General features: G+C 41.8%; 3 protein-coding genes across 10 annotated transcripts; all 3 read right to left on the bottom strand.

Annotated features, from left to right (window-relative positions):
- Window positions 1-3,678: 3,678 nt before the first annotated feature.
- OC90 (otoconin 90) lies at window positions 3,679-28,257 on the bottom strand. 8 transcript variants are annotated; one of them, XM_056333506.1, is made up of 16 exons: window positions 28,038-28,257; window positions 26,811-26,906; window positions 23,008-23,073; window positions 22,757-22,816; window positions 22,309-22,483; window positions 18,294-18,409; window positions 16,498-16,626; window positions 14,958-14,999; window positions 14,033-14,089; window positions 11,748-11,798; window positions 11,369-11,473; window positions 9,336-9,485; window positions 8,886-8,984; window positions 7,151-7,325; window positions 5,905-6,011; window positions 3,681-5,419 (listed from the first exon to the last, which is right to left on the bottom strand). In XM_056333506.1, exons 2-16 carry the CDS (start codon window positions 26,854-26,856, stop codon window positions 5,109-5,111), a joined length of 1,689 nt encoding a protein of 562 aa, XP_056189481.1. In that variant the 5' UTR covers window positions 26,857-26,906; window positions 28,038-28,257; the 3' UTR covers window positions 3,681-5,108. The 8 variants fall into 8 exon arrangements, with proteins under 8 accessions (XP_056189483.1, XP_056189484.1, XP_056189481.1 ...); XM_056333505.1 differs by lacking the exon at window positions 28,038-28,257 and adding an exon at window positions 27,957-28,029 and having other exon boundaries at window positions 3,682-5,419; XM_056333507.1 differs by lacking the exon at window positions 28,038-28,257 and adding an exon at window positions 27,957-28,029 and having other exon boundaries at window positions 3,692-5,419; window positions 11,369-11,425.
- Window positions 28,258-31,503: 3,246 nt separating this feature from the next.
- On the bottom strand, window positions 31,504-55,052 carry HHLA1 (HHLA1 neighbor of OC90). The gene is made up of 16 exons (XM_056333514.1): window positions 54,847-55,052; window positions 50,322-50,430; window positions 48,288-48,347; window positions 46,116-46,196; window positions 45,593-45,676; window positions 45,416-45,499; window positions 43,968-44,051; window positions 43,347-43,403; window positions 43,167-43,253; window positions 42,228-42,320; window positions 40,948-41,145; window positions 40,120-40,191; window positions 39,801-39,872; window positions 32,648-32,804; window positions 32,227-32,309; window positions 31,504-32,012 (listed from the first exon to the last, which is right to left on the bottom strand). Exons 2-16 carry the CDS (start codon window positions 50,395-50,397, stop codon window positions 31,969-31,971), a joined length of 1,332 nt encoding a protein of 443 aa, XP_056189489.1. The 5' UTR covers window positions 50,398-50,430; window positions 54,847-55,052; the 3' UTR covers window positions 31,504-31,968.
- Window positions 55,053-63,152: 8,100 nt separating this feature from the next.
- On the bottom strand, window positions 63,153-266,643 carry KCNQ3 (potassium voltage-gated channel subfamily Q member 3). Its single transcript, XM_056333672.1, has 15 exons — window positions 266,264-266,643; window positions 100,734-100,824; window positions 98,812-98,938; window positions 96,883-97,055; window positions 94,759-94,914; window positions 93,219-93,329; window positions 91,910-92,005; window positions 90,492-90,586; window positions 88,757-88,783; window positions 79,032-79,219; window positions 77,801-77,903; window positions 75,231-75,362; window positions 72,551-72,649; window positions 70,688-70,772; window positions 63,153-69,414 (listed from the first exon to the last, which is right to left on the bottom strand). Exons 1-15 carry the CDS (start codon window positions 266,599-266,601, stop codon window positions 68,677-68,679), a joined length of 2,559 nt encoding a protein of 852 aa, XP_056189647.1. The 5' UTR covers window positions 266,602-266,643; the 3' UTR covers window positions 63,153-68,676.
- Window positions 266,644-268,434: the final 1,791 nt, after the last annotated feature.

Below are 268,434 nucleotides of genomic sequence, written 5' to 3'. Positions count from 1 at the left end.
TCCTCATAGCAAAGAAGCTTCAAGAAGACATATAAGCTGTGCTTTTCAGGCCTGCCTCCTGGTCAGCAGACATACTGAGTTTGTAGTATCGATGAATAAAGTTGTCGGTGTGTGCGAAGATCGATACACAGCTCACCCACAGGCAGCTTTTTCAGTGATGCCATCTAGTGGGGCTGAGTGTTCTGTTGTTTGTTACTTTTTTTTTTTTTTTTTTTTTGGATAACATGCATTTATTTCACAGACTGGTCAGCATTGGAAGGGCCCTCTGGAGATCGTCTAGCCCAACCCGCTGCTGAAGCAGGTTCACCTAGAGCAGGCTGCACAGAGTCGTGTCCAGGCAGGTTTTGAATGTCTCCAGAGAAGGAGGCTCCACAGAAGGAGACTCTGCAGTGTCTCTGGACATTTAAATGGTTTTAATAGTATGCACCCTGAGGGAAGAACAGTGGGTTTTTTTTTTTTCTATTTTGAGGAAGCTGGGACCTTTTTCGCTCACATGTGATACATTCTACTATATAGAGGATTATATTGTCTTTTTTTTCCTTGCTCCACTGTTCTTAATTTTTGCAGGCATTAATTAAAACTTTCTGTATATTTAGGAAATATTAGAGGGTAAGCATCTTCTTTCTGTGATCTGTGACTTATCATGGATCTCGGAACCTGATCACTTGAGGTTGCTCTTAACAGCAACCTTTTTTTGTTGCTCACGTTGGTCTGAGCAAGATTTTGATGATGGATACCTCAGAACAATGCGGGGAGAAAAAGAGTAGCCACGCTGGCAAGGTTATTTTAAATCATAGCTAAAGAGAAGGTGTAAAGGTGAATAAGTGATTCTGGCACCCTACCACATGAGACCAGGCAAGGAGGGACAGAAGTGGCAGCCACTGCAGCTGTAAGACAAACCAAAGGTGATCTGTTAAAAGCTACTTTCTGGGTACTGGGAGAGTTTCTGTCTGAAAGTCTTTTCTTCTTCACAATGTTGTCTTTATTTGAACGACTTTACTCATGTAAGCAGTGACATTTTAATGATACTGTGATCAAGATGACCACTACACCTGAATAGTGCTGGTTTTCAGAGTTCGTGTCATTTTAAATTATATCAAGTTGTTTATGAAATCATGTTCCCAAATCTTTAATACTTTTACCACTTTACAGTCAAAGAATAAGTGCTTAAAAAGTTGAAAGTAAATTAGTATGTAATGAAGTAGGAAATCTTTTTAGATTAGTATTTAATAAATTAGTTGTTTGTTTGCTTTGAGGAAACTAACTAGGTTTTGGCCAGCTATGCCCCAAATCTTTGAAAAATACAGTGTGAAGTTAATGAGAGGAAAAAGAGGAGGAAAAAAAAAAGCTGTGCAAAATTTGTCATCTTGATCTGCTCACCATTTTTTTATTCTTTCAGCACTGATTTCAGAGGATGAATGAATCTAGCTAATCATAGCTAGATTATTTAAGACTTCTCTTTATGAACACAATTCATGTGGTACTAATTACAGAACAACTTTGCTGTTAAATTCTTCCTGAAATAAGAGAGATACTGGAAAAAAGCCCGAAGGAAGTAATGACAACATTGCCTGAATGACAGCATATTTATATTGTAATTTCTCTGTCACTTGAGCAATTCAAATGATCCGTCTCTATCTCTGCAATCAGAAAGCTCAGCATCTCTGAGTGAATATATGCATGCGTTACTTGCATAACCACGAATGTAATACTAGTTTCTAATAATTAGCGAAAGGGCTGGGTTTGTTCTCTTAACTGTGTACTTTAAGTGTAGGCTTCAGAGCAGCAGCACTGCTACTGTCAATCAGACAAAGAAGCTTGTATTGCTGTTAAGCAGCAATGCACTTAATTCACTTGTTTAAAGGCCAGTTTTTCTGGCTAATTAATTTCAGCTAATTATCGAGCTGCCCTTTGATTATCATTTTTATTTATAAATGCTGTGAAATATAAAATAGTTTTTCATCACTATGATAAAAGGCTGATAAAATTCCAATTCTGAAACAAGTAAACATACCAGTGCGATGCAGATCTCGTTGTCGGCACTGGACAAAGATGGGCATTTTGCAGAATTGTAGTATTTTGCTTAAGTACTGGAGTGCCTTCTTTCTATACAGCATAATGGGGGTGGGGTGGGTGTTAATTAAAGTCTTGTCTGCAGATAGAATTTCTCACATCACCTAACTGTCCTGTCTGCCTTGCCTTAAAGAAAACCTTTTTGTTCAGTTTGGGGTTTTTTCACTAGTGCTAAGGGTGTAGCCGCCGTAGGCAGTGAGATTCATGTGGCTAAATACCTTTTTGGTTTTTTATCTTGGGGTTGGTTTTTCTGGTGTGTGTGCTGCTTTTTATTTTTTTTCCTGCACTGCCCGAATCCTTTGCAGTTCTAATGTAGGAAAAATAGTCCTCAAACTACGGACCGCGGGCTGGATACGGCCCCCCAGGGTCCTCAATCCTGCCCCTGGTTATTTACAGACCCCCCCGCCGGGGGTTGGGGGGGGAACCAAGCAGCCGCCGATGGCTGCCTGCCGCTGCATCCACGCGCCGGCCCCCTGGTTAGAAAGTTTGAGGACCCGTGGTTTATAGAATACAAACAACTGCTCATCCGAGCACATTCACTGGCATTTTCACCTGCTGTTCTCACAACTTTCAGTTTGCACAAGGAGATCAAATGATACAATTTAGTTGACTGCTTCATGATTTGGAAGAACATGGGTAGTGTTTCCTATCCAGCATTAGGATACGGTCATTGATCTGAAAGGAATGCTTCTGTGACAGGGTTCAAGGCTGTGGAAGATTATAGAGAAGAAATCCAGACCTTTCAGAGCAGCTCAATCACTAGAAAGTTTGTAGCAATGGGTTTTGTTCTAAAAAGCCTTAGTGAATCATAGAATGGTTTGTGCTGGAAAGGACCTTTAAAGGTCGTTTAGTCCAACCCCCTGGCAATGAGCAGGGACCTCTTCAATGCCTGATCTGTCCTGCTGCTACAGGCCCTACTGAAAAGTCTGTCCCCGTTTTTCTTATAAGGCCCCTTTAAGTTTTGAAAGGCTGCTTTGAGGTCTCCCTGGAGCCTTCTCTTCTCCGGGCTGAGCAACCCCAACTCTCCCAGTCTTTCCTCACAGGAGAGGTGCTTCAGCCCTCTGATGATTTTCATGGCCCTCCTCTGGACTCGCTCCAATAGGTCCATGTCTTCCCCATGCTGAGGACCCCAGAGCTGGATGCAGTACTCCAGGGGTGGGGGGGTTGTCTCATCAGAGCAGAATAGAGGGGCAGAGTCATCTCCCTCAACCTGTTGGCCACGCTTCTTTTGATGCAGCCCAGGACACGGTTGGCTTTCTGGGCTGCGAGTGCACATTGTTGGGCCACATTGAGTTTTTTCATCCTACCGTAGGTTTGCAGGCTCAGAATCATACAACTTGGAACCCAAGTGTGTCAGGTAATGTGGTACCTGAGCTGTTGCATTCTGTCATGGTAGTTAACATCTGAAGACACCTCAAGTGGGAAGGAAAACTATCTTGTCTTGATTTCTGGTTCTCATTTCTGAGATGCCTGGGAAGTTACGCTGGGACATAATGCAGAACTGAACCCAAACTCTGAACCTGAAGGTGGTGGTGGTGGTGGTGGTGAGGGAGTTGTGGGGCTTGTGTTTCTCTCGGTGTTCAGCACTGGGGAAGCTGCTGGTGAGAGTGAGGTGCTGTTGCTGCTTCCTAGTGAGATACAGCACAACTGCATCAAGGATGCAGCTGAAGAGTATAAGACAAAGGAACTGAATAAAAGAGTGGGAATCACTGATCTAACTTTTTTAGAAGACGTCACAAGTGGTGCAAACACAACACGAAGTCAATTATGGCAGGTCAACGCATGAATGGCCAACCAAGTTAAAATTATATGATTGCTTCTGGTAAAGAATTCAAACCTTCACTTTTACAGTTAATGCGCTTACAGAGGAAGTATCTTATTAGTAGTTTTGATTTTGCAGATACGTGCCCAGAGAAAATATGGAAATATCAGTAATCCCATTGAATAAGACATTATATGTCATTTTGGGCAGGTCACCACCTGTGTTTAAGCTGTATATTTGCGCTGTTGTGTGCTTTACAACTGAAATCTAATGAGAAAGACCTACAAAGATTGTATCTTTTAGTGCATCCTTCATATCAAAGTAACAAGGTTGCTAGTGATTTTGACCCAAGCTGGGATTGCTGTTGTTTAGCTTTGTTATTAGTAGCCAAGTTCTAGTAATTTTATTACTTGTCCAATATTTTATGATCAAACCGTAGTCTAAATTAGCACCTTACCATGAAGAAAGATGTACATACCCTTTTAAACTGTGTTGTCTGATAACTGGTAAATCTTATGGGTGGTGAATTTGGGGTGGGATGGGGGAAGGGGGAGCAAACAAATCTGGGCTCAGTAAAAGGCAAAAAGCATTACTCCAGCTTTACATTACATGCTTTGGAACACATTAGTTTTAATTGAGCCCAGGAAGCAAAACTTTTACATTTATTCCCTTTAACATCTTGAAATCTCTCAGAACTGGAGGTAACCGTGCGTAGTACACAGCTTTGGGGCAAGGACCATGCCTTCTGCTGTCATGATCTGACTGAGCAGCAGAAACTGCAGGCTGAAAATTGGATAGGAAGGGAAGAAGGAACTCATTTTCATGTAATTACCTTAGCTTTTCTTCTGGGTGTTTCCTGCTAAGCTCAGTAAAGGAAGAATGTCTGCAAACTGAGTTGGAGCAGTTGCAGATTGGTTTAATTAAAAACCTGAAATACTTAGCCATCATCAGCAAGATTCAGCCTGAACTGACTACAGTTAGCAAAAATCAGTCTTTGATCAGAACAGTTTTTACATAGAAATGGAATGAAATAATACAGAATACCGTCAAATAAGTATTTAAGGTAATATCTGACCTAAATAGATGGTCTATAGTGCCAGCTTCACTACGGTAAGGAGTTACACAGCCTAACATGTAATACCTAGTCTAGGATTATGTCGTTTGTGCGCTGGCAAGCATAAGGCAGCCTGTAGAGTGCTAAGAAAGAGTAAGGTAGGCAAGGGCTGGCTGGGAGAGTCTCTGTGCCGTTTCTCAAGCGCCTGGCGGTGGTTGGTTATCTGCCTTCATGCTGCGCGGTTCTGGAGTTTCCAATGGGACCGTGTGTGTCTCTCTTTGCTCTTCTTAATACAGTCCACAGTGGACCTTCCTCCTCGCTGCTCTCCTCGGAGCTGGAAATCCCGGTGCCTATTTCTGTGCCTGTTGAAGGTCTTTCATAAGGGTCACTGTGACATAAGACTTTCTCTTCTTGGCATTCTTGCCTGTGTGGAAACTTAAGGCTTTCATTGAAGAAGGCAGAAGCCATGCACTCAGCTGCTGTCTTAGCGCAAGCACATAGTAGTTTCTCACACATGCTCCAACCAATACCTTAAAAAGAAGTTTTAGAATTAATGTGTGAAAGCAGTTGCAATTAGTCAACGTATGATTTGCCATGGAGAGATGAGCTTTTGAAAATAAAATTTTCAAATCTGCCTTGAATTTTAGTCTCCAAATTCACCTTTAGTCATCTAAATAGAAGCCTGCTGCCAAGGGGCTGGGCAGCTGACAGTCTGACTGGCTTTAGTTGAATTTGTGAATGTAAAGACACCGACAGCTGACTTCTGTCTCCAAGCATAAAATGTATGAATGTAGTTTTCTCTAGCCTGACCTGGTCACATGGTATAATAACCTTTATCTCAACTAGGAAAAAAGCTTGGGTTTATAGTAAACATAGCTAACATTTTGTAAGCCAGATTTTTCTTTCTATGGTCTATACTCGGCTCTAGAAGCTCACAGGCATGGTGGCATTCAGTCTGTAATGCTTTGATACGCTGTCGCCAGGACACGAAAAATTTCCTCTAATACAAACTTACATTTTGGCTTATGATCAAAGCATACAACTTCAGATCTTGAACTGCTTTCTGCATGACATCCAAGCTTCTTAATTTGTTCCATACAACAGTGATGAGAGAAGCAGCAGCTAAAATAAATACCAGATGTAAATGAAAATTACTTACTCTTCCTGCATCACAGAGTACTTGCAATTATTTTATCTCTATTTTCAATGCCCATTAAAACTGAGAAATTTTAGTTTTCCTAAACTTTTTTTTTTTAGTTTTCCTATCATGGAAAAATCTTTTTCATAAAGAAGAAGAAAACCAACCCAAATCATTCCTACTTTCCTCCTATACCTGTTCCTACTTTCACTGCCTCCTTCCTAATTCTTTTGGTCTCCCACCCTTAACAACACTGTAGGTTTTTAGGGTTTGGGTTTGTTGTTTGTTTTTTTTTTCATCTGAAGACATATAATTACAATTGTGACTGTGACCTAATCTGCTGTGAGAAGCGTCTTCAAGTGTTTAAATATTGTTGGCTGAAAATGTGAAAATTGTGTGAGAGCCTGAGCCTTGACTAGCCTTCATCTAGTCTGTCATACTCAAGCAGTCTTACTTGTGTGCAAGTGTAGGAAAATGGTGTGTGCTGTATGTCAGTGCTGTCCTTAGACCTGATGTGGCCCCAACTACTATGAACTTCCACACAGGGAGAGATTTTTCATTGTAAATATGATGCTCTCAGAGGAGATTTCTTTGCTTTGGTTGAATTCTCTGCATTACTCCAGAATTCTTCCTCTTTGTCACCCATGCCATGCTGTGACACTCAGCCATGGCAGGGCTCTTGGCTGCAGCTTGGGCCATGCTTCACTCCAGCCCTACTTTGTTCTAAAGGACAGTGCGGCACGGGTGTGTGTTAACTCTTGCTTCATAAATCACTTTCCAAACCACCTCTTAGCCAAGTTTCACGGCAACCCTTATATCCTCATGTCTTTTGACATACTCTTCCTTCCGCTCTACCTACCTCCCATCATTCTCATTTCTTATTTTGAGTTAGTAAGTCCTCTCCATATCATTGATGCAATAACAGAATGTGTCTTGGTGACAATGGAGTATTTCAAGTATGTAAGTGGAGATTTCCCCCACACACCCCCCACACCCCCCGAATGCAGTCTGCCTACTGGTACGTAGCTACATAAGGCCCAACAAAAAGTATTCTGATCCTTGTTGCTCCACAGGCACCCCAATAATACCCACAGTTAATGACAGATCATAGAAGAGCCCCCACCTGTCCAGTGCATCAGCAGGATAACCTCTTCCTTCTTGGCCACAGTAGCAACCATAAGACTCAAATTCCTCTGGGCATCGCTCAGTCAAACAGAACAGCATTTCTCCTAGCTGGGGCAGCTCCCTCTTCACTCTGCCATTTCCTCTCTCTTGCAGAAAGGTTAATCGCTCACATACTATAAAGCAAAAAATGTTATTTGACACATCATGTTTCCACTGTTTGGGAGCTCTCTTGTGATGATAGAATTATTTTCAGAGCTATCAGAAACTTTTAAAGACAACATTTTACTATTTGTAAATTATTGTTCCAGTCCATGAACTGTGGCTCTTAGAATGCTACTGAGAAAGACAGCAGAAGGGGGAAAATATTTAAAGGGGAGAGAGATCCCTATGAAGATATAAATTACAAGCCAAATTGGATTGCAATGAGAGTACTTTGCAATCCTTTCTAATCCTTCATAGTTACATTTTCCTTCTAAAATATTCAAACCTAGCTCACTATTCAGTAGCTTCTGTCCTGGAGAATTCAGAAAATAGACTCCTAACTTCTTGTGCTTGCATAGTGATAGCTGGGCTATGACTTTGTAGTGCTGGAGGAAACAATAAACTTATTTTTTTAAAAAATTGAAATATAGTTCAATTTGAGCTGTGATGCCCCCAGCCCAAATGCAGGAGTGATCTGTTGTGATGGTTGCTGTGCTTAACGAGGTTTTGACATCTCCTTGTCCCAACCCTAATGCCTCTGTGGCTTCCTTGAGAGCAAACTGTGTTCCATATTAAGAAAAAAAGAAGTCAGGGAGTCATCTTTTGGGACTTTACCAAGGAAAGGACCTGAAGGGGCTAATGATTGGATAGTAGGAGAGAGAAGGAGGGCTGCTGTTCCCTGTGCATCCTCCTTGCCCCCATAAGTAATCCATCTTCTTTTTTGCATCCCTAGACTGACTCTCCCTGTTTCTTCCAAGGACAACCCTGGATTACTTCCCTGAGTAGGAAATTCTGCCCATGTGCCTGCTTGGATCTTTGCCTACTCAGTTCACTAAGAACGAACCCCAGGTTCATGCACTGATAGGCGCTTTCCAAAAGCTGGTATTTTACGATGAGATTTTCCAGTTTGATGAAAGGCTGGGTTGATTCTTCATGTCTGCTCTTTTCCAGTTCTGGGATTGCTTCTCTCCATTGGGAAGCCTAACAAGATGGATAGGACAGTCCATGAGTGTGGATTTACAGCAGTGACAGGTCTGAAATGTCTTGGGATCCCTGTGAACTCTGAGCAGGAGTTGGAACAAAATCAGAAATGGTGAGAAAAAAGCCAACTCCAGCAAGAATTTGGCAAGAGGTCTGTGAGGAGCAGGGGAAGTTCCTGTTACTGCTTCTGCTGCTTGTAAAATAAAGTTAACTCAAATACATGATTAAATTGCTGCCTAAAAACAAAAGCAAGGGGAAACATTCACTGAGCTCATTTTAGACCCTGCACTGAATGAAAAATTTATGTACAAGCTAATCATAAATAGTTTCTGTAAGTGTTAATGATAGCACATTGGTGGAAGGTATTGAACTGTTGGAAGCTTTTGCAGGTGACTGCATCTCCTGCTGTTATTATAAATACCAATACACATGGGCTTGTCTAACTCGTTTAGAATAACTATAATCTCTATATTTAATATACACCTACATTTTAATACATAGGTAGCTGAACATTCCGTGAGATGTAACTGTGAAAAAAATACTTCATTTACCTTTTCCTGCAGGTTCATCAGGTCCCCTGTCAGACAGTACCAGTTCTGGAGCTATTCCAGAAGAAGCTGTGCTCTGGCCAGCCATGGCAGGGCTTGTCTCTGGAGAGGACATATGCATAGATTAGACTTGCAAAGGTAGAATAAACTCTCATTTCACTAACGTGCCCAAAAGTGCATGTTCTGAACCATAATCAATTGGCAGTCTTCTAACATTTGTTTAATTCATAGTTGGCAGACTGTTCATTAATGGTTAAGCTTTCCTGGTCAGTGTTTGACAGTGGACTGCCATTTCCAGTGCACTCAGCGTTGTGCACCCTATATTCTATGTAATCTATCCAGATTTAGGGAGAAAATATTGTTATTCTGCATATCTATGAGAAATGCTGAGTTCTCAGATAGCTGTGAACAGGAGTAGGGGATTGCTGTAAATTAGATTCAGTCTTTACTTGCCTTTTTCTTTTGTCCCTGCAGATGTGCCTGCAGGAATCTTCTCGGTGGGGACAATTTTGACTTGCATTGAGTTAATATCTCCTGAGAATGAGGCTGGGGAGGTGGTTATCTCTTCCGCTGGGACCACAGCTTCCATAAATCCATCCTCTTCTGAATAAGCAGGAAGAGGAAAGCAGAAGAAGACATGACAAATAAACAGCAAGATTTTCATTTTAGATAGCTGGTCAGAGCAATATCCTCAGGCAGAACTTGTGTGAATTGATGGTCATAGAGAAAAAACATTCAAGATGAGAACTGGAAAAGCAAAGAGTATTCACATCTCTTGCCTTTCAGATGAAAAGACACTGGTTAAATAGGACCAGTTTAACTGCTGATTATTTTTTTCAATTTTATATGTTGCATACTGAGGTAAAGAGCTGTGCCAGTTGCTGAAAATAATATGGCCACACTGAGAGATGAAGCACAGGTGAGATGTTATGAGATGTCATTTTGTGAGTAAAGGGCTTAAAAAAGGTGTCAGTTCACATGAGAGTACCAAAACTGAGAGCAGCATTGGTGAAGGCAGAAAATGATTTGACGGATGCAGAGCTGGGCAGCTGAAGGATTTACTATCTTGTAACCACAAGGAAATATCAAGGGGAAAATAAGTTGAGGTTGAATAGAAGCATAACTTTAAGGAGACTCTTTATCCCAAAAATTAAGTGGGTATTTGTTTTTAGATTATCTGAAGCTTTATTGTTGAGCAGGAACGTTTTGTTTAATTAGGGCATTACTTAACATCATCCTTCTTTTTTAGCCTTTTTTTATATAAGCTAACTTGTAAAAGAAAACACATCAAATGGAAATCAAATGGTTTCATTTTTTTCCTAAATGTCAATATGAAGAACGTGGCATTTCACAAACAAAAAATTTTGAAAATACTAGGGAGCACGTGTTTCCACATGTTCAAAGCCTTTCCTTTTGAGTTCCTTGTCTGAATCTATTAGATGGATTAAACTCCCAATTCATTAAATTTGTCCCTCTGATGTTCTGGCTTTAGTATGTCTTGAAAATAACCTGCCATAGGATAAGAGAATAGACTAAAAAATGGAAGTACTGCTAAGAATGCAATGAAGCCCATGAAAGGCTGCAGAAAGGGATCAATAGCAACACGCTAGTTTTAATAGCTCAGCAAGGTGCGCATTTTATGCCACTTTGCTTGACAGCGATGTGTTGAAATGAAAGTGATTCCTGCTAGCTGTAGAAAATAAAACTGGAGTTTGGGAAATTCTGCGCTTAGCTGAGAACAGATATTACAAATAATCTTCCTGGAGCCATGCAGATCTGCAACACAACACACAGATTTTCTGATCCATTCAGCTTAACAGAGGAGAACAAAAAACTTGGTAATTTTGACCAATGCTTGGTACAGCAGTGCCAAACATCTGTGTTAGGGCTGGAGACAGGGATACTGTTCAGACAGTGTGATCAGAGTCAAAAAATGACTGCTTTCTACTCTCCATATTCAGCGTTCCTTGATGTTTTTTCTGGTGTATTTCAGTCTACCTGAACAATTCTTTCTACGTAAAAGAGGCTGCTGAAAACTTCCAGGTCTACCAAGGTGCTCCACTTCTAGCTGTAGCTACTGGTATGGCTGTGCTCAAAGCACTAACAAGTGCAAAAGCTGGAATAGGTTTTAGAGTGGGAAAGAATTCTGTGAAATTCTATACAATAAAGGAGGCAGCAAAATCAAAGTGAAGCCTTCTGGCAGCAAAGGCTATGAATGTAATTTAAAGGACCAACTATTATATCAGAAAACCTTACATGAAGATATTTTCACAAATACCTGGATGCGGAGTGCAAATGAGTGGCTGGAGGCCGTGAACAGCTAATCCTTCTCAGTCTGGTTTTCTTGGTTGTGTATCTGCTCTCTGACCTGATCTAAATTTGATTCTCTGGCAGCCCTGTTGTCACCACGCATGGAATTTTAACTGTGATGCTTTTAGATGAAGTATTGCTGTGTCAACACAAAAGGAAAGCTGAGAGTCACTGACCTTTTATCAAGAGGACGGAGGGAGCAGGAGCTGTACCTCTGCGGTCCCTTGTGGTAACTGTACAAAAACCAGAGGCATCATGGTAGTGACCTACCAGCTGTATTTCTGCAAGGCATTTCTGGAGTGACTTTAACTGAAGACATCACAAGGCTTAAATAAATATCATGATTTGACTTGTTTTATAAGGAGGGTAACTGGGAGAAATGGAGCAGTTTGCTGAAGGATGTGCAGGTCAGTCAGAAGAACTAGAATTAATCTCCAGAAATCCTGTGCTGCAAATTTTTGGCTGTGACACCACAGTACTTCATAAACCAAAATCAGTTTTCATCTGGAGTTGAGAGTGCCTGATTCATCAACAAAAATATGATCAGTCTCTTACCTCTGGCTTTGGAAGCCCCCAGGACCATCTCACTGGGCTCAAAAGAAATCACTGATGAAGACAGAAAATAGAAACTCGGAAATTAAGTTGCCAGCACAGACTCTTATGAAAAGTTAAGCTGCTGAGAAGAACTTTTTCAGCAAAGCAGGAAGACCCAGGCATTTAATGTATATTTTTTTTCTCAGCAGTTCACTGATTGTTGTAGACAAAGTGATCCTGATATTCTCATTGCTGTGTTCAAATAATGCGCTTTACGCTAACAAAGCAGCAGCATAATTGTGACTGAAGTGGCAAACTCAATATTAAATCCATCTGACAGACAAATACACTGAAGAGGATTAGGTCCAGAATCCCACTATTGCCCACGGAAGGGTGCCACATTTCTCCTGAACACCTTGTGCTTGCATTGGAAGTCAAGTATGGATGAGCAGCTACAAGGCCAAATACTTCCCTAACCTCTAACATACTTCTTTGCATGACAAAATGATATTCATTTGTCAGCTACATTTTTGTAAATTATAAACAGCCATCAAATTATGAAAAAAATTGTCTCTGCATCTTTTTGGGTGTTGTTAGGATCTTGTGATGTGAAGAAGAATGTCTTTGCCTTTGAATGAGCTTCTGAGTAGCACTTAGCTTTGGTTTAATGCAGTTTCCACAGCTGTCAATGGCGAAGCTCCTTTGGGCTAAAATGGGGAAACAACTAGTTAAATGGTAAGGGTTTCTCCAAATGTCTCCTTCAAAGTCTGACTAGCTGTGTTATCTGTGGTATGTTGTCAGCTTTCTAAAATTTCTAATACAGATTTTTATCCCTTGGCAATATTTTGAGACTTATGATGAACCATGCACAAGTAATCGTTTTTTCAGGAAGCAGAAGATGCTACAGATGTGCAAGTACAGGTGCACTCACTCCTTCAGGCATTCTCAGTTTAGTGTTACCAAGCCTCCCAGAAGCAGCCAGAAAAACATGAACGAATATTGGAGCTGTTGTTAGGCAAGAACAAGAAACAGCTGGTAAAAGACCTCCTTAGTAATACAGGAGAGGTATGAAGAAACAGCCAGCACTTAACTTGGCATAAAGCCTTTTCAGGTAGGTACCCTTGTGCCCATAGCACATTTTTAAATTTTTTTCAAAAAACTGTTAAAGTCTGAATCTTTGTTTCCTAAAAAAAAAAAAAAAAGAAAGAAAAACATCCATATGATTTTTCATTATTCCAGATTCCCACTTACGGCAATGGCTCAATTTGAGAAACACAGAGGAGGACACTACAGCTTGAAACCAGGTTCTTGATGTCTCAAAAAGTGCAACTTTCTACCTCTCTCCACTCCCACAAAATGACTCCCATGTTTCTCCGAGTTGGGTGGTGGCTTGGTTGCACCCATCCCATCATCCCATGCACATTGCTTGTGTGCTTGGCAGACATGGGGTCTCCGTACGTGACACAATGGCTTTGCTTGTCATGGGGCCACATTACAAGGGTGCATTGGCTGCATTGGACAACGGGTGGTCCAAGACTGGTCCCCTTCTCTATTTCACTACTGTATGACTTGGCCTTCACTTACTATGTGTGCCCTCCCAGAGCCACCCAGGGCCTTGGATGACTTTTGTCCATGGCCTCATGTCTTGTGCCCACCACGCATGTAGGAAGAGAATAGTTTTCTTATCCCACAGCGATGTGATTTTACAAGCATTCTTCCTGAACAAGATAACCATTGATTGTAGCAGGACAAAAATGAAGCTTGTCAGAAGAACCACTTGGTCTCATGGTTTAGGAACTCACTGAAGAGGCACCAGAATGAGAGGGACTTCAACCTGGACCTCTGCTTCGCAAGTGAATAAACCACCACACTGCTGGCTTTTTTTGCAATAAACCGTGCTCAATCTTTCCTTATGCTACTGCTTGATCTTGTATAATTAAACATCTCTTTAAAGACAAGAACTATGCAATTGGCTATGGGCCCAGTGGCTGGCACCCACACAGGACACCTCTGCCAAACAGCTCACCTGCTGCAACCTGTGTTCCCAGGGGAAAAAAGGCCTGGGTTTTGTTGTAGAGTGCTCTTTCTCAGCCCTTGGGAAACTTACTGGTTAAGCACATTACATGCACAAATTGAAAAATTGCACCTTCTCATTCAGTCTTGAATTTCATCACCAAACCATTCTATCTACTTTTGTATCAGCCCTTTTAGAAGGGCAGAAGGAAAGCAAGCAGCTTGTTCTTCTATTTTACTCTTTCAGCTTTTGGGAACTGAAACCAGTGCTTCTTGCACTGTAACTTGCAAACCTTCTTCCACGGATGCAGTTGCAGCTTGTGTTTCGTCAGTCCCATGATGAAGGAACTCTGCAAAAATACAAACATTCCTACTGCAGAGAGTTATGGCTTAGAATGCTCATTAGACTGGATCTTGGTGTAACATGACCAGAGTCATGAGAATGGAACTTACTTCTAAATAGGATTATTATTGTGCTTTTTATGCTGTTATTACATGACATAAATACAGAAAGAGCAAACCTAATTATTGATAATTACGGCAGCAGTATTAAAGCCTTAATATGCAAAAGGTATAAAAGCCTATAAAGCCTTAGTATATTTATTCACTACTGATACTAAATTCTGCTCAGCAACATACAGTACAATAAACCAAAAATCCCTCAGTCTCTATCACAAAGAGTTTCAACCTAAACAAGAGAAATTGGCTAGCAATCAGCATTCTTTAAATCCCCATTTCAGCAGGTACTTAAATGCATGGCCTATAGTGAAAGGATCAATATAAGAATTAAAATTTTAGCAAAAAACTTAGATGTTTAAATCCAGGTACTTGGCTAGGAATCTTGTTGAAGCACGGCCTTAAATGTGCATGCAAATAGAAAAGGATCCATCTGAAAATATTTTTAATTTGCTTTTAGTGTGTTTCTCTTTATAGTATTTCTAAATGAGATTCAATGTTCTCTTCTGAATTCCTTCTCAGACAGAGGAGTTATTTGGCTGAAATTTTCCCATGCACCCGAGTAACTGCTTGTCACAAAAATGGTGCTTTGATTTATTAGGCTTTTTTTCTCTTCCTTTAATATTTTGACATCTTGCTAAAACATCTTTGCTTCTCAGAAAGGAATTCATAGCTTCTGAAATACTCAGGTTATTTTTCTGTGTATAAACTGGTCTCAATTTAATACACTCCAGTCAAAGAATTACAGAGATAAGGACATACCCTCCATATGAAGTGTCGTCAGCTCTCTCTTGCTGGTTGTTTCTGAAAAAAAGAAAGCTCTCTCATAGACTGAAGGGCAGGAAAGGGGTTTGTCACTCTTTAATCTGAATAGTAAAAATCAGGAGTTCATTGAATTTATTCCTATTAAAGCAAAGATTTAGGGAAATACATCTCAATTTCATTCAATCTTTTCTCTGTAATAAAGAATCTACCAAAATCTTTTTCCTAGAAATTTGTCAGAGTTATTATTTCTTTTTCAAAGTCTCAGCTGGACAGAACAGCTACACAGGAAGATAATAACATGAGTGAACACTAGATAAAAATGTTTCATTCAAAGGATTTTTTTTCCCATTAATACAATCAGGAGCCTAAAATTAGCAGAGGTATTCAGCGAGCTAAAATTGAATCTACCTTTATCAGCAGTGGTAAAACCTGCATGATTTTCCTGTTAGCACCTAACAATTTCCCCTTTCTTTGTGATGCGTTGGAACTGCCATACTTTATATTAGAGCCATCTGATCCCAGTTAGAGATTACTGGCTTACATTAAACAATTTTCTGGCTTTGGTGCAAACTTTCCCTGGCATTTTCTTCTCCCTTGACCTGTTCACAAGGGGATGCATGCATCCGGCACATGGTATAGATGTGTATATCTGTCCTTAGCACTGGGATGTGTGAATACAAGCCAAAGGATTAGAAAAACTAGCATTGCTTTTTCACGTGTCTCAGCTTGGGAGTTCAAAGGTCCTCCCGCTGCCATGCTCTGATTGCAATCCATATGAATTAAGTTTTTAATCCAGCCCTGTTCCCACAGGACAGGTATTCAGCCTTGCAAGGCTGTAATTTCAGCTACAGAGCAGAGATCAGTGTATGACAATGGAGATAAATACCCCCTTCAGCTTCAGAGAGGATTTCTCCTTCCAAGATGGAAACCGAGTAACAGAGCGGAGTAGGTCTATTTTTGCTTTTCCAGTTAGTGTTTGCATGATTGAAGTGAGGATTTGAGCTAGCAATATTTTGGCAGTTTGACATTGCTGCTAGTGACCTCCGTGGGGTCACTAATCCTCCCAAGGATCACCCATTCAGTCAGGTTGGCAGAAGCCTCACAAGGTTGGCAGCAGCTTCCCGCAATTATTATTTTTTTTTTTAATTCATATCTAACAGGAATTTCCCTGTTGCAGCCTGTGCACCTCCAGGAAGAGTCTGGCTCCATCTTCTCTACAAACCCCACTAGGTAGCGAGGACAGGAAAAACATCTCCCCTGAGCCACCTCCTCTTTCATCATGTGCTCCAGCCCCCTCACCAGCTCAGTAACCTCTCCTGGACTTGCTCCAGGACAGCAATTAGTCTACCTTCTTCTTCTCGCTTGGTATTCACTTGAGTAGCTGTAAATGGAAAGGACACATGAAACTGAGAACAGGACAGACTGCCAGATTTATTGCAGGAAAGCACCCAGCTGCTGCTTCATTCTTGTTGGGTCTAATTTGATGCCAGTGGAAAAACTGGCAGGAGGAGGCAGTCAATGTGATCCTTATTATTACCTGTAACCAGAGACGGACAGAAAGAGACGTCCAGCCCATTCAAGGAAGAGTTAATATGCGCATTCACAAAGCATTCAATGGCATCTTTGTCACAGTTGCAGAGAAACTGTTCACAGGGATCCCCAGACTCTGGAAAGAAAACAAAAATCCAAACAAGGTACTACTGAAAAATCTTTTCTGTGTCCTGCTTCTTCATCTCTGCAAGAACTGTGTCTATAATCATCAGTGCAAACCTATTGATACTGTGCTGCTTCATGTTAAACACAGTCAAGTTTCATAGTCCAATCCAGTTTCTGAAACGCCAACCTGGCATGGCTGGTGATAGACTTCTTGCTTGTGTTGTTTTTTCTACAGAGTATCGAGGACTACAGAGCAGTACTTGGCTACCTCTAGTTTTTCCATGGAAAACTTAATCTAGCTGGTACCAGCTTTGACATTTCACAGACTTCATTAAAACATGTCTAAAAAACTCCAAACCTCATGAAATCACAGTCCACTACCCAAGCCTTTCATGCAAGCTGTGATTTCCTTCTTATAAAGGATATGAAACAGTTTCCCAGGAAATACCATCTTACCATTTCAAAAGCTTCTACCTTCCAGAGTTTCAAAAAGCATTGACTTTCCATAGCTGTCATACTCATGTTTTGTATTTTTAATGGGGACTATTCTCCCCCTGCCCCCCCCTTTCTTTGCTTTGAACAAAATGTTATCTGATTATAGAAAGAGCTAAAAAAGTACTATTCACGTTTAATGCTCTTGGATCTTTATACATTGGCCTAAATAGCAAAAATGTTTTTAATTTGAAACAAGAAAGGGAAATTGTTTAAGCAACAATCTGAGTCAAACTGAAAAGGTATTAGTTTTGGGATTCTGCTCCTCTTTGCTAGTATCCCATAATCATGTTCTATCATACAGTCTGAAAGCCAATACTTGCAGAAAAATTCTATTAAAAATGATTAGGCATCAAAAAGCCCCACTCCACACTTGCCAGGACTGTACCAGTATTGCCTGGAGTAGCTCCTATTACAACAGCATGGCCCCTGCCCTCTTTGGTTGTAGCTGAGGAGTGTACACAACACTGTGAACAAAGAATTTGATCCCTCAAAGTATACAAAAATCAGGCCTTCGAGCTTCAGAAGGGAACTTTTCACAGTGTGTCCCCAGCATCTGCTGCATTTCTGATGTGTAGAGACACCTCAAGTGATGCTTCATGGTCCTGCAGTCAGTGAAACCTCAGCAAGAGGCTGCCTGTTACAGGAGCCCTGGTGAGTTTCTAATTATTTGAATTCAGTTTTCCTGCCTAGTTGAGTGTTGATGCCTCTGTGTATTCTTGTCACAGCACCCTCCAAACTATCAAGCTGCAACAAGGTCTTTTTACCATCTCATACCAGCACACTCCTCATAGAGTGCCTCCACCACTTTCTCCTTGTCTTACCTCACCCAGGGGGTGTGTGTTCTCTTCCTCGGCTGCTCTCTCTTCCTCGGCTGCTCTCTCTTCCTCGGCTCTCAACCCCTTCACTTAACCAGCCACAGCTGCACCTTATCTATATCGGCCAACCCACCGCCCCTGAGGCCAGCCCACAGTTGTATATTATCAATGCTAATTAACCCAGCTTCATTCCTCTACATATTCCTATTTCCATTCACCCCTAAGCAGAACACTTAATCCCTTAAAAATCCATAGATGGAGATAGTTTCTGCTTAATTTACATATGGCTTTTGGTAGATAGACCAGAATGAACTTCTTAGTCATGGTGAGGCTCCAATATTAAGCTCTTGTGATAGGTTAGTCTTACCACAGGTCAGGTTTTCAGTAGAGCAACTGACAGCATCTGTAGAAATCTTTGATGGGTCCCATGTGCACTCCATCTCCATTGCTTCCTCATAGCATTTGCGGTGCTGGAAGCAGCATCTTAATGAAATAACACAGAGTTCACCAATTCAGTTTCAGTTCAAGATCAGGCTGCAATGCTTTCAACTTGCTCTTACACAAGAATGCCAAAGATGCCAAAGGAGAAAAAGGGGTCCTCATTGAGGTCCCTTGACACAAAAAAGGCTGAATACTGCTTTTCCCTGAGTCAGTCTAGTGGGATAAGTACAGCTGGATGCAAAACTTGGTGGTGGGAGCAGGTCTGCGTGCTGTGGGAGACTGCACATCCATGTCTGTCCTGCGGTGGTACCTGAGTTCTAACAAGGACTCTACAGGCAGTTTAAATGAGAAATCCACTACCACTGCCCAAATATCCACCCACAGCACTGTCAGCTTGCTGCCAAAAAGTCCCCCTCAGCTCTGCTCTAGAGGCCTCAGATCTAGTCCTGCCACCAGCTTTCTCACTGCAGATTTGGGGAACTACACAGAACCTGGCAGTCATGGAGGGTTAATGTCTCTGCAATGCCTTGTGAATCCCTGTGTCTCACTGAGACCATATAAATACAGGCAGAGTTACCCTCTGTTTCTTGTACTTTCTCTTCTATGCAACAATCAGAATAAAAATGCACCATTTAGCCATGGGAAGGGGGTACAAACTATTTTTCTCTCACTGGGGTAAAGCATTTTTCTCCTACCACCACACAACAAAGTCTGTTAGAAGCCTTGCGTTTTCCTACACCCCAGCTGTCATGCAAACCTCCAATGCCTGCATGACCACTTTAGCTGTGAATAGCAATGGAAAGTCAACTGAAACAATAAGCTCTTCATCAATATTCTCTTCTCTTCAGCTCTTCTTGAACAGACAAGTCATCTGCTTCTGTATTATAGGAGCATCTCTGTGCACTGACATCAGCTATAAATGAAACGCCGGTAAAATACTCAATCATCATTTACCTCATATAAAATTGTTATATAGCTTAAGCAGGCACTTGCTGTTAGATTTAGACTGAAATATCCTCATTTCAAAGAAATGGACTCAGAACATGGGTCTGTTATTGAATTGCCATTGGTCTTGACCTTGCTGAATGCAAAGACAATGTTAACGCTCAAAGCCAGCACCTGCTGCCAGGAAGATGACGATGTAAGGAGTTAACTTTAGTTAAGTGCATGTGGCATTTTGTTAAAGACGCGGTGAATGTGTTATCACACACCACCCATGGCCCTGCATATGCTCGGAACCCACCGGCAGACAGAAGCACTCCTGCGCTGATCAGAGCAGGGAGCAAACACCTGCCCCTTGCAGGCTCCCTTCTAGGCTACACATTCACTTTTCTCACTTCCTATATTTAGGAAGCATTTAATATTTAATCACTTACTATATTAATAAGTAATTATTACACCTTTGAATTTGTCCTCACAACCAGGGAAGCAATCCAAGTCCTAACCATGATCAGACTTTTGACTTTGGTGAAAGGCATCAGCGATGAGGTTTGCTCAGGTTGCCAGCAGCGGATCAGAGCTCATGAATAGCGTCATCCCAGCCAATGAAGTTTCAGAGTCCAATTTCCTGCACGCCAGTGTCTCTGCTGCTTGTTAGCGGCTTTTCTCCCTGCTGTGACCTGGTCTAGGAGACTGCAGGAGTGCATTGAACACAAGCGAGCGTGCATGGCATTCAGCAGAGAGGCCCTGAAGGTTCCTCCCCACCACAGATGCTACTGCGCCTTGTTTCAGAGGCGAGGCTTAAGTTTGTAATCTGCATCAGGAACAGGGTTTTAAACACACAGCTGATGAAACATGTCAAGACCCATTCCTGTCTCTGCCTGAGGTCTAGTGAGGTGTCAGCACCTGAAAGCTCCTCTAACTGCACAATTGGTCTGATACAAACTCCCTGCAGTTCTTCTTTGTTTAGAGCATCACAATTGCATCAACACTTACTGCAACAGTTAACCTGAAAATTTATTTGCCTTCCCTGCGTGAGCAGGGATTGTAAGGCATAGATTGTTCTCTGGGCATGCTTCTCTTTCCCCATGGACTATGGAGGTAGACTAGGCTCCTAATGTAAATATGACACTTAGCTACTGTGGGAAAAGGTCGGGCTTATGGGCACAAACATTTTCCAGTGCCTTAAAAACCTACAGTGTGATGCTCAGCCCTTTTTTTTAATGGAAGAGACATGGCAGTGACAAAATCCAAGGTTTGAAAAACTAATTTCTAAGAAATAAAGTTCACAAAACAATTGCAATGCTGTGGGAACTGTGTCTGAGAAAGACACGTAGCAGCCACCTGTTTGGGGACTTTCTTGAACCAAGGGCATATCTGTGTCAGTGGCAAAACAATAATCAGTCTCCATTTACTCCAAACTGCAGTGAGGTTGCCATGCTGCTAAGGAAATATCACCGCAGGGCTGCTAACCAATTTGTAAACACAAACTGATTCTGTGGACGTTTCTCAGGAAAAAAACTGCTGATAGACCCTTCTGCTGTTTCTGTATTTATGCTGCTCTGCATTAAAATGAAGCTGAGTGAAGCAAAAGCCCAGGTGCTCAGCTTTTTGGGTATCAATCCATTGAACTGACTTGAGCTCTCGTTTTAGCACGTCACCAGGATTGTTCAGAAAACCTTTCATAAGAAGTCTCATGGCTTTTTTTCCGGTAGCAGGGTTAGATCTTCATTTTCCCAACCCATGCTGCAAAGTGGATGGATTAATTTCCATTTAGCTATAGGCATTAGCCCTTTTTGAGCCATTGCTGTCTTCACTCAGGGAATTGATACATTGCTGGAAAAACTTTTTTTTTTTTCTGTTTAGACATGATGGATCTTGATTCTCTTTGAATTTCTTTTCACATCTCCTGCTGGCATAAGTGAACAACCATTTGATTGTCCTGGTCTGAGGTTACTTTTTTTCTCACTAGCCTAGTCAGGGTCTGGGGCAGTATCACTCCAAAGCACAGAATGGAGTTTGGATGGTTTTGCTCCTGGTGCATGGTACTAGGAGAAGCCATTGAGCTACAGTGATCTCTGTGCCTGGATGCTCCAGTGTCTTACAACCTCAACGTGTACACAGGTAATCTACTGAACCTCCTAACTGCCACTTGAAGTCATACTTCGCTGTAACCTGATTATATTGATGCTTAACCTCCCTCATATGCCAACGCTTTCATTATAATCCACTATGAGCTTACATTGCTGGTGTATTACACAGGTTCCAATACCACCACTTTGATAAGACTGTAAACCCACTAAACTGCTCTCCCAGCCACCTTATTAAAAGGTCCTCCAGTTTTAGGAACCGATTTAAGTGCAAGACACAATTCCCCAGTACAACAAAATTACATTTTGTTCACAAAGGTCTGTTCCGAATTTAGAGGCCCCTGGGTAAATGTATGTCAAGGACATGGATATAGTGTTTATTTACTCTGTTGCATTAGTGGCCACTCTTTGCAACCAGTTTAAACCAGCTGCACCACCAGGCTTGCACTGGTGGAATTACATGCAGGTGTGGGGTACTCTGCTTTTATCTGTAGGCTGGGAATATTTCTCTGCATCAAAGTGTGGGAAAATAAAGAGACAGTCTGAACTAGGAGAAAAAAAAGAAGCACGTGGATCATTACATGCTGTAGATTATAACCACCTCGACTTCATCTGTTTCCAAGCCATGCTGTAAGGCAACTGGTATGGGGTGTTGGCCCAGCAAAAAGATAGTGCTCACCAGCAGGTAGGAATAACACAGGGCAGGGCTGAAGTTATCTTTTGTAGGTCATATCAGCTATTGAGGTTGCAAGTGAGGGATCACTAGATTCAATAGGGCAGGACGGTGTGGGACTTACCCTCTGAATAAATCTGATTTTTTACAATTGTTGTTAAATCGTTTAGGCAAGTGTTATGCTTCAGGTATCAGAGCACGAGGGCACTGACAGTCAGGGACATCTGGATAAGACTTACTCGTCAACTTCATCCACAGGGAGCCCTTCCATCTCAAACCGGCAAGAGCAACCATAGTCTTCAAAATCCCTGGGACAAAAGCCAGTAACACACTTCATTTTGTTCACAAAGTTGAGCAGGGCAGGGAAGTTAGTGAAGATGGACTGTAACCACGTGAAGTGAGAACCCAGGCAGTCTGGAAAGAGAACAGCCATTAAAAAATTCACGGTAAATAGGGGTGAGCCAGGAGTGGGTCACACATGGGTGACACTGACGTCAACACAGAGCCTGAACAAGGCAATAACACAGGGATGCTGAGCAATCCTTGACACTCAGCAGTATTTAGTATGATAATATTCTCTGGGGAAATCTACAGCCTCAAAAATCCCTGTTTGTTTTCCGTGTATATAAAAGGAAACTCCATGGGATTTCTGTTTGGTGCTCACGTGCAGCTGGAACACATACTTACCAAAAAACAATGCAACACTTCCCACATTTTGAAAGACTCCATTGAAGAATGTGGCATTGTCTAAATAAAAAAATAAACAAACCACATTTCTTTTAAAAAAAATACACGACAAGAACTGACCCCAGACTGCCCCTGAGATAAGAGTTACTAGCTATTTGCTAACAGCACACTTCCCTGCAATGCTTCTGGAGTACAAGTGATTCCCCACTGCCATGCAATACTGTGGAAAGTAAAGCTTAAACCATTCTTACTCGAAATTCTTTCAGGTGCGTTAAGAAGCTCTGGCAGGAACGCTGGTGGCTCCAATTCTTGCCCACCTACCTCAGCAAACAAATTTGAGGAGAAAAGATGTTTAAACAGATAAATAAATAAAAGCAACGAACCAACAACATATACTTCATTGTGACATGTACTCTGCAGGCATTTTGAATACCACCCTACACGAGCAAGCTGACTTATTAAAGCCATGAAATACTCCATCCGCACACAGAAAAACCCAGAAGCGTACTGGTAAGTCACATTGACTTCAGCTTAAAAATCAGTCCTCTGTTAAACCGAGGTATTGCTAGTGAGGATGTGCTAACCCTTGTACTCCTGTGCTCTTCTGAACAGTAGCACTTACTGGGATGTATCAGTAGAATTCTATAAAATTGTTTTAGTTGCCCGATACTTTCATTGTCCAGAACGTTTCTACTCTGTAACCCTGTGCTCTTATTTGAAGCAGGTTATTTGAAGTCAAGAGGTTTGAGTTTTCTGATTCCTTATTGCCTGTTGCCTTATTGCCTCTCTTCCTATCACTATTTCTTCCTTAACTTAATTATCTACTTTTCCTTGTGAGGATGCTGTTGTATATTTTCTAGACATTTATCTTTTTACTGTTTGCCATTACCTGAATTAGGGTGAAACCTAATACTTATTTTCTCCCTTCCCATTTATATTTCTCCTTGTTCTTATCTTCTGCATGATTTTAAAAGAGATTTTAGAAATTTGGATTTATTTATATTTCATCTTTCTCTTTTTCTTTTTTTTTTTAAAGGTCATAAGTCAAGGGCATTTATGAGCTCAAGCATCTAGAAATAACTCAGAATAACTGGCATTAGGAAAGCTGTCCATTTTCTCTGAATCTGAAAAGAATTCAGAATCTGAATCTGAAAGATTGTGGGAAAGAGTTGACAATTATCTTGCTATTCTGTTGCATTTTCCTGCAATAAATGTAGGTGTAAGAGAGTAAAGCAGAGTAGTGGGTTCTTTTGATACAAGGCTTAACTCTCTGTTTAGCAAAGGGTTAGGAAAGAATAGAACTTTTTTAGATTGTAAATAAGTGCCTTCTCAGGATGTCTACAACTTTTCTGTAGTGAACAAGATGATCATGGTAACAGTCATAAGCCTCCAGCAATTAATTTCTCAACTTTAGGGGCAGAATATGGATATGAGATTGAAGGAGGCAAGGAGAGGTGCTTCCTCTGAAGTTATTCTTTCCCTGAAAGTCTTGCTTACAACAAAAATCTTTCAGATGAACAGCAATCAGTCAGAAGTGTCCTTCATCGCAGCAAGGTCTGAAGGGAACTGACTGTTTTCCACAAACCAGAAAAGGTCTCCCAATAAATGCTGGCCTTTTCACAGAACTGAAACAAGTCTGTTGAAAGCTTGATGGTCACGAGGAATTAAGATTCAAGCAAAATCATGGTGTACCTTGCAAAATTAACAGCACTGCATGCTATGCATTCAATCACATCCTTGCTAAAGAAAAACTGCCCCTTATTTTCTGGCTTAACACCTATATCTGCTCTGCAATGACAAACATCTCTCCCCCAAGGCATGTTCTATCATCAAGTGCATCTAGAGCCAGATTTTGACAGGCTGCATAACACCATGGCTCAAACACAGTGTCTGTTGATGAATAGCCCTTGATCATTTAGACTTTTCAGCAAAATTTTGGAAAACATGAAAATCCCATTGAGTTGAAATGACACTGAGGAGCATACTGATGAAGCCACGTTACAGAACTGCTGGAAGTTGTGATTGCTCCAGCATCCTTCAGTTGCTCTTAGTTCTTCTCAGAAAATTTAATTTGCACACACCCAATTAATACATAAATGTTTGAAGCTCCCATGGAGAAAAATCTCTCCCACAGGGTCAGCAGCTTGGTAAACCTTTGGCTCTTACAATCCTTTCATTACAAAGAACTGTATTTCTAATTGTCACTGAGTCAAGATCAATGAACCACTGTTTGCTAACAAGATCACTTAATTTTGTTTAAATTGGGGGGCAGGAACAAAGAGACAATGCTTTCTGGATGAATTATTCTCTGTTCTTTTGCTACCATGTCTTTTGGGGCTATTGGTCCTACATCATTCCCTGTAGAGCCAGTGAAAATTGCACTACAAAAATCAGTCCTTCAAACCTCAGAAGCCCCTGGGGAGGTCAGCTTCTCTCGCCTTTCTCTGAAACCTGCTAAATGACTTGGCATATGTCCTGAGGAGACTTGTGTGATACATCTGCTCTTGGGCTTTCCAGTAGTATGCCTTATCCGCAGAATGTCTTTCAACATTCAGATACATGTAAAAATGTTTCTGGACTGTGTCTGTGATGCTGCCACTCCGACAACACTTTTCTGAAGTGTTATTTCAAAAAAGCCCATTAAAAAACCATCAGTGCACCTCCAGTTATTTTGGTTTTGTTGTTTGTTTTTTGTGGGTTTTTTTTTTTTGGCAACTGCGGCTAATTAAAATGCCATAACATAGGGCATGAACACAGTTACAGTCTTCAGGGAGTGGAAACCTTGATTGTGCAGCGAAAATCCAGGGTGCAGCAAACCCTACCTATTTGATTTATTCAAGGTAAATCACATTAGCTCCTCACAGAGATGCTAGTTCATGCATGGATATTTGCTTCAGCCAAAGCAGAGATCAGCAGAATAGATCCCACAAAAATATTAATCAATAATTCTCTCCAAGCCTAAAAATGGTAACATTTTAAATCTTTGTGCTCAGATTGTGCATAGCTGGGGGAAAAGCATATGAAACTGTGGCACAGGCTTTGGAGGTTTGAGAGGAAATATCCTTCAAATGTTATGTCAGAAAAATTTCTGAGTGTGCAGATACTTCTGAGTGCACCAGATATTATCAATATATACAATCCTCTTTACACCTGGGGACTAAATACCCCTTTATTTTTTTTAAATAAACAGTGTAGTTATTTTGGTATTCTCTGTCACTGCAGTGGGAAGTGCTTATGTTCTTGCTAATTTCTATTCGTATAGTAGGAGTCTTCAGGTTCAGCTTCATCAATGTATTTTAGCCCATGTGTTTTGTGTTAGACCTGCTGCTGTACCAACTTCTAATGCACACGCCACCTTAGAAGAGAGGCAACTGGTGAAGTTGAAGTAGGTCAGCGCAGAGTTTTGTCTATGCCAAGATGCTCAGCTTCCTTTTTCCTTGGGAAATAACCCCATGGAGGGACCAGAAACGGTGTTAGACTTTCAGGCGTCTTTACCTGCACACTGCTACTCTTAATGACATTCTTACATGGTGCAAGGACTGAAGAAATTTGGAATGTTTGCCTATGCCTGTCGCTGGAAGCTCATTCGCTCGCTATAATAGTATCTAAGGAGTTATATGAAAATAACTCCAAGACTATTAGTAAAATTTGAAGGAGGAGCATTAGCTGAACATGAGTTATGTTTCAGGATGCACTGAACGGCTTGGAAAATTTAGACAATACACTTCTATTTAACGAGTAGAATCTCTTTCCATGTAACTTGTAACTATTTTAGAGTCCAAAGGACTTAAATAATGACCAAATGCTGGCAGAAGGGAAGTCACAATTTTTTGGTAATATTTTTAAGCCCACTAAATGTTTCTTGTTTCACTACAAGTCCTGATAAAAATATAAGTACTCCACAGATAAACTTATGTAAATCCATTTGGGCATTGAATAACTAGGTTTGAGGGGACAGAAAGCACGCTTCTAAATGATTGTTTCCAAATGCACATACTTAAAGTATTATTTAGGTATAAATGTCAAATAATCATAAAAATATATTGCCACTTACCACTGTGTAACACCATCGACATAGACACCAGCAGGAATAGAATCATTTTTTATTTAATCCAGAGAAAAGAAAAAGTCACACAGCAGACCGGTATGCCTGGTGAATTAAGTGAAATATTAGGCAGAATGTTATCTCTTGAATCTGGGAATGGGGAGACATCAGCTTAGAAAATCACCCTTTTGTAGCCTGGCCATATTTCTCCTTGATGCAATTCAGTTTTTACCCTTATCATACTAAATGCACATATTAAAGCAATGATGAACCTTATTAATCCTTCAGATTTTACCAATGATGTTCTCTATAAACCTGACAAATAATTGTTTTGGTATTGCTTTAGGTGAGTCAACAGGCTCTGCCGAAATACCATAGACAGGGAAAGTCCATTTTGCAATAAAATGGTGTACTTGAAGTTTCTTTTCTTTTGCAAACAATTTTCACATCTTACTTGATTTAACAGGATGTTTAAACAATTCTTCACATTATGTTTAAATGCAGATATTGTGAAACACTCTGTAAATGAAAAGACATTCTGGGATTACTTCTATTGAACCCAGTTAATCTGCAGTCCATTATATAATTTGCTTCACATCACAAAGATATCTCCCATTTTGTAGTTGACCATTTAATCTGTGTTGAGACTGATCTAATGTATCATATATTTACACTATGTTGTTTGATGATCTTCAGGTTCTGGGTGTGCTTGTCCTTACAGAAACGTGTGCACAGAATTCTGAAGCAAAAAGCCTTACACTAGCATGCATTAAATGAGACAATAGACTGGTTTTGAACTACAGTCATTGATTACCCTAAATTAAGAATGATTTTCTAAGTAAGTCAGGCAGGGAATTTTTTACAGCCAAATAAATGAACATTTATTCATCAGTTTTCAAATACGTATCTACTGCATCATCTACTACTGCGATTATCTGCTCCCCTAAGGTCAAATATTGCACTCATTTCTACTAATAGATCTTGTTAATATTTCACCAGGAAGTGAGGTTATAAATCTAACAGCTCTAAATATTTATAGTCTATCACAAATCTCTTACCTAAACTTCAGTCTACAACTCCCCAGTCCCAAATAGCTGATTCTGCATTGTCTTCTTCCTGATGCCCGTTTTACAGAGTACATCTAGAAAGGCTTACCTTGAGGAATATTACTCGAAAGCAGTTGGATGGAGGACAAATGGACTTCAACAAAGTCAGTACTAAGCGATTTATACCCACCTGGATATAGACCTCACCCATGTGATCACTTCCTTTATCAATCCCACTTCAACATTTATTAATTAATTCTTCCATGAGATTCCTGAGAGTTATTATGCCCACAGTGTATCTTAGTAATATAGCTCCAGCCATGTAAAGGATCTATACTGAGAAGTCTGTTCTGCAGGTGCATTCACCATATAGTAACTTCCCCTAATACTCTTGGCTGTAATTAAACAACAACCATCTCATTGTTATTAATCACTCACAAAATCTCTGGGGCATGTGAATATGGCTTTAATAGCTTAGCAAGAGGTAGTGTTCAGTGATGAATGATGAGTGAAAATGTATACAGCTTTGAACACTGGCATTCCTCAGGGTTGAGTATCCTGCTCTCATCTATCCATGGCGGCTCTGATCCAAGCTGACTGAAATCCAGGGCAAGGCTGAGTCACTGAGCTTTGGGAAGGCTTCTCCCCATCACTTCTGCCAGGGGCAGACACAGCTACCCTTCAGAGATGCCATCAACAAAAGGCAAACTGTCCACTGAGTTTTAACACGGAGGAGTGAGAAATCTGACAAGTTGGGAATTGTAAAAGTATGTGAACAAAAGGCTTGCCTCCTCCAAGGCCCTGGGAGCTGCACGGTCTTCAGAAAGGCCCTTGATGCTGTCTCCCATAAGATCCTCATAAAGAAGCTGTTGGTAAATGGGCTGGATGAGCCCAGTGAGGAGGGTTGAAAAGTGGCTGAGTGACAGGGCCCAGAGGGTGGTGGTCATGGTACAAAGCCTAATTGGAGGCCAGTGACTAGCGGTGTACACCAGCGGTCAGTACTGGGTCCAGTCTTGCCTAACATCTTCCTTAATGAGCTGGATGCTGGGGCACAGTGTACCCTTGGCAAGTTTGCAGATGACACTGAACTGGGAGGAGCTGCTGATACACCAGAGGGTCATGCTGCAGCCAGTGGGACCTTGACAAGCTGGAGAAATGGGCCAACAGGAACTTCATGAAATTCAACCAGAAGTGCAATGGCCTGCACCTGGGGAGGTAAAAGCCCATACACCGATCTAGGCGGGGGGGCAGCCAGCTGGAAAGCAGCTAGGCAGGAAAGGTCCTAGTGGACACCAAGTTGAACCTGAGTAAGCAGTGTGCCCTTGCAGCAACGAAGGCTAAAGGTATCCTCGGCTGCATTAGGCAAAGGATTGCCAGCAGATTGAGGGAGTGGATCCTTCCCCTACCCAGCACTGGTGAGGCCACATCTGGTGTACTGTGTCCAGTTCTGGGCTCCTCGGTATGAGACAGACACGGACAAACTTGAGGAAATCCAAAGGGCTACAAAATTATTAAGGCACTAGAGCACCTCTCATATGAGGAGGGGTTGAGAGAGCTGGGACTCTCCAGCCTAGTGAAGGCTCAGGGGGATCTCATCGGTGCCTATAAATACCTGAAGGGAGGGTACAAAGAGGATGGAACCAGGCTTTTTTCAGTGGTGCCCAGTGAAATGGCAAGAGGCGATGGGCACAAACTGACACACAGGAGGTTCCCCCTGAACATCAGGAAACACTTTTTTACTGTGAGGGTGGCTGAGCACTGGCACATGTTGCTTAGAGAGGTTGTGGAGTCTCTCCCCTGCTTTCCTCTGGAGATATTCCACAACCATCTAGACATATTCCACCGCCATCTAGACATGTTCCTGGGCAACTGGCTCTAGGTGGCCCTGCCTGTGCAGGGGGTGGACCAGATTCTGTGATTCTCTATCGATTCAGTACCGACATGCTGCCAGGAAAAGGACAGGGTCCAGTCATACCATTTCTGTAACCAGCCCTGTCAAAAAAATTTAAAAGAAGAGTGAAACATGGCAGAAATTATGCCTTAATGATACCAAAATCCACTTTCATGTGAGTTTTGGTGCTTCCAGTTGGATTCTCCAGGGATTGCCTGAACTGCATTTTTACAGCCTTGAAGAACATTTTCAGCCTGACAAATCCGAGTGGGCTTGACTAGGCATAACAATAAATGTGCGTCCTCTGAGACACTCATTTGCCCATATGCCACCATCATTTCTGTACTTCTGCCAAACATGCACAGAGGCTTTGCAGGACTGAAAACCTGGAATATGGAAAAATCTTTTGGTTTTGAGGGCAGCCAATGTGTTCACTTTTTTTCATTGAGCCTTGCTTTTTCATTCCTCCTCTTATTTCATAGTTTTTCTCACTAATTTCATTATTATCCTGGGAAAGCCAAACAGTAAGTCAGCCGTGATTGTTGTCGTTCAGGACAGGTGCCATTAATCCCTTCTCAGCCTTTTTTACAAGACACCCATAACTATGTGATACTTTCTCTCCCCATGGACACGCTGGGGCAGTAGCTCTCAGCCCTTTCCAAGACCTTAGAGTGGAGATGGCTGTGACCTACCCACAGTGCCAGACACAGCTCAAGCACACCCTATCGCAGTATAGAGAGGTTAGCACTCTGTTCAAGGACTTGCATTCCTGCAGGAAAAACACAGAATGATTTTTTTATAAACACAAAAGTGTCCTCCCAGCATGGAGATTGCCGCTACGATGCAGAGCTGATGATATTCGTTAAAACAATAATAACACAATCTTTTAAAAGGGAAGCTTTTAAAAAAGTATTTTTTATATTGTCTATTTATTCAAACATAAAAAAAAACCCGTCAAACTGACTTTAATTATTGTTTTCTCCCACTAAGTTCTTGTTCTCATGTCCTTCTTCCTGAGTTCTCAGAAGACTTAATGATAAAAATATAAGAAACAATACAGATTATTCTTTTTAAATCATGTCTTCACATTTTAAGGAGGTTTTGTGAGATTTAAAAGCAAGAGTTGCACAAAAGTGTTATTCATCCAGCTCTTCACAGCAGAACTAATCCTGCTTTGGATGAGGAGAGGTGCTGCAGAGTGAGACCCCTTCACAGCATTGCAGTACCACGGCCATGTTAGTATTTCTGATCTATAAATTAACTATATCAGCATTTCTATTTCTTCCACAATATCAACTGTAATTGGTAATACACCAATCTATCCTGCTCTTTGATATGACAAAAATGCTTCCGTCATGCTACTGGGTACCACAGTGAAATGTGTTTTGGAAGAGGGCTGCTGCATCCCACCTTTCCCTAGGGATTTATGATGCCACCTTTCTGTTTGGCTTTGTATTACTTTGGACACATATTTCTTCAGTGGAACATCAATGTACACCAGCTGTAGTGCAAATAATCTTCTTTTTTTGAAATATTAACAGTTTAACGATGTACTTTGGGTTCATAGTAGCATCATGTGGTGTAGTGTGCTGTGGCAAAATACAGGACTGTGCCATTTATTCAGTTATTCTTTCCTTTTAATTCATAAGAGGTGCATGTAAGGAAGAAAATGAATCTTAGTGAATTCATGAATTCACACAAATATATCACAGAGTGAAAATACGAGAGGTGTGAACATTTCCATGGTTGAGCTCTGCACTAGATGAGTTGCTGAAGTAATGGGAGACTCTTGATTTGGAATAATGGACAATCTGCATATGTTTAACAGTAGGAAAAATCCTTGTTGTCTTCAGTATTTCAGGGTTTTTTTTCCAATTATTTTGTATCTGTTACTTTTGATTAATTTATTTTAGTTGTAAATAAAAGTAGAATAAACTATTTGCATCCACCAGCTAACCATATAAATATCCTTTATGAAACACAATTTTTAAAAGCCTTTCAATGCTTTTATTGCGGTTACATCACTTGTATAAAATACATCTGTTTTTACACATTATTTTTACAATGCCTTGGAGGAAGACACATTTCTAGCTTAACATGCGGTTAATAGCATGTCTTGTTACAAATATTTGCAAATAACAGGTTGCATCCTGATTTTTACACTGGGAAATGAAAGAGACAACTAAAACCACCACCAGTCTTCCAATTTGCAGTAAAATACCTCAGCGTTCTAGACCAACATACAGATGTTTTTTAGGCATTTTTGTTTTAATGCTGGAAGAACACAAAAGAACTGTCATCAGAAGAGTTTTTATGAGGAAAATATTAAAAACATACATGAAGGTTAAACAATCTTTTTTTTTTTTTTTAATCCCTTAAAGATTAAATAGCTATCTGATGAAAGACAGCAAATACTCTGTGGATATATAAAACTTTGTTATACCCTCATAATCAGGTATGTAGAGATATAAAGATAAAATATACTTACTGTGGGAGTAAGCAACTCTTTTGACTCTTTCACAGACATAACTTGCATTTTTCAAGAACCAGGAATAGTATTCCACACAGTACCTAAAGATGTAGTTAAAAGTTAGGAGAGTAGTAGCTTGTTTTCTTTTATAAGCTGTATGAATCATACTGCTGATATTGAATATGGCAATAAAAAACTAGATTCTGACCTCAGTGATGTCATTAGATATTTGGAAAAATTCAGCTGAGCTTTACTCAGTTTGAATACTGGAAGCCAGATCAAGTATTGATTGGTGCACTGGGGACCCATTTGGGTCTCACCCAGTCACAATGGATTCTCAAAAATAAGCACTGGGGATTGAAAACTGTCATTTTAAAAAAGCCTGATGGAGTTTTAAGCAGAGAGAGAGAGAGAGAGAGAAACTAGTGCCAAGTTTTACCTCATGGCTTCCTTTCTGGAATATCTTCTCTGACCAACACAGAGACACAGCTGAAAAAACCTACAGAGCTCCATCACACAGGGATTGATCTTTTGCACTACAAGAGTGACAGGAGGCGAGGTCACACGGGACTCTTTGAGGGTTGCCTGTGGACACCCTAGGAAAAAAATACAACTCTGAACTAGTTCAAATACTTGTCCCATTAAATTTTTTGCAATGCCTTATCTGGGCTATAAGAAACATGCAGACTAATAAGCTCATGTAGGTATCTTAAAATCAAATCTGAGTGAGGCAGATAATTGATAAGAAAACAACACATAGCCTGGCAGTTGCTTGAGTGAAAGCACAAATATTCTGTTCAATTTATTATTTGTCATTACTGGTTAGTTACGTAAAACCACGTTCCTTTTATTTATCACAAATATAAGGAACTCTTAAGAGGTAATTTATTTATTGTTACCCATTTAAGTGAAGGTTCAGTTCCCACTGAAGCATCAGTTTGCCACAGTGCAAAAGAGCAAGATAAAGAACAGCACTATACACTTACATATTTGATATTTTCTATATGGATATGCTACTTTAATAAAAGATTCGCTTCCAGTTCCACATGCTTCCCTACATCCACCCTCTAAATCTGAATTCTAGATTAAATATGACAAAGCTAATAAACAGACTCTCACTGCTCTCTCCATCACTTTTTAAAGATGCATCAACAAAATCAACATGATTTATGCAGAAGTTATGGCTTTCTATCTGGCCATTTCTCATTTACCAGTTTCCCCCTTCTTGCTTCTAGTGATTTGAATAATCAGCTAATTTCAGCCCAGTTTTTAGGACTGGGTAAAGATCCTCTCAATGAATACATTCCTACTGGTTTCATGAAAACTGACAGTTAAAAAGAGGAGAAAGGTCAATTTTTGCCTGCACTGAGAGGAAGATAGGAATAATTTATCCATTTTATTAATTGTTTGCCAGAAGCCAGCTGGTTAATCAATGTTTTTTCCTTCAAGCGACAACCATTTTATTATTTTAACTTCATAAAAATGCAGGGCAATGGTGTACTTGGGGACGGGCCCCCTCTTCCCCTCTCTTGAGCCAGCTAAAAGGAAAACATCTAGTTTACTCTGTTCATTGAATCTTCTGCAGTCAGCAGCAAGAGATAAACATTTGCACACCAACCATTTCATCCCACCAGCAAATGCAGCTGTGCCAGACTGCAGAAAAAGCAATACTACAGAATAGGTGATCTCAGCTTGTAACAAAATCCTGAACCTCTATGTGGTTTTTCAGTGTCAAATACAATCTCTCTTCAGACTCCCTTTCTTTTATAGGAAAGAGAAAAGAAGGCAAGATGAAAATGGGGGAAACTGAGAAAAAGTAAGGAAAACTGAAGCTGCTTTCATTTTTCAGGCCTTTTCTTCATCATATTAAGAGAAAAACCTAATATTTGCCATAGTCTTGTCTTCTCCAAGCCATTACCTGTCACACATGATCTTGCACCTTTAGGTTTATGATGGGTCAGAATCAAAAGGACTTTCTAGAAAAAAAAAAAAAAAGGCAATATGCTAAAAGACTACTGGGGCATGGCTAAAATGGGTGTGTAATGACCTCTCCTTTGCATATTTAATAACCATGCTCTGAAGAAGAGGTGAAGGTACACTTTAGGTTGCTGCAGTGAAGCTACTTGCCCTGCAAGGCATCACATCTGACCCTGGGGGGCTGCATACGCATACATTGTGTTGTCCCCTGCATACAGCAGTCCTTAAAAAAGGATCTCTCCCCTACACCAGCACTCCAAAAAATAAGCGACATCCTGCAAATGCCATGCTGGGGCTCTGAGAAGACAACCAAGGACCCGGCTGTGAGAGCGGCACATCTTGCATGAGGTGGGTGTCCCCCTCACATGCACCCTCTGGGGTGAAAGAACCCGAATGTGCAGAGTGAATGTGGCTGCAGTGTGATTGTCAGCTGGTTTTTCCATTTGTGTAACTAGCAGGAGGCTTTGGCCGTGTGTAGATAAACTGCTTTACCTGCAGAGTATAATCCCCTTAGACAGTGTAATTGCATTTCCAGGTTCACATGTCTCACATGCTTTATAGCTTTGGGCCATCTTATGTTATATGATAGGAGAGGTTACAGAGGTTAAATTTGGACTAATGAAGTTCTGTTGAAATAAGCTTGAGTCATCTAGTGCCTACAAAAAGTTTAATATAAAATGGCATTCACGGGCAGGAGAAAAATAAAGGTTCTGCCAACCTGAAAGAGATCGCTACAAAACTATTTCTCTTCTGCCAGTGCTTGTCGAAGGTAATAGGAGCCATGGAGGAGTAATAGGCAGGCACTTGCAGCTCTCAAACTCAGGGGCCCCTCTGAAAACTGGCTGTGTGTCAAAGGTGCTACACAAGTATCATGATCAGTCAGAGATGGGCAAAAGGGAGCAGCATTTCTCTTAATCTTAGGAGCTTTTCATAAATGTCATCAGGCTTTGTCCACTTACTAGCATTTGACACACCTTGATCTTTTTCCACTCTATGGCAATGAAAAATTAATGACTTCTTGCTTTAATAAACACTCTTCTTGTTAATAACCGAACATCAAAGCATGCGGCAATATGGTTTTCATATAAGTTGCTCATGAAAGGTCATGTTAGAGTTTCTGTGAATAATAAAAACTCACTAAAGGCCACCCTCCAATGAATCTAAGTCTCCACTGAAGTGGGTACTCGCTACCCTGCCTAACAGGTGTTAAATGCTTTACTCAAGCTATACGTTTTAACAGCAGAAATTCAGCTTTACCTAAATGTAAGCTGAATGACTGCAATTTCAATTTGGATTCATCTATGTGGGAAAGAAAAGTTAAATCAAAAAGCTGAAAGTTAAACAAATTGCTTTGGTTTTCATTTTTGACAATCACTTAATTTTAAATTAATGTCACATTAACATAATACTATATTTATTTAATGCTGAAGTTCTCTTTCAATGAATGTTATATTTAATTTTATTTGCATTGGATAGTATACCTACATCATATGGTTGAAATTAAAATTCTCAGCACTTCATAGCAATGTTTTATATTTCTTCTGTAATAAATTTCTACTGTGAAATGTATTTTTGGTATTCAATTTGTAAATTCCTAAAGATTTGGATTGAATTTTTTTTTAAAAAAAATTAAAGTAGGAATTTATTTCAGAACTTCTTTTTCTAAGAATTTTCTTTCCTAAGAAACTGAGTCAGTCAAAGGAGCACAGAAACACAGGAACCACAGCTCCCTGTGCAGAGCTTTGCTCTATTTAAAATTACCGTGTAACTGTCACAGCCAGATAGGTGACCAATTCTTGCGGTAGTAATTGGACTTTCCCAATATTATACTGAATATCCCATCTCTCTGACACTGAAATTAAATTTTGCTGCCAGTGAAAAGCAATGTTACGGCTACTGTGAGTGATTTAGACTGCCAATATCCCTCCCTGCACGCTCTAATATGCACACTTGTATATTTTATTGTTGGCATCCACTTTTGTGATTTAAGAAATGAGTTCTTGGACTAATGTCTCAGCCTTCAGAGCATCATGGATGCCCTTCATTGCTTTGTGAACCCACTGTTTGATTTATTTCCTCAAATGCACAATTCCTATATGTAGACAGCCTCTGTCGTCATAGTTTGTGATAGACATTGTGATAAACTCTCCATTCCCTGATCACATTGAAATCCACGTTTCCAGCCTTTTCAAAATGGGCTGGTTCCCAGTCCTAGGTTCCCCAGGGTCTATAGTGTAGTCACCAGACAGCAATTGGCACATGAACTGTGCCCACCACAAGTCCAGTCATACACTCCAGCAACTTCTAGTTGGCTGGCCATTATTTAATCCTTAAGTTGAACTCACCCAAAGCAAATAACACATGCAGAGAACCTTAGTTTTTGTGCAGAATTTTTGATAGATAAGAATTGCCATAACATATTCCTTGGCTCCCAATCAAGATAAGACCTAGTTCATCTTAAATTCTTCTCTTCACACCATCCAGAGTGTCAAGAAGTCAAACTATATTCACGTGGTAAGACATTGGCTCATTTTCTTCATGCAACCAATGTATGTCATGGGGTGTAAGATGAGGACTCTGGTATTTTGAGCTCTTTAAACAGAAGTAAAATGAAAGAAAGATCAAAAAAGGATATTTGGCTTCCTATCTCTATGGTTTGAAAAGCCTCTTACATCAAGACCTGCTCTGTGGCTCAGCACTAGTGAGTCTTCTCCTTCAAAACATGTCTCAGTAGGTAGGTTATTGCTGCAGTGTTCTTAGGCCTCCTAGGCAACAGTTTCCTCCCACTCTTCCCTGACACTGCCTTTCTGCAGGACTTGTGTTTGCATGATCACTTGATGGTGTTGTCAAAATTTGGCTTTCACGGTCAGTATTTTTAACTCTGATAACATTATTTATTTCTGAAAATGGATGCCCCACTGAGTCATATGCTCTCAAATGCTTTTTTCCTAATAGTATAAGTTAAAAAAAAAAAAAAGAAAGAGAAAAGAAAAAAAGAAAAAAAAAAAGAAAAAAGAGAAAGAAAGGGAAAGAAAGACAAGAAACCCAACACATGCTCATAAAACTCAGCCAACCAGAACAGGACTAGGAACTATGAAAAACACAATCAGAAACAGCAAAAGCTACAAAAAGTGACAGCACAGGATCCTGGTCCTGGATTCTGCAATAGGCAACAAGAGCAAAACCACGGGAAAAAGCAAATGACACCAAAATTGTAAGATACCACTGCCCACCTACTATGTGATTATTCCCAGTGACAGAAAAATTGAAGATTTGTGAAAGAACCTTTCTCTCTGACTCAAATATGTTTTCCATCCAAAAAAACCAACCAAACCCTTTACAGACAAGTTGTGTTAGAATTCAGCAATGAGCCAAGAGAAGTCAGTATGAAAATATTAGAAAAGGTGAGATTACCAGGGAATCCAGACCAGAATTTGGATTTTAAGCCTCCAGGTAATCCCAAAATGAAAACACCAGGGTTACCTGTATGGAGCCAGGGAGATGACTGTATCCCCAGTGCCCTGGGTCAGCTCCATAAGCAGAACCACAAGGCTGCAGAGTTTCCCTTTGTGCAAAAACCTGCTGGTGATGCTCAGTTTTTTTCTTTACCTCTCCTGTTTTCACAGCCTGTAAACAGCGGTTTTCTTTTTGTCAGATTTATTAGGAATCCATATCAAAACCCCATGATTTCCTTTGACAATACCAGAACGGTGCAGTTTATTTTTTCATGTTTCCTACTAATCCATCACAAACCATACAATCAGCATTTCTCTTTGCTTTCCTTCAGAATTTTCAGGCCTTTATTTGCTCATGTTTTCAATAATTATTTTTTTTTGTTGTATTTGCTAGATTTCCAAACATATTATTTGACTGGCATTTTAGTTCTTTAGACTACTCTGGTTTTCCCTACAATATCAAGTCCAAATGATACAGAAGACCCCTGCAGTTTAGTTCAATACATTATCTTTGCACTACCTGGTGTCTATGCTTCTCTTAGACAGCTGCCACACAGAAACACAAGCAGTTGAGGGACAGATTTCCAAAATTCCTTCCAGTAGTCCTCACCACCCAGCAAGACTCATGTTCCCACTCATCTGTGGTAACAGCAGAGTCATCGTCAACAGGGGGACCATGAACAGCCTCTTCCCAGAGTGCCCCATGAGCTCCTAGCTCCATCACAGCTTTAAGCAGCCAAACTGGAAAATTTGGAACTGAGCTACCTGCTTATTCTGGAAAAGTGAGGAACATTTTTTACCTTTCTAGTCTTGAGCTGAGCACAGGCATTGCCCCAGCTTCATGTACTACAGGAGTTTACACACCAACCTCAGTGGTAGCTACCAAATTTCTGTTCCTAAAAAGATTATGCTGCACCAAACAGCAGACAATCACAGTCCCAGTCTGGAATACAGGTATGTCAATTTTATCTGGAACCCAGGACAGGCAGTCTGGATTTTCCCTCCAATAGAACATCATAATTCTATCGTTCTTTCCACGTCAGTATCAATGCTGGAGTATACACGCCAATGTATCCCTTAAAATTACTTCCTTAACTACCAGGTTAACAGGGAGTATATAATAAGGAACTGTGATATACATGCAGCTTCCGCTGTACTTTGTCTGCTGCTCAGCTGGCCAAGTGGCTTGGTTTCCCGTGACACCACTGGAAGCAAAGACACCAGACTGGGAGTAGAAGGACCCCAAGGGTACTAAAGATATCTACAGGATGGAGTGCGTTTTACCTAATTGTAGGTGCCCATGATGCTTGTACCTAGAGCTGAACTAGTCACCTTCAGACCCCAAGACTGGGATTTGTGGCTGAGATTTATTCCTTTTGTACTCCAGAGGCAGCCTGGTCTCAGACACATACACAGTCGCAGCTGGGCTCTCCCAGAGTTCAAAATCCCTTCCTGGCACTGAATCAGGTCCACATTTTCAAAACATGTAATATCTTATTAAATAATATAAATATAAATGCTTATATTATATATATTATATATAAATAGAAACGCTAAAAATAAATATAAATAAATACTATACTTTGTAATATTGTAATATATCCGTAAATATAATTTTATTGCAAACGTGAGTTTATGATACTTCTAAGAGGAGTGACACATAATCTTATACTAACTCTTAATTTCTAGCTCTTTATTTTGGTGCTTAAAAGGAAGAATTGAACTTTCCTGAAAATCTAGTTGATAATGATCCTTCTTTAGCTGAAAAGGAAGTTTGCAGTATTGTAAATTTAAGGCAATTCTGGAGATTTCATGCAGCACGGATTGACTTAATCATTTTATTTGTACCAATAGGGAGATTTAAAATATGACACTTTATTTTAGAAAGAATGCATGAATTTTAAGATTCTTCAGTAACCAATCGATGTTAAAGTTGACAAACGGACTTCTATCACCACAGTATAATCTATATTTTGAACATGTGACACTGTATGATTCACAAACAAATATGGAAGCGGTACCTTAGACATTGTGGGTGTTTTACATACATAAGGTATCAGGTAAATTAAATATTTATGTTGTTTCTGTGTGGGAAATTTTGCATATTGATATACTTTCAAACGTACAACTTTTTTTGCTGCATGAGATGCAGTTACTTACTGGTAGCTGAGTAAAGTTTCAGTGTCACCCCAGGTCTGTAGGGTGGTGTAGACAGTACTGAGGAAGGCAAATCTGAAGGAGGGAAAAGAACATAACTTGCCTTGACATTTAAAAAAAAGAAGAAGAAAAAAAAAAAGGATTGAGTGAAAGAATAAGGCGGGGGGGGGGGGGGGGGGGGCAGAAAGCTGAAGTCACAGACCACTAATAAACATACAGACACTGATGTATAAATATTTTACAGTCACCTATTTCTATATATATATTATTTTCTATTTCATAAATGTGCCAACACTTTGTTACTATCGCAGATCAATCTTACCTGGCTCTGTTTGCATCAGTTTACTGGTTTCTTGAGGAGACACTGTCTGCATCCAAAATGCGTACATGTCAGCTATGGGAACAGAAAGACACATGCTTCGTGTCATTCGGGATATTTGTTATTTATCTGTCTACTGAGAAGAATTGCTATATATGAGACAGCTCAACAGCCAAAGTCCCTCACCCAGTTCTTCCAGTGGCATATAAAAATGTCAAGATGAAAAAGGAAGGGCAAAAGCTGTACTCTGTTTGATCTTGAAAAATCCATGGGCTAGAGCAGGGGTCCTCAAGCTATGGCCCATGGGCCAGATACAGCCCCCCAGGTTCCTCAATCTGGCCCCCGGTATTTACAGAACCCCCCTCCCCCCCCCCCCTCCCCCCCCGGGGTTGGGGGGGAAACCAAGCAGCCGCAGATGGCTGCCTGCCACTGCATCCCCGCGCTGGCCCCCTGGTTAAAAAGTTTGAGGACCCCTGGGCTAGAGGAAGGTAGGATTTAAAGAAGGTACGTTTAGTGAAGACCAAGAGAAGCAGCTCTGCGTTGCTTTCCTACAGGTCTGCTCACCAAACTTGGAGCAAACTGTGAGGGAAAACGTGGGTAGCAGAAGTGAGCAGCAAGACTTAGTTTTTCCCCAAAGCATAAGAAACTGCTGGATGGACCCTGTAACTGATTGTAGCACTTCTACAATATAGAAATCGACTCACTAATGATGCAAAGCGGGTCTCCCTGAAGGGTGTCCCAACCTCCACCTCAGAGATGCAGTTTCAGCTTTTGGCCAAACCCCACCACTAGCAGGATAAAGCAGGTGTCAGTCCTCCTTGCCATACTCACTGGGGCTGAGCTGCAGGGCTGGCAATGGGGCCAAGCTCCCTGCAGCAGTCGGAGGGGGCCTGGCTGTGCCTCGTGGTCTGGAAGCATCCACATGTGGTGATGGAAACCCTGATCCTTTAGCTCCAACCGTCTTTGGCCATGGTGGGAACCTTGTGGTGGGGATTTCATCCCCTTTCTGGGCAAGAGGGATCGCGGTAGCTGGAGAAGCAGAGGAGACAGAAGGGTGCCAACAACATGTAGATGCCAATGCCTCATAGCGGTAGCAAGCATAACACACTGGGGAGCAATAATATCTAAAATACACCCTGAAAATCCCATCTACTCCTTAAGTACTTCCCCTGGCAGGTGATTAGGCTACCTCTCGATTTCATTTTAAATATGGAAACATAATGAGTGCCAATAATGTTTGAAATTCTAACTAAGAACATTTTAATGTGCAAGCTTTCATAAACAAAAGAAGAAACTGAAGTGTTCCTGAAAAATAGTGGGTTTTTTCTTCACATAAATTATTTTGTATTTCCTGAACTGCTTTACTACAGAGGGAAGAGATGAAAGCTCTTGTCTATGTGAAGGGGAGCAGGCAGATACTGGAGGGCAGATACTGGAATTTGAGAACTGACGACATTTTGTGGCAGGAATGACATTTGGGGCTGGAAAAGAATAAAGGTTGTTATGTGGTTAAACAAATCAAAAGACCTTATAAAAAGACAGCAGACTGACCAGGGAACATGTAGAAACTTTGTACAGATATGCAGCTGCAGTGGTGAGGAGGTATGAAGTCAAGGTCTGAATTTCTCTTGGCTTACTATGCATGAGCAAGTGTGAAGCCTTGCTTTTTGGCTTTCAAAATGAGGCAGACTAGCATTTTTCTATTTTTTAGCTCTGTGGTGAACCTAAATGCACTGAAATTATGAAATGCTCAGGTACTCACAACTGAACATCACGTACAGTCAAAGATAGAGAAAAATACAGAAAAAATTACAATAAAAAAGGAGATCAAATAGTTCAAATAATCTTTTCTTTGTTGTTTAAAACCAACAACCATTTTTTCTTTACTTCTCTGCCTCTTGAGAAAACTTTTTCTAATAAAATGGCTTCTTAAAATAGTTTTTCTATCCTCCTGCTATTCAGTGCACTACTGACCTCGTATTTTGCTGTTTCAGACAAACTTTTATCTTACTCTGTAATTATAGTTCAACATCACAGTGCTGTGCAGCAAACACATGACCACTTGTCAAGATGTTAAGAATATAAATTTAGATCTCACAATATCCGCTTACTTTTAAATGTCCATGCATGTTCTGTTGATGGATCCACTGTTTTGTTTGGGTCTTCCTGTAATTTCATGAAACTTGAAAAAATGGAATCTAGGTCTTTGAGGTATGAGAAGACAAGAGTTAGAACACTCACCATCCACTGCATATTGTGTGATAAAAAGGAAAAAAAAAAAAAAAAGGCTGGTATAATCACAACAGCTGTTGTCTTTTCTAATTAAAGTAATTTTTGGCAAAGTGTCCTTGATTTATTTTTTTTTTTAACAGAAGAGAAGCATCCTACAGCTTTCGGCACAGGTAAACTTGCCACTGATTTCAGTATCTATTTGCCTGTTTTAATAATTGAAAACTGAAAATGAGAAATTTCAATTTTAATCATTGAAAAAGCATTGAAAATGAGAAATAGTCATGAGCAGCAATGAGAGGTGAGCAGCAATGAGAGGTGAGCATCTGAAGTGCAGCTCAACCTGGCAAAGCAGTCTGGGGTGGAGGAGCCACGCAGCACACTGGCTGAATATATTCAACTCCATTCTGAAAGTAACTCATGTAAAGGTAGGAGGTAATTTGTGCTGAGTGCTAAGGAAGGTACATATTTAGATTAAGAGCACCAGAAACCCTCCCCAGTCAGTGCTGAATTCTGTAAAAGCTCTCATCCTAGGAAGTTTTGTTTGGTCCTCCACTAGAAGACCTTGTAGCTAATAAATTAAAAGTTTGTAAATTTTACTTATATTTCTAATATAAATATTACAGTACATTGATAACAATAGAAAATATTCTATTTTAATGATAATAAAATATATGTATATATATAAGTAATATAAAAATATAAAATAATATATTTAAAGAATGTTTAAATTATGAAGATGGAGTATTCTTTGCAAGTGCTACCTGGATGTGATTTTCACTGTTGCTGCTGTTTCCTTTTATTCCCCAGGATGTACTTACCCAGGTCAGAAGATGTGTTACTGGAAAACGTGTAATTAATAACAGGAGACTTTTCCAGCATTTTCCAAAAGTCAGACAAATTTCTCCCTGTAAATGGAAATGCTTATAAATATCAAGAATGACTTGTTTCTAGAGAATAAATATGGCAATGTTTTGGGGTGGAATGGTTTTAACTTCTACCTGTCTGCCCTGTCATCACACAGATGTAGATACAATCTGAATCATTGCTCTGAGGTACTGAAAGGCAAAAAAATGTAAACCAGATCATTGTTACCAGTTTTCATTATATGATACTATCTTAAACGGTTGAAAAAAACCCCAGGAAACGGTATGTGGCTACTGCAGCTGGCCAAATATTTTCCTTCTGATCTGACTTCTGACAAAAACCTTGAACCGTCATCAAATCCAAATGCTAATATTTCTAGGGGAAATATTCCTACCTAGTTAAATTCCAAATTACAAGTATATTTACACGGAAAAAATTAAGATAATATAGCCAATAATTATTCTTTGGGAATTTTAATTCCCAAAAATACCAGTATTTAGTAATAATTCACCAAACTTTCAAACAAAACATAGCTATTCATAGAAACATGTATGTTTCTATATCATATATATACATATTACATATATATTTAGTTCCTCTAAGGAGACTTAATTTACAACTGCAATCCATGCTTTGCAAGAAAAATCCTGCTGAGTAAGAGGAACAGGCTTTTATACACATTTTTATGTTTGTTTCCATACCAGGAGTAAGTCAGACAAATAAGACAATGATACATGTTAAAAGGAAATGCAAACCTGAGAGAATAGAAGTGGATTTGAAAATTTCTGTGAGATAACTGGTGGAGTTTCCAACAATATCAACAAGTAAAGCTGTAAAATCTGACAACAAAACAGAAAGTTTATGATTGAAAACACATATTCTATCATCTATGCTAAGTCACAAAATCACTTTTATATGTGATCATATTTTGGATATATACTTGTACATGACAATGTCTAAAATATTTTAATGTTCAAAATGTTTCTGCTGGACAGGAGTTGACTTCAGAAGCCACTGGAATATTCTGCAGAAGTATATTTCAAAGATGATATCCACAATAGCACCAATGTGCCTAGAAGTAAACTTAAATGGAATCTATCTGTTCAAGAGAACAATTTAAAGTAACTCTACTTAGAGTGCTGTACCTGTAGGCTTTGCCTGCACTAACTGCCTGTCTGCCATGTAGGACCTTCCAGGAGGCATCTGATTCTCTCCTCTGAGGTCTACTTCAGACATACCGATGATGTTGCTGTCAGCTCAAAAAATGGCTACTGGTGGTGTGGTGTTACGGCTTTTTTGTAACAGGTCCTAGCAGTAACAGCTCAATGTTTTCACTTAAGGAATGACAGGCATGAGCCCTGTGCTGGGCCATGAATTTTTGCTACTTGGGAGGATGCTCTAATCACCAAGATGTTCTGGATTTGAGACAGAAAGATTAAAGTTTCTCCATTATCCTCCAAGGCAAACTGGGTCATTATGCAATAAGGCTTGTGAGATGTGTGGGTCCAGAAAAAGCCATGAAAGCCATTGTGGCTCATGTGTGTGGTCATCACTTGAAGCTTAGAGAGAATGGGTTCTGGTCCCTAGCTACTGAGCTACTCTTGATATCTTACATTAACCAGCCATGGAATTCAAGTGCTCAGATCCATCCTGAAATGTTAAATACTGTGAGACCAGGGGTGTGAGTGAGTATTATAGGTGAAGGATTTGCCCAGTAGTATTTTACACTCCATTAAACAGCTCTATGAAGATATAAAGCCTTGTTTTTCACTCCTGTTGGACTCATTGAAGTTACTGAAATTACTGTTGGTGCAGAGAAGCCCTTGTTCATCTCCTGTGGGTTATTTCAGAAAAGTGAAAGTGAAGAAGGTAATGTACATACATTGCTGGGTTGTCTCTCCTGCACTGCTCTTTGTAGTCTGAGGAGGAAGGGGAGATCTTTCTGCTGGGTAAACCGTGTTGGTCACTTGACAGATGGCTCGACCCCAGACTGGCTGGCTGGGTACAGCCATCTGAGACTAAGTTCATGGAGTCACCCCGAAGTTTCAGAGCAGCCACTCATCATGAGTTATGGCTGTTGAACTCAGTATGGTGATGCTACTTATAAGGATGAAGTCTGCAGAATTTAGGCTACAGCTTTCAGCTCCAAAGGAAGTAATTCAGCTTAAGAACATGCAATTTCCAACTTCTCTTGTGTACCCACCTGTCAAGTCATTTGTCATGTTGTTCAAACAGTAGCAGTAATGCATAGGGAACTTGCCAGGGTCAACATTTTTCACGTTAGAAACTGTAGGGAAAGACAGAAAAAAATCAGTGTCTTGATGCACAAGCTGTGTGAGACAAAATGCTCCTGCACGGAGCAAAGCAACAAAGCACTCACTGTTATAAATGGTGACTGACACTTTGTGGAAGGCAAATGAGCTATAAGATGTGACACTCAGCAAAGAGAAGGGTTTTTTGGTACCTGCAGAAACAAATGTCCATGCTATTAGCAATTGGAACAAATTATGACAACACCATGTTTTGACTCTGCTCATTCAATTTCTAAAAAGACTCCTGAGGTGCTGACACTATACAGCTACCTGAGACTCAATTCTTTCTCATTTCCACTGAGGGAAGGACCATTTGTATTACTTCTTTTTTAATTTGAACCTACACTGATAAAGTGCTTTCTAAAGGCATCCCATTATGCTGTCTCTATACACAAACACATACTGATTTCTATATTCTTTGGGGCAGACAGCTACCTGCATTATAAATGCACAAGGGTAATGTGCTCCTAGAATCAGTTCTGGAGGCAGGTGGCATGCATTTATGGCTTCCCCTGCTAGCATTGTTAGTTCTTTATTGCATTCACTGCTGGACTGACAGCCTGCCTGACCTGCCCAGCCCTGTCACATTACCTCTGAGCGCTGTGTTCAGCATACTGTTCACCAGCTCTGTCAGGTTAATAGCAGCCAGATCCACAGACTTTGCAGGCAGCTCTGAAAAAGAAGGGGTCCCTGAGCAGCTGGCTGCATGAAGGCACAAGGAAATGGTTTTGAATTCCCTACTTATATGCAGACCTTGCAGAATGGGAAAAACAAAATGAGCGGATTATGTATTGAAGTGCACTGGAAAACATGTGGTGAGAAATAAAGATGCCAGGAGTGCAGAAAGGAATCTGGAAAACAGCAAGATAAAGCTGGCAGTGCGATAGTACCCAAAATTTATGTGAGGCTCCCTATCACCTACTCCCCTGAGCAGGCCACCAGCAGAGCCCAAGCAGGGCCCAGGCAGGCCTCAGAAGGCCCCAGCAGAGGCTGAGCAGGGCTGGGCAGGCCTCAGGCAAGGCTCGGGCAGGCCTCAGCAGGCCCCAGCAGAGGCCAAGCAGGGCCCGGGCAGGCCCCAGGCAGGCCTCAGCAGGGCCCCAGCAGAGGCAGAGCAAGGCCAAGCAGGGCTCAGGCAGGCCACAGCACAGGCCAAACAGGGCCAGGCAGGGCCCGGGTAGGCCCCAGCATGCCCAGCAGAGGCTGAGCAGGGCTGGGCAGGCCCCAGGCAGGGCTCGGGCAGAGCCAGGCAGGCCCCGGGCAGGGCTCTGGCAGGGCCAGGCAGGCCCCAGGCAGGGCTCGGGCGGGGACAGGCAGGCCTCAGGCAGGGCTTGGACAGGCCCCAGCAGAGGCTGAGCAAGGCCGAGCAGGGCTCAGGCAGGCCACAGCAGAGGCCAAACAGGGCCAGGCAGGGCCCGGGTAGGCCCCAGCAGGCCTCTGCAGGCCCATCAGAGGCTGAGCAGGGCCGGGCAGGCCCCAGGCAGGGCTCAGGCAGGCCCCAGGCAGGGCTCGGGCAGGGCCAGGCAGGGCTCGGGCAGGGCTCGGGCAGGCCCCACCAGGCCTCAGCAGGCCACAGCAGAGGCCGAGCAGGGCCAGGCAGTGCCCGGGTAGGCCTCAACAGACCCCAGCAGAGGCTGAGCAGGGCTCAGGCAGGCCCCAGGCAGGCCTCAGCAGGGCCCCAGGCCCAGCAGGGCCAGGCAGGGCTCAGGCAGGCCCCAGGCAGGCCTCAGCAGGGCCCCAGGCCCAGCAGGGCCAGGCAGGGCTCAGGCAGGCCCTGGGCAGCTCCCAGCAGAGGCCGAGCAGGGCCAGGCAGGGCTCAGGCAGGCCCCGGGCAGCTCCCAGCAGAGGCCGAGCAGGGCCAGGCAGGGCCCGGGTAGGCCCCACCAGGCCTCAGCAGGCCCCAGCAGAGGCTGAGCATGGCCGGGCAGAGCTCAGGCAGGCCCCGGGCAGCCCCCAGCAGAGGCCGAGCAGGCCGCCGGGCGCGACCTGGCGTTTTGGCGCCCCCTCGCGCCGGGCAGTGGGTACTTACTGCCAGAAGCGCGGCGGCTCGCTCTGCAGATCACGAACGGAGGGGGCAGGCCCTAGGAAATGTTCCCCTTCCCCGATGCAACATGGAATTGGGATGGCAATACGGATTTCATTACTTTTTTTTCCCACTTACCTTGATGGCTGTAGTGCTACGACAGAATAAATGGGCTGTAGCTGTATTTTTTATTTTAACATGCTTTCTTTCTGTTGGCATTGCTTATTTGTTTTTCCTGAGTCAAACTTTGCAAGGATGTTCCTTTGCCTCCCTCTCACAGAGTCGTGCAGAAGCAGAGCAGTGTGGTATCTGTGTGTGTGCGAGGAGGAAGGCCTGCGTGCATGACAGAGAGAGAAAAAACAGAGCAGGACAGAAAAGGAAGCACAGAAAGCCAAGACGAAAACAAAATCTCATTTGGGGAGAAATGCAATTTTCCAATGACATCAGTATTATTTTCAACCAGCTTGAAACCAAGCTGCACCCCAGGGCTTGTCCACAGTGTAGAAGAGAGGAAAGGGAAAACAAAAGGGAATGAAGAGCTTTTAGGATTTTGGAAGGACAGAGGTTAAACGGCCAAGGACCTGAGTGAGCCCTGGGTCAGATGAGGAGCCCTTGCAGCAGGGGTGGTTGGGGCTCACAGGCTCTGCAGAAAGGTCCATCTGCTGCCACCTCCATGCCCAGCATGCCACCTCCCACTCCCATTAACAGTCCCACACGGTGTCTCCTGACACGCTGCTTGTTACCTGCAGTAGCCAGCACTGCCACTTGCTTCTCTTTCTTATTTTCTTTCCTTATGCATGAAGCTGTGAAGTGAAGAGAGACAGTTTTCCCTGTTGAGATACCAAGCAACTCTCTGTTGAGCTGTCTTCCTGGATTGCTTTGCTGCTCTCCTTTATTATAGCTCAGAAGTTGATGAACATCAGCACTGCAAAGCAGGCCACTGAGTATCCACAACATCAGCTCATCAAGTGCCTAAAAATAAGGATGTCCTAAAGGACTTGACGGGTCATTTAGATGCTAACTAAAGAAAGAAAGCAGATTAAATATCTGAGCTCGTCCCCTTAACTCAAGAATCAAAAGGAAAAAATAGCAACAACCTGTTGGAGAGATCTGCACTAGACTTGCACACAATACTGACTGCGAGGCCCATGGCGTAATCAGGCCAAATCTGCACAAATCTGCACAGGCTGTGAGATTGTTATTCAGAACAGTCATTCAATTGAGTACTGTTCTCAAGAGCTGTGTTATAGGAGAAATGAACTGAAGCTGGGCTCAGGAGTTTGGATTCACATCCTGGGATTCCCTTGGAGGCCAACAAGGGCAAGGTACAGAGCAGTGATTTAGGCATTGCAGGACAAGTTGAAGCACAGGAGTTTGGTGCTAGGTACCCTATCATATCAGTGGAGAGCTGAGTGCCTCCAAAGAGTAATCCAGAAGGATCCCCAAATGAGCCAGTGCTAGCAAATATTAAATTCACATGGCCCATCTGAAGCTTCAGCTTCTCAGTCCATCCAAGCTCCCCAGAGAGACATCCTTTCCTGGGAGCTGGTGGTGAGGCGGGCTCACCTCAATGGTGGTGATGCCCTGCTCTGCATTAGAACCTAATAAGCTCTCACCAGGGAGTAGGAAATCTGGGTTCAGCTTCCTCTTCAGTAAGATGAAATCTGTAGGACTGGAAGCAGGGGAAGAAAGAGGAGATGGGGCTGCATAATTCTTTATACCTAAACTGGTGAAACCTGGGTGCTTGTCCTTGTTTGTACAAAAGTCTATGCCTTGTATAGAAGACAATCCCTGGATACATTTCTCTTTCTCTTTTTATATATATGTCCTAGTTTTGGCTGGGATGGGGTTAATTTTCTTACTAGTAGCTGGTACAGTGCTGTGTTTTGGATTTATATGAGAGTAATGTTGATAAGACACTGATGTTTTAGCTGTTGCTCGGTATTGCTTGCTCTAAGTCAAGGACTTTTCAGTTTCCCATGCTCTGCCAGTAGGCAGGTGCACAAGAAGCCGGGAGGGAGCAGAGCTAGGACAGCTGACCTGAACTAGCCCAAGGGATATACCATACCATAGAACTTCATGTTCAGTGTATAAACTGGGGGTGAGTTGGCCAGGAGGGGCTGATCACTGCTCAGGGACTGTCTGGGCATTGGTCAGCGGGTGGTAGGCAATTGTATTGTTTTCTTTCCTTGGGTTTTATTCTTATCTCTCTTTCTTTTTCATCATCATCATCATCATCATCATCATCATGTTGATTATAAACTGTTCTTATCTCAACCCACAAGGTTTACCTTTTTTTTCCTGATTCTTCTCCCCATCCCACTGAGGTGGGGGAGTGAGAGAGAAGCTGTGTGGTACTTAGTTCCCAGCTTGGGTTAAACCATGACACCATGACAACATATATAAAGGAAAAATGGTACATGCCTGTAAATTGTGACTCCTCATACACTGCTAGTCAGCTATATTAACAACTCTCACTCAGTAGCAGCTACATTTGGACTGACAATCTAGGTTATAGAGCTCTCCTAGCCCTTTTCTCTCTTTCCATCTAAACCTTTCTGACTCCAGGTTCATGGTGTGGGATCCAAGAATGGACCTTTGCCATCATCTGGTCTGTCCTACTGCATGGCATCAGCCCTGGAGGTCCAGCACATCAGCCGTGCCTACACAGGGTGAAAGAACCAAATCTGCCATGGATGTGAGAAAGGGGCTATGGGGGCAACTGGGAAAGAGACACCTGGGTTATTCCCTGGGGAACACCAAGCCATCATCCTTACCTGTGTTGAAAACCAGAAAGAGACACAGAAAGCCCAAGCTCATCTTCGCTACCACGTGCCAGCAGAACCACTGCATTATGGACTCTGACTTCCAGTAGGTTTGGCTGCTCTAGGAGAAAGAAATACTATTTTGGTGGTGTTAAAGTTTGGGATATGGTGCAATTTTATCCAACCCTTGTCCCAAATGTGACCATGAGAGAAATACTAGATCTCTGGGATGCAGAGAAAAGATTGGTGGTGTAAATGGAAAAGAATCAGTAATCACATAAACAGTATTTGCTGTGTATATGCAGCTGTCATGAATTTGGTATGTAACTTGATTTTTGAGTCCTACATTAACTGTGGCTTTGGTGGGACTTGGTAAGATCATCTACACCACCCTCTTTTTTGGCAGGATGATCTGTGCCCAAAAGGACACTGACACATCAGGTGTCTAAACCTTTTCTGTTGAAACCAGATTAAATTACCTATGTTCAATTTCAGACCAAATAACAACTGAGCTCCTTTTCTGCAGAAACGTTGCTTGCCTGGTCATCCCTAGTCTCGGATTTCGGTAGTTAATTATTGTCACCAAGTTGTGTCTTGTACTGCCTTGCCTAGTTGCTTGGGAGAGATTAATATGCTATGCCTTTCAGACAATAAGCTGCTTTCCAGGTTTCAAAGATTTAATTAGTGGTTAGAAAAAAAAAGGGAAGTTCCTGCTTCTTTACATGTTCCCTCATTTTTTTTGTAAACTACACAAGGCTCTGTAGTTGTCAGAAAATAAGGAAACTTGTAAAAATTCGCAAAAAAAATCCAAAAGACTTTTTTCATATCTTCTTGGAGTAGCTAATCTTGCAAGTACGCAGCAAATCATTATCTTGAAGATAATACGGTTTGATTAACAAACTATTATCATCATGTTTAAAATCTTTCTCATATTGAGTTCACTAGAGAATTAACACATTCTGAAAACAGCTGATTTGTTCCTAATGGTCCTAAAGAGACTCTTCCTTGGGACGATGAAATGATACCAAGCATTTCTGTGTTTGAAACGTCTGTGTTTGCTCATCTGATGAGTCAAAAGTGTTTAAGTGACAGCTCTGCTATTCAAACAAAGGTCTGAGAAGCTTCTTAGCCAGTTCATCGCATCTATTCAGTCCATCTGCCTAATCCTTTTTACTCGACCCCAAGCCTATACACATCCACGGTTTCTGCACAGCATGTTCAGAAGAACAGAGCTGAGGCAGAGAGGAAGCCTTGGCCAAATCTCATTCCCCTGACTTGGTACCCCATCAGTTTTCTGTGAGCTGGACTAATTATCCATGGACAGAGTCCAGTGTCCCATGGACCAGTCTAGCATCAAAAATCCTAAGCTTGACTCTTGCAACAATATTTGGGATCTGACCAACAACCAGACTACAGACCATGAATGTATTGCTGCCGTGACAATCACAGGGCCTGACATCCAGGCAAGGCTATCCCTGCTTCCACTGCTGGGTATTATGAAGCTTGCTGGGTCTTGTAACAGCTTTTTCTATGGATCTGTGGACTCTGTAATTAGGGGAGACTAGTAGGTTAGCTAAAACCTGCTAACATGCTGACGTGATGGAAGCAGTGGTGACGTAGCCCATGCTGAGGTAGATATAAAACTAATCCAAGCCTCTGGATTCTGTTCAGTTTTTATATTTTTTTCCCTCTTTGGTTTGGCTGTATGAAATGGAGAAGAGTTCATGGAGATACTCCTTGGTGATGCTGAATATGAAGAACTAGTGCTTTGCAAAGGTGCAGGGAGGTGGCTGTTGGGGAGGGCCGGCTCTGGGTCAGTGGGGGTTGCGGGATGGCAATCATGTCAAGGGGAGGTTTGTAACTATGTATGTTTTGGAGTAAGAGGGCTATAGTGGCTGGTGCATCTAGTCAATTAAGTGTCCTGTTAGGGGGAGACTGTTGTGTTATGTCTTTGACTGAGGTCAGCAGTGGGAATTTGCTGTTTTCTTAGTAGAACTTCATGAATTTTTATTCCTGTATTATGAGAAATGACTGTCTCCTTAGTTCTGCAAGATCTGCATTACCATGAGTCATGCTTCGTGATGACGGCTGTTTATGTGCTACAGACCTCCTTCTGAGCATGTTGCTCGTGATCCGTTCCCTGCATGTACTGTCCCTGCGGCACAAGACTGGTTGGCTGGAGGGTCTCCGCAGCCCAGACTGGCAAAGAAGCCCAAACCTCTGCCCTTCATGAGGGTTTGGCTGCATGGCAAGTGAGAGAACCAGACCTAGGAGGTAGGAGAAGCAGGCATTTTCAGTCTGCCCCTTCAGATTGGTGGTCAGCACTCATGGCAGAGTGGGGAGACTTGACTTCTAGGACCTGCTTTGAGGAACACGGGCTCTCCTAGGTCACCAGTGAATCACACATGGACTAACACCAAAATCCTTGGTAAGAGCATTTCACAGACTGATGTGCAAACACAACTGTTCTACAAAAGCTCATAAGTAAAAGGGTTGATAGGTAGTAGGTAATTTCCTATCAGGGATCTAACTTAATTCCTGACATATTTAAACTGGCCCAGAGTTGTTCATGGTGGTGGGACAGGGGAAAATCATCTGACAGAAGATTTGGTGCAGCAGGCTATAGCAGGGGCTAGAGAGAGCGCATTAATAAGAGACAGAGAAAAAGGCAAGAAGATTGGCATATGAAGGAACTGTCTTACCAAAGCATCTTAAGGGAGAGAGAAAAAAGAAGAAAAACAGAGCTGTAAAATTAGAAACAAAATGGAGTGAGATACAAAGTTGTTCTTGGAAGCACATTGGAAGAGGCTTTCCAGCTCACTTGAATTTGTAGCTCCCTGCTGCCCTCCCCACTGAGCTGCTCCTCCATGCTAACCAACACACACGTTTTTCTCCACATACGATGCTGATTTGCAGCAGGAATTTAAAGCAGGCATTTGTGTGGCCGTAAGACCCACATTTAATTGAAGTGTGATTATAAACTACAGACTCAATCAAGCAAAACATCTAATGACCAGGACAACATGCAAACATAACCCGGAAGGATGTATCATAATAAGCCAAATCCTGTCCTATTTCTAGCAAAGAAATACTAAATAACGTTGGTATAAAATAATGGAAAATCCTCCATTCGTGAGAGGCCTTATTTTGCCTGACTGCCAGATGTAGCACTGTGCTGTCCCCTGGCCAGTACAAGATGCTTAAAAACAAATGGCAGAGAAATCTGAGTACAAAGAACATTACTCTAGGAAATACTGCCCTTACTCCTTAATTGGTAGAAACTGATTTAAATTTGAAGCATTAAGTTTTAAATGCTTTCCAAAATCTTCTCCCAGCATTAAGCCTCTGAACATTTATGCTGTCCAATTAAATTTCAAAGCCATCTGTGACAAATATTCCTAGAACTGCTGCTTGAAATACTTTAACTCTCAGCAGTGTGGATATTAGTAATATTAACTCTTACGATACATGTTGTGTTTGCATTACTTTGGTTATCTGATATCTAATTTTTATCTATCAGGTGCAAGACTTTATTATTTTGTAACTGTATATCTTTTGTCCGCAACATAAGTGACACTACTGTGATGACCAAAATACAAGTCCAGATTGCAGATACAAAACCCTCATTGTACTTCAGCTCAAAATCACTAACAATTTCCATTTCAAAACATACTGAGATTCACAGGCAGTAAAGGCACAGGTGCCACACGTCCATGAGCTGACAGACAAATCCCATAAACTCACTCAGTGAATATTTTCCTTCCAAACATTTATCTGATACAGGCAGAAGGTCAAGCCTTTAGTTACAAATTCTCCTTCACCTCTACTGGGTATGATAATCCTCCTTTGTTTGTTTTAAGCTGAATGGTATCAGTAGAATCCATTTTACTTAGAACTGTTGATCCAGAATTCCCTGAACTGCTGAACTGGAGATTTTAATCCAGTTCAGATTCTCTTTATACACTCATGAAGACCCCTATGAAATCCCTCTTTGTTACTCTGGATTAGCAGCAATCTAAAACCGATGTGTTTATTAACTATGCTTCATTAGAACTCATTTTAATGTGGCAGGTAACCATGCAGTTTGAATTGTCTTCATTTTTCCTGTACAAACAGAGGGCAATCAGATATCAAGTAGTTTTCGCGTGTCTTCATGCTAAACAGAGCAGAACAGAAGAGAACAAAGAAATAAAAAAGGAAAGTCCTTGAGTATTAATTTCCTTACTTTCATTCAGTTCCAAAGGTCTAAAGGTCATCTCTCATTTTAAGCAGACCATGATACACCAGGTCTAAAGAAATAGTCCATGCTAATGTGAAAATACGCCTGCGTTACAATTACACGTTTCATTACATTGCTACAACTACTTTTTAAGTTCAGATTTATTTCTATGAGGATTTAATAAATTGCAAGATATATATATTTAAGAAAACTACTCATTTGCTACATTTCCACCAAGTATTAATAGCACAGTTGAAATGGTTTCCTCCAAGTACATGTTGAAACCACTGAGATTTGGAATAGTTAATATCAACTTACCTGATTTCTTTTGGCAAAGATTATTATCTTCAGAGCCTATATAAAACTGGAGGTTATTGCCAGGTCTTAATAAGCACTTTATGAAAGACTTCGAGTAGACAGGCTTGATAATCTTGCTTTAAAATCTTGTGAAAATTGTTATCCTAATCCCAGAAAGACTAACTTGAGGTAACACAATCATAAAGCACACAAAGTGCCTGCATGGAAAGGCTCTGTGGCAGGTCAGGTGAGGATTGGAAGCTCCTTTTGGCAGTAATGACTTGAACTGTGGAGTAGAAAGGATTTTTTTCCCTTTTAAAGGGACAGCTCATCTTACTGCCTTTAGGCCAATGCCATCTTTGATGGTAAGAGGTAGGCCAGGGTAAGCCCCTTTTGGTAAAACTTTAGCCATTCTTCAAGGTGTGATTTAAACAAGGGACATTTGTCAAGAGGCCAGCGGAGAAATCTGAAGTGTATCTTAGCTATAGAAAATCAAAAGGAACAAAATTACAGTTAAACCAGAAAATTGTGTTAGTTAAGTGGCAAGGAGGAGAGATACGGTCACAATGACATAAGCAATTTTGGTGATGCTGAGTGATGTTTAGTAGTATCCAAGAGGTGATCACTGTTGGAAACAGTGGGTGAAATTCTGCTCCCTTTTACTCCAGTGGACTTTAAGTGATTCCTCTGAAACCGGTGAGTTTTAGGTGCAACACTGTTAAAAGCAGATAATCATCCATTCAGTAATTTTATCATAAGCCACTGAACACTTCAATGTGCAAAGTAATTCAAAACTTTGTAGCGATTACTAAAAGGAAACCTAAATGGATTCACAGTCAGTCTATGAAATAAAAAGTGCTTTAGGGTGTGCTGCACAAAGCCTCAAGACACAAATATTCTGACCCCTCTTAGAAAGGGAGAGGATAAAGAGGAGCCAGCAGATTTGATGCACAGGATGCCTGCATACACACTGCCTGTTGGGAATGGTCCAGCTTGGGAAAGGTTGGAGCTACTGGTCAGGAGCACTCTCAGATTGTCCTATCAATGTCATGGCCCTACAAATACTATGAACATTTGAGTTGCCAGGCTCCCCAGCACTACTTAATTTATTACTGTAGATATTGCCTGAGTAACTAGTGTGTCAACAGGCTTGTTCTGTTGTCACTTGCCTTTGTTTAATTGCATTGTCCCAGACTTGCACTTCCACTAGCTAAGGCAAAGAAAGTTGTAATGTTACCCAAAGAATAAAGAAACTGCAACACCTAAAAAAAACCCTGCAACCTGCCAGCGTGGCAAACACCAGAAAGTAATTCTGCTGGTTTTGGGTTTCAGTCATATGTTTTGGGGGTCCTGGTTTCCCACAGAGAAGGTGTTTACGGGATCATGCTGTGCATGTAGCAGGGCTGTGTCTCTCTGTCCTACAATCCTGCCTTCTCCAAGAACTTCAGAAGCTGGAAGGCAACTGCAATCACATTTACCAGAGTTACAGCTGGTAAATATGATGCTCACACACCTGCGTACACACACATGCACAATCTTACCTTTGTTTTCTTTCATTCTGCCTTTCATGAAAAAACATTATCCAGTGGATGTCATTGCATCTAAAATGATCTAATTCTATACGGAGGTTACTGGCATGGTAGAAGGAAAATTTTCGTGACTTGTGACTAAAAGCTGCAGCTTGAGGAATATGGAAACACCTTTTCTTTGACAAGACTTACTTTTACTGATTTAATTACTAGTTGCTCAATATCTCATCAAGAAGGCTGGGATGAAAGTCCTCTCTGTAACAGCCGACAAAACCAGGTATAGCCAGGAAAATGTGTGCGCTGGGATCAGTGCCAACCGTTTGATGTTTGGCTATGGGGATAATTAGACTTTCAGCAGGTTTTACCTCATGCTACATTTTACCCTGGGACTCTGTAATTTTAACTTTCCTCAGCTGCAGAGCAATGCTCAGGTGACCAGGGAGGGGGCTATTGTTCAGCCCCAACTTTGACTCTTGGGGACAATGCCGTGTTCTCACTCAGAGCATCACTCTGAGCAAGTAGCTTTCTCAGGAGTATAGTCTTTACGTGCCTCCTTTTTCCAGTGTCTCTTTGTGTGACAGCACTGTGTCCATGACTAGTATCCCAAAATCCAGAACAAGAAAAGAAGACATTTTCCGCATATTCTTAGTAACACAGTATAGGCACATAATTCATATAATTTACTGAGTAAATGCATTAATTTGCTGAAGGTTATAGAGAGTAAATCCCTGCTAACGCAATTCAAATAAACACACGTTCAAGTGAAATGCCTGTGATTTGTCTGTAAGAGAGAGGACAGTGTGGCATGAAGTCCTAGAAAGGAGGGAGAAAACAAATCTGAGTGTTGGTGCTTTATCACTCTGTTGTCTGACAGCAGTGTGGAAGCGATGCACTAATACTTCCCTGTGGCTTTTTTCTTAGACCTTTTAGACACATGCTTCTACGTAGCGATTGCAATATGTTTGACTGAAAGCATGGGCTCCAGCCATACATTCTTGTGACCTGAGCCAGAGTCAGCAGCCAGCATCCCCTCCCACCTGCTCTGTCCTGGTCTGCCAGTGTCCTCAGGTACGACTACCCATCTCCCTGGCTGGGGTATAAACCATCTCTGCCCTAAAGGATGGGCTGCGGCACATGGAATCCCATAGTACCTAAAGCATCTTGCAAACCTATCTGTCTCATATGTAGGAAAACACATATTCAGCTGTGCCTCTCTCCCATCAGATGCTAACATGCAATAGAGAGTGAAGCACTGTTTAAAAAAAACAACAAAACAAACAAACAAGCAAACTTAATCCAAGCTTGCCTCAGAGAACTGAGGCTTTATCTTCAGTTACACTTGATTATACTATGGCAAACACTTCCATGAAAGTACCTTTGAGTAATTGTGTAATAAACTTTATTTATAAAATTATTGGCTGTGTATATTACATTTTTTTTCTGAAACAGCCTGATTATAATTCAACACTTCTCCCTTAGTCTGCTGCTGTTACAGTTTTACAAGATATTACATTCATTAAGAAATGTACTCATTCTATAAAGTTTTTTTAAAATCTGAATGTCATTTCACATGTTAGCAATATTTTTTCTATTTATATTTTATTTATTTCTGCAAAAATTTCATGAAGGACAATTCTCTAAATGTAATAATGTTTCTTTGTTACTTTTCTTTCTGAAGAATAAACAAAATTTCATCTCCTGAAAGGAGAATGATAAATAAAATCATAGAATCCTTTAGGTTGGAAAAGACCTGTAAGATCATCAGATTCAGCCATTAACTCAGGACTGCCAAGTCCATCACTAAACCATGTCCCTCAGTGCCACATCTACATGTCCCACAAATACCTCCAGGGATGGTGAATCAATCACTTCCCTGGGCAGCCCGTTCCACTGCTTGATAACCCTTCTGGTGAATTTTTCTTCTTAATATCCAATCTAAACCTCCCCTGGCACAACTTGGGGCCATTTCCTCTCAGCCTGTCACTTGTTACCTGGAAGAAGAGACCGACCCCCACCTGCCTACAACCCCCTTTCAGGTAGCTGTAGAGCAGTAATGTCCCCCCTCAGCCTCCTTTTCTCCAGGCTGAACACCCCCAGTTCCCTCAGCCACTCCCCAGCAGACTTGTGCTCCAGCCCCTTCCTGTTGCTGTCTCTGGACACGCTCCAGCACCTCAGTGTCTGTCCTGTAGTGAGGAGCCAAAAATTGAAGATATTTGAGGTGTGGCCTCACCAGTGTTGAGCACAGGGGGATGATCACTGCCCTAGTCCTGCTGGCCACACCATTTCTGATACAAGCCAGGATGCCGCTGGCCTTCTTGGCCACCTGGCACACAGCTGGCTCATGCCCAGCTGGCTGTCAGCCAGCACCCCCAGGGCCTTTTCCCACCAGGCAGCTTCCCAGCTGCTCTGCCCCAGCCTGTGGCGCTGTGTGGGGCTGGTGTGACCCAAGTGCAGGACCCGGCACTTCTCCCTGTTGCATCTCAAATATGTATTTACATATATAAACATTAATTGTTCCAGCTCATAAAACTTCTTTCCTATTTCAGGAGATTTATGCAGAATTGCAAATGAATCCTGTCCTTCATAACATCTTTTCTTTAATCTTTTTTCATTAATATTTAACTAAAATTGGTACTAACACCACAAAACCTTCTGAAAAGAATGAGCACTAAACTCTACAGCCATTCAGTTTGACTGTTTCCAGTAAGAATGTTTTGTATATTTATTTGTTTAAAGTAGTGAACATTTTTCATTAAAGTGTCTGAAATTGTAAAACTTTTGTGAATTCAAGCACATTCTTAAGGAAGGGAGGAAATGAAAAGAGACAGAAAAAAAGGAGGCAATTGTGAAAAAAATGTAGTGACAATAGGCATGAATCTATCACAGCTGGTGTGGAAAAGGACTATGAGATGCTTTTGCCATATTCCTTCTCAGAAACTCACTTCAGCTGGAAAATTAGGAAGCCGATGCTTCTCAGAAACACTTTTTTTTTTTTTTTTTTTTAATGGGCCAAGATTTCTGCACCCAGAATTTAATCAACTGAAGATTGCCATTGCTTGCCCCATGGAAGATGCATTAAGTGCATAAGAACTGAGTAGACTCCATCCCTCAGCGATTTTGTTGGCATGTTGGGACAAGAAAAATGAAAGCAGAGACAGGTGAGCTGCCTGGGCTGGGAGAGCAAAGCATATTTATTGACATATACTCATTGGACAGTCTTGAAGAGAATAAAGCCATCGCAATCATCTCTCTGCAGAGCTGTGCCACCAAATGTTCATCCACAGTGTAAATATTTCTCCAGAAAAACAGTGAGCACAATTGCTGTGCCAGTGATTGCATAGCTCTGTTTTCCTGCCTATAAAACAAAATGGGAACTGCAGGGAATATACTGAATCTCAAAACCAGTTCATCTGTGGTGCAGTCCCGATAGTTTTGCTTTCTTTGCATGTTATATACATCCCATGAGATTTTTACAGACCTGTGCAATACCTCGCACTGCTTCTTCAGGGCTTCCAAAGATGACAGTTAGTGATCAAGCACTCTGCATTTGTCAGTCTAGATACTCATAAAGCTTTGATTAGATACAGAGAAGTTGAAGCAGTCCAGAACTTAGAAAATATTTAATGTTTTATCCAGTGTTGTTATTCCTGATATAATGTCACACACATAACTGATCCTAACAAACTCACCAAAACATTCATAGCACATCTTACATCTCCTTTTTTTCTTGATCCCTGGTCTGTATTCTGCTGATCATCTGCATCTGACTCAAGGAAGCAGGAGAAAAGCTGTGGTGCTCTCCTAAGCCCACTGGGGCTACCAGTCATCAGGACCATATGACTAAAAAAAAATCATCTTAGAGGGAAATTTCTTTAAAGACAGTCTAGGTCTCCTGCTGCTCTGTGCCATGGGACTTGGCTTTCCTGATTCCTTCCCTTCTCTGTCATCCAAGAGGATGCTTCGTGTTAATCAAGAGACCATTTTGTCTGAAAAGTCTTAAAAGTCAAAAGATCCTGAGAAGAAACAGGATACGCAGAGAAACTTCCACTCCTGACACTGTTGCTTGTGCCATACTGGATCTATTGATACTTACCCTTTCTGAACTGTTAAGCCTTAGTCTTACTCTGCACAAGCAGGGGACAATTGTACACAACCTTAGCAGTCCTGTACAGATGTAAGCAGAGCCTACAGGAGGGGAAAACTGCCTGGATATATGTAGGGCTTTCCCTGAGGATAGGTATCACATCCTGTTCCTGTTTTAGAATCTATTTCTTAAAAGATCAGACCCAGCGCCTTGCTGAAATCCAGTGATTTGGCACACTTATGTATTTGGGTGACAGCCAAGGGGAAATTTTAATGCAATATATTTCAGTTCACGTGAAACAAAAGCTGAGTGGTTCAGCTATTGTGTCTGTGAAATACTCACTTAAATGTCATGGCTGTGGCTAGCTGCTTTTCTTTGCAAAAGAATTGTGCTGCGCAATTGCTATGCATTCCAACTGGGAGATACACTGCTAAATCTATAATGGTAATGTGTGGTAGTATGGGCTATAAAAGGTTGTGAATACATATGAAGTACCTTTGTGTTTGCCTCGGAAAAACTGTAGGGGATAAAGAAGATGTTAGTGTTGTGCATGGTCTTAGAGCTGTGTGGAAAACAGAACCCATGAGATTCAGAATTCCACACTTCAGTACATTAGTTTAAAAAAATACTGTTGATCTTTGGAAAAAAAATGATAGAACTTGGCTGTAACAGCCTGGCACTGATCCTATTGAAATTGATTCATGTAAAAAAACCAAAACAACAAAAAACAAAACAAAAAGCAAAACCACCACAACTGGATGCTATAGTATTAGATGATTTTTGTAGTTATTCCCAATTTGCGAGGATATAGAAGTGGGATAAGAAACTGGAATAACTGCTGAATAAATTTTTACCCACCACAGAAATTTAAGACACCTTTTTTCAGGTTGCATTTCAAGTGTTGAGCATAGTTGGTTCCTTGGTGGCAATCATGATGATGAAGCCACAGGGAATGCCTTAAAAACGTCTTACTGGATCCAGCTGTGTTTTTTGGGAAGAGGTGATGTTTCACATGCTCTCTTCCTGTCTCATTCAGGACAATTACCCTTCAGCCTTCTCTCTGAACTGATCAGACGGGATTAATCTCATCTTGTTTAGAACTCTGAAAGATACAGTTTTGTCCAAGCTGGTCATCTTCAACTGTATCGTTAGGAAAGATGTCAGTTAGAGACAGGCATCATCTGAGAGAAGTAGTCTGGGTCATCTGATATAGGACTGACTGGACCATGCTCTGAAAAGTGCTGATTTTCCTCCACTCATTGCAAAAGGGCTCTAACAAGAACAGAAACTAGTGTCTTCGACTTGATATTGAACTGTTATGTGACTTTTGTCACTGTGGGAAATCAAACCCACACAGCCAGACAGGCTGTTAGAATGCCCCTCTCCTTCCACACACCCCGATCCTCCTGCAATGCTCCAAGCCAAGCAATTTAGTTGTGCACATGTGCATGCACACTCCATGCCTTTTCCAAGGAAACATGGCAACTTTCAAACCAGCAGCTAGGAGAAAAAAACAACTACATACCTTATATATACACACACACACACACACACACGTATAAATATTATTATTGTCATTAATATTATTATTATCATTACTACTACTATTATTACTATTGCTATTATTATTTTTAATACTATTAAAATGCTATCCTCAGCCAAAACTACAAGCAGAACTCTTTGTAGAAAAGATGTTTGCTATTACTTTTTCTCAGTAACACTCTCCTGTTTGTGTAGGAGGGCAAGACATTTTAAATAGTTCATACTGTCCCACAGTGCTGCTGGGAGGCCAGTGCCTTCTGATGGTTTTACACATCAGGAAGATGGAGAGACAGCTGAAGGTGTGAGGTCAAGACCACACAGAAATGCAGCAACAGAACCAGGGACAGAATTCAGGCAACTGGAATCCCAACCTAACCCGCTTGCCAGCTATTAAATTCCCTGCAGAGGATATTCGGAGCAGCCTTGTGCCATTACTATGTTCTTTACATATTTTGTGTGCTACTTCATCATAATGTTTTAGCACATTAATGTCTCTAATATGAATGTGTCTTTCCCTAGTTTTCAGTTTCCCACACACATATGATCAAAGCCATGTAAGTTACATGGCCACTAAATCAAAAGATGTCACAAATAACGGGATCTGCTCCGTGTTACATTATCACAGAACTAGCTGTGGAAGCCAGGTAAAGCCTACTTGTAGCTATGAGTTCACTTCTGCACAGATGAAGTCAAAAGGGTCTTTGCCAATGTTTCCTTTTTGCCAATTGTGCTGCGCAATTGCTATGCATTCCAACTGGGAGATACACTGCTAAATCTATAATGGTAATGTGTGGTAGTATGGGCTATAAAAGGTTGTGAATACATATGAAGTACCTTTGTGTTTGCCTCGGAAAAACTGTAGGGGATAAAGAAGATGTTAGTGTTGTGCATGGTCTTAGAGCTGTGTGGAAAACAGAACCCATGAGATTCAGAATTCCACACTTCAGTACATTAGTTTAAAAAAATACTGTTGATCTTTGGAAAAAAATGATAGAACTTGGCATTCCAATTCCACAATTCCTGGGCATTCCTTTGAATATGTGTGAAGCTTATCACAATTGAAATGAAAATACATTCCTCCACATCATAGTTGAAATTTCTATTTATTAATAAGTGGTGCAGTTTTTAAAGACAGAACATAAAAAATCAGTTAAGAAGTAGTTTGCATAATATATTGAAATAAACATATTAAAGTTGTTCAAATATTGGACAGTGCCAGAATATAAATTACACATACAGTTTAAAAATTACAATAAATAATATTATAAAGAGCACTAAAGGCCACTTGTATAAAAGTTGTGTTCCCTTGTCAGCCAGAATCTGAAAAGCATCTTTGTAGCATGGAGAAAATTTCAGTGAGCAAGGCACAAATACTAGTAATAATAAGATGCCATAACTAGAAAACAAAATGCAGTTGGCTATGTAACCTTCAGTCTCAGCGTATCCTTGAGGATGGAAATAGGATCCCACTTTCAGTATTTTGCTTCACTTAACTTCAGAGGGAAGCTACTAAGAGCTGAATTGGGAAGGATCAAATCTTACAGCCTAAATAATCAGAAGCAATAGTGATACCCAGGATCTTCATTCCCACAGTGCCCAGCTGAAAACACTTGAAAATGGCCCCTTTTCCCTCTGCACCCCTGAAAATGGTCTTCAAAAGTGAATGCCCACATTCAGCTAGGCTCATGAAAAAGCCGTATCACACCAAATTCATGAGGTGCTGTAGAAAATTCAGGCTTGCAGCTCTTAGGGACGTAAAGCTTAGTGGTGGGGGCTGTGGGGTGCAAGGAATGAAGATCCAGCTCTTTCTCACATGCTCTGCACTAAGCAGGACAAATCCAGTTCTTATATAAGCAGATGTGACACCCCTGCATCAACTGGGTTCCCAGCAGGGCTGAATTTTCTCCTAAATCTGCATTTTCTGATTGCTTTAGGTTGTGAACTTGCAAACTGATTGGACCACGGTGCTTGCCTGAAGGCCGCAAGTCAGGAGCCCCACTATGCACGGGTTCAGGTGGGAATTAGTCTGTGGCACTGCCGGGCCACAATCTGAAGAATAAAAATTTAAAATTATTTCCACTCTGAACCGTAACAATGCAGCAAAGTTACAGATAAAAACAGAGCAAACGTAGCCAAAGTTAGTTTAGGGATTTTTCAATCAATCTCTACAGGTGCTAAATTTTATTTCCATAGGAGCCAGATGGATTAATTCAGTGCAAAGAAAAGCCAAGGAAAGGACAACTGCCATTACCTGACCAGATTTTTTTTTGAAAGGATCAACTCCTTAAATGGAGCATAAACCACATTTTCTAGACCTGCATATATTAACTAAACATTTACATCTGCCTTAATGAAATATTCTCAGTTTGAATCTAAAAATGAAATATTCTCAGTTTGAATCTAAAAAATGAAATATTCTCAGTTTGAATCTAAAGTGAGGAAGCTGGAATGATAATAACGCTGCAGAGAGGCATACAATGTACACACAGATTTACCTTTTCAAAACCTTCCAGATGTGTGTCATCCATCAGGGACTGAAAAGTCCACATAAAAACGTAGCTAAGAAAAACATCAATGCTGTCTTTCACAAGGGGATTCATAAATAAAGGCAGATTAGGACCCAGTCCTGCTCCCAGTGTGTCAGCTTGAGAATGTTTCTTACTGACTTCAAGGAGAGCAGAGGAAAGCCCCGCATGTTCTGATCATGAAAAACATCTCAAGGCCTAAAACAAATCCTTGGTCCTTGCAGGAGTTAAGAGTCAGCGAAGAGTCCATTCCAGTGGTTAATTGTCTTTAACATTAATCATATGTAAACGAAGTGTCAGTGTCAGTCTAGACCCTAGGAAGATTGGACCCAAACAAAATTTATAGCTGTTAAACTTAGATGTCACACAGAAATAGAAGAAGGGATAAATCAAATCCACTCCTAGTATGAGGAGTACCAGTATCACAGATGCCTCTCTCAAATGAAATTGTGAATAATGATTCCTTGTATGTGGTGAACCTATTCTGCAAAACAGGTCCTGACCTTTTAAATGTTGCCAGGGCCTATAATCACAGAGACTTTATTTTGTTTTGTCCAGCATCTGTGGCAGGCACATAAACTGCAGTTCCAAGGTTGATGCACTCCCTGGACTGCACCTGAAATGGAGTGTGATGAAATTTGTGTGCACATCCCAGATCAGGAATGGTCTCCAGATCTCACCTGGCTGGTGACATATTGACATGTATCTGTTGTCAGCACACACAGCAGAACAGATGCACACTCTGTTTTTAATCCAGATGATGTAGGAGGCAGAGGGCTGCGAAGCACATCACCCTTCTAAATGAAGCAGTGATTGGTCTCAATGCAAAGAAGTGTGTTTGAAAAAATAAACTTTAAAATAAGCTAATCAGACCTTCCTTGACCCTCTTCTTGGGTCTCTTCCAGAGGACCCAGAGATGTCCACTGCAGAGGGTCTTGCTGAGCTTACTACCAATGCCTTTTAAGAAGAGGCAGACCCTATCTGGCCAGTTAGCACATCATTAAATATTTCAGGATTTGGCTACAAATACCAGACATAGTGTTTTCAAGCTGCATATAGTTCATTGGTGCTTAGAGACCACAGAAAATGCTAATTTGAAGGCAGTTCAGCTGCTAAGTGTACACAGTGCAGAGCAGCCCAAATCCCACTTTCTCTGGGGCTGCACTCTGTGTGCAGGTGAAGGCTCATTCAAGTCTCTGCCCTTGCTTGGATTTTCTCTTGGAATGAACATACCTTTATAATGAGGTAATTTATTGATTTTCAGCCAGGTTTGATACTGAGAAAAGATTCCCTTTATATGACCTGGCATGGGAGAGATTAGAAACATGAAGTGAAAAATATGAGTGGGAACTGGGCAGGGAACTGTGTGGCATAGCCACCGTCAAAGAGATTCACAAACAAATTTTTCAGATTGCACTTGGGTTTTGGTTGCCTTGATTTTGGTTGCTCAGATCTAGAAAACATTTTAGGAAGGGGCAAACTTGAATGAAATCAGTAGGGATGCCAGGCACTTGACATATCAGAAAAGTGAAGCAGGTTTGTCTAGTATATACTTACAACAATTTCAGAAGTCGTCTAGCAATGTTAAAAGCAGTTTTCATTCTTCTTCATTCTGTTGCCATGTGAGGGTTAAATCTTACAAGTTGCCACAGACATGTATTACTATATTAGAAAGCCTGCAGCAGGTACTGGTATTTCCAAGAATCACTGATGGCCAAAGAATTCTTCTCAGTGTGCCAGATTATAATGAATTACACTTTCATCAGCTGGTTTTATTCTTTTCAGGTCTACCCATGAAACAAAACAGAGATTATCTTTCAGGTCAATGGCCATTTTGTCAATTAAGTAATTACCAAAATTATGCTTCATGCCATCATAGTTAATGGCCTCAGAACAGCCCCATGGACTCAGCCCACTCTTCAAAGGCTGTAACTGGTCTGCATCATTTACTCATGTAACCACAGCAATCTATTCTCCCTGAAGATCTGTCCCAGAAGGATGTACCATGATTTAGCTGAAGAAGCAGACAAAGCAAGAAGATCCTAATCCTTCAGATGTCTCTTTAAATAGACAATAAACAGTGAAGATGAAAGCCTACATCTGGAAGAGAATAGAAGCTCCCTGGATGGAATGACTGTTACAAGATGTCCGCGATACTGAGGAACCAAACTTGAAATTTACTACGCTGGGCAAAACCCAACAAGGTATCTTCCACTAAAGCACACTCTGTCCAGGACTATGCAATGCCCAATAAATACTGGGAAGCCCAGTAAAGCGTATGTCTTTCTTGTGCTCTGATTGGATGTGCCAAGGATGCTCAGTTGTGCAGCTGCAGTATAATACAAGCAGTCACCACAGAACGCCCACTTTCTAACATCTTACATGGGCCAGATCCTTGTGTCTTTGTTGGTCAGTGCTGTAGCCATGGTGGTGAAGCCATTGTGTGGAGTGACAGGGGTCAGTCTCAACAGGAGGTGCACATGAGCCACAGCAGACAGGCTGTACCTTGGATCAGTGGGGTAAGGTGAGAGCCTTCCCACTCACTGTGGGTGTTTCTGATCATCTGGCATCTAAGCAAGTCACCCTCTGCTCCCCTGGAAGTTGGCAGAAATTTTTCATTGTAGGTAATTGAGTTAAAGATGAGATGAATCTCATCAGCTTTATGATGTGTGCCTTGGTTCTTGTACCCTGTGCTCACTGACAATACTGAATAGTTTTCTGCCAGTTGTAAAGAGTGCATAGCCATCGAACTTGACATCAAATGGATGCTATTTCATGGACATCTGGACTGACACCAGCTGAATCCTGCATAGGATATCTGGACAGGCTAGTTTCATCAGCTGTATAAATACTACATTCCCACTGTAGTGGAGAGATCTTTGATTCATTTCTGCCCTGTTCCCAGTGGGCTGGATTGTTTTTCTGGTCTCCCTCAACACAATTTCCAGTTCCTATGAAAAAATATTTGGCTGAGGCCTGGGGAGCATACTTATCTCTCTGTTGCTCAGGGACAGGTGAAAAAAATGGTATTTATTTATTCATACATTGATCCTAAATATGGCACACATTCATGGATTTGGAGCAGTCCATTTCCAAGAGGAACAGTAAACAGAGAGAAACAGAACCTGGCAGCATCCCACATTGTGGAACTCCCAGGGAACAGGATAGCAATACTCGGCACATCTAAGGACCTCAAAGCGCTTGGCAAATACTAGTGAATTGAGCCTTACAACCTGTGTATATGTATGGAAGTATAACTCCCAATTAACAGATTGGGAAACTGAGGCACAGTTACATTATGCAGCTTACTTAATCAATAGAAATAGAGTATATAAACCTGGAGTTTCCTCCAGCGAACAAACTTAGTTTTGGAACAGAAAAAAAAATTTGGCCCCAGAAGTAGCAAATGGGTTTAGCAAAAGGCTTTCTACAAAATAGCATTGTAGTCATGCTTTGAGCAATTTAATAAACACTAGTGAAGATTTTCAAAGTAGTTTGAGGGATTTATATTTACACTTTACGATAAATAAATAAATAACATGACCAGGAGGTGGCTTAGATTTTAAGTACTACCCTTAATTTCATTTCAACATTGTATTTCACAGGTAGTTGTACAAGAGATCACATGAGAAACATTTAGCTCAAAAAAACGTTTCAGTAAGGTCATTTACTTTGACTCAGCTTTTTCCCTGCTTTGAATGTTAGATGTTCTTGGCTAGGTCAGTTAGAGATTGATTTACTTATATTGGAAAATTGATTCAGACATTGTTTCCACAAAGGGATATTGCTCCTGAGAATATTTTTACTTTGCTGCTCTGTTTACAAAATGGAGCAAGGACCACCATATCTTGCCTGTTATAAGTTCACCATTGTTGTATTGAAGAGTATCAGATAGATATGTATCATAGAAGAAATCAGCTGTACCATTTATATAGGGCAAAGTCATGCAAACCATGCTCAAAACTAAGCTCCTTAGTTTTGGTAGCATGAAAAAAACTGCATTAGTAAATTGTATGAAATGGTGCAGAATGACTACCACTAATATCACATGCATCTTATGCAGCCATCGGTGTTTTGAACTAGTAAGCTTTGGGTGTAGAGTAAGTGAGATATACAAAGTATGCTTACATTACATGGAGAAGTCAACCAGTGACTGCCCCCACACGCACTTTTAAACTGGCTTATTTGAAGGGGTCCATATTGAATCTGAAATCCCATCTCCTGTAGAAGACAAAGGCATGGAGCCACTTGGTGTAAAAGGGTCAGTATCTGTGTCCGTTTCCCCCTCTGCTAGGTAGCGTTTCTCTCTCATCCATGCTGATCCCCCATTGGGGCCAAAGGGGAAGTCGTCTCTGTCTTGGGAGATACTGAAGCCACTTGGGGAGCGCTCAAGTTCCTCATGGTTGACGGAGAGAAGGGACAATGGCGTATCACTGTCTCTTGTGAAGCTCCTTCTCTGCCTTGGAGACACCTTATCTGAGTAAGGGCTTTGTAGGTCTCCTTGAGAGTGGTAGCTAACCTGGGAGTCCATTAATGTAAATATAGGCAAAACTGTTGGCCTTTCTGCATGTGAAGTTGAGGAAGGTGTGGCTTGCACTTTGCCAGAGTTTTGCCCACCTATTGATAAAGGTTGTGGATGAGTCGGATGACCATGTGCTGAGAAACCATAAGGACTGACTTTGTTGACTGGAACCTGCTGGAAGTTGTAAGGAGTTTCATGAGCACACTGCTCAGTGTATTTATATATTATTGTTTTTAATTCAGAATATTTGTTTTCTTCTCTCCTCTCCTTTGCAGGAGAAGCAGTTTCTTTCAATGGACTTATCTCAGCAACTTGTATTTGCAGCTGTTCCATATGATGCATATGCATATCAACAAGAAAATCCAGTTTCTTCCCCATGTCATTAACCTGAAAAATACCAATGTTATGATATTGTCTCAAGTCAGTTTTTCAACAAAAGAGTCAATGTGTCCATACATGCACTGCCCCCAGCAATGGTGTGCTGCCATCTTTATTGGTCATGAAGGTAGTTATAGGACAATCATGACTTTCCCTTGGAAGGTGGACTGCAGTGGATGCCAGTTTATCCTTTAACTGCCTCAATTAAGAAAACCTGTCCCTGTGAAATGTGCCAAAAAAAAATCTTAGCGTTGCTAGGTATTTGGCAGTCCAGCATCCAACAGCAGTCTACAACATTATGACCAAAGTCTTGGTACCACATGGCAACCAGCTGTTACCAAAAATGCAACAGATGGAATTACCTTTGCACACAGACCTATTCTCTAACTCTTAATGGTCCCACAATGTCACAGCACTCTCCAAACTATCAAGCCGCAACAAGATCTTTTACCACCTCATACCAGCATACTCTTCATGCCAGTCCCTCTGCTACCTTCTCCTTATCTCAACTCATCCAGGGCATGTGTTTTGTCTCTCTCGTGTCTTCCTCTCTCTCTTCTCCCTCGGCTGCTCTCCCTTCATTGCTCAACCCCTTCACTTAACCAGCCACACCTGCACCTGATCTACATCAGCCAACCCACCGCCCCTGAAGCCAACCCACAGTTGTATATTATCAATGCTAATTAGCCCACCTTCATTCCACTACGCCACAACATCAAGGTTGAATATCAGGACTAATTCCCTTTCTCTTTTGATAGTACTTTGTGCCTGAACATTTTCATTCCATGAAAGGAATCAATGTGAATCAATGTCACTTGCCTCCATCTTACTTAGCTATGTTTTTAAAAATCAGAAGGTCTTTACTTGTTAAGCAATAGGTTAGAATGCACAAAGAGGCCCCAAAAATACCTGTGGAGGCAATCATTTTGAGTGCCAGACTCCGCAAAAGAAGGTGATGCTCACAACAAAACATCAAACCTGATGAGTATGGAGCTTAAGGGAATGAAAAGGTCCCATCTAAACACCACAGTTAGGGTCTTGCTGCCATATACAACGATATTCATTCAATAAGCTTCAAAATGCACACCTCCCAGTTAATTAAATTCTACCATGAAAATCTAACAACATAGTTTTGTGAATATTAGTACAAGATCTGAGTGAGTCTTGATCACTAATAATATAAATCTGCCTGGATCAGCCAAAGACTCATTCAGAATTTATGTCAGCTTTATCATTTCTATACAAGCACCTCAGCCTCCATCATTGTCATGAAATTACATACCTGTCGTTCAACTTTAACAAATTTGCCCATCATACTTTGGTCTTCAGTATCTGCTGTAGATGCTTTGGCTACATATGGATCATTTCTATAAAGAATTAATAACTGCATTAGTGTTCAATTTTTCTTTGCATCACACTACGTAATTCATATCAGAAAACAGGATTACCAGCTTGGTGCTATAGTCACATAGCTCCTTGGAGCCCCATTTAAGAAAAGACTGAATTTAGTTATTTAGCATACAAACAGGAGCAAAAGTCTATTCTATGTGATGCATTTTTTAAAAAATTGTATTTTGTATTTTTAATTTTAAATTATTTTGGTTCAAAATTAAGATAAAGATTAAGAAAAATCAAAAGCAAACAAAAAGGTCAAAATGAAAGCAGAATAATTTAAGGTTTGTGAAAAATGTTGAGATAGTCTAGATAGTGGTTTTATAGATGGCCATGTGTTTTAAAATCTAATTCTTTATAATTAGTGTAATTGAAGACTGAACCTGAATTTCAAGGCTGAAGTCTTTGGGGTTTTTTCTCAATTTCAGCCGAATAGTAAGTGACTGAGACTGGAAATGATGAAAAGAGATGGTCTGGCCTAGAGATTTAGAGTAGATCACAGGATAAATTTTCTTTTATGTAATCTCCTACTGCCTATGTAATTTCCCTACTGCATCAGATGGACTAACTTCTGGAGGTAAGAAGATGATCTCTGATTAACTGAAGAACTTTGACCTATAACTTCATGGGATCTCGAATGGTCATTATCAAGTTAAATCTTTATCAAGATGTTCCAAACCAACCTCAAAGGAATCTATGTCTTTCTATAACCTATGTCGAAGTCTAGAAAAACATTTTCTAAGGACTTGTTCTTTAACATGACTTAGAACAAATATACCCTAAAACTTTTGTTTTAACAGGTCCAGTTCTCTTTCTGACAAAATTCAAAATATAGCTGTGAATATATCCTACTAAAGTGAAAATTATAACTAAAACATGTCAGATTTTGCTCATTGGGTTACTGATGGTATGGGCTCATTCAAATTTTGCAATCTGCTTTGTTTCCCAAATGATCTTTGCCTCTTCCATAAATGTAGGTCTCTGTCTTCACAATTACATGTTTTTTTAGATTTTTCACTGGGTGGAATAAAGCAGATAGAGCCAAGTTAATTTATCTTCTGTAAGATTACTTTTGTTCTAAGCAACCATAACAGCTTTGGGGACAGATTGTTGATGGTCTTGTGTGGTTCTTCATGGGTATTTATTGACAGATTGATAGTTGTAAATAACAGAAGAAATGTCATTTATTATTGAATTCTTGCTACCAGGAATGCAGCAATCCAATAACATGCTGTAACTTTCACACCCAAAAACCTGGTATTGCAATTTATTTTCCGTAATTCTCACCAATCATTGGTTTAAAGGAAGCATCATTAAAACTCTGAGCTTGCCATTTGGTGGGGGCTATAACAAAACTTTTTCCTACTTCAGGAAAATAGCTGGTTTAACTTCAAATTATTGGTGATTTTTATTGATTTTTTAAAGTATGTTTACTAGTCGATTGTTATAAATGCAGCACATCAGTAATCAAATATATGTATTTCATATAAAATCAGATTTCCAAACACTGGAGAAGATGAGCTAGACAATTAAGAAGCCATTAACTTTAGATTTCCATCATACATTGTTCTTAGGGAAGCTCGTGTCTTTCTGGCTCAACATTTACACATCTAGATCTTGTAGCAACATATCCTCTCAGCATCATTACTAGAAAAGTGTACTGGCTGGATGAATGAAGGTCATGCTTATTGGTACGAATGAACATTTTATTTCTGTTTTGCTCTGTGCAAAATAGTAGGCATAAAAAATTCACCTGGGAGACTGTTGTGAAGGGTAAGAAAAAGCTCCTCCCTTTTGGGATTTCTTATGCTTGGGAGTAGATGGAGGTCCAGGTGTAAAAATCATATCTACTCTGAAAAAAAAAAAGTGCAACTGCTTAAGTCCATCTCCAAATGCTAACACATGACAGCAAATACTATGCATCTCTGCAGCAAACAGTAGCAAAGATTCAAAAAAGAAGCACATTTTGATTTGGAAATATATTGAGGGTCATGACGTGTTTGTTCTATTCTGGGTCCACAATCAATACATTGAATTGTAATTACCTGGTAATTTCATGGTAGTTAAATAATTACCTAGCACACTGTTTCCAAACTTTGACGTTTGAAACACATGACTTCATTTCTTTCAAAGGAATTAAGTAGTGTGATTGTCAAAAAAACTCCCAATAACAGCTGCTCCTAGAAATGTCAGGAGACACCCATCAGGCTTTGCACTGGATAGTGAAAATCAGAATTTGGTGAAAGGTGGCAATTCCTGATAATCTTCATAAACCAGCTACTTTCTAGCTGCTATTGTGCCTGATTACCAGTAATTATTTTTGGTCTTTACTAATTATTCTTTTGGCTTGAAAAATATAACCATAAATGAAGATTCACAAGGAATCTGGCTTGACTTTTTATTTGGAAGATAACCGAAAGGATTGTTTGGGTGGCTCCAGCACATTTAATTACTCTTTTACTCTTATCAATCTATTCTTTCATTTGGCACATCTGACTGCTCAGGTGCAAGCAAACCTCTGTTCATTCAGCACGCACAGAAAACTTACCAGGTTATCAGTCAGCACCAGCCCACAGACCAGTGACCTGTATTACCAGGTAATCCATGCAGGTACATTGCATGGCTTCATGGTGCCCCACGGAGTTTTGGAAATGAAAGTTAAAAAAAGCTCAAGGCAAACCTCACAAAGCTAGCTAGACGTTTGCTAGGCACACAAGCATTGCTGGGCCAAGTAGTCAATGTCTCCAACAGCATCTCATTATTCATAGACACAATGAGTAGGCCTCACCTCCCTGTTTTTGTCTGACTGTAGGAGGAGAGTAAGGGAGAGTCAACTGATCAAATGAAGGCATCTGGTTTAAGCAGGGATTAACTGTCCCATAAAGGCTATTAATTATGTTGACTACGTCTCTGTTAACTGTAAGAGGAATCTCATATGGCTTGCCAGGATTATGTGTTTTCTTCAAAGGCTTCTAAAAAGGTCTTTGTATATGGGCCAAATGGCTATGGGATTTTGTGGTTCTTCTGCCCCTGGTGATTCTTTATACCAGGGCATGGCATTGCTGAGCTGAACATTGCAGGGCTGAGGCTATGCTGTGATCCTTGCCCTGACTCACCTGGGATGTTTCTTCATCCTCCAAAGCTCTGCCATAACCACTGAGTGAGTGGTCTCATGATTGTCAGGCACCTTTACTGCTGCTAGGACTCAAGCAAGTATAAGAGGTGCTCTGCTGTCCAAAATCACACACCTCAGTCTAAGGTAAAGGAAGGATATCCAGTATAAGGCATGTAGACCCCACACAGACAGGTGCAGGTTTCTAACACCATGGGCCCTCCTGATCTTCCCGAGTTCAAAAAGATATTGCGGCATTAAAACTGAAACTCATGCGATGCAGAGCTCATTTTATAGAGTAACAATGGTGTTTTACGGTAAATAATTAAAGCAAGCAGCTTTTCTAGAGCACTAATACCGAGGTAGGAACCAGCCATACTACATACTTGAAAATGAGATAGCTGAGTATATGGAAAAGCACTTTGGAGTAAGAAATTATGGAGTTCAATGGAAGGACCAGAGCAGCCTTACAAAGCCAAGGTAAGTCTGGATAAGGTCCAAATGTGCCACAAGTGTTGCACTTGCTCAGCCCATTCTTGAGAGAAATCAAGGGTATGTCTGTGTGGCATTTCGCTGTTCAGAGTGACTGGAGGGGCTCAGGGAACATGGGCAGTCTGTGCTGAGACTGAACTAATACAGCTACACGCGTATGCACACACAGGCACCCAAACCCAGACAAGCTTACTAGCTCAAGCTTTGACCTGTGCCTATTGCTCAGGATGCAAGCAGCACACGTTTTTGTGGACATGCCTCAAAAGCACATGGCGGTGAACCACATCTGCAAGGAAACAACTGTGGGGGCAGATTGCACCTGAACAGTCACAATGGCCTGAAATTCCACTTTCTTTTTCATATAGGTTAGTTTACACCTGAGTGAAGGGGATGTAAAACATTCTGTGCTAATGTATTTGTGCACTGGTATGAGATGTTTCATCAGGTACAGCTCAGCAGAGAATCCAGGCCAAAGAAAAGCTCATGTAAAGCAACTTTGCTTTTATATTATTGTATCGATATTATTTATCGTCTGTAAAAAGGGGAGAAGGGGAGAAACTTGACCCTAATCAAATAAGGCAACGGTCAAGAAAATTCACAGGATTTTTCACTCTGATTTCCTTGTTCCAAATAGGAGCCTGTGGTTTCCTCTGCTGCGGTTACCCCTGCTAGCTGCATGCTTGCCTTTAGTCTTTGGGGAAAAGGCTTTCTTCTCGATCAGCTATGCTATGTACAGACACAGCTTCTGGGTGGCCTTGTACACAAATAGGCCAACTATACTTTTGCCAGCACAGCTATACATTTTCCCCATTTACCAGAGGATTCTTACCTTGCCTGAAGATACTTTATTCTGGAAAGCATATCAAGATGCCCTGCTGAGTATTGCTCTATCACATCCTTCACATCATAAGGCCTCAAAGTCTCCTTGAATTTTTTTTTATAGAGACGAAACTGTAGTATTCTGCATAATAAACAGAAAAAGTATTAACCTTTTATAAATTCCATAATGATAATTTGCAGTTTCATGGAATACTTGATAAATACTCTGGATGTTTGGAAACTGAGCATGCTATTTCAAAACAAGGCAATAAAAAGTAAGCAGAGAATCTCTATTTTCATACCACATTGGTAAATATATAATAGTTTAATTTTCATAATTAATAGGCTAAAATAAATTATATGCACAAAATATCTTTTTCAGTATTATCATCATAACTAGAAATGGTTCAAAGCTACAAAATCATATGTGGAGTTTGATTTTAAACAACACGGCTCACAGGAGATTTTGAAGCTCTGAAGCTGAAGCTGCTTTTTTTATGTTTCAGCCTATTATAAAGCTAATTTATAGTATAGATAATGCTGAATCATTTCCAGCTTGGTTTTCATTTTGCATCTGGGAAAGTTTTGGATAGGAAATGTTAATGAGGTAGAAATATGGAAGTTAAGAAGTCAGCAGCAGTTCAGGTTGTGGAGAAAAGAGAAAGTGTTAGAACTGCCTGAAGTGTCCTTGAAAAATATAGCAGCGTAACATTCTTGTTGTAATAAAACCAATAAGTAATTAATTATAGAATTCTTGTAATAAAACCAATAAGTAATTAATTATAGAATTCTTATAATAAGGATCAGTGCTGGCCAGAGCACTTGAAAACTGTTTGGCATTCTTTTTTCCATTCTTTTCAGTTTATATATTGGTTTACACTGTTATATCTTGGTAGATTAAACAAATAGACAAGAAAGATATGTGAAGAATGAAAAGCATTTTATTTCTTTAACCTCTCTTAGGTTAGGCATCTGAGGGTTTGTTTTCTCAGTCAAGTCTCCATGTTCTTATTGGTCTGAATTGGGGAACTGCTGTCATCTGTTAAGATTCTGACCTGGTTTTTGTTCAAAGTTGGTAGGGTTTTTAACCTTTTCAAAATCTGTTTGAACTTTCATTTAGCAAAGATAATTCTGTTACAACTTTTTAAGGGTTTTTGACTCTAACTCTGTTGCTTAGAAATCTTTCAAGATTTCAAAATTATATCCATGTCTATTTTAGTCTTAACTATACGTAACAGCAAAACTATACTTAAAAAAAGCAGAAATGAAAAATAGGAATCACCCTGCTAGCAATTTCAATTTAAAATCTCCTTGATCATGACCCTGAAAACCCATTAAGTGGTTTTGTCTGAATTACTTTCCATTAGCATCCAGCATCTGGGTAAACTATACAAGAAAATAAAAAAAAACTTGGCTCATGATTGAGTTTAAAGGGAGATTGCATGAATCAATTAGATTTGGACACGATGTGGGAAAGGAAGTTTAGCAAAAGTAGTAATAGCATGTCTTACAAAGATGGGGCTGGAAAACAGGACAGATGCATAGTCTGTGTTTGAAAGCAAGCAGGTATCAGGGAAAGAAAGGGAAAACTATGGAGGAAGTAGGGTTGAAGAAACTTCCAGTGGGAGAGAAGCAGTCATGAATAACAGGAGCAAAGCCTGTGGGACATGGCTTTCAGCAGGCTTGAGAAAACTTGGAATTTTTAATGACTGGTTCTCCTGCACCCAATTGGAAAAGAACCAGGAAAATACATATTATAGTTATATACCTATATGTTTATACACTTATAACTGTCTTGAAGCTTTTCCAAGAAGATAACTGTGGGGCACTCCAGACTTGTAGTATGTCACTAGTGACTCCCTGGCCCAAAACATAACAACTTCTGGAATAAAAAGCAATTGCAATGAAAGCAGAGTATTTTCCTATGGGGGCATTTTTCAAGAGAAGAGAGTAAAAAGTACTGAATGGAGGAGTTACAGAACATCAGTGAATGAATTCCATGTGCTTGATGTGCTAATCACACTACCAAGCCCTACTAGGAGTTTTCTAACCCTAGGGAATATCTCTTGTGATATGAAAATAGAGGTGACACATGTCACAAGCTGAAATGGAGACCTCAGCATCTATTAAAAGTTGACAGCTAGAAAGTATATTCCACACATAGAACTGTGAATAAAGAAAAGTTGAATCATCTCAGAGTTTATTGTTAAGTGAAAATTCCAGTTTTTACATAAATACTACAGTCACTAATTTGAGCCAGATACTATATTTGTAGCATATTTTAATGAGGAATTGTATACAATATTGTTTTATAATAAATTTATTTATGGAGTATCTTGCAAAAATGGCATGGTCAGTGTTGCTGAAAATCATTTTCCTTTCTGCATATTTTCAAAGAGGACTTTAAATAGGAGCCTGTCTTGTGCTTTTCAATATATCTAGAATTATCTACTCTATTGCATTTAAAAAAAGCAGTAACATCAACAATAAAGCAACATGTAGCAACATGGTAACGTGACTTCCTGAAGCATCAGCATTCAAAGTCAAAGCCAAGCACTGAGGAGCAGCAGAGACATTTACCTGACAGCTCGGATGGCTGTCTTGAATGTGGGGATCATATCTTCCATAAGGAAGTCACTACTGTCGCCTCTCTCTTCTGCCATGGGTTCCCCTGTTCCTGCATCTGCAAAGCAGGTCAAAAAAAAAGCTGTGTGAGCATCTGACCACACAATATTTAGAGTGAGATCTGGCTGACTAAAGCACTACATAAGAGTAAGTGTAATTTAGTAAAGGAACATCTCTTGCAGGTTCCTCTTTCTCTGGTCAGCTCTTGAAAGGGATTTGATAATTCTTCTGGGACGGCTGTAAAACACATTTTTTGAGGGATCTCCTCTCAGATTCCAGGATTTCTGAAACATTGGGAACTTTTCTTCCTTTCCAATGGATTTAGAAGTTCCCACTTTTAGGAGCATTTACAATGAAAAATCTTTGTTAAAATTATTTTATGTAAGGCTAAAACAGGTGTAGAAGCTACAGGCCAAGTTCTCCTCCCACTTGCACTGCTTGGAGCTCATGTACCTTCATGGAAGAGAATAACCAAGTTCCTGGTGTGGACACCCAGACTACATCCATGGTAGTATGCCCAGCATGGGCTGATGCCAGCTGGCGCAATAAAGAGGAAACTGTTACTGAGAGACCATTTAGATGCTATAGGCAAGAAGAGGAAAATGTGTGCTCAGGGAAGCTGAGAGGAAAAATGCCCTGTGATGTTACATGGACACCCAATGGAAATCTGCCGAGGGGCAGCAGTCTTATGGGGGGTGGGAGGGAACCAGCCGTTGACTCTACAAAACAAAGTTTTAAGAGCTTGCAATAGGAGGCATATGAGATGCCTGGACACAGGCTAGTGCAGGGCTGGATGCAGTTTAGGAGGGAGCTACTTCAGCATAGCATCCCTGCTGAATAAACTGAGCCATGATGGCATATGCTTTTTGGGGGAATATGGATTCACTGCCCAGTGTGCCCTTTTTTCCAGGTCAAATAGGTTGATTCCACCACTGGCTTTATCCCATATCCATTGCTGGTTTTTTTTTTTTTTTTTTTGGGGGGGGGGCATTGTCTTATTTCAAGCACCGTGTTGCCTGGACTCCAGCATTCATTTCCTGGGGCTTCCCCAAATGTGCCATGTAAAACCAGGGACCAGCCATACTTGGCCCAGAAAGTCACAAACCTTCAACAGAAGATGCAGAGGAACAAAGTAAAATGGAGAGAATAGAGGATGGATAAAAAGAAATCAACACAGATGGGCTACCTTCTGAGCTTTGCCAAAAAGCGTACGCTTTCATTCGGAATGCAGTGCGAAAACGCTCCTTATTATTCAAGACAACATTCTTAGGCTCTTTTGAAGGACTTTCTTCAATGGCATCTACATTCAGAGGGGTAAATAGCTTTCCTTTAGTATTGGTACCACGAACCCGATCCAAGAGACCCAGCTTTTGGCTACAAAATAAGCAAAAGTAATCATTTTCCTCCTTTGTACACTTTTAACTTGTTTTCATGACGCTTTAAGTATATAATGGGCTAAATAAATGTTTTGTACACAAGGACACTGCTGGGGCTACCATAATACATCAAAGCAACAGTTAAGCTCCCCAGATAATTAACTGCTTTTCGTAAGCATTTTTTGTATGTGTTGAAAATGTTACCAGAGGGTCTTGCTATCCTCTCCATGTAGTATATCACAGTGCTTCAGCTCCCACAGCACGTCTGAAGCATTAGATTTATTATTAAGAAGAGAAACACCACTACTTAGGCAGTTATAATGTCTAATTATAAGGAGGCTTGGCTTTCCCTGTTCAGTGCTTTCTTTAACTACTGAGTCTGTGGTAGGCTATGAAATGAATAACTCAATCATAGAACTATAGGATCATAGAATGGTTTGGGTTGGAAGGGACCTTAAAGATCACCTCGTTCCACACCCCCTGCCATGGGCAGGGACACCTTCCGCTACACCAGGTTGCTCAGAGCCCCATCCAGCCTGGCCTTGGGCACTGCCAGGGATGGGGCATCCACAGCTTCTCTGGGCAGCCTGGTCCAGTGCTTCCCCACCCTCACGGTAAAAAATTTCTTCCTTATGTCTTATCTAAATCTACCCTCTTTCAGCTTAAAGCCTTTCCCTCTTTCACCACATGCCCTTGTAAAAAGTCCTTCTCCAGCTTTCTTGTGGGCCCCTTTAGGTACTGGCAGGCTGCTCTAAGGTGTCCCCAGAGCCTTCTCTTCTCCAGGCTGAACAACCCCAACTCTTTCAGGCTGTGTTCATAGGAAAGGTGTGCATAGCCAGGAACAAAAGAAAGTCGGATGTGCTGTGAACCAAATAAATTATCAACAAAACACTGGAAAGGCATTGCCAAGCAATTACTCGGCACATGGTAGGGCAGGCTACCCAGTTGTCTCCACCGTTCACTTTCAGTCATCTCTCACTGTACTAGAAATTGAGGTGACCTATATGAATTGTAGCAAAGTGACATATTTTGTTCCTCTGATGATTCCTTGCACTGTCCTTTTAGATATTTACTGACCAGACATTTATCCTTCAGTGACAAGATAAAACTAGAATTGTATCTACCTGCCATCCTACCAGCACCAGTGACTCTCCTACAACCTGATGACTATAATGGTCTTAAAAGTATAATACCACTGAAAAGAGCAACACAAAAAGAAATTGCTAGTGAGTATATCAGCCAATATATGCTCTGAACACTTTGTAGGTGATAGATGGTATAAATATTTGATTTGCTTGTTCACTTTGTTGCTTAAGTATTTGGTAATTTCACATTTATTAAAACTTGTGGGACCAAGCCATGGGAAGAAAGCCTGCCTTTTAACCCATTTCTGGATGCTGCTCTGGGACAGCTCTGGGGAGTGGAGAATTTTGGTCAAGAGGCAGTTCTGTGGATTATTTTTTTTAATCTAGGTCAGAAATATAGGCAATATATGCAGAAATCTGAGCCATGGAACTGTACAAGGATAGTAGTGATCAAGATTTGATACCCTCCTCATCGGTCAAAACAGATCAAAACATTCCTCTGCATTCAGCACAAAAACCTTCTTATTTTGGAGTGATATTTTCCACTGCATATGTGCGCACAATCATTTGTGGATGCTGGGTTTGGAGGTTTTTTTGTGGGGTGGGGTTTGAGGTAGACATTATGAACTAAAAGCATTCAAAAATTTGCCTTCTAGGGAGTTTCTCGACTTTCCCCATTGAAAAGTGTCAGTTTAGGACCTGTTGTCCCCATACTGTTGCTTGAGCATCTTCAGTTTAGGACCTAGAACTCATCTGATCTGTCTTAAGGTGTTTAAAAAGTTAAATGCCCTGTCTAAATTTAATCTTTAGACTGCTTTCTATAATCAGTGGGAAGTTAGCAACCTACAGAGCGCAGTTCAGCTCCATTTCTCTTTGGGATGACTTTACAGCTGGGGGAACTTGTCTTATTGTAATTGACTACAGAAAGATCTAGGTAAGAAGTCATTTAAAAAGTAGGTCTCTAGTCTGACTTAAAGTTACCTGACTGAAGCCTTCCTTATTAATTGGATCCTGATGATTAACCCTTAAAGTAACATTTAGATTCATAACAGTATTTTTATGCAATAAATACAGACAATTGTGTTCATATCCAGGCAGCCAGAGCAGTAGAATCATCAGAAAATAATTCACCAGCTTTACATGAAAAAATACAACAGTATGTTGTATGCAAAAAAAACCCCGAAAACAAAACCCAAGCTTCTTTCCAGATAATGATTAGCTGTCATCAGAAAAAAAATGGACTTTATTCTCATTTCCAAGGGATGAGATCTGGGTCTGCTGGGGTTTTTGTTTTCACTGTGCTTTTTAAAAGGCTTCGGAAACATTTGTTCTCATGACACAATCTCTTTCATTAAAACAGCATGCGCATGGCTCAGTCTCAGAGTATGAAGCATGCGCAGATCACATCATCCTCCATGAGAGTGGCTAGGACAGTGGTTCCCACCCACAGGTTCATGTACTGCTGCTTGTCTTTCAGATTCCTCCTACTGATATTAGCTATTCTACCTCCACTGGGACAGTGGTCCCACTTCATTTGGCTTCCTTACATTCAGTAAAATGTGACTCCCAACATCCAGTGCAGTTCCAGAAACTGGGGGGATTCAAATGCATCCCAAACATGATGATAAAAGGCAAGGATAGTTTCTTTGACTAGCTTGGATACATTGCCATTGCTTGTCTTGCATGCTATTGCATCCTCTCCCTTGTGGTAGAACAAAACAAAATTCCCAAAGCTTTTGTCTTTGGAGCCCCAGGATGAGAACTCTGTGGTAGATTCAGACCACCGTAAAGGGAGGGAAGCAAAAGCAGTGAGGACAGTTTGGCTTGAAACCTTCTACCTAAAAAAATTCAGATCTCAGATTCTTGCACCCCAAGAGTAGTGGGAACTATTTTGGATCATCTGAGAGATGAATTTGATGTCTGGATATATGAGATTCCTGGCTTCTGCAGCAGATGTTTTAGCCTTGCTCAGAATAAAGAGTGGGAACCACTGAACTAGAAATACTTTTCCAGAAACAATCATGCAAGGAAATAATGCAGGTACATCCCATCATGCAAGCTGGATACTCTCCTCTCTGTGCTTTGCATAGTATTGGAGTTTCATAAACAAACGGTACATGTATGAGAAGAAAAATAATGAATTAATGCTAACAGTCAATCAAAGGCAGCCCTCTTCCATGTATTTACCACTTTCACCTAACAATGACTAACAATATTCAGGAATTTTTTCCATATTTTGTTCAGTTTATCTAATCACTAGATTTAGTTGGTCTCAAGTAACTGAAAGCAAAAGGCAGTCATATTTACTCCAATATTTTAGTACATCACCAGCTGTACTTATATCGGTGAACGTAGCTTTGGGAAATCAAACATTCTGAAAGAGATTTCCAGCAGTATTCTGATTTGAACTAATCCCAATAGAAATTAACACAAAACTAATGTTAGGAGGACAGCCATGAACCCTGCAGTGAACACATTCAACTGATCTCAGAGAGTCCCTGACTTTTCTGAATTCTTAAGAAAAGCATTTCACATTTCCAAGGTACTTCTGAACTTTGGCCAATAAGCTTTCTCTTTTACGAAGTAACATTCTTTTCTATAGAGAGGATCTCACAAAAATGTCCAATCTCAAAATAATTGCAATTTCTTAACAACTGATGTTTTCATTTAAAGAGCCACTTTGCATCCTGAATCTTGAGGTCTGAATTTGCAAGTTTCTAACATCTGAGGAGAAAACATCCCTTTTTAGCCAGCCAATTTCCACACTCTTTGGTGGTGTATGTCCTCATTGATATTTAAGTGTAGGCGTGACTCTAAACCAAACTTACCTACTATCCAGATTATTTGCCCAGAAACATGAACACAAGTCCTGACTTGGGCTCAACTTTGATGCCCTTCAGAAAGAGAAAGAACCCTTATGCACACTAAAGGCCTTTGCTTTGCCCCTTTTCTCATTCACACTTTCTAAAGTGATTTGAAATGGTAAAAATAAGCAATGTCACACAAACCCATGGGGAGAAAAATCCAAGCTCAATTCTTTGTGAAAACAGGATGGATATTTTTCACCAATGGATGCAGCCAGCAATGTAGAGAGAAATCATATGGATGTTGACCCACTCTCTACTTTGCAGTGAACGTATCTCCATGTAGCAACCGCTAGAAAGCAAACCAAACTGAAAAATCAATGTCTCTTGACTATTTTGCATGGGCCAATCATCCAATGAAAAAAACCAGAGTGCTTCACTAACAGCTCTCCAAAAGCTGAAGAGCTTCAGCTAGAAAAGCTGAGTTCTGTGTGATGATTTCACGTATGTGGAATGAAGTGGGAATGAGAACAATGAGCTAAAGTTGAATGTAAGGAAGATATTTGTGTGGGGTAGAATAAAATGCTTGACAATTTAGTCAAAATATTATCATTTCTGATTATGTTTCTTTCAGATTCCAGAAATGCCACAAATTGTTTCTAATCCTCTTTGCAGGAAGATAAAGTTCTTGCCCCACATCTTAGGTCACAGTTCAGCAAGATATTTAAGCATGTCACTAACTTTATTCAGATGATCAAAAGCATCCACTTGTTTTCCATTTGCTGAACCAGAACCTGCAAATACACATGCAGAGATGTTGTTCCACTGAATGTAAATGCAAAGTAACTTGCATGAATTTGTGTTGGCAGGGTTGAGACTGCATAAGGAACGGTATCTAACTCTTGCAGTATATTTTTCTTACAGTAAATTTTAAAATTATTTGCAGAGTAGGTTAGTATCATTCCCATTCTATGGAAACAGAGAAAAGCACTTGTTTCTAAGCAGATCATTGGCAGAGCCAGGATTAGATTCCATATTTTCTCAACAGCAGAACAATTAACTATCTGCAAGGCCATGCAACTTTCTTTTTATGCTTAAATAACTTTTCAGTCTTATCATCCCTTAGTTTTTATGGTGGTTAGATGAACTACTGTAGTAAAAACAGAAAGTGCAGGCAGAGAATGGCATGCAAGAAATATGAAAAGAGTAAGGCTCAATTGTTACTTGAATGTATATACCTAAGTTTTCTTGTGAGGCTTGATCCAAAGAATGACTCCCTACTAAACATGACATTACTGTAAAGTGAAGAAAAGTTATTAAGATGAGACGTTAATGATTACCCATGAAAAGTTCTATGAAAAAGAATGGGAACAGCCTTTCATTTGTAGTTAATGTAGTGTGCAGATCAGAGCGGCTTTTTTCTCCTTCCTGTTTGGGGCAGATGTATTAAAAAGAAATGCTGACAGTGAAATTTTCCACCTTGCAAAGTACGATTTTATTTTCATTATGCTGCTACTACTGGCAATACAAAAATGCACCACATAAAATGCATTCTTTCATACTTACAGAATAAAAAGGACCAGTACCAATTCTGCCGCTTAAAAAAAATAAAACCAACTTTCCAAAGGCAGAGAAATACTATTTATCTTGTAGAGATAAGGAAACAGGGATAAATGACTTTTCTGCAAACACGAAATAATAGATCTAGGAATGAACATGTGCTCCTGGTATCTAGTTCTACAGTTGGACAATGCTGATTAGGAGCAAGTCCCTAGGAGACAGTTCAAAATCCTTCCCTATAGTGCCTGTACATACAAGTGTCAAAGTTTCAACATTAGTCAAAAATCAGTTGAACAGCTGCTAACAACAGAGCTGAAAAATCAGGCCCAAAATTAATTTCTCAAACATAGACACAAAAAGTTGGTTCAAAATAAACAATATGTCCATCAAGCAAAGGCTCATCTTAAAGGTAAGTCAGACACCCAAACGTTTGCTGAATGATTTGCTGCACTCCAGCAGAAATGAACATTAATATCTCTTCCACATAAATCTTCTTTCCTGGGAACTGAACAGATGCAAAGGCTTTGCAATACATGCAGAAGAGCAATTACTATCTGAGACTTCATGGGCTCATAGGTTTAGGCATTAAGGAAGAAAAAGCTAGTGGCACCTCTGGCATGAAGTCAGTAAACTCCCCACCAGTGAGCAATGAGTGGCACAGCCCCAGTTCCTACTGGGTTGGGTGACTATGCAGGGCATGTAGGGAAAACGCCGCTCTTAACAGAGCATCATCATATGTACCACTTCACTGCTTACAGGACCCAGCCTACTGCCTAGCTGAAGGGTAGTCCAATGTGCTTTTCATGGTATCTCACATCTTCACAGTTTTAGTTTAAAGGGACCTTCAATAAAGCCTTGGGCTGCTGCCAAATTTTAATCTGTTTTCTGTTATCACAAGTCCTCCCCTGCAGCCCTGCCTTGGGATCCAGCTTCTGAAACAGACTCTTCCACTCTGTTGTCTCCCCTGTGTTTTTCCCAAGTGGTCTAACAACAAGGAGCTGCATCTAGTTGTGACTTTGTCATGATGCCAGCTCCTGCTTCCAAGGAGAGAGCCTAGAAGGATCTGACACAGAGTTCAACTCTACTACTGTGGAGTGCCTAAAGAGAAGTGAGTAGAAGAAGAGTTCCTGAATAGAAACCCTGCCACTTAACGTGCTATCTATCCTCAAATTTTCACACAGCCAGGCCTCATTTGTAGTTTATTAACTAGTTAAATTTTCTGACTCTTCTGGGAAAGCTTTGGACCAATTCTTCTCTCTCCTTTACCAACCACTGTTCAGACAATGCAGTTTATTACTACAGCTTTCCCATTAAGGACTTAACTGATGCAAGAACCTGGAGACTGAGTGCACTTATGGGCTGTTCTCTCCAGTAGGACTGTGTTCCCTTATTGCTCATTTATTTCAATACAGCCTTAAACGCAAACTGCAGTGGAGTACAAGTAATACCTTCTACACTAAATCACTGTAGGAGGAATAGGAATATATAACTCTATATATTTAATTATCTGGTCTGTAAATAAGAAATTTATGAGAGATGGGAGGTGGGACTGTCAAAACAACCCGATTTAATGGCTCAGTCCCATGTCTACTGAAGTCAGTGGATGTTCCCACAAGTACCATCATTCCTCTGTTTACCTGGAGGGTTTCCAATCCCCTTAATTGAATGCTTATTTCCATAAACACATTCCTACTAACAGGAAGGTTCCAGTGCAGGTTTACTGATGATTTTGCTGAAGGTTTTTAAGTATGTAACAACATAAAAGCAAGACATATGCAACTAGAATGAGGGGCCTTGGGATTACAGTTTTAAAGATTTCGAGCTGTGAGTCATATTTTTCCATTTTTAATCCAGTGCGTCAACATAAAATGACTCCTTCTACTGGCCTGAAAGAAAAAGTATCTCAGAAGCTACTTCACAAACTGTTCTGTCACTGCAGGTGCAGAAGCTTATCCAGGGGGGCTGTGACCAACAGCAAACTGCAGCAATCATTCACTTGCCTAATTTTAGTCTGCTCTGCTGCTGCATCTGAGTCAGAGCATTTTGGCTCAAGGTATGGAGTTCCATACTCAAAAGAATTTCAGCTCCTAAGCTCTCTCCTACATATTAAAGGCCAAAATCCAGCTGCTGCCAACACTGGAGATGACTAAAATCACCAGACATCTACGTTAATGCAACAGCTTGCTCATGACTGCTTAGCCTTGGCAGCGTTACGGATGTACAGTATTTAAGGTTCATGAGGGTTTACAGACTAGGTAACTCACATCTAAGCAGTCTTTGAAGAGGAGCAAGTTAGCATCTAATGATGGTGGCAGGAAGGGTTAGTCATCTTTTCCCAGTAATTCAGCACTACAGCATTTGCCTGTATTGTAAGGAAACAGGGTAAGTTTTTCTTTTCTGTTAAAGGAGGTTCAAACCCCAAAAACTGATAGAACAGCAAGTGCAAATCTGTTTTTTTTTCACCTTCCTTTGTTGAAGTTGTCTTGTTGTGTTAGTTTTGGTTGGGATAATTTTCTTCATAGCAGCTGGTATGGGGCTGTGATTTGGATTTGTGCTGGAAACAGTGTTGACAACACAGGGGTTTTCACTATTGCTGAGCAGTGCTTACACAGCGCCAAGGGCTTTTCTGCTTCCACCCCACCTCACTCCACCAGCAAGCAGGCTGGGGATGGGCAAGAATTTGGGAGGAGACACAGCTGGGACATCTGACCCCAACTGACCCAAGTAATATCCCAGACCATGTGACATCATGCTCAGCATATAAAGCTGGGGAAAGAAGGAGGAAGGGGGGGCATGTTCAGAGTGATGGCGTTTGTCTTCCCAAGTCACGGTTACACATGACGGAACCCTGCTATCCTGGGGATGGCAGAACACCTGCCTGCCCATGGGAAGTGGTGAATGAATTCCTTGTTTAGCTTTGCTTGCGTGCATGGCTTTTGCTTTACCTATTAAACCGTCTTTATCTCAGCCCACGAGTTTTTTTCTCTTTTACTCTTCTGATTCTCTCCCTCATCCCGCTGGTGGGGAGTGAGTGAGTGGCTCTGCGGGGTATAGCTGCTGGCTGGTGTTAAACCACAACACGTGTTGCATGAAACGCTCAATAAACAAAAAGAAAAAGAAAACTTTTCATCAGGCCAGGGACTGGAACCCAGGCCTAACCTCTGACTAGCAGTTTTCAAATTTTGCTACAGTTTTGCTCTTTTTCTCCGTGTTGTGAACAGGGATGCAAATGGAAATAACTTCAGCATGAGTCTGTGGAACTATTTATCCTTTAATTGTTATTGACTTTCATTGTGGGTGATCCATTGATAGTAGTTTATCATTAAGTATTTCACATTTTTTACATGAGAGGTTGAATTATTTTGTGTGCTTTTAAATCTGCAGCTTAGCTGAAGGGGGTTATAAGTACATCATTTACATTTGAGACCTTGCAAGTTGACTGGCAATGACTGCTCTGCTGTAGCCTTCAGTGACTGACCAGTATTAGGTTTGATGATTCCTTCATTCTCTTTGGTTGTAAATTCCCCAGAGTGACTGGGGGCTTTCCCATCTGTTTCAGCAGGGCTGGGACCAAGGCCTCAATCTAATGCAGATTTTTTAGTTCTGCCAGAGAGACTGACTATCCTACTGATCCATCTTAGCCAACCACCTTAGTTTTTTTCATCAAGAAGTCTTTCCACGTGGTGAATTGATCCCCTACATTGCAACATTGCTCTGTGCAGAACTATTGAGCAATAACATGAAGCAGGACTTTAAATTTACCCAAGAACAACCTGGATGCCATACTCTGACTCTATGACATGGATCAAGAGAAATCTAGACCATGATTAATCATAACGAACAATAAAGCCGTTTACAGACAATCAGCAAGCAACACTGCATTTGTACAATTAGCATTTTAGCTGTATTGTTAAACTGGGAAAAAAGCAAGCAATTAGGAAATGGATTGGTTAATCATTTTTAATGACTACCTGTGGTGTTAGTAGCATGTTTTGGTTAACAGCTCATGAATCCACAAAGCACCATTTAACCTGCATCCTCCAATAGCTGTATCAAAACAAGGCTATAGTAATGGCAGCTACGTACCTGGCAGTACCATCCAATTGCTCTTTCCTTTCAGAGGAGATGGGAAGCATTACAAGAAAGCAAGGAGAGAAGAATTACATAATACATTCAACAGATTTTTTAAACATAAATTGCTAATCTATTGCTAATAGTTTATACCTCTTTTGTTCTGTGACCATAACTGACACAGAATAAAAGCTACATTTTCAAATAGCCATAAAGTGAAGAAAGTGATATAGGTTCCTGAAACAAATCTGTGCTGCTTAGGCTGGCAATCCAGTCTTTGGTGAAAAGTGAACTCCCTTGTCCTCTCTCCCAGGACCTTATTTGCAAAACATATATTACATTTCAAGTTGCATTTGAATCCCAGAAGAACCTACATACAATGAACAAGCTTGAAGTCACAGTAATGAGTCTAGACTCCAGGCGAGCCTGAGAATTCTCTGAACAAAACCTTAGGTCAAGAAACCCTCTAGAAATGACTCTATAATGGATAATGTGGGAATAGATAGAGCATGAGAAGGGATAAAGTAAAGGAAAGATATGTACTGAGCCTTGATTAGACACTTGTGGGTTTTTTTCTTAGAGACTTCCTTTGTGACACATGTGAAATCAACCCTGAAGAAATATATTGTGAATAAAGCAAAGAAAGAGTTAATATTTGTAATTTGAGCTTTGTGAAGGCAGGAGCCTGAAATGTTTCTTCAAGTCAGTTTTGAGCAACAGCTGGAGCTGCAGTATTAGTGGACACAACTTACATGTGGAGACCTCTGTTGGAGCTGAGCCGCAGTTTAAGGGCACTTTTTTTTTTTTTTTCAGAATGAGGCATAACAGCAAGTCCAGAATTAAAGTTTAAAGCATAAGCTTGGATAAGTAATGCCCGTTATTGGCAGCTGATAGCCTATAGCTGAAAGTCTTGGCTTTCATAAGGTCAACCCTTGAAAATGTTAAGACCTCAAGGTGAGGAAGGTGCTTGTTTAAGACGCAGGAAAAGTGAGGATCAGACTAATTTCCATAAATGTGAGCATCCATTAACTGTGAATATCTTTATGTATGGAATGCTTTCCACTGAACTCAGAAGTAGTGATTAAAATAAAACCATGACCCCAGCTCCACAGAAAAGTTTTCTTGTGAACCTTCAGTTACTAGTTCCAGTGGGAGACAGTTTCAAACATACTTTGGCTGTACTCCACTGAATTATCCCCTTGAGCAATTGGTATTGCCAAACAAGCATTTAACAAGCATTAATTCTGTTCAGATGCCATGGCCACCTCTGAACAATACAATTCTCAAGCCTGTTGAGTTGAAGAAGGGAAAGTAAGAATTTTCAGCATAATCCATATCTTAAAATACACTGCTGCATCATACAGGGTGTGAGGAGTACAGGTGCACCTGAAATCCAGGGCTAAAACTTTATCAGGATCAAAATTACAGAGAGAGAAATGGAGATTTCCAGGGCAATAAACTCGAGAGTCTTACAAAGGGAAGCTGACAGTGAGGCAGCCTTCTCCTTTGTTTAATGCCAACATGAGAGCCACTGATGGGGTTATCCATGTGCCCCTGATACATACCACCAGGGCAAGGGAGAAGAAATAGTTCCAGAACCCAAAAGTATGTTTTTCATTCTCAGCCAAGAAGTTACCTGGCAACTATCTGTCACCTACAAAAGCCTCATTGATATATATAAAATCTATGTTTCCTGTCCTGACTTACACTTCACAGAAAACGATGATGGAGACAAGGACAATGCACTTACCTGAAAAATGGAAATGACACAATTGATTCATAAAACCTCCAGGTAGCAACTAGATCAATCCTGTTGGGGTTAGTAGCATAGTATCTCCAGGCAGCCTGAATTATAAGGGAAAGGGAATAATTAGTGTTAAGTAAAGCTACTCCACAGGCTGACAGCAGCCAGATTGTTTCAAAGAACATAATGATGCACCCGAGTGACTATCTAGAAATTAATCACTAATCAGCTGTACCAAATGAGTGTCACTATATGGCAAAATTATTGACACTGGAGTATGATCTGGGAGGGCTGTTAAAAGGGACAGGACAGGAAAAGAACCACCAACATCAACAAGACATTACGTTTGACTAAACTGGTTTAATTCTCCTGTCTGGTACGTCTAAAAGAGCTTCTCCACTGGACTTCTCCAGTATTTCTGGAAGTGCTTTAGCTAGCTTACTATCTAAGGTACCATCAGAGGCAATTTTGCTGAGCAATTTTCTATTTCAGTATTTAGCTCCAGTCAAAATTCTTTATAGCACATACCTAAAAATTACTGTAGCTAAATTAGCTACCTGCTAAGTAGAGATACTTTAATTTAAAAAGTGATTTTAATTCCCAGCTCATCCCTGCAGCCCCTTCTGTTTGCTAAGGAGTGTTTTTAATGAGAACAGCATAGTATGCCACTCAGTCTGTTTCTCCTGAGGACTGGTTTGATCCTGAGAGTCCTCAGCACCAAATGCTTCCATCTGATATCACAGAAACTTTGTCTGTCTCTCTGTGGAAATTCTGCTATTTACTTCACTTCCATCAGGGTGTGTTCCACACCAACTAAGAGTACCTCCTGTCAAATTTTTCAGCCCTAGACTGGTAATTCTCAGCTTAATTTTCTGAATTAGTAACAAAGGGCATAACTGAAGTCCAGGTGAGCTAAGGAGTCTCTTCCCATTGAAACCTCTGATCATCCTGTGACATAACCGAAGATCCAGGGTGTGCTTCAGTTTTTACAAACCACTACTGTGTTACTTCAATTGCTGATTTCACATTAATAACAACATAACTGCACATTAAAGCACTCTCTCAAGGGAACTGACAAAACCTGGATTTTGGAAAGAATATGTTCTTGACAGCTTGTTTTCTGTGATTTTGTTGCACTGATGAAGCTGATTGGTTTCCAGAAGCTAGCAGATGAAACCCTTTCTTCTAAAGACACTGTTCTTCTGAAAGATATTCTGGGAACTCAAAGATTCCTCAAAAAACTGCAAGGACCTCTGGATTAGCTAGCTCACTGTGAAAAACTGACCCTTTTACAAACACAGCTTCTCACCTCCTGCAATGGGAAATGAGAATTTGGGCAGGGGGGAAGTGGTGTCCCTTGTTAATATGATGCAGCAGTCTTCATATGCAACACTTTTTCAAGGAGGAGATAAGTGGCTGCAAACCTGAATGAGTTCAGCTGCTGGCTTTCTTCTTTTCTCAAAATGTTTTTGACGGTGTTGCTCCTGGACCTTCAGTGCCAGCCCTGAGCCCAAAATGCCCTGAAAGCAGAGTGTGATCCAAGATTTTAGACATTTCTTACTCAGAAAAAATGGATTACTGTTGAGAGGAAACAGGTCTGTGGGTGGAGATAGAGATGGCTACGTGGAACCTTTGTGCAGTACAGCATGCCTTTCCTGCTGCCCCACTCATGAGATATGAGGTTGTCATGACCCTCTCAAGGACCACAGGCCACACCAAATCATTTTAAGGTCCTCAACAGGCTTCTTGAATGTCTACTGCCTTTCCAAACTGGAGGTGTCCGGATGGTGTATTACGTTCCACTCGTTCTATGCCTGTGTGGTAAAAAAGCTATGCCAACCATACTCTGGATTTGGGTGTGCAGAACTTCCCATCCTCTGTGAAATTCTTTCCAAGCCTTGATCTAAAGGAAAAATATCCTAAAATATGGACTTGGGAGAGTTTCTGTTGCTATTTGGCCCATCTCACCAACATCTTGTCTTGTTCTTCCCTGAGAATTTTGCAGACAAAGCAAATATTTAGCCCATGTAACACAGGAGAACAAATATACTTTCAAAAGCAATTTAGAGATCATTTCTTAAGTAGCCAGATGAGGATTCACTTAGCTAGATCAAAAAACTATCTTTACTGTCACCTTCTAAATTCCCTTTAATCTTAGGGGGCAGAAACAGCACTTTTGTGGTGATATCAGAGATCTCCTCGAAGTAGGAAGGGAAACAGGTGAGATTAAATGCTCTGCAGAGCTGTGCTGGTTATAAAGGGTGACCACCAGTCTGTGTTGATCATTCCAATGTAATCTCTAGCATAAAAGTGTTTAGAGCTTGGTAAGACAGGCCCAACACTAATTAATAAAACAATGGACCCCATATCTTTTAAAAATATGTGTTGTGTGGCTATGTCAGTACCAGTAAACTAACCTGAGCCAGGGTACAGGGTGATGAACTGCCTTGTAATTTCCCAGACTGCTCACTTACTAGATCAATTTTGGCCTGTGCCAACTAGCACTGTCTCAGACAATGTCCACACATGGTTTGAGGAGTATTGGGGTGACATATTTTTCTCAATAGGCGCTACATGAGGTTGGGAAGAAAGATTTACTTATATAGACCAGTTCAAGTGTCTGAGTCACTTAAAAAGGATTTTGATTCCACCAGCAGTTTAGATCACTTTACCTACTTTTTGCAAGTGCACAGCGCTGGGATGTGGCTAACAGAGGACGGGGAAGGTACTTACTGCAGGAAGAGCAAAGAAAGACACTCCAATGAGAGAGAAGGTAGCTGCTATCAGCCGTCCCTCCCATGTTTTGGGAGTCTTGTCACCATACCCAATCGTAGCGAGGGTGATCTGTGGACAGAATGACCAGGACTTCCCGTAAGAAAAACAAAGTCACCATCTCTGCTTTTAAATGTCACCATGAAACCTGCCTAATTCACCTAGCTCTTTGGGTGTTCATGCACAGCTTCTTGAAAAAGGATCTTGACAATGGGCCAACCAATTTTTTTTTTTTTAATGGCATCATAGTCCACAGGCATTGCACCAGGAAGAATGGATTTAGTCTAAAAGCAGCTGCCTCTTTAGGATGAGTTTGCTGAAAGGGAACTCCATGTGATGTCGCAGGCAGAGTGAGTCTCCTGCCCACCATCAGTGCAGGTAGGAATGGGACTTGTCAGTTAATAGCTTGCAGAGCTTTAATAACTGATCAGGACTACCTCTCTCTGAAGCCCCAGTCTTTTCAAAACAAAGATGACTTTGTGAAAACTTACTCCTTTCCTGCACAACTGCTAATTTCCAACTGTGTACCTTTTATCACCAATGAGACTTTACCTAAATGTCCTGGATATGAAAGGATATGAAAATATCCAGGTGTTCTGTGCCACACTTGGGACTTTTTGATTAATAATAGGGGGACAGATCTTGCCATTTATGAGTGAACTGCATTAAATAAAAAATATGCTGCATTAAATAAAAATGCACTAAATAAAGAATAGTCACAGCATGATATAGACTCCCCTAACTGTTGGTAGCAAAGCAACGTGAATTCTGTTACCAGATGGCAGGAATATTTTGTGATCAAATGACTAGTGGTGCAAACCACTACTTCTTTCTTCATCAGAAGAGACAAGAACAGATGTATCAAAGGTCCCTCTTGCTTGGTATCCTACTACCAGTGGCATTCCCTGAGTGATTTTTGGGCAATGTATGTAAAACACAAAAGAATTGTTGAGTTATCCTTTCCAGACACATATTTTCTACTTCCTGCATCTGAATCCAGAGACATCCTCAGTCACTGACTCCTTATAGACCAAACTTCCATGAGTGTCTACCTATACTGCCCAAACCTTTGACGCACTTTGCTAGGCCAACAGAACAGTCCATTGTCCAGCTCTGATTTTGCCATTTTCTGAGCGACATAGCTCTCACAGGCAGGATACTGTTGTCATGAGAGGTAGGTCTCATATAAGCACAGGCTCTGCCAGTGCAGTTATACCTAAAGAGACACTCCTCTAAAAGGTTTCCCAGAAGCCAGGAGCACAGACTGATTTCTAAAGGAGGTTTAAGCAACTAAAGGCCTTTGTCTGACTGAAAATCATCAGGGGTATAAGTTCTGTTAATTGGTTGTAGGGGCATCCCTGCTTTGGTAATGTTATACCAGTAATATGCTCCTCACCCAAGTATAGCAGCTCTTATACTGTAATCCCTAACATCAATACTTTATCTCTTCTTGGATACAAAGTTTTTAAGAAGGGGATAAGGTATTTTCAGAGTCACTTACCAGCCCCCACCATAGTGCATCTGCATAGGTTTCAAACTCTTCTTTCATCTCCACCCCATTAGCGTCCTTTTCAGGAACATCTTTTTCAACCAGATAAACAAGAAATGAGGATAGGATGAGCGTCAGGAACCCAATGTACCAAGCAGTGATGAGTTCCTGCAAAAGAAACAGATGGACAATGGAGGGACTGAAAACAGTCTCAATACCCACAGTGGCAGAGTAAACGTCAGAAGAGAGAAGCACAGAGGATAAGAGCAGAGCCGTTGCTGATGGCTTGGTCACAGTCCATGACCAGCCCAGCTCAGCACTTACCGGGAAATAATGCAGAGATTTACAAGAATTAGCCCTTACGTGGCATCCTCCTTGGGAACAGCTTGGAGCAATCTGCAGTTGTAGTTCTGCATAAAGCTGGGTTAAGGGCTTAGCAGCACCCATGACACAGGGTGCTGCAGGACTCTGTCCCTGACCTTGAGACTTCCCATTCCTGCTGCCCCTAGGCTTGGTCAGCTTTGGCAAGTAAATCAACAGCTCTGCCCTCTCCCTACCTCCAGACAGCCAAGGCTGCAGGATACAGTTCCTTCTCTTTAGGCATATCAAAGCAGGTTCCACCATGAATGATGTTTTCACCATGATCTGATGCAATAAGGACAGGATAATTGAAAATCATCTGTGTGAAAACAAAACCTGACATTCCTTGTTTTAGAGAGGGTGACTAAAGTGGAATGTGTGGCTAATCCCACTGAGGTGGGAAGTGCAGCAACCCAAGTTAAAATCTCATCAATGTCTGAAACAAAGCAGAAACATTTTTGGTGAAAGTCTTCAAAAGTGTGCAAAAAAAAAATCAATATTCCACTTCATTTTATGAGACCTGGATTGGGGGGAAAATATCTGGAGCTGAGAATTTCATAATTGAGTCTTGAGACAGCTCAGCTTTCTTGGCTAATTTCTACGGTGCAACCACAGAAGGAAATTCAATGGCTAACCTTGTTATCAAAATTGTCTCTTTAGTGTGTCTGGTAAAGCCAAGTCCTCGCAACCTCTTCTTATCTCCCTCATCCAGCTGAGGTCCAAATGGTGGTGGTGGAGAATCAAATAAGGAACATTTGAATGACATCCCACACAATAAAGCCTTAAATGATTTCTAAACAATGTCTTTGGCACACAGACTTCTTCCATGATCTCAGTTTCCTGAGAAACATTTTTGACATAAGTGTTTATGTGCCACCTCCCTTGTAGCAAGTTTATATGGGGAAGAAACAGAAGCTGGTATGAAATGAAGCAGGGTGGGTATCCCTATCAGCCACTACAAAGAAGCAAAGTCTAATTATGCTGTGCCAGCTGGCATTTTAATTTTCAAAAACCCCTAAAATGTCAGGAATGTCATTCATGGATAAGAAAAAGCAACGTGTAGCACAGAGTATATGCAATTTTTCTATACCCTGTGCAGATGAGAATTCTAATCTAGAGGATTTTTATGCAGATAGTTTTTAACTTGTAATAATGTTTGGTGGAAATGCATGAACACGACATATCCGTCTGGTGCGAGACAGGATGTGTCTGACTACAGCATCAAGTGAGACCGCATGAAGATGATTTTAGAAATTTTGTCTGTCTGGGTTCACATTGTGTGCATCTTTGTATTGTCTGACCCATGCTTGGAAAAAGAAATTATACCAGTAGCTCCCTCTGAAACCACATTTCTGCTAACCAACCTCTTTCTGCCCCTTCAGAGTCCTGCTCCATCTGTTGATCAGACAAGTCTGAGAAGTCACTACAAACACGTTGCAACTACAGAAGCGTTTCTGTCAAATATTTCAGCTTACTTCACCATTAAAGGGATGTCCCTACTCTTATTCAGTGTAAAGGCAGAATTCCTGTTGTAACAAGTATGGGTATAAACACTCTCTTTTGTTGCTTCCCAGCACCACTATTGAGTACAAAAGGGTAAACCAAGGGGCAGAAATGGTTCAGAGAGTGGGAGAGGGAATAAAGCTGAAAGGATAAAACTACTGCTTGAACTACAAGACATAATCCTAAGGCGTTGTGTCACCTGCACATCCTCTCTCTTTCCCTTCAATGTCTCCCCCCCAAACCGCAGCTGAGCTGTGCAAGCTCCTCACTTACTTTGCTGTGTGCACAAATGGCTGATCCTAAAAGCTTCCATGTACCACCCCGCCTGTCCATTCGGAGCATCCGTAGGATCTGAAGGAAGCGGAGGCTTCTGAGAGATGTTGCCAGAACATTGCCCTGGTTCCCTACAGCAACCACTGGCACTGAAGCAATCAGCACAAAGATATCTGCAAGGCAAAAAGAACAAAGCCTGCCAATAAAAGTGGCCCCATCACCTGCTTCTTAATCCCATCTGGTTGTGCTGCAAATTTCCCTAAGCAAATTTTAAAGCTTCCTGAAAATGCCTTCTCTTGCCAATTAAACAGATATCTGCACCTGCCACACAGACAGCATCATGCATAAAACCCACCAGAAAGTCTCAGAATCTATTTACAGATCAAAGCACTGGACTTGAGACACTGTCTTAGCATGCTAGCTTAGGCACGCACAGAAACAGTCTCCTAATGCTCACAAAAAACCCAGCCTTAAATCCATCTGTCCCACAGAAACACCATAGTGAACAGGTCAGCATATAAGAAATTCAGTTTTTGATGGTGTATCTAGTATGTTGTTCTTTTGGCTGAGTTGTGCCATTAAAATCTCAAAGCTAGTACTACTATTTTTTGTAACTGCTCACAGGGCCAATTTGTTGATCAACTGAAGAAGTTTGAAATGCAAATCACATTGCTGTTTCTTGTTTTCTTTCTTTTTCTTTCTTTTTCTTGTGTCCTCCCTCCCTCCCCTTTTTGATCCCATACATATGCAAGAAAAAAAGTGGTACCAAAAGGCTTTAAACATTCTCCAAGCAATCAGTCTTTAAATTCTCTTCATATTCTGTTTTCAGCCAAAAAGAGTAGCACTGGATGGATTTCAGATTTATTCACTTTCAATCATTCTCAAAACAAACTTGTGCTAGTGACAACCAAGAGACGATATTAATAAATCCGTGTTCTTTTATTTATCCAGATATCAATGAAGATTCATTTTCAGAAGTGAGATGACACTTTTACCAAGAAGGCACGAGACAGTTTCAATCCCACTTGCTCACATCATGCTCTACTACCTTCACAATGCTATTAGAAGTATTTATACAAAAGTAGCACCCAAAGGAGCACTACTAAATTGAAGACAGCAAAGATGCGCAACGAAAATTTCTTCCAGTTTTGTCTACTGTTTAGACCCACAAGATGAACAAAAGAAGGGAGAGGGAATAGAGTGAGATGTATTCATGTAACTGCAGCACCATGGCTCCCAGGAGTGCCAAGTGCTGTACAAATGAAGAATAAAAAGCTAGCACTTGTCCTGAAGAGCATCAAAACAAAGGAGAGAGTCCTGGAAACAGTGAATGAAGGTGGATATGCATGACAGGTGCTCAGGGTGAGCTCCTAAATGTTGGCTTTTGTGGACTTAATGGGGAGTCGTAGGAGGGGATGCAAACACAAATACTGAGTAGTTTTATGGGTAGTTACAGGCAGTGCCTTTCAAGCCTGAAAGGTAACATGGATGAAATTACAGAGATACTTGTTTGCAAATACAGACCAACACTGCAAAGGTAAAACACAACATCTGAATATGAAAGAGAGCTGGGGAAGATGGTATAGGGTTGGGATCTGAAGTGCTTTGAAACTGAAGGCGGACAGGGTATATTTTGGGGATGAACTTAAGGAAAATGCAGCAGGATTCAGGAGAAGGAAAAATGTGTTTTAAGGGTGGAAAGATTAATTTTTTTCTCACTGTCCAGCTACCCAAGTGTCTCTCAAATGAATCATTATTTCTGGGTACTACAAATAACTACTCCAAGCAGGTCACAGCTCCTAGCACAAAGGGCTGATCTGATTTCACTGCTCTTTGCACTGCCAATCACTGGTTCTTGGACATCCCCCAGAATGACTTAGAAGGAAAAGGACATAAAGGGGGAAACAGTAGTAGACAGCATGTACCTACCCAGCATGCACAATGGCTTCCTGGCAAATTTGAGTCTCCCTCTCCATCCTTTGTAGCGACAGCAACACCCAGCAGCCCAGATTCTTAAGGCAAATTCTGCTCCAAAGATGAAAATGGCAAAAGTTTCCTGTATCAAAGACACAAACTACATTGTTAGACTCAACTTTTGCAGTAATTCTGGATAAAAGGATATAGCTGAAGGAAACAGAAGAGGTGCAAGTTTTGGGGTACCTGTGTGAGAGAGAGAGAGAGAGAGAGGAAATATCTGGGGAAGAGAATATAGGTTGATAAAAGAGGCAAGGCAAAGTGGGACATAGTTTTACAGCTTGCTGAGTACTCTGCAGAAAGGTTGTGCCCCTGCTGTTGGGTAAAACGTGAAGTGCTTATCCTGCCTTAATGGAAGGACAACTACTTCACCAGAAAGACCTCCTGGTTCACACAAAATGAGAAGACATATGTGAGTGGTGACTGCAAAGTCCCCAGTGCACTGTATATCCACACCCAGGGTAACCCACCAGCAACTCATTCATGCAGCCATATCTACAGAGCCAGGGACAGGATACAGTATATTTGTATAGTCATACATTCAAGGCAACGATAAAGGCATATATGAGACAAATTTAAGGCACATCTTATTCCCTTAAATTTCTGCTGCATGGAAGAATGGGATTTTTGACCTTGCTCAAGAGCTCTTCTAAGCATGGGGAGGGAATGGGGAGGAGAGAGCCTCTCTGAGGTGCTCGGTGGAGATGGGCAAAGGGCAGCATGGGGTATGCAGTTCCTTTTCCTTACTATTCCAGTGAATAGCTGGCAAGGAGGAAAGGAGAATTTTTCCTGATGCTCATACCCACAGCTGCTAGGCGCTTCTGAAAACCACTGAGAGTCACATAAAAGCAAACACAGGAGAGGGAAAAATAACCTCAGGCTTTTTAAAACAAGATAAGTTGGGTCTAAGCAGGGTAACAGAGACCAAAAGCAAGTTTTGCATTCCCTAGGGGATGAAGGAGATTTCATACAGGTGCTTTTTGAAAAGGAACATGCAAGGGAAATTCACCTTTCATTCCTTTTGGCATTTAGATCTTGCTCGGATCTACATGTCTCTGGGGGTACAAGGGGAAATGGAAATTGAGATCCTGGAACTACTCTTGCTCTGCAATTTCCCTGGGGATGCTTTTCTACAAGGTCAGGTTAAGTGAGACATTGTGTGCTCTATTTCATGATATCTATTGGAGCAGAAGTTCTTTGTTAGGGTCATTTTCATAAAATTATGAATATGTCACATTTAAAGTTGGTGAGCATTTTTTCCTATTTTTTTCTTCTGCCAAATGGGAGACCTACAGAAATAAAGTCTTGAGCATGAACTCCAGCATTTATAAAACAAGCATGCTGGAAACACAGAGAAAGGGATATATTTGCTGTAAATACATTTTCTCTCATGGATAATCATCAGAGGCACTGCCTGCAATAATTTCAGTTATGCTGCTCTTGGCCCAAGCATGAGTCCAATTCTGATGACCTCGCTTGAAAGAAATGCTGGGATTGGTAGAATACTATAGAATGAATCAAATTTGTTGAAAGATCCTGAAAAAAATTAGTTTTCAAATGTGCTCAGGTCTGGCATGGTCAACAGGAAATTTATTGATACTTTGATGGAAGAACTGTTAGGCAAATGCTGAAAAGCCTTTGAAAAGAATTATTGCAAATTCTCAGGTTAGTATTTTTCCTCTCTCCTCTCTTCACTCAGTTGGTGTTGACAATGGACCAGGAACTCTCCCATATGTAAGTGTAGAGTCACTGGTCCAGGAGCAACAGAAGAAATCTTATTGCACACAGAGCTGGAAGTAAATTTCCATCACTGCTGATAGGACTGATTTCAATTCAAGAATATTACCAAGGTGATGTGGTGGTCACAGTCTACTTACCAGCAAGAGGAGCCAGTCTCCTGAAACAGTTTCATACTCCTTGAAAGTTGTCAGGACAGCTAAGATCAAACAACCCAAGACAATCAGAAACCTGAAATGAAATAAAACAAAAAAGCATTGTTACCCCTTTCTATATTTGTGTCCGAGATACTGCCTATAAATCCCTACATAGAGACCTTCAGAGGACAACTACTTCCTATTGGTGAGCAGTGAGGTGGTCTCTCAAGAAGATTAAGGGTTCTCAGCCTGGACAAGGGGGGCTGGCAGTCAAGAAATCATGGCAAGATACTAAGTCAGAATGGTTCTGGGACAGAGAAGCATTAATTAACTTCTTTGCATTCTTAGGAAGAAAAAGGATGATAATGCAGTTTGGGAAGGGGTTGTATGGTATGGCAGAGGACTGTAATGCTCAGGAGGTCTAGTCCAAGCTGATGTGCTGTGTACTTCACAAAATGGCACTGCAGGTACAGTGGAATGAATCGACTTGGCACATCCTAAGACCTGAGAAACAGTAAACGTTTCACTACAATGCAGCACCAGGACAAACCATCCCTTGAAAACTGCACTGCGTTTCTTTTTTTCTTCTCTTTTTGCACTCATTTCTATGCAGATGAAAAGATGAAAAGATTTGAAAGAGAAACGATAGAGAGGGTAAAGTTCTGCTCTCCAGTAAACGCAGTGTGTAATAAATCACTGCCCCTGTGCTATTGTCTGTCTGTGAGGCTCCAGAAAACAGAGATTTGACTGAAAATTTAACTCCCACTGCTGGTAAATCCAATCCAGTCTAATCTAAAGTCACACTGATCTGCTTTGTAAAACTATTCACAGGTTCAAGCTATTCACAATCTTTTACGCATAAAGAGGTAAGAAAAATCAAGGGAGTCTTGTAAGTGATTACTGCGAAGCAGAGTAGGGAAAGCTCATGTTCTGGTACTTCATGTACCCAGATCATGGGCATTCTAATGTGCTCCCAAAGGCTGATCCACAGGACCAGAGGGGCAGGTGGCCATGGAAATATTTCAGAGCTTATTGAATAAATTGGAAGGACGTCTCCATAAAAGCTCTGGCTCCCTTGCTTTCATAGCTAGGGTACATCAAATAAATGATAGGCATTAGGTACTGAAATCATCCAGGGGAAAAAGCTTGTTAAGAATCAAGCTGTGTTTAGTGTGTACTACCTGTTTTGAATTTCAATCTGATGTCTAAAGTGTGATTTCATTTCTTGCTGAATAAAGCTCCACTTCACTGGGTGAAATGGGTAGAGTCCACAGCTTGCAGCAAGGAGGCAGTGAGCAAGGACTCATCTCATCTCAGAGACACATGTCCTCTACCCTGTCTTGGGTTTTTGTTTACTTGATGTTTGAGGAAACCTGGGGCTAAGGAGCATGTTCTAAGAATTTTCAGCATTCTTGCAGCTGGAGTAAAAGGAGAGAGGTCAGCTCCAGATAGCTCCTGCTGCCCTTTGGGGAGGCAATTCCTCCAAACAGCATCAACTAGAACCCTCCACGCAAGGAAGAGGCAACAGTGAAACACTTCACAGCAAACCCTGAAGGATTATTTTGCTGTGCCTTTCCCAATATTAGCTGTTCAGACTGAACGTTGTTATGCCAGGAAAATCAGCCATTTTGAACAAGGTTAGAACAGAAATAAATGTGTCTGCTCGTGCTAAATAATCCTGGATTTCTTTGACAAGTTTCACCTTTTCCTACTCACCAGCCATGCTCTAGAGCATGGGTTCTGTGGCTGGTAGGAAACAGCCTTTGGGTCTAGAATGTGCCTTTCGCCGTTCACCTGTAACTACACTCCCACTGCTCAAGACATTCGGCAATGAACTTAGCAATTCTGTGATGTTCCTGCCATGCCTTCAAGCTTTCTTTGTCACACCATACCTTGTTGCCTCCACCTTGCAATTATAAAGCCAGTGGCTCACTGGCTTCCCAAGACTCATGATCCTGGTGCCCTGCACCTCTACGAGCAAACTGGTGAGAAGTCGACATGATTCCTTTGATTAGCTATAAACCACCTATCATCTGCCACATTACAGCCATTACAGTGGTACCATCACTAATTCTCCATTTAAAGCCTTGAGCTGCTGCTACTTGATGCTTTCCACTACAGCCATTGCTTTATACCACGTGACAATTCAGTCGCCCATCAGCTCGCAAGTATCATTTAAATGATTTAATGAAAGGCGAAACACACTGAAAACAGCCCAAGGAAATTACATCATCAGCTACTTAAACTAAAGGCGTGAATTTACGATATCGTTCAACAGAACAGCACTGTCAAATAAATGATGCGCAGATTTTTGTCCCAGAGGAAGACAGAAGTTGGTGAAATCGTCTTTTCCCTAAAAATGCCTGCGGTTTTACCACTAGAGGGTATCGGTGCTCCATAGAGCAAGGGGATACTGCTCTCGTTCCCTGTTTTCCTTCCGCATGAAACAAACTCAGTGCAGGGGATGTTTAGGTGATTGCGCCCAGGTATGTGATATGCAAGAAAAGGAGTCTCATAGTGGTGAAACGGCTTGTCCTTGGTCACTAAAAAAGCCCAAATGTTGGTATTAACGGACATGGAGAGCTGTTTGTTCACTCGCTCTGTGTGGCACAGTCCATGCTGCAAGCTGTTACCGCTCCAAGCGAGAGCCCACCCATGAAAACAACAGACCACACAGGACAAAAAAAAGTAAAAGTAGGGTGAGAGGGTGAGACTCGAGATCACAAGTCACCACGAATAATTTCGAGGGCAAATCTGAGCAGGGAGTGTGGTCTGAACCCCCAGCTGCAGAAAGTGCATGAATGCAGCCCAGAAGAGTGACTTGGAGATGCAACTGCTGAGCAGGAACTGCAGTCCCAAAACACACGCAGCTCGCAGAGCCAGGCTCCTGCTCCTTCCTGCAGTACCCTGGGGACTGCAGGGATGAAAAGCATGTGTTGGGACATATAACTGCAATCCATCTTGGAAGGGTCAGCTATCCTCCTACCGCACTGCTTCCAAAGGATAAATATCCACCGCAAGTTAATCAAATCACATCTCAGCAATCTTCCCTTACCATCTGAAATTATAACAGGTTCAGAGCACTTCATGAATTTTAATCTCCGTTGATGCTGTGCAACCCACCGATTTTCCTGCAGCCTCTTCTGTTTTGGAACTTGGTTTTTATGAAGCCTGCAAGTCTTCTTGTGTCCTCTTTCTACGGAAGATGCTACAAAGTTGTCATGTTTTTTTAAACAATTCCCCTTGCTTAGCAAAGATGACAACAAGGTACATCTTCACCTTGCTGCTTATGCTTATATTGTGGGCATATATACCACCTATGCCCATATTGTGGTCTTGCAAACATAATGACTCAAACTTGCTTGACAGTTGCTGAGTCCATACTGTCCTATGGCAATATGACAATAGCCGAGTCTATATTGTCTGATTTAACCTTTTAGAGGCAGCAATGTGGGTCCAGTGGTTGAGCCTGGCTGTAAAATTGTAACAGGCAAATCACAGGGAAAGAAACTGCTGAAATCACAGTGGATGAACAGAGGGGAGACTAACACTGACCTGGGGAATCAAGAGACAGAAAGAGAGAAAATCTGAAATTTACTTGCAGTTATAATGCTACTATCCATGGGACATAGAGCACCAAGTATTAGAAGAAAGAAAGAGTAAAAGTCAAGGTTTCTTAATGAAAAGTGAATCCTATTAAGCCTAAGCTTCCTATTGAACAGTGTTTCAGCAGGTGTCAGTCCAAACTTCAAGATTGTAAGCCAGATATACCAAAAGAGGATCTGAATTTAGTTCTTCCATTTTTAGGATCGTTCTTGTTATCATTTTACATCATTTTTCACCACCCATTACATTGTACCTATCTGCAGTATTATGCCTAAAATCCTGATTAGTTTGTTGTATGTTTAACTTCCAGACCACCAAATGGCAGTGCTCTTTTGTCACTGTCACAACTAATATACTATTCTAGTAAATATATGTTCTTCTTATTGGAAATCACGTTTAACACTCATATTTTCTAATAGTACTATTTTGGTGTACTAAAGACAGATTCCAAAAACAATACACATTTTTTTCCAGGAAAGAAGACGTAATTTATGACTATGCTAGACCATGAATCTAATGTTCCTTGGATGAACATCATAGACTGTTTAGTTTGATAAATTTTTATTTCTTCTAATATTTCACATGCTTTGAGTTTTTCTTCTGTATCTACTTTCATTTGAAGCCCATATAATGCAGATCTAGCTGAGAACTTTTATATTTTTTTCCATATATAGGTACCTATCATGTATCCTTTTCACCTTCTCTTTCTTCAGAATCTTAGGAGCAGATCAGATAGTAATTTGCCTATAATCTATTCCAAAACACAGCAGTCCTTTTGAAGATGTTATGAGGACTAGATACATCATGGGCAGGCCAAACAATATTCACATCTGGCATCAGTTTGCCAAATTTTTGTGCTGTGTCACAAAATGTTAGTATCGATTAGGTTTATACTTAACAGAGAGGAATTTGTGCTTCTAGCATACAACTCATGTTGTTTCAAAGTAGATGGCTCAAGCTGGTCAGGTGCACCTACAGAGACAATTTCTTCCCTGTAACTGTAAGGAAAGACTAGTGATTAGCTCCTATGGAGATGTTTACTGTGTAAATTAGCTGAACGCCACCCCTTACATTCATCCCTGTTTTGGATATAATTAAAGCCACCACCTTTTAATGATCTTTACATATTTTTACTACTGAAAGAATTAGCCTATCAGCCATACCAGACCACTTCCTATATGACTAGCTTTCTCTGAAATCCCTTGCTGTAAATTTAGGTATCACATCTACATGTGGTCAATTTTTACAATTTGTAAAATTTTAAAATTTTACCAAAAAATTCCAAATAATTACAAAATAATAATCAGGCTCTGGGCAGGAAAGCCTCTTCAACAGTTACTACTAAGAAATCCCCTGCAGTGTGACAGTGCATAGACTTCTGCTTGCTCTCACATCTTCAATGCCATTTCTTGCAAGCCATTGGAATTTCCTCTGTCTCCAAATGTTCTTATGAACCTTAGATTTTTCTGCTTTGCTTCACTTGGTCCTTTCTTGTTTTCCCTTAAAACTTGTGCTCTAGTTTCATTCTGTTCTGCCACCTGGTAAATGCTAATGGAATTCTCTAAGATTATATTAGGAAAATCTGACAATGTTTTGCTAAATTTTTGGTTCAGGGTTCCCAAAAGCAATATGGTTCTAAAACCATGATTCCCACACACTTTCCCAAATTTCATATTGGAACAACCTTATTTTCTTCAACTATTGGCTTTTATCCATAAGGATTAAAAATGTATCTTTTTTCACAGTTCTCTCAGTTTCTCTGTATTCCTACCCACCATCTTTTTCTCTGCATCCAAACTTCAGTTTTCACAGAACATCTGCAGTATCTTGCACTGATCGTTTTATGGTTGTTAATGAGAGGCTTGAGTTGGGCTTTTTAACACTACAAAAATGACATTATCCAATATTTGAGAAGAGCCCTTCAGAGAGAAGGGAATGCATGCCTGATTTTCACAAACATAGGAATATTCACCGTTTGATACTTAGATTCTTGCATCTCTGCTTTTCCAAGCAATAGGCCAGCTACTCTTATAGAGATCAGTACTGAGGTAAGGGTGACAGGAAAAACTTGACAACTGGGCACTGTGAAGAAGGGTGTGGGGAAGGGCACTGAGAAACTCAGTGGAGGTCTGGGATGAGGAGGAGAAAAGCAGCAAGTGCTGCAGGTAGGGATGTTCAAAGGTTCCTCTTTCTCTGCCTCCACAGTTTCCACTGAGTACACACACAGAGCTCCATGCAGGAGTCCCTGGCCCGATGCCATCATACAGCAAGGACAAGGTAGGAATGCCATGCTCGGTAAGCTGAATTGCAGTCTTGCTCTGCTGCAATGGCAGAGACAGAGCAAAACCTTTCACAAGATGCTGGCAGAAACCCTGGGAAGTAAGGTAAGATCCCCAAAAGATCCCTAGTCTCACTGCCATACCAGCTGACCTGGCAGGCGGTGAAGCAGTAGCCCAGAATGACACCAGTCCATTGGTGACACTGACACTGTCCCTCTCACAGCAGGAAGCTGAGCCAGAAAAGCCTAAATGCTTACTCATGCCAGGTTTTTTATGACCTTGGTTTCTCACTGGCAGGAGTGCCTCTGAATGTGCTTCACTGCTGTTTCCCTAAGTTTGGAAAGCTTTTAAAAAGCAAGATATGGGAGAGGAAAGCTGTGCTTCACAGCAGGGAATTTAAGGTGCAAAAGAACAGCTTTTAAATCAGATGGTTCCTCTCTCCTGTCCTCCACGTACAAGCCAAGAGCCTGGTTAAAACCTCCTCCTCTTGTTGGTTTTTCTTCAGGTCTACTCTTAAAAACTTTTTGCTTTATTGCCCTGTGTACCACCATTGCCAGCTTCCTTAGGGAGTCTGGCATGATGCTACAAAATATTTTGAGTCAGCAATGTCAGACAGCACAAACACCATTAACCTGGATATTCTGTTGTAGGGGACATTCCAGAGGAATGGCCTGACACTTTTCCCAGGTTTACTGGCATGAGAGTGCAAAACAGCCCAGAGTGCTACATTCCCCTGCCTGATTTTTCTCAGCTTGGAAAACAAGTCATCCACCAAAATCCCATTTCCTTCTTGTCTCCTAGACAAGTTTTAAAGATGCTTTGAAAGGACTAGCGTACATAGGTTACAAGAAGAGGTCTAGACATCTTATCACACACGCGACTGGGGGACAAAGGAGGCACAATGACAGCAAGGAGTTAGATGTCTCCTCCTGCGGCTTGAGTAAGGATGGAAAAGCTTCTGATTGTTGCAACTAAATATTCTGAGTTGCTCTGTTAGTGGCTTTAAATTCTATTTTTGTATTAAGTGAATGACATTGGACTGAACTATTGTTTGGGGCTTTTATCTGTCATGACTAGTATGCCTGTCCATGGGCTTATCTCTGGCTGGCAGCATGCTGCTAATTGAGTTGAGAGACATAGACTACGAAACACAGTGGGCCATGCAGCACAGCAAAGCAGGAACAGCACAGAGCCAAACTGCATTACCCGGCAGCCCCAGCTGCAATAACTGCAAATCAAACGAGTTTCAGAAATGTTTCTAACAGGACATTCTCTAAAGGACATTAACAAATCTGTGTGAAGCCACTTGAAGGTGAACTTTAAGATTCATACATTGGTTTCTGCTAAATTTTGTGAAATAAAAGTCTAGGACATTTGAAAGTCAGCCTGTAACTCGGCAGTCAAGTGCCGAGCCTTCAGCAAATCCCATAAAGAAGTGAATTTAGAGTATATAAAGAGCCTAAGGTAAAAATATTAATCATCCATGTCAATGTTTAAACATCCTGAGTAGGAATTTCCAGGAAGGTACCTTTCTAAACATCGCCAACACTGTGTGTCCAGACAGATGAAAGATCAAGGAGTCCACTTCCAAACATGACAAAATCTCAGGGATACGCAGGAATTAGGATCTCTCACACAGACATGCACTGATCTCCCCACAAACCCTTCCCATTTCTTTAGAAAGGAGGAGAGGAATTAATTATGTCCTTCAAATGTTTAGGGAGCTCCAAAGAATGTAAATGGGAGAAACTTCTCAACCCACTGTTATGACTTTTGCCTTAACTGAACACACGGCTGTGGTATTTTCTACCTTCCCATTTGAAATCAAGGAGGATCAAAAGACTGCAGGGGAAAGAAAAAAAGCAAACAAGCAAAAAACCCAGTCAAACAGCCTACCCACCCCTTCTTCCCCCTGAATAAATTCCCTTTTAGCACCGACACTCGCAACAATAGGTCCTCCAAAGGTGATCTAGCTGAAAGTGAATTTCTAACGTCAAGAAGACAGCACTGTCCAGAAATAACCTCTGTAGTCTCTAATACAGGGTTTCTAGGTAGGGAAGTGATAACACCAACTCAGTGGCCAGACAAATTCTTACAGTGAAGTGAAAAGAGAATCTTTACTCGTTATCCAAGACTTCAACCCATTTGGGAGTTTTGATAGGGTTTTTGTTTTTTCTGGTTTTGAACCTAAGTTGCAAAATAACATACTTTTTTAAACAATGCCAATACTTCTACCCTAATCCAGTACTTTCAGATAGGTGGGATTGCCAAGCAAAAAAACAATTTCCAGTTTAGACTGTATCTTCTTTGCCTGTGCCATCTCAAACTCCATGACACAGTCACCTTTATGTGTGAACATGAGCACTCTCTGCAATGATGTCAGTTTTCACGTGGAATGGAACAGTCAGAAAAAAAGTTGCATGGTGCCATACCAGCAGACTTTTTTGCATCATCAAAGATTTGCAACTGTGTAAGGAAGAGATGCATGGCTGCACATGACCTGCACCACACATCAACACTGCCAGTACACTCCAGGTCATCTTAATGGTTTAGTGAGTTTTCTATTATGGGCAGTGAAGGGCATCATGGTAATGCAGCTCCTGTGGAGCCAGATACATGGCTCAATTCTCTCAGACTGAGTGCGATCTCTGGATTACAGGAGATAAATATTATCACATTAAAAGCCTCTTCCTGAATTTTATGGCATTAACTTCACAGAGAGCTCTACCATTTTGCACCTGAGGTGGTCACAGTTTTGGCTGTGACACAGGGTGCTTGACTCAGGACTTTTCTAGTAAAAAGCATGAAGTATTACAGCTAGAATGGAAGAGACATCTTTCTCACATAGCATTTAATCACTGCCTGCACTAGAGAAAATCAGGCAAAGATCTCAGATCCTTGCTTTGAACAATCCAGTTGTTCTTACTGGGTTTTTTAATCCAGGAGGATTTTTTGAACTTTTTCTAATTTTTATGTAAGTGAAGAGTGCAGAGTCATCACTGCATCATAGTCTATGTGACAACACTGCACATCAGTTTTCCTTAACAAACTGGTCTGTAGCCTATGGCCCATTCACAAATCCACTGGTGCTGCAAAACAAGCTCATATTAATCAATGAGGAAAGGTTTTCTTACTGTGTGGAATGCAAAGCAGATGAGCTGCTCTCACTTTATTCACAGGGAAAGAAGAAGAGGAGAAAGGATCTGTGCTAAAAGATGCTAAACTCATGTTACAGCAGCGGTGGGTCAGATGAACAGTGGCGATGTGGAGGAATGCTTTTTTTATTGGCATACACAAATTAACACACACTCAATACTATGTTAAAAGACAGACCAAACGTCCCTGCAAATTAAATGAGATTTTTAGTCCGGTTTGACTTGATGCTGTTCCTATAAACCTTTTCTTACATCAGACTCTTTAATTTTTCCTTTGTGCTCCATACATAAGCAGGCTGCAGTTTGGCATCAACGATCAGTTAGGCAACAAGGATTCAAAGCTCTGGCCCATTACCAGTACCCCATAAAATGGCATCAGCTGGAGGCCAAGGGAAGGCCACTGAGTGCTGAATGCAGAATATTCTTGAATATCTCTTTCTCAAAAAGAATTTGGGTTGTCTTAGAGGCTTAAGATCATCTAAGATAGCATCTCAGTCAGAATCCCTTCCCAAGGGACTTCTTTTATCAGATAATGATGGACATCTTGGTGCAACTTCACCCTCAGGCTGCTTCTCCACAGGGGTGCAAATGTCCCATAGGTTCCATTACATATCTGCTAGCCCTATATGGATAGTGAAGTTCCCCCAAGGTGTCTCATAGTGCGCTAGGTGCATGCAATTCACACCCCAGTTCTTTGCCTTTTTGTAGGAGATGGATCCATTATACCAATTGGGAGTATTACCAGAGTCCTGGCACGGAACACAGTATCACGTGGATGAAAATGCCTTTTGGATGTCAACCTGAGCAGCATGGTCTCCTAATCACACCTTTCCCAGCTGGCCAAATGCTCACCACCATGCCTTTTCTCACAGTGCAGAAATGGAAACCACTCCCTGTAACTCAGCTGTACAGCAAGCAAACCACTGACACAGGTGTTATGATTTTTAATACATGCCTTTCAAAGTATATGAGGGCTTCTCTTCTCTCATATTTCTATACAAACATCAGGAAGACTTTTTTAACAGTTCATTGGCAAGAGAGAAGAGGGAGAAAAAGTGGATTTCAGGCATAACATGTCAGCTGCTACCTTGATGGTTTAACACATGACAAGGTATGTGGTCTGGATAGAAGTGTGAGGGGGATGATCAGTTGCTCAGAGGCAAATCCCTTCATAATCGTGTTTTTTACAACATCTCACCTTTAAACTAATGAGAGTATGTCCACTTTAAAGTGATTCAACAAAGTTGCTTGCAGAGGCTGTGTCATGGGGGATTTCTAGAGGATTGGCACCTCCACAGGAAAGAGCATAGAAGTGTCTGCAACTCTCAGTGGGCTGCAGACCCACGGCGCTAATGCAGCTGCTAAGGCCGACACAGGAACAGCTGAAGCATATAGTACAGATAAGTCCTATGTGCTCCTTTTTCACCTCCAGCTCACATTCATTAGTAAATTATTTGTTGTGTTAGCACGGCAAATGAATCACATCCTCCTTGAAGGTGAACTTTAGATAAGCTCTTTAGAGGTCATTGTATCCTCAGAACTCTGATTTACACAACAATAACAATAGCACATGGTATTTGTACCTATGTAAATTAATGCTGTTTTAAAGTATTTCTGCTGCTTTGCATTACCATAAGCAATTAATCAGCATTCAAAATTCAGAATGATCATCTGTAAGCATGTGATATTTCATTTGAAGTCTGAAGTTGAAGTCTTTGGAGGAGGTTATCAGCCTTTTCCAGACCTGCCCAATTTTATTCCTGAAGTGTTTCACCAGCATCAGCAACAATGCTTCTCAACACAATATATGATGGCCCTTTTGCTCAACTGACTCGTTAGTATCTCAGATTACATTTATCCCTGTTCAACCTGACAGTTTCAAACAAATACAATTTTATCAAACCTTCAGGAAATAATGCCAATATGGAAGGGAATTTTTTTATTTGTTTTCCTTTGAAGAAAAAGCTTTATTTAGTTGAGTAAGTAACTTGAAACAGCACAGAATTCAGCATACGTAAGTACATTTAGAAAAATAAAACCCAATTTGCAGTAATGACAAGTTCTGCATGCAGAATACAATCTAAGCAAAGTAGTTAAGTCTGTGCTAAGCAGCTCTGTTGGGACTCACACATTTGTATCCTCAAAGAACATGAACCTTTGGTTCTCTCCTGAATGAGGCAGCTGGTTTACTAAAGGAAGGTCCTCTGTAACAAGTAGGATTGGGCACAGTGGGGCACAGCCTTGACATAACTTTCCTATTCTTATTCAACATCCATGGGAATAGCAATTCCTATTCCTAAGTCAAGTTTTGTCAGCTTCTTCTGTTGTGACATCAGTACAAAGAGTGGCTGGAATCTCAGTGTAATAACAATTCTGTAAGAGTGGAGTTACATCCATTTTCAGGTATAGCATGACAAATTTGACAGCCAGCCAGCCAGCCAATAAAGCTCATTCAGTGAGCTGAACTGCCCTCTGAGCTCCACAGACTGTACCGACTAGATTAGTGGGATAGTGGATACTTAACTCATATGTACACACACAGATATTTGGATGCCTGAAGTGAATCTAATCGTGAGTTGAATCTCGCCTCATGTAGGTGAACAAAAGCAGAAATTCTGGAGCAGAAAGCAACACTGATGCTGTGCTTACAGCTCTCAGCACCTCTGCCAGTCCTGAATACTGGGATTGGAATGATGGGGAAGGTTTGCATCAGTCATTCAGAGGTTTCCCTTTTCTCGTAAAATTGCTGCAGACTCAGACTGCTGCAGAGGGATGAATGTCAGGTCTGGGCTTTTTTTATTGACCTCCCAGACAACTGTGATGGTTGACACAGGCATCTAAAGTGTGTGGAAAGTCAGTGTTTTCTTCCTCCACATCCCACCAGGACATCTCCAGGGATGGGCTGACATACTTGCCATGTGACTACAGAAAACATTAGTAAGGGAGCACTAGGCAGTAACTTTCCTGGGTGAAAGATGTACTGAATGAATCAGATGATCTCTTCAGTATCACAGTCTCTGATTATATATGTATATTAGCCTTAGCTATCTACAGCATCGTCTATACATTTGTTTTTAGCATAGCATGGCTTGAAGTTGTTCTCAACATTGTATAATTATTTAGGTCATAACCTCTAACTGTTCCAGTGATGTTACAATGACTTCTGAGTAGTCTTGATCAAGATGCTCACAACCAATTGTACATTGGTTTTTCCATTGCTTACCAGCAGCAACAGTAGTCCTGCAAAGGTTCAGAAGTCTGGTGTATACCATATATTTTTTTAAACAGGAAATCAAGGAGCAGGAGAAGACAGCTCCTCCAACATCCCTCTCTTCTTATTTTTTTTCCTGAGGGAGTAATTCAAAGTGCCTTTAAATCAATGAGAACATTTTCACTGGCTTCAATGAGCACTGGAGCTCAGCCACACCCTTTTGCCAATTATGATTTGTGCCTGCATTTTGATTCAATAAAACTTAGGCCAGATGCATGTGAAATACAGGCTGGGATTCACCTTAGCTTCCTGCAGACGTTGACAGTGCAAGTGTCTGCATCTCAGCTTGCCTGGCTCGCTTCAAAGCAGGGAGGAAAACTGAGGACCTTAAAAGCATGAATCACCTGCTCTATTTTAGGTACCTACTTAAGGAGGAGATGAACTATGTATTAGAAGTGCCTACTTCTCCAACTGGAAAAAGAGCCCCAGGTGACTAGGTCAGATCAATCTCACTCACAATGTCAGGTAACAAGCCATGAATCAAACCTAACATTCTCTTAGAATGCTGGGAATGATAAAAAAGAAGTAAAAGGGAAGAAAGCTTTCCATTGGGCCCCAGGGCACAAATGTCTAAATACAACCTTAAATAACAGGAAAGAAAAGGATTGTATTTGCTTACTCAGTCTTACCAATGTAGCCAATGCACTGGTTTTGGCTGGGATAGAGTTAATTTTCTACATAGTAGCTGATATGGGGTAATGTTTTGGATTTGTGCTGGAAACGGTGTTGACAGTACATGGATGTTTTCCTTATTGCCGAGCAGTGCTTACACAGCGCCAAGGGCTTTTCTGCTCCTCACCCCACCCCACCAGTGAGCAGGTTGGGGGTGGGCAAGAAGCTGGGAAGGGACACAGCCAGGACAGCTGACTCCAGCTGACCCAAGGGATATCCTAGACCATATGACATCACCATCAGCAATACAAGCTGGAGGAAGAAGGAAGGGGGCGGGGGGGATGCTCTGAGTTCGTCTTCCCAAGTAGCCATTACGCATGATGAAGCCCTGCTGTCCTGGGGATGGCTGAACACCTCTCTGCCCATGGGAAGTGGGGAACGAATTCCTTGCTTTGCTTTCCTTGTGCGCACAGCTTTTGCTTTACCTATTAAACTGCCTTTATCTCAACCCACAAGTTTTTGCACTTTTACCCTTCTGATTTTCTCCCCTGTCCCAACACAGGGGGAGTAAACAAGCGGCTGTGTGGGACTTGGTTGGCAGCTGGGGTTAAGCCATAACAACCACATATAACATGTTTTAAATTCAAATATTTGCCAGACTGAACATTGAAAAAACATGAGATGAAGCCAGAATTAATGATCAGATGTTCTTAGAAATACTTCCCCCCACCTTTTTTACCCTTGAGGGTTCATGCATTCTGCTGTTTTTCCACAGCTAAGACAACTATTAAAGTAATAGCTTCTAAAGAACAAGAGCTTAGTTTATCCTATGAAGGTAATGTTATAGTTATAGGAAAGTTGAAGAAACCAAGTGTTGCAATTCCACCTCACCCACTAAGATTATCAGACTTGGTAATTATTAGTTTTCAAGCTATTTGAATTCTGAGGGTGCTGTGATAAGTCTGATGATAAAGTTAATACTCACAAGAACAAATCTGAAAGGGTTTCATGGCGAATACTTCACATTAAATTACTAGCACTATTGCAGTCATTGTGACATTTTAAAAACAAGCACATGTTTACACTCAGCTTGCTTGTAAGGTTATTAGATGTATCTCAAGGTGCTCACTTTAGGTGTACGCTAAACAGCTGTAATGCAGCTATGGATGTTGTTTATCTAACCCAAATGATTCAACATGCCCGTAATAGAAAGCATGTAATTAAGTTCTGCATACACCATTACTGGAGTTATGGGGCAGGCTAAGAAATCCTTCATGCTGTTGAGGGAACTGTTGAGGGAACTCATTCTCCTTCCTCCAGCATGGATCATTGTGTCTTTCCTTCACAAGACAGATACAAAAAGGATACAAAAGCATCTGCAATCTTTCAAACATAAATAATTTTTTTTTGCTAGGAATTTTGAATCATTTTTCTAATACAAGACATGCCGCACCATGCACAAATGCAGGAGCAGCTTTTCCTTTGGACCTGGACAGCAGAAGTCAATAATAAAGTGATCATCTTGTACCTTAATTTGCATCTTTCTACCTTGCTCCAGTGCTTAAACTCACATCAGCTTAATTTTTTCTGTCATTTTTTCATATGTGGATATTCTTTATGCTGGAGTATACTGTCATTTTTTTTTTCTAGTTCCCGGAAGCTAGTTGGGGTTTTTTGTTAGGGTTTTTTTATTTATTTTTTTATTTCTAGCACAGCTTTTATTAGTTCTGTAGTTGACAGAGCAGGGAGTAAACTGCACATGTCTGTCGATTCATCCTTTATTACAGCATTAACCTTTCCATTATCGGCTGAAAAGCAGGGTTTACATTGCAGGCATCAGATCCAGCAATGACTTCATAGGCTGATTTAGTAGCAATTCCTATCAGTTAGTTGATGTCCCACTGACCCAAACTTCACGAGGTAGATGTTAAAATAAGAAACAAGAAGCAACAGCTAAACCCAGATTGAATCCAGGGGTTATTGGTTCCTCTCCACTTGCTTTTATGGTACAGCAAGCTAGACAGACTGGGCTCATGCTAGCTATTTCTTTGGTTAACGTTCCTAATTGATATCAGTGCATCAGGTCAGACATTCTTTTTGCATGCACGAGTTTCCTTTATTCCCCAATTACAGTACAGATATATTTTCTAGGATTTGCACATATACAATACATACCACATTTGTTTCATAAGTATATAGCCTTAAACCTTGGAGTTACCAGTTCTTATATCTTAATGACTTTTTAGAGTCAGCATGCATCAGTATGGTTTGTATGCTTCAGCCTGTCCTCTCAGGTCCTCCTCTCCCATTAGTGCACTCCACCTACAAGACGGCATTCAGTCTCCCACAAGCCACGCACCAGATTGCTTGCTTGATGTCACTGGCACCACTAGGGGGTTTTTTGAGTGGTTTTTTTTTCTCTACAATAGGATTTCAATCCAGGTTAGTAAAAAAAAAAAAAATTAAAAAAAATCATCTGTGGTCCCTGAGAATAAGTTTCTGTACACACATCATTGCAACCTTAGTCTGAAGCTGGAGATCCAGATCTGGTCAAATAACAAGCCATGCTATTACTGTTACTTTTTAGTACCTCTAATTTAATTGTAGGATTTTTTTTTTATGTTTTAGTATGGAAGTGTTAGAACTAATGATGGCATCTAGTGCATTAAGGCAAATGTAGCTGAAGTAGAATGGGTTAATTTTCCCTGTTGAGAAGCAATTAATTAATGTGATGAATTAATCTGATGGCATAAAGTCCTATGCTTTCACAGTTAATCTGCTTCCATTAATGTTGTAGCCTGGTTAAAGCTAGCTCAAGTATTTCTACATCCCACCCAAACCTGTTCCATAGTCAGATTTTTTGTTTCTTAAACACAGTACATATACAAAGGCCACCATTTCAGGAAAGTAATGACAGTTTGAACAGAAGTGTCATAAAATCCAGAAAGTCTTTGATGCGCAGGATGACACACTTTGGGTATCTTACTTCCACAGCCTAAGTTAAGCCAAGCAGCAGATTTGGCATCAGGAAGGGATATGTCTTCACAGCATTCTGACATTGCATATTGGCTTAGACCTGGATATTTTCTGTTCTTTTCACCAGAACATAAGGTACTGCCCGTTTCTTAGGCTTATCTGGGAATTATTTTGCTCTAGCAGTAAATTATTACAGTCTCACTCTTCTTCATGTACATTACAGTTGAGACGCTTGGTCTTTAGTATAGCCTTTTTTGCCTTTTCTTTTTTTTTTTTTAATGCTTCAGGCTCATGATAGAGGTGACTTTGTCATTGTTTTGGTGAATGCAGTACATAAATTGATAGTCTCTGATATCATCTGAAGAAAACACTTGATCTTCTGTGGCTGCATGTGACTGAAGCTGTTGGTCCTTGTAGCCTTTTCCAGTGAAACAGAGGACCACATTTTCATAGCTGGAAGCCTGACCCCTCCAGCATGGAGATGCAGGAGGGGTTGCAACTCCAGCACATGCAGCAGATAGGCCATTGAAATGAACCCAGAAAGACACACATCTGTCTCCCTACTCCAACTTCTTACACCTCCTACACTTTCACTGACCCAGCTCTTCTCCCTGGTTCCCAGAAAAGTGGTAAGAAGCTGATGTGAGAACGCAGGGAGTCAAGCGAAAAGTACTAAATAAAGGAAGCAGACATCAGTAGCTTCATTTTCCCCCCATCGGGTTTAAAATATCTTTTGATGAATAGGGAGAACATCTTTTCATCTGAACTAAAAATATTACAGGAAATTAAATAGGGCTGTGAAGATGTTAAATCTAGAAAGTATATTCAATCACTATAACATCTTTTACAGCAGTTTTAATTCTAATTGAAGCTAAAAACCTCAAAGTAAACTCAACTTTGGAGCCCTTACAACATCTCCAGAGTGTATGTTGGTTGCTGTATTTATAGATAGTGTTACATGCGTGTTCTTCTCTATATGCAGCTAGTCAGTAGATAATATGCCAGTGGGTAGTACTCCAGAATGCATCTGTTTGGTATAGCAGCATTATGGAGTCAGGAAGGTTTAATTTAGCAGCTTTAACAGTATGAATTGTTCACAGGGCCTAGATGTGAGCAACCAGAAAATCATTTAATTCTTTTTAACATGAATACCCAATTACTTGCAGGCAAGTTCATACATGGGAGTGAGCATGTGCATTTGTATCTGACTTCATTTCTGGCAAACATCCTACAGACATTGGTTTGCTACTTCTAGAACAGCTGGAAAATCTAAACTAGCTTGATCATCACCACTATCCGAAAGAGTATTTCCCAAAATGCTTTAGAAATCTGACAAATCAGATTATTCAATGCTTTTCTGAAGTGTTTCTACTGTTTAGCCAAAAAAAAAAAAAGAAAAAAAAAAAAGAAAAAAAAAGAGAGAGACAGAAAGAACATCTGTGCTTTGGGGAATGAAGCCTAGAAAGAAACATTTGGGAAACTTAAGAAAGAGTATGAAAGGGAAGTCTGAGCTTGGTTTTATGCTTACAGAAATTACTGGCAAAACTCTCAGTGACTTCAATAGTGAAAGATCAGAGCTCAAAGCATGAGCCCAAGGGAGGAAGAGAAGAAACAGGTCTGTGATGAAAGACAGTAGGCACAGAGAAATGGTGACAGTCAGACAGCAAAGCCCAATAGCCAAACACTTTCATGTAAAAAGCTCCATGTTTGAATGACCTACGCACTTCTGACGTCTGGTAATTTCCCTTTTTGGGGAAGATGGTCCCAAATATGCTGTCACTGTGCACTGAACTCAAGATGTTCAAAACTGCTGATTATTTTTCTTTAATATTTTCTCTTTTTTCCTTTCTTTTTCCAGTCTCCTCTGCTGTCAGCTCAAGAATTTTTACCCAATCAATTCTGAGTACCAGTGTTTTTGCTTAATGAAAGAAGCCTTAAAGAGCAATTTAAAGAGAGATCTTACAACTGTAAAGAAAACCTTTACATTGTAATAGCTTGGAATACAGGTGGCAAATTGAGGTGCCCTTTAGCTAATGCTATAGTTTGATGTGCCTTCTAACAGACAGATATGTACAGAATAGGAGAAACCTGCTAAAGCAATGAAAGGCTAGGAAACAGGCAGGATTTAGCTGTTTTATTAGGAGAAAGAATTAGTTTTGAATTTTACCGTGCAGTTTTGAAGCCTGGGGCTTTAATCCTGCAAAGACTTTACCGTGCAATCTGTGCTGGATATTACAACACATACATCATTCCCTGTTCACAACACAATTCTTTTCTGATAAAGATTTTTGAAAACTCTGGAAAAAATATAGCATATGATTCACCTCCCGTTGATCAGCTGAACTGCACTAGGCTGCAAAGCTTGTTAGGATGTAATCCTTTGGGGGAGTTAAATTTTAACAGACTGCTGGGGTTATTTTTGGTTCGTCATGTGCAAACTGACTGTAATCTCATTGGTACCCACTGAGAAGGCAGAAAGGATGATGGCTGTGCTACAGCTGGTGGTGAAAGGTTATTCTTAATTTTGATCTGGCAAACGAGTTATCAGCCATCATGAATGACAAGATTCCTTCTCCCACTCAGCTAGTGATGAGCAGACTTTCAAACATACCATCTTAAGAAGGCATAATTACAAAGCCATTTCAAAGTCAAGGTTAAAATCCTCAGATGCTTCATTGCCCCTTGGTAGGAGAATATGAAATTGCATCCCTCTCTTTTCTCCCTGCCACCATTAACTATCTCTTAAAGAAAAAAAAAAAAAAAAAAAAAAGCCTGCAGTTGTTGTTCTAGAAGGCAAAAGACTAGGAAGAATGTTTTACCTTAAACTGGAGGAAGAAAAGCGTTAGCAAAATAAGTGGTTTGCGGATATTTTTGGCTAAATCAAACTCTAGATCAAACTGGCTGGCAACAGAATGGAGGTCTTTACCATGACTTAAGAATGAATGAGGTCACTGGTTGCTGAAAAAAGCTACTCATGACTGGAAAAGGCTTTATTTTAATTTAGAATACAGTGATTTAATAAACAAGAAAAGTGGGGAACATTTCATGTGTTTGTGGGATGGCACACCACCACAAACTAACGTGTTAATGTTTTCCATTGTCAGCATTGATCTGAAACTGTGGCTGTTTTCAAAGCTAAACCAGTCTGAGAGAAAAATAAATAACAAATTATTTTCTAAATAAATCCTTCTATTCACCCCCAAGGAAATGTTAAAAAGAAACACAGAAGAGGATTGTTCAACCTAATGATATAATGTGAGCAGGTCGCTGAAGAACTGCTGCAGCATGAAAAGGGCATTAATGTTAACTCTTTAGCATGGACATCAATGTCTGATGATTATCACTCATTAAAAACCCTTTGTTGCATACCACCCAGTTGCTAAGGGGACCTTACACCCATTTAAAGCCAGAAAGTTGCAGGCATCTTTATGCATCCTCAGTGTTATGGTGTCTTTGTAATCGTATTAACTTTAATGCAAACATTTATGGTGAGAGTTATCACCTGAGTAAGAACTCTACCATCTTGCACATAAAGATGGAAGAAAGAAAGAACATTACAGAAGAGTGATGTATGGCCAGCAGACCTGTCTACATTCAGAATGAGCCACTTGTTTCTATATAGACTGGTGCCAAAATGAAACAAGTGCATTTATTCAACATGTCTATGTTCAAACCATTTTACACCCTGCTGCTGCTGAAGACCTACCAAACCTCTATATGGTGCATTTCCTGATGCTTTCCACAGCCTGACAAGTATGAGACAGAAGGTGAGCTAACCTGGCCAATGTTATAAAGTTTAGTTGCTAATGACAAGAGAAAAACCTAAAGGAGGAACTGAAATTGTAGGCAAGTGTCATTCCACACAGATATATGCCAGAAGCTTTACGGTTACAATTTCCTGTCTTATGAGACATTGTCCACACAATTCAAGACAAGATAATTCAAAGACTCTGCTTCACTCTAATCACATTTCTTAAAATGATGGGGGTTTACTTTCTGGTATCCATCTAATGTCTGTCTGTAAGAATTGTTAAGGCACTAGGTCTCAGTAATTTATTTTTGCAGACAGGGAGCTGAGGTTTAACTTCATGTACAGCCTCTCAGTGCAGTCTTGCAGTGCTCTTGTGATTCCCCTAATTTAGAAACACTCCATGGAGGCAGGACCCAATACAGCAGTGGGGAGCGGTGTTTGTGCTTCCTTTAAGGTGAACATTTCAATCAGGAGGTTTCTATTGGAACTGGGTTAATAATAACCCAAGGAACTAATTCTGGTATCTTCATAATCCTCCTGGATGATGCTGGACCATACTTAATTCTGCTTTCCTTGAGTTACACAGGTAACCCTGGCATGCAGCACAAATCCAGAGTTCAGCTGAAAGATAGACTTCAAGAAGCACAAATTTACACAGGCTACAGGGCCAGTATCTCCTGGAAATTGCAAGGAGTCACTGTGCTAACAAAACTTTAATTAAGAGAGGTGTAATAGCTTGTCGAGTCAGTCCTGAAGTGTGAGGCTGGTACTCAAAAAAGCATGTTCAGTGTTATTAACACACAATGTCTTGGTAATTTCCTTTGCAGGAAATATTATTTAATCTGGAGTCAGGTTACAGTCTTTGAATACGAATTAACTTGCACTAATCCTATCAATACCAAACACACAGAGGTGCTTTTGCAGAGTAACTGGTCTCTTTATACACCCTAAATTGAAACCGTCTATTGCTTTCCAGTGTATCACCTCAGTGTCTGATTTCAGCCAAAACCTGACAGCTAAAGCAGGAACTGAGGAGGAAATAAATGTTATCTGGTGACAAACAACTATAGCGGATTTTCTAGCAGTGCTGATAATAACTCATTAATCACAAATGAAACCAACCCTGCAATAAAACAGCCACTGGCTCACAGCGTAACGAGGTTATGTACCTGTGGCAAGAGCAACGACTCCACTCCCTCCCTGCTCCCTTCCCACATGCTATGTGGCACAAGTGGTGTCTGTCAGCACAGCCTGCTTTGATGACCACAGCTTCTGTCAACAGACCTGTCCCACTTCCAGGAGCACTTACCCTTCTGAGGAATGGGGCAAAAATCATCTCTAGTACATGCAACGTGGCATGTCAGACCAAGCAGAGAGCTCTGCTTGGGCAAAAGTTCATTTTTGCAGTGCTGTGCACTCCCAGGTTGTGGATACGTAAAGGGGGATATTGGCCAAAATCTCACAGATACCATCACAAGGAAAGATGAGTTCCTTTTGGTTATCCAGGACCACATCAAAGACAGCCACCCTTGGATGCTGTTGTGTTTTGAGTCATACCTCTCTCCACCCCACCGAATCAAGTAAGTGATTTTGGCACTATGAATACAAAGATAAAGCAACTTCATCTAGTGCACAGTTTCTGCTTTAACCTTGGTGAAGGAATGAGAACAGTTTCTGTCTGCCCAAGAGCTGTGACTTGCTCCCTCTCTGCTTCTCCATAGGAGCCTGGGTCTTGCTTGCATTGGTCCCCAAGTTCTCATGAGTCCCAGTCTCTAGCAGAGATTTAGACACAACAAGGTAGGATAGACTTTGCAAGGTGATAACCTACATTTTTAATCTTGTCCCTCTCTTCCTTGGCAATTCCTCATTACTTGCTGTGTGTTTCTCTAGCCCACATCTGTCGGTCAGCTTCTCTAAATCCCTTTAGCCATGGCTTTGTCCAGTAGCTGCAGAGCATAAAACACCACATCCCAACACAACCACAACTCAGAAGTGATGACAACTCTGGAGAGTATTTCAGGCTGTAAACCTATATCTGGTATTTAGGATTCATTTTATGTTATCTTTACACTGCAGACCAAGCAGCAATTTTAATACATGAGCGCAAACACAGATTCAACACACCAAAGGAGAAAACATTGTCCTGGAATATACACAAAAGGCAATTTACTCGTTTTTGCCTCAAAGGCTAGCCAATGCCAAAAGATTTTGAAATTTATCTTGTAACTGCCCACTTCCCTCCCCGCCCCCCCCCCCCCCCCCCATCTTGCTGCTTGTTTCTTCCCACCCTGAGGACTTGCTGTACTTTACAATGAACTATAGAAAGATACAGAGTTTGTCTTGGGGGTGAGTGGGGTGGGGTGTGATTAGCGGGCGAGGGGGGGAAAGCCAAAATAACTGTAGCAACTCCTTCCTCACCTTAGCAAAACAGTGCTACCACCTTCAAAGCATCAAAATGAATCCTTCCTGGTCTGCTTTCAATATTTATCCGTTCACCTTTCATTTTAAAATACAGCCTTCTGGCTCTGAGATATTAAACACTTAAAAGGATGAAGTCTACCCTCACCTTACCAGTTCTCTTGAGATAATTGCTGTTTCGATCCTACTAGGAAAGATACACCGTCTGCAGTCTCGGGTGGACTAAGAATCAGACGCGATAATGTGCAACTTCTCTCCCTCTTCAGGTTACAGTATTTTATCGACTTTCAGTGGCTAGATGAACAGGCTGAACGTCTGTATATCTCATTTCAAGCTAAATCCAAGAGTATATAGTGTGTGAAGGTCTAGTACATTAATAAATAATAGCCGTGTAGGGGAAGGTAGGAATTCAACACCTTTTGCAAGTGCTTGCAAGGTTAACACAAGTGCCACCAGGCAGCCCACGATGAGCCACTCGGTCTGTCAGGCTGGAGGACCAAGGGCACAGCCAGGCTGGGAAGAGATGACTAGTGTTCTCTGATGACAGAAACTCATTCTTTGTTAATAAAATTTTATGTCTGAATCAGGTGATTTAAAGGCATTTTCGATGCCCTGTATTTCTCTCTGGGAGAGAAGTGTGTTAACAGTAAGACGGCAGGAGCCAAGTAAATGTCAAAGTGAAGTCCTCTGAAGCTGTCACTGGCAGCGATGGACTGGCTCCAAGAGGTGATACTGCTGGACCTGACTTGGCTTCATCAGTCAGTACAGCCGATAGGTGATACTTCGCAAAATCAAGAGTCCCCAAAACAGACAACCCAAAATACATCCACAGCTATGCTCGGAATCCATCCCTAAAACTGCAAAGGCTAAGGGCTTTTGAGCAGAGAAATTTGTTTCCCAGTCTTACCTCTGGTTTTTGTTTCAGCCGTCCACTGCTCTCCCGCCTACCTCAGGGAGAGCTCAGCTACCCGGAGCTGCACCAGCTGCCTGGGGCGTGCACAGCGCACCTTGCCCGGCGGCACAGCATGGGGCCCGGGGGCACGGCCTGCGGGCGGCCTCTGCGGGGGGGGAGCTGGGCTGCCCCGGGCCGGGCCCAGCCGGGCCCAGCGTCCCCCCGCAGGGCTCAGCTGAGCCCCTCAGCCGAGCCGGGGGCGCCGGGGAGGGGGAAACAGGTTTGGGCAAGGGCCAGAGGCGGCCCAGGCAGAGGAGGAGGCAGCCGAGGGGGGAGCAGCAGCAGAGGCAGCCCCAGGCCGCAGCAGGAGGAGGGCAGGAGGTGCCGCAGGCCCGGAGCAGGGCTCCCCTGCAGCCCTGGCGAGCCCCCGCCGGGGCAGAGCCCCAGCCCGCAGCCCGGGGAGGGCCCCAGGCCGCAGCTGGGGGCTCTTTCCTGCAGGAGCTGCGGCCCTGGCGAGCCCCGGCGGGAGCAGGGGGTCCCTGAAGGGCTGCAGCCCGGGGCAGGGCCCGCGCTGGCGCAGGGAGACGGGGCAGGAGGCGGGAGCGGGGCTGAGGGGCTCACACGGGCTGGCGCACGGCCCACACCGGCACAGCCCGGCCCGGCCCGCGGGGGGGGGAGCTGCTTTCAGACCATGTGTCCCTCTGAACTTCTGAGGCAACCATCACTGGTGGATCCCATTACCCTCTGTGGACCCCGTATCACTTTATGCATGCTGGATGTTTTAATGTTTTCTTTATTAGTTAACCCAAAGTTAAAAACAGAATATTATTTGGACACTCATTTTAGATTCTCTCTTCTGTTACTGTCTTTATGGAGTTAATATTAATGACATCTGCCTGAGTATCCAGAAGGTATCTGATTCTTGATGAACAATTAGTGTTGTTCACACTCTACTGGACACTGTCAGAAATGTTTGTGTTCTTCGCCTTATAAAAAAAAAGTACTATATCAAAGTTGTAGCTGTAACCCAATTACACCCTGTGTCAGAGCAGAACAAAAGCAAATACGATTTTGGCTTCAAGCCTGCCACCACTGTTCAGTGCTTCAGCGATTTTATTTCCCCTAAGTCAGCAGTATTTAAATTTCTCTGTAAATTATTCCTGGTAGTTTATTCATAACAGCTGGATTGTGGCGCTGTGCCCTACACTGTATCAGCGTAGGGGGAGCAACACGGAGCCACTGTGCCACAGAGATCATCTGATTTATAGCCAACTTGGGCAGAATTTATTTTGGGAGGACATGGAGAGTGGAAGACCCAGTCCCAGCATCCATCTGACAGCAGGAGGAAAACAGCAAGTGCCTAGTGTATATATGAGACAGGAACAACTTACGGTGAGAAAAAACCTGGTAGATGAAGGATATTTTAACGTAGCCAAAATTCAGACCAGAAGTCTAAGCAAGCCCTTAAGCCAAAGCAATCAACCCAACATTGTGTAACAGGTTACTGACTGTCAGCTGGACATGGTAATGGGCCATGCATACGTCCTCAGCCCTCTACATCTGTGCAGTAAAACATGTTAGCTTAAAGCAAGGACGGCTGAACTGTGGAACCATCAATGATTTCAGCCATTGCTTTGCTTTTGGTAATAGCTTTGGCTAGGCTGGTAGTTATGGTAATGATCTTTACTGTGCTGCTTTTTACGCAGTGACTTTGGTGTCAGTCTCCAGGGTAATGTCTCAGCAGATTCATTTGTAATTGCTCATAATCTAGGGAAGTGGCACAGTGGTGAGCATTTTCTGGATAGATCAGTGAAGATTGTTTCAAATTTTTGTCATATACATGTATAAAACTTCTCTGTAGTCACTAAAGGAAGGCTGTCCAGTATCAGTGAAGGATTTTCTGTTCCTAGTTCTGCTACAGATGCACTTCCTTAGCCTCAGTTTACTCACCTGTGAAATGGAAACCCTATGATTTATCCACATTTCAGACTAATTACATGCTTGCAGTATCAGCAACTTAGCATGAAATCAAGGAACATTAAAATATTATTGTTTTTACCGATGCAGGGCATCTCCAAAAACATTCTAACACCTATTCCTACCTGGAAGGACCATGGCAACAGAGAAACTTCCCTAAAGATGTTGCTGAAAATGCAGAAAAAGGAGTCCAACAGCGCCTATTCCCCTTTCATACTGAATTCACACACTGTTCAAAATCATTCTCTACATTCATCAGCCCAGAGAAATCCTCTCCACAGTACCTGTAGAAGCTCTCTGGGATGTTCCCAGCACCTGAGCATATGGACTGAGAGTGTGTGCTTCAGCTCTTGACGGCACCATGCACAGAGATAAGGGGCTGTGAGACTTAGCACCAGCTGTAGCAAACATCATTCAGGCACCTCCCCGACTGCCTGTTCTTGTGTATATTCAGCAGCAGAGTGGTAACTCCTGGGTACCACTTTCCAAACCCCATTCTGACTGACTGCCTGATCCTGGACAAGTCGGTTAACCTCCTTTTTCTATTTCATGCCTGAGTGTTAAAGGGATGCAGCATTTGCCCTCTCCTTCTGGATGTTGCAAAGCTTTGGTAATTTATACTTGTCAACTTATTTAGGATCCTTAGACAAAAGGTGCTAAAGGATCGTTACTATTTATGAGAAAACAAAACCTATAATGTAACGCACACAAGTTGAATGCAGCCGTGTACCCTTTGCTAGGCTGAGTTTTATAGCATTGGGCCACTGGGCATATTTCTTCTCACTTTTGAGATGAGCATGTTTGTAACATCCTTGAATGGTTATGCCATTTAACAAGGACTACACTTAGCACTAGTTGTATGTTTCACAAAAAGAAATAATGACCTTGATACCCACATGGTACCCCAAATGTTGCCCATGCAACATCCTACAAAGGCACCTGGAAACCCTGAACCTCAAGCTCTGCACTGTCAGATCATATATGTACATACACAACCAGAAAACTGATACATCCTATCATCTAATAACATCCTAATAAAGTACCTGCAGTTTGATTACATATGGATAGACATCCGTTCATGGGATAGGGCTTTTATCTGGTCCTGATCCCCATGAGAGCATCCTCTGTCATGTGATGAGAACTTGCTGTTACGAATTCTGACTTTGAAGAAACTAGCATGTCTCCCAATACATAAGGTTACTCCTCTCACTTGATAGCACATTTAATTGCACTTACGTGATGGGGGACATTGGACCTGAGGTTGGCTGATGTCTTAGCTTGCAGTCATACAGTCTGCATGGCTCTTGGGAACAACAACATCAGGGAATACTTTACTAGAACAGTTTGGACAGTCTGTGGTTCACTCCTAGGACAGAGACCCTTGAAAAACATGACTGCAGGCACTAGGCAGATGGTCTGTGTCAATCTGTTTCAGAGGACAACCCTGGAATATATAATTCTTTAGCTTCTCTCTTATCCTTTACAGTGTCTTCCCTTCTTTGATCTGAAACACCATTAGTCTAGTTTTTATCGTGTTAACCAGAATCCTGTTTTCTGAAGACTTTGTGCAGAATTCAGTCCTGCTTAATGACTGACTATAAGGTCTGGAATGAGTTATCTAGAGGACTAGTTATGCACATTATGATTCTGGCTTTATAGAGCAGATTTCTGAATGTGTGCAAGAGAACCACATCTTCTTGAGAGCCTGATTTGGTAGCTGAAGCCAACTGAAACGAGACAGATTTCGTTCAGTAAATCAACCAATAAAGAGAGAGAGAAGTAAGAGTTGCTTGCCAAAGTCAGAGGGCAGGGAGAGCGCTACACTCCTTTTGGCTTCAGGAAGCATCGTATGCCTTGGAGAATTGTTTCTCTGCCCTCCACCATGGATTGCAGTGTTGCACCTGCTAGGTACATGACCTGTCTATAAAGACCAGGCTATTTGCCTCTGTAGCTTTTCTTTATGCCTAGTCAAACTTTTTTAAATAAAGCAGGAGCAAAGAAGATGGCAAACATCTGAAACAGGCTTTTGTAACTAGTGAAAAAAACTGTGAATCCATTGGGCTGAGCCATGTCTCCCTGTGCTTTTTACAGTCTAGTCACGTTGTCTAATTGCTCTGGTGATTTGTACTTAATCATGGCCATTCTCCTTTGCTTCCCATTCCCTTCCCCTGTCTGGCCCTGGGATGAAGTCACAAGCTAAATCTGTGATGATGACTGTCAATGACATAGGCAGTGTTTTGGTCTGACTATAATTGTGGCAGAGTTGCCTTTTTACTGCAGGATCAAACAGGAAAAACTAAGCAGGGTAGGGGAGGGAAAACCTTTATTATTTTTAAGGCAACTAGCTCCTTTCCATCATGCTACATGATAAAGCATGTAAAAAGTACCCAAAATTAGAGGGGAACATTAGGGAGAGAGGCATTTCTGAGTGTGGAGTGTAATGTACTTTAGGCATTTATTGGAACCTATAGCCTATTCCCCAATTCCTCCTGGCACTCTCTTTCAATCTAATTAAGCATAAAGAAAATTACATGCAACTTCAGGATGATGTAACGCATCTGCATAATTGAGCAGTGCATTGTCAAAAAGCATTCAGCGTAATGTTATGTATATTTGATGGGACAATTTCCACTATTAATATTCACTGAGGATTCCTAGAATTAACTGTAATTACTGAGGGAAAGGGCCTAGATATGACTGAGCACAGCTCAAAGAAAACATCTGTTCAGCGCTCTGTGCTGGGCAAAACCACAAAGATGATGTTAGGCTGCATTAAGAAAGGGCACGGCAAAAAAATATGAAAGGAGGCAAGTGAAAAAGATGAAATAATGAATGGCTTCAAATTAAGACTCAGTTATAAATTCCACTACTGACCTCAAGAGATGGGAAAGCTGCGAGGGTATACACCCACATTTACCTGCCTCTCTAAGCATGACACTAGAGAAAGAGTAAAGCAAGACAAATTTTTACTTTTATCTCAGAAAAGTATGACTTATGGTAATAAGTAGGAAATGTTTCTTACGAACAAAGTGATATGTCACAGTATCACTACTGCAAATCAGGGCCCTCAAACCAAACACCCCACACAAAGAAGGAGTGTGAGGGACTGCAGTATGTTCCTTCATTTGTTACAAGGAGCCACACAGCAACACTTTTTGATTCATCAACAGACCAGGTAAAAAGGTGGCAAAGAAAAGGTTGTTTGTCTCCTGCAAGCTTGTGAAGTTCTTGCTGATTTTCACTGATGTTTCAAAATTTGAGAACCCTAATGAATTATTTTTTCAAGTTAGCAGATGCAAAAAAATGTTCTAAAACCCATGTATTTGACTAAAGTCTTATTTTCTGTTATTGTTCTATTTCTAGCATTAAGTTGTCCCATCTCATTAATAAAAATGTGGTGTGGGGATTAGCTTTTACACTCTGATTGTGCTATACCCATAATAATGGTTCCTTGATGTTGTTATCAATACAAAGAAACGCAGGGAAGGATGCTGGTGAACAGGCCACCATCTAGTTTGCTCTTTATTCTCCCCCCTGCACCAAACATTTCTTTTCTTGGTTTGGGGGGCTGGTCTGGTGGATCTGGCTGATCTGTGTTTTTTCAGGATTTCTAGTGGTATGCATGTACAACAGGTCTAATGGGCTTGGGAAGTCTCAGCTGCACAGCCCATGACATCTGCCAATGTCCAAAGCATTCTGAAGTGGCATGGATTAGCTCTGTGTTCCTCTTTCTAACTTAGTCATGACACAACTTCCCAGCAAAGTCTTGGGTTGTACATGTTGCATATTTTCTAAGGAGCAGGACTCCTCATCAACTGTGGTCAGTCAGCAGCCAGGAAAAGCATAGTTTGCTCATTCTGGTGTCTTATCATTAACCTTACAACAGATGGCCTGCCTTAAACTTGTGTCTTCCCAAACCATGGTGTAGTCTTGGCACATTTCATTCCGCATTTTCGTGCTGATAGATTGGATTCATATGTACGGACAGTGCCCCCACCACATGCCCTTTTGTTGAGAACTGAATTCTGACACATTCACTTCTCAGCTGATCATCATTCTCTCTACAGGTTTAGCCATGGAGTGAAACACAACCCATTATGAATAGATTTATCAGGCCATAAATTTTCAAAGCCGTATGAAATCCTCTTGACTGAACAATGCCATGTAAGGCTACAGTAAGATGTTATCAAAACTACTAGCACCCAGCCAACCGCACTGGTTGAATTTTATTCTCTCTTGGACCTCAGGCAGGTGCAGTGTTTCGTGGAGATGTAAAAGTAGCCTTTGAAGCTTTGCTTGAAATTAAAGTCAAACACATGGGGAACATTTTTTATCCTGTAGTAGCAAAACATCTGCCTTAACCTTGGTGATACTAGGATTTTTCAGTCTGACAAGTTATGGGATTAAAAGACCAGTGTGCAGTGAGGCAAACTGCAGGAATATAAAACATCTGAGGGGAATGAATCCCTTGGGTCATTACATCCCTGTTGCTATGGGACATCACATAACCCTGTGCAAAAGCATTTCAGACTCCATCTCCACTGCTGTGTTCAGCTCTCCTCTGGTGCTTCTAATGGGAGAGCATCACAGAATCGCACTTCTCAACTAGTCATAACCCTTTGTTTTCAGCCTAAAATATTCATGAGCAATATATTCACATTTGGTTCTGCCAACACTGTCTGTGATTAATAATTGGTTTTGTTTCTCCAGTGATCACGCACTGATGTATTGACAGACAGCATGTATTTTTGCAGCCCCCACTTTGCTGAAGTTAAACAAGCTGACTCAGTTTGTGTCTCTTTATAAGAAAATTATCTTTCTGTTTGCTTCATTATCCTGTGGCCCACCTCTGCAACTGACCTACTCTGAACTTCTCTGCTCTGAATATGGATGGCCAGAATTGTATACAGACATGGGCTATAGCTGTCTCAGTCTTTGGCCTTCCAGAAATTTCTGAATGGAGTTGGATCCTTTCGAAGTGACTGAAGGCTTCTGGAAAAAACAAAGCATATTTTCTGATCTGCCTTTTGTTCAGTCCCTACAAGTAGTCCATGGGCCTCAAATAAAGAACAACAGACTTGCAGTATTTGAAATCTTAGTATCTTAGCAGTAGCTTGATTCAACATTTCCCCCTCTCCAGTGGCAAAACTTCTGATGCATGCTACACGTGCATTTGCTCTTTTACAGTCACGGTACATTTTCTGTTTACCTCTTTCTTTCAAAAGAAAGAAACTCTTACAGCCCTGTATGCTACTGAGGCCTGACTGCCAGGTGGTATCTGTACAGATCATCTTCTTAGCATTTGACTACAGGTAGTATGCTGACTATTCTTCATGCACATGTTGTCACTCAGTTTGATAGATTTACTAAAAACACTCATACAACAACTAATATACCAGTTTTTTTCAGGATTCTGCGACAAAAGAGTGTGACGTTCTCCTACTGAGAAAGCTTGATTTTCTTTGAGATTTGTTTCCATATTGGATATGACAACTTCCTTTATTCCTTCCTATATTTATAAAAACATAAATAAAATATATTTACTTTGTATTTTTTGGCTTGTACCCAAATAAACTGTGCTTGGTCTCACTTCCCCTGCATTTCTGTTCTTATTCTTTTTTTATTTATACTTCTAGAAACCTTCTGTGCTTGCTCTCTATTTCTTTCACAATGTTTAAATCAGTTGGTTTTGCAAATAGCACATCATGTCATCACTTCCTGTAAAGATATTGCTTTTCTTGCTCAGTTCCTTTCCCCGCCCCTTACTTTTAATATACTTAATAACATGGACAGTTTCTCTTTTTTTCCAAGGTTTTTTACTTTCTTGTGTTTCAAATTCTTGATATCCAATTATATCCTTGGCAAAAGAAATGTGACATTTACACCACATTGAGTTCACTGAGGTCTCCAGTCCTGATGGCTTTGGTAACTAGACCCCCTCTTTTTTCAAGGAAAATCTGTAAGAACAGTTCTCATTTATCCTAAATTCAATCATTGCATGTCACTTAATTCAATAGTATTAAAAACATTTATATACACACACCAAACCCCTAGCCTTCAATAATGACCTCAGTGTTTACAAAAGAAATTCTAAAGTGTCATTACCTTCTGCTGGTTCAGTGGCTATTTAGTGAAGAATTATGTCAGCTACACATGCAGGAGTAGCCTGAATGACTCTTTTTAACTGCAATTCTTCTCCACATTGCACTGAAGATACTAAAATATTCTTTACTGATTGACTTCAGGAGCTTTCACCTCTTTAATAACTTCACAGAGCTCTGTGTATATAATTATGACAGACCTACCTAAGGTGTCTCATGACACATTCCCAGCACCACCACTGTGGACTCTTATATATAGTTATCCCCAGCATGATGTTAGAGAATGGCAATTTGAGCAATTATCTCTTTGTGTTCAATGCAGTAAGAAGTAAAAAGGGAAGCGCAGGGAATAGAATATCTCAGGCAAGTGATTCTGTTGAATAGACATGTAGATGCATTAGTTCAAGGATTACATCGAGGATTATATACTGGAAGTGGACATGTAGCCAAATGGCTTTAATTAAGGAACAGAGATTCAAAATATTAAACAGAAGCATAAGTCCTTGGTTTAATGACTTACTACTACACAGAAATACTCGCTACCCTTATTTTTACACCTGTCTCCCTTGAATGGGTGATTGACTTCAGTGCCTGTATGTCAATCATTACAGTAATTCCAGCACATTTTTATTTCTATAATTGTTGATTGCTGTACCACATCAGCAGCTCTGGTGCTTTCCTTCTACTACCTGACTTAAAGGACAAACACCTCAGCAGCTTCTCACTCTTTCTGGATCAACCTAGCAATAATATCATTTTGCCTAAAACAATCTTAACCAATTTGAAATACCTATTTGCTTTCAGGTATATATAAGGGGTATATATATATATATAAAATGTATATATTTCAGGTATAAATAAGAAAGACCAAGCTGTTGCATTCTTTTTCAACAGGGCTCATACATAAATACCTGTGTTAGCAGGATTAACTTTTTCCTCTGTGCTGTTCTATGTGCTTCAGCCTTTGTTGCGCTTCACTTCTTGTGTAAGAAATTGATAAGCTACACCACTGATTTCTTTGTCCAAGTAAGAGCACCTTTTTGGTTGCCACAATCCATAATTTTACATGTTTCAAAACCTTCTGACCTGAAACTTCAATTGCCATTCTGCATCCAATCTCTTTTGGTATTTTGTTGTTTGTTTGGGGCTTTTTTGGGTTGGTGTGTGTGTGTTTGTTTATTTTTGGTTTTGGTGTCATTCCACCCCCAGCTGTGTTCTTAAAGCCTGCGTAATCTTTAGTAAGCTTCAGTATGGCAGTATGGAGTGCAAGGTCTCCGTTCTGGGGCAATTCTGCTTGTTTTTTCAAGGATTTACTTTGATTTGCTAGCCTTTACACACCAGATTGCTCTACCAGTCCAGTCTAGTCTTTGAAAGGATTAGCCTTGCTCACCACTTTTTTCCCACTCTGCTAACTTGGGTCTTCAGATTTAAAGAAACCACACTCCTCTACTTCACCTTCTTGTATGATCTGTTCAGAACATACCAGATCCTGTGTTTCATTTCTGTCGAGAGTGCAGGTTTCTGTAACACCATTTCACATGCTGCCTATTCCACCACAGCACGTTCAGAATTTAGCCTGTGCTCATCTTCTCTGCTTCCTCTTGACTAATTCACGTGTTCATCTACTTGCATTCACATGTTCACCTACTTGCATCTACTTTACCCTTGGGTACCTAACTGTTTTCACATGTCATGTAGTGGTCACAGGGCCTCACCCAAGCTTTGAATTCTGCTGGTCTGGTGCGTGTTGAAGAGTATATTCTAAGGCTATGCTTAAGTTTCTGGGTTGGTCTCTCTGTGTCCACAAATCAGTTAAGTAAGAATCAGTCTGGTGCAGAGGGATAGCTGCAGAGAAATGGGACTAGGACCTGGGGGTCCCAGCCAATAATAATAGTGAAAAGAGAATTTTCTTGTAGCACCTCAAAGCTGGCAGGTTATTTCAAGACTTGTTAGGAAGCATAATTGTCATATTGTCTCTGTTCCAGATTGGAACAGATCATCAGTAACACTCCAGTGATGAAGAGAGCCACAGAACTGTGGCCTTTAGAGTGCATTAGAAATTAATTTTAATTTAAGTTTTCCTCAGGGACAGTTCTGGTTCCCTTGGATTTAATGTGGGGTTGAGAGTCAGGACTTGTAGACTCTGTTCCAGTTTCTGACAGTGAATCAAGCAGTCTTCTGAAAACTTACTGATGCCAAAGTATCAATTTAGAAGCAAAATAAATTATCTAAAGTTTTCAGATTATTAACTGCCTTTTAGTTATAAAAGACAGACAGCTTTGTTTCCTACCTGCTGCTTTTATACTGCCACTACTATGCTGGATTTTCCTTCTCAGAATTTTGTAAAAAATAAAATCTGATCTCTTTCTAAAAAATATAGTCTGAATAAATGGAATTCACAGAGTTCTTTCATGGGTACAGAATGACATTGTGAACCTCCTTATAATTTTAAGAGCTGATTACACTAGTTGGTCAGAAGGATCCTTTCTTGACTTAAAAATGAAGGAATTCAAGTATGAGAACACATGAGTTTCCACTTGAAGGGTAAACAGCAAATGGAACCTACTGCTCCATTTTGGCATATTCATTAGCATTCTGTGAAACCTCCTTGATAGTGTCCAAAAAGAGTAAAACGTGCTAAATCTGAGAGCTGATTTTTACACATCTTCCCTAGTGCATGAAGGACATCAGCTCTGTTCTAGTCTAAGAATGAAGAGGCTCTCTGTTGAACAAATGTGCTTTGTACTTGCTGACATTTCTTTGAAATGCAGTGTACAAACCCTCCACAAGAAGCAGCATTTTGTTGGGATGTTCTCCTGTTTTCACATCACAATCTTCTTCCCACCTCACCCCTGAACCTGTCCACAGTATCCTTGATCACAGAAGTCTTTATCCAATTGATGACATCTACTTCCCTTTTGGGAAGGAAAGCTGAAAGGTGTTATACTGTTCAGGATAACTGGAATGTCTTTTCTGTTTTGGGCCATTTTGACAGAAACAGGATAGGAAGAGTTCATACCACATCTTTTCCTAGCAGACTTGCGAGGGTGGTAATTTCTAGGTCAAGGTGGGAGGTAAGAATTCAGTAAAGGTGGATGAAAAGGCAGTAACCTCTTTCTCTGACATGTCTCCTTACAAGGCATGTTGTCTACAATTTCAGAAGCCAAAAACTTTCTCCCTTACCAACTTCCAGGTGAGCTGCATCCCCTACCTGAATACACAGCAATCTGGAAAAGAGATAGCAAAGAAACGTCCTGCTAGCTGAGACCAGTGAGTGGTCCATCCAGGGGTTCTGTTTCCAGAAATAGCAGTAGCATATGCTATGTAGGAGCATGTGTAACACATTTTCCAGCTTATTCTCTGCACTCTTCCAACATACACAACTGCTGTATTAGCAATGTTGGATGTCTCTATTTTGACACTATCCATCTAAAATCCAACTCTAATAAGGAATCCTTCCCAAAAGTTCTTCTTACTAGGTCAGTCAAGGATGATTTTATTATATATAAATAAAACGCAATCTAAGCATGAAAACTGGAAATGTGATCAAACTGAGATTGGGAAGAAAAAAGCGGCATATCCAAATGTTTGCTGAGGAGAGAGAAAGGTCAAGAGATAGTAGGGGGGGATGTCATAATGTCAAAAGAGACAGGAGGTGACCTACAGAAGACTCATATTTTGGGCTATGGTCCTGATGAAGTCTGACTGAAGAAGAAATGAGGACTTGAGATCCTATTTGCTACAGGCACAGCAGGGCTGAGGGGTCTGGTCTGCCTCCAAGTTTCTCCTGAAACAGGAAGAGAACGCAAACAGGGTACAATAGTGGAGATGACTCTCTACTTTGTCTCTGCAGGCAGGCCAAGCTTTGCACATGCTTCAAGTCAGTGTAAATCCCATCAGATAAAGCTGTCCAGCTCTTGGGGATTGGCAGCCACGGTTTGGGAGATTGCCTATGATGTTGTACACAACCTAAATTAGCAAAATTAAATGGTTGTACAATGTTCATGTGTGGTCACAGCATGCTTCTCCAATGTCATGAGAGCACTGTAACAGAAGAAGTGGCAGTGAGGAGGAGCCCATGAAAGTCACTCAGCACTATTTACCTAGTCACAGTAGTAACCCAGCTGAAATGAGAGCTGCAAGTATGAAAATGTTCACTCTTTCTTTGAAATAACAATCTGAAACACAATAAAAGCAACAGGGCAGGGTTAATTCTGAGGCTAAATACAGGTGTACACACCTGTATGCTCAATCCATAGCTAGGCTATTTGCCTACAGTTCCCATTATCATTAGTGAACATGTAGGGTTTGGTTTATTTGCACAGACATGGCTATCATTTGAGCTGCCCTGGAGGATTTTCTCTGTGTCCTACTTACCATCCCATACTGATACTTTGGGGCATCTCAAATGGCACTAGGTGCCCATATGTAGGCAATAACTGAGTCCAAAATGGTAACTCTTTCCTCCCCAAATTAAAGAAAAACAAAACAAACCAAAACACACACACACACACACACACACACACCAACCTATGCATTCCCTCATTCATAAAATGAAGACTGCATGTTGACATCTTGCATCCATTTTTAACATCAAGTTCAGGCAAACTCAGTCTTCTGAATGCTGGGAAACCATGGGTTTAGTAGTTGCTCATACAACCTTAACTGAGTGATGTCTTGATAGTAAAGATGCTCTCATTCTGCCTAAGATCTGTACAAGCATGAGCTGTGATCAGGTAATTGTGTATGTGTACATCCTGTTTGTGAAGTTCTGGAGTTAAAATTCCTCTATTCCTACTTTCTGATCCAGTGTTTGACCTCTAATTTCTGTTTTTAAAGGATGTTCCAGACTCTAGTTTCTTTTCAAGAAAGCTTAAAAATATCTACCCAGAAGTGCCAGTCTTCTTTCTGTAAACAATAATTTAATTACATTATTTCTTGAGCTTGTCATAGCACGCCATTCCGCAAACCCCCTCATGTTATTGTCCTGATATAAATATATCCTCAGCTCATTTGCTCAAATCTGACTGTTGGCAATCACAGCAGGAGCTGGAAAATAATAAATTTGATCACATGGTAAAGAGGCTAGCCTAGCTTACAGAGAGACTTTCTAAGTACGAGGCTTCCATTAACCCCCTAATGACATCCTCAATGGGTTTTTAAGCCAAAGCATAAATATAACAGCAGCACGCCTGTGCTTGCTGGAAATAGATGTTCACAATATTTGGTTAACTTCCCTTGTGAAACAAGTTAGGGTGCTGTTTTCTGCTGATAGGCTCCCAACACTTGCAAACAGAAGAGTTAACGCTCGGATAGGGATCGTCAGAGCCAGTGCCTGTTTCCCTGAAATGTCTAAGCTGGTTAGCTGAGCTCAGCTTTGGGGAGAAACAGGTGCCTCCACAGGAAGAGTCAGCGGATCTTAGATACTCCTCACAGGGTGAAATGAATTGCTGTATTGCAGCAATTTTAATTTGGAAGTCTCAAATTAATTCAAACTCACAACAGCCCCCTGGCGTGCAGCTGAGAAGGTCTTTCTTTGGAAACAGAAACAGAGGAAAAAGAAAGTTAAACTGCTTGTCTTGGGCATCTAGTGAATCAGCAGCAGCTGGCAACTGATTTGACAAGCCTTGGCTCCCTGCTGCAGTGATATGAGCTCTCTTTGGATCCTAAATCCTGCCCCTTTGGAAACAGAGAGGCCCTGGCAGGCAATTAAATGTGTCTGAAGATTGACAAGGCTCCCCACTTTGGCAGTAGGGACCCACTGAACCCTCTCTAGGTGGTCACTGGGGATCCGGGTGGGGAGGATGGACAAAGTCTTCAGCCATGTAGGTGGAAACAGTGCTGCAAGTGTGTGAAAAGAGGCTGATTTTCCATTAAACAAGGGCTTTTCAGCTGCTCTGACACAATAGAAGATCATTAACATAGAGTGGAAATGGTCCTGCGTAATGTCCCCTGGCCCGGGCCACTGCAGTGTGGGAGGTTGGACCTCAGTACACCCTGCTGCAACTGCTCCCCAATTCCAAATTTAGGCTCTGCCTAACACGGATATTAAGGGTACAGAAAAGAGCCAAAGGTGTTGATCACTCTGTACACCTACTGAGAATCTGCTTCAGAAAACACGATGCTTACTTTATTGCTCACATTTCACTTGCTGCAGGCAACTGAGTATATGCAGCCCGTGGGACCTGTGAAAAGCAGTTTATGGCTGGGGGGGGATCCTCGTAAAGAAATGAACTGATTGCTGGGTAGAGCTGACTGCTTGCTGCATGGGGGGGCAAGGGCAAAAGGAAGAAGATCCTACTTTGAGCTTGTCCCAAAATAATAATCATGGAGCTATTCTTTTAGATTCTCAAACTAGGAAGGATTTATTCTAGATAATCTAAGCTGAACCTCCTTGTAGATCTCAGTTGCTCAGAGAAGCAATTATTCTGACAAGCTGCAACAATCTAACATAATATTCAGAATTTTTCTTAAGCTACATGGTTACACAAAAATCTCTGGTTTTAGCACGATAAAAAAATATTTAAAAGTCTGAGAGTATCAGACACAAAGGCTCCAACTTCAGAAAGCTGGTAACTTTTTTAAGTTTTAGATCTTAGAATTTTAATTTTTTTATTATTTTGGGGGCCATACTCATCATTTCATTAACACCACTGGGGTAGTGGACAAATAATGGAAGGAATCTAACCAGATGATAGTTGTTCATGCTGCAGTGCCCATGAAAAACCATATCCTCTTATGTGTCAGTATTGTTCAGGAGAAACACTAAATAACACGAATAAATCAGATTTCCATGCTGTATCCCAGAAACTGAAGACCAATCTCTGAGCCGTAAAATGTGCTCACCTAAAAACAACCACCAAATCCAAAGGCATCTTTACCTCTATGATAAGTAGTACTGAGGCGTGCTTGCAAGCCTGGAGCAGCTCCATGCTTGGCATTTTGCTCACGAGAATGATGCACTCCAAAAGCCATGGCTTGTGTCATGGCTAAGTAACTCACAGCCAGTGCACAAGCCATGAAGTTTGTCCTGGGAGCACTGAGGACCCTAACAAGCTGCAAATTGGGAAGAAATTAGTATAGGTCACCACCACACATGAGTAAATGTATGAATGCAACTGTGCTTCTTGTCAGTGCAATCACTATTCCCACACGCTCCCAAAACCTCCTCCTTTGCAGAGCAGCTGACTCCTGTGGCTCCTGGGCACTATGAAAGCACTGCTCAGCCCCTCCTCATCTTCCTACCACCTCTTCCCAGTATTTAACTCCACTTTCTAAGAGTCCCAGAGGTATAACTTCTATAAACTCATCTCCAAGTCCAAAAGCTCGTCAGAGAATTTTCTAGCTTAACTATGGTTAAAATTGTCCATGAGTTTTGTCACCATGCCCTTCATTGTAAGGAAAGCAGGTTCGATCATAATGAGAAGTAGCAGCACTGTTCACTGTGTGGGAATAAGGTTAGCTAACATGATGTGTGAACCCTCTAAACAAAAATGATGGCATATACAGGGCTGTATTAATGCAAACCAATTCAGTCAGTGTGGTGACGCCAGTGTTGCCAGACAAGATCTACTCCTGATGTACTTTGTTCACGAGTAAGCTTTTGATATACTCCAAATCCAACAGGATTTAGAATCTGTACTAACTAAAGTTAGTCAGCATTTAACCCACTGCTAAGGGTAAGGGCACAAAGGTAGTAAGCAATGATTCTCCCATCACATGGTTTAGCCAAAATTTGCAGTGAAGGAATCTGGGATTTTCTTTTGGAAGTTTTTCCTTTGTTTTTGGGAAGCGAAGAATGGTCCGTTCAACTCATCTGTGCAAAGAGCCTGAGACCTTTCTCAAGTTCAGATGGTATTAAATTGCAGTGCCTTAGACAAACAACTGGGACATTTGTGGCCTGATCCAAGAAGTGCTGGACAGTTCTGCATGCACAGATTCCCCTGACTTAAAGCTGTGTGCTTTAATTACGTAACAGTTAAGTGTTTGAATTATTTTTTGTTTGTTTGTTTAAAGAAATTTTAAATAAATAAATAAATACATAAATTTATTCTGCATCCTTGTGCCTTTATCTGATTGAGAATTCTTCACTTCCAGGCCTGGCATAGTCATACAGTTTTGCTGTGTTTTGTAGACAAATATCTTACTTGTTTGTAAAGCTCTTAAAAAATTCAACCTAAATGTTTTTGCTAAGTTATTTATGGCTGTGCCAGATACAGCTGTATGAAATGTGGCTTCTGATGCCACCTGTGCCCCATGAAATGCACGTCTATAAATCATTCTGCAATCCACTAGAATGAAAGAACCTACATAAGCAAAAATATGGTGTTTCAGAGCCTTAATGTTCAAGTTTACATTCGTTAATGGACTTCTGTCAGTTTACCCCAGGGAAGAAACTAGGACAATTTTTTTTAATGGCTGTAGAATGTGACTGAAATACCTTAAAGAGGTTCAAAAGTTTAATTTCACTGTCTACGGCTCAGGTACTACATTATTGCTTTAATCTGAAGTCATATTAACACTGAACATATTTCCTCTGAAGTTCACCTCCCCTATATATTTGCCCATGATGACCTTCCAAACCTCCTGATGTGTTTTCTTGTTAGAATACCTTCTTACCCAGTAGCTTCTAAATTTTTTGCTTTGTGAAGGTCCAATTTTTTTTTTTCAGAGGTATAGGTATCATGCAGGGATGTAGTACCTGAATTTGCTTTTCCTGGTTCCTTTTCATACCTTTCACTTCTAACAAGAAGCCCTGAGGGTCTGCAGACCCCAGGTTGGAAACTACAGTTCTATATACAAAATAAAGCAAATTTGTTTGCTGCCCAGGCTGCTGAGAGAAACCAAGAGAGGGAGGGGCAGAGGGAAGAAGAAAGGGAAAGGAGGGAGGAGAGGAAGAGGAGGAAGAGGACAGGGGAGGAGAGGAAGAGGAGAAGGAAGGCAGGAAGGCAAGTATTGAGACTGAAAAAGCCCCAGCCTAATATATTTTACAAGGCATTGGAACAATATACTACCAAATAATGTCCTTTTAGTTAGATTTTTAATGATTAAGCCTGAAGGAATTTTATAGTAATTTAATTTCATAGTATTTCTGAGGTTCATTCACTTCATTTGAGGTAGACCCTGACATTCGTTTACTGTCTTTCACTGTGGATAAATTCTGATTGTGCATTTCTAACCCCTTACCCCACCCCTATGAGTCTGCTTTGAATCAGTTAGGAATTATCATTACTCAAAAGAACAAACAAATACAATGGAGAAAATCAAAAGGGGAGAAGAACAGGCCTGCAGCACCGGTTTCTGCAAGGTAGATTTTCTTCCCTACATTAAAATCACCTTCCGATGGAAGGAAAGCCAGGATAGACAGAAGTATATTGAGATAGGTTTCCTTATGGTGGGCCTCACTACAGTTCAAGGAAAGAAACCAACAGCGATTATCACCAGTATGTCACACTGCATTAGATTTGCACACAGGGGCCAACACATGGAGCCTCACCGTGTCACCCATGGGAAGTCATGTCCCAATGTACAGCCCCTGACCATTCTTTGGCCTCTCCTCCAGCACAGCCCACAGGACTCAGAAAATAATCCTGTTGTTTGGGGCAAAAAGAGGCAATAGACCGTGAAGTTACTAAGTATCTAGCACACTTGTTACCCAGAAAACCAGAGTTATTAAGAAATAAACATTTTCTAGTCATGCCAGGTGATTAGGATCTATTTTAAATGTGAATTTACTCATGCTGCACAGACCTCGGGAGCAGTGGAGTGGAACTCTTTATTTTCCTAGCAGATTGTTTCATTTCATTAAGCATTATAATAAAATTGTTTGGGAAAACATCTCTGGCCTTAAAAACATGTTAATAAAATAGCCCACCTTGGGTGACTTGACTGGGCAACTAATGCTGTAAATCACAACTAGCGCTGTGTAGTGACTTACTACAACTACTCCAAGGATCAGCTCCTATGATGTTGTCATGATTTAACCCCATCCAGCAACTAAGCCCCACACAGCTGCTCGCTCACTCGCTCCAAGGCGGGATGGAGGAGAGAATCAGAAGGGTAAACACGAGAAATCTCATGAGTTGAGATAAAGACAGTTTAATAGGTAATTCAAAAACTGTGCACACAAGCAAAGCAAAGCAAGGAATTAATTCACCACTTCCCATGGGCAGGCAGGTGTTCGGCCATCCCCAGGAAAGCAGGGCTCCGTCACACCTAACAGTTACTTGTGAAGACAAACGCCATCACCCCAAACATGCCCCCCTTCCTTCTTCTCCCCCCCTGCTTTATATACTCAGCATGATGTTCAATGGTACGGAATATCCCTTTGGCTAGTTCAGGGCAGCTGTCCTGGCTGTGTTCCCTCCCAGTTTCTTGTGCCCCTCCAGCCTCCTCTATGGCAAGGCCTGAGAAACTGAAAAGTCCTTGACTTAGCCTAAACACTACTTAGCAACAACTAAAAACATAACTGTGTTATCAGTATTATTCTCATCCTAAATCCAAAACACAACACTGTACCAGCTACTAGGAAGAAAATTTACTCTATCCCAGCTGAAACCAGGACAGATGTTAAAATTTTACCCACTCATTTTTCTGTCCAGGTCAAAGGGCTGTATTGTTTAAAAATCTGTAAGAAATTCCCTTGTACAGCACATCCTGAAGGACAAGGACAGCAACGCTACACAGCTACATGAAATACAATGAAAGAATGATGTCTCCACTCAGAAATGAGGGTTGTGGCTGGATTGGCACAGTTTAAGCAAGTATGTTCAGGGGAACTTCTGAAAATAACTATGCCTCTTTGCTTGTAGGGGTATGTGTGTATATATGTAGGTACACCAGGAACACAGGATGGATGAGGCCAGCTGGATCTCCACTCAGCATTTGCAATTGCAGGTAACTATGGAGACATTTTGTCTAGAAGTACCCATAAAACCTCAGCTCCTCAAGTCATCTTTACATACTGTAACTATGTAAAAGTACAAAGGATCAAAAGTCACTAGAACTACAAAATACAGCAGAAGAGAAAAGGAGAGGTCAAGGACTTCATTCCTTCAATCACAAAAGTGTTCAGGTGAAAATACCCTGTTGTTCCTGGGTCGTGGGTTATACCCCAAACTACAGAAGTAACAAAAGGGAAAAAAACCCCAGCTTTTGATGATCCCAAATGGAGAAAAATCCCTTCAAACCATATACCTGATAGTCAGTTTAACCTAGGTTGCATGAAAAAAACTCTGGAACGAGATGTCTAGCACCTGTAGGAACACCAGTGTGGGTTTGGCCATCATCCCATCTCTTGTCATAACCAACGTCTGCTGTTTTGCAGAAAAGTGACAATTACTTTTTCCTATGAAACCAAGTGATGTGCCAGGTTTGGGAGGCCAAGGCTGGAGGATATCCTTACTACCTGTCACAGGCAACCAGCCAGTGTACAGGTTTGGAACAAAACAGATGTCATAAATAAAATAAAGGCTGGTTGAGGCTCAGCTGACTGAGAACTGTTCATAGCACTGGGCTGGATCCAGCTATACAGTGTGTATAGCTGGATGATGGTGATGGCAGGACCTTTGCTGTTACAAGATCCAGACTGTGCCCCCTCCACTAGGCAATGAGAAGGGCAAAAGAAGAAGGGCAAGTAAATCTCCCTCCATCCAAGTTTCCTGCAAGTTCTCCGTAAAGCCCAAGACTAGGAAGAGCACAGGATAACCCCAATCCTTATTCCCTTATCAAATAATACAGCCCTATTTTCACTGACAAATCTCTTTAGTTACAATTATTCTGATTTGACCATGGTATGAAGGCTGTTCATTACAACAAAACTTGTGTATTCAAGTAGACAAAATAGATTTTTAAAACCTCTTCAGCTGAAGTAGTCTGCTGTACCAAGAGACAAAGCAAGGATACTGCCATCCATCAGAACACCAGAGGATAGTGAGCAAGTTTCACTATTAACTGTTTGCAGTCTTTCCTGCAGAAACTCAGGCGCTCAGAGGTGGAAAAAAGCCAATGATACTGACTTCCCTACACTTGAAAAGTGAACTCCAAAAGCCTGGGAAAAGGAGAGTTAGCCGTTCTCAGAGTGGAACACAAGGCAGTCAAGTTCAATAAAGTTCAGTGAAGAGAAACAGATTCCCGAATATATTTCAAAACATCCTTTATCACAAAACACCCAGTAATATGGAGAGAACAATGCTCCATTATCAGGGAGTTGGAGAAGACTCACATCCATAGAGTAGGAGAGGGAAGGGCATGAAGCTTACTTACCTAGGAAAGGTATTTTTGTTAGAATAAAGAAGAAAGTTTGCTGCTGTAGGTTCAGCTGTTGGTTTTGCCAGAGATATCATATCTTTTGGCAAGTTACATGGCCTGCTATTGAAGCACTTGCTTAACTTACCTGCTTTCCACCAGCCATACTCATTAATTTAAGTATGTGCCTGAGTTAACTTCAAGGATATGCTTAGTACTGTACAAGAATTTAAAGATCTCTGCTAATTAGGGGTAGGCTGAGGCATGTAATTAAGTGCTTTGCTGAATCATCCTTAACATATTCAAATCACCTTGCTGGAAAAGAACTTTAACAAAAATTTTTGCTCTCTCGTGAGGAAAAGGCACATTTGATGGGTAAGGATTTGAAGTACAACAGAGCTGGGGCATGCCAGTAAATTGGCCCCGTTTTGTGAGGTTGCCTCCAAAATGACTAGTTTTTCTAGGTTCTTGTCACAGTGAATGGAGAGAAGTGCCTTGTGGAGAATATTCTGCCCATTTATTAAGAAACCTGCCCACTTCTTGCCCATTCTTGCAAACTCTAAAAGTGCCTGGATCTTTCCTGTTATTAATATAGGGAACTTAAAGCAAAATCGTTCTTGCCATACACACTTTGTGTGCTTTAATGTAGACACAATAAATTCTGTCTGAACAGGCAAGGAGACAAAGTTATTCACTATCAGATTTTGTCAGATATGAGCTGCTTGTGATTAGCAGACTTTCTATTGCTTCTTCTGTTGAAGGTGTAATCAACAGTCAGTTTAAACTCCTTATTTCTCAGTGGCACTTGATTACTCCCTAATTTCCCCCCTCTCACGCCCCCCAAATCACTTCCTTTCTTCAGTCTTTGCATACGTATGTACATTTTTATAGCTTTCTCCTCATTTACCCATAATTTTGCAACTAAGATAGGAACTCTTTTTCAGACTAATTTCTGTAGTAAGCCTGTAATTTCCAAAGCAATCCCAATGCAAGTAGTTTACTTTAAAGGCACACACCCCCACTCCCCCCCAAAAAAAACCAAAACAAAAATCCACCACCAACCGCCTCCCCAGTTTAGCAAAGAATGTGTCTGTAGGGTGGACATGGAATCTGGTATAGATGCTCATAGTATTCCTTCAGAGAGAGATGTGAATAGGATGGGGAGACAAACCTAGCAACAGAAAACTTCCGCTTGAGAAAAAGCTCTGTAAGGTTTGTGGGGAATATTTGAGAAGAAAGGGAGCTGGCAGAAGGAACAGCTCTCATCTGTAAGCCATGAACAAAGAAACTTCTGTCATGTCTGGTGACCCAGGGTTCAATAGCAAGAGTAGTTCTAAATTAGGTTTACCTGGTACGTATCCAGAAATATGTCCCAAAGGCATGTCCCTCTGATATTTCCTTTTAGAGTACTTGATAATAAACTTTCCCTACAATAGCGAGTGCTAAAAAGCTGTTACTGGTTAATAATCCTGTAAATTAAGGCTACTGCTCCCCTCACTGAATCTAATCAATGTTATTCATATAAGCTACTGTCCTAGTACCCAGATGTGTGATTCCTTGCCTGCATAAGTCTAAAGGAGAAATTATTTTGGTGGAGATATGTGGATGGTGTTATGACAGAAAGAATGACAGCAAACAACATCTGCACATCACCGAGGATGTCCAATACCAGGAATATACTAGTGGTGATCTGTTTCACAGGCAGTGACTATCTCCATCACTAAAAGCCTATAAGGACCAGTCAAAAATAGTTTCTGTGATGCTAAGCCTTCCTTCAGGCAAAAGACTGTCAAGGCAACCTCTCCAGGTCCCTTCTGGGTAGTCCTATACCTGTTTTGGAGATAGGAAGCTGTAAGCTAGAGCTCTGCCAGCCAGCTCTTTTCACAAGCCTAACGAAGCTCAGTAAAGTAACTGCAATGAGTTCAGTAAAGGAAACATTTTGAAACTGAAAGAGGCAAAGCCCAGATGCAAAAAGCCTACATATACCTGCCAAAAGCCCCTGCACTAACTTTGTGAAACCTCATTTCACTTCCTTTCACATAGGTTCTTCATCTCACTCTCTGTGTACTTTAAGTGAATCAACTTCTGTAGCAATCACAGGGAAAGGAAAAAAAGACAAGTTTGTGTCTGGATGTACAGAGGAAGCATCTCTGCTTTGTTCATCTTCTCAGCTATCCCCAGAGATCATGCTAATTCACTAGGGAAATGAAAGCTGTTCTGAAAACTTGGAGCTGTGAGAAGTGATGAAGTGCCCAGCAGGACATCAACTACATTAGAAGATGTAGAACAGAGAAAACTCTGTAAAATAAGACTTCCTAGAAGGGGACTATAAAGAACTGACATAATAAAGAATGATTTGGCTATGTGAAATATTTCTTCTGGAATAAAATGTGAAAACTGAATACTCCATTAGAAAATATCACTGTACTAAATAAATAAAAAAATACAGATGCATCCCTTTCCGTATGACAACTCTCCAAATATCTGAATTGTTCATATTCAGTAATGTTTTTTGGCTTCTCTACTAAGGCAGGTAATATGGTATTAGCCTTATTTCGTTGAGGAGGAACCAAACCATAAAGTGGATTAAGTGAGCTACCTGAGATTGCTTAGGACTGTTGCATGATAGGCTCATTTGATAGATATCCAGCAAAAGAGCTGGCAACCGCTGAACTGAAAATTAAACCCAGATCTCTTGAATCCAATTTACCAGATTAAATTTTATCAAAACTGTTACTGGGACTTCAGGACTAAGAGATATGTCTGTGTTCTGCACATTTCATTTGCCCCTATATCTGGCAGATGCAAGTTCAGGGCTGTGCCTTGCCCTGAAAAATTGAGTAGTCTCATCAGTGGTTGAACATAGGGGATCTGACCACCCTGGCCCTGCACTAAATTCTTTGCAGAAAATGTTGTTAGTCAGTAAAGGAATATGAGCTACTATCTGTGGCTTAAAAGACTTTTCTCTTTACTTAAGGGAAAAGTACTTTGGGTATAAATAGCAAGACTAGATAAATCATTAAAGCAAGAAAATCAGTCATAACCCCCAGGAAATCTCAGGCAGAACAATCCATCCTGCTTGCACAATAACCAGTGTTTGGACTCTGATGTTGACTTGTGACAGCTTCTCCCAGAGGAAGAAGTCCCAGTTTTCATCCCGAGGGGTTAAATCCCCGAGGAAAATCCCTCCCGGAGGCCCTGGGACTCTCCTGCTGCAGTCTGGCTCTAATCCAAGCTGCCATCGGAGGTGTTAAGAGCTATCAGACCTTTACCAGGGCACAGAAAAGAGGTATCCTTCTGCATATCAGCAAGGAGTAGCCAGGGCTAACTAGTCAGGCTGGGGAGGCTAATCCATCCCTAAATGCCACAGTTTCGAGCAGAAAACAGATAGATCATCTAGCTTGGAGCAAAAGCAGCCTTAGCAGCTGCCTAGCAACACCACCGCAGGGAAAGGCAGGAGCTGCCATTACCCAGTGCTATCCCCCAGGGATGAGCCAGCGCCAGCCTGGGCTCGGCAGCCTCCAAGGCACAAACTGGACCTCAGCCTCGTCTCTCTCTCAGCCCGAGAAAGGCAGAAAGTTTCTGACAATAAAGCAGAGAACGTTCAAAATATGCTAAGTCTTTTCCCTACAAATCCATGTTTTCTCAGTCTTCTGCCTCACCAGGTAAACTCATCAGGTAGACATGTTACCAGTAATTCAAAGGTTAGCAGTCACTCCCAGGACAGTTTGTTGTTTGTTTGGTTTTTTTTTAATCTTCAATACATATCACCATGATTTGGATTTATTCTTTTTCCTGCTTATAGAAATGACTGATGAGTTGTGGAACTCTTATGGTCATCTCAGATTCCACCCTGGAACATTGCACAGCTGTAACTTCCACCTTTGCAGTTTATAGCTTCCCTAGTTGCTTTATTAACACTGCTACAAAAGAGAAATAGTACTTGGGCAATTTATTGGTGTCCATTAGTCTTGCAGACTGAGTGTTATGCATTATATTGTAATGTCTCTGATACCACAGCCAAAATTGTTACAGGATGAATAAGGCTATTAACTCTAGGAACTGTAGGCTTATAAATTATATCCAAGTGCTGCTCCACCTTAAAAAAAACATCCTTGCTGTGGGCTTAGAGCTTACAAACCCGAAGTCAGCACTTCCCAGGTGGAGAGACTTTCATATGAAAAATAGCTGAATGCAGAAGCAAACTGAGAAATTTAAGAAACGTGTTCAGTTGGGCTGCCCAGTTGAGAGGTCTTTTTGTGTAACAGCATTTATTTGTGATAGCATAGAATAGAATAGAAGAGCATAGCATGGTATAGCATAGAATACGACTACTTCTGTTGAAAGGGGCCTACAATGATCATCTAGTTCAACTGCCTGATGACTTCAGGGCTGACCAAGGGTTAAAGCAAGGTAATAAGGGCATTGTCCAAATGCCTCTTAAACATTGATAGGCTTGGGGTATCAACCACCTCTCTAGGAAGCCTGTTCCACTGTTTGACCACCCTCTTGGTAAAGAAATGCTTCCTAATGTCCAGTTTGAACCTCCCCTGGTGCAGCTTTGAACCATTCCCATGTATCCTATCTCTGGATCCCAGGGAGAAGAGATCAGCATCTCCCTTTCCATGTGTCCTCCTCTGTGGGGAGCGATGAGGCCACCCCTCAGTCTCCTTTTCTGCAAACCAGACAAACCCAAAGTTCTTAGCTGCTTCTCACAGAACATTCCTTCCAGCCCTTTCCCAAGCTTTGTTGCCTTCCTCTGGACATGTTCAAGGACCTTCTTAAATTCTGGGGCCCAGAACTTCCCACAGGACTCAAAATGAGGCCTCACTAGTGCTGAATACAGGGGTATAACCACCTCTTTTGACCGGCTGGTTATGCTGTGTTTGAGGCACCCCAGGATGCGCCTTGCCCTCTTGGCTGCCATAGTTTTGGAAAACTGAATGCAATTATAAATAAATCTGTGAGGTAATGACTAATGATTCATCTCCTTTTACCTAATAGCTGCTTTGATATTTCAGTTTCAGAACTAAATTGGCAGGGTGCCAATTTGACAGTGAGGTCTTTTAAATTGTAGATACAAGACTCTCAGACTTCACCTTAGATTTAATACCTATTGACATATATTTATGCAATTGCGTACAATCTCCACCATCCCTTCTTTCCCTACTGTTTTTTCCCTTTTCCATAACAAATCTATTGGAAAAGAAAATGCTTTTACTTCTAAGTTAGCTCATGCTAGTAGGTTTTTAAAGCACAGATCTGTTGTCCTTCAGCTGGTAAACTCCTTAAACACTTGTTGAGAGATCAGAACTGTCACATGTATCTTAGAGAGCTCTTCACGTGAGCAGCTGGGGTTTTACATTGTATGACAGTAAAGGACTCTCTTGGTTACTCTTAAGTGCCTTGATTTCCATTTGTATCATTATTGTCACAGGTGGCAATTTTTTACAACTATCACTGGATTTTTTTTGTGTGTTTGTGTGTTCATTTCTAGCCTATATCTCACCCCAGCCCCATAAAATGGCTTATTTAAACTGACACTTTGTTTTAATTGCTCAGTGCATACTTATGCAGTGAAAAATAGTTGAGCAGACCATATATCCCTGATCAAATCCACTGCAATCCATCAGTACTTCAGATTTGCAACTTTTTTCATAACAAATGCAGGAGCTGAACCCACTGGTCTGAATGCAAGGCACGAAGTCCATCCAGGATACTTAGTCTATTTCCCAGAGCAACATGCAACTATATAACAGAACTGAAATCCGGGAAAGCTGCCCTTCATGTCGTCCTGAAATAGAACTCCCAAAGCCTGCAAATGGCTTGCTTTTGGATGACAGTGTCCAAACCTTATTTAATTTACCTGTTTCATGCAGACATTTCTGGTTTCAGTTGCTTTCTGTATAGATTATTTCCTCCAAACCACACCACACGCAAAGGAATGAGTATGGTACAAGCATCCATTCACTGTACATCCAAGTACTGGAATGAACCTGCCAGACATTTCCTTTTTAATCTAAACTACATTACATTTGAAGATAAGCTGTCAACAGCTGCAAGTGTTGTAACCTATTTAATACAGTTGAATGCAAAATGTTTCTGAAAGTTTTTTCCTGTTTTGCAGACCACAAAGAATATAACACTGACATTTGCAATTTTTGGATCATCCCTCAACTCCTTTCACATTTCGACCTAAAGTATTTTTCACCTCCTTAAAACCCCATAGATGCTAATAGCCAACATTTCTGATCCCCACAGGGACCTTTCTGTATTGCTGTTTTGGTAACCTCCTCCTGATAGCAAGGATGAGGCAGCATCTAGCCACTCATAGACACTATAATTCCTTGACTGAGTGTGCCTTGAATGATTTAAATGAAAGATTTAATGATTGCTGGGAGCAAAATTTGGGATTTCTATGATCACAAACTTTCCCTTATAAAATCCCTCATTTGAAATACAATTAATACAGGTATTTGCTATAGAATCAATTCTTGGATTGCTATTCCTAAATGTCAGAATGCCAGGTAGCTTTTGATGGGGTCTTATTTGGAAGCAATGATGAGGATTAACAAAGCTTCCCAGTATTATGGGTGTGAAAAGGGCTATGGATCCAGCTATGTGTGAGGAGGAAGACAGGGTGTTTATCTGAAACTCAAAAGTGTAAATGCTGCAATCTCAGTCTTTCATTAAGTGCTAAACTAAGTTGTTATTTCAGAATCACAGTTAGTTCCATGATGCTATTTCCTTTTAACATCTAGATCAGAAATTATTATAATTCTTTGCACTATTTAAGGACTCTGCACTGCTCTCTTTTTTCACCCCTTCTTATAGGAAGAAGGAGCTGGCTTATAGCACAGCCTAAGACTTCCAGATCTGGCTCTTCTGTTAGCCCCAGTATAAAATAGGTCTTAAATCAAGGAATATACTAAAATAACTGAAAAGAAACAACTGACTGACATGATCACCTGCAGCATTCATTGCAGGGAAGCAGGAACAGGACTATGACAGTCCCATGTGTTTGTAGGGATGAAGAGGACTTCCTCCATCATTTCACTTGGGAAATCAGAGTCTGTAGTTGTTGGATAAGCAGAAACCGAAAAAGAAGGGAAGGAGGATCAGAGCTGACTGTCAAAAAGCACTTTTTTACTGTCTTAATCCAGTGGGGCAGGGACTCAGTGGGAAAAACTGTTAAATCTCTGTATGTCAGACACCCAGTCCTGCTCCTGGATTGTGCTGGTGAAATCCACTGTAAATACAAACAGGATTTAACCACAGAGCTGCACTTTACAAAATTGTATCTGTCTTCTTGTTATCAGTGAAAACAAACAGCAGGGTAGGTGAATGAAAAGCCAAAGCAAACAGTATCTAAGAGATAAAAAATACTGAATAGAAGTCAGGAAAACAAACCAGATCTTCGGGGCTGTGAATCAGACTCACATCTAACCAGTACATTCAGAACAGGTAAAGTTAAGTCTAGATCAGATAAAATACAGTATGGAATAAATTTGTGAAAAGCATAGAAATGGCTAAGCAATACACCATTTTGACTTCAGCAAGCTTTTGATTTATGTCATTATGAACTGGCATAGCTACCAGACATACTGATTTCAGATCCTGCCACTTCTAGAACTGCAGAGCAACAAAAATCGTCACTGGCTTCTATGTGCATCATGAAAAGGAAACCTCTTTTTTTAAGCTTTCTGAGATGATGACTGATACTTTTCTCTTAGGAACACCCTTTTGGTAAGTTGCATTTATTAAAAGTAAAACAAATGTCCCCCTAAAAAACAGAACATTTTTTCCCAGTGCATTTTTTAATGAGTGCATTTTTCAAGGCACAGTTACTTACATATGAAAGGTTTTTCACTTTACACGTGAAACCAGAATCTTTCTGTTCTTCATTCTAACTCCAGAACACACAGCAAAAAACGGCTTATGATTATAATATTAATTATCCCTTGAAGACATCTGTACATGTATCAACTGTATTTTCTTTAATGTTAATAAACTGTGGTCTTTTCAAATATTGCCTTATTTAACAATGTATATTGCAACATTCAGGGAGAAGGCTGGATTTATAATGACACAAACTACAGAAAAAAAGTCTTCAATATTAAAGCAGCCAGTTTCTTCAGTAAATAAATACCTGCACAAAAAAACCCAGACCTGACACTGTTCTACCACAGTCTCTCAGTGTATACAGAAGTATATTCAATCAACAGACCAGTGCTATGTCTTTGGATCTGTAGCAGTAAGGCTATAAAGGTGGGAAACATTTCAATGATACAGTTTTAGCTCCTTATGTTTATATGCACCTAGCTGACTTCTGCTAACTATAGATGTTGCCATAACTACCTCATTCCCATCTGCTTCGCTTTGAAAGTAAAGTATTCGGGTCCCAAAAAAATAGTTCATGTAGGTCCCTGTTGGTAACAGTTTGAACAGTTATGACATTCGGAAAATCACACACTAGTCATATTGGCCATAGAAAGCTACTTCTAATAAATTCCAGAAGTTAAGTCCAGTACCAAAATAACAGGGGTCAGCAACAGCTGAAGATTCAACTCTTGCTGTCAGTGACAAAGAAGCACCCCTTAAAAAGCAGCATTCCAGTTCTCAAGGTCCTTTTTTCTCGATGAACATCCATAAACCTCTGTACGGAGGTTTCCAAAGGCACTGGGATAAATTAGCTGGCTTTGCCTTAATCCGAAACCCACTTAGATAAATAGTAAGAGTCCCATTTGTTCCAGGGAGGTTTGAATCTGACCCTATGTCCGCTGAAATATTGCCTTTCTGCAGAACATTTCAATCATTCTGACATTTTGAGCCAACCACCAGCCTCGGTGGTGGCAAGGCAAGGCATGTAACCGATATGAAGTAGTTGTCCTGGTTTTCTCTCTCGGTTGATAAAGTACAGGAAAATATTGTTCCTGCTGTGATTGCTAAAAAGGATTTCCCTGTGTTCTGCTTGCTGGGCTGTGAAATGCAGGAGCCATGGCTTTATGTTTTTGTTCTTTTGCCTTTGATTAGGTCATTCTCATGTGGTTTGTCCCCACTGCAAGACTGAGTCAGAAATGAAGTCATGTCATGCTTTATTTCAGGCTCAGGCCGTGTATTGTCATGGATAACATTTACCTGTTTGGAAATCTGAAGCGATCTGTAAAGATTGGCACTAAATCAAGAATTATGTTTTATTCCCAGAACCTCTGCACACAGTCAGCATACAACCAGTCAAAACTAAGCATCCTACAGTATTAGACAGCACAATGTCATTAAGAGAAATAACATCCTACCCAGCAGAAGAAAGGGGTGAGAAGCCTTTTACCTTCACCCACTGTTACAGCAACAATCTCACAGGCCATTTATCTGGCCCATGCTGTCATTTCTGCCTTGACACTTCAAAACTAGACTCACCCCTTTGACAGTGGTTAGCCTGCTGCTTGTCTCTGTCATTAGCAAATATGACATGTACTTTCTTTTGAAACCAATCCATCTCCCAGCTGTACCGTACAGCCTGGCTCTGCCATCAGCCTGTGCAGCACTGCAGTTTCTCAGCTCCCTCCTTGTTAAAAGATTGCCACAACTTTTCTAGCCCTCGCACTCCGCTTGCCAGGCAAGTCTTCCACACAGCCACATATTTTACTTTCAGTGCTCTGATCTCACACCATTTTCCTTCTCCTTTGTGTAGCATTAAGTTTGATCAATGCTTTCACTCTTCCCTGTCTGCTGTGCAAATTCTCTAAAAACATTGAGTACGTTTGGCTTTTTTGCATGTTTGTTTTGCCTGACCTGCTTTTGGTATTTGTATTGGCTGCCTTTAATCACTCCATCTTACTCAACTTTGTAGCAACACTAAAAGCCAGTAGTAGTTACTCATTTCTGGTGCTCCTGTTTCCTGGCATTTAAAATAAAACCTCCTAGCCCTTCTATGTTGTAAAGGAATGCCTCCAGATACAAATGAGTATGGACATGTCTACAACTAATGATGCTTAGGAAAACAAGACTCAAAATAAAGGCTTACATAGCTAAGCTGAAGTGCTTGTGTACCATGTGGGGTCACTGCCAGCAGAACTGAAGTTATTCTGAAGCAGAAAGGTTCATATATTTGGGGAAGTTTCAAGGGATGTCCTTTCCCACATAGACTTGAGATCAGCAGGTAGAATGGGTATGTAATGTAATGCTCCCCAGCAGAAGAAAGGAAACTGAGAGGAATATTGACACTGTAAAGCTTATTTCAGACATCAAGGTGAACAGCTTTTGCAGAGATAACACTGAAGAAACTGTACCTGCCTGGCTGGCCTTGCAATAGCACTTCTTGTGCTTTAAATGTAAAACACCATAGAATCAGAGATTCATAGAATGGTTTGGGTTGGAAAGGACCTTAAAGATCACCTCGTTCCACACCCCCTGCCATAGGCAGGGACACCTTCCACAAGACCAGGTTGCTCAAAGCCCTGTCCAGCCTGGCCTTGAACACTGCCAAGGATGGAGCATCCACAGCTTCTCTGGGCAACCTGGTCCAGTGCCTCACCACCCTCACAGTAAAGAATTTATTCCTTACGTCTAATCTCAATCTACCCTTTCCCCTTGTCCTGTCACTACAGGCCCTTGTAAAAAGTCTGTCCCCACCTTTCTTAGAAGACCCCTGTAAGTACTGAAAGGCTGCAATCAGCTTTCTCCAGAGCCTTCTCTTCTGCAGGCTGAACAACCCCAATTCTCTCAGCCTGTCTTCACAGGAGACGTGCTCCAGATCTCTGACCACAAGGTCCTCCTCTGGACTCACTCCAGCAGGTCCATGTCCTCCTTATGTTGGGGGGCCCCAGAGCTGAACGCAGTGTTCCAGGTGGGCTCACTCATGTGAGTGGAGTTTAGGGGGAGAATCACCTCCCATGACTTGCTGGCCACACTGCTTTTGCTGCAGCTCAGGACACAACTGGCTTTCTGGGGTGCAGGTGCACATTATTGGACCACGCTGAGCTTCTTGTTCACTAACCCCCAAGTGCTTCTCCTCAGGGCTGCTCTCAATCCATTCCCCACCCAGCCTGTATTTGTGTGACTTCAGCCTATTAAAGAAATAATGTTCAGTTCTCCTTAATAGGATAATTTTGGCCATTTCAATGTCAAGACTTGTATTTTTTTGCAGTGATTTGATCTGGAACATCCAGATAATGTTTATATATCTCAGGCTGATTTTGTTGAAAAAATAAGAAAGCTTTAAACAGGCAAATAAGTGAGAGGTCAGTCAAATTAAGTAGGTATATCTCTCTGCGTATGTAAATGTGCCTTGTCCTTTTCTTGTCTGTTCTCTCCATCCAGTATGGGGACAGAAAACTTTCTAGCTGAAGAAGGAACATCTCTGTGGAAAAAGATCTGTGGAGTTTGGAAAATCTTTGGGCAGTAAATATGAGGAGGCCTCAAAGAGGTCAGGTTTGGATGTATTTATAAAGACAAAACTGGCTGAAATCAGCTCCATTGGCTTCACTTCAAGCTCTTCAGGCAAATTTCTCGTAGCATGGAGGCCCTTAGAGAACCCTGGAATTTGGCTCAGTGGTTTTTGTGACATCTCTATTTTCAGAACCTAAATGTTGGTCTTCATCTGCTTGGGTAGGGCTGGTCCATGGGCAATCACTGCAGGGTGCTGTAGTGATTTTTGTGGTGTTTTAAAGTTGCTACTTCAGCTCCCCATACTTGTGGGAAAGCAATGTGTCTTCTCTCAGCCTGCTGAGAAATAGAGTGCTGATATCCCAGGTAGCTAATTTAAAAGGAACTGAGGAATTTCCAGTGCTATGCTATAGCCTTTTCTATCCCTTAGTGTGGACTTTCTCCGAGTGTTCCTATGTTTTATATGGCCCATGCTGGAGACCATGAAATAATAAGCAACCTCATGTCTCTAGAGATACTGGCACTGTGAAAACTCATTTCTAATGTTAGAATTCCTAGAGAGCTTTCAAAAGCTTGAAGAATGCTTCATTTTTAGGGACTCAGCTTCTAAATCATGTCTGCTGCTATAAAAGTAATACACATTTAAGCTCCATACTGTTCATACATTTTTTAATATTTCTATTTAATTATTTGCTTGCTTGCCCAGACCAATTTTTTTCTCTTAATAAGAGCAAAGTGAAGTTAAAGTGTATGCATTATTAAATTTAATACAAAGTTACAACTGAATTACAAAATAGTAACCATTTCACTTATTTATTATGATGTACTGGCCTCTCTCTTTCCCTCACAATGGATCTTCTTTTTCTCCTTGTAAGATATGGGGGAAATGGCCTAATAAGCTGTCTTTTACAGCTGAGATTTTCAGAGCAACTTCAGATGTCTGGATGCCCTCATCCCATTTAATTTAATGAGGACTGAGAATCAAATCCCTTAAGCAACTATGGAAACTTCAGAAGGAGGGAGGATATTCCAGTAGCCAGGGCCTTTGTGTGCTGAGGCTGACTGCTCCGCTGGGGACTCCCTCTGTGACTTGAGACTTCACCTTGCTTTCCCATCTGCACAGTGTGGACAAGGCACTTTGTCACCTGTTGTGGGGACATGAAGGTTGTGTGGGGATGAAAACATTACAGATGGTGAATTCTCAGACTGCACAGAGACAGGAGTGTACCTAATACAAAAGTCCACAGTATATCAGAGCCATTGCCTTGCATTGACACTGCAGTCCTGGCATTTCATAGCTACCTGCCTTATTGCAGAAAGGTACAAACATCAACGTGGAAGAACCTGCATTATTTGATACAAGAAACCATCAACCCACCTGAACAAGAGACATGAAAAGAATGATCAGGTAGAAACACCAAGAAGAAAAAATCTGTTTCAATTAAGAGAGCATCCTGTCCCAACAATAAAAAAAAAGTGAATATTGGCCATGAAAACTTCAGTCTACAAAATTGTTAACAATGAGATGACAGTAGCTTGGGCCCGGTTTTATAGGAGGGGTGATGAAGTCAAAAACGTTTAGCATGATTATGATTTGGAGTCTATAAAGTGTAGCAGCAAATGACTGCATATAACAAACAAGGTCTCTTTCAATCTTATTGTACTGAAAACTGTGTAAGATTCCTTCTTTTAGAGTGAAGGACTCTTTTCATAACCATGGTTACCTCTCTTATGTAATTCCTACATGATTTTGATTGAGAGGAGTGAAGGAGAGTAAATGTGTATTTGTTTCTAAGGCACACTGGAACTAACTGAGGGCTATAAGAAAGAAAAGAAATAGGAAATGTTTATCTATCAGAAAACTACAAAAGGAGATCTAAAGCTGGTCAGAGACTTTTGGCTGGAAATATTGTGCTAACATTTTAACATGAAGAAGTGACACAGATCACTAAAATAGGTGGACTGGATTTCCCCCTGCAGAAAGACGCCTCTCTCCCTCCCTCTGCAATAGGCTTTGGAGGATCGTTTCAGATTTTGAAGTTAATGCCTATGCATTTGAAGAAAAATACAGTAATGATAGAATGACTCCTAGTTAAATTTTTTCTTGTCTTCTCCAAGGAATACAGAATCTAAGTGATGCTAGATTAATGGAGGTAGCATTAATTTAATAGTGCCTTATACATTAGAAAATTTAAGAAAAGAGAAGAGATTATGAATGTAACTGCATTGAATCTGGAATTAAATTATTTTCTCAATGAACTTGAGAAAAGAGGAGAGGGAGAGGAGAGGGAGAGGAGAGGGAATCGTGTCTCAGTTACCTGATCCATAAGAGGAAATGGAGCAAGTTGAAGGTGTGACTACAAACCAAAATCAGCTTGTGAACTAGGCCAGACAGGACAGATTTAAGGTTTTACTAAAGTATAAATGGCAAAGATCAAACTTTGATACTGCAGTGCATAGTCCTGACTTTCTGTGCCTGAAAACTGAGATGTGGATCAGTGTTCTGTAGTATTCTGATATTACCTGATATCTGTAAACCATTCTTCCTGAAAGCCATGGCTATGGCCTCTTCTCCTTTTGAGAGAAACCTCGCAGACCTCAACAGGTACCAGCCTGATCATAAAACATTTCCCTTTCTGGATTTATTTGCAGGATTAAGGACTGTAATTCCATCTCACCAGGGAATGTCTGGCTCAGATGCTCAGCAACAGATATAGATGCTTTCCCCTGTAGGTCGTTGGTCTGGATCTGCTCCATGTCAGTAGTGGCCAAAGGTAAATATTATCTCATTACAAAAGTCTAAAGTGGATTCCATTAAAAACTTTAAATGAGCAATTGCTATTTCACATAATTTCTTATGTTAAGTCTAAAAATGTCTTGCAGATGTCATGACACAGAGGTTATTAGCTTAAAGACCAAGTCTCAGTTATCCAGGATAATGATGGGTTCAAATAACTGGGTTAACAGGAAGAATTGGTGATACAGATGCAAGTTGCAAAGGCATTGATCTGGCTCCATACGGAGTCAGTCTGGGTCCAGCAGGACTCATTAGCTTTCAGCTCCAGCCCTGTGAGATTTGGATTAGGTCTTGTAAAGCCACTGGCCACTCCAGTCCCTTGCAGACCCAAAGGACTGCAAAGGTGAATGTGCACCACCACACAGACATGCGGAGCCTGCTCCCTTGCAGTGCCGTCCTGCTAACTTGCCCACGGAAAACACTGGGAGCGCAGTGCAGAGAGTGTCACAGAATCACAGAATTACAGAATCATTTAGGTTGGAAAAGAGCTTACATTTAGGAGGACCACCACCGCTCAGCACTTGCCAGGGCTTTCATTGCAGCAGCTTCACACAGAAACACTCGAGCTGGCTCTGCGTAGGCTGAGCTTGGATCAAGCACTGGAGATCATCTTGTGCTTCATTACTTATGGAGGTGCCTCCAGTAGACCCCGTGAGGAGCATAGCTGCACTTGGGCTGACTAATAGACCTAGCAAGCAGGGGCTGTCATTGGCAACCCCGTAAGTCAACAGCCCAATGATCAGACCAAGGAAAGGCGAGATGGCCATATTATGGCAACAGAATGAATTAGCGATCACAGCCAAACACATTTGCAATGCCGAAACCACCACTACACCTAGCAACAGTTTTCTCCATAGCTGGCCCACAAAAGAACTTGTTACGACACAGAGACCTCCAGTTTGTACCAACAGTTGCTGAGCATTGTATTTCCAAAAGCTGAGAAAATTCCCAGCTTAAAAAAGGTGAAATAGCACAGGATGGGAAGTGAGTGTATGTGGTTCAGTGCTCTCTGACTTTAGTCCACAGCATCTGATTGCTGACAAGATAAGCTATTACAGCTCCTTTAGGGCTCTTCAGTGTGCTTGTGCCAGTTCTTAATCTATGGATCATCGACATGATGGAACATAATGGCAGTTTCAGAGCCCATTATATTTTCAGTTGTCAGACTGAACACAAGTTGATGTTCATCAGCAGAAACTCACTATAATGCTACATACAGACATGTTCATGAAGCCTTTAATCTTTCATACCAGAAAGGTACAAAACACATCACTCTGCATTTTTTTTAATTGCAAAGGCCAAGTTACCAAGTATAATGAAGCAAAATTATTTCATTAGAGTTGCTTTTTCTCATTTCTGAGCTAAAACATTACAAGACCATTACAGTTTCAGAGTACTATTTTTGTTCCTTTGCTTAGTATCTGATTAGAAAATACATTTTTAAAGGCTGCTTAAAATTGCTATGCACCATTACAACTTCCCTGACAGATCTCACTTATAAGCACATTACCGCTAAGAGGTGAATGGTAAAGAGCTACAAAGTGGGATCCAGAATTGTATATCAACAGCATCCTGTCCAAGATGCTGTTTAACAGGGTGTTGGCCAGAGTAATTAATTAAATCATACCTACTTTCACCTTAAAAATTTCAGCAGTAGATTTCAGATCGCTTCACTCATATCAGTAACAGTGGAGTGGGTATAAGTTGTCAGGTCTGTGATGAAATGAGTGGCAAGCAGAGATTTGATTCATGACCTGACAGGTAACAACAACAAATGTGAAGTGTGGTTTTATGGTGAAAGCATTGATGGGATTGGCTTGTTTCTGGCTAAAGAAGAAAAAGAAAAAAACCAAAACCTAAAAAACAACAACCCAAGAACACAAAACAAAAAAAACCACCTTTGCAACTTTCCCTCCACTTAAACAAGTTTAAAAGGGGAAGGCTACAGCTTTTTCCTCAGTAAACATAAGTTGAGATTGAGAACTTGTATGGAGGTCAGGATGACTATAAAAGCCTGGCGAAATGAACTCAGCCTTCACCATTTCCTGATTCACTTTAGCTTCTTTCTCTTTTGTCTGAGCTTGTCCCTTAAGATGACAGCCCTGATGGCAACATCTTGAGAGCTACTCCAAAGTAATTTCAAGCAATATATAATTATGATGGGACTGAAAGCTCCCACTTACAAAGCTATAGCAGCTGTGTGAGATCTGGCCTATCTGCTAGGCTGATCGCTCTGCAAGCTTCTCCAGCCTCCTTTGCAAGCAAATAGCTTACCCACTGGATCACAAAACAATTCATTGAGGGATCTGGGATCTGGGACCCAGCTGTGTCTTTTTCTTGTGCTCCTCCGAGGAACTGCAGCATTTCTTCATGGACAAGGACTCAGCAGTTAAGGCTACCAAAGCAAACATCAGTAAAAGGTGCAGGGTGAGTGCTACCACGGTATGTAGGGAGCAAGAGAAGCCACAGCACAGCTTCCTCATACTAGGCATAATCCTGGTGTTAGAAAAATCAGCACTGATGGAGAGTTTGCTCAGTCCCTTCTTTGCTGAGAGGATTGACAAGTTACAGATAACTTTTCCAGACATTCACAATGGTCCAGGCCAACACCTAGATTCAAACATCCCTCCTTGCTTGCATCTGTAGCTATGGTTCACCAACACTGCCAACTATGCTGTGTGCTTTATCTTAGCATTTTGGATCCATCTCAGCATCTATCACATAGTCCACTAGAAAGCAATAACCTTTAGCTGTCACTATCCTTAGGCTTCAGCTCCCAGCTGAAGTTTGGAGTTCCTCTTTGGAGTCTTTCCTTTGTGTTAATGGGAAAAGCATCAGATACTGGAGATGTGTTTAGAAGTGATGCTGGTAATTCACAATGACTTTTGAGACCCCTACCTAACTTGAAAATTATTTGTTACTACTTGAACTTATCTATTTTCTCCCTCAAAGCTCTCATCCAATATACACTTGATGAACCTCCCTCCATGCATGTATGTTGTTCAGGTAAGTGTTTTAACAAGTATTCAGTATTGATAGGTTAAGAGGTGACTATTTATTAATAAGTAAACAAATGGCTTTTTTCCAGAAGTTATATCCAGAATTACATAACGTAGGAAGATAAGCAGCTTTAATGATCAAGTGAATTATTAGACCTGGAAAACTAATCACTGCAAAAAACTACTCACTTGTTTAATGTTTCAGAAAGCTCCTAATGTAAAGTCTTGTTCCCGTATCCTGTTTCTGCACTCTGACTAAGCTGATTTTCATGCTTTGTTAATGTTCATCTGGGATATCTTTGAGCTATGAAACAGAATACCTACAAGCTCAAGAAGCCATACAAGCTGCCCTTGTTAAATCTGATTCCCTGCCCAGTCACCAGTCAAAACAATGGGGGTTCAAACACTGCCTTTGGCAGAAACAAAGCCATACTGATGGGATTTGTCTTACATAAAAAGCAAACCCAAACTACACAGCCTCACAACATAACAGGTCCCAGCCTGTAAATACAGTTAGGTGTTTCAGATCTTAAAAATCACAGGACTGAAAAAAAAGAAGAAAAAAAAAGCATCTTTTTTGCATCTATTCTATGATTTTGACACACAGAGGTGCTGGCCAGGGCAGGTGCCACACAACCACAGAGCAGGCTCCCAGCCACGGCCCTCACATTGCTCAGTGTGGTCTGTCTGGGCTGTGCCTACATGGAGGGAAGGGATCGTGCAAAATGATCCTACGCAAAAAACGTCGAAGCCTATGGCATGGATTCCTAGCACTGACATGTCAACCTGGTTCATGTCTCTGCCCCGTGATTCCAGGGAGAAGCCCCCTATTATGCTGGTGAGATCACACACTGATTGAGAAAATGTCAGGGTAAAATAACAGCAAAGTTCTTTGATGCTCTTCAATGAACTATAATTACTGCATTGTCTAGAAAAGTAGTTCAATTAACAGAGATACATGCATGGGGGATTATTGTGGTAAAGAACACTCTCCTCCTAATGACTTTCTGCAGAAATTTTGACTCAGAGGGGATTTTAAACATATTAAGTGCTGGGTGAAGAAAACACTGGAGGTAAAGCTCAGCTGCATTATTGAATTTTGAAGGAAAGAGCAATTTATATTATGGGAACATTTAGAAACTATTCAGGCGGAGATAATAAATGATTAATGACTATCAATAAATGGTTGGTCAGTGGTTACGACAGTTAAGAATCTAAGAGGTCAACAGATTTGCTAATGTGATGGGACTGTACCATGCATAAAGTACATGATACTCCTCATAGCAATACGCTTTTAACACCTCTTTATTTTTATTTAACCTTTTTTAACTATCTATAAAAATGGACTGAATATTAAATAAATAATTTTAAAAAGAATTGTATCCTGTTGGATCTATTGTAAAGGTACAATGATTTTGTAATCCTGCCATTCAGTTGTAGCCACAGAGTAAGGCTAGAGGCCAGTCAAGCTCAGCAACTGCACTGGTCTGGTGTGTCAGCAAGAAAGGTGGCTGAAGCAGACACGGGTGATTTATTCTCTGACAACTTTCTCAGTTTGCATCTACCTCCCTCTAGGTTAGTCCAAAAGAGACTTCTACCTGCCTCTGCAGCATTGTGGCCCTTCTATAGGTCACCTTCGCCTTCCTGCATATTCTAACCTTCCCTGTTTGCACGGCAAAATCACAGCTACCCTCCAGTATTGTAAAGATAGATTCAGAATCAATCCCTACCAAAGCAACACATCTAGGGCCACCACCCTCCTTCATGGATGGGAAGCATCAATCCATGGTCACTGTCAGTCTTTATTTGGCTATAAAAGTGATTCACTGTCCCTGCTATGCTGCTGACCTTTTCAGAATTACACCCACGGCTTGCCCTGAAGCTGATAAACTCTTCGTGTGAAGGGAAACAAACCCATCTTAGCCCATTGCAGGACTTTCTTATTGTGTCTGAAATGCCTTTGCACTTGCAGAAGATCTTGGGAGGTCACTGTACAATGGAGCTGACACACACAAAAGCTCCTCCCCAAATCTGGGAGAGCTACAGACCATTCAAGAACAGGCTGACAAAGTCAGGTGTATTTCTGAGGACAGGTAGATGCAGACGTCATCTCTCTGTGTAATATGTTCAAAATACCTAGTACCGTGCTGTTGGGAAATACAGATACGGCTGACATAACTTAGGTGTCCCAGCTTTGTTACACCTGAGCTATTGTCCAAACTTCCAGTACTGAATCAAAACCCACATCAACAGTCAATGGGGACCAAACAGAGGAGGTTTAGGATAAGGTAAACTGCATCCTAAACTCCACTGATCTTACTGACCAGCTCTTTCCCTGAATATAATGGGGATTTGCTCAGATCTGGGTGTCTGTGTTGTAGATAACCACATTATCCAAATAAATGTCCCTCATTTCTTAACTGTCAACAGAAGGGAAATGAGACTTCCCAGTGCAATTTCAGTCTGCTTAGAAAAGCTGGGTTTGACTTCTGGGGTTTCATCTCCCTCTGCTGTAGCAAAATGCTGCCATTTTGTGAGCTCCACTCTGGGGAATGGCTTCCTAAGTGTCTTATACCTGCACAGTCCTGTAACTACTGAAGCAGTAAGGGTTTTCTCTGCAACGAGGCTGCTTGTTGTAACAGAAACTAATTGAGAAAATACAAGGTATTGTTAGTAAGATTCAGTTTTTTACACAGGAGGAAGCATACCGATTGACAAAAGTCAATCAGCAAATCACGAAGTTCCTTAGATGCCTAATAAGGGTGTGTTATTCTCTGCCCCACTAGTCACTAATGTAGCTCCATAAACTTTATGGAGTGACTCCAAATTTACCTTGGTAAATGCACTGACAGTCCTGCGAGACTGGGAAAGAAGTGAATTTTATTTTTCTCCCAGCTGAATTACCAACTATGCCAATTTTAAAACAGAGCATAGTCTGTTCCTTTGACTCTTGCAGGTCACAGACAAGACCTGACAGAGTTTCCAAACCATTTTCTGACAAATTGAGGCAACTGACCTACCTTGCTTTGTCAAAGCCCCTCCCTGTGCTATTGCATTGGGATGAAAATGGCACAAATGACTCACCATAAGTCAGGAAATGTAATTATTTCATATTCTAGTGCATAATTCTTCATACACGGTGCACAACAAATGTATTGTCTGCAAGAAACTCTGATGTTATCTGCTGTGTACAGGAAAGCCAAAACTTAAAACTGAGACTGAGAGAAAAAATACGTATATAGTCATGCCTACACTGTTTTTCATGCCCATAGGCAGGAGAACAAGGAGCAATCCTACAGCAATCCAGACTTCAATAACCCTTCTCTCTGCATGGATGTGGGAGGCAGTTTTTCTATCCCATAGAAGAAAAGTGTCCCTTTGAGGTGAAGTGCTTCCCTTCTCCTGGGATATTGTTGAGAAGGTCTGGGCAGACATTCACTGCCTCTGACTCCATCTCCCTACTATGGGGGAACCCTCTGTACCCAGGCCTCTCTGGTGTCCTAAGTTCCCCCACAAGGACTCAGTTTTCCCAAGGATCCCAACTGGTCTGTCTTGAGATCCAAAAAGCCTGAGTGGCATTACCAGCAGTGTTTAGAAAGTCACCGTGGGGAAGGAAAGGCTCATACCAGTACGCTGGGAAGTGAACACATCTGGGCCAAGACTCAACCTGGGAAGCTTTAAGCATTTATCTACAAAGTCTGAACTGAGCACATTGCCACTTTAGGTTCCCTTATATGCGTGTACCTGCAATTTAGTACCAAGTGCACCCTTGATGCTCTGATGATGACCACAAAGAACTCACAGATATTTCCACAGGGTTTCAATCGGGGGTGATTTAGCCTTAAGACATGTGGCAGGAGCTCATGGAAACCTGTCCAGATTCAGTTCCTGACCTGTGGCAACCTTGACCACCCAGTGTTTTTTAAACAATGAAAGCTGAATGTGGCACAGGCAAGGACCCTTGAGAGGTAATGCAAACACCAGCTGGAAATGAACTCACCAAAGCTTTATTATTGAAAAGCTCTATTACTGGCCTGAGCTCAGGGTTACGGGCTTATTATACCTTCCAGTCAGGGTCTGTCTGCTCAACACAGTTAAAATTGAGGATATAGGTGATCTGGGGATATTATTCATGTTATTTTAGATTCAGGTACTTACTTGGTTTTTCAGCCTTTCTGTCTTATCTCATTGGGAAATGAATCAAAGGCAGATCCACATACACAGCTTCTAATGAAACTGCTGGAGTGAGAAGAGATAGCAAGATAATTAAATTCCATGCTGCACTTGAGCTAGAACAGAAACTTTTTATGCTTCTGAAGTTGTTAAATTGGCCAATAGTCAAACTTATAAGCTTGTTAGTTTTAGGCAAATTATAAAAGCCCCTCAGAGATGCACAAGGTATTCCTCAATGGTCCTTTACCCTATCTTTCATTTCAGAGAGCATATATTCCTTTAGAATTAGCTCCACCGCATGCAGTCACTTCATAAAACCCTACTGAGCTAATGAGCGCTGTACTCTGAATGGCCAGGTCTTGTTTTCCGTCAAGTCCTTTGTTTTGTTCTTCCGTCATGCTGTTGGCTCATATACTTAATCTGCCAAATTATATTTCTTTACAATAATTTTGGGTTCAGTACTAACTGCATCTCTTAAAATTCAGCCATCAACAAGATGTGAACAACAGAACACACCTAGAAAACAAGAGCTTCAATTTTCTCTAAAGAATAATAAATTTCTAGACCAAAGCGCTCTGTTGTCCATAGCATCCATATCTTCATTTTTTGCTTTTTGTTTTGTCCTTCAGCTCTCTCCTTTTGTAGTTACTAAGACTTAACTAACACATAACTGTCCTGGAATAGCACTATTTTAAAAAGTATGAGAGTGAAAATAGCATACATTGGGGAGAATGAGACATGAAGTGAAAGCTAGAGAAAAATCATTATCCTGTGTGCCGTTTTTGGCTGGGATACAGTTAATTTTCTTCATAGTAGCTAGTATGGGGCTGTGTTTTGGATTTGTGCTGCAAACAGTGTTGATATCACAGGGATGTTTTCACTATCACTGAGCAGCTTACCCAGCAGCAAGGCCTTTTCTGCTCCTCACCCCACCCCACCAGTGAGCCAGCTGGGGGGGTACAAGCAGTTGGGAGGGGGACACAGCCGGGACAGCTGACCCCAACTGACCCAAGGGATATTCCAGACCATATGACATCATGCTGAGTATATAAAGCTGGGGGAAGAAGAAGGGAAGGGGTCATGTTTGGAGTGACGGTGTTTGTCTTCACAAGTAACTGTTAGGTGTGATGGATCCCTGCTTTCCTGGGGATGGCTGAACACCTGCCTGCCATGGGGGGCGGTGAATGGATTCCTTGTTTTGCTTTGTTTGTGTGTGCAGTTTTTGAATTACCTATTAAACTTTATTTATCTCAACCCACGAGTTGGGGTTTTTTTTCCTCTTACCCTTCCGATTCTCTCCCTCATCTCACTGCAGGGGGAGTGAGCCAGCAGCTGTCTGGGGCTTAGTTGCCAGCTGGGGTTAAATCATGACATCCTGTCATTGAAAAAGATATACGCAAGTACTTCTTAAAATGTGGAGTTCTGTTTGTATTGGCTTTCTTTTCCTCATGTTTGGCATAACAGGAGCACTATCACTCATTGTTGCATTGGAACAGCTAATCATTTTTCTTTAGGAAATACTTCCATTGTTCAGCATTACAGTTTGCACACATACACGTAGACACAGAGATGTAAGCCAACCAAGTAAAAAGCCAAAAAAGAATTGTAAATACTTTCTTTTTTACATTCCAAGATTTTCAATCTGGACAACTAAACCTGGGTGTTTCAGATATATTTAAGCAAAATGAAAGACACTTTTATGCTCTTACATGTAGAATGGATGGTAAAATCCCTTTGTAATTCAATGCCTAACATCACAGCCCTTATGATGTAAATTAAGTTTCTTATTTGGTACATACATGCTTAAAACACCTATCAATTTCCTAAATATTAATTTAGACACTGAAGTTTAGGTAAGTACCAGTGTTATTTGATTTTGGTTTACACAGTATTGAGAACCCATAGTTATTTCTGATGATGCAGAGAACGTGAAGGATACAAAACATGCTGGAATGACATTTGGAAGAAAAGCTGTGCTTATCTACACGACTAATACAGCTCTGCTCTGTATTTCCTTACGTTATCTTCTGGCTATACTCTTGCATGACTTTCAAGGGCAAGATTTCTGAACGAAAGAGGATGCCTTCAGCAAGTCCAAGTCAACCCTTATTGCTGTTGGGACAAGGCTGGAAAGTTGCTAACTGGCATCAAGCATAAAGGCAATCTTTTCTTCCAAGAACTGTCCCTTAGGAAATGGTACACAGCAGGTGATCCCCATCCCTGTTTTCTATTTTGAAGTAAAAGAAGCAAGCACTTGCAAAAGATGACACCCAGCTACTGGGGTGCTGGAAACACCTACCTCCAGAGGCCTAGATATTAAAGGTAGGAAGTGAAAACAAGTTCAGCACAGACACACTTGTGTTTCCCCTGAACATCACAGTGGCCACAAGACAAAACACCACCTTGCATCCTTTAAGGAAACAGACTTTCACTCCACGAAAGTAAAGCAAACTCAGCAAAGCCAAGCAGTTCACCAGCTCAAATTCTCCTCTTCAAAGACAAGCCAGGCCATGTAGCTTGTTACAGTTATTGGCCTTGTGAGAGAAATAGGTAACAATCCCAACACTCACTGTCATTACACAGCCACAAATGAGACTACAATGCCCCAAGATGAAGATATAATACATATACTCCAGTGTTCTGTCATCATACCATGGGCCACAGCATGGTGGCGGAAGCCCTCAGAGAAACTCAGTGTTCTCTCCCATACGCAAACTGGCAAAAAGTGGCTGGGCATTGGTTGCCTGACTACTGCCTTTAGCCATCTCACTGCAATGGCCAGAAAAGAAAACCTTGTATAAGACAAAGAAAAGTTTAATACAAATTGGTTCCCTAATACAGCCTCATTCAGTCCCTGCACTGCTCCCGCAAATAACAAAGTCTTCCTCAGTTAAGGCAAATTACAAGCAATACTTATAGCTGTCTACCTGCAACTCCCTTGGAAAGGATTGACATGACACTTATAACCAATCAAAAGGCAATTAACCTGTGGGGAACCAGCCTGTGGGCCGCAACACAATTGGTCTGTGCGGAGCACTGTGCTTGCAAATAAACCAACCAAAAGAAAATAGAAAGTGAAATGTAAAGGAAAACAAATACAAGTCTCTTAAAGTTTCATGCTCTTTGCAGAATTACCTGCTGTATCTCCCATGTACAGGCAAATCCTTGGGCAGCTTGTGACATTGTGCCATATTAGTGGGCTGTCAGGTTCTTCTGATGAACATACATCAAGCTGTTCTGCCATCCCTCTGTCACAGCGCTGTAGAATCAGAGTGAAATGGGGCTGGAGGGGGCACACAGCTGGCAGTCCCAGGCTTGAATCATCTATTCTGGACAGATGGCTGTCAAACTCACTACCTCCTGGAAGAGACATTTCCTAGCTTTTCGTATTCTTTTTGCTTATTTAGCTAGACTCACTACTAAAAATGTTCTCCAATGGTGTGTAGGAATTAACTTTGAGGAGCCCTGGGTTTCAGCCTCGCCCTGTTGATCAGTTCACCTAAATGACTTACCACAGGCTCAGAAAGGAGACTCTTCAAAAAACATCTTCCAGTAGTATATGTGTTGTTTGGGTTCCTCACAATGTTTCCTGCAGGGAGGGCTCTTAATCTGTCACCTTGCCTAGCTTTGCTCTTCTGTTTCTGAGGTTTGACATGTCTTTTAGGCCAAAAGCCAAGTTCTGCGCTTTTAGCAGAAGCTTCATCAGTGGTATCTAAAGACCCTCTTGACTAGTATCAGCAGGAAGTTATGCACCCATTAATTCCATTGATTTGTATATTAGCAGTGTGAAAGAATGATTGACTTTGACAAACAAATGGAATGACCCACAGTCTCTGAGGATAGTATATGCTAAACAAACTTTAACAAACAAATTTTCAGGATGTTTGGAATGAAGGCCCAGATCCACAAAAGCATTTCACTACCTGAGTCCCACTGAAATTAACGGGAGTCCAGAGCAAGAGTGCTTTTGTGGATCTTGGCCAATGTGCCGGCGCTCCAAGTGCAGCTGCCAAGGACTAGAGGCAATGGCAAAATTCCCGTAACGATCAGTGGCGCAGGCTGCAAGACTCAATTTATTGTTAAAGTCTGTCAAGGCAGATCCTCAGCTGAAGTGAATTGTCCCAGGCTTGCAGAAGTCAGTGAACCCTGAACAACTGAAACTAGCAGGGAATTGTCCCACTTCTTTCATGGTTTTCTCAGTTGACTTTCAAGTTTTCTGAGAGGAGGTTGCTGGCAGAGACCACAGGAGTAGCCTTTTGGACTATGGGAAGCGTGAGACAGGCAGAGCCTAGTGGAGCAGTCTTTGTGCACCTTTCCATCAGAGGGCATTTCCATGGAAGCAGGAAGACAGAGAGACCAAGAGGTCTGAGATACCCTCACGTTTGCTGAAATCTCCAAGACATTGTTGGAATATTCCCACAGACACTCTGTAAAAGTGGATCAGTAAGTGAGAAGCTACAAATCCAGCTAAAACACAGTGCTGGATTGTTACATGCCTCTCCATCAGCTTCCCTGCAGAACATTAGGTAATCTGCTTTTAAATATTTTATTTGTGTGCATTTTAAGCATTTCCCCAGCATGTTGAAATGTGCCAAGGACTGTGGCTTTTGATATCTAAGCCAAAACCCAATAATCTGTTGACCTGTCAAATAAGATATTCCCAGTTTTTAATAATAAGTGTTAAAATCCTGTAAAAATCAGGTTAAAAAATATTCCTATTAAACAGATACTGGTGGCTGCTTTAAACCCATCACTTAAGGCCTATGTGGGAAAGAGTAAGAGATAAAACCAAAACCAAACACATCCTTTGAGCACTGTGATCAAAGTACATAAGAGACACTTAACAAAACTGCTGTTGCTGTCAAAATGCTGCTGTTACCCTAACGCTCTCGTAGTGCGCTGCTGAAGCACTTCTTTAAAACACGAATCTCTTGTGACAAAACACACTGGTGAGACCCAAACCCCACAAATACCAGCGAAAGTCTGACCAGTTGATGTTAAGGCGCTTCGGATCAGTTTGCTAATGGCCTGATCGGACCATTCATTTTGACTGTTTGTAAGAAAGGTATGTGTCACTAGTCCCATTGATAAGAACAGATTACTCCTGGCTGTTAAGCACGTTGATGTGCCTACACACAGTTCCAGAGCACTCAGAATGTGTTGGCAATGGCATCGAGCTGCACCAGCACTCCTAGAACCTAACTGCATATTTTCAGACCTGAGTTGCAGGATAAATGAGCTTCAAAAGACTCCCAAATTGTTGACCCCAGCACACAACGTATCTATAGATATATGCACAAACAACGTGATGGTGACAGTCCTCTTTGTCTTCCCAAGTAAACCCTTATTTTAGATATTTTTTGGAAAAGAGCTAAGTGCATTGGAGCTGAACTGGGGATTGAAGAGACTGGGGTCTTCTGAAATCCTACACTAATAGGTGGCAGAATAATAACTTCAGTTTGCTGAGTCCTTTAGAAAGGTAACAGTCCCCCTCATTACTGAAATCATAAACATGACCATATGATCCTATGGAAAAGGCAATCAGGAAGGGAAACTGACAATACACAACATGAGCTTGATTAATAGAAAGAGATTGACCAAGTTTTATATTTCAAACTCAGTTAACAAACAAATTAATATGACCTTCCTAGTCGGAAGCAAATGCATTTTAAATTATTTCCACTTTAATTAATCAAGGTGGTAATTAGTAAAACTGGTGTCTTGTGGAATTAGCAGAGACTTAGAATGAGTTACATTTGTACTGGGGAAGTGCTTGTGGTTTGTGTTTTCTGAATAAATAAGAAAGGAAGAGGTTCCTGAGGGATCCAATGATGGCTAAAAATTAATGCCTGTGTGCTAGAAATGCAGATCAAGTTTGAAGCCAAGAGCCTGGGCCAGTGTGCTGCTGTTTACTGCCAAATGCAATAAAGCCTGGACAGCAAAAAAATCCTAAATTTGCTCACATTTGAAATGGGGTTACTTCTGAGATCTCCAGTGCACACGTGTGTCTAAGAATAGCCTGAGTCAAAGAAGGAAGGCAAGCTAAGCCAGAGGAAAGATATTTGAAGTGTATTCTTCCTGTTGTTTGGTTTCCTTGTCTTTCTTGTGTACTGTCCGATACTGGTTCGATGTTTTTCCTCTCTAGGTTAGTTCAGCCTCTCTGCTCTGACAGTGTGCTATGTCACCTCCACCAGAGCCTCGCCATCAGCTCAGAAAGATAGCCACATTGTCACCCACCTGCTCTCAACAGGAAAGCTGCGTCAGACCACACAGCTGATGTGCCCATGGCACACTTCCCTAGAATAAGGTGCCTAAATCATACCCATTTGGTTTCCTTCAGCATATCAGAGCTGTTAACATCAGGTTGAAAACAAAGAGACAACATATGGAAACAACAAGGACACTGAGGGGTGGGTAAGGCTGGCTGGTCTTTGAGAGCAGTGCACCAAAACGAAAATGTCTCTGTGGGCAGTGCACCCAACCCCTCTGCAAGCAGCCAGCCACAGCTGGGCTCCACAGGGGAGCTCACTTACACCGCAAACTGGGGGAAATGCCAACGTTTCAAACTTCTTTAGCATTTGCCTTCTCTCATGCTGTTTCCGTTCCCTGAAAGGGAAGAACGGGGCACAGTGAATAACGAAATGCTGATCCCTCTTTCTTTTGGTTAGGGGTGCTCCTTCACCCTGCCTGGTTTTTCTGGTGCTTTCAGGTCCCAGTCTCCATTCAGTGGCTGGCAGAAAGGGAAGGACAGAGGGAGCAGGTTGGGTCAGTCCTGAGCCCACAGGACAGTGGGAGGCGATAAGAAGGTGACACTGGTTAGGTGTGCTGCCTCTGACATGGGCAATCTTGGGGGGTGGGGGGCAGGTGGGGGTGTGTGCTGGTGATTGTACACATAGCCAGAAAAAACGCAACAGACTGGGAATGAGGGAATCTGGAGTTATGCTAGAGGGGAAAACTGATGTATTTTATATGCTTCTAACCAATCATCACTTTTTAAAAATTACTTTACACCTCACACTTGCAGTTACAAGCAAATATAAACAGCTGGGAAACTGGGAAATATAGGTGGCACTACAGCAGTAATAGGAAACAGCTGCCTGACCTGGTTAAATCACAAGTTAAAATAGCGACCTCAGCAGAACCATAGTGTTATGGAACTACTCCAGCTGGAGGGGACCCTCAGGAGGTCTCTAGATCAAGCTCCTGCTCAAAGCACTGAAATCAGAGCAGGTTCATTGTCCACTTGAGTCTTGGAAACCTCCAAGCACAGAGATGACACAAGCTATCTGTACAACCTGTTCCAGTGCTCAATTATCCTCATAGATAAAAAAAAATATGTCCATTTATTCAGTCTGAATTTTGTTTCAAATTTATGACCACTGTCTGTCTCCCACTGTGCACCTCAGTAAAGAGCCTTATCTCATCTATTTAATAACTGCCTCTTATGTACTGGAAGGCTGCTAATAGATGTCCTCAAAGATAATCCTTCTCAAGGCTGAGCAAGCCCTGTTCTCCCAGGCTCTCCCCACTGGCTGGGCACATGCTCCAAACCTCTGTCATCTTGGTGACTCTCCAGGGAGCTTCTTCCAGCACCTTTCTTGTACTGGGTCCCAAACCTGGACAATTGACATAGTACAACAGATAGGATCTAAAGAGTGCCACGTAAAGGAGGATAATCATTCCCCTTGTTCCACCTGCTATGCATCTGTTAACACAGCCCTGCATGCTGCAGACCTTCCCTCCTGCCAGACACACTGCTGATGCTTGCTCACCCTACTGCTCACTAGGACTTTGAGATCCAGATTTCTTTTTTTTTTTTTTCATTTGTTGTCCACTCTTGCTGAAGCCATAAGCTGTATTTGATCAGAAACGTATCCAGCATCTGATTTCACCACTCTAGGGAGCACGGGATTAGCTCAACGATTTTAACTGGAAACATAATCAGCACTTCTAAACTTTGGCAAGTGAACCGAGAGATCCACACTACAAATATCTGCCATCACAGAGTTAAGTGTCTGGTCCAGCAGAAACAATTTTGTGTGCAGAAGTGGCCAGAAATTTCCTCACAGATAAACGCTCCCTTGATTCCTGCTCCTGAGCAATGACAGCCTGTACTAGCACCCACCTGTGACTCATCTGAGCACGTGTTTCTACCACTCAGCACCTCTTCAAGGGGTATCAGTCTAAGCGTAGCCCACCCTGCCAGCCACCAGTCACTGCAATGTTTGAAACACAACTCACATCTTCACAGCCCAGTGGTGGTAGCAAGACTTTTGCAGCACCGCCAAGTTGCCAGTGCAGGGTACCATGACTTCCATCTCTCACCTTCAGCCAGCCCTTTTTGTGGCATTGGCATAAGGCTAAGCCTCTTGGCTCCTCAGTCTTGGGCACTGAGCTCAAGTCACCTCACCTCCTCTTAAGTCTAGCAGAGGGGTACAAAGCTGCTGTGAATCAAGACATGGCCCCTAAAAATAGATGAAAAAAACCAACCATTCCTTGCTATGCAAGGGAAGAAAACAGCAATGTTGTGGAGTTTCGAAGTCCTCTTCTGTCTGCCAGTCACAGAGCAGAGCCCCTCTATCACCCTTAAGGCATTAATTAGTGTCTCTGGCTCTGCAGGAGCCACTTAAACAGCTCATCTCCATGTTCTGTGCTTTGGCTGCCCTCTCCATTTTGTTTTTTTGATGCTCTCCGAGTTTTCATTAGTAAAAGTTCGGAGGTACTGCTGCCATCAGACATCTGCTTCCTCCAGACAGCTTCTGAGGATCCACTGGCTACATCTATACTAGTCATTAAAAGGACCAGGACTCATTAGTTGTCCCTTGGCATAGCATGGCATGGTTAGGCTCATGCCACTGTGGCCAGGTCTCTTCCCACCTGACAGAAGCTGGCCTCATCCGTGCTTCTTACTGGAAATCATCCTTGCCTGTATTGTTCCCCAAGACATGACCTTCAGGGAACAGTTACAGCCATGCCAAGGATCACGCTAACAACTGCACAGTCTGGACAGTTGGGACGGTTCTTACAACCATGCCTTACCTCTCTTTGGTTTATTAATGCAGGCATAACCACTGATTCAAGTTTAAACCATTAAGGGCGAGTTTCTCCAGATTCAATGTCTAGGATAAGATTTAAATGCACTTCTGCTCAAAAAACAACCTACTGGAAGTGGAGAAACAGTTACATACTGTGATCTCCAAATATGTCTACACATTCTTATACTGCCTGCATAATACATAATTCTGCATGTGGATATACTCACAAAAAATAACTATGGGACTTGCAAATGGATACAGCAGATGACTGCGAAATGCACCCTTGTATTTCCGTTTAAAAAAAAAATAAAATTGTCCTGCAAGGGTTTGGGGTTTTTTTTGTTTTGTGTTTGTTTGTTTGTTTTTTAGGGGGCTAAACTTCATCCTGTGTGTCAGTAAAGTTAAGAAATTTATTTCTCCATTGCTTTGGAATACAATTATCCAGAACAATAGAATATTTCAGTGTATTCAGGATTCATTGGCCTTCTGTCTGCTTGCAATACTCTTAGTAAAAATATGAGCATTACCAATAAGTACTTGAGGTGAGACAAGAAGTCTGTGTGCAAGAGAGATCTAACATCCCCTGAAGGGATGCTTCTCAGATCTACAATAGCTCATCTGGAAACAGCTTCTTCCTGATAATTCCCCTTGCTGTAAATGGTGCTGATGCACTGAATGCATCCAAAATAACAGCAATTTTCATGAAGGTCGACTGTCAAGCACACAAATGCAGACAGCTTCTGTCAGGCTGATGCTGCCAAGCAAGTTCTTCATTTAATGTGTAATAAGAGACTAGCCATACTGACTCAGAGCATGTGTGTAAATAGAGAACAAGAGTTTTATAACGTACTTGCATTTAGTAAGGACAGAGGGAACATCATATGGCCATATGCAGCTAATGAGATGAGGGACCACATTCAAGACTTCAAAACAATGAAGAGTAAGAATGACAGAGTCAATACAATGGGTTAAAGTCAATATACTAAGGGCTTATTCATGTCAGAGGATCAGGTTCCCATCACACGCTTGCTCAAAATGCTCAAGAAAACAGAAATAGACGATGTGTCATAAAAGGATGAGAGAAACCAATAGAAAAGAAGTTCCTTCTGGCTTAACCAGTGGAAATGTTCTAGCCCCAGCTCTGATGTCAAATCAGGTTTTTATTCTTGCTTTGAGTCAGAGCAGAGCAAGCAGACAGGTGCATCTGGCCCACGCTGCTCCTCAAGAACCACCGTGATTCACCACTCCGGAACAACCAGCGCGTTGTGCCTCTCGGATGTATGCAACAGGTAAAGCTACATGTTAAAAACAACCCCATAAAATTCCTTCATTTTTAGACATCTTTGTGCCCTTTCCTGAGTTCATTTTTTAATGGCTTTTCCTTCATTTTGATCTTCCCCAGAAGATATCAACCAGATGGAGGCTGTGGACATATGTAATGTCAGAAACCATTTACATCAGACCTACAGAGACCCTGATGCAAAGCACAGCAAAGTCAATGACAGACTTTTCTTTCCTCGCTGTGGCACTGGATCAGGTTTGTGGAACTCCAGCTTGCAATGGGAAAGAAGAGCCTGCACAGGTTGGGATGTGAATACATTGCTTTTACCTTTCTGACTTTAGAGGTAGCTGAACATGTGTTTTTCAATCTAAAATTGTGTTTTCACCCCAGAAACTGGGAGACAGACTCACCCTTGTATACAGTCTAAGACACGCAAGCCTTGGGCAGTGATGCATTAGTCACAAATATTAAGATTTCCATTGGCACAAAAAGCAGGGGATAGCACAGTAGGTCTGAAATCTTGTTACTTTTACAGAAGCAGCAGCCTTTCACATTGTGAACCTCTTGTTTCTTCACATGGTTAGCTTCTGTTTACACCTTTGCTTGTGAGGTCTGGTGATCGAAGCTAGAAAATCTCAGGTTTGGGAAGGTCTGTTTCAATGGATCTGAGAGACATGAGCAGCAGCAAGATGAAGAATTAAACAAAAGCTGGGATGGTGGGTGGTCAATGCATTTAGCCCCAAAATTAAACCTTTTTTGCAATATTCTTGACCCTTATGTCACTACTTCTCTTGTTCAAGTAGAAAGGAGCAGGAGAGAGGCAATCTGCAACCTTACAGGCTCCCAAAATACCAACGCCACATGCAGCTGGTGGGCCAGAACTGTGACCAGCTGATTTCCCAGTGCTGGCTTGGAGGGATGAAAATCAGAAGAGAAATTTCACATCAGCTGGAGCCTGTAAGGAGCCACAGGGCCTTGAGGGCTGCAATGGGGAAGGGAGCTTCACAGAATCGTCTGCTCTTCTCCATGGCCACAGCTTCTCTCTAGTCACCAGACAAGGTATATGCCCATCACATGGCTTGATTTGCAGACATGCCCTGTCACGGGACTGATAGTTTGGGTCAGACTATGCTGGCCCTCAGGAGAAAGGGGAAAACAAGGAGGAAGGGGAAAGCAGTGCAAACATTCAGTAGTAAAGTATTGCCAGACTTTGAAATGTCTTTGGAAAACAGCATCCCTCATTTCCTTCTCCTGCAGGTAAATGTTACAAAGAGTCTTTGACATTGAATAAAACTGCCTTCAGGGAAGCAAAAGTAAGAGAAGATGGGAATGAGCTTTGTTGCCCTTTCTTGTATCCTAAGAAGCTGCAGTTTCCTTGGCCAAAGTAACAACAGGATACACATAGGAGAGACAAAAGAACAGCAAAGATAAAACCTGCCATTTCTGGTTTTGGTGCTAACTCTTGTAAACATGCTCACTGTAGGAGAAAGACAGACACAACATACTTTCAGGCCACCTGGAGACCTGGCAAGCTTATGTCATTGTGGTGCTCTTTAGAACATTGCTATTTAGCTGCCTTTTTGGTGATGAGTTCACAGCCAAATGTTCTCTGAGCATGATCTCTTTTTTTAAGCACATGGCAAGAAGAGATGTGAAAGAGAAAAAGTAAGCCTAGAAAGGGAAAGGAAAAATATGATAAAGAGAGATAGTATAACCCCTATACCTTAAGCTGTTCAAGCTTTAGCAGAAGCCAATTGACAAAGGAAAAAAACAACAACCACCAACAACAAAAAAACCAACTACACCCATTTCTTCACATCCAGCCTCCCAGTCATCTCTTAAAGCGAATACATGAAAATTCAACAACATCGGGATGTTTATCAGAGTCCAGCAGATTGAGGGACTAATGACTCTGCTCCTTTCTGCCCCTTCTGCAGTCATCACTCCTAATTTCAAACAAATGAGACTAAAAAGGTTATATGTCCCATTGGCTCATTTTCTTCCTTGTCAGTTAGTCCTACTTCCCAACACACCAATTTTAGTCCACTGATTTCCAGCACCACACTTCTCTTGTTTACCAAACAATCTCAGCACTGTCCTTGATTGGCATCCATAGCCTTTTTATTTGGATAAAGCTAATCTATCTTTAGCTCTTGCTGACTTATATTAACAAACCTTGGTATCAGTCTGAATCAGTCTTTAATTACTTCGGATGATATAAAGTCTAGACCTCTACAGAAGCATTTTGTTGTTTGCTTTAACTTCCTCTACAGTCTGGAAAACTATCTGAACCACGTGGTATCATTTCCTAGCTGAAAACCTGGAATATGTACAAAAGTCCCACCTGCTCTAGGAATTATGTTAGTGAGCAGGGAAGTGATACCAAAAGCATGCCAAAAACTCGTCAGAAGTATCTGTTCTTATCAGGGAGCAGACAGTTTATAACCTGGCTGTAGCTTTTCAGAATCAACTTGAGTTAGACCAGTTTGGTATCTAATTTAGGACACCAGGGTGCTATCCCTGAAAAAGCTCACTGGCAAAACCTGTTTGACCCAATGAACTCCACATTCCTCGTTCCTTGCTGTTTTGAAATGATCATTGCAGGGAACTGTTTGCGTACCATAATAATGAATGAGGACACCAGATCATACCTCAAACCCTAGCTGGGGCCAGGATTTGTCCTTTAAATCTCTTTCTGTTTAATTGTCCTAGCTAACAGGAACTTGCCCTTCTCAAGAATCCTCAGGTCCAAGGTTGGTGAGGTGAGCTGGGTCTTTTGAAATGGGAAGTGCAATACAACACTGTTCTGGTCTGGAAGCTGCTCCTAAGCACCCCACAGATGTTAGCTGCCAACTGACGCCAGCCCTCAGGAGTGAAGTTCTTGACCACCAGCATGCCTGCTCTCTGCTGACAGTTGAATCAATAAAATCCATGACCAGCATGAAGAGGACGGAGGGTCCTATAGTCAGGCACAGGATAACTGAAATTCCTGCCAGACTGAAGACATTGGTGGTGAGTCAACATGTGCACTGGGATCAAGCGCAGTTTTCCCATATAGCAGGTCATACTCTCATCATCAATACTGCTCTGATATTGATGCATTGCACCCATGTTAAGAAGAAAAAAATATGTTTTCTCATGGGAAAAAAAAATCTCATATCTCTTCAGGTTTTTGGTTTTGTTTTTTTAAATAATGTCTTAAGGAAAGAATTCAGGGAAGGGAGTCACCATTCTGCTTATTTTGGAATATATTTGTTCAGCATAGCATTTTCTTTCATGTTCTGTCACCACAGATTTTCCTGAAATGTCTCTATTTTATACAGCCTAATTAGAAGAATTTCTCATTTAATTATAGTTAGGGTGTCCCTGTTAAGAAATCAACTATATTTACTTTACAGGTGTGCAGCAAGTAACAACCTGATAATGATAGCAAAGGTTATTGGAGATAGAAGTGCCAAGGCACATCAGTATTACTGCTTAATTCCATTCATACATTGGTAATAGACTACAGACCCCAGATTACTAAAATTTCACTATAAAAAAAAATGGTTTCTCTGTGGTTTTTTTTTTTCTTTCTCTCTCTCTCTCTTTTTTTTTTTTTTCCCCTCCTCCCTCCCTTCAGGTGTATAGACTCTTGCTCTGGAAGCTGTTTCAATATATTATATTAGGCAGTAGTTCTCAATTTTTGTTTTGATTTCAAAATAATTGACAAGTAACTGGTATGGTTACCTCTGAAATACTAAGTCTAAGTGGGGTCACTGATGTTCAAGAAAAAGGAGTCCATGGTACAGAGTCAAAGATCAATGACATGTAGAAGAGAATGGAGGCCCATCTAAGAAGACAATACCAGGTAATAATCTGGTCAGTTTAACTAAAGGTTTTTTGATTCATCAGGAGATTAAATAGTAGGGAAGGAGATGAAGCATTCAAACTATAAATTAACACTGGCAAAAGCTAAGGGGAATAAAAGAGTAACAGAGAAAAGGTTATTAAGCATCAGATAGCAAAGCTCCAAAACTGACATTCGTTTCGGAGTTGTAAGGGTGAAATACTGAAAACCTTTTCAGATTGAGCTTGATATCTTCAAGTAAGGGGTTGTATGAAATGGTAGCAGCAGAATTGGTCTTTGATAACTCTTAGGCCCCTCCAGGCCATAAACGTAGTCCTTATTCTGCAAATGTCTAAATGAGATGGACAAGAAGATGTAGGAAAGAGGCAGGCATAAGGAGAACTCGTCAATAAATATGCTCAATTTGCAAGTGAAATGATCCCCACATACACGCAACAAGCACCAGCCTTGCAAATGTAATTGGAGATCTAAAAGTCAAATTCTGACCTTTCTGCCTCCTTCCCTTTCGCCAGGAATAAAGATATTTGTGATCAGAATTTAGCTGATTTGTGTGTGTGGGGGGGGTGTTGGTAGTAAACGCATGAGGCAGAATATCATCACCTCCCTCATCTAGAAACACGTTCACTCTGTGAAAGTCAGATTTGGTGTGTGGCAGACAACAAATGTGCCTGAATTACACAGGAAAGACAGATCTAATGACTCACTACACACTATTTTTACTCAGATCCCTGGGTTCTTCTTTTATATTTACAGCCCCTTTTGGTATGATTTGTGTTCAAATCCACCACAAGATAGCTCAGAAAGGCAATATGGGTCAAATCAGAGACTCAGATAAATTTTCACCCTGTGACTGATTCAAGACAGAGGCACCTAGCAAAGCATCTAGCAAAGCACAGAAGGTGGAAAACTGTCTTGACTGACCTTGCTTTGTTATGCGAATTCACTGCTGAAAAAATTCACTCCCAAAAAAATGCACTGCCGAAAGCTCTGACATATCCTTGCTACAGAACGCCCGTGGTGATGCCTCCATCTATTACCTACACAGCAGCTTTAGTAATGACAAAAGTTGTCCTGGGTGACCTAATACATATTTTTCCAATTCAGACTCTATGAATCTAAGATGAAACTGCTAATCAGAGAAAAACATTTACTGAAATAAAAGGAGGGCAAAATGGGTCACAAGAAGCAAATTAAAAGAAGGATCTCAGTGCTGCCTATAATGTGTTCTAATAATAAATTAATTGACTGCATGATAAAAATCTATAGGGAAATCTGTTAATACAAACTAGGCAAAATCTGACTTTGAACGTCTTTCATAGACCAGTTTCTCAGGTTAGTATGTAGGTCAACCGACATACTGAAGCGCAGCATTCACAAGAATGGCAAAATGAATCATGCAGCAACTCTAGGCTCTTTTAGTCAATAATCCATTAATGTAGAGAAGATATGCTTGATTCATGGCTACAGACATCTGAGGGCATTACTCTTCCGTCACTGGAAGCATGGCACATAACTCATGAAAAGTTATAGGGAAGTACAGCAACTGACCCCTCTGAGACAACGTCTGCAAGGAAGGTGGAAAGCTGTAGTTCTTCTTGCAATTATTAATTGCACTACCAAAAAAAAAATAATTTTTTTCTAGCACTTATTCATAGGCCACAACATCCCAAAGACTGAATTTATAGAGCTGTCAAACATCTGGCCTCACAGTTTAGTTTGACGATCACTTCCCTCCCAGGAAAACCTATGAACTCTTTCTCAAGAACAATAAACCACAAGGGTTGGAGGGCAGGGAGGTAGGGGTAGACAGGTTGGTTGGTAGAGCCAGCAGGATAAAATAAAATGTACAAAGTAATCTTACCTATTTCAACTAAAGAAAAAAAATCAACAAAACACAACCACAAAAAAACCCCAACAAAAAAATACCCAACCAAAGAATCTCATGCTGATTATTATTAAATAGTGGCATCTATTATTGCTTTACACTCCTCAGTGAATTGTAGGATATTATTTTTTCAAGTTTGAGAGAGTTAACATAGCAGACATTCTTTTACAGTTGTGGAAAACAGACATTGGAATTGAGGTAGTAAACTGGTCTACATGCATTCCAGCTCACTCCCAACTTCAGCAGAATCTGGTTCTAGATTTTGTCCAAATTTATATGTCTATGGACACAGTCAGGAAACTGAAATTCAGAAAGCTGAAGGGTTTGTGAGAGTCTTCAGTCAAATTGCTTATATACTTCCCAATTCATTCTACAGGGAGAACCATAAAAAACGGGACTGAAAAGGTCTTTGAGGGGTCATCTAGCATACTCTCATGCACCAAAATCCACTCTTATCTAAACTGCTTCCAATTACACATTCACCAGTAAAATACTTATTTAGATGTGTCAGCTTCTTGGCAAAATGTAAGCAAGTGAAAGAAGAGTAATCTTTCCTATGGAGTTAGGGTTTGCAGCTGAATCCCTTAATATTCTGTTCATAGCAGGCTATTTTATTTTTCCAATGTAATCCTCCCAAGGTCCTCGCCTTCAGCTGAACTTTAAAACAGAAAATCAACACATTTACTAAATTTAAAACTTCTTACTGAAATGTTTTTACATGTTCATTTCTCCTCATTTCAGAACAGAGGGCATTAACCCAATGTACTTTTATACAGACTGTAAAAGGTCTAAACAATAGCGAACTGGGAGAAGAGCTGGCAGAAACCAAAGCATGCAGCATTACTGGTGCTGCTGACCATGAGAGACTGCACAGAATAGAAAACAGTGCAGCAGGGCTTCGTGATTTGTCCTTTCATCGCTATCTTCACTCTCCCACTGAAGGAAGAGAAAGATATTTCTGGAAGAATTCTAAATATGACCTTGCGGATGAGACAAAGTACCAAAGCAATGAGTGTTCATTCACTGGGTTCGCAACTTAATGGTGGTTTTAACCTGAAATAGGCACCAATACACAGAAAAGAAATCTCCTTGTTTTCAGTCCACATTTCCATAGTCTCCCTTGTCTGCCTTGCTATTTGGATCGACATCAGTGACCATACCTCCTTTCAAACAAAATGGCTGTTGGTAGGCCGTATGACTCCCTGCAGTAAGAGTGCCCTATTTTCTGACTACAAAATCTGCTGCTATTCACTTGTCCTAGGGCAGCCAAAAAATCTACTGTTAAGTAGTCCTAGCTCCTACTGCGTCTGCCCTACTTTGTGATAACAGGATATACCGTTATCAATCTAATCTACCATGATTCAAAGGAGCTATTAGCCATCTTGCATTTTTAACCACAATACCAGTAGCATCTCTGGAGACTGACTGAGATTCCCTTAACAGTTCTTGGACAATACTTGAATTCTTACTATATCAAACGTTTTCCTTCAGTAGCAGCTCCTGATCCTTTGTGATGAAAAGGGATCCTTTTTTTTCTTTTGCATTTCCAGACCCCTGCATAGAAGTAAGCTTCCTAGGCAGATTTAGCTAACCCATAGCTTTGAAATAAAGAGGTAATGAATACTGCGTTCATGAGCTAAAAATGAAAAATCATGGTTTTGCATCCTCAAGTCTTGATTTTTGCATGCACTTTGACAACCATTCTGCCTATCAATAGTGATATAGCCTCTTTCCCTACAGAGTGATCAACAGTTTGTTTGTTTGATAAGAAACTTCAGATTGATTGGTGACATAGCATTCATCTTACTCCACAGGCACACCTGTAATTGCAGATGACTGTATCTAAGCAAGACACCAAAGCCTTCCTTGTAGTCAATAGATCTGACTAGGGTGTTCAATGGAATTTAGAGTGAGATTCATCTTAAATGATTCTCATTATTCCTATAACCTATGAGTTATATGAATACTCTTCATGCATGCTGAGATGACCTCAGATGAATGGCACACCTTACCTGCATTAAGTATAACAAAAGCCTCATTTAAATCTTAGAAGCAGATGCTCACATCACAGATACCTAAAGATTTTGTCAGGCAAATTTTACCTAGTTGTCTAAAAGTCTCCTTATACACATCTATATGGCATTTCCATAAGACAATATGCTCAACTGTGGTAGACACCTGTCTTGAGATCACAGCTCTCCAAAAGAACTGGTCTCTCTTCGTGGTTATACCACGAGCCTAGGTGAGTAGTGCAGACTGGGGACCTACCTATCAAAGAGCTAAATGATAATGATGATTTGCACTTATGTTCTGTGTCTTTAATGGACAAGGACACCAAATGAGGTAAAAAAAATGCTTTTTAACAAATGATTGTGCATAGTGGATCAGCCATAGTGTGGCTACACTCCAGGAAGTGCTGTTACGTGGTTCCTTAATAAATAAGCTGTGCTGTATGTTTTTTTCATATTATTCCTCTCTCCTTCTTTGAAAGCCTGGTGGTCACCTTTTTTCAAATGATAATTGAACTAAACAGCTTCTAGTGTCAACACTGTGATTCGATGTCTGCCTGATTAACAGAATGAGAGGAGCATGGCCAGTTAGAAAATCTGGAAATAGACTCACTTGGCTCATTTTGCAGAAAAAGACTTCACACTCTTCTCTCCTTGCCCAGCACGTATACAACTGTCTCTTCAGGCTTCCTAATATTGCTGCCTGCTATGGAAGTCCTGTCTGTCTGCCACTTTGCTCTGAATTTAAAACATAAGGCAACCATGACAAATCATAACAACCTCAGTCCCACCAAAGGCAAAAGAATTAGTACACAGCTAAGACTGCATTTCTAAGAGCTGTGGGTTCACAGGTCAAGGACTAAAAAGACTATGTAATAGCATCCTGTTGTTTTATATGAAGGAATATGAGGCTTTGTTTCAGCCTTTGCCAGGTTTAGCTCTCAAATGCATATTCTGATACTGCTACTTTTGTTACCTGAATGACGATAAATGAACATAATTTCTCATATCTGGTATGTACTCTATACTTCTGTCTAATTATTCGTTAAAGTCTGCACAAGAAACTTGCAGAGATTCTGCTTACGGAAACTGAGGACGTGGAAAAACATGGAGGAAACACGAGCCTTGCTTAGCCCGGTGTTGATAGGTGCTGGATATGGTTTCTTCGTTCTGTAGCCCCAGCTCCGATCAGAGCAGCCGACAGCTTGCACACCCGCTGAGGACAGAGAGCACAACGGCACGCTGTGGCAGCATCTCCCTACCATAGCCTGACAGCAGAGCAACAAGAGCACTAGCTAGCCTGGCACATCGGCTATTGGGGCGTTTGGCATCCTAGTCAAGTGAGCAGACTGTGTGGGAGCATCTGTCCCTGACAGCAGAAGAGAAGAAACAAGAATGAGGATAATACAGAAACGCTCTTGGACAGACCAGAGAATCCTACTGATGCAAGCACAGGCATGAACAAAGGGTCACTCTGCTCCATCCCCTGTAATCCAATCAGCTAATATCCCTTTTTAATTAGCTACAATCAAGTTAACATAATGAGTGCCTTCTCTGTTTACAAGCCTCATCTGTCCTCTTCCATTCTTGCATCCAAATCTGCAGTGCAGTTATGGCTGGGTTTTGATGATATTTGCTAAGCAGCTTGACTGGGGGTTGTCCCAACCTTTCTGTTAACCCCAGGGGCACTGAAACACACCGTTCTGTAACTATTAGGCACTGAAAGAGAACATCCTGCTACCCTCATTCCTAGTTAATGTTCTTCCCTCCAGACAACAACCCCTACTTCTTTAGAGGAATATTCATGTACTGTCAATAATCTGATCTAACTCATCAGGGATAAAAGAGCTTTGCACAGCCCTTCTGCCTGTGCACAAGTAGAATTCCGGAGAACACTGAAGGAGTGTTCAGGGAACAGGCAAGAAGACTAGCCATCCTTGAAACCTAATATATCATCTATGTTTATTTGTACACAAAAGGCATTAAAATACACAAGACATTTCAGAGACTTAAAGGGCATTTGTAGCAACAGTCCAGGACAAAGCCTGCTCTGTAAGAATTTGCTGTGGATCTTCACATTAATGCAATAAAATAATTCTTTCATTTCACAGCTCATGATTCTTTGTCAGATTATTGCACAGACTGCTTTTTTTATTGCTCACTGGCTTTTAATTGGTGTGCATCATAGGAAAGGAAATATCAATGCAAGAATGACTTAGAAATGCAAAATAACTAGGTTATTATCCTATTTTACAGTAAGCCTTCTTTTAATAACCACTCATTTCTGCTGTTCAAGCAGCCCCTGTGAAAAGGGATTTTGTCCTTCAGCCAGAATAAAAGACATCTTGATGCTAAAAATACAAGAAACGGGAATCACTTGCCAGAGCTGGAATCCTCCCCTGCAAGAGGGCTCTGACAGCACTGAGGCTGGCACAGGAGCATCGTGATGGAACAAAGGCAGCAACAGCTCTGAGACATCTCCCCTGCACAGCAGGAGGGAAATATTCATAAGGGTCTGTATTTCTTAGAAACCATCCAGTGATGCTGTGTCTACTGTCAGGCTCACTTAAAATTTAAGGCAAGCCTTTCCATTCAGCTTCGCCATGCATAGCAAAAGATTTTCTAATAACCACCTGTAAACTAGCATGGTTCAGCCACAGCAGTGTAAATGGGGCCAAAATCATGTTCTGTGGATTAAAAATTGAAGCTAATGAAACAAATTGCCAGTGTTTGTCCTTTATTTTGTACTTTCTCTGTTCTCTTCCCACCCCCCCACCCCCCCACCCACCCCACCCCCCACCCCCTTTTCCTGAACTGGTACATATCCGCTGCTGAGATAAATCAGAACAATTCATGGCTTCAAGCGAGCAGTATTGGTATGCAGTGTCTCAAGATCTGGCACATATAAAATTGAATCTTCCTGTTGTAAGAAATATTTGCCTAAAGACAGTCTGCACCTGCACTCAGACAAAGAAAATTACTACAATGGGAGATTCCTCCCGGTAAAGTACCAGCTTTTTGAAATCCAGCTAAGAAAAATGCTTTACGTCACTGCTCAACCACCAAGTGCACAGCAGCTAATTAAAATGCAGAGCTCCAGCTAGGAAGCTTGTTCTGACTTCTGGCTATAACTGGCGGGCTTCAGCCTGCTTAGATAAAGAACGATTGCAAAATTTAATGTCAGACAGCTCCCTCTCTTTGGCTTTGTTCTTTTTCTTGCACTCACCAGAAGCCAACCGGCAAAGAAGGGTCAAAAGTCTGTAGCTTCCCCGTTTTCCTCTTCTCATCTAGCACACAGCCCTCCCGTTCCCCAGCACTCATCCTAAAAAGCAAGCCTAGTATGGATACGTGCATGCATACATGTAGGCTGGCATTTTAGCATATATCTTGGACACATCACTAAGAAAACTGCCTCTGTCAAGTCAATGACATGATGCTTTAAAAGGTGAATATAGCTCTAGTCAGGCATCTCTGGAAGCCAATATGACTCCACATGCAACGAACCCAGCTGCTTGGTCTAAACACAGCAGCTGAGTCAGAAGTGGTGCCCGGCAAGCTCTCGCTCCCATTATGTGACTGGTGATGGGCAAAGAGGACCACCAGTCTCAGAGGTATCTTGTGCAAGGACATATCACTTGCAACATGTCTGACCTTCCTTATTTGCTCTGTAGCCTCCTTCTCTGGAGTCAACCAGCAAACCAACCAGTCAGGAACAGCCTGAAGCAAAGAAGTGTCTCTCAGATGTTCTTCACTTCTTCTGTCCCTGTGTTGCATACACATGAATGCACATTCCTGCTGGTCCCCTGCTCTTTACTTGAAAAGCAGGTTGGTGGCCCTTTTTACATAGCACCTACTGCACGAGGAAGAGCACTCAGCTGCCATTGTGGAGTTGAATGAAAGGACTTCCACAGCATAATTACCCAGCCATGGCACTACACCCCTTCCTGTCTTTCAGGATTACTTGTAAGACAAACTAATACACTGATACCTACAACTGTCTCATTGTTAATCCTGAACTGTGCAATGCCAAGATGCTCATTGATATGTCTGGGATGTTTCTTCCGTTTCTCATAGTAACAGCAACCTACAGACTATGGGGCTGACTCTTGCCTGCTCGAGATGGGTATCTCCACTCGATTCTAAAACCAAGCTTGACATTAGCATCACTTTCTGTGTTGGTTTTCTTTGTTGCTTTTTTCCCCTCAGCTATTACAGAGATACCAGCTCAGATAATATGCTGCCAAAGTAACTCTAAAAGCACAGAGTGGCCCAAATGGAAGTATATCAAGACTGAGAAGAATCACACTGAATGAAGAAACCTAGAAATAAGCTCAGAGAAAGGAACTATCTGAATCAATAAGAAAAAAAAAATCTCCATTTTAGTGAGGTCTGCCTGCCTGCCTGCATTCCTCTTTAAGGAACTCTGAAGTTCCCTAATTCCTTTCTTGGCAAGTCTTCTATATGCTGGTATGCTGTTAGCACACTGCAGGGACACAGATTTCCATGATGCAAGTTGCTTATTTTTCCTTAGCCCTTCGCTTTGTTTGTTTAACTTTGTCTATATGCTTCCCATGGCAATCTCAGCTTTGATGACAGAATTATTAACAGTGGTGAGGGCTGATGGGGAATCTCAAGCCGAGTAAACACAAACACATACTGGTGTAGCGCAGTGTTTGTTATTGCATGTCTCATGGTAAAGCTTTATGAAAAGAAAAAGAAATGTTCAGCTTCTTATAAAGCTAGTCTCATGGGACACAAACTATTCCATCAAGAAGCTCTAAGAGGATATTGTAAATGAGCTTTTTAGCCCTAATGAACTGATTTTTATTACCACTCATGTCCAGAAATGCATGTAACTCAATAGCAAGTTTTGGGGTCAATGCATTCAACAGTCAAGAAAATACCAAAAATGGAACAGTCATTTAACCATTTTATTCTATATTTGTTTTCATGGGTATTATGATAGTCTTTAACTACATAATCACAAATTAGTTTTCCCACTGGGCTCCTACCTCATTCATTGCATATAAGACATGATGTGCACTGACCAGGTAATTACTCAAGACTCCAATTTAATGCCACTGTTTAATAGTAACTACAATTTTTGTCGTGACTCATTCACACTCTGCGTAGTTTGAATTCAGTATTCAATTTTTTCTGAGTGCATCATAGTTGTCATGTGCTTCAGCAGGGACTTATCTTCATAAGACGTCAAGAATATCAATATCCCCATTTTAAATATGAGGAGCTGGGGCTGAAAGAGATTTAGATACACTGTTAACTTAGGCAGCCCAGTTTGTTAAGCCTATGGATTGATCTTTCTGAATATTTGACATTTTTGTAGCACTTCTGTCTACAGTTTTTTGCACACTCAGGGACAGAGTGTTTGTGGAAAAGGAGAACTAGCTTATTGGGATCTTGGCACAGGATAGAGCTCATGTGAGGAATTAGGTCTCTGAAACAGAAGCAGTTGCTGCTTGCCACTGATGGTGGAGTCTGTATTGTGAGTATCTTTCCAGTGACACCTTTAGCTGGATTGGGTAAGGCTTTTCTGCCCAGTTCCTATATTCTAGCTGCCCTGTGGTCCCACATGAACACCACAGCAAACATAATTTATCTCTACTGATACATTATAACCATACATAAAATATCTCACAAATAACTACACTAAAAAGACTATCCCATATAACCAATTCTGCACCTGCAGGAGTAATTTCTGTTCACTGTTCACAAGTGTCTTATCTAAGCACAATTTGAACACTTCTGGGAATCTCCTGCCTAGTCATTCCAACCAGGATCATAGAGTGGTTTGGGTTGGAAGGGACCTTAAAGATCATCTAGTTCCAACGCCCTGGCCACGGGCAGGGACACCTTCCACTAGACCAGGTTGCTCAAAGCCCCGTCCAGCCTGGCCTTGAACACTGCCAAGGATGGAGCATCCACAGCTTCTCTGGGCAACCTGGTCCAGTGCCTCACCACCCTCACAGTAAAGAATTTATTCCTTACGTCTAATCTCAATCTACCCTTTCCCCTTGTCCTGTCACTACAGGCCCTTGTAAAAAGTCTGTCCCCACCTTTCTTAGAAGACCCCTGTAAGTACTGAAAGGCTGCAATCAGCTTTCTCCAGAGCCTTCGCTTCTGCAGGCTGAACAACCCCAATTCTCTCAGCCTGTCTTCACAGGAGACGTGCTCCAGATCTCTGACCACAAGGTCCTCCTCTGGACTCACTCCAGCAGGTCCATGTCCTCCTTATGTTGGGGGGCCCCAGAGCTGAACGCAGTGTTCCAGGTGGGCTCACTCATGTGAGTGGAGTTTAGGGGGAGAATCACCTCCCATGACTTGCTGGCCACACTGCTTTTGCTGCAGCCCAGGACACAGCTGGCTTTCTGGGGTGCAGGTGCACATTATTGGACCACGCTGAGCTTCTTGTTCACTGACCCCCAAGTGCTTCTCCTCAGGGCTGCTCTCAATCCATTCCCCACCCAGACTGTATTTGTGCTTGGGATTGCCCTGACCCATGTGCAGGACCTTGCACTTAGCCTTGTTGAGCTTCATAAGGTTCATATGGGCCTACCTGTCAAGCTTTTCAAGGTCCCTCTGTACTGAATCCCTTCCCTCCAGCATGTCAACCACACTGCTCAGCTTGGTGTCATTGGTAAAGTTGTTGAGGGTGCAAGTTAAGCAACGGAACATAGAGCAACACAATTAAGCACAGTAGGAGCTGCTGGGAGAGATCTTTATAACTGTCCAAAATTCCCACCTGGGTGGCTCCTGTAGCCACTAGTCAATATTTAATTATGAAGGCTCAATTAACTCCTAGTTTCAAGTCAGTCCATTATCTTAAACCAACTCATTATCTCATCTTCACAAACAACTAGCCAACAAGTTCCTGGACTTTTCAAGAAATTAATATCTTAAGTACAGCAGATGTGCACACACAGGCACAGTCCAACTACACCACAATTCTAAGTAAAAAAAAAAATGTTTTCATACCAGTAACTTCAGCTCTGTTAATCTTGTCACCAGATCCCGCAGACCTCAGGTGAAGATACCAACATGTGACCTTTCTTCAGGTGAATCCCAAGCCTCAGGTGTTGCACATTCCATGAAAGAAGACCAGTTTGGCCAAGGTACAATTTATCAGTCTTAAGCAAAGGTATGATTTAAGGCTGAATTAGAATCAAGTGTGTGCATGGGTGGTCCTCTGGTTAACGATGTAATCTGGTTGTCCTTTGCCCTATTCATTATATAACTGATTCACAGCCCTACTACCCAGTCCTTCCTTTCTTATACACTGTCTTGCTACTAAAATGAGAGGTTCTGGGGATATTAGGAGTTGTCTTTCTGCTTTTGAGTGCTTGCAAACAAATCTTAGTGTCAAGGAACAGGAATGAAGGGGACAAATCTTTCTGGACTGCTGATGTGATGCTTGTTCAGTAGTGTGGGCAATGGGCTGAATTCAAATCACTATAGCACAACAGAAGCAGCAGAGAAAGGAGTAAATTTAACATTCTCAGAACTGTGGGAGGATTCATCTCGGTGGTCTCCAGGAGGACCACAGAAAATAAGATCTCAGACCTTTGATGGATTCAGGTGATTTTTCACAGAGATGAAACACCCAAACAGGAGGTAAAAGCCAGAGCTGAAAACTGCCTTTCAAGGCAGGAGAGCTTCTTTCTCTGATCTGCTTGGGAAACTTCTCACTGTGACATGTAAAAAAGTACCACCTCTTTTTGTGGGCTTAGTCTTCATATTTGCAGCTGACAAGGGCAAAGCTCCTCACAAACCCCCTCAGGAGAAAAGAATATTTACCAGTTGAGTAGCTACTTGCCTTTGCCTATGCATAACTGGGTGTAGTGAAATCTGGGATCGTTACAAATTGTTTGTCTACGCATACAGAAATTTGGGCTCAGCTCCCTGGTCCACAGCCTTCCTTGCACGACTTTGAGAAATCCCATAGGCCCAGAGCTTCCAAGTTATTTAAGAATCTGCTTACAGTTTAAATACCTACTTTCCTCTCCATCCCACTCCACCTGCATACCTTTGAATTTCAAGGCTTTACCTGCCCTGTGTAGTTTCCCATCTGTAAGATGGAGGCGGTATTCCCTGAACTTCTGGCAGGGTAGGGAAGACAAACGAACCATGACTGGTAACACGCTTGGCAACTCAACAGGCAGCCAGGAGACCAAGGAAGTTCTGCATATTATTTTTATCAGTACTACAAGCATTTTAATTTACCTGTGTGCATACTGCCCAAGAAGACTGGGTGGATTTAAATCAAAATAAAAGAAATGTAACATGGCAAAGTTAAAGGAGCAACCATGAATTCCTTGCAAAATAAGGGGATGAAGTGGTTTGTGGAAAGCTACTTGCTGCCCTCCACAGTCTGCTCTTCCCAAGCTTACAGCAGGGTTCGCAGGGAATGCTTTACCACAGCTGCCCTGAGGTGGAAAGGCTTTAGTGTTGGTGGATGCTGTGCAGGCACATGGAGCCCGGGGGACATGCAGAAGCGGTAAGAATGTGTCACTACATACTGTCTCATGCATTGAGATGGAGGTCACTTGGCTAACTGGGATTTATGAGAATTTATTAGGACATTATGGTTTGCGTTAGTCAAATATGCACACAGTCCTGTGTTCCTTTCCTCATTATTCAGTTTGCCACGGGTGAAAAGTTAACAACTTGTTTTGAAGAAGCTGTCAAAGGAAGACAAGGACTTTTAGTCACCAAGTGAGACAGACCATGGCTGAAAAGCACAGCCCTACAAAGACTTAGTGAGAGGGAGGGACGCTATGACAGAGCAGAAACCTCATGAACCCAGACCTGATGTTTGCAGACTGCAAGACATGAAGTGAAAGGTAAGCTGCCCTCCTAGCCAAGGGCAACATGATCGCACTACATAAAATAAGAATGGAGGTTAATGTGGTATTTAGTATGACCTCCTCTCCTTCCATGTTAAATCCTTTCTCCTACAGATCTGGTTGCCCTCAGTTTTTCATGGTAGGAGCTAGTGTGAGCTGTAGGAATGTACTGTTCTCATGTCATGTGGTCCTGCTCTCTAGCGTGGAGTCAGGTATAACTTAATTAATAGCAATGGTAGCTGTGACTACCAAAAGGAGAGAAGGCCAGCTAAGAGCACCATTAAACATAAAAATAAATTAGACCTCAGGAAATGGGACCACAGGTACTTTACAGACAGACACTGCTAAGCAGACAGCTCCTCTGACCTGAAGAGATTAATTTAATGCATGTATGACACTCCCCTTTTAAAGCTGCACTCCTACAAGCACAGTGTTGTTCTTTATTCTTTTGACTTTGTGCCAGAGTGAGAGAGAGGACATCCAAGTTGCCTAGCTTTAAGAAAAATAGACCTTCAAACACACTATCACCTGATTTCTGCACTAACACATTTTGTAGAAGGGCTGGTAAACCCTAGCCCCCTAGGCCAATTTGTGTTTTAATTCATGCAGCAAATGGCCTTGTGACAAACTCAGTATTAACTCATTTATCATCTTTTTTTTTCCTGCTTGGCTCACCAGCTACAGCTTTATTTGCAGCCTAAATGCTGAACTATAGATAGCTTGAGAGGCAGAATTTGAAATGAAAAATGAATGCACCTTAAAAACCTAGCATCTTGAGTGGTGATCTTGTCAAGCTTTACAAACTAGAGCAGAATTGGGTTAGGCCTGCACTGAAAGGAGAGCTATCAAGAGGGAGAGGCAAGAGAAATCAGGAGGTGACATTTGGCTTTGCTTTCACCAGGACAGCAGAGGTGGCTTCCTTGTGTAGCCCTGGGCAGATACTGGAGAAAAGCCATAGGCTGGAGCACGTTAATGTTGTTAACTGTGGCTCTCAAGGCATCAGAGGAGAGTTTTGCATTGATGGGTTTTATGATTGCAGTTGGGGGGGAGGGTTCCTCACCAGCTCCATTCACATTGCATCCTCCTTTTGCAGTATTTGCAAGTCAGTGTTGCGGTTTCTGACTGGTGAGGCAAAGTCAGTGCTCTCCATCTGAAGCATCTTGTGCACTTCTGTCTCTGCTTTCTAGTAAAATAAAGGAACAATGCAACTGCTGCAAAGCTGAGACACCATGGACTTGTTCGGCTTAAAAAGAAAATGGACTAGAGGCAAGGAACAGCACAAAAAGAAAGAAAAATAAATATAAAAATGTTGTGATGATTGCAAGCATACACAAGATTGAAAAGAAAGAAATACCATTGCTTAGACAATTCTTTTTTTATGTTATTTCTGCTTTTAGATTTTGTACAATGAAATCAGCCTCTTTGTTGTCATTAGCACATTCCCACGTCTTAAGTCTCATTTCATGTGAAACCAGAGATTATATGATCTGTCTGCCAGACACTCCTGCACCCTTTTCTCCCAATGCATTTCATCGTTCTTCCAATTTCCAACAGATTTCGAGATGGGAGAGAAAATTTTAAAGGCAGAAATTCCCACAAGCTTCCTGAGAGCTGGTGTCCAGAAAGAAGAAGGAAAGCTGAATGAGTGCCTCCAGTGAGGAAAATCTGCAGTGGGAATTCATCTGCTGAAATGATGTTGCATGAGCATGTATCTACCAGCTGGCCGTGCGGCACACAATACAAGCCAACAGCCAGTGCACGCCACGTCCCTATGCCAGGCATGCCTGCCACATCAGGGGCCACGTGCCCAGTCAGCAACGAGGAAACATGGGAGGAAAGTTGAAATGTGTGTTTAGGGTGGAAGTCCTAGTATATGTGGGCATTAGAGAGAGAGAGCTCATATAAAAAAGCCTCAAACATATGCTGGAAATTTAGGGGTTTAGTTGCACTGGATTGATTTGGTTAAATAATTGTTCGGTATTTGCCACCAGCACAAAATCTTCATGGCGGTTTGAAGATCAAGGTGCCAAAATGCTCAGGTCTGACGGTGCCTAGCCATCAGACTGGTTGTAGGTGTGAAAAGCTACAGGTCAAAGCTTGGATCAGTAAGTCTGAAAATCAAACTCCTTACAGACAGAGCAGGAACAAGCCCCCGACCTTGAAAACATTTTATCTGGTAAGCATGTTATTGTGACATTTGGGTCCTCTCCACTGATCGGTTCAGCCTCAGATGGTGCTCTTCAATATCTTTTGAACTTTGTTAGGAATTAAAACTTCACCCTGGAGGGAATTGTATCTCATTGTGAGAATGGACCTTCATGCTTATTAATGCTATTGCATGAACGCAGGCTTTCCCATAATTTGTTGGTATCCTGATTAATTTCCACTGCCATTTAGCAGAAAAACAACAAAACCTTGCGAGTAGAAGAGAGCTCTGAAAGGCTAACACCTCTGAAGGTCCCAGCTTTCACTTGAAGCAATACACTTTTCCAGAAGTCTGTTTTCTATTTCCACAAAAGTCAAGAGGTATTTGAATCAGCTATTGTAGCCTACACCAAGCCACTGTCCTTGGCATGCAGGCTTTTATGAAACAGGCTAATAACAAAACGCTACTGCCTCATAAAATTAAAGAGGATGGATGGTCTTAGTAATAGCCATGACTCCAATTCTTACCAGCTTCCTCAGCAAATCAAGTTATGTCACTGAGGTAACTTTTCAGCATTTGCATCTAATAGGAACAGCAAAGCCCTTTGAGAGCTGATCTGGTGTAATAGCTGACAAGAAACACATGGGGCAATTGGTCATGATAGAAACTGCACTGAGATAAATTGCCTTCCCAAATGTCTTGAGGACAGTCGTTAGAATAAGACAGAACTCAACACAGAAAAAAATTACTGGACTACAGACTTTACTACCTCTCCCAACTCGGAAAATTGTAATGGGGCAACAGAGGGAATCCCTCAGTGCACCTGGCCCCCGGAAAGCCATCTATGAAAGTTTGTAAACACTGAGCTATCTGCATGAAAAGTCAACCTGAGGAAAAAAAATATTTTTTTGCAGGTGCAGTGAGTTAAAATGGGACAGACAGAGGTCTGAGGGGTGTTATGGGAAGCAGCAAGAGCAGGTGTCTGGGTGTCAAAGGCTGGTGGGAGGCTGAGGTAGGGGAATGGGACCTCACTCTTTCCCCAGCAGTGAGGCAAGCCCAGCTGTATGCTTGAGCACTTTTCCCCACAGCAGCAAATTCATCCATTATATTTCACAGCTGCTGCTGAAGCAGTGTGGGGAGGGGAGAATGCAAGACAGTGCTATGAACTTCTTTAGAGCACAATGGTGGCACAATGGTGCTGCTGAAGTACCATATATTTTATCTTGGCAAAATGGCTGTCCTATGCAAGAGATGCTAACACCATGATGATGGGAGGTATAGAAAGGTATCTGATGGCATAACAAGCCCAGAGAGAGGGAGAGAGAAGTTATCACTCTGTAAGCTGTTGAATACAGCTTTTGCAGAGTCTAAGGTTTTCCCGGATGAGTAAGACATTTTTCTGTCTTTACCTTGCAGGTGCTGAGATAATAATAATAATAATAATAATAATGTTTTAATAATTTTGACTTTGCAAAACATGGCTTTCAACTAATGTGAGCTCTCTGTTTTATGTTTTGTCTCTATTTTTTGATGTAGCAGATAGCTAACATTTTGAAGACCTAACAAAACCCTCTTTCCTATGGATTTGCAGCTTAATAGTGAACTTCTAGAAGAACTCTCTGCTGTATAATTTTTGCTCAGAGAGCCATTTTCCATCCTCACCTCAGACCTAAGGCACAAAGAGAGTTCCCAAGGGGCATGGGTTGTACTTTAAGGCAAAGCAGGTCACAAAGTGTGTGACCCCATCATTGGCTACAAAAGCATCATATTTCTAGCGTGACCTCTTCCTTTGCAGTGATTTATATCTGTTTTCTCTTATCCTTACAAATTCATCAAATATTTCACCAACATGCAGTACATGAGACACGGCTCTCACTGAAAGAGAGTCTGCTGCAGGAAAAGGTAAGAGGCGCAGCATACATTTTGAGTATGAAACATGTAAAGTGATCTCAAAGATTAAGATACATGTCCATTGAATACAGTATATATCTAAAATCCTGATTTCACTTTGAAGACCTTAACTTTTTTTTTTTTTTTTTGGTCAGGACTGTGATTTTTTTGGTTTCAAGTCTGCAGTTTTCTTTGCTGAACAAAAATCAGATCTTCTTATAACTCTGGTTATCTGCTTAGTACACAAGATATACTGAGATATTTATCTTTTTTAAAAGAACAATTAGTTTTTAACAAGGAGCTATTGGCTTTGGCTTCACCTATGGAAATATCTTTAAAAGAACTATGTGGAGTGATTAATTTGGCTTATGAGCTATGGCTTGAAGTATAGGCAAAACAAGGGGAAATTTGTGATGTGTTCAGTCCAGGTAATATCCCAATTCACATGCATTTTAAAAAGTTTCTTGAAAGCTACATTGAAAGGCTCTGTTTGGGGGCACCCCTTTCGCTGGATACTGTTTGCACATACCTGTGCACCTTGGCAGAGGTACTCTCCCAGGAATGTCTCCTGGCTGTATGTTGAGGAACAGCAGCAGGCAAAGGAAAATTTGAGATGTTTGCCGTGAACAGCTCCCATCAGTCACTGAATAAACAAACCAGCACAAAACAAAAAAGCCCAACAGATTCAGAAGGGCATGAGGAGACTTGTTCAAAACAATTGCTGGACCTGGTACAGAAAAAAAATTCCTGAGAAAGCATGATCTGAGATAAATATGCATTCGAATCAGGCCACTTCTGCTGTCAGTGAATAGAGGCCATGAGTGAAAGCTGTTGCTAGCAAAAGGACAAATCTTTACTAAGCAACAGTATGTCCTGCAAATATCAGGCATTTAATACATCTCAGAGAAGGATTGCAAAGCATTTTGCAAAACACAGATGAAGCCTCATCATATTCAGAAAGGCAATCAGTGCAATTCATGGAGGAAAAAGCTGTTGAGGGATGAAGTTTCTTGACAGTGGCCATACGTTACCATTAGTCAGTATTTCTTTACTACTTCCTGACTGATATCCTGAGCCCTCTGAAAGCAGAAACTGTGTGCAGACTCACACTCTTACCATACCACATTTTCATGCTTATGAAGTTTTTCTGTATAAACTTTGACTTTGAGGCACACACGGCAGGCTCTTGCATTCACTGCATATCCACCACAAGCCCAAGCCTGCCTTTTCAGACCGATGGTAGGTCCCCAACATTCCCAGAAGAGATCATGAAGCCTTCATTGTTCAGCTGCTCTCCCAGAAGAAAATGCTAACCTAACAGAAGCTATTTAATTTAGTCCCTTAATCAATATATGAGGAATATAAAATACCATTTAACTAACCAACATAGGAAGGATTTATTATTATTCAGCACTAGGTACTGAAGAGGAATACTAAACAAGCAGGCTCTTCCTTGAACCAGAATTTAGACCCCAGTCCTTCAAAGGATGAAATACGTGGTTTTCTGCCTCTCCATTTACAGGAACTGAACTGTGCTGTTAAGTCATTAATAACTCAGGATGAATTTACCTATATTTCTATCAGTTTCATATTAAGACCATTGGATAACTATTTTGACGATATATTACAACCTGAACTGTGATCTTATTCACAGCTGTTGTTTACCACAGCGTCACAGGTGACTGTTCAGTGGTGACAGTGCACAAAACAGGCGCTTTGCTTCTAACGACCACTTCCTGGGCTGGTCATGCTGGGGGCAGCCAAAAGCACAAACATGAGCAGCCACCACAGCGCTCATTAAGCTGCACTAATTCACTCCCCGCCTCTCCTGTGACTGTGCCTCAAGCCCTGTTATGTGGTCAGCCCAAGCTCATATGGAAATTTTGTGGCAGAAAAAAAGAATAAGCTGCGGGATTTCCCTGGCTGGTGAAAGCATTCTTGCTGCGGGATCATCCTTCGTCTGTAATTGTCTCAAAGGAAGCCTGGACAGATGCAACACTGGCAACTCCAATGAATATAAAACATTACAGAGAGGTCACCAAGAGCTCCATTTTTCATGTTTTTCCCCTAGTGCTGCTACCTCTTCCCTGTAAATCTTCAGTTCAGTACCCAAATTCCTCCTTGACAGTCTGAATTCAAACTGGGAGTAATGCAATAGATAGCAGAATACAACTCTCTAAGTGTATTTGTTCAAACTAATTCCTTCCCTTTCTTCTGTGTCATTGACATTGAGATAGGGTGGAAGAAAATTTGTCATTTGATGACACATTACTTTTTCCCATCTCAATCTATCTTCCACAATGCTTATTCAATAGTTACATGACTTGAATTCATCATGTCAAGTGTACACTGAAACTGAATTAAAACAATTTGAGTCAGAAAGCATACAGATGCTCATATGTTTCCCGTAGCCAAGAACATCCTGTTACAGTAGCACAGCTGCAAATTTTGAAACATTTAAAAAGAAAATTGCTTTACATGGGGTAAAGGAAGGAGAGGAAAGATGCCTGATATTAAACAATTCACGTTCTGCATTATGCTGGCTGGTATATTTTTGAAGTTTTAGAAATGGGAACTCTGGATAGAAAGGAGGAAAATTCCATTGGTGTCTCCATAAAGTGTTTTAAAGATGCTCTGTAAAGTGTTTCAGCACTGAAGAGCATTCTTCTAGCCACGTTCTGCAGGGGTAAATTAGACACATTCTTATTCCACTGACAATTAAAAATAGAATTAAAGAATACATGTTTACAGAGGCTTTAAGAAAGGGATTTCTAATCAAATCTAGGTGACAAAAACCCTCAGTGCTAGGTTTCTCAGCTGGTGCAAACTGGTGGTTTAATATAGCTGAGAACCTGACCATGAATTTCTGACAAATTTCAGCTGTCATATTTACACGTATTTTCATGAGATCAGAGAGACAGTACTTGGATTTACTGTTTATTTAATGCCATGAAGAGCTGACCCAAAGCAGAACTCAGAATAATATGCTGAGCAGAATTATACCAGGGAAAAGGATGTGACAGTAAATAATATTTGCAATAAAGTTCTCCTCTGCCTAACTACACCACTCTATAACAGATACAGCAGTTGTAATCATGATGCAAGATTTGCCTCCACAGACTTTACTGTGAGCTTCCTTTCCTTATGGGAAAATGGGGACCCCACTTTTTTTGCATGTTCAAGCATTTGCCTCTGCATTGTGTCTATGAGCAAGACTGTCATTTACTTCTATCAGTTCTTAAGTGCTGACATGTTATAATCATCTACGTATAGCTTCTTCCTCGTTTAGCATTGCATACATATAAATAGCATAGTATCAAGGCATTCCTCTTGCATAACTCCTTATTTGTGCTACACTGAATCACTGTCAGGAGAATGCAGGTGAAAATCTTGGCTTCACCAAAACAATGGGCCTTTTGTCCTTGTTTTCAGAGGTAGCACAAGAGAAAAGGTGGAAAATTTCATTTTAGCTCTCTGTAGGAAAGCGGCTATGAAGTTATGCTGCCTTTCAGGATATTTATCAGTGTGTTTCTTTTTCACAGGCTGTAAATGAAAGAAGAGATCGAGAAATTGAAAAGGCTGGAAACCTGTGGGGGCGCCCAGCCCTTTTTCTCCTTTTTTCTCTTCCAAGACTAACCGGGTACTCAACCAGTCAAGTCTTTTGTGTTTTGTTCTTTCCAGCTAAACAGTAGCAGCTTAGAGAGCTGGTCATAAGGTTCACTCATCCATGGCAACGGAAAAATAGAAGTGTCTAAATCACTGCTATAAGCATCTTCTCATACCTACAACAACAAAAATGGGGAACAAGGTCTTCTGTAAGAAATTGACATCATATGTGTGCTTTTTAAAAGCACCTTTCTCAAGGATCCAATTGTTTTATTTAGTTATGTATTTGTAGGGAGTTGCATATGGCCCTTGTGAAACGATCTGTAGAACCCAGCTAGGCTGATTGTGTGTCATTTCAGCTGGAAGAGTTCCCTTGGTCCCAGAGGGTTTGGCCTTGGAAGTGATGAATGACAGCATGCCCCACTGACATAGGTATGATTGTAACTCCAGATATTACAAGGCCTTTGGAAATGGACTGGACCATCCAAACCAAAGCCTTTTCTTTTGGAAAATGCATCACAGGATCTTTAGTGAGTGTATGTCTCCAGGAAAAGGATGCCTGCCACCACATGGCAAGAACAAATGCAAGACTCGGCGGTCTTACACAGCTGACACATACTGAATCATCAGCCTGACCTGCAAATACACCCAGGATTAATCCCTAAAGGCATTTTTATCCAAGTTCTAACTTGGCTTGATATCAATTAATTTGGGACATATAACAAGATCACAGCAGGAGATGAAATGGCTGTATCTTCGCATGCCCCAATTCTTAACTGTTGAATTTTCTAATTAAAAAATGCATAAATAAAGAAGACATCCAAGAACTTCTAAGTTCTTTTAATTAGAACATACAAATAAAACCACACAAGAATATCCAGAGAAATGACAGTAATGCTAACCAAATGTGGATCCATTAAACAGTTGCTTACAGCCCAGCTGGAGGTCCCTTTTTATTCATACAGATGAGGATAAAAATTATCATTGTGTGTAAGTGAAAATCATGGTGACAACTTTCCTGAACTGAAGTACCTGAAGGCCAGCATGTAATTCCTCATGTGGGTACCTTCATAAAGAAAGGTTCACTTTCAGTGGTGTAAAGAAGAATCGCTTGGCTAAAAGAAGGCAGTAAATATCACCTGACATGTCCTAGGTTACCTGATTTCACCTTGAGAAAGTTCGGATCAGATTCCAGGAAGTTTAGGTACCCTTCAGATCCTATCTCATTCCTGCTGTGCTCTGTAGTTATCTTGGATAACCTAGGACTTATACTAGACACCTATGTTTAGGCAACTGAATAATGTCCATCAAATGGCACCGTATCTTCAAGCAACGCTGATAACTCAAGACTTTTGGAAAGCCAATGTTGGTTCTTGACCAAAAAAATCGATTACTGCAGACAAACTTTTCAAAGTAAAAGCAATTACTTCATTACTTCCAAAGGAAATCTGTAACATCCCCAACAAGCACGGTTCATTACAGCACAGGGTTTTATCTCCTAAAGTACACTTACAGTCTCCGTTTGAGGAACTACTTCATTTCTTTGTCTGGAAATGAAACAACCAATGTGAAGAAGGTCTGTGTATCATAAGTAGCACAGAGACAGTGAAAGGGTGGACAACTGTCAGCTGTATTTTCCAGTAAAACAGAAGGAATAACATAAAACCAGCAAGTGCCAGCTGGGAAAAAAAAAAAAAAAGAAAAAAAAAAGAAAAAATGAGATAATTCATTGCGATAATTCATCACATACCATGTTTATAGGGGACTGTAGGTAGAAGCCTGTATATCATGGAAGAGATAGCAGATGGGGATTACAAATGAAAGAATCAAGAAGAAACCTTTATCTCCAGTAATTTCTGAGCCAGAAGTCTCAGGAAACTGGGAAAATATCAGGCTGTGGTTATCCTAGTCTTAATCTCTTTCTTTGCATCGAGTTCAGATAAGTATTGAGAATTGAAACCCAAGCTTATAGATATTTTCTGATAATGAAGACTCATATTAGCAAAGCGCATGTGTAATGAATACTGTAAGTATTCACTAGGAAGAAAGAAATACTGGTGACAAAAATGAACTAAATGTGTCTTGATTCCCTTTCTTCTTTATTACTCTATGTTACCTACATCATAGGGTGAAAATCAGCAATATTACAAAAGACATAAGACAGTTTAGTGGAAGGAAGTACCACCCAATTTTTTTTTTTTTTTTTCCCTTAGCAGATACCTCAGTCGTAGACAAACTTCTTGATATTTTCCCAACCCCACAGGTAAGATTCTACATATTGGCTGATTTCATTGGTGACAGTAGAAGGATTATGGGACAGGGCTGCAGCTAGGAATGTGTGTTAACCAGTGGGACTCCTCTGATATGACCAGTCAGCCTGCTGCAGGGCTTTCAGCAGACCAGGGAGAATGTGGCATTGTCCTCCCAAGGCAGAGGACAGAGCTGGGGAAAAATCATGTGAGTTTCCTACACAGCACCTGGGATTTGGCCAGTTTGTGTCTCAGTTTCATTTGAATCCCTTTCTTTTCCAAGAAGCGAGAGAAATCCTCTTCCTATGAATGGGAGAGGATTAGGAACTGATTACACCGTACAGACACTATGCTGGATACTTCATAGTCTCTGGGACTCACGGGAAGCTCCAGGAATTTTGAATTCCCTTTTTTCTTCTGAAATAAGAAGTTCTTGCAATAATCCAACCTCTTCACCCATGGATTATGAATAGGTCAATGTATATGCCTATGTTACTATCCTGCTTACCCAATGCAACTTCCACTTCTGCCCTTTCATGTACATCCTCAGCTTTACATGATCCCTCTGCTAGTGCCCAACTGGTCAAACTTTGACATACTTAATGGGAATTAATTCCCACAAGCTGGAGTGAAAACGCTCCCAGGACTGGACTCTAATCCCCACAGGAAATGGCTACGAGAGTGGTGTTTAAACTGCAGGAGTCAATCACCTAATTTGTGTTTATGCAGCACCTAGCACAACAGGGGTTCCCATTTCATTTCATTCCTGCATGCAGCACTGTAATGGAAATAAATAATAATAAGATTGCAGCACTGATCTTGCTGTTCCCTGCCACTGTTTAATGAACTGTTATTATTATGTTAAGGAAATCCAAGTGTGTGTTCTGTAATTAGTCTTCTATCTGCCACATACCATAACTAGTCCTTACATTCTCCCTAATGATACAGATGCTAGCATGGGGCCTTACAAATGCATTCCCCTTTAAAGACAGGCTTTATATGTTTCACTTCTTTTAATTATTCTCATTTTAAAATATGTGAAACGACAGTACTTTTCACATCTGGTCCTCCTATAATTTTATCTAACAGCTCCCCACACCCTCAGAAGGAAAATCTTTCATTTTAATTGTATATTAGACTTCATTTTCATAGGGGCAGACAGCAATTTATTCATTCAGCTAATTCCTTTAAGAAATGAAGCAGTCCAGCATTCACTGAGCTAAGTGTAGGGTAGCTGCTGCCACTGTCTGTGACATCTTTCAGATTCCTGGGAATCCATATTCTTCAAATTCCCCTGTGTAAGTCTAGAGCTTTTCTCCCAGCATTATCAGGAGGATGGACAACAGGATCGCTGGTACCGAAAAAGCCGTGTTTGGTCTCTGATTGCCACTCTTCTAGTTCCTGCAGCTAAGCTTATCATTGCTGGGAATGAGATATATGCCTGTTTGTCAAGAAGTAAAGAGAGTCTGACAACACTGGAAAGTCTGGTGTGCTATAAAATACCTGGCAATGCAAAGCATGATTATATATGCAAACAACTCCTAAAAATACTGTGGCTCTTAACAGAGGGTTCATTATCTAGACAGATTAAATAGGTTTTCCCCAAGACAAGCAACATCCACATTAAAGGAAATAAATTAATTCTGATTATTTTGACTAAAGAGAGGGAAGAGGAAAATGAAGAGCAGACAGGAATACAGACAATAGATGAAAGGAATGAAATAGCCCCTGGTGAGAAAATCGCCTCATTAGGCGCCATAGGCTTATTGGTGCCTGTATAATGCCTGTAGCTAAAACTTCTGCCAATAAGACTGTAGTACTCACAGTTTTGTATATTATTGACTGATTTCCTGACAGATGACATCAACCATTTCTGTTTCTCCCCAGGAGGGCAGTCTGTCTGTCCAGGTGTGCTTCTCACAGCCCCTTCTAGGGAAATGGGTGAATTGGGTGTCAGTCAGAAGCTCCTGACTTGGAGAAGAAATAGGAAAAGCCCAAAGAATCAACACAGATTGATGTGATGGGGCCCAGCATAGCCAAAACCGATTTTAACAAGGGGAAGTGTTGCCACACACGCTGCTGCAAGGCCGTAAGTCATTCCCTAGGCAAAGCCAGACACTCTTGCAGCCAAAAATCATCATCTTTGAATCTCTGTCTTCCTCACCAATGGTTTTCCTATGCTTTTGCACTTGCCTTTGGGCAGGCTTTGCTGGTGCTGTGTATTCCCCTTGAGGAATCAAGACCTGTTCTGTTAACACAAGCAAGCAGAAGGTCTTCCACAAGGAAGGACTGACAGAAAAACAAAATGATTTTCCAGCACGTCCCAGTAAAATGACTTTTGGCAGGAAAACGAGAATCAATCACAATGGATCCATTTTTAAGGGATGCCTGTACCGATTTCAACAGAAACAAAACATTTGATTAAAATGAAAATAGTGAAGAGAGATGGCACAAAGAGATTGGTCAATAAGCCCCTCCACCAGCCAGGCTCTTCCCAGTCTCTCCAGTTTCCTGTGGGAATTGCTCTGCTCTGTGCACATAATCATTGCTAACCCAAAGAAGAGAGAAAGAAAGATGCTGTGCATTTACTACCATGGCCTCTTTTGTTCCCCATCAACACCAGGTGCTGTCACACACACCCACCACCCACGACAGGGTTCCACAGTTCCCACGTTTAGCTTAGGTTTATTTTCACCCTGCTTTATGTGGTTTTTTTTTTCAATTTTAAATAAGAAATTAAAGTTTGGAAGTCTAAGGTCGGGCCGATGATTTGAACCAGACAGAGCAGGAAGCAGAATTTCAGGTCCCCTCTCCTATCATTATCCCATCACCTGAGAAGACTCCCTCTCAGAAAGGCTTTGTTAGTTCTGACAAGAGGCAAGGAAGTCTGGATTCCCACAGGCTTTCCCAAGTGGGAAATCACTTCTGTAACAGCTTTAGTTTCTTCTAGAGTTACGTTATCAATTAGATTCCAGTGTAGTCGAACTTCAGATTCAGTATGTCCTTTCCAATATTTTCTAACTTTGTATGAGCACAACCATTTGTTTTATTCTAGTAATAGCTATCACAGCTTCTCTTTAGTTAACAAATTTACGTGATATTCCTACTGTGAATGACAGCAAAACATCTCAGGGAACAAGGATTTTCTTTTTAAAAAATCTAGTGTTGATCAATGATGCTTCACTTTTTTGCCTGGGAAGTGTTGCTCGTCAAGTTGCATTGACATGAAAGGGTTCTAAGCTATAGCTCCTCCTTTAATGGGTAGCTTAGGTCATTGGTGTACGGACAACACAGTGAATCTGTTCAGGAAATCTAAGGTTTTGTGGAAGAGCTGAATTTACTGGACATTGTTCTTCACAGTATTTTGGAGCGAGACAGAGAGCACTAGGTGAAACGAACTGTTCCAATGGTGGTAACCAGCTCCTCACTCCCCTTTTTCCAGGTTTCCAGACATATACCTATCACATGGCAGGGATGGGAACAAAGAAAGAAGGCTAGATGTATAGAACCATGCTATAAATATAGTAATGTCTTGCTCCACGGATTTTGCTTAACAAATTCTTGTCCTTTAACAAGGTCCTCTGTTGTCCATTGCAATAACAATAGTTCAAGCAAACCAGGGGACTGCTCTACAGCTTCATCATACATACCAATGCTCACAGTCATTCCCCTACAACCGGCCTACATCTTCCCTTCAGTAATTCCAGCCTGTTACAGATAATATCACCTTGTACCATCCTCTATATTTCCCCTTCTTGCTGTTTACATGTTTCAGAGATGTGTGGGTTGCCAACAGCAAGAACTTCACTCTGGCTCATTAACATTTAAAACCTCCAGCAAAATGTTTACAAGGTTACTTTTCTTTTGAGCCAACCTAATGTATGAGTTTTTCTATGCAGTTAGATATTCAGAGAATTCAAAAATACTGATATTGACAGAAAAATGGAAGACTTAGCAAAAGGAATAAGAAGAGTTTCCAGCATTGCTAAAATGCAGCATAGGTTTTATGTGTTTTTATCTCCCAACTAGCTGGCTTAATTTCTATCTTTAAATTTTGTGTCTCCAGCATCAAAAAAGAGGACATCAGTGCATTCTGTTATGTGTTATATGTTTTCAATGTTCAAGTTACAGTCAGTATGGAGAATCAAGTCTAAATTTTGATATATACTGATAATTTTATTAAAAGATACAAGAAATTCCATCCACTCTGTTCATCCCACTGGTCTGTGTGTTTCCTAATCTGATGCAGTCACAAACTCTTGTTGTTTTAGTTATGTGAACAGTTTGCTACTAAAGGCATTCTGGAACAAAAGAAAAGCCCTGCTGAAAAACAAACTCTACATGAGACACCCAAATTCTGTTTCAGCATCTCCCATCAAAAATTAAAAAGAAGTCTGAAACCAGAGGCATTTTTCCATACAAATATGGTCCTGCTTTCCATAAATCCTTCAATGTCTTATGCCACACAGGTGTTCAGCTGTTACAGGAAAATGCAATGAAGACACCTGCACAGCAGAGATCTGTGCCAGCAGTTCCAGCTGGCAGATGCACACAGCTCATCAGATGTTGCTTGCTGGGGCAGTAGTAGAAGGAAAGTTTCCACACTTCCCAAGGAAATCAGACTATGAGAAGCAAATAAAGAGTCAGCCAAGGAAGGAAACAACCACATGGTCTGCCGTGTTCCACAGGATGCTGAAAATGTCTGTGATCTGCACAGTCACAAGCCCACACAGCAATGAACAGCTAAAACCCTTCTTAGCTAGGTGCCACTGGTGGGCAACTGGATTGCACAAGCTGCTGATCTGCTTGCCAGTAAGAGGAAAATGAAACCTTATTTTTGGAGACTGTAGTTCAGAAGTTCAGTTTTGACTCTGTTTTCCTGTATTTGCGGCAGGCTTTTGTAAAAATAGGTTCCCTCTTAAAATGTTGACAGGAGAGATTATTTTCCTATTTCGAGAAACTTGCAAGGTGTGGGAAGAGTACAAATAAATGACACCAAGGACTCAATTCACTTCTCATATGTGGGCGTCATGTGTCACTGGAGATGTCCAAGGGCCCTGAAACGTCTGCAGAACTGGGTGATATGGCACAGGATTAGAGCCTTCTAGAGGGGGCAACTGGGGGCAACCACCATGCCCTAGGGCATCTTGCACGGTCCATGTGGCTGAACCTGATGCTAATGGATAAGATCACCTCCTCCATCTATAAATGTCTGTATCTGAGCAAATTGCCTTAGCTTTTTTGTACAGACGGTGAAGAGAAGCAGGTGCACGTAAATCATAGCTTTCACAGCTTCTCTGCCCTATTTTAGGGTGAGACAAATCTTCCCCAGAAGACTGGTTTCTCTTCATTGATCAGATAGGAAGCTCAGGTGTGGGGTAGCCCAGCTAAAAGTAGAATTTCTAAATTGCAAGCACATAACATCATCTGAGCATTACTTGCTAGTGATAGCTACAAAAGGTGAAGGCTCATCTCTACGTTCCCCTTCTAGTTGAAGAAAGGTTTGCCATATAGCCAGCAAGTTTAGAGCATCAAAGTAGGTGCTTGCCTTTGTTGAGATGACTCGTGCCTTTGCATTCACTCAGATGAATATTGCCTAAGGCTTGGTCTAAGCCGGGGGCAAGAAAAAAGTACCAAGAAAAGTGAAGATTTGCAACTAAGGGAAAATGAAAAGTGCTGCTGGAGTGTCTAAGGCCCAGCATTATCAATTAAAGGGGTGAGTGTCCATGGTCTGTAGCTCTGAGCTACATCAAGGGCTCTCACGAGCACTTCTTTAGGTTGGGAAATCCAGAGAAATCTTATGGGAAGGAAAAATTAACAGGTAAAAAAGAGAGGAAAGCCGATCTCTGCCCATTCCCTATCCTGAAAGAGCTCACGTGCAAACTGAAGTCCTGCTGCTCCTGCATCTCTGCATTGTCACCCTACCAAAAGTTTGGGTCAAAGTTCAGAGTAAATCAGCTTTTTAAATTAATCATTTAGTACTTACAAAATAGTAAAACATCCCTCAGCATTAAGTTAGCAGTGATTAATGTTCCATAAAAGATTTCTGCATGTATGGATATCTCATGCAATATTTATCACAGCCCCACAAGTGACTGGGTCAGCACTTTTATGATGAACCTCTACAGCCTCTAATCTCAGATGGGTATAAATCAGGAATAGTGTGGAAAGGAGGGTCACAGCCTATTCCTCTCCTGTGCAGGAGGGTTACAACATTACAAATATTAAGTGTGCAATATTTCACAGTTGGAAACTGAGAAAATTAGTCTTGAGGTTGCTTTTTATTCTTCCTCATCAAGATTTTAGAGCAGAGGAGAGTTAGTGTCCACTTTATTTCACTCACTGAGTAAAGGAATGCACTTCCTTTCATTAGGGCTCCCAACCTGGAGTGCCTCTGCATCCTTACTACGGAGATTTAGTGGGAGAAGTTTAAGCTAAGATTCAGTAATTAACTGCACACACTCTTCTCTGCATTTCAGGGTTTACTAGAGAAGAGTGCCACAACACACTCCTCCTTCAGCCTTAGTCCTGGACAGAATAGATGGGGGTTAAGATATATGTATGAGGCTCACATTAGCATCTCTTGCTGTGGGCCTCCAAAGAAAACTTGTAATTGTACCATGCCTCAGTTTCCCTACCTATTGCATGAGAAAACACAGAAAATAATTGTGATCTAGGGTTGGATTACACAGCTTCTCAAGTTTTTCTGTCAGACCTGGACCTTCAAGTGATTTTTTTTCTTTTCTCTTTGCAAATATAAGAATAACTTTGTTTTATAGGACAAATGCTTCTAAGATACTTAAAGATCAACTTCTCTCCACTTTTCAACTAAAGGGATTCTTATATCTAGGAAAAGTGATGCTGAAACTACCAGCCTTGATACAGTTCAGGGATTCAGGTACGTATCTCTACAAGCAGATCATTGCACAGTGCAATCTTCCTTCAGTGCGATTCAGAGAATGATGCAGATTTTTCTGCTCATCACTCCAAAAAGTAGGCTGGGAACAGGTGTCCAAAATTTCCCTGGCCTCCTAGTTATATACCAGCTGAACTGTGTGGTATAAGAAGGATTTCTTGTGACCTTATAAATCTATTTTATGAACTGTATCCCTGCCAAACTCAGAGTGGCAGCAGTTCTAAAAGGCAGTCAGAGATAGTGGGAGTCACCTAGCCATGGCTGTTACTAGCCAAAAGGTTAAAGGGAACAGAGATGTTCCCTCCCTGCAATGCAGCAAGACATCGCTGTGCTATCCTGGCTCTCCTCCTTCATGATTTCTCAGGAATGGCTGTTAAACAAGAGGACAAGACTGTCATTTTATCAAGTTGCCACTTGGGCATTCAGGGTCTGGTTTGCAGTCAGTGCACCATGAGTACTTTCCCCATCTGTTCCTGGCTGAGCATACGGGGTGTGAGAGCATGGATGCCACCCGGGGACTGCCAGCTCCAGATTGAGATGCCTCAGTGGAAACATCTACAGCAGAGGTGTCTGTCTGGGAGCAATGTGCGAAAACCCAGCACTGCTGAGGGAGTTTACGAAGTGATTCTGCTCACCCACACTAGTATCTGCTAGCCCCACAGGGATGCTTCCGATATCCAAGAGCATTTCACATGACATTAGATGTTTGTGTGTAGATAAATTCAGACCTGGGTCTCTGATCAGTATGAGAGTGTAGACACCCAGAGCTCACTGTAGACATCCAATTGTCTGAAGCTGAATCATCACCCTGGGGCTCCATTCAGGTGCCTAAATATAGGCTACTATTGCCATCTAAATGCCCTGAAGTGCCGGAGGACCTTTGAGCAAGCCACATCTTCTGAACAGGCAGTTGGAGGCTGAGCTGGATACCTTGAGGCAGCTCTGATGGCTCAGGAAACTGAACAGCATCCCTAGCATCTTTGGTCAATGGAGTCAGCATTGAGGCCAGCTGCAGATCTATCCAAAAGTTTTCTGTTTGGGAGGTTTGGGTCCCTTCATCTTCTAATCTTAAGCACTGTGAATTTAGGTTTGTGCCTTTGCATATTAAGGAGGTACCTTAGCTTCGTTTATTTTCCACAGGAAAAGTTGAAAGCAATAGTCTGTGCACTACAGGTTGTTAAAAATGAACTGTTTCCTTTGGGTGTCAAGAACCTCCCCCCTCATTAGAAATGAAAAGGTTTCCAACAAAATATTATTAAATTAATAACATCTCTTACCTCTTTTTCCTCTTTATGTCTTTTGTCTTTCTCTCACCCTTTCATTTTCAGTGATGAAATGGAACCAAAAAGAAGAGGAAACAGAAGCTGGGACCACAGGAGAAAACACAGAGCCCCCGATAAAAAAGGAGAACACTGTGGAAAACAAGTGCTTTTCTAAACTCATTAGATCAATCACAACAATAAAAGTTTCCTTCCAGAGCCCACTGAAGCACAGTGATTCCAGCTGTCTGCTTGGTTTGTGAAAAAAATTTTTAACAAATTTTCAGCTGTTGTTAGACTCAACTAAAACAACATTCAGACAAGCTGATCTGCACCAACCTCCCAAACATGATTTCAAGTGTCAAAGGCAGATCCACCAGTTGCTATAGAAGCCTTTTGTGTTACCATTACTATTTATGGACATTACAAGAAACCAGACAGGGACTAGCCATTAAATATATTTAGTTCCCAAATAATAAGCTTCACATTCATGGCAGCACAGATGCCATTTGTAAGTGGTCTACCGCTGCTCCAGAAAGCACTCCTGACTTCATAGTGCAATGAGCTGTTTCATGTTGCTCTTTCCAGTCTGGTACCATGATTCCTCTCCTTCCCTTTGGCATCTGCAGGGAAAAGCATGTCCTTGGATACACCACAGATATTGCAGTAAGCTGCACTTGTCTAAAAGTACGTAATAATAATTGGGGGTGTGGGGGCGTAGTATTTTCAAACTACTGATCAAGCTTTCCACCAACTGGCAAGTCCCAAAATTGCCACAATCCTACTGTGCAGGTATCCAAAGACCGTACGTTCATACCCTTATTACAAACACTGTTTTCTTCTGATTCGATACATGCAAGCTTCCATACTCCTATGTCTTGATATTGCAAAAGCAGGTCGCATTGCATATTGCAAACTGCCTTTTCTGTGACCTAAAGGAACATGGGTGTGACAGAGGTTAAGGACATGGTGACACATCCTGCAGTTTCACAGTGACCTCTGATAACAAAACCTGGAGTTTCGATCCTTAGTCTCTGTTTTCAGCCTCCCTAAAAATGCATGTGATTAGAGGCCACTACACACTTCATTATTCACTTAAAAGGGAAAATATCTTAACATATGCTGAAATATAAAAGGTCCAATATGCACAAGGACCCTAATAAAAAATGAATGTGGGAGTACCACCAAATGGCAAAACACACTCAGGCTACATCCACATTAGCAAGTAGCAGAAGCCCAGAAAGAAAAACATAAAGGAAGTTGTTGGCTATTTGTTAGTTCAGAAAAACATTTTAACGCAACATTCCCTGACAAAGATTTCTCCTCAGAGACATTATTTTTCCTTTTGTAACACAAGGGTTGTTGACAAGGCAGGCTGAAAAACATTGTGTTCTATTTAAAAGCAAGTGGTTAAGATACACGTTTACGCTAGGTGAAGTGGAGGAGAAATTAACATCTGGCTGGTAGGAGGGTTACCACTAGGCTAACATCTGGAGATCAAGGCCCATAGCTTTTCCTTGGGGTGTAGCATGGCCTTGGTCCAGAGAGAAAACCAAAACTGGGATCGCAGTTACCAAAATTATTGCATTCAGATTTAGACAGAAAACCAAGCACTTGATTTGAAGACGCATTTTGTACCTAGTATTTGCTGAAGTTTCCAGAAGCTGCGTCCACTTCTTTCACTGAGCTCCATAGTCTTGGTCCCACAAACAGGGGCAGTGGTGTTCGTTTTAGTGCATTCAGTATTGACTCCTAAATGTTTAGTTCTTCTGATGTGTTTTGAAACACTGGTCTTTAACCAGGCTTAAAATGTGTTTGGCATCTACTTCTTTTGGAAATGAGTTAATTCACAGGTTGTTAGTATTTACTATGTATGTTAGTATTTACTATGTAGGTTACACTGCCATTCGTAACATATGATTTGTCTCAAACATGCAAAGATTTTGAGACTCAGATCTACTGTTCCTTCTTCTGACTTCACATTACATGGTTAGTAAATCTCTTTAAAACATGTAGGTGGTCCTGGAGTTAAAAAACAAGATAAAAAACACCACTGCAGATAACTTACTTCATATTATGAAAAAAACCCAAACTTTCTCAAGCAAAGTCAGCATTACACAGAGACAATGAACCCAAGGAAAAACACCATGTCTGGAACTCTGCGTATTGAATAATGGATTTGTTCTTTGTTCAAAAATTTTCTGTCCTGCAATGACTTTAATTCTCAGTGAGAGAGCTGCGTTTATAATATACTGAATTTAAAAGCTATAAAATCAGATGTTCCCTGATGTACCTCTATATTTTATCCCAAATCAGGTTATAGTGGCATTGAATATAGCTATGTGACAAAGCCTGCACTATATTATGCCATATTAATTCCTCTGTGAGAAAATAAATATTCTGCTCCCATTAAAGTAGATCCTATTCATAAAAATAAAACAACCAATAAAACTTTCTCAGCTATGCACATAACCTAAGAACTCCTTGAATTTATTAATGAAATAGAGTAAGTATAATATCGTAATACAAATAATGCTTCAATTTCATCAGACTGTAAAAAAAAAACACATAGAGACTGAGCTCAATGGAATTTGCAAAAGCCTGATACCTCAGAAGTAATGTGTAATGGAGCACAACTAGTCTCATGAGTCTCCACATTCTGACCGGGACAGAAAGAGGTAATGAATAATACTCAACAAATCAATGAAAGACTCAGTGATAGAAACCAGGTTTCTTGATTTCAGTTTAGTTGCCTCTTTACTAGAGTAAGACTGTGTAATTACTTGTGTCCTAATAATCTGCTGGATGGTCCTGTAATAAACATTGCAGTACTATGAATGCATGCACATTTAAAGATCCTGCTGTCTAAATTGTGACTATAATACAATTTCATGGTTGAAACAGGAATACTTTTAATTGGCTTTTTAAAAATGAGATTTATCTGTAGCAAGCCCATCTGCAGGATTTAAAGACAGGCTCTCTTATGAGTCCACCATCGACAATTGCACGGACTGGAAACTTGCTCTTGATACGTATTTTCTCAAAGTCCATAACCCTAATACTTCTAATAAACATGATTTTTGCCCAGATCATCAATTTGTTTTCCTGCAGATTGTTATTTGCTGGCCAGTCTACTTTCTGTGAACTGATCTTATTTGTTGGAGTTACTTCAGATCAAAGGCCCAACTTAAATAAATAATACACAATGCAGTGTTCCTCTCTTACTAGACATGGGGCCTCTGGAATGCAAAAAATAAAATTATATTATTATTACATTTCTTATCTTTCTAATGGTTTATAAAGCCAAGCAAAGGAATACTTTGGAAACAAACTTAAGTCACTGTTTTGACACGTTCTGCACCTAAGAAAAACCTAGCATCCAACAATGTAACGTAAAGACTCAAAATTACCTCTACTGAACTGCTTACCTCCATAAGCTAGGGTAGCAGTCAGAAAACAGTTCTGCTTAACTTAATTTCTCATTTTCTCTTCACCTTCCAGGTACGTGCTTTGCCTATTGGTCATGTTTGGCTTGTAAGATCCCTGGAGCAGATGCCATGTTATATATTTTGCACTGTTTGCAGAGTGCCTGGTAGATAAGGTTTTTATCCTTGAGAAAGGTTACTGGGCACTATTGCAATGCATCTAAAGCAGCACTGCCAGGCATCTAAATGTTATTTTCCTCTTCGCCATATGCTGCTCTTCCTGTCTCTGAGTTGAAAACAGGAACAGAGAGAAATGTAATACAATTGCCCGTATGAAGCATCTTGGATGTCTTAGAAGGACTGAGGAAAGATGATCCCAAATTCCCATATTTTTGTACGCGGGCCTTGTTCCTATACTGGGAGTTGCAAGCTATCTTCATGGTGCTCCAGAACGTGCCCATAGGACTGCCCTTTCCCAGCAGGGTTCTTCCAGGCTTCTGTCTCAGCTGTTTCAGAAAAGAACCTGACAGGTGGATGGTGGAGACTAAAAGCACTGTGGAAAGTTGTCCATGTTGGATTTGGGTTGCTGCAGCAATGAAGAAATATTTTTATGAGGTTATGGCATTTGCACCCTATTCACCTACTCTGAACCAGAAGCACAGTGATTTCCTCTTAGAGCTCAGGAAAGGTCGCGGAAGAAAAACACAAAACTGTTTATGTTGATATAACTTTGCCCAGGGCTCTTAAATGCTCCAGAAACACAGCATCATTTCATACTCATATTGGGAGTACAGGCTGGCTTCTCCAGTGTCCACTGAGAGTCCAGGAATGCAGTAAACCATTTTATGATACACTCTGTATGGATGGGGATTAGAAAGAGTTAGAGGGAATTAAGTGCCCAGCTCCTTCCACTGTGTTTGGATGCACTTTCTTACTTAATTTATCCTTTCAGGCATATCTTAGCCTTATAGAGGTTCCTGTGCATGAAAAGTGGAAGGCGGGTACTGCTTTTGCATAACAGCACCAATTTCAGAAGCCATAGATAAGATATACAGGTGAGGTTAAAAATATCTGTGTGAATCTTCTCAAGAGAATGAAATGTAGCAGACAAAGGCATAATGTTTACAGCTAAATGTTCTTTCCTACACTTAAGGAAAATTCCAACTTCACTGAAAGCTATAGAGAAATATCATTTATGTGGAGTCAAGCTTTCACCTCTATTTCTTTTCTCCAATACTAAGTCTTCATGCAAAAGTAGAAATCAAATACAAATGGTCTTTACCTGATGTAAAGAAATATTTTCAACTTCTGAGATTTTAGAAAGGCATCGCTATTAATTTTTGTATACATATCCTGAGAAAAGGTTTGTTAGAATTTTCCATAGGAAAAAATAAAGATATTTTTCATTTAACTGGGGCCAAGCCTAACAAAATAAATTGTAGTACAGGGTTCATTAAAACATACACATTCATATATATGCATAAACACTGCAATCTGGAGATCAGAATATTATCTATTGTTTTTTGATAGGGTAGAACTAAACAACTACCAAGAACGGTGCCCCTGGTGTTGGGTAATGTACAAATACAAAGCAGCAAGTGATGTCTGCCCCAAAGAAAAAAACCCAAACATTATTTTCACATTCCCATTCTTGAATCCAGAAAATTAAAAAATTAAGTAAATACAGCCAAACTTGCCAAAGAAAAGAAAACAATGTAGTAGGGAGTGAGAACACTTCTGCACAGAATGGTATTACAGACCTTTTCCATCCCTCACTAAATTAGCCTGATCCTCTAGCTGCTTTAGCAAGATGCTGTAATTTAAAAAGTTACTCAATAATTGCACACGCACAAACCTTCATCTGCCTCCCCTGTGCTCATGCATTATGATAAAGCCCTTAATTACAAAGGAACATATATTATTATTTTTACAGGTTTCACAATTCAGTGCACAGAAAAAACGTGGCACGCTAGGCAAAGCTCTAAACAGTATTTCCTTATATCCGCACCCTGTATCTGCACTGTGGATAGCCTTACTGCAGGCTTTAAAACCCTGCTAGGGAAAGAAGACTATTAGTTCCCTCACACCCATCACTACAGACCCATGCAAGCTTCACAGACGCGCACAGATTTCATAAATCTGCTGCGACACCAGAGCAGTCTCAGATTTATTTTATTGAGGGGGGGGAACTGAGACCCGGAGGATTGGATCAAAAGAACAATTTGATTTTGGGGGTCTCAGAATAGGGGTGCCATATTTCATTTTTCCTATTCTCAGAGCTTTTATCAGTCCTCAGCTCAGCTCTCACTGACTTTGGCTGCAGCTAGAAGCCATGAGCACTTCTGCAAGCTGTATGTGCTGTCCCATTTTTTTCCCCCATACACCCCCAGCCCTCCTCCTCCCTGGGGCACCCAGGAGGAAAGTACGCCTGCTCTCTTCCTCCTGCCGCTCCCTGGGAAGAAATCATCTCTAGGGAAGTCCAGCTGAGACTCTCCAGAAACAGAGCTGTCAGAATCTGGGAAGAAGTCAGCTGCCAAATTTCAATGAGCTTCTTGTGAGAGACCAGAATTTTCCAAAACTCGCAGTTTCTCCACATATGGACATTTCTACAGGAATGGCAAATGACATACCTCAGACATAAGGGCAATGTTTCTTACCAGCACTAAACCCACATTCATAAAGATGCCATAAATTCTGGTGGAGCATCCTTTTTTAACATGCAGAATAAGTATTTCCTAATTTCATTTTCTGAAATGGGCAGTTGTTTTGGTTGAGAATTGAAAAAGGTCTGGCAGCAGATTTTCAGCTGGGGTCAATGGTCAAAATTCTGCCAGCACTGTCTAATTAGTACTAATGGCAGGCATCAGTACCAGTGCTGGCTACATCTGATATAGAACCTGCCTACTTATTGGTACTAGGGCATACCGGAGCACAGCAATTTTTGGGGAAAAAAAAAAGTAAGATTCCTGTATTCATTGAGCTTCTTCTTTCTCCTACTACCCACATTTTAAAAGGCAGGGGAACAGCTGAGATTTCAAGTTTCAAGGCACCAGAGATGTAATGAGGATTTTGCACCTAGACTGAGTGGGCTGTGTGAGCTCCATGTTCCCACTGGCCACTCCTGCCTCACCGCAGCCCAGCGCGGTGCACAGACACTGCCAGCTGCTACTGCTCATGCTGATGCAACTGCTCCAAAATACAACATGTGACTTTTTCTTCAAGCAGTCAAGACTCAGCTCGTTAATTAACAGTTGCAGCATCGCTTCCAGCTGCCTCTTCATTCAAAGACAATTCTCTCCTCGGTTTTGTGAGGAAACAGGGCTGGGGTGAGGAAAAGCATGCCCTCAACCACCTTAAAACCAGCAGAACAGAGGACTGCAAAAGAGCTGACAGTACCACGCATGAGTAGTATTATCTGGCTGTGGTCTGCATTACTCTGTATGGAAGTCACCTGCTCTGAGAGTTTAGATAAAACTTGCGTTTGGTAGTTTGCAGGATGCTGTGCATTTATAATATGCTAGGCAAAGGTAACATGGAGAGGACTGTGAACCAAAGCAGGTATGGATTTTTCAACAGTTTTTCCAGCTAGGGATAATGCTGTTGTGCTCACCCTGAGGCAAGCAGAAGCTGACTAGCAGTTGCTAGCAGCATTTAGCATGGCACCAAACCTGAGCTAAGAAGCCTCTTGAGATGGGTGCATTAACAAGGGCTGATGTGTGTGAGCTTGGGCTGAGCAAACAACTCCCACCTTCCTGCAGTGGGCCAAGGCTTCCTCTGTGGGCCCTCATACTGCTCCTTTCATCAGCACATCTGAAGCATTCAGCAAAGGAAGGGTCAATATCCCACCTACACTGGGGAAGCCAGGACATGCTCTGGGTGAACCCACAGGGCAGTGGCAAAGCTGAAGTCAAAGCTGAAGTGACTTCCAGGCTGAAGTCAAGAGTACTGAGCTATGCTGTACAGCCACCATGCTTGGCTGGCAGTATTTTTTAACTGTGTTTTTTTGTTAATGTGCCTGAAGACCTCTGGATTTGCATTAAGGGCTACTCTATATAGAGTACTGAAACATCAATGTTTGATTAAACAGGATATCTCAGTAAGAATGAACCCGTGCCAAATCTGTGCAGTGTTCTGTGCCCAACCTTCGAAACACATCTTTCTCACCTCTTATGAATTAAAAGTCATTCCCATGTACATCCCTTTGCACTATAACTTGTCCCATGTTAATGTTTCAAAGGTTTGCCTCTCCATTTGTGTGTCGATCTTTTAGATGGGGAGACAGGTGGCAGGGGGCAAAGGGTGGAAGAAATATTCAGGGAAACAACATTTCCCAGATATTGAGGGATAAATGATACAGCAGAAGGAGGCTCACTTCAAATAGAGTGGTTTGGGTTTATTTGATTTCAGTGTGCCTCCACTGTACTCTAGTTGGTATCAGGAAAAGCCTTCTGTTTATTCTTCTCATCTGTATTTGTATTAAGATTTGGGGATTTTCACAGGCAGTGAAGAGAGAGGGGTACCCAAACAGAAAGGGAAAAAAGGTGCCTGTATAATATCCCAGACTTAGTCCTCCATTTTGTAGAGTAAGGCTTTTATCTCCATCACCTCAAAGCTAGCTGTTAGAGTCAGTCATTGGGAAGAAGTGGGAAGAAAAGTCTAATCTGCTGATTTATTAAAATATATTAATGCTTTATATTTAAATCTTAATCAGGATGTGTGTATAGGTGGCTGTTTGCATATGCACAATGTCCTTATTCATGGCTGAACTGAGCAGGAAGGTAGGCACGGGGGGGTAGGTATTACTTTACCCACTGACATGCAAAAAGTAGCTTGAACTTCCAGAAAATTCAATGTTCTTGTCCTGCTGGCCACTTTCAGTACATTTATAATTGTCAGACAGATTAGTATCGCACTTCGTGCCCAGGTGACCACTACTTGGAACAGCAGTGTAGATGTAGCCCTTAAGGTTGACTCAACTTTGGTCTTTCAGGAGCTCTTTAGGCTTTGCTTCACCAGGGCAGAACTTCTACGTCCTGTCTGTGGGCTTCTTCTTCACTCAGAAATAAAATATTCAGTACTGCTCTTTCAGCTGCAGTCAGTTGGGGATGCCAAAACAAGACATTAATATGTCTGTATATTATATTTGTTGACATAGGCAATCAATATGATGGTGTATTTGAGTAAAATCTCAGACGTAAAGACAGTCATTCCACCCTACACATCTCTGCCAGGTTCTCTCAAGCCACATGGAAATAATATAGCACCAATGAAGTGGTTCACACTGGGAAAACTTCCCTCCTGCCAGCAAAAAAAACACAGCCAGGGCGTTTCTGTTATTTTCTGTGATTTGCTTTTTTTCAGCCAAAGATCAGATTTTAAAGCTTTTGACCACAGCTTAAAACCCCATAACAATGGTGACATACCAGCTGGCATCTTTACCTTCAGCTGTGGTTTGGTTGGCTTTGGAACGTCTCAGCTGGGTACTGGTGGGACTCTGCATGACCCGTTTCTAAGGTCTTAAGAGGAAATGTAAGAAACAACCTTTGCTTTGGGAACACTAACACAAGCCAAATAAGATTGATACGGTAGCAATTTATTCTTCCCTCAAATGTTCTTCCCTCAAGTTACCCAAAGAAATTTAAATTCAGAAATACCAATTGCAACCAAAAAGCATTTTCAAAGCAGTATCTGAAATGCTTAGTAGATGAATCAACAATCCTTTTTCGGTTTGGTCCAAGAACTTGATATTTCTTGTTTTGATGTTTCCCATTCAAAATGTTCCTGAACACTTTCTAAAATGAAAACAAACAAGAAAAAGAAAGAAGAGGTATTTTTAACTTTGAGTTCCAGTTACGAACAAATACACAAAGGTGCTGAAACTTGTCATAGTGAACAAGTTTTGGGTTGGTTTGTTGGTTGGGTTTTTGGGGTTTTTTTTTCAGCTAAGCAGCTGATATCATCTGGTATAAGACCAGTGAGGATTATGCAGTTTTCTTGCTCAGGTAAATTGACTTTATTAATTGACTGAGGGATAGTTAACAAGCCTAGAAAAAGAATTAGCACTTGACAGAGAAGAAGATGATGGAGAATTCGACAGTCTCAGAACATACAAAACAACTTGGACTCTCAGGTACTTTTATATTTCTCATAATACTACTGCTGACATTCCACTATGATTAAGGATGCATTTAGCCTCTCTCCCAACAAATGTCACCTAGAAAAGACTCAGCTCCCAGTCTTTAAGGAGAAGCTTTCAAACAGTGAATGGGAAGTGGGGCAGATGTTACAGTAAGACTATTTTATTCCTGCACGAACCACTTCTGTGCAACCAACTTGCAGAAAGCTGCTGTTTTCACCTACAGCTGGGAAAGGTTCAAAACAGATTTGTTTCCTAGAATGACCTTCAATATGGAATGCTCCATGAAACATTCCTTCTGTTGCATGAAAATTGCTCATTTCAGAAATATCCCCACTAGGTCTATCAGTGTCACAAAACTTAACAGGGAGTATTCAGGGTCATGCCATAAATACAATACATGTCCAAAATGGAAAAATGTCTTTGCAACTTAAAATCGCAATTGAAGAGACTGATCCTGCAGCTCAGACAGTTTCTTACCCATGTCAAAGAGGTGACATTAGCACCTTCCATTACATTTTGTAATTTCTGATTGCAGGGAAAATCCATGGGCATGAATCTTGTTCTGAGATAATCTGCACTGTGCTGCTAATGTCACAGCTTCTGGGAAACAGGAAGCCGGTGCAGCCTAATGGCTCAAACACTGCTAGAGAATAACCACACATTTTGTTTTCTCCTGGCTTTTGGAAGCCTTGTGAAGTATGTGCACTTGGGTCCTGACTTCTCAAAGCCTGAGAGGTTCCTTCTGCGTCCTTATGATGGTCCTAACACATTTTACTGTGCTGGGACTTCATCTTGAATGGCAGGAATCTTCTTGGAGCCCTTTGGATCCAGATCCTGAGAAGTCTCCTCAGAAGAGTCGGTGGGACTATTGGAATAACAATCTTTTTTGTGGTATTTTAACATATTTGAACGTTTGCATAATATTTGAGAAAGGCTGAAAGATGGACAATGTTCACCTGTGTTCTACTGTCATGGGCCCTGAAAAATTTTTGGACTGGAAAGCAAAAGCCAGAGTACTGAAATGCCCGGTCCCAGCTGCATGGTTTTTGCATCCCACAAGTTTTCTGGCTCCATCACCTCTTCCTTCTTGGAGTTCAGTTGGCTTCTGCTGTGGGGCCAGCTGAGTCACACTCTGGATTTCATTGACTATGCTGTGTTCACACCTAATCATTCAATGCCCTTCAAGCTGCCTCAGCATCCCACCTGACCTCCAGCTGCCAATCCAGAAGGCTCTGGGTTTCCTGCAAGTCCTGTATCAATCCAAAACCTGCACCTGCCTAGTCCATGGCGATGTCTCATATGCTGAGATTCACACACAGAGGCATATGAATCAAGCCCCGGATAACCACTGACTAAAATGGGAACTGAAACTAGTAGGTATCTCCATGTAGGTGTCTTAAATTTAAACGGACTCTCATCCTTATATTTTGACCCTTATGTTTGTGCATCACTCTTGGAAAATAGGAGCTAATGCAACTTAAATAATATAAAACAAGTGTGCTACACAGGATGTTATTTTTCTCGCAGAGTGATGCTTTTTAAGTGGTTGAAGTGGAGATACTACATTCCAAAATTTATGTGATTCACTCATGAAAACACAGAAAGGGGGAAAAGAAGGAAGGTTCTGTTTCCATAGATGTTCTTCTGAGGGCACCACAACCAAAAATGCTGCCTTGGTCTGTTATAACACATGTTCTGGGAGAAACAGTATCTTATTTTAGATTCAAAGAGTTTTTAAGCCTTGAGGGAACCCTCATGGTCAGGTAGGGTATTCTGACCTCCTCCGTCACACAGGTCACAGCTCTTTTCCACAGAGCTTGCTGCAAGCACACAACTTCTATTTGACATTTTGCATACCATTGTGGAAGACAAATACTTTTTAACTGACTAAAACAGGTGGAGAACCTACCAGTATCACATACACTAAGTTGTTCCAGTGACAAGATAGCTTTTTTGTGAATTTTTTCATAGCAGTCGCCTCATTTTCTACCCACTGGCTCTTTTTTTGCTTTTTCTGCTGTAGCAATCTATTCTCAGCAATGTCTTCCCCATGCAGTTTTCCACAAACTCCTCTTAAATGAACTTAAGAGATTAAGAGAACCTTTCCCTGGATAAATTAAATATTTCCATCTTCTGAGGTCTGTCTCAAAAGGAAATTCTGAAAACCTCAGATATGTCTTGCTACACTTCACCAAAACCTTTCTGTTTTTGTAAACAATTGCTTCTAAGGTTGGATACAGCACAGTGTCCACCAGATTAAGCTGCCTCCCACAGTCAGGATCCTATTCTCTGCCCAGCAAATGACTTTGAAAGTAATTCATTGGAGGAAGTCCTATAAGCATTTTACTACATTCTGCACATGTAATTATCATAATTGTATTACTGAAAAGGGAAAAAGCAATTTCCTGAATTCAATGTATTTATCATACTGTATTCACCAAATTAATATCAGACAATACCACATGTAAAACTTCTTTTGCTCCTCTTTTTCCTCTATGCTTCAAGGCTTCTAACACCAAATAAAAATGGATCGGGAAAGCAAACTAACAGATATTCAAGGCTGTGTTAATTGGGCTTTCTGTCTCCCTGCCACAGCCAGACATGACACTATTTACAGCCAGATGCTAAGAATTTATTGTATCTGTGGCTGAACAGAAACCAGCAAGCAGCTTCAGATGCAAACAGAACTGAGATACAGAGGTTATCCCTTTCATACATCATATGACAACGGATTGGGAAATCTTCTGCATTTCCCACCAAGAAGCTAATTAAAATGAGGGGAAGAGGGAAAGAGATTTCTCAAAATATGTGCTTCAATTACGTAAATAATGAGAGAAAACAAACCTCTGCGCTTGCACTTGGGAAAATAACAAAAAGCTGCTTATTTACTGCCAGCTCCCCTGGCCTCAGATGCTCTGTGCAAGGACTACTGCTGGCCCAGCTCTCTTCACACTTTAAACCCAATTTACCTAAGCTTAATGTCACTAATTGCAATGGTGTCCCTCCAACTGAAGAGGCAAATCCTCTGTGACTGATTACCAAATATTTCCTCGGGTGCCTGATCCACAGGTATGAAATGCTCATTATCAACCAAACAGCATTCACTGGAGTACTACAGGATGGAGCTTCACTCTGGTCCTTTACCACCCTCTCCATCATCCCGTTCTTCAGTCATCAGGGCAGCTTACCCCTACTTGTGATACAGTGACAAGGCAACACCCACTACCCGGACTGCAGACTGAATAAAACAGCTCTTTGGTGAATTGAGCTGTCCTGTTATAAAAATGTTGACGGGGAAAACGGAAAAAAGTCAGCTGGCTAACTGATTGCATAAAAGAATGATTAATGGCAATATTTGAGCTATTTCCTTGCAAATGAGGTTATTGGGAAGGACACACTGAAATTAACTTTCTTCACTCACTCACTCCATCTTTAGGAATTAATTACAGCTTTAGAAAGCAGGAGATAAAAGTCTGTGAAAGCTACAGAAGATCTTAACAGAGTGGCCACAAGCCCAAGCCGCGTACGATGACGGAAGCTCTCAAGTTGCATGGTAGGGTAAAACCCAAAGTGAACGGTAGCTATCCAAATGGCAAAGCTGGAAAGATTGCTGGGGTGTTGCTCCTGAAGCAATATCCATGGGGATATGCTGAAGAGCAGATTCCTCTGGGCTAGCAAGGGAATTTGGGAACTGTCACTGGCAGCAGGAGCTTAACCCAGAGCAGCAGAGGTAGCAACAGTAAGGAAGGGCACCAGTACAGATCTCAAGCGAGAGCTGCATTGCTCAAACTGAGCCCAAACGGAGACTGTGAGGGGTACGTGCACTAGGAGAGCATTGCCATGTTGAAACAGCTCTCATTGCATTGTCCATTTTATGCCTCAGGTCTGAGGAGCTAAGCAGAAAATACAATGTGTCCCACAGCACCCCCAGACACATTACAGGTCAGACACCGAGCACAGGGCTCACACAACTGCTTCTGTCTGTCTAACCAATGCCTGTACCTCACAGATGTGCAATGCATGGTTATGACCTTTCTTCTGTCCCCAAATACCACAGGACAAGCAAAAGTGCTTTGCTAATTTGCGTGCTATCTGTCCCCAGCATGTAAGGGAAAAGACCTCAAGAGAAGTGGTGTTTGTGGCAGGAACAGAGCATGGCATGTAACAAGACCTCATGTTCAGAAGATGCCTCCTAGGTGGACTATTTCACCCACTTCAGCGTCTCCTCCCAGTGACAGCTTAGCACTGCTGACACTCCGCCATCATCTGGCTATGCATGGGTCCCACACAAGCACCACTGCAGTCCCATCCCCTGAAGAAGAAAATCCTTCATAGTTCAGACCCCAAAGTGCATAGGGAGAAGAAAATTCAGACGTACTGTGCAGTGTCTGAAAGGGAAGAGGGAGAACACCAGTAGGAGACAGATAGAGGGGCTCTAGCTATGGTCATCAATGAGCACAGGTATTATCAATGCACAGCAGGTCTGAGACTATTTGCGAATGCAGGAATGACTCAGCCAGTCCCACAGCAGAGACTGTGCAGCTGATATATCCTTTGCATAGGAGATAAAAGCTTAGGAAAAAAAGCCTAAAAACCCAATGACAAAGGCAAAATCTGATGCAGGCTCTGACTGCAAAAGCAGAAAAGATCCAGAGGAAATTTTGTGGGTTTATGGACACAAAAAAATCCAGTATTCCAACCTTTTTAGAGCAATTTTTTGAAAGATTTAAAGATTTTGGAAGATAAGAAAAGACAGAATGCATATCTAGAACTGACAAACTGAAAAGATTAATAAACTGGACCTACAATTTGTGTGCTTAGAGAAAAGACTGCAAGTGGTTATTTAATTCTGAAAAGGGGACCTTTTGATGTGGACATCCGTGCTCCTTGCATGCCCAAGATAGGTATCATCTCAGACAACCTGCATGGGTAGAGATTTTAAAGTAATGGTGATTCAAATCTCAAAATTATGAAACTGCATCCTTCCATGAGCAAAGGAGTAGCAGGAAGTGTTAGATCAGCATAAAACCAGTAATGAGATGGACACTTCTCAGTTTTATCAGCAGATGAGCCTGGAAAATAAGTGGTACCAGCAGCACTCACAAGGTCACTCTCTGAACAAAGACTCCCAAACATCTTTGACCCAATCTAGTCCCAGCTCAAGCGGGTGTTTAAACACAGGCTTAGTATTACAGCATTAAAGTTCAATTAAATCAAAATGAAGTTCAGACTTTGGCCTTTTCAGGGATCTGCTTGGTAAAGTACCATGGGATAAAGCCCTGGAGGGAAGAGGGGCCTGAGAAAGCTGGTTAATAGTCAAGGCTCACCCCCTCGGAGCTCAGGAGTGATGCATCCTGACAAAGGGGAATTCAGGTAAAAACGCCAGGAGGCCTGCATGGATTAACAAGGAGCTCCTGGACAAAAACAGAAAAAGGAAGCCTACAGAGAAGTGGAAGCGAGGCCAGGTAGCCTGGGAGGGATACAGAGAAATTGTCCAAGCAGCCAGGGACCAGGTTAGGAAAGCTAAAGTCCTGATAAAATTAAAGCTGGTCAGGGATGTTGAGGGCAACAAGAAAAGCTTCTATAGGTACTTGGGAATAAAAGGAAGAATAGGGAAAATGTGCTCTCTCTGGAAGGAACTGGGTGACCTGGTTACCCAGGATACAGAGAAGACTGAGATACTCAGTAACTTTTTTGTCTTGGTCTTCACCAGCAGGTGCTCCAGCCACACTGCCCAAGTCACAGAAGACAAAGGCAGGGACTGGGAGAACGAAGAACTGCCCACTGATGGAGAAGACCAAGTTCGAGACCATTTAAGGAACCTGAAGGTACACAGGTCCATGGGATCTAATCAGATGCATCTGCAGATCCTGAGGGAACTGGTGGATGAAGTGGCTAAGCTACTACCCATCATCTGTGAGAAGTCATAGCAATTTGGTGACGTTCCCACTGATTGGAAAAGGGGAAACATAACGCTCATTTTTAAAAAGGGAAAAAAGGAAGAGCTGGGGAACTACGGACCAGTCAGTCTCACCTCTGTGCTTGGCAAGATCATGGAGCAGATCCTCCTGGAAACTATGCTAAGGCACATGGAGAATAAGGAGGTGATTGGTGACAGCCAGCGTGGCTTCACTAAGAATAAATTGTGCTTGACAAATCTGGTGGCCTCCTACAATGGGATTACAGTGTTAGTGCATGAGGGAAGAGCAACTGATGTCATCTACCTGGACTTGTGCATTTGACACTATCCCACATAACATCCTTGTCTCTAAACTGAAGAGACATGGATCTGATGGATGAACTACCTGAGATAAGGAATTGTCTGGATGGTCACACTCACAGAGTTGTGGTCAATGGCCTGATGTCCAAGCAGAGACCAGTGGCATTCCTCAGGGGTCAATAACGGGACCAGTGCTTTTTAACATCTTTGTTGGTGACAGGGACAGTGGGATTGAGTGCACCCTCAGCAGTTTGCCAATGACAGCAAGCTGAGTAGTTCAGTCAACGTGCTGGAGGGAAGAAGGGACACTGTCCAGAGGGGCCTTGAAAGGTTTGACAGGTAGGCCCATATGAACCTTATGAAGTTCAACAAGGCCAAGTGCAAGGTTCTGCATGTGGCTCAGGGCAATCCCAAGTGCAAATACAAGCTGGGTGGAGAATGGATTGAGAGCAGCCCTGAGGAGAAGCACTTGGGGATGTTGGTGGACAAGAAGCTCAACATGGCCCAACAACGTGCACTTGCAGCCTAGAAAGCCAACCGTGTCCTGGGCTGCATCAAAAGAAGCGTAACAGCAGGTCATGGGAGGTGATTCTCCCTCTCTACTCTGCTCTCATGAGACCTCACCTGGAACACTGCATTCAGCTCTGGGGCCCCCAACATAAGAAGGACATGGACCTGTTGGAATGAGTCCACAGGAGGGCCACTAAGATGATCAGAGGGCTGGAGCACCTCCCTATGAAGACAGGCTGAGAGAGTTGGGGTTGTTCAGCCTGGAGAAGAGAAGGCTCCGGGGACACCTTATAGCAGCCTGTCTGTAGCTAAATGGGCCTACAAGAAAGCTGGAGAAGGACTTTTTACAAGGGCACGTAGTGACAGGACAAGAGGGAAAGGCTTTAAGCTGAAAGAGGGTAGATTTAGATTAGACACAAGGAAGAAATTCTTTACTGTGAGGGTGGTGAGGCACTGGACCAGGTTGCCCAGAGAAGTTGTGGATGCTCCATCCCTGGAAGTGCTCAAGGCCAGGCTGGACGGGGCTTTGAGCAACCTGGCCTAGTGGAAGGTGTTCCTGCCCGTGGCAGGGTAGGTGGAACGAGGTGATCTTTAAGGTCCCTTCCAACCCAAACTGTTCTATGCTTTTGTGATTCAAACGTCTAAAAGCATCTCTTTAACTAACAAATGCATATCTGACTTTGTGTTATTTGGATTCCATGGCCCTTTTTTGAGAAGCCACCAAAGGTCATCAGAACTTAAAGACATTCTCAGTTCCTTTGTTGGCTGGATCTAGGCACGTTACATGCATTTAAGAGTTTTGCTAACCTAAAGCTCTAATCTCTGTGTAACTCACTGCCCACTGAAGACTGGAGAAAATAATGTTTTCCTTCTTTGCACCATATGTCTGCCTTGTTAATACCATTTCTTTGGCTGTAGTCTTTGGTTGTGAGGACTGAAAATTCCCTAGAGCAAGAATTGTATCTCATTATCTGTTTTAACAATGCATAACAAAAGATTGGCAGTATCACAATACAAAAAGCAAGATCAAACAAACAAAAATATGCTTTAACAAAATTAAACCCTTCTCAAATGTACATTCCCTGTTTCTCAAAAGATCAAAACCAACTGGTTTTTAAAATAATATGTTCAGTCTTCCCAGAAATTATTTTATCTTTTCTTCCAAACAGCAAGAGAAGAGCTGGCATATATGTTTTCCTGTTGAACGGGAAAGAAGCTCTACAGTACTAGCCATAGACTGTTTATCTTCCAATAAATTAGAATCCTCAGATCTACTCCTCTTCCTTTCCCCGGTGAACAGCCAGGAAATGTATCTCACCAGAATGTGCTACTCAAAGAAGAAGCAACAGCTCTTAAAAAACCAGAGTGCTACACATGAATTCCCCAACATATCTATTGGTAATGCTGACTCATTATGTATTTACAAGCCATGTACGCAGCATTTAATATGCAACATTCAAAGTACCAAGACATGTATTGAATAAAAGGGAAAAACAGAAGATCTGGCTGAAAGCTGAATTCGGCTGATCTTCTCAAAATGTGTCCAGCATAAATTCCCCTAAAATAATTTCCGTATCACTGTCCAAGCACATGGAATTCAGTCCTGTTTCTTTTCAGCAATACATTTCTCCAAGAGACTAACCTCCTGCTTAACTTTGATTCATGTCCAGAATGTCCTGACTCTCTTCTAGAGAGTCATCAGCTCAGGTAACCCTCCTTAGGGCCAAACACTAGGGTACTGTAACAGTCCAAGTCAGGTATGGGCCACCAGCCTGGGTCCAAGCCCTCCTCTTGTGCTTGTCTCACCTACAGAGATCCTTCTTTTCCTGTAACCCATACCAGCGTCCTACCTCTGTTGGGCCACGATGAATGAAAAACTGTCACCTCCTCAAATAAGACTGACGATTTCTCTTTTTAAATTAAAACAAAACAAGGTGCATTTTGGCAGATGACAGCTGAGCACCCAAGCTGTTGGCAGGGGCATCTCTAGACAGTATATAGGGAATTCTACCATCTTACTCACAACTGCGGTTTCAAGGCTCCCAATGGTTTTGTGCAAAGTCCCTTTTTTGGATCTCAAGGGATGGAGTTCTTTCACTCATGGTCTCTGCTTTGAAGGTACTTTGTCTCTGGGATAAAGCTTTTATCCCCGGGATGAGGATTAGGCCTGATCCTTCCTCTGATTTTTTTTTTTTCAGTCTGCAAATATTCTTGAAATGTATTGGCCTTTTCAGTCCAGGAGCACTGGCCGGCTGCCCGCTCTGCATCGTCCTTGCACTGGTGGGGACATGGTCTCATAGTTAATCCTACTTAAGACTAACTTTCACTAAGAATATATTATTTCCCAATGAAAATACGCTATTTCCTGACACTCAATGTCAAACTGAGTCAGGCATCAGAGTCATTATTACTCTACTTAATGCCTCCCACCCAGGATGCTAATGACTCAAGCTAAGGAAGCAATAAGGAAGGAAACTGGGGCACAAAGACTGAGATGCACAAAGAGACAGAAGAAAGGCTGCTGCTCTTTTCCCAAAAGCCATAGCCCTGCAGGTGAGACATCCATAACCCTTTTCCCCCTTTCAAAACTGCAGCCTACACAAACTGCCCAAACCCACTGTACAAGCAATTTGGGCACCTATTTTCAATTTCTAGAGTTAACCTACATTAGCTGGGCTTCTGAGAGGTGGTGCCTGCCAGGATACAGAGCTTGAAAAATTCACTTCCACTCCTACCTGCATCACACGAGCCTGGAGGGACACAAGGCAAATAATTTCTGGTTTTGTTACATACTAACCTCCTTTGAAAAGCACTTTGGGCAACCTTGCAAAGGAGGGTTATATAAAAGTTAGAAATTATTAGTATTATTTATTATCACTACTAGTAGTCCTTCAGGCAGGCTTGATAGCACTGCACAATGCAGCAACAAGCAGTCAAAAAGAGGTTTTAAACCTAGAAATATCTTTAAAACCAGCTCATAGTTAAACACCTGTCACATTTTGCTTTACTGTTGCATGACTGCACATAGCACAGAAAATATCAATTAATTCCCACACCAGCAGGAGGGGAGGAAATGCCAGTTCAGATCAGCCCTCGGGCCTCCCTCATCTCCCACAGGAGAATTTAGAGAAAGGTATAAGAGATCTCACAGCTACCCAGAATAAGGGAATGTAACCTCAAGGAAATACTCTTTCTAACCTCATGTTATTTGGAAGCTAAAATGATGAGGCATTGCTCTTCATCCAAGGCAGACAGGTAGCACCTTGTATATCTGACATCTGAAGGAGACAGGGATGCTACATGATTTGCCTTAGGCATTAGGGACATGTTTATTACTGAGGAAACTCCCCACAACATGACCACATCAGTGGAAATTCCCTAATGCAGTTATCTGCACTGGCTCAGGGCAGGGCTTAAACTGCTGCAAACCCTACCTGAGTCTGTTTTCACATTGAAAACCATCATTTGTATGTGCAAACTCCCTTAGGGGTGGCAGAAGTGACAGGTCCCAGCACCGACACCTTTCACTTGGAACCACACCAGACCACAGTCAAGCTTGACCTCAACAAAATTCTGGTCTAATTGTGTAAGATACTGATTCAGCTGCAGCTCATGTTGCAACACATTCTATTGTAACGGTGACCCAAAGCAAATCACTCCTATGCGTAGAATGTTCCTTTTCTTACTGTTCTGTAATTTGTGCTGTGCAGCATTGCAGCAGCGAGCAACAGGCTGGGCTGTGTCACAGGGAAACTCCTCTGCTCTCGTCACAGATTTATGGCTGCCCATGACAAGCAGATGTATCTTTAGCTTTGGCTAGAAGATGCTTGTGAGGCTATGTAAATAATTCATCTTTTAGAGCTCGTGTCAGCCTTTCCAAGGGCATGCTCCAGTGAGAGCTGCCTCCTGCAGCTAACAGCCAGAAGTCCCCACAATGCACAAAAGCAGCCTCAAGCTCATACGGAAACCTGTGCATTGAGACTAAGGCAGCTCGCCACACTGCATCACAAACACCAGGCACAATGAATAAATTCCAATGCCTGAGACAGACCATTGTCTCATTTTGTTCCTACTGTCTGCAGTACTGCTGCTGTTTTGCTATTTGCACAACAAACAAAGCCCTGATTTGCTCGATACGCTGGAATCAATATTGCTCTTTGGCAGGCTACGCAGTTATGCACAGTAATGAAAGCTAAAAGAAGATAACTGGGGCTTCCCAGGAAAACAGAAAACTATGCTATCACCATTAGGACCCCACTGGTAAAGGACTGTTAACAATACGATAATAATTCCTTCACTGAGTCTGTAAATGCAGCTGCAATGCATCTTTTGAGAAGACACTATAACTGGATGTAAAGATTTCAAATGACAGAGAATCTTCCACACTCTTACTAAGCCCCAGGTGCTTCCAGCTACACTGCACACATTCCACAAAGGCCTAAGTTCAGAGTCAGAGAAGCAACTTTCGAAGGTCACAAAGAGCATGTGATAACAGAAGATGTTGTCCACCTTGGTCCTGTTTTTAACTGAGCATTCAAACGTTGTCTGCAATTCTGCACGTGGCACTGCAGCCTCTGCCCTCTTGAAAACTACCCAGATCTCTTCAGCATCTTTTAGTGATGCAAATACGGAGGGAATGGTAAGTACCAGCTGGTTAATAAAACCCTGGGCAGCATCCTCAGCCCTTTCCACAGTGTGTTGCAAAGCCATTACCAGCAGACTCCAAAAAGAGATACAGTTTATTGGACAGCAGTAAACCTTCCAAGTGAAAAAATAAGTAAACAAGTTGAATTAATCGACAAGGACATTGCCTCCTAGCTGACCGAAACCTAGACTAAGTTCACATATGAGAACAAAGCCCCACCAGTAAACTCGGGAGGTCCATTTAGCTGCAGGCACATTTTCCTCTGCAGAGGTTTTGCCTGCCTTGTCCCAGGCAGCCCATTTTCATGCACACAGTGCCTGCACCGCTACATGGCGGGGAAACCCCCATCTGCTCCCCTTGGATTTACACTCAGCTATGACAAATTACTTCAGCTTCAACTTTCTGCTAGGAGATGCATATAGAAAACGAGGTCAAAAAGGCTCAGTTTAAATTATTCATTGCAAAAAATTCGCCCTGGCTTTTCTAAGCCTGTGCAGCCAAAGAGGAACCACCAGCTCCTCGAAGCCAGGAGAGCTGATCTGTGCATTTGCTCTGCTACCTATAACTCTGCTCTATATGAGGGACGGCGAATGCGGCACCACAGCAGGGGTGTGGGAGTGGGGAGATCTGGACTACTCTGTTCCAAGCACCAGCTGTCTCTGTGTGTCAGCCTGGGAGAGTCAGAGGCATCGATCTGGAGAGCAGAAGGGACTGGGTTGTTGCTGGAAAAGCTCTGCAGTGAAATCCCTGATCCATGAGACGTGAGAGGTCAGGCTAATTGACCGTAATGGGGGGAATGCAGGAAAATCTCTGAGGGACTATTAGGATCACCTGCCCTGATTTTGTGGTGTAACGCAGAAATTAGCAGACAAATCTTCTGGAATCCATTCAGTTGTTTTTGGAAGAGTGAAAAGAGTTGCTGGCAGACAGCATTTGGATGCACCTGCTCAGTTAATCTGTCCTAGCAGTTAATCACTCACACCTTAAATACATAGACCTTTCCTTCGGTTCAGACTGTGCTGACATGACTTTGCCTGTCCCTGTGTACAAGGGCCTCACTCCCCATGTCTATTCTAGTTTTACTGCAGCACGGTACTTCTCCACTTCCTGGTGGGGATGACATACCAGCTGTTCGAAGACAGAAGAAAAACTTCAAGAAAAAAAAAAACCAACTCCCAAATGCATAGGAAAACATTTGGGCACTGGTGGAAGCCAAAAAGTTTTAAGTCAGGATCATCGCTTCACTTTTGCTGCAACATGGTAAAAGGCAGAAGGAATCCTCACAAAAGGATGTGTTAAGCTGGGAACCGCTGGGGCCATAAAATCAAGTGTGTGTAATCTACAGCAGAGACTCTGTTCATGCTGTCATGTATTTATCTGGTTTGTTGGCTCTTTATGTAGGCTCCTTCTCCTGCCAGCTTTCTTCCTCTTTCCAGAGGGATTGATTGACTCTCTCATTTTTCCTCAGGCTCCCCATACTCCTTTACAAGTACCTTACGTGACTCAACAACCTAATTTCAGTTTACTTGTCCAAGCAAATAATATGTCTGCAGTTTGGTACTCAGCAACTCTAAACGAAGCAACTGCTTTGGTATAAATTAGTAAGTTCTTGATCTCCACTGGGAAATTGCAAAGGGTCATTCCAAAGTGCCAGCAACTTCCAGGGTCCCATTAGCTCCACAAACCCTCCATATCTCCATGTTAGTCTCTTATAATTATGCTACTGAGTGCCATTTCTAATCTTGTTTCAATGAATTTTAGTACAGGTATATGCTTTCATGTCTGCCTATATCATCTTGTTTTGAGCATCAAAACAGATGAAGTCTTAAATAATAAAAGTTTGGGATTTTTTTGAACAGATAGAAAGATCTAATATTCTTGGGAACTACCTCTTGCTCACTTCTTGCCTGGGTCCCCTTTTTGGAGACCCAAACCTAGAAGACACTGATTACAGGGATGTGCTTAATTTTAAACCTACACATAAGTTGTGAAGAGGCCCACTCCCGCACCTTAAGCTGTTAGAACTGAAAGAAAGCAAAGCACAAGTTGAGTGCTTTACAGGGCTGGCACTCAAACACTAATACCAACAAGCACAAACTTGCCCTAGGGGTTACAGAAGGGTGTTGGTTTAATTTTTTTTTTAGTTACTCCAAAATATGTATTTTCTCTAGGAGGCTGGTTGGTAAATGAGTTACAAGATAAGGAAAGTAGAATCAGAACAGTTATTCTAACCATAAATATTAGTAGAAAAAAAATGGAAAACGACTTTGCCCAGCATTCAAAAACAGTCTCCTACATGGCATATACATTAATTCATGAGTCAGATGATGAGTGTCAACAGTAAAGCCCACAAAAAAGGCTGGACAGGCAAAGGTAATATCAGTCCTGCACTGAACATCTTTAGTGGGAATGACCAATAGAAACAGCCTCATAAGCTTTCAGGCTTATACTTTGGGAACTGAAGCCTGGTCTTGGAGGGCAAGAAACATCCCCAGTGCCATGCATTTCAGTAGCATCTGAAGAAATTTAATACCCTCTGGGAGGCATGACTCTGTACATGAGGTTGGGCTTTTGCATCAAATTGAGAGCCAAGGAAGGAGGGAGATAAAATAACGCTATAATGATGGCCACCGAATAGGCTTTATTTACTCTCCTGGAACTACATAAATACCAGTCTGCAGTCAGCTAAATGCATTGCCTGCTCAAACATTTTTATAAGCATGAAATTTACTCACCTGTATTCATAACTTAATAGGGCAATTATTGATAAGAACACACCATCTACACCAGGATTAAGAGCTAAACGTAGGTTTTCTTAAAAATGCATCAAGAAATTAAAAAGCTATGTGGTTGTTATTGTTAATAGTATGAAGGCAATGCCTAGAGGTATCAGCTCAGATCAGAAACATGCCAGGAGCTGTATAAATAGAGGATAGGACAATGTACACCAGAACAGGCTGAGAATATCAGAACAGGCAGAAAAATATGGGGAAGGGACAGCAAGTAGCAGGAGAGCTGCAAGTGTCATCCAGGTGTTGTGAATTGTCTAATTATGGGTTCCTCTGTGGGAGTGGTCAAACAGATGTCACTGGGAAGGCAAAGGGGAGCCCAAAGGGTAGAGGGGCAATGCTGAGCTAGAAAAGACCACGAGGAAGGAAGTGGGATTACTGGCAAATAGAAAAATCGAAGCAAACTGTTATTCAAATAGTCAGGAGCTGAGATAAGGAGAGTCCACCTTCCAGCACAGAAAGCCTTACGGGAACACACGCAGCCATGCAGAGATCAGAAGATCATGTTGGCAGTTTCTCACCAGCCCACAGACTGAATGTCCTGAGAGCCTGGGGAGGGTCTGCACAGATTTGCTTCTCACACTCACACACTCCCAGGTGCTTCGCTCCCATTGCCTTTTTTAAGCTCTCCAAGTTTCTGAGCCTGGTAACATTTCTGCTTACTTAGCAGTTGCTTTTCCTCCCTCAGCTGTCACACTTCTTTTGTGCCCTCCCAAGGATGCTTTCCTCAGCTTTCCTTATGCCCTTTCTGTTCTGTGCAGCGACTCCTAAATCTCACAGTGCAGCTTCTCATCATGGAAAGGTGGGAAGCTCATCACAAGTTACACCCATTGCCTTCTGCTCAGGGCAGCGAGAGGGTGCTTGAACTATGGGATAAGCTGTGTATCTGCTCGTGTCTGTGATGCAAGTTGCCTCCCATCACCAGCATCTCAAACCCCAAATGGACAACAGTTTGGAGGGAAAACTAGGAACCTGCCTTAAACATGTGAAAGTGTGTAAGTGCTGGACCCTGAGCAGCTCACTTCATTTCTCCAGCTTTGCCAGCGCTGCTCTGGAGGGGCAACGTGAATCTCTTTGTTGCCTGTCCACACTTTGTGCATGCTCCTGAGTGATCACCTGGTATTCCTGGAAGATTAAATATAGGTGCACCCTCCTCACACGATCCACAGGAGGACAGTTTCCCAGCTGAGGCACAAGCCTGGTGCACAGCTCCTGTTCCAACAGAATCACCTGTCCCATCCATCTTTATAGCATCACCCTCTGCCTAATGTGTGGCAGAGACGAGGGATCCTGAAAATTACCCTGAGATGTGTCAGGGTTGCTAGGACTTGGACACAGGCCAACATAAGGGTTAGCTTAGGCTGCCTATAGAAATGGAAGCACAAGGTGCAAGTGACAGGAGCTCAGGTACAGCATGCTGACTGAGCCACTGTGTCTGCGGTCTGCCACCAATAAACCAAGGTTAGATTTTTTTACTGAACTCTCTCCCTTTGTCTTAGTTGGGACTGTGTGAAGTTATTTTTGGCACAAGTGTGTATATAACCATGCGCAACGCTAGTCTGAAGCTTGTTTCCCCTCTGTGTTATGGGATTTGCTCCAAAACCTACTACATCAGGGACCATCTCCCTGGACAACTCTTGGCTCGTGTCATCTTTCATCCCCCATTTGGGGACAAATATCAATCTCCAATGACTTTCAGGGAACACAAGGAAGAATGACTGATTGTCATTTTAAGGGAGTCCTAAGATACGAGGCACTGGGCACATAATTATGCGTGCTGATCACCATGCATTGTATGAATGCAGCTATTTAACTTATTCATTTGCATATGCATTAATCCACATTATGTATGAAGAACTGGTACTCACAGAGACAAATTAAGCATGCAATACAATGGCTAAATTGTTTAAATAACATGAATGTTTATCATTCAGTTCCCTGTATGCAAGGCAGGGCTGTTAATAATTAGTTTCCTACCTCCAAAAGAGCATGCATGTTAATTAATTAATAGTTGCAAAGCACTTTGAAGTTGCAAAGCACCATAAGAAAGCTATCCATTATTATGTATAGTAAATGTACTTCTAAATGAAATAATTTGCCTATTTAAAATCATTCCCCTCCCAAAATCCCCTAGAATCCTTTCTCCATAATATTCATTAGCGTCAAATAAAAAAATATGTGTGTTTCAATATTCATTTGGAGTTTCAGGAGCAGAACTGTTTTTCCATCCCCAGTGTGCCAAGGGTAAGATGGAGTAGCATAGTCAAGTACAGCTACAAATACAGTCGCATGAGCCAGGTACTACAGACAGGTCAAAGAAAAAGGTGTACTAGAGAAGAAAGACTCCAGGCTTATATTGTGTTAATCTGGACCAAGAGACCCAGGCTTAACTAGGAGCTCTGCAGTTCAAAAAATGTGTAGATGTGGTGCTTAGAGGCATGGTTTAGGGTGGGCTTGGAAGTCCTGGGTTAATGATTGGACTTGATGATCTTAGAGGTCTTTTCCAACCTAAATGATTCTCTGAGTGTATGAATTTCTGTGTGACCTTGGACATGTCCCACTGAAGGTTGGGATGCAGCAGCCAACTCACTAAGCTGCAGCCCCCAAAAGCAGAGGGTCTGCAAGAGTAAACCAGCTAGGGTGCCTTGGTTTTCAACAGAGAGGCTGATGCCTGACAGCATAATCCAGCCTAGCATCTCATGCACGTGATGAGATGTGAAGAGCCACCTAGGCTACTGAGAATGAAATAGCTCAGCAGGCCCTCAAGACCCTGCAGTAGCTCTAATTTGCTGCTGCGGAGCACTCTGCAAAGAAAACAAGCACCACCACAATGCTTCCGTGCTGCCTGAAAGAGGTATTTGATGTTCAGGAGGCTGAAAAGAAGATTTTCAGATTGGAAGCTTATGGGGTTCACCTGCTCAGAATGTCCTGCGCCTTCCAGGCTCCAAGAAAGAGCTAAAAAGCTACACGCTGCAATGAGAAATGGGCACATAAAATCTTTTAAAACCTGAGGTGATGCCTTTCAGCCTGCTGACCCCCACTCGGGGACATGGGTAAAGGTTACCCCACTGAAGCCAGCAACCCACAACCTCTGACTTCAGTGCTCTGATACTTCCCAGCTGCAGCATGGTAATAGGGTAGGAACAAACTCTTCTAAATCTGCCATCAACTTACTGAGTGACAACAAAGAAGCCCCTTTGGATCATACTTCCACACGAAGAAGGAGAACCAGATACTACTACTCATCATCAGTTTTGAAATCTTACTGGAGAATTAAGTGACCTGATCCATAGGCATCATATTCATTATAGGTGACCTCACTTGAGATCCCTTTTTTGGACGAGTGCAATCAATAACAAAACTTCCCCAGATATTCTAAAAATAATAGGTAATGTCTTGAAAAAGGAAATCTTGCACCTAGTATAGCATAACTTAAGACTAGACCTTATTTTGATGGACAAAGAAAAATCAATCGATGACCTAAAAATCAGTGGTTTCTTAGATACTGTTTATGATGATGATCTGTTTACATGTATTGTTTGCAAACAGAGGACACCAGTGACCAGTAGTATAAGAATTTTTGAAAGGCCTACTTTTTGCCAACCTAGTGAGATTGTCAGCATCACTGGCAGGGACACAAATTTAAAGCAAGACATCCCAATAGAATACTGTAGTGGGATTTGTTCTCAAGGTTCCTACTGGAGGCTCCAAAAGCCAGAAGCCCCCAGTCATGGCAGTGCTCTGATGGGAAAAAAAATAATCTTCTTAAATATTGAAAGGGGATATGGAAGTGGCAGTAAGGCCTTAATTTTTATATATTTGTAGAGTCAGGCAGAAAATGGAAAAGAAATGGTAATTAATATAATTTACAAAACACATGACTGGTAATGGGGAAATGAAGGGAACAATGAAATGACCAATACAGCTAGAAATAATTATAGCATATTTTTCAATGTAAGTTATTGCTAAAGGCATTCAGCAAAACTGTTCTTAGGGAAGTAGAAAAAGTAGAAATTTTCAAAGGATAGATATTTTTGTCTGTACACCAAACTGAGCAGGAATTTTATACTGAGGGTGGAACAGAAAGATTGCCATCTGTGATGAAAAGGGGATGTGAGGTAGCATTTGCTAAAATTAAACATTTTTTTTAAAACAACAGACACATATCTTGCACCAAGAGCCTTTAAGGGATGAGGAACTCTCAGTAAATCTTGGGAAATAAAGAAAATTTCAAATGACTGCAGGACTACCAGCATAATTTGAATATTGAAAAGTATAAAAGGGGTGAACTAGGGAATTAAAAACCAACCAAGCTGATACTGATCCTGGGTAAATAATATAATGATGACTTCTAGACTATATCAACAAAAAAAAATGAAGCAAAAATGTAATTAAACCCTTCAGCATGATCTCATGGCAAGTGGGTTTTTCAAACTATCCCTTTTTTGGACTAAAGAACAACTGATCAATTACAGTGCTTGTATTTAAAAGCATGTGGCTTCGTACCACACAGCGTTTTGACTTTAAAAACTTGCAGTAGCATACAACAAATGGGTTACAAATGGCTTACTGACAGATCTCAAAAGATCGATGTTTATAGGAGAAATTTTTTAGAAGTTCCCAAGAACGAGTCCTTGATCTAGCACTGTTTTTATTTCTATCACTGTGGTCACTGATGGATTGCTTTTACCAGTAAAGTCTGCAGTGATACACAGATCAGTAGGTAGAAAGTAATGAGAACGAGTCACTACTCCAAAGTACATCAACTGCCACAGCTACAAAACCAACCATGAACCCAAATAAGGTGATTCAGATGGAAATTCTTCATGGATTATGGTCACAACATGAACTCTTGCTGCAGTAATGAAAAGGAGCAGGGGACGTGTGATTTATAAGAGGGATATCAAACAAAAGTGGGCATACATAGAGACAAGGGTATGAAGAAATGGGTTTCAAATAAACATGGAGGAAAACTCTCTGACAGAAAAGATAATGAAATGGAGGTAGATGGTCTAAGGCATCATTCACTTCACATGATTTCAGATTTTTAAGAAGAGGTTGGACAATACCCTTCACAAATGACACCGACTTGTTCATGTGCCTTGGTTTCTGGTTTAGGCGTGGACTAGATGACCCGCTAAGGTCATTAGCTAAGCTATCTTACATTTTGAGGTTATACTGGGTATAGGGGAGACTGTATTCTCTAGGATACACCTAATACTGGTGTTCAGAAGAACATAAAAAGAATGGGAGGAGTTGAAGGAAGTGCTATAAAAAGGTTTAACACTCAGGGGTTTCACAAAGTCTTCCTCCCAAAGTCCATTTCCTTACAAAGTGGAAAAATTACCCTCCAAGCTGGTTTAATAAAACTGGACTCCAGAGGAGAGAAAAGGTTACTTTCCATACTTTTCTCTCAGCCCTGCATCACTACAGTGGCTTTTTAATGTTCCTGAACTCCACGTGGTATGTAGTGAAGCTTGTTAACAACACAGGATGATCATCCACTGGGTTCTAATACTGAAAACAAACAAAAAAAAGATTAAAATATCCTAGATGCCTATTAGTTACTTGGGGTTTCTTCCTCCTCTTTCTCCATCAAATCATTGGCCCCAAACTTAACACAAAGGGGCTAGTCAATCACAGTCATTTTTATCTGATCTCTTTGTCATCATTTATCTGCACAGCTTCAAAAACAAAAGCTATACGTGGCAGCGTCAGATGCTTCCCCTTTGTGCATTGCTCTCATCACCTGTCGAACTTCTCTTGTTAAATCTTTGATGGGAATCTTCAGCACTCCTGCAAAATAATTTATGCATTTTCCCCACCTCTGCAACTACCTTGTGACAAGAAGAAGAAATCAAGGAGGAGGCTGTAATTAATGCATTTCCACCATCTGAAATTAATGCTGTAAAATCAGTGCCCAGCCTTGTCACAAACATACAGCAATTTTGTCTCCACTGGCAAAGCAGCACAGTTACAAACATGGGTTGCTCTGACCATGAATCATCAGTGAATCCCAGTCACACCTTAACCCATGTCTGGGGTTAATTCTGCAGTTTACAGTAAAGGAAGACTATAAATCTGACATCTGTGAAAAGATAATCTGTTTGACTGTTCCCTTCCTAAAGCTGAGGCTTAGCTTCACTGAACAACCCCATGCACAGAATCCTTCAGATGTGAACTTAAATAATTTTTTTTTTTATAAAGTGAATTTTTCCCATTAAGGCTATCGCTTAGAGGAAATACTAATCTCTTCTAAGTAATATGGAAATGTGGAAATCAAGGGTAGAAGTGTCTAAAGAGGAGATTTTAAAAGAAATGAATGGAGCAAAAAGCTCCAGAATAATACCTGGAGCATCTTCAAACAATTTGGAGGTGTTCATGAGGGGAATTACGGGCATTCGTAAGGAGTTCATAGGGAACTGCTACTCAGAGAAGCAAACTCACTGACACCACCTGAAAGAACTGGTAAGTAATGAACGTTGTAGCCTGCTTTTGTAAAGCAGGTGAACCGAGCCCTGCAGGCATTACTGGAGATGCAGGTGAGGTGTCGGTGAGACACCTGCCACTGAGAGACTCATCAGGGCCACTGGCTTTGCTTCCCAGCAGTCACGTAACAGATCTGGATGGGGATCTCAGGAGTTTCCAGCAGCTAGGCTCCAACACATGCCAGAGCCTCCTCCAGAGGAGCAAGAACTGGCTTTGACATTTCCAATATTCTGAGGTATAAAGTAAGAAAAAAAGCAATCTGTATATTTTTAGGCACACTTCCTGCCTGTATTACATTTCCTATAATAAATCATAAGGGAACAAAAAGAACCCAAGTTTTAATTTAACTATTTCCAGGAAACCTTGGAGAGGAGCAAGTACCTCCATTAACAAGGTCTCTCATGCCCCATATTCCTGTTGTCTCTCTTATTTGTTATAAACTGGGCAGGTGGAGAGTCATGCTGTGTGCTTATGCAGTGCCTAGGAAAATCAGAAGCCTGGTCTTGATTGCGGACTTAAAAACACTGATGTCAATAAATCACAAGACAGTAAGAGTCTGTCTGAGTTAACTTTTGGTTAATATATGTTAGATCAAGGTGGCAAAAATTGTGAAGAGGTCCAAAAAAAGTCACAAGGTTGTTTTTTGGGTCTTTTCCTCCTAGATCCACAAACGTTATCTTTTCAGTAGGCTGTTAAGATAGAAGATGACTGCTCCCTTTAATTATGCTGGGAAAGTGAGGAATGGGGGAAGCAGAAGAGCTGTTTGAACTGAAAACCAGCATTGGCAAAAGACGAAAATGAATATACACAGGCTGTGCACAAATATAGATATGGAATTGAAAGGGTTTGAGCCACTAAAATAGCAAAAGCCTTGAACAGCCTTCAAATAGCAGCCGTGGGAGCAAACCAGCAGGATCCATGTACCCGGCAGTGACGTGCAGATGTGCCCAGGCTCTCCGTGCACTGCTCGCTCTTGGGAACTGCCTAACTGCAGCAGCATGGACCTCAGTTCAGGTTCATTTGCTGAGTATTTCAGCCTTTTTGCTTCCTTCCCAGCTTCCTTCCCAGCCCCTGTAGAGCTCCAGTCTCAGCTGCTACTGACACCTGAGTTCATAATTCAAAACTAGTGCCAGTCCAGTACTGCACTGCAGATCTGTTCTGAGTCCGGGGTGGACAGCCTCTAATTAGCTATCAGAAAGACTTCATTCATTTAAGGAAAAGATCACATTATGTTCCTGCCTCAGACAGAACTCAGTCCCTGCAAAGATTTCCTTCCCGTCCTGGATTCTTACATTGCTGGCTGCTTCTTTTCAGAGAAACAGATTAAAATCTCCTTCTTCCCAATGTTTTTCTCATTAGCTTGCCAGGGGAGTCTGAGAGGTATAAAGTCTCTCCTGATGTACAGACGAAGGCAGAGCTTTCTGAACACGAAGGAAACATCCAATTTTACCCCACGGATGTACAACGCACAGCCCAGTGCAGTCCTTATTCACCAGGACACTTGCCAGGTGTTCCTGTAATATCACACAAGTAAATGGGATATTGTCTCACACAATATCTACCGAACAGGCTTGTCACTTTTTCCACTTAACTGCATCAGCTGTTTCTCCTTCTGCCCTCATAATGTCACCCACACCGTTTTTTTTTTAGACTATGAACCTGTTATGTTTCAAAAAATGTCTGCATTTTTGCTCTTCTGGAAAGATACAATAGCAACAGCCCTTCACAGGCAAAATCAGAACTGAGTCCCCAGGAGAAATGAGAAGATTTCTTTTCTACCAAAGTTTTTTTTAAAAAAAAGCATATTTGAGAAAGCTGGAAGTATTCATTTCTCAGTTTGTATCTTGGAAAGCTTATACATACACATACGTCTCTGTGACTGCTTGGTAACGTAAACCTTCCAAAGGCAAAAGAATAAATAAAGAAGATTAACATATATGTAAAAAGCTGCTATAATTATCACAAAAGGGCTCTTGTGATTGAGACTGCAAGAAACACGGAAAGTATCTTGGGATCTGCACTGAATCTGGGAGTCAGCACCATGAAGAGACATATTTGAAAAGATAGCCAGGTAATCTGTAATTCAAAATTCAATAAACAAATGTCTTGACATTTTTTTAAAGTGTGTTTTCCTAATCATGGTAAAATAGAGACACTATAGGTCTAAAGGGATATATCTTTCTTTCCCCACCTCCCCTAATTCGGAGCACATACAAAAGAAAGATTTGTTTGGAAATGGCTTTGCAACTTTTAACTCCTAATCAGCTGCTAGCAACAACAGCTATGAAACTGATTTTTGTAGAAGGATCGCTGTGCTTTCTCCAAACACTAAGATCCAGACAATACCAGCAAAGTATATGTTAAAGATTGTGCTTTTCTATTTTAACAAAGGCTGTTTTATAACTGAGAGGAAAACTGGAATATTTGACTGATCTTTATATAATCTTCTTACTTTCAATACCCACCTTTTCATCTTCCCGGGCTATAAATAGTCCTCCCGCACATGACACAGCATACCCACAGGTCCCCTGCATCTCTGCACACTGTAGATACCCCAAGGAATCTGCAGGAGGGGTGCACAAATCATTCCTGAGCTGCCCAAATTTCAAGAAGAATATAGGCATGGACATGGACATGGACAAGAAGAAACCACAGAGGAACTATGTGCTCCACAGGGCAGTGATTTCACAGGCACATGGATGAGACTACACCAGATCTACTGTTTGCCATGGGATCAAGTCCTGACTGCAGAGCACACCACACCGGTATCACTTGCTGCAAGGAGACGTTTCCCAAAACCATAATTAACATTTAAAATAACAGTTCCAGTTAAGATGTCCTTAGAAAAGATACCCAAATCTGTTTTCAATAAAAGCCTTTTAATTGCTTTCAAGGTTTTATTAAAATCCCAATAGACCAATTAAAGTTAATTGTTTCCAGCCTCTACCTGACTGGTAATCACTCTGTTCACAACAGTGAAAGACATGTGCTCCATTACATGCTCTCCTCTCCCACTCTCTGGTAACCAAATTTTTTACTCACTACTGTTCCCCAGGTAATCCAGAAAATTTGGATTATCAACTTCTTTTGCTAGCAATATTCTACCTTACACTGAATTTAGGTGCTCATATATCAAAGGATTTATCAAAGGAAACATCCCCCCCCCCCCCCCCCCCCGCCCCCCCCACTAAACAAAACACCTCATGCCCAGGAAAACACTGTATCCAGAAAAAATCAATTTATAGAAAACATAATGTTTGAAAAAGCACTGACAACTTTCAGTAGAAAATACAAATTCTGGGTGAAATATCCTTTGCATTGGAAGCTTACATCACCTACAGTGGAAACAGCTAGCAAATCCTCACCGTTCACATAACCACCCATTCAGCTCTTCACGCCACGGCAACAATGTCATTTATTTAGCCATCCTGTCAAACAGAAGACGCTTATCAAGAAGCATGACCCTGGGATGCACAGGAGCCCCATGGCAGGCAGGCAGGTGGGGTTGCAGGCACAGGAGCCACAGCGAGACGCTCGATGGACGTGGCGCTGCTCAGAGGGATCATGCCCCTGCTTTGGCTCAGCAATCACATCTCCTGCATTTGCCACAGCCAGAAAGAAGCCTGAGAGGTGACCGTAATGTAGTTGTATGGACAGCTAGAGGCAATTAAAAGAAGTGTGTAAAGGGAGACAACAACCTGGAAACACTTCTCGCTTCTGAGATGCAAAGGGCTGAGTCTGTGACTTGCAGGTCTGCAAGTTTACCGGAGCGTCCCTCTTTCTGTCAGTGACAGTCCCTGTGCAAGCACATTACACACCAGGAAATAAGTTGGATAGTTACTGTCCGTGGTGAGATATTAGCATTGTACTATGGTCCTGGAAACTTTTACCTAATCATGTTTAGAACTGGAGGATAGTGGCTGCCTTAATGACATTGACTTAACACACCAAATTGGAGAAAAAAAAAAGATCAGATTTTTCTTGTTTATAATATGCGTCTTTATCCAGCCTCTTTGTTCAACACCAATAGAGTCATTTGTGAAATCAATAGTGACATTTAAAATGGTTACTTTTCCAAGTTAAAGCCGTATGTACATACACTAAGCAGCTTCTCCCGGTACATTTTCAGTTTGCCAGGTCAAAAGTGTGGCATAAAAGCTTTCTGTACCTTGGAAGCCTTTTGGTTTTTTGAAGGGAGTTTATTTTTTTTAATAGCTGACTACTACAAGAAATGATGGAAATCCAACAGACATTTCATCCAGTTCACTTTTAACGTTTTTCAATTGTTGTCTCCAGAATAAGCTCTCCTTATTCATTCCTCCACAACCAGCAATTTTCTAGCCAGAGATTTAAATAAATCAGTGAGCAGTGGTATGCCACCACATCAGCATTTCTAAAAGTAGTTGCACACTTATAATTCTGATTTCCAACCTCTGCTCCTCCCTGTGGCAGTCAGACGACAAAGCCAAAGGACACAACACTGAAAGATGGTGAGAGGCAAAGTGTCTTACAGTTTTGCCAGAAACATGTTTTTGGCATTTATGCACTACAGGCCTCTCTGTAGCAAGTTTATTTCTTAGTTCACTTCATCTTCACCAGAAGATCCAGCCAGCTTCCAGCTCAGCTTATGATATATGGAAATGCAACTGTTTCATCGGAGAGCCCTTCGGCGTGCTATTCAGAGCTGCTAACTCATTTGTCTTTCCATTCATGTTGTCAGTGATAACCTCCAATGCGTTAACAGACTAGACAAGGATCCTTCTGGAAAAACCATCTGCAGCTGAATCGAGAGAGGTACTGGGGCTCATCGTTGGTTTTTTTCCTGAGACACAACAAACATCTCACAGCAGAAAGTGCTAATTCATACGCTACTGAAACGAGATCTTCCGAGCCCTGCACGGTTCGTCCAGGATCTCCCCGTATTTCACAGCTAAGACAGAGGAGCAGACACCGAGTAGAGGTGTCCCACAAGGAGCCCTCCACTATGTTTTGCAAAGCACAGCACGCTGTTCTTAAGAAAGCTTTACCGTTAAGGGCTGGGCTTCAGTGCCGCTGCCGGAGCACAGCCCAAAGCTAGGAGACCAACTTGACTGAGAAATGTCCCTCTGAGTCATGACTCCTCCTGGGCTTTCTCTCGCCCCTTGCTGGGAATAGCAGTTTCTCCCAGAGCTGTGCCAGCCCTTAGCAATCATATGCCAGATCTTTGTTGCACACGCCCCAAATGGATTAGTTGCGCTGCCTGGAAGATGCAAAGATGCCTGAAGCTACCTCACTGACTTTTCTATTACCCTTTCCTCAAATTATCCGTTCTTGTGGTATATACAACATTATAAACAGTTTTTTGAGGGCAAATCGGGAGTACTGCCAATGGCTCTTGTTTCATCCCTCTTCCTCTGGATCCACCTGTTAATTGCTCTACTACACTGAAATTGTAAGGTCTTTGGGACAGAGACCAGTTTGTTATCTTGAATTTGAACAGCTTGTAGCCTAGTGAGACCACAGACCATAACTAGGTTCTTGATGTTGCTGCAACACAAACATTTTAATGTCCTCCTTCAGATGAACTGCCCTTCCCTTTTCCTTGTTTGCTCCCCCTCCCCTAATTACTGAAAAATTAGCAAAGTTCAGCCATTAACCTTCTATATCCCAGTTAGCAGTGTCACCACATTTTTGGCCATTGAAATTACAAAATCTTCTTTCCCGTTCCAGCCCTTCTGGCCCATCTCTCCTCGCTGCAGCTTTCCTCCCCAGTTAAAACAGACACCTTGCAACATGACCCGCTTGTTGAGAAGACGCAGATTGCTGCCTGCGAGAGCTAGACAGGCAAGTGAAATCCAGCACCTGTGTAAAAACTGCCCACATCACCTGCATACAGCAGCACCCCGTATGAGATCCTGGCATATGAAAACAGGCTTTGCTTTCCAGAGTTGCCAGAAACAAAGCCAACCACAGCCTATCTGCATAAATTAACAATCTAAACAACATATATGAGCTGAGCACTTGCCATCAGAAGGATCACAACACACCTTGAGATTTGTGCATAGGATTTAGCCCATACATCACCCAAAATGCAGCAGCAGTTGCCATGAAATGCTATTGCTCACCAGCTTACAGTAGCACAGAAGAGGAAGAAAACCTGTGTTACACAGTTGTCTATTCTCAGTCACCTCCCTAAATCTTCTGTATTTCCAGCAAAGATGGGCCACTCCAATCTAAGAAGGGTAGAGATTAGACAGACTACAGGTAAGGGTAGCGGATGCACAGAGGATGCATTTCTTAAATTGTCCAGTCCCTCAGTGTGAGTAGGCTCAGGGAAACATGAGGGAACAGCAGAGTTCAGGTTAAGTGAATTAAACAAATCTGCATAATTACCTGGAGCTTCTATATGAATCTGAGAGAGATGTGGCTGAAAAGCATGGTTTGAGAGTGAAGATGGATGGGACTCTTATCACTCTCTACAACTACCTGAAAGGAGGCTGCAGGCAAGTGAGGGTCGGTCTCTTCTGGGGATATCATTGTTATCTGGGGATAACAAGCAACAAGACAGGAGGAAACGGCCTCAAGTTGTGCCAGGTGAGGTTTAGTCTGGATATTAGGAAAAAATTCTTCACTGAAAGGGTGGTCAAGCATTGGAACAGGCTGCCCAGGGATGTGATGGAAGCACCGTCCCTGGGAAGTGTTTAAAAAACACGTAGATGTGGTGCTTAGGGACATGGTTTAGTGGTGGACTTGGCAGTCCTGGGTTAACAGTTGGACTTCGTGATCTCAAAGGTCTTTTCCAACCTAAATGATTCTCTGATTCTATAAATCTATGATCTCCAGATCAGTCAGAAACACAAACAGAACTGGTCCTTCCAAACAGTTGTATTAGATGCAAATAACCACCCCATCACACACTGTGTATGAGCAGCCAGCTGCATGGGAGTACAGGCAGTGGCAGGAACATGTGTGAGACACCAGCCATAAAACAATATATGTTCTTCAATAAATGCCACCACTTTTTTTACTGCACTCTTTCCAGCACTATGAGCAGAATAGTCCCCACGTCCCAAAGTCAGAAGCTCCTTCATCCCTGGTGAGCTGAATTGCTATAGAAGAAGCTGAATTAACAGCCCTGAAACATGACAGCCTTTAGTTGGTTTGTCTTCTCTCCCTGGAAGTGAAAATAGCATGATCAACATGTTGCTGTGTCCACACCTTTCATTACCAATGAGCCCCACCAGAGCTCACAGTTCACCCTCTCAGGAGTAGTGACAAGGCAGAGGTACCCTAAGGAAGTAATTTAATCTGTGGCATAACTGAAGACACTGCCAGTGAGGATGTCAGCTTTGGGAATGGCTTTTGCATATTGTTTCAAGGCTAGAGAGAACGGTCATTCCAAGTGGTCCCTGACCTTTAATACCCAATGTCTTCCCAGCACACACCATGAAGGGCTGAAACCCCAGTTCTTGGAGAATGTTTAATAATAATGAACCATTGCTACCCCCCTGGACTGACATCACTTGCTTTTCCACCAGTGATACCAACTTCCCCTACTTACTCGTCCACTTTTTTCACACCCTCCTTTTCATTGTCCCTTGAGCAAGGAAGGAGCAGTCTGTGAGAATCAGCAAACCCAGTGCTACACTCCTTCCAGTCTTCCCTTGCAAGAGGTTTGTTTCTGTGCCACACATGCAAAACACAGATAATACCACAGCACCGAGACTACTGATTATTGCAGTAATCATAACTGGGGTTTTGTTCAATTATACCTGCCCCAGCTGGTAATGGTAGTCATTTTCCATGTCTTGTGTACAAACGTGGACACACCCTGGGGCAAGGATCCTCTATGCTGTGTATGGGCAGTGCACAGCACAAGAGACACAGCTGGGCAGGGTGGACTGCATCTCGATGAGGAAGTCGGGGTGGGGGGGGGGTGGTGCGTCTCACCAGCTTCTTAGGAAAAGGATGGAGAGCAATGTGATATGACCTAAAAGTGCTGGAAGGAGTCTGGGTACTCTGGGAGGTCTTTCATCTCTGCTTGTCCCTGAAGGTACTTCTATAGCGTGTATAAATACATTATAAATATTTTCTAGGTTAGTAAAATGGCACTTACTGCATTCAAATAGGAATATGAGCTGCAGTGACTGTGGGGTACTGTGCTATTTCAAACACACATTCATAGGTATGTCAGACATCACCTTTGCCATCACATTTGCCTCCCATTCATTTCAGCTTATCACATGACTGCAAACTGCTTATAATTTCCTTATCTGCACTTAAAATTATTTGGGGGCTTAAAAAGGGTGCCATGACATGAAGATTAATCTCTAACAGCCTGATTTTATGTTAGATTTGCTGACTCAGAATGAGACCAGAGACTTTCCTCTGCCTAATCTTAAAAAAATAAACACAAAAAACCCTACCAACCTGCAGATGACATAAAACTATAAGCAGAGAATTACAAAAGGCCTTGCACCTTGATACCATGTTGCAGGGTAAGGCATTACGTGAATCACAAAAGTAAAGAAACTTATTGAAGAGATGCGTTGTCAGGCCATGAGAACAGAGACAACCAGTAAAATCATCATCCCACTTATGTGCCTTTCACAGTGTTGCAGACTTCTAGGTTTATTGTTGTTTCTCTTATTCCCCAGTTTGTGGAGCCAGGATATGTCATGGCAGACACAGTGCCCATTTAAAAAAAAAAAAAACAAACAAAAAACCAAAAAAACCCCCACAAAAATACAAGAAAAAAAGGATTCATTGTTTCAAAGAAAAACTGGAAAACCTGACCAAGTGGTACCACCCTAAAGAACCCCAATCCAACTGGTAAAGAACCCCCCCTCAGAGGTAGTCATTTCATCCAGCAACATCTAACGGAAACACGTTTTCAGGCCTGGTTTGGCATGAGGCTGCTTTCCGATGCAGGAACAGTGGCAGCCACTGTCTCTCCAGGGCTACCCCACTAAAGCCTAGGGCTTGAGCATCAGGGAGGAAGGAGATGAACCAGCAGTTGCTCGTTAACCTTTTCTAAACCATTGCCCTGCTGCACAGTGACGGCTGACTGCGATGCCAGCATTGGCTTACTTCTGGGTCAGGGCGTTTAAGCGCTAAACTTGCCTTTTCTTTACAGATGCTCCTGCGTGGCTGTTATTGGAGGTAACAGGGATACTGCCCCTAAAACTGTTTAAGCAGAAGTGTAACCTGCCTTGTGTCTCACTGGCATCACTTTTTATAGCTCAAGAATAGAAACTATTCTTTTTCGCCACCACCACCACCACTGAAGTTACATTTAACGTGCCTTGAATACTGCTCCTTTAAGTCTCTTCATTCTTCAGATCTTCTTCAGGTTTTCAGCTAAACCATGAGCATGTAGGGGACAGAGGGAGGTTCACCGTCCCAGGATCAGCCCCAAACGGCCACAACACACATTGTCCTTGGATCTCAGCTCTGAGGGCTGTGCTCTGCACTGAAATAACAAATGAAGTTTAACTCTCCTGCTGTTTGGGTGCCAGCGTGTAACTCATAGCTCTGTACTGCCAAGTGAAGATGACAGCCGTGACATCTACAAAGAAGATGGATACACATCAGAAATCACGGTCCCCTGGCTGCCCACAGAGCCGGAATACCTTAAGCAACAAACAGCTATTTTCCACCACTACCTGGCCAAGACACCTTACTGTTGAACCAGGTCTTGGGCTTGTCCTCGGTCCACCCGGAGCACACAGGGTCTCCCATGTAGGCCAACAGCAATGACAGGTTTTACACAGAAGACACTTTGCAATTAGAGGAAAAGAGGCAACTTGCCCACAGCAGGCACCAAAGCACCAGGAGGGCAATTAAGTTATTTTCTCTATACAAGCAGCACCTTCATTAAGTAATGCCTGACACGTTCACCTACAAGAGTAGCCTTAATTCCCTCTTTCTTCTGTTTTACCTCCCACAGTTACACTTCTTCTCCCTTTTGCAGCTTTATTTCTAGCATCTTCCTCGCCTCCTTCTCCAGCTCACCTGCTGTTTTGTCATCATCATTGGAACTGTGTTCACAGCTGCCAGCTTCTCCCATGCACCATTGCTACTCTTACCTCACTCTAAAAAAAACATAGGCTTTATTGCTTACTCCATTGCCATCACCTTTTTTTTCAATCGAGTGGGCTGAATTTTATTTTTTTTCCCCCCTCTGGACAAGGCAGAAACCAGACAGGTCCATCTGTTCCCCTTGCAGGATCAGTGGCAAAGAGACTGCATGGACACCTAAAAATTACATCCCACTCTTCAACAGAGCTGACAGCTGTGAAGGAATGACCATATTGCAATTACTTTTTTAAAATAACTCAGAGATACATCTAGATATTTGTGCCCTGGATGAGATAACATTAACTTGAGGCCCTTTCCAGACAAAAAAAAAAAAAAAAAACAAACAAAAAAACCCCACATCCTGACAATTATTATTTGGTTATCAATTTAAGGACTACATTGCCCAATGGAACCAGCAATGATTTTTGAGCCCAGTCCAGCAAAGCTATGCTAGACGACCTTTCATTTCTGCACATACTTGGAGCTTGGGGGACATCACCAGAGTCCTGCAGAAACACAATGGGAACTTAAGAGGCACCACAACAAGATTTAGGTACAAGATGAATCAGAATCCGATGTTGCAGAAATTTGATGATCTTGGCTCATGTATTTACCTGCTCTGAGAAAGGTGTTCCAGGCTTAAGACTGTATAAGACTTGAATATTTGGGGCAGTCATCTTAAGGTCAAAGAAGCTGGCTCTATTTTAACCTCTTGTCCAGAGTATTGTGTAAAGTTATTATCCCTGCAAGGCCTTCCACAATGTGATTAGGATGAGATTCATCTCACTTAAAGTTAGTGTTTGTAATGTAGCTGTCTGCACCTAAGCTATGTATTGAAGCTCCTGTTATAGTCAAGGGTTATCTATTTATTTGGTATCATCTCTGGTAATCAGGATGTGGTTTATCAGTGTCCTCATTTACTTCAGGATGGGTTGAACAATCACCAATACTCCTACTGGCAACTGAGGAGATTGAAATGACTTGGCCATGTTTAGACATTAACAGGGAAGACATCTACATTTAGTCCTAAGAATCCCAGTTCAATTACTATTACAGCTACTACTTATGCTACTTTACATTATGATGTCAACAATCCCGTTATGAAACAGAGGAATCTCTTTTTCCTGAGTTACTTCATTGCTTGTCTGCTTATCTGTTGCTGAATTTAATAAAAAAACAATCCAACAAACAAACAAACCCCCAAAAACCAAACCTCCACCATATTTCTGGTTAGAACTTGAAGTCCTGCTTAATCACCAGCCAACAATATGCAGAATTATTGATTTAAGCCCATATTTTGCAGCTAAGCTACAGCCTACAGCTGTCTTTCGGAAAATTCTCCAAGTCAGGTTTAAAAATAACAAGTGGAAAATTGATAATTTCTTGTGCAAATTCTTCAAGCTAATATCTGCTTCCCCGTTAGACCTTATCTATAGCCTGAATTTATCTTGCATCATCTTCCAACTGTTGCTATATCATTATCTTTGCAATTAAAAAGCCCTCTGCTATAACACAAACTCCCCATCTTCATAGCCTGGAACAAGCATTGATGGAGCACTCAGATTAGTGCTTATAAATACATCATCTGCTTCAAGTTGCTTGGAAATTATGTCAAGGTAGAATAAGTGAAAACAAACACCGCCACTGAAGATGAGCACTGACACATTTCCATCTGCCCAAAATCTCTTTTCTTCACTCATCCTAATAATCTTTTCTTTAGAGTTACTGTTTCCAGAAAACTATGAGATACTACTCTATAATACAAAAGCTTTCCTATGATCTCCAGCAAAGTGTTGCTTTGGAGGTGATTATGTCCTGCTTTGGTCTTTGGGAGCAACGTTGTCCTCTCATCCCATTTGCTGGGGAATGCAGTGATTCAGGCAGCAAGACACAGCGTTCAGTCCTGCCTATATGCTCACTCACTAGAGAAAATCTTCTGACCACGAGCTCCCATCCTTTATTTTTCTTGCTTATCAACACTGGCAGAAAACCGAGCTGCAAACCAGGACCTCTTATTGTCTTCTTGACTCTGGGAGCAACAGTTGCAAGTGTGATTCAGGCTGTGTACAAAGTGGCATGCAGATCAGGGGTTAACTTGTATGTGGTGCTCCTAAACCTCTTCCTCCTTCCACTGAGACCAGGAAAGTGGATAACCAGGAAAGTGGATAAACTCAAGGGACAGGTATTAGCTCAGATTGTACCCTTTCTGGGAAGAGAGAGATGGGTGTACACCTTCACTTCATATTCCCTCTTTCTGGAGAGAACAGCTGAGTCACTGCAAGAAAGCGGTTACCTACACAGGTCATCAATAAATAACTCTCTAACACCACCATCACCCCTGGAGCAAAGAGTGATCAGGAGCAGTGACTCAGAAGTATCTGAATCTCAGAGTCTGAGAAGACTCAGAAGGTCTGAATCACAACTCTAAGAGCTTCTCCTACAGTGATGCTGTTTGCATAAGGACTCTTAACTTCGGGCTGCGCTCAAAGTCCAGCAGGATTACCTTACCACCAGATGCCGGGTTCAATATCAGGGAGCTGTGCAACCTAAAAAAGATACTAATGATGGTGAAACACAAGGTGATTCAGAGACAATTCCTGCATCAAAACTACCTCGCACATTACAGACAATGTAATTCCTATTGAGTCCCTACTCTGAGGGAATTAGAGGCACAATTTTAGTCCTGACATAGGTGAAGTCAATGTCAAAGTCCGGTCAGTTAAAAAAAAGGTATAAAAAAGACCAAAAAGTAAATACAGCTATGTCTGGGTAAGAGACAAATTGTTATGTCAGCTCCATCAAACTGCTATCAGCACTTAGGCCAACTGAGTAAGTTAGACTGAATTCTACTGCTGTAGTTATGTAAAGTATGAAAGGCTGAGGGGTCACACACAGAGCACAGCTCGATGATCCAGTGATTGGTGCTGTACTTCCGTAGTGAGGTGATGAATGCCACCAAAGAAGATGGGATTGTGTGAGGAAGGGACAGGGAGAAAGAGATGGGAAAGTCAGAAGGAGGTGTAGAGTAGGGATAAATTCCTGGAGACTGAATGACTCTTCTGAACAATGAAAACTTGGTGGAAACGTCGAATTACAACATCAGTAAAAAAAGAAAAGAGAAGCCTTTGGGAAAGGTTTCCTATTTTCAGTGAACTCTACTCATTACACTAAAGATTACCTCTAGTATTTCCCAGTGTCAGTACACCAAACCTAAACAACATCGGTGCTAGTTAGCCCAGCGGCAAGCAACTTTGTGGTTAATACAAGCCTTGTTTCCTCCAGAGTGGGCTGACCTGCCAGCATCCCTGTCCAGATGTTACGTCTCACTTCTGTCCATGCATATTCAGGATTGAATGAAAAGGAGAGGGAAGACTTTCCATGACTCTGGGCCTAGAAGTGTGCTCGTTATGAGAAATGCATAAAACAACATATTCTGGGAGGTGCAGAGGTGCGACCAAATTTATCACTCCTCATAATATAAAGTATTTCAGATCTTGGAGATGCATGAAACTTAACTGGGTATAGTCCTGAGCAACCTGATTTGACTTTTAAGTCAGCCCTGCTCTGCAGATTGGACTGGAGACCTCTAAAACCTTCCAAACTAAACCGCTTTATGGTTGTAGTTGTCAACTCGTTCCTACAGCTCCAACATCAGACACGACCTACACCAAGAAATGGGCAGAAAGATGGTGCTTTGCTTGCTTAACTTCCCCAGCTTATCTGCACTGTATTTGTTAAATAAATAACTGTGCTGATGAGGGAGGAAAAATCCTCTCTCCACTCTGGGGAGCAGAGAGGGAAGGAAAGACTCCACGCTTAATAAGCCAGCTCCTAATGTGAAGGAAACAAGCTGCGAACACCATGGTGTGAGTACTGGCAGCTCTGGGACAGGTTGGTGCTCACTTGCTATCTTGCCAGGGGATCTCCATCTCTCCTATTTACCCCATTCCTCAAGTGTCTTACCTTACTAGGAGGGCAAGTTTGCTGTTGCAGGGAAATACCTCACCAGTGGTGAGAACCTTGACCTTGGCCTCTGGTGCTAGCAGAATATCAGCATAAAATGAAAAGATTTTGTAGTGGGTCCAGAACAAGCTTGTGGTGCAGCAGCCAAATCTAATTGTTCTGAGTTTAATAGATTTACTCTACATTTGCACTGACATGACTAAAAGAGGTTGCTGGCTCAGGATTTCTGCAAAAACAAGCAAAACACAAACTAGCAGCTGTTAAAGGAATACACCACCACCCAAAAATACTTCCTTGTGTCAGGGCATTTTCATGCATTCAGATTTTGTCCAGTTCTCTGATGATTTCAGTATTAGGTTCAATTACGCTAGTTTACTGATTCAGCTCGTGAATGAAAGTGAGTACGCCCTCTAAAATACTGAATGGTTCCTACCATAGATATCTATGAAGTCTCCAGCTTTACAGGGAAAACTATAGCACATAAAAAAGAGTGTAAGCCTACGAACAACCCTCACAATCAGCCTCATTCATTCCAGGCTGTTCAAACTGACCTTCTACATTTGTTACAGGCTTCAAAAGGACAATGTCCAAGCCACCCAGAAAGTGTCTTCTGGTCCCTAAAAGACACCTTCTAGAACACAGTGTTGTCTGTTCATTGATTTGGGGAGCTAATTTTGAGTGATGGAGATAAGAGGAGCAATGCAAATGGACAGAATTTCAGGAATAGGAAGAAGCGGGACTGCTGCAGGCAAACTCCCACCACGGTAATTCCTGTGCCCAGGTAAATCCCGAATGGCCAGAAGATGATGGAGGGAAAACAGAGACAATCGCAGCCCTTGGATTTGAAGCTTGGTACAAGAGGTAAAGTCTGGGTTTGAGCATGACCTCAAGATCAACTGCAACTATGATTATAAATCAAGGGCAAATTCATGGGAGGGCTCAGGGAGATAGACCCCATAGCAAACCAGAGAACAAACAGAAAGTGGAAGAGAACAAAGGGAAAGTGGAAAGATAAACTCAAGACTCCCAACTAGAGAAATATCTTAAAGCTACTGAAATCGGCAGCATTAAGTAGGATGATGAAACTGAGGACATCAACTACATCATCAGATTTTTCTCTGGCATAATGTCAGGGATGACTACAGACCTGTGTGACCTGGAATAATAAGTAGCCACATACGCACAGCTATTGAGGGAAGGGAATTAGAATTTTATGTTGAGCCTAATATTAGTAAAAGCCAATATAATAGTAAAAGTCATATTCCTCGTGCCTTTAGAGGTAGGACTCATCTGTCAGAAAGTAGCTTTTACTGCAGACATTTACCAGAGATCATCACCTCAGCTCCTGCTATAGACAGTGGAGAATTGCTCAATGGAGCTGAAGCTGTGATTTATCTCCATGTAAAGCAGTCCCCTACATCTGGTTGGATGAATTGCACCATAAAATCTATTGACTGTATTGACTCGATCTCCGCTGACTACAAAGAGAACTTCAATACCTATTGCGCACACAGAACTGTACACGAACTTATCTAAATCTAGTTATCTTAACGTGGCTTTGAGTCCTGCCTTTCAGGTCAGGCAAAAAGGTTCCTATCTGCCAGGTGTTTCCACTGTAAATACCTAAATTCAAGTTAGTCACCTGAGGTCTCCTTTGTAGTCGGTGGAAAATTTCAGGCACTCGAGAGGTAATTAATTTCACCTATTTTAGAATCATCTTTAGGATGAGATTAATTGTGCTCCAGAAAGTTCTATTTCCTGTTTTTCTTCAGCAGCTATAAAAGGAGTCCAGACAGCTACCTCAGATAAAGTGTTAGATGGATGGATCCCATTGTGAATGTTGAGAGATTGCCTCTCAAGCCCTGAAGAAAAGGGGAAATACAGTTGTTCTAAGTAATTTAGCACTGGAGAGATTAATGTATTTGAGAATGCACCATGTGATAATGCCATATTCAGAGAGCAGAAACTGCCATGAACATGATCTGCCAGATCCCACCTCTGCACGGTGTCATTGCACCCAGGACCTGATGAGGTAATGGAGCAACACCTACAAAAATGAATGAGACAAAATCAGGAGAAATGTCCAAATATCAGCAACAAGGCAACTAGCAATATCTTCTTCTGTGTTTTACACAAGATATAAGAAGTTTGGTAATGAAAGATCATTGGACTCTTCTTCCTGGATTAGTACCACAAAAAAATATTCTTTTGCTAATATGCCTAGATGTGAGGGTGAAGTATTTAAACTTCCATGGGAGTTTGATCAGCACAAGGAATGTTGAAACAGAAAAGGCAAAAGCCTTGGCAGAGTCCCATGAACAGGAAGAGGAAAGGGTATAGAAAACAAAACGTGTTATTGGACACACACATAGGGTGAAACCTATACTATTTCAGTGGGGTAGGATTTCTTGGGTCTTTATCTAAGTGAAGGGTCTTATCCCAAAGCAAAGTGGCTTTTTAAATAGACTCAGGAGGATATCCTCAAAGTTTCAAGATCTCACATGTAACAATTATCTCTGTTCTAGTAACTCAAAGATACTCTGTCCTGCTCTCTTTCCATGAGGCCAGCTGGCATGACCAGTGTCCATATCACCGACCTCACTTGCCTCTAAAGCAGGGAGCCACACACAGATGCCCACTGGGAGCGGTCCCAGGTCTGTCACCACACTTGCTGTACCCCCAGCCACTTAGTTGTCTCAGACTAAAACCATGGCACGGGTCATCCGGCAATGTCGTATTGCCGGCCAGTGTGTATCACTGCTTGGGAACATCCCTGACACGGTTTTGCCAATCGGTCTAGACATGGTTAATGACTTCTCTAGGCATGAAAAAAGCTGCTGCCATAGCTGCAGTGCAAGGCTGGTCCTGAGCCACGGCCCTGTGCATCTGATGCCACCGTGCAGTGTCTGAGGTCTGATCAGAGAGCCCCAGCCAGTTGTGTGCATTGAAATTCTTCCAGCATGTCTCACAAGAGCAGCAGTGTTAGCAAAGGTAGAAAAGCAAATTCCAGTTTGTGTAATTACCTTCCTAAATTAATTCCCCTGCAATTTCAATCAGCTGCTCTTGACATTCCCTCCTCAGGGTGTAATCCCTCCTCATAAACACTCTGAGTGGTGCATGGAGCGGCATGAAGGGAACAAAGATAAGCAGAGCTGATGCTGCACTGCTGAGAGCCTGGTGGGCAGCTCCCCACCGTGCGCTTGGGGGATTTCGCTATCAGACCCTCAACAGCTGTACTTGCTTCTACAACATCCCCACTGGAAACAGAAAATTTTAGACTCTCTATATTTACAGTCAGTGTGGAATGCCCTGTAAAGAGTCTTCTGGTTTAGGATTAACATCTCTGTCGTTCACCCAAAGTCAGGTGTTAGCCAGATCTAATGGCTCCTATAAAATATATAAGAACTAGGACTTGAATGGATCGGGGTAAAGCTTTCAGCATTGCTTTAGCTCTACTCTAGTGGTGGATGGCACTAGGAACATTGAATCATTTTGTTATACGAGATACACACTTGCCATGTCAAAAGCATGAAAAATCTGAGATGGGAAGATAACAATTAAAGGCAGATTACTGAACTAAACAGATAAACATAGCCCAACAATCAGGTCTGAATAAAAAAGAAATGAGGAAATATTTGCTGTTGTGACATAGGTGCACTGTCTAGTTCTAGTATTAATTCAGGTGACTGGGAGAAACTACATAAAATTAAAAACCAGCTTCAGAGCTATAAATAAAGCCATAAAAAATGATATTGTATTAACCAGGAAGGGGGGAAGTTGCTATTTAGTGAAATGCTGAATGGATTTTCTTAGTTCTGGTCTTACTAAGTGCTTCCTTAATGATCTATAAAAAGAATTAAATTGAATGTTAACAGAATTCCGAGGTACTAATCTGGAAGGTGATCAAAACACCAGCAAGGACAGAAGAAAGTAAAAATTAAAAGCATCTGAGTTTAAAAAACACCACTGGAGAGTCAACATGACAATCACAGACTAATACAGGTTGGCAATGGAATGCAAAACACATCCATGCAACTCTGACAACAGGGAGGACAAGCGAGATGCCAGTACCCATAAAATGAAATAAAGTCTGTAAAGTCTAAGGAAGCAAAAGACAAGAGCCAACCCAGAGAGGATTAGGATTGCTCCACTGCCACTGCCATACAATGAACTCGTAATGCTCCACTACCATCTACCAGCAACCTAAAAAAAGTGAAGTAGAAAAGACTTTGGCAAGATAAATGCATGTAGGAGAAGGGAGTGAGAGCACATGCCACCTCAAGAGGCACCGGATGCTTATCATGCCAGGGTCTCAGCACCTCTCCACACTGAGATTTAGCAGTGTTGGAGATACATAACTCCAGCCTGGTTTTCAAAACCCACACAAATGAGCAAAAGGCAGTGCCTCTAAGGAGGGCAAGTTGTTATCCTGGTGACTGTAACCAGAGGTGGCTGTTAAGGTATGGAGGGGATGCAGGCCTGTGGAGGATCCTCCACAAGATCCACCACAGGCCTTGATCTATAGCTTAGGAGGATCTCACCTCACCAGGCCCAAGCAGAGCAGCAAGCTGTTGTGCAGAGGAAGGTGATGATACCTAGTGATGCTTTCCACCAAATCTGTCACACTCTTCTGCTTGGGATGACCTCAGTGTCACCTTGGATAGGCTCCTCCTGACATCAGTGGGACCTTTCACTTGCTCCAAGTTAAACATGCTCTTAATCAGTTTGCTCACTTAAGGCTGAGGAAGGCAATTTACAGATTTCCAGCCTGAAAGTTCTCCCAGAGTGCTTTTTTCCAAAGTAGGTTACCATGAACCTAAATATCCCTGGGCATGTCCCTATTTCCACAGAAAATGCTGTTTCCCAGCTATCATCCTAAAACAGAAGGCAGCATATACTTAACAGCTTTTGTGGACCATATTCCTTGTAAAGCTATTAATATTTAAGTTAGCCCATTTAATACAGTATCTGCCAGAAGCAATAGCAGATGCAATGTCTCTGTGGCTCCATTCCTTCTGTAAAGTTCCACGCACAAGAAGGGAATATAGCATTATTAAATACAAGAAAGGAATATACCATTATTAAATACAAGAATAAACATTATCATTTATTTATACCATGCAGGGCCCAAACACCCAGCTGCCTGGCTGTGTCTAAGGTCACCAATCTATTATGTTTTTAAACAAGATATAAATGAACTTAACACTCCCTTGACTGATTTTGTTGGGAAAGTTTCTTACAGCTGTTAAATTAGACAGAAATTACTCAGGTTCAGACCTTGTCCTTGAATATGCATAACATCACCTGACCTTGCACATACATCTCACTGCTGGAAAGGATTTTTACAGACCAAGAGGCACAGAATTGTGCTTTACATACACGTGCAGGTTTTTTTGTTGGCTAAGCTATAAATAAAAAGGATTTAATCAAGTGATACAGGGAGCCCCAAAGAAAGAACAGAAAGATGCTGGGTGAGTAGCCTTTGGCGTGATGTTTGGGGGAAGTAGAAACTGCTGGGGCACCTTCATGTTCACTTGAACACACTCAAGCACACAGTACTTGGTAAATTACTGGCGTAATATGTATGCAAAGATTTTTTTAATCCCACTGTTAATATGCATAGTCTTTAGTTACTATTTTTTCCATTAAGTTTGTTTTGAATGTTCCTACATTCTGCACTAAAATGAGCAAAACAGGTGTGGAAAGTCTCTCACTGCTCGTTTTGAAAATGTTTCCCTAATCTCCATTAAAACTCAGGTCCAAAAAAAAGAAGTAAAACCCACGTGGCCTTGCTGCCTGGCAGCCAACCCAGAAGTGCCCAGACCCTGCTGTGCCCTGTGACGATCTGATGTTTGCTGTGAGGAGAAAAAGAGAGACACAAGAAGAAACTGAGACGGCTTTTATGAACCAAGTGGTACCTCCAACCAGACTCCCAGATGCTGGGCTGGAGATACTGTGACAAGTCTAGTCCTGGGCTTTACCACAGACAGTGCCTCCAGGACTGCCAGGGTACCACTGAGATGGTGCTGCTTTTCACTACCAGCTTTCTCAAAAGAGAAGAAAAAAATCTGCTGGCTGACAGAGGGGCTTTGCTGTACCTCCGCTTATCAAAATGATGAAATTTGGGACTGTTTTGTTTTATAGAAATTACACCAGGCGCTATGAGTTCTTTCTGAGGGGCTTATTCCTGGGCTGAGCTGACAGCACTGAAAGACCAGCTGCTATTTGCTGTTGCTGGTGGCTCCAATGCTCACCTGTACATTGCACTATCCCTCATAGATCTTGACGCCCACCCCTATAAGGCTGCATCACCTGGTGCGAGTGGCAGGTTGCACTTGCAGAGGCTGCTCAGGGACCTGCATCCCAAGGGGTTTTGGGGGACACTGAGGTGTACGCCTGTGCTACAGGCAGCTGTGCACCTGCAGCTCCCACAAACACATCAATCAAGCAGGCATGAGCAGCTCCACAGCTCAGCGAGTTAGCAGTGTAGCCATGGCAGTGCCAAGTGCACAGGCTGACCCACCCAACCTGTGGGTACCCACTCCGGGAGTGCGTCTTGCTATGGGCACCAAGGCCCTTGCAAGGAGATCTGAGGCTGTAGTGAAAACCCACCTATTCCCACCAAAAGGCCTGTAATTTCAGAGGTAGTTTGCGTGCTTAAAGAAGCACTGGGCACATACGAGCTGCTGAAGTGACTCCAAAGCTATAGTTGGGGATCTTAAGCCACCCACATTATACAGGCTGTGGCTCCCCCAGGCTCTGCTGCCCCTTCTCATTCCTACCAGCAAACCCCAGCTTTCAGCAGCCAGTGACTACAGCCTGTGATGTTGGCTGCTCCCAGTGGCTGAGATACCATCACATCTCGCTAAACCACACGCAAACCCAGGACGGACTCCACAAGCCTCAGCGGAGATGGAATAGCAGAGGTGTGCGGTGAGGTCTCCAATGACTAAGACTTCATTATTTTTTACAAAGTATACTGCAGAATATTTATCCATGCATTACGCTGAATTAGCATAAATAATTAAAACAGACTTCGTATTGGCGAACACATAAGCAAAGGGCACTTGCTAATGGACCAGGCTTGCTCTGCTGCTCTGGGGACTCACTTAGAGACAAGTCCATGCCAAACAGGCCAAGGAAGGATTCATAATTGTCCTTCTTTTTACCCCGAACCTATTCCCATATCACCACAGATGGCTGACACAGGCTGGTGGATCAGCACATCTTACGTAGTATCTCCTTAAGGGTTAAGAGGAAAATAACGGAAAGTTCCAAGACCTCCAACCTATTCCCCAAGTTCTGCAACACTCTTTTCTGCAAACCACCCACCTACAATCAGTCATGCAAGAGGTGCTTGCTGGTGCTTCCCAGAAATATTGATGATTTGTTGAATCGCATGACTCTGCCTCCTCTTCTTATTCCAGGTATTAAGTGGTATTGAAAGAAGATTGCATGGCAAATAGGGAATGGTTTTCAATTGTTCCCCACGGTTCCCTCTCTCATCAGCAAGCATGCCGTGGTGATCTACACCAGCAGAGTGCAGTCAATATTACACACTGTCCCACAAAAGAAAACCTACTCCCAAGCCTTTTCCTGGTCTTCTTTTTCCATGAAACTAAAGGTTACAGCTGTCTCAGAGAATGGTATGAAAATAAGAGTATCTCCTAGCTACCTCTCCTTTAGCCTCTTTTTTCTTTAAGTCAGGTTGAAAATTTTCCACAGATTGCAAGTGCAGTCTGGATCTGTATTTTGTAATCTTTCTGGACTCTGCTCATTATCTACCAAAAAAAAAAAAAAAATGCTTACAATTAAAAATGATCCGGTTCATTTGCTTCATTTATGGTTCTGTGCATAAACAAAGCATTTGGATGGCTTCTGGAGGTGAACAGGTCTCAAGTCGGTATCCCTGGCCAAAGTACACATCCCACCAGGAACAATCACAGGGGCTTCATACAATATATTGCGTTGCTCAACACAAAGGAAAATACAGTACATCACAGGAACAGCAGTCATACCTACAGGGAGACTAGTTCAGAAAGGAGCAGGGATAGATTGTAGCATGACCTGCAACCCCCAAGAGACGTTTCCAAATTAAAAACCACAAAGCTTAAACAAGATTGGTTTTTTTTTTAATGAAAATGTTCAACAGGAGTTTAGCTTTACAAAGGTGAAAATTTTCAGGGGAAAATCAATTTTCTTTTACCATCTATGCCATTAGATACTGCCATATTGCCAAGAAGTCTGTGAACTCTGGTGTCCTGAAAGATGGGAACCTCCTGGATGTTTAGTAAATCCCCTGTCTAGCAGAGCTGCCAGAGAATAAATGTTTTCAAGTGGTGAAGGAAACAAAATCAGCTTCTTTAGTACCAAATCACCTTTCTCTTTGCTATAAGGATAGGCTTGGACAAACTCACTTGTGCCCAGCGAGGAAGGAGGAAGAATCACAAAGAAATTATCTCATGTCACTTTCCGTAAATCACCGCCAGTGAAAGCTGAACACTAAAATTGCCACCAGGAATTTCTCCCTTTCTCCCCTGCATCTTTGTCCCTAGGGCATGGTAGGGCCTGACCACATTTATGCTTTCTCATTGAATTATTTCAATAGACTGACGCATTTCAGTAGCTCTAACCCCACCTAAAGTAAAGGGAGCGTCTACAGCAGGCACCGCATCAAACCTTATTTGTGTGCACATTATAACAGTGAGATACACAAAGGATCATGACCCCTTTGCAGCCATATGGGCATCACTGTACGATTTAATGAGATCCCATCTGTACCACCCTTTTAAAAGTTCTGGCATCCAAAGCTTTTGCAAAGAGCCTTGCAAAGCCCCTTCCTGCCCCCACACAACACCCTCGGCGTGTCCTGAAAGTTGCAACCCTCTTCCATCAGCAGCTTCCCACCTCTTAAATCCTGGGATATACACAGCACTGGAGCCCTTTGCATCATCTTTTCATTAAACACCTCCGAATGTTTGGATCTATAAGGAGCCCATCACATCCACCCATGCTGCAATCCCTTTTGGCCCTCAGTTGTTTATCCTCTGGTGTGGTTTGTTTTGGTTTTGTTTTAATATGAGAGGAACCTTCTTACTCTGAATTTTGGTTGCATAGTGTTTATTGAAAAGTTACTCAGAATATTGAGACAAAGTGTAGCATGTCATTAAGATAAATGGGACTTTTCTCAAAAATTAAAACAGCATTAAATTTGTAGATTTTATGGAAGGGCTGGCAATCTGTCACCTACCCAAGGAAAAGCATAAACTGTTCCAGTGTGAAAAGAAGCATGAGGGGCTGCTGGAATGGCACTACACAGTGTCATAGCAGCACCTCCAGCATGAGAGACTGTCCTTTTCAGAAGGAAAAAGGTTAAAAGACAGTTAATCTGAAAGAAAGAACAGACTGTGGATATCAATTTAGGTGCTGCTTTCCCACTGCACTGCTCCTGCTCTCGAGCAGGCCATCGTTCTCCAGTCACAGGAACCAGCTCTGTCAGGAAAATCTCAGCATGGTCTTCCATCACTTATGGCAGATTCCTTTTTGTAGGATTTGATCCTACAGCGAGGTAAGAACCCACAACTTCTCCTGAGTTCAGAAGGAGCCAAGACTGAACAGAAACACAGTGTGGCAGCCTTGGACTGCTGAGCCCCCTGGGTGTCCTGGGAAGGGGTGGGATGTCTGTGGTGGGCTGACAGACCAGGACTTGTGTATTTTACTTCCTTGAAGGATAAGGAAGTCCTAAAAGTGTTTTTCTCATTAATGTTGAGTTAATATTGAGTAACAAGACTTCTTGACTTTCATGCGAGCAGATCAGACTCACATCTCAGTTTTGCAGAACTGTGTAGTCCCCAAAGAGAAGTTGGCCACACAGAATGTCAGGTCCACTCCTAAGAAGCATCAAACCTTACAAACATATTCAATTTTTTTTCTCATTTTATGATCCATATTGCATGAGGATCCTCAGGTTAACCACACGTCTAGAGAGCTATCTAAAACAAATGTTGCAACTGGAAATTCTTATACCATTGCAAATGATCACGAATCTCTCAGCTCGCCTGAGCCTTTCTAGACTCATCCACTGTCCTATTGCTTATATCCAGACATGAGCCTGGGCATGGGTTTGACCCAGCTGCCACAGCTGCCCACAGAGAGATGCCAACTGCTCATAACACTCTGGCATGTGCTAAAGCCTCACTTATGCAGTGTGGGGGGGCTGACCACGGTAGGATGAATGGGGTGCCCCTCCATCCAGACACAGCTCTCCCCAACAAGAAGCAGCTTTATGCAATACTGAGCACGATCGAACAGCAAGCTCCAGACCAAAAAGCCTTCCCAACATAATACACCCCAAATGCTGACACTCCCTGCCCGCTAACAGTTTTCCTGTAGCAAAAAGGAGCGCAAGAACTGAAAAAGTGTCACAGCATCCAGTGTCCACATTTTCCACAGAAATTAAGCTGTAAAGCAGGAACCTAAGTCCCACTTTACGAAAACAAAAGAGGGGAGCAGCAACGAGTGAGGGGTACACAGCAGCACATCAGTAGTGAACGCTGCCTCTTACTCCTCGCCCAGGGCTAAAGCCCTGCAAACACCAGCAAGAAATTTGCCTGGAGGTAAAATCGCAGCCCTACACTCAAGTTGTTTATTTGTAAAGACCTCACCAAAGATCAAGACTTCCCAAGACCCAGCTCCAGGCTCACAGCCCGTGAAGCCTGGAGCACTTCATTTGTCTTTGGCAAATAAACCAATTTCAGAAATTACTGCTTAAATCCTCTACCACACAGGGCTCGGCACACATTACAGCATTAAAGAAAAACAGTAACACCGTGATCACTGATAATCCCGTCAGTTTTCAAACACATTCACAACACCGAAAACCACAGTTATTTGAATAGGACTCAGCCAATCCCGTTCTATGCAGCAAACAGATCTAATTTTTCTATCTTGTGAAAACTGAAAGGACCAGAATTTTCAGGCACGCAAAACAGTGGGGATTAACTTGACTTGTCACCTTTGGGCCGCAAAAGGAGTTTATTTCATCTCAGTTCCCTGGTGGTCAGTTTAACTTTCTGGCTGACAAGTGCTGCGGTGCCTGGGTTCCACGTGCTGCGGGGTGACGCTTATGGACCCCAAACCCGATGGTTTTCATTTGACGCTTTCAACTACTGAAAGCTCCCGTTCGCTCGGGGTTTGTAACAGCTGGTTCAACCCAACGCAACGCGGGAGGTTGAGCTGAAGCCAGCGGTGTTCCCCTGAAGCACTCGGAGCCCTAAAATTGCCCAGAGCTTGGTCTTTCTGGCATCCCTTTCCCAGGGTCTAAGGCACACAGGCTGGGGCATGCCGCCCCCAGGCAACGCGGGGGTACGCCCAGGAGAGAGCCCCGGCCCCAACAGCAGCTGCTCAGCTCGGAGAACCCGACGACAGGGGGGAAAAAAAAAAAAAAAAAAAAGTAAAACCGCTCAGCAGCACAGCCCGGAATGCGACCCGTGCCCCCCCACCCCCGCTGCTGGAGCGAGCCCCCCGCAGCGCCTTACGCCCAGAATGATAAAGCAAAACGGTGGCCTCGGGGGGGCACCCCGGGGGGGCAGCCCCCCGCCGCCCCGGGACGCGCCCCCGGGGGAGCCCCGCTCCGCGCTGCGCGGGGGCTGCGCGCCCGCGTACTCACACGAAGGCGTGATAGAGCAGCGCCCAGCCGCGGGGTCGTTCCAGGGCGTCGTAGATCAAAGTTTGGATGCGGCGGTACTTGGCGTGGTTCCGCTTCACCGGGCGGCTCAGGGGGGTCTTCGCCAGCAGCCCCAGCCCCGGCGGGCTCCGCTTGCCTCCCTCCTCCTTCCCGCCGCCCTCCAGCAGCAGCGTCCCGTCGCGGTCGGCGCCGGTGCCCAGGGCCAGCGAGCCCTGCTCGGGGTCGCCAACGCCGCCGGCTGCCGCTCGCCGCCCCGCCGCCGCCGCTGCCCCGCCGGCCGCGCTACCGCCCGCCGCACCGCGCCGCGCCTTCAGCCCCATGGTCGCCGGCGGGCCCCGGAGGCGAGCTGCGGATCGGCGGCGGCAGCCCCGGGAGCCCCAAGGCCATGATCCGCGCTCCCCGCCCCTCCCCCCCTGGATGGTTTCTTTATATGTTTATATATATATACACATGTATCTATGTGTGTGTGTATATATATATATATATATGGAGGGAGGGAGGGGGGTGAAAAAAAAAGGTGGGATGGGGGGAGGCAGTCACATCCCCGTCAGGTCATCCTCGCCGGCGGGCACCTGGGCCGCCGCAACGGAGGGAAATCATCGCGGAGTTTATTTACCAGCCCGATGCCCGAGCCCCTTCCTCCCCCCCCCCCTCCCCCCCCCCGCCTCCTCTTCCTCCTCCTCCCAGCTCCTGCCTCCCCCCAAGCCCTCACGTTAGGGAGTGGCCCATTGTATGCAGCCAGCAAATAGCCGGGTGCCCGCCCCCCGCTCCCCCAGCCCCGGGTGTCTAGTCATCCACGCTGCGTGGGGCACCGGCGCCGGCCCTCCGCCACGGGGCTGCCCCCCGCCCGCGTCCCCGGTGGCCAGCCCCCAGCAGCCGCCGCTGGGGCCGCCGGCGCCGAGCGGGGAGATCCCGGCAGCCGACGGAAGGGGAGACCCCGCTCGACACCCGGGGATCCCCCTGCAGCATCACAGCCCCCCTCCCCCGCTGCGGCTGGAGGGGAGGGAGGGGAGGGGGAGGGCATCCCCGGCCCCCGGCGGGGGGTTGCTTTCACCGCCGGAGCAGGAAGGAGGGGAGGATGGGGATGAAGGATGCCGGGAGAGGCGGCGGGTGGGCGGCTGGAGGCGCTGCCTGCCGATGTGGTTCGCTTTCAGCCGAGCCGAGCCGAGCTGAACCGGCAGCCTCTGCCCGCGGAGGGGGAGTTGGGGGGCAGCACGCCCGGGCAGTCCCCAGCCCCGCCGGGGAGCAGCTTTTTGCACGGGTCCCTTGCGGGAGATGCTGCTTCTGCCCCAGCCCGCGCGGCCGGTCCCCCCCAGACCCGCCCCCCTCCGGTGGCTCCCCGAGGGAGCAGCGCCGGAGCCCAAGCCCAGCTGCAGCCCCGAGGGGGTCTGCCCTGACCCGCTGGACCTAAGACACCACCCACACACACACCTATGTCTCCGCTTTAGCGTGTGTCCATGCACCCCGGTGCAGCCCCGCACCTAAATCCCGAAGGGATGGGATTGACAGCCCTGTACCCTTTTCCTTTCCATTTCTTGGTTGCAGGGAAGAGACAGCTTTTGTGTGGCCTGCACCTTTGGTGTCCTGGGATTTCTGCCACCACACAATAGAAACATTCCCTCTCTCTAAGAGCTGCTCTTGAGTAAAAAACTGCCTGCAGGGCTGGGCATTCATGTAGCTACACCTTGGGGGGAGGGGGTGGGGGGGGGTGGTCGTGGATAGGTACAAAGGGTCTAATCAAGCCTTTCTTTCTTGCCAGACACTAATAATAAAATAAAATTAAAAAAAAAAAAAAGACCAAGCCTTTCAGATTGCTGCTTGTTTTCATGAGAGGTCATCCTCCTCCAAATGGCCGAGTTTCCGTGGTGTCTCCTGATTGAGATGCCAAGACACCCAAGAGCCCTTCCAGACTCATAAGAGAAGCAGATTGGCCACCTACTCTAGCTGCTCCAGCTCCGTTCCCCAAGGGATTTATGATCTGAGCAGTCCTTCTCCTCTTTCACACACCAGGAAAAACACCGATGGAAAGGGAGCTCCTGGAGGCGATTTTTGGACCCACCACAGGGCTGCAGAGGCTGTACTGTTTAGACCAGACTACAGGGCACTACTGCAGATGTCCCAGGTCACTCAAAAATAACACTTTTGTCATTTCA

This window comes from Falco biarmicus, chromosome 3 (assembly GCF_023638135.1).
Source record: "Falco biarmicus isolate bFalBia1 chromosome 3, bFalBia1.pri, whole genome shotgun sequence".
Taxonomy (NCBI): Eukaryota; Metazoa; Chordata; class Aves; order Falconiformes; family Falconidae; genus Falco; species Falco biarmicus.
The sequence above is the reverse complement of the archived record's forward strand: the minus strand, read 5'-3'. Positions and strand labels throughout refer to the sequence as shown.

What these genes read in the sequence shown, in the direction of transcription:
- OC90 (XM_056333506.1), bottom strand. Translation starts at nt 26,856, where the DNA reads ATGATTCTATTCCTGCTGGTGTCTATGTCGATGGTGTTACACAGTG. An exon ending in CCTGTGGATGAAGTTGACGA is followed by an intron (nt 18,410 to 22,308) that starts GTAAGTCTTATC and finishes TATTTCATTAAG; the next exon opens with ATGCTGCTTCCAGCACCGCA. An exon ending in CTTTGATCATAAGCCAAAAT is followed by an intron (nt 5,420 to 5,904) that starts GTAAGTTTGTAT and finishes CTTCTTTTTAAG; the next exon opens with GTATTGGTTGGAGCATGTGT.
- HHLA1 (XM_056333514.1), bottom strand. Translation starts at nt 50,397, where the DNA reads ATGCAGTGGTTCTGCTGGCACGTGGTAGCGAAGATGAGCTTGGGCTTT. An exon ending in GTCAGTCACCATTTATAACA is followed by an intron (nt 45,500 to 45,592) that starts GTGAGTGCTTTG and finishes CTTTCCCTACAG; the next exon opens with TTTCTAACGTGAAAAATGTT. An exon ending in AAGAGTTGCTTACTCCCACA is followed by an intron (nt 32,013 to 32,226) that starts GTAAGTATATTT and finishes GTGTTCTTCCAG; the next exon opens with CATTAAAACAAAAATGCCTA.
- KCNQ3 (XM_056333672.1), bottom strand. Translation starts at nt 266,601, where the DNA reads ATGGGGCTGAAGGCGCGGCGCGGTGCGGCGGGCGGTAGCGCGGCCGGC. An exon ending in GAAGCCATTGTGCATGCTGG is followed by an intron (nt 97,056 to 98,811) that starts GTAGGTACATGC and finishes TTTGCCTTGCAG; the next exon opens with ATATCTTTGTGCTGATTGCT. An exon ending in CCTTCACAACAGTCTCCCAG is followed by an intron (nt 70,773 to 72,550) that starts GTGAATTTTTTA and finishes AATTCTTTATAG; the next exon opens with AAATGATCCATATGTAGCCA.